At 37.8% G+C, this 288,358-nt stretch overlaps 4 protein-coding genes and 2 pseudogenes across 4 annotated transcripts in view; 4 read left to right on the top strand and 2 right to left on the bottom strand.

The window, feature by feature from the left end:
- Positions 1–38,137: 38,137 nt before the first annotated feature.
- PTEN (phosphatase and tensin homolog) lies at positions 38,138–127,401 on the bottom strand (the record flags this gene model as incomplete). The annotated part of the gene is made up of 9 exons (XM_066350224.1): positions 38,138–41,622; positions 44,747–44,971; positions 47,421–47,584; positions 52,551–52,692; positions 65,049–65,287; positions 66,876–66,919; positions 72,189–72,233; positions 99,281–99,365; positions 126,600–127,401. Coding segments are annotated over 9 exons (1,932 nt in total), but the record flags the coding sequence as incomplete, so codon positions are not given.
- A 762-nt stretch (positions 127,402–128,163) lies between these two features.
- KLLN (killin, p53 regulated DNA replication inhibitor) lies at positions 128,164–129,390 on the top strand. The gene is given in 3 exon segments (XM_066350225.1): positions 128,164–128,282; positions 128,674–128,770; positions 128,773–129,390. Coding segments are annotated over 3 exon segments (834 nt in total).
- Positions 129,391–152,713: 23,323 nt separating this feature from the next.
- On the top strand, positions 152,714–153,381 carry LOC136381501 (glutathione S-transferase Mu 1-like; annotated as a pseudogene).
- Positions 153,382–170,303: 16,922 nt separating this feature from the next.
- ATAD1 (ATPase family AAA domain containing 1) lies at positions 170,304–208,589 on the top strand. The gene is made up of 10 exons (XM_066349034.1): positions 170,304–170,452; positions 174,801–174,975; positions 181,921–182,019; positions 184,138–184,258; positions 188,762–188,962; positions 192,999–193,105; positions 197,666–197,755; positions 202,571–202,621; positions 204,490–204,623; positions 206,536–208,589. Exons 2-10 carry the CDS (start codon positions 174,814–174,816, stop codon positions 206,654–206,656), a joined length of 1,086 nt encoding a protein of 361 aa, XP_066205131.1. The 5' UTR covers positions 170,304–170,452; positions 174,801–174,813; the 3' UTR covers positions 206,657–208,589.
- Positions 208,590–217,702: 9,113 nt separating this feature from the next.
- Positions 217,703–288,358, bottom strand: part of PAPSS2 (3'-phosphoadenosine 5'-phosphosulfate synthase 2) — a 79,825-nt gene continuing 9,169 nt past the window's right edge. The window contains 11 exon segments of the mRNA XM_066349112.1: positions 217,703–218,270; positions 219,253–219,482; positions 220,970–221,238; positions 222,698–222,833; positions 230,306–230,511; positions 242,128–242,239; positions 245,216–245,329; positions 245,456–245,574; positions 246,117–246,255; positions 247,640–247,875; positions 250,887–251,004. Coding sequence (XP_066205209.1) covers positions 218,129–218,270; positions 219,253–219,482; positions 220,970–221,238; positions 222,698–222,833; positions 230,306–230,511; positions 242,128–242,239; positions 245,216–245,329; positions 245,456–245,574; positions 246,117–246,255; positions 247,640–247,875; positions 250,887–251,004 — 1,821 coding nt within the window. The 3' untranslated portion in view covers positions 217,703–218,128.
- LOC136381683 (U6atac minor spliceosomal RNA) lies at positions 224,971–225,084 on the top strand (annotated as a pseudogene).

The raw sequence follows: 288,358 nt of genomic DNA on the forward strand, positions 1-288,358 counted from the left end.
TGACAAAGGAGGTAAGAGCAATGGAATAAAGACAGCCTCTTTAACAAATGGTGTTGGGAAAATAGGACATCTACCCGAAAAAAAGTGAAACTAGACCACCAACTTACACCACTCACAAAAATAAACTCAAAATGGATAAAAGACTTAAATGTAATCTGTGAAACCATAAACATCTTAGAAAAAAACATAGGCAGTAAGCTCTCCAACATCTCTCGCAGCAAAATATTTGCCAATTTATCTCCATGGGCAAGTGAAATAAATGACAGGATAAACAAATGGGACTATATCAAACTAAAAAGCTTCTGCACAGCTAAAGTCAATAAGACAGAATAAAAAGACAAACTACACAATGGGAGAACATATTCGACAATACATCTGATAAGGGGTTAATAACTAAAATTTATAAAGAACTTGTAAAACTCAACACCACCAGGAAGACTAACAATCCAAACAAAAAATGGGCAAAAGAAATGAATAGACACTTCTCCAAAGAGGACATACAGATGGCCAATAGACATATGAAAAAATGCTCAACATCACTAATCATTAGAGAAATGCAAATTAAAACCACAATGAGGTTATCACCTCACACCAGTCAGAATGGCGCTCATCAACAAAACAACACAGAATAAGTGCTCGCAAGGATGTGGAGAAAAGGTAGCTCTCCTGTACTGCTGGTAGGAATGCAGAATGGTGCAGCCACTGTAGAAAACAGTATAGAGACAAAAAATTAAAAAATCGAACTGCCTTTTGACCCAGCTACCCTACTTTTAGGAATGTACCCCAAGAACACCATAGCACTGTTTCAAAAGGAGAAATGCACCCCCATATTTATGGCAGCATTGTTCACAATAGCGAAAAACTGGAAACAGCCCAAGTGTCTGTCAGAGGACGAGTGGATTAAGAAGCTTTGGTACGTATATACAATGGAATACTACTCAGCCATAAGAAATGATGACATCGGATCATTTACAATAACATGGATGGACCTTGATAACATTATACTGAGTGAAATAAGTAAAAAAAACAAACAAACAATGAACTATATGATTCCATACATAGGTGGGACATAAAAATGAGACTCGGAGACATGGTCATGAGGGTAGTGGTTATGGGGAGGGGGGGGCACAAAGTAAACCAGATAGAAGGTGACAAAAGACAATTTGACTACAGGTGATGCATATGCAACATAATCAAATGTCAAAATACCCTGGAGATGTTTTCTCTGAACATATGTACCCTGATTTATCAATGTCACCCCATTAAAATTGATAATAATTATAAAAAAAGAAAGCAATCAATGAGAAACTAAGGTGCTACAATGAAGAATTGATGCTTCCATCTCTCTCCTTTCCTGTCTTTCTGTCTCAATCTGTCTCTCTCTCTCTCTCTCTGTCACAGAAGAAGAAAAATGTCACCTTTGCCCCCTCCAAGTTTCCAAAGTATCAGGTTCTCCAAAATCTGGACACAACAACCAGTTATCTTTGTTGCAAACACAATAAAGAATCTAAAGAAGAAAGTTTTAGAGAACACTGAGTTGCCTCACAATATCTTGCTTCTCCACTGACCTCAACAAAGTCAATATCAGTTCAACATAAATGGGCAGGTGCTTGATCACAGAAGTCCAGGAAGAGACAGCACTAAGGGAAAATGCTTTCTATACTATGATGTCATAGTTTTCAAATTTGACGACGCAATTTTTAAATAACTAAACAGTAAGAATAATTACATTTAAAAATGAACATTCAAATACATTTTTATATGCCAGAATTTCATTCTGTGACAGTGTATTATTAGTTTTGGTCAAATACTAATTATAACAGTAGATTATTCCACAAAATTGTCTTTTTGTAAACCATCTTTCTTTGATGACTCATTAAATACTGATGTTTCTCTGAGAGAAACAGGCAAGAAAAAGAAATGTTAAGTAATAATGCAATCAAAAAGCAGTCTGTGGGACAAGACAATCTATTTTCTTTAGCAAATACATGTAATACTCTGAAAAAAAAGTGAACCCACAGATCTAGTAGTTAGATCAACTAATTGAAATATATAGACCTTAATAATAAACAATTTATAAAATAAATATATTTATATGTATATTTATGTGTGTATACACAAAATAGTCCAGGAAATTTGGATGCTGACTAGATATTTGATTCTATTATAGAAGTACTGTTATTAGCCTTGGCCAAATAACTCAGTTGGTTGTATTATCCCAATTTGCCAAAGTTGAAGGTTTGGTCCCCAGTCAGGGCCCATACAGGAATCAACCAATGAATGCATGGATAAAGTAGAACCACAAATTGATGTTTCTCTCTTTCTCTCTTCCTCTCTCTCTCTCTCTATAATCAATCAATAAAAAATTTTTAAAAGAAAATACTGTTAATTTTTAGGTGTGAAAATTGTATAAATTTTTATTTTTTAAGACATAGCCACTGAAACATTTATTAATAAAATGACACAATGTTAGGGACTTGTTTCAAAACCATCTAAGCAGGGAAGAGTGGGTGGGGCTACAGGCAAAACAAAGTTGGCTATGAGTGTTATGGTAGCCAGGCAATAGATGGTTCCAGGACCCTCATCTCTTGGTATTCATGCTTCTGAGTGATTTCTTACCACATGCAATAGAGCTAATCGTGTATAACTACAAGATATTGTGGAAATGAAGGTGTCTGACTTCTAAGAATAGATCTCAAAAAATAGCCTCTGCCTTGCTATCTCTAAAATCACTCACTTTGGGAGTAGCCAGCTAACTACTTGTCAGGGGGACACGGGAGCAACTCTATGGAGAGATCCACAGGAGAGAGATTAAGTCCTCCTGCCAACAACCAGCACTAATTTTCTAAGCATTTAAGTAAAACCACTTTGGAAGCAGATCTTCAGTCAAACCTTTGGATTACTATAGTTCCATTCTGAGCCAGATCCACACAACTAAGCCACTCCTGGGTTTATGACCCACCAAAACAATATGCAAAAATAAATGTTTGTTGTATTAAGTTGCTAAGTTTTAGGGTAATTTGTTATGTGTAATAAATAACTAGTGAAAGAGAAATTATTGAAGTGTGGTATTGGGTGCCCGAGGAGTTCATTATATCAGTCTCTCAATGTTATACATATTTGAAATTTAGTAATAAAAGTATATTAAGACCAATATTAAAAAAAAAAACAAAATATTAGCATTTCATTGAAGTCCTTTATATATCCTATTCTCTACACTCTACTTTTACATTTAAATAAATGATTTTATACTTAAATAAATGATTTTATACTAAAATAAACTTATTGTCTCCCAGTATTTATGTAAATCACAGATTTCTGTATTAAGTCAGATTAATATATTTAACACTTGTGACAGATCAAACATCTCTTTTTTTCTTCTTTTCCAAGTGAGAGGAGGGGAGATAAAGAGACAGACTCCCACAGCCCTGGCCGGTTGGCTCAGCGGTAGAGCGTCGGCCTGGCGTGCGGGGGACCCGGGTTCGATTCCCGGCCAGGGCACATAGGAGAAGCGCCCATTTGCTTCTCCACCCCCCACCCCCTTCTTCCTCTCTGTCTCTCTCTTCCCCTCCCGCAGCCGAGGCTCCATTGGAGCAAAGATGGCCCGGGCGCTGGGGATGGCTCCTTGGCCTCTGCCCCAGGCGCTAGAGTGGCTCTGGTCGCGGCCGGAGGGGCAGAGCATCGCCCCCTGGTGGGCAGAGCTTCGCCCCTGGTGGGCATGCCGGGTGGATCCTGGTCAGGCGCATGCGGGAGTCTGTCTGACTGTCTCTCCCTGTTTCCAGCTTCAGAAAAATACAAAAAAAAAAAAAAAAAGAGACAGACTCCTGTGTGCACCCCAACCGGGATCTACCCAGCAACACCTCCTCCCATCTGAGGGCCATTGCTCAGCAACTGAGCTTTTTTTTGGCACCTGAGGCAGAAGTTCCTCAGAGTCATTCTCAATGCCCAAGGTGATGTGCTTGAACCAATCAAGCCGTGGTTGTGGGAAAGGAAATGAGAGAGAGAGAGAGAGAGAGAGAGAGAGAGAGAGAGAGAGAAGGTGGGAGAGGGATAGAGCAGCATATGGTCACTTCTCCTGTGTGCCCTGACCAGGAATCAAACCCGAGACATTCATATGCCAGGCCCATGCTCTACCATTAAGCCATCCAGCCAGGGCCAGATCAAATATCTTAAAAAAAAAAAAAATCTCAGCCCTAACGGGCTGGTTCAGTGAATAAAGCATTGATTGGGTATGCCAGGGGTCGTGGGTTTGACCCCTGGTCAGGGCACATATGAGAAGCAATCAATAAGTGTACAACTAAATGGAACAACTAAATGAGACAAGTTGATACTTCTCTCTCTCTCTTCTTTTCTCTAACTCTTTCTCTCTCTTTCTCAAATCAATGGGGAAAAAAAATTTTTTTTGGTATTTTTCTGAAGTGAGAAGCAGGGAGGCAGAGAGACTCCCGCATACACCCGACCAGGATCCACCCAGCATGCCCACCAGGGGGCAATGCTCTGCCCAGCTGGCCCCTTGCTCCATTGCAACTGGAGCCATTTTAGTGCCTGAGGCAGAGGCCATGGAACCATCCTCATTGCCAGGGCCAACTTTGCTCCAGTGGAGCCTTGGCTGTGGGAGGGGAAGAGAGAGACAGAGAGAAACAAGAGGGGGAAAGGTGGAGACACAGATGGGCACTTCTCCTGTGTGCCCTAGCCGGAAATTGAACCCAGGACTTTCACATACCAGGCTGATGCTCTACCACTAAGCCAACTGGCCAGGGTGAAAAAAATTTTTTAAATAACTTTTTTTCCCAAATATGCTCCTCTTATAATATGTTCTATCTTCATGAATGTCAACATTGTTGGACTAGTTACTCAAGTCAGAAACCTGGGGGTCAAATTGCACTTGGCCTCCACTCTCACCCACTAAGCCAAACCCTTTCCACATCTTATTTGTTCTGTGTCCTCAGTAGTTATATATTATATCCCCCCTCTCTTTTCTATTTCCACTTCTATTGTCTCTAACCAAGTCTTTCTTTTTCTCATAGCAACCTCTTATCTCATGTTGTATTATTAGGGTAAACTATGCTAATAAATCCAAATATACAATAAGTCAACATTATAAATGTTTATTTCTTGTTTGCATAACAGTTCAAGGAGTGTTTCAAGATCATAGGGAGGTCTTCAGCCCATACACTTAGATAGGCCATGTCTGAATTTTGGCCAATGAAATGCAAGCAGAAATGACGCATGCCTCTTCATGCCTGACCCTTAAAAACTTCTAAGAGATTCTCCCTGCCCTTAAAAACTTCTAAGAGATTCTCCCTGTCCTCAGGGGAGGGGGGCTAAAAACCAGTAGTTATTGATATCACCAAAGAGCTTGATACAAATGCAGAATCTCAGGTCCCACGTCAGGCCTGTTTGAATCAGAATCTGCATTTTTAGTAAGATCTTTGGATGATATATAGACATTGAAATTGTCTTATTGGCTGAATGTAGAGGATTTAATGGAGATCTATGTGGTATCAAGAAAAGGAAGAGCCACTAAATGGGAAGATATCCAAGAGTCCTTTTTCTTTTTCTTTAGATTTTATTTACTGATTTTTAGAGATAGGAAAGAGAGAGAAAGTGGGGAAGAATGTGATGGATCGACTCGTAACAGTTGCCTCTCATGTGTGCCTTGAGCAGACAAGCCCAGTGTTCCAAACTAGCGACCTCAGCATTCCAGGCAGATGTTCTATCCACTATGCCACCACTAGTGAGGCTCAAGAGTTCTTTTTTTTTTTTTTTCTTTTGTGAAAGAGACAGAGAGACAGATGGAGGAAAGGAAGAAAGATGAGAAGCATTCGTTCTTTGTTGCAGCACCTTAATTGTTCATTGATTGTTTTCTCATATGTGCCTTGAGGTGGGGGGGGGGGGTTACAGCAGAGCTAGTGACCCCTCACTCAAGCCAGTGATCTTGGGCTCAAACCAATGACCTTGGGCTTCAAGCCAGTGACCTATGGGCTCAAACCAATGACCTTGGGCTTCAAGCCAGTGACCTATGGGCTCAAACTAGCAACCATGGGGTCATGTCTATAATCCCATGCTCAAGCCAGTGACCCTATGCTCAAGCTGGTGAGCCCATGCTCATACCAGATGAGCCCATGCTAAAGTCAGTGACCGGGGGGTTTCAAACCTGGGTCCCCTGCATCCCAATCCAATGCTCTATCCACTGCACCACTGCCTGGTAAAGCAGGCTCACAAGTTCTTGAATGACTGTATGGACCAGAGCCCTTTGCAATAACACCCCCTTACACCTTTGACTGGTATTAGTCTGTGAAGCAAATAAGAAATAAACTTTTTTTGTGTGTTAAACAAAAAAAAATAAGAAGAAGAAGAAAGGACAGTAGGAAGGCCTATACTCATGGCAGTGCTAGTTAGTACCTTCATGACTTGGTCTTGAAGGCCTCAACCCAGGCAACTAGTAGAAGGAAAAGCATAAAACCCAGCACATGTAAGGTTTTAATGGGCCTGGCCAAGATGTAGCACAGTCTACTTTTGTACATGTTCCTTCAGTTGGAATAAGAACACACAGCCATACCTAATGGCAACAGAGACTGAGAAATGTGGTCTACCTGTGTATCCAGGCAGAAGAAGGACATTTTGGGAAACAACTGGTATTCTTTGCCAAATATCTTTTGAGCACTAGGAGATTCTGGTCAGGTCCCAAATTCTTTCCGGCTTCAACTCCTGCAGTATTCTTATCCATTGATGCTCTAACCCCACAAAGCTGATGTAATTCTTTGACTCTTCTAAGATTTAACCGTTTAAGTCTTTTACCCTCTCTTTCAAAGTGTCCTTCCTCCCATCCCTGTATTTTCCTACCATAAAACTATTCATCATAAAGTGGTTTAAATAATATCTTTTCTGAAGCCAGCCCCAGCACACAGAGGTCCATACAACCTGTTCCCATAAGATTTACTATAAAGAGCTACTTCATCACTGATCACATTATAATCATTATTTATGCATCTCTCCCCCAGTCCCAGGCCTCACTTGTTCCCTGCTCTACTCTGGATTGCCCAGAATTACCATTCTCAGGTTCCTTTTGCTCTATTTCTGGATGGGTTTGGCCACTGAAAGACACTGGGGAAAGATGAGAAAACTGGGAGCTCATAGGAGTCAAGTTATCTCTGTTCCCCTTCAGCTTTTTGTGATGTTCCTGGCTATATCCCTTGGCCCCACTTCTCTGGAAGACCATCCCTACCATGGTCTGTTCCCTTCCACACAGCCCTGCTCCTGGGCTCTTTTCTACAGTGGTAGCAGTTTTCTGCCCTTATTAATCCTTGAGTGGCCTCACCATGCTCTTTGGCATCTCAGTTTTTCCCTCATCATGAAGCCAATTCCTATCTTAACTTCCATTTGGTTTAACAGGTAGAGTGATTCTATTGTACTGAGTGTATCTTGACTTATATATACTGCCTCTAAATCAAGAACCTCAAAGGCAAGAATTATATATTCAACCAGTGCTTAATAAATGTTCATTTCAATAATGAATTGAGCCCTATATAGCTCTGTCTTAAGTTAAGGAACATCTATACATATATAACTTTATATATTAGAGCAAAAAAAATTATATACCCAAAGATATGAGTGGTTCCCACAGGTAGGTGATCATGTGAAACATTCCAATAAGACTGGCCAAGAAAGAAGGGCCCTCGTGGGGCCTCTACAGGAAAAAGCAGAAAATTCTTCCAAACTGACCCTGACCTCTGGCCTCCTTCACTAAAATCAACCAGTATTCCATTAAAAAGTTTCAGCCACAAAATGGAGCATTCTTTCCTTGTGATTCACATTACCCAGAAGCCTCTGGTTTCCCAGAATCTGTGTTAAGTAGTAGCTTTCAAAGAGGATAATATTTGCCAACAATCCCTGGGGCACTACTTTACATTTTTATGAAACAAAAAGGGGATTATTTTGTCCATATTTCTCATTTCTACAGGCTTTTGCATATATTAGTTTTTCTTCCTCTGGCACTAAATAGCACTATGTTACCATTAAATTATGAGAATTACACTATTGTCTTTTAAATATCAGTTGCTAATTAAGGTTGACAAACCAGCTCCCTGACATTCTCATGAACATCTTACTCAGCATTTGGGTACTAATCTCTCATTCATTTTGAGAAATACTGGTCACAGGTAGACAAAAATAAATACTTAAGAATTTTATTTTTTCAACTTTCCATAATCAATCAGCTCAATTCTATATGCCTGCATTATTATCCCAAGCAATAATCTTTTAAATTATACAGAAAAATATGATTTTGTGATTATTGTTGCTCTAGTCAAATCAAAGTACTCTTTGTTGACAACTTGTTATTCTTCTTCTCTGGCCTTTTGTCATCTTTTCTTCATATCCAAGAGTGTGGGTTTTGTTTTTTGTTTGTTTGTTTTTTGTATTTTTCTGAAGCTGGAAATGGGGAGAGACAGTCAGACAGACTCCCGCATGCGCCCGACCGGGGTCCACCTGGCACTCCCACCAGGGGCGAAGCTCTGCCCACCAGGGGGCGATGCTCTGCCCCTCCGGGTGTCACTCTGCCACAACCAGAGCCACTCTAGCACCTGGGGCAGAGGCCAAGGAGCCATCCCCAGCGCCCGGGCCATCTTGGCTGCGGAGGGGAAGAGAGAGACAGAGAGGAAGGGGGGGGGGTGGAGAAGCAGATGGGCGCCTCTCCTATGTGCCCTGGCCGGGAATCGAACCTGGGTCCCCCGCACGCCAGGCCCACACTCTACCGCTGAGCCAACCAGCCAGGGCCCAAGAGTGTGTTTTATCACACTTTCTCCTGCCCATGAATTAGTACATCCAGATTCTTGCTCTCCTGTAAGGAATCGGTTCAAAATGCCAATCTCTCTATGAAACTTCTATGGTGCTATCCTGCCCAGTATAATCTATCTGTCCTCAATGTAATCCTTTCTCTACTATTTTATACTGCATTTGTAGACATTACAGTATATGTCTTAACTCTCTTACTGCATTACAAGGTCGTCAAGAAAAAAATACACATGTTCTTACTCTGTTATCCTTACAGAACTTACAAGAGTACTGTATTGGGTTTATAGATGAGTCTCATAAAGTATTTGTTGAATGAATACATTTTTCTTAGATATAAATTGCTATCATAGGTAAACTATTGCTTTAAAGATTTTAGTGTATAATTAAGAGAGATTTGGAATAAGGTTTTTGTAATTATTGGATCAGTATTTGATGTATATAATGTAATCCAAGTTTTATTATACTTTTGCTCAGAGGTACACCTTCTCTGCCCAGAAAACTCTTACTCATGACTAGAATGTAAGCTTCCTGAAGGCAGAAACAAGATATACTTTTTCCCTCTCTGTTCCTGTGCCTGGTATGTAATAAGTATTCAATATATATACCAAATGAACCATTCAAGATCCAGCTCAGTTTCTGTCAAAACCTTTTTCTAACCAACCGGATCCTACATGTACACGTGTGTATATATGGGGGGGGGCAAAAGCAGGTTTACAGTTGTGAGTACGTGAAACACAGAGTTCTTGTTATTGTATTATTTTCCAAATGAATGACTTTAAATTTACATTTGCCTCACCCTGTATGTATACATTTATGTATATATTCTTTCTTTGAATAATTCAATATAACAATCATCCAAAGAAAGCATTATCCCCTTTCAACAAATGAGAAAACTGAGGTCAGAGACCTTCAAGTAATCAGATTATAAACTGCTTGATTGTCAGACCTTGAATGCCTATTCAAATATTCTTAATTCCACCGAGTTACTTTTACTATACCATAGAGTCTCGTATCATTTTAAGAGGCTTGAAATTTTCTTCCCTTTCCAAAATCAACAGCATAGTAATATAAGCCTTTTAGGGTTTGCATTAATTTTAATGTCTATATTCCTTTGAGATCTATTTCTCTTTCTGTTCTTTATTGCATGGTAGGCTCTGCTTGAGAAAGCATTCTGCCTGTGGTGAGAGCTTTCATTCTGCTTTTGTACTGCTGTGGTTTGCTTCTCTATACATGAACTAATAATGTATTTTTCTTGGATACCTCTCAATTCTTGCAGTTTAATAAAACTTCCTAGAACACACTGAAGTTTGTTGTTGTTGTTTTTTTGTCTCTGTGCACATTTCCTCCTTCCTACTGATCACCTCTCTTTTATGATGATCCATCATTTTTCTAATAATATTTCATTTTAGCACAATTGGCTGGCTGTTCTAGTCACTTTTAATTATATAAGCAATACAACTTCATTGTAGAAATGTTAGAAAGTATATATATATAAAGAAATACAATATTAATCATTAGAAATCCCACCACCCAAGAAAAACACTATTACTTCTGTAGTCTCCATTAGTTTTATTTTTTATCTATAGGAATATATTTATAAATATATATATATAGATTTCTAAAAATAAAATTATACACATGAGCTATTTTTCATTAAAAATTTGTCATTTAGTGTTCCATGGACATTAAAAAAAAGAATTTTCTGAAAAGAATAATTATTATATATTTAAATAAATCTTTTACATTTGAGACACACGAAAAAATAGACAAGATTGACACACTAAGGAGAAGTCTGGTATGGGAAAGTAAACAGGTAGTCATCAGGATAGATAGAAGGTATTTAACATGATGCAAATGGATAGGAGCACCTTGGGTAAAAGTATAGAGAAGAGGTGAGTAGGGAACCAAGCACCTACAGCCTGAGGGATATCAAAAGTCAACTTGTTATAGAGAAGAGGTGAGAGAAGAAGCCAAGAAAGGAAGGTGTTTTCGAGAAGGTGTTTGACTTCCACTCAAAATAGCAAAGCGAAGATACTCCTACACACTTTTCCTCTCAAAAATGTCCTCCAAACAACTAGAAAAAGGCCAAACAGAAACACAAATTCCAACTTGAATGAATCTTAGAGACATTTGTTAACCATAATATGAAGAATAGAAAGGGTATAGAAGAATAATAACCACTTATCAGAACAGTAGAAAGTGAAATGTTAATGCTTGCAGTAAGAACTATTGGCGATAAAAAAGTCAACTTAGTCTACCCAACCCTGAGAAGCTGCTGGCAGCAGAGTTGCCAGGTTTTATAGAGGGGGTAGGGGTAAAACTGAAATCTGGGATCCACTGCTCCTCAATATAAATGGACAACCAAGCAATACCCGAAAAGATGTCTCCATTACTGTGAAAAAAAAAAAAAAAAAAGATATCCAGACAAACTGTAAAAAGGAACTTGAAGAAGAATGAAACAATGCAAAAAGCAGAAGATACTTAAACATTTTTTCAACTGTAATTATTCCCCTTAGAATGATGAAAATATATTGTGTTTATAAATAAATCCACAATAGCCTGACCAGGCAGTGGCACAGTGGGTAGAGTATAGGACTGGGATGCAAAGGACCTAGGTTCAATACCCTGAGGTCGCTGACTTGAGTGCAAGCTCATCTGGTTTGAGCAAGACTCACCAGCTTGAGCCCAAGGTCACTGGCTTGAGCAAGGGGTCACTTGGTCTGCTATAGCCCCCTGGTCAAGGCACATATGAGAAAGCAATCAATGAACAACTAAGGTGCCGCAATAAAGATTTGATGTTCCTCATCTCTCTCCCTTATTGTCTGTCTTTCCCTATCTGTCTGTCCCTCTGTCTCTGTCACAATAAATAAATAAATAAATAAATAAATAAATAAATAAATAAACCCACAATAGGAAGTCACACAAAAGAAAAATACTGAGAACAAGAAACAGATTCTAGATGGGGCGGCAAGATGGCGATAGAGTAGGTGGACGTACCAACTTCCACCTCCCAGAACCGAAGTGGATTACAAATTAATTTTAAGAACAGTTCTCTGGAAAAACCAACTTTGGACTAAACTAAGAGGACTCTTTAACCAAGTATCACTGAAGAAGCCACACTGAGACTGATAGAAAAAGCAGAAACGTGGAGAGGGCTGCCCAGATCCCAGGAGTGAGCGGCAGCCTGGAGGGACTCGAGAAGCAGGAGAGGAGTTTAGAGGAGAAGGGAGGGTCCTGGGCCCCAGGACTGAAGCCCCAGCCTACAGCCCCAGAGCTTAGAAGAGGCATACGGACAGTATTTAGCTGCAAAACAAGCCAGGATACTGTTTGCAAGAAAGAAACAGATTTCTCAGACCCAATATTTGTCTTAAAGGGACCGCGCAGAAAACCTCTTTCACAACCATTCACATGGGGCTTCAGGGGACAGGGAGAGCTGAGAGTACCGGAGTAGCAGGAAGAGAGTGTAATCTAGGAGGCACAGGGAGAAACACTTTGAGGGACAGCCACCCTAATCCCTGGGCTGTGTCACTCCCCAAATCTAAAGTGAATATTTTTCCTGGAACCAACAATACCAGCAAAGGGAAGCAGGTAACCAGCCAAACAGAAGCTCACCTGCTGCAGTCAGAGCAAAGAATCACTTAGAAGCAGGAAGCTATCAGGGATACAGTATTGAGTGCTAAGGTCTGAGTTGCATTGCCACCACCACACCACTGAGTGCTCACCGGAGGATGGGCTGCGGCAGGATGCAGAAACGCAGTCACATTGGTGGGGGTGGAAGCTGGGGCTGGCCACCATGTGGCCTGGGAGTGAGTGCAGTCCTGTCCCAGGAGGTGGAAGCCAGGGTGGTCGCGACTAAAGCCTGGAGTGAGCGCAGTCCCGCCCAGCAGGGGTGGAGACAGGGGTGGCTGTGGCAGTGGAAGGCACACATGAAAGCAGTCAAACCAGTGGCTGTGGGCTGGGCACACAAGAGCAGTCATGCCTGCAGTCCCACCTGCAAGGGCAAAGCAAAAGCTGGGGAAACAGCTGAGACTTGTGGCTAGTGCAGAAGCTCAGCCCTACCCTCAAGGCCAAGGCTTGTGGCCCAGGCACATGAGTGCAGTCCCACCCGTGGGGGCAGGGCTGAGGTAGGGGGCCAGCCAGGGCTTGCAACCCAGGCACACAAGCACAGTCCTGCCCTCAGGGGCAGTGAAAAGGCCAGGCCGGCCAAGGCTTGCAGCCCAGGCATGCTAACACAATTCCATCTGCAAGGTTGGCAGAAGCTGAGCAACCGCTGCAGGGGGCCAGTGTTAGCAATGCCCATGCCTGAATGACCAACATAGCAGCAGAGGGGTGGCTGTCCTGCAGACAGACCACACCTAGGGAACACAGAGGCCACACCCATTGGACTCCTGTGGCCACACCCTGCTTATACACAGACAAAATGGGAAGGCAAATAAATGCAACCCAAATGAATCAACAAGAGAAATCTCCAGAAAAATATTTGAATGAGATGGAAAAAAAACAAATTATCAGATGCATAGTTTAAAATATGATTGTTAGGGTACTCAAAGATCTTAGAGCAACAATGGATGGACATAATGAGCACCTAACTAAAGAGATAGCAAGTATAAAAAAGGACATTGAAATAATAAAAAAGAATCAGTCAGAAATGACAAATACAATATCAGACTGAAGACCACACTGGAAGGAATTAAAAGCAGGATGGATGAAGCTGAGGATTGAATCAGCGAGTTAGAGGATGAGATAAACAAAAGCACAAAAGCAGAGCAGAAAAAGAAAAGAGGCTCAAAAAGTCTGAGGAAACTCTAAGAGAGCTCTGTGACAACATAAAGAGAAATAACATCCATATCATGGGGGTTCCTGAAGGAGAAGAGAAAGAACAAGGGATAGAGAATCTGATTGAAGAAATCATAGCTGAAAACTTTTCTAAATTGATGAAGGAAAAAGTCACACAAGTTTAAGAAGCACAGAGAGTTCCATTAAGGATGAACCCCAAAAGGCCAACACCAGGACACACCATAATTAAATTACAAAAACTAAGAGATAAAGAAAGAGTACTAAAAGCTGTAAGAGAAAAGCAGTCTATTACCTACAGAGGAGCTCTTATAAGAATGACATCTGACTGCTCAACAGAAACATTAGAGGACAGAAGGAAATGGCAAGAAATATTCAAAGTAATGCAAAACAAGAGCCTACAACTGAGACTTCTCTATCCAGCAAGGCTATTATTTAAAATTGAAGGAGAAATAAAAAGTTTCCCAGACAAAAGAAAAAACTCAAAGAATTCATTACAACCAAACCAACACTACAACAAATGTTAAGGGGCCTGCTGTAAACAGAACAAATGGGGGGGGCATATCTAGTAAAAGAGGAATGTAGATTTAAAGAATAAAATGGCAATAAACAACTACATATCAATAATAACCTTAAATGTAAATGGATTAAATGCTCCAATCAAAAGACATAGGGTAGCTGCATGGATAAGAAAACAGGACCTGAACATATGCTGTCTACAAGAGACACACCTCAAAACAAAAGATATACACAGACTGAAAGTAAAGGAATGGAGAAAAATATTTCATGCAAATGGAAATGAAAAAAAAGCTGGTGTAGCAATACTTATATCAGACAAATTAGATTTTAAAACAAAGGTTATAGTAAGGGATTAACAAGGTCACTACATAATGATAAAGGGAGCAATCCAACAGGAAGATATAACCATTACAAATATCTATGCACCTAATATAAGAGCATCTAAATATATAAAGCAGATTTTGATGGCATAAAGGGCAAGATCAACAACAATACTATAATAGTAGGGGATTTTAATACTCCACTAACATCACTGGATAGATCCTCAAGAAAGAAAATAAACAAAGAAACAGCAGACTTAAAAGACACACTGAATAAACTGGATTTAATAGATATCTTCAGAACATTTCACCCCAAAGCAGTAAAATATAAGTCTTTTCAAGTGCTAATGGTACATTCTCTAGGATAGACCACATGCTTGGACACAAAATGAGTCTCAACAAATTTAAGAAGATTGAAATCATATCAAGCATTTTCTTGGATCACAATGGCATGAAACTAGAAATCAACTACAATAGAAAAACTGAAAAACACTTAACACTTGGAAACTAAATAGCATGCTATTAAATAATGAATAGGTTAACAATGAGATCAAGGAAGAAATCAAAAATTTTTTCGTAACAAATGAAAACAAACATACAACAACTCAAAATTTATGGGACACAGCAAAAGCAGTCCTGAGAGGGAAGTTCATAGCACTACAGGTATACCTTAAGAAGCTAGAAAAAGCTCAAATAAACAATTTAACCCTGCATCTAAAAGAACTAGAAAAAAACCAGCAAGTAAAACCAGAAGAAGTAGAAGGAAGGAAATAATAAACATCAGAGTGGAAATAAATGACATAGAGGCTAAAGAGACAATACAGAGGATCAATGAAACAAGGAGCTGGTTCTTTGAAAAGGTAAACAAGACTGATGAACCTTTAACCAGATGCACCAAGAAAAAAAGAGAGAGGACTCAAATAAATAAAATTAGAAATGAGAGTGCAGAAATAACAACTGACACATCACAAATACAAAGGATTATAAGAAAATACTATGAAGAACTGTATGCCATAAAATTAGAAAACCTAGGAGAAATGGAAAAGTTCCTCAAAACATATAATCTTTCAAAAATCAATATAGGAGAATCAGAAAACCTACACAGACCGATTTCATCAAATGAGATTGAAACACTTATCAAAAAACTCCCAACAAACAAAATTTCTGGGCCAGATGACTTCACAGGTGAATTTTACCAAATATTCAAAGAAGAACTAACTCCTATCCTTCTGAAGCTATTTCAAAAAATTCAAGAGGAGGGAAGACTTTCAAACTTCTTTTATGAGGTGAGCATAATACTGATTCCAAAACCAGGTAAAGACACTACAAAGAAAGAAAACTATAGACCAATATGTAGGTAGAGCGCAGAGTGCATTCCTAGCAGCTGCGGCTGATGCAATGCTGTGAAAACATTCTAGCACCTGAAACCCTCCTAGGCACACCTAGTTGGGAGCTCGCCCACTATAAGGAAGTGACTCAACACTAAACAGGTAGCTCCCTGACCGTTTTAGCCATTGGCTGTGAAGGACGCACTGTAACACCCTATAGGCTGAACCTGTGTATATAAGCTAGCTTACTTCCTGAATAAATCGGATCTGCATCACTGAACCTGGACCCTGGAGTCGGGTCTCTGTATCTCCGTTGTCCTCACCCCTGGTGAGCCTTGTCCACACCAATATCCCTGATGAACTTAGATGCTGAAATTCTCAACAAAATATTAGCAAACCAGATCCAGCAATACATGAAAAAAATCATATATCATGATCAGGTGGGATTTATTCTAGGGAGACAAGGCTGGTACAATATCCACAAATCAATCAATGTGATTCAACACATAAACAAAAGAAAGGATAAAAATCACATGATAATATCAATAGATGCAGAAAAAGCATTTGATAAAATCCAGTGCCCATTTATGATCAAAACTCTCAACAAAGTGGAGATATAGGAATCATACCTCAACATGATGAAAACCATCTATGATAAACACAAAGCCAACATCATAATCGATGGGAAAAAATTAAAATTCACAAATGAATTCAGCAAGGTGGCAGGATATAAAATCAATATTCAGAAATCAGTGGCATTTTTATACATCAACAATGAACTAGTATTTTCTTATAATCCTTTGTATTTCTGCTGTGTCAGTTGTTACTTCTCCTCTCTCATTTCTTGTTTCTTAAGATCAGGAACAAGGCAGGGGTGCCCCCTTTCACCACTCTTATTCAACATAGTCCTGGAAGTCCTAGCCAAAGCAAGAAGAGATAAAAGGCATCCAAACTGGAAAAGAAGTAAAACTATCATTATTTGCTGATGATATGATAATGTACATAGAAAACCCTAAAGTCTCAGTCAAAAAACTACTGGACCTAATAAATGAATTTAGCAATGTGGCAGGATATAAAGTCAATATTCAGAAATCAGTGGCATTTTTATACACCAACAATAAACTACAGCTAGTGCTTGACTTATGATCATGATTGGTTTCGACAGACCGGTCATAACACAATTTTGTCTGTAAATAGATGTAGGCTATATGTACAGTACTGTGAAATGATGTTATAAAAATCTTAAAGACAAAGACAATTTCCTCTTGGTAGACATCTTGGGAGGGGTTTGATGAAAAATATCCAAGACACAAAACACAAATTGCTGTACCGAGTCTGGGATAACAGTTGAAATGGTGCACACGGAGATGGTAGTGCTGTCAGAAGCTGGTCTACACTGTTGTATGCCCAGCTGGGCAACGCTTGTGCTGCCAGACGTGGAGCAGTCGTGGCTAGCAATTGTGGTTGTAAAGTCAAATGGTCATAAGTTGCATAGGTCGTAAGTCGATCAATATCTGTATCTGAAAGAGAAATTAAGAAAACAATCCCCTTCACTATTGCAACAACAAAAAAAAAAGTACTTAGGAGTAAATTTAACCAAAGCGGTTAAAGACTTGTACTTGGAAAATTATAAAACATTGATAAAGAAAATCAAGGAAGATAAAAACAAATGGAAGCATATACCATGTTCATGAATAAGAAGAATAAACATCATTAAAATGTCTATATTACCTAAAGCAATCTATAAATTCAATGCAGTTCCTATTAAAATACCAATGCCATACTTCAAAGATAGAGAACAAATATTCCAAAAATTTATATGGAACCAAAAAATAACACAAATAGCCTCAGCAATCCTGAAAAAGAAGAATAAAGTGGGGATATCACACTTTCTAATATCAAGTTATACTACAAGGCCATCGTACTCAAAACAGCTTGGTACTGGCATAAGAACAGGCATATAGATCAATGGAACAGAAAAGAGAACCCAGGAATAAACTCACACCTTTATGGACAATTGATATTTGACAAAGGAGGTAAGAGCATACAATGGAGTAAAGACAGTCTTTTTAATAAATGGTGTTGGGAAAATGGACAGGTACTTGCAAAAAAATGAAACTGGATCACCAACTCACACCATTCACAAAAGTAAACTCAAAATGGATAAAAGACTTAAATGTAAGTCATGAAACCATAAACATCTTGGAAGAAAACATAGGCAGTAAACTCTCTGATATCTCTCATAGCAATATTTTTGCTGATTTATCTCCACGGGCAAGTGAAATAAAGGACAGGATGAACAAATGGGACTATATGAAACAAAGAAGCTTTTACACAGTAAAAAGCACCATTAATAAAATAAAAAGACAACCCACACAATGGGAGAATATATTCGCCAATACGTCTGATAAGGGGTTAATAACCAAAATTTGTAAAGAACTTGTAAAACTCAACACCAGGAAGATAATTCAATCAAAAAATGGACAAAAGAAATGAATAAACACTTCTGTATGTCCATAGAGGACATACAGATGGCCAATAGGCATATAAAAAATGTTCAATGTCACTAATCATTAGAGAAATGCAAATTAAAACCTCAATGAGGCCCTGGCCGGTTGGCTCAGTGGTAGAGCATCGGCCTGGCATGCAAGGGGTCCCAGGTTCGTTTCCTGGCCAGGGCACACAGGAGAAGTGCCCATCTGCTTCTCCACCCCTCCCCCTGTCCTTCCTCTCTGTCTCTCTCTTCCCCTCCCGCAGCCAAGGCTCCATTGGAGCAAAGATGGCCCTGGCGCTGGGGATGGCTCCTTGGCCTCTGCCCCAGGCGCTAGAGTGGCTCTGGTCACGACAGAGCGACGCCCCAGAGGGGCAGAGCATTGCCCCTTGGTGGGCAGAGCGTCGCCCCCTGGTGGGCGTGCCGGGTGAATCCCGGTCGGGTGCATGCGGGAGTCTGACTGTCTCTCCCGTTTCCAGCTTCGGAAAAATACAAAAAAAAAAAAAAAAACCTCAATGAGATATCACCTCACACCAGTCAGAATGGCGCTCATTTACAAAACAACACATAATAAGTGCTGGCGAGGATGTGGAGAAAAGGGAACCCTCCTGCACTGCTGGTGGGAATGCAGACTTGTGCAGCCACTGTGGAAAACAGTATGAGATTCCTCAAAAAATTAAAAATGGAACTGCCCTTTGACCCAGCTATCCCACTTTTAGGAATATATCCTATGAATACCAAATCACTGATTCAAAAGATGAAATGCACCCCCATGTTTATTGCAGCATTGTTTACAATATCCAAGATCTGGAAACAGCCCGAGTGTCCATCAGTGGACGAGTGGATTAAAAAGCAGTGGTACATATATACAATGGAATACTACACAGTTGTGAGGAAGAAGGAAATCTTACCTTTCACAACATGGATGGACCTGGAAACTATCGTGCTGAGTGAAATAAGCCAGGCAGAGAAAGAAAAATATCATATGACCTCACTCACTTGAGGAATCCAATGAACAATGTGAACTGAGCAATGGAACAGAGGCAGAGGCGGGATCAAAGGGACCAGAGGGAAAGCGGTCAGAGGGAAAGTAAAAGAGAAGCCGGGATCAGAGAAGGGAAAGAGATTGATGAAATTATATATACATAACACAGCATTATAGAGAACAAAACAGCAAATCCTGGAGAGAAGAAGGGAAGGCCGTGGGGGAGGGAGCATGGGGAGGACCAGGGGAATAAGGGGGTGAGGGGAGATATATTCTGTGGGACACAAATCTATGTAAACACAAATTAAAATCATGAAAAAAAAGATCCTAGTAGTCAAAATACAACTAAAATTATTTTTAAAAATCAATAGAAAAATTGGAAGATAAAGTCAAGAAAATACTCTCAAAAAGCAAAACAAGGAGAGAAAAAATTTTAAAAAATTAAAATATCAATCCAGGAATTTACATATGACTATGAGGAGTTCCAGAAAGGGAGAACAAAGAAAATGGTGGCAGGAAAATGGACACACACACACACACTCACACACACACACACACACGTATACATACACATGCTTAATTCTCAGGCCCAAAAGATATAAAACTGTAAATTAAAAAGGTCTACTATCACACAAAATGAGTAAAATAAATTCCTACGACACATGGTCATGAAATTTTAGAACACCAAAATAAAAAGAAAATCCTAAAAGCTTCCAGAGAGAAAAATAATATTGTAGATCCCATAAAAGAAACAAAAGTCCAAATGCCTTTGGATTTATAACAATTACATCAGAGGTGGAGGCCGAGTGTAAAAGTTGGGAACCTGGGTATCTGGGGTTGAATCCTGACTCTATTCTCTATCAGCGATGTGACCTTGCACAGTTAATTAATCTCTCTGTGCCTCGGTTTCTTCATCTGAAAAATGGCATTAATAACAGTATGTATTGCATATGGTCGTGATGAGGACTAAATAAGTTACGTTTGGAAAAGCATTCAGAATAGTGTCTTGCACCTAGTATTTGCTATTTAAGGATTTCCTAAATAAATTTAAAGAAGACAAATTAAAATAAAAAGCCTTCAAAATTTTTTCTATTTATTTATTTTAATTTAGACAATTAAATTTAACAAGGTGATTGATGGGTATACAACATCATCAATTGTCCAAATGATGTGGAGATGTTTTCTCTAAATCTATGTTCTCTGGTTGACCAATATCACCCTGTTAAATTTAATTGCTTTCAAAATTTCAAGGGAAAATGAGGCCTGACCTGTGGTGATGCAGTGAATAAACTGTTGACCTAGAATGCTGGGGTCGCAGGTTCAAAACTCTGGGCTTGACCAGGGCACATTATGAGAGTTGATGCTTTCTGCTCCTCCCCTCCCTTCTTCTCTCTATCTCTCCTTTCTAAAATGAATAAATTAAGAAAAGTTTTAAAAATAAAGGAAACATTAGTTAAACCTAAAAATCAATATCTAACTACAACTCTTAACTATGAGAATAGGAAAAAAAATCTTTTCAGACACACAAAATCTCAAAAAAAATTACTTCCTCTATACCTTTTTCTTGGAAAGCTCCAAAATTACGAGCATCACTAAATCAGGATTTAAACTAAGAAAGAGGAAGGTACAGTAGCCAGGAAATAGTGAGTCTAATGTAAGAGAAAAGTCCCAGGACCAGAGCAGTATAGCAAGCAGAGAGGGCAGCAGTGAAGATCAAAGGAATTCCTCCAGGAAAATAAGCGGAATGGATAGTTTAACACCAGGTCTGACTATGCAGAACGTTATATTGAAAGGAAAGAGAAAAATTAGAAAAGCTTACAAGGTACAGGGAAATGGACAAGTGAAAATAAATCAAACAATTACTAACGACAAGGAAAACCAAAAGTTCTACAAGAAACAATTAGTACAGAGCTGGCAAAGCAGAGAGCAATGTCTATTTAATCCAGTGATGCAAATACTTAATAGTAATTTAACTACAGTCTGTGATACAATTGTACCAGGAGGACTTGAAAAGGATGAGAATTGGGGGGAGGGGTTGGGGGACATGTGTACTAAATGGCATTTACCAAAATAAGACATTGATATAACCTCAAAATTAAAAAATAGATTGAATATTGACATATCCAGAAACAAGGAGGTGATATCAGACCAGATATTTATCCCAAATAATGTTTCCGATTTCTCTTTGAGTCTTCTCACTGATCCTGGGCACTCCTTAAACTTCCTCTTAGGTCCAGCTAGGAGGCTGATGGCATGTGTTCTCATAACCATTTCATAAGAAGCATACAGAAGGCCGGAGAGAACTGAGTCCAGAGCCTGTCCTCTGGTCAGGTTGGTGTGAGGGAATTTGTCTTTGTTGTTTGACTCTCATATTTCTTTCCTTTTAGTTATTGATTTTAGAGAGAAGATAGAGAGAAAGGCAGTGGGAAAATAGGGGGAAAGAGTGAGAAGCATCAACTCATACCGTTTCCCCGAAAATAAGACCTAGTGCAATTGTTTTCAAGCTTAGAAATATAAGACCTCCCCTGAAAATAAGACATAGCGCATCTTTAGGAGCAAAAAATTAATATAAGACACTGTTTTATTTTCGGGGAAACATGGTAGTTGCTTCTCACATATGCCTTGACCAGGCAAACCCGAGTTTCAAACCGGCAACCTTAGCATTCCAGGTCAACACTCTACCCACCAACGATCAAGCTCGACCTGCATATTTCATTCTCTGTCATAGGAAGGCAATTTTCTTGTCTAGTTTACTGTTTAGCTTGATTGCCACTCTTGGTACATCATCTGGAATAGTCTCCCATGCTCTTGCTGAGAAAGTAGGCATTGATACCATTCCTGTTCAGGAAAGTATTTATCTGCCTTGATACGAAGACCTAAGTTACTGAGAAGATAGGTCAAAGAAAATTCTCAACTTGTTTTTCTGCTAGAAGCTGTGCATCGTGTTCTTATAGCTACATCTCCCACCTCTCCCTTAATTTTGATCACTTTAACTTAAGGAGTGCCAATAGGATTGCCAGGATTTCTTTTCTTTTTTGTGACTTCAGACTTCAGTCTGACCCATTACACCATACCTAATAGAAATTCTTTGAATTTTGTGGAATGTGGTTGGCACTATACCCTGGTTTCAAAACAAATGAGTTGGGGGATATTTTGTTTTTGTTTCTTTAATGTCTCTTGGCTATTTCCAATTCTGAGAAAAACTTCAGAAACTTATACATAAGCTGCCATCTTTCCCAGAAGTCTGTAGCAACTGGCAAGATTTCTTGATTCTCCTAAATGTGCTTTAATTCATATCTAAATATTCTTTTTGGGAACTGGAAAGCCAACAGGGTTTTTGCAGTTTGGATTTTGGGGGGACAGAGGTGCGGGGAACTGTCTGTAAGGTGACAGTCTGCCCAGCACCCCACCTCACTTGTTCTGTGAAGTTACTAAAGGCTGTTAAGCTGTGGTGCTGGATTGTTTGCACTCATCCTACCCCGCATGTCTTCTGGAAAAGACTGAAAACAAGTTTTTTCTATCCTTTGTTCTGTGAAAAGTTAAGATGTTATATATGGTGGGGGTTTTCTGCACTTGGTAAAATTCTTGGGTTGCCTTGGAAATGTGATCAGAGATCTCTGCTTTGCTAATGGCCTCACTTTGCTCTATAAATAAAGCAAGAAACAAGCATGGAGCGTGCTCTCTTCTTGCTAGCAGCAATTGCAGAGCTCTCCTGACCCCATCCTTTATTTCTTTAAGCTTATTTTCTTAATTCCGCGCTGTTCCCACTCATGACCTGGAATTACTAGTCACGCTGGTTCATGGCATATTCTTGTAAAATGTATTAAAAATAGACCTTTTCAAATTCACAACCTGAAGAGTTTACATTTTAATGCATACTAGGTCATACTACCTGGTCCTGTATTGATTCAGGAATACCATCAGAATTAAGAAGTGAGTAGGAAAGCAGTAAGCCAGACACTGAGGTTGTCAGTGAAGTACAGATGACCACAACACTGCAACAAGAGGAGTATTAGACTATCCTGTCTAATGGCATAAACCTCAGAGGAAATGGAGATGGGGTTATTTTTGCTTGTTTTTATGGATGTGTGTTTTTTTCATTGATTTTTAGAGAGAGAGGAAGGGTGAGAGAGAGAGAAACAATGATTTGTTGTTCCACTTATGCTGTCATTGGGTGATTCTTATATGTGCCCTGATGGGGATCGAACCCACAATCTGAGCATGTCAGGACCATGCTATAACCAGCGATGCTACTCAGCCAGGGCCTGTGTTTTGTTTTTGTTTGTTGAACAAAAAAGGTAACAATGAGCAACAAGATTTATACTTATTCCATTATCCCACCTCTACCAAATCTTGAGTTATCTGAAACATAAAAGTATAATCAGCTTCCACTAGAAAGAGCTAAAGGTGAAGCAGTGCCTTTGGGGGCAGCCAGATATCAGTACTAATAATATTTTATTATAAAATAGAAGAAATCACCCCAGCAAGTTGTTGGTACAAAAGAAGGGAAGAGAAAGAAGATTAGAATCCTGGAAAACATTGACATCAAAATCTTATGGTAGGCCTGACCTGTGGTGGCGCAGTGGATAAAGCGTCGACCTGGAAATGCTGAGGTCGCTGGTTCGAAACCCTGGGCTTGCCTGGTCAAGGCACATATGGGAGTTGGTGCTTCCAGCTCCTCCTCCCTTCTCTCTCTCTGTCTCTTCCTCTCCTCTCTAAAATGAATAAATAAATTTTAAAAAAATCTTATGGTAAATTTACAATTATCTTATATTAAAACAACACATGTACCTAATTTTCAACTTCATATAATACTAAAAGGTTCATAATGACAAAGAACAGTTTTCTACCTCTCCCCCCGTCCCTGCTCTGGCCCTACACTACAAAGGCAATGTCTCAAATTCATTTTCAACAATCCTTGTTCTCTTTGGTTTTGCCTTGAATATTTAACTTAACCTTATGCTTTTAGCTTTTTATTCAATTTTAGTTTTAGGTGTTAGCTACTGACTTCTTCTTATGGTGGATGAGGACTTAGTTCTTCCACATCATACTGCTCTTCACTCAACCGCCCACTCTAGCCAACGGCTCAATAATTTTTGGTAAATCCATTAATCACTGTCTACATTATAGGAATGCATGATAATGCTTCTGAGGAACCAAATAGTCCTTTGTAACCATACCTCCTGTCTTGTTCAATGCTTCATTTTCTCTAGACTTGATAATTACCCCATCCTTTCATTTGTTTGATTCTCAGTGTACCTCTAACATTCTAACATATTGTTTTTCCAAAATGCTCCAACATCTTTGGCACCTGTCGACTGATAACTTTTGAATACATTCAAACATATTGGTTCCAGTTTCAGCCCCTAGAGACCTTTCTTCCTGATGACTCCATGTTTCTGCTTCAATTTGGAATGGTGTTTCTTTAGCTTTGTTACACAGCTTTTATTTTTAGGACTTCCCTTTGCTGCTCTCCCTCCCCTTTCCCAGATCCCATGTCTTCCTCTTTCTTAGTTGACTTCTGCATTTTGGTAAAACATATTCTCCCATACCTTCCCAAAGAAAGGTTGCAAAGGAGATAAAGCTTCTGCATTCCTAAATATATTTTAAAGTTTGTATATTCTACCTTTATATTTGATTGATAATTTGCTGAAGTCTAGAATATTTCAAAGTTGATATATTATTTTACATATGTGATTTTTGAATGTGCATTTGTAACTAAATACAGTAAATAGTAATAGAAAAATGAGAGAATGAGATGTGAGGAAGTAGAGACAAGAGCAGATTTTCTTTTTGAATTTGATTTTGGAAATAAAAGGGGAGCACCTAACTGGTGGCGGCACAATGAGCAGAACATTGACCTCGGACTCTGAGATCCCAGGTGTGAAACCCTAAGGTTGCCAGCTTGAGTGTGAGCTCACCTGGCTTAAGCACAGGCTCACCAGTTTGAGCGTGAGGTCACCGGCTTGAGCATGGGATAATAAACATGAGCCCATGGTCACTGGCTTGAGCCCAAATGTCGTTGGCTTGAGCCCAAATGTCATTGGCTTGAGCCCAAGGTCGCTGGCTTGAGCAAGGGGTCACTGGCTCAGCTTGAGCCTTCCACTCAGGGCACGTATGAGAAGCAATCAATGAACAATTAATGTGCTGCAACTATGAGTTGATGCTTCTCATCTCTCTCCCTTTCTGTCTCTATCTCTCTCTCTCTCTTACACATATACACAAAGGAGAAAGAAAAAGAAAAGGAAAGAAGAGAGATAACTAAATAGAGAATGTAAGATTCAGAAGGCTTTCTTTATTTTCTTCCTTTACTAAAAAGAAAAATAAAAAGGAGGGATTCAGAATATTTATAGACTTCAAGAAATGATCCAAAAGAGATTAAATGTTGAAAATAAGAAGAAGAGATAATCTAATCAAACATAATCTTAGTCTCCCTCCCCCCCCAAAAGAGAATGAGAGTGTAGTCGAAGAGTTAGCCTTATATAAGAGGGGTAATATTTTTTTTTTCAAAATTAAAGCAAGGTAGATTGAAGGAGGTAGACGGTTGGTTGATAATAGAGATAAAAAGGACAGGAAGCTGAGAAAGGCAGTATGATAACCTGTATTTTTCTCTTTTCAGTAGAAGGCAAGGGTAGGTTCTGAGAGAGAGAGAAGAGAGGAGGTAGAAGGGATGAAGCCAGCAGGGCAGTCGAGTTGTGGGGAATGGGAGAGAGCTAGACAGAGGAATATAATAGGATTACCAAGAAGTTCTGGATTGCAAGAATAATCCAGCCCTAAATTTTAGAATCCTAAGAGTCAAATAGCAGACATATGAGATAAACACTGACTTCCTCTTTCCATGCTGCCAGGATGGTCAGGGTTGGGTTTGGAGACGAAATGCAGAAATAGAGAGTACCTTGGGTCACTTTGCACCTAACCGGTTCTTACTGAATATGAAGTTTCCACTTCCCTACAAATGGCCCTCCCACCAAAAGATCAAGTTCCTAAGGGTATCCAGGCCATGAACACACCTGATCTAATCACTAGCAGTGTGGAATTAGAAAACGTGCTGTACAGGTGCAGACAGAGGCAAGGAGGTGAGAACATGCTTACCAACTTGTTTACAAGCAAGGTATTTTTTAAAGGGTTTTTCTTATTGTGTAGTTTTGCAAGATGTGATTTATAAATAGCATTGCCAAATATGTTTAGTAACATGCCATGCTTTCAGGGAAATCTACTATTCTCTATTCAAACTACACATGCAAACCCTGTATTTTACATATGGAGAAACCGAGGCACAGAGTAGATACCTGAGGTCATAGCACTAGTGAACAGAAGCATTGAGATTCAAACTGGTGGCTTGACCTAGTGTAAAGCCTAAACCTTAAACCACCATTCATTTTACTTGAAGCACTCACATACATTTGGTACACTCATCATTCATTTAATATATATTGAACAATTCTCTGCTTGAATAAAGGAAGGGGAGAGAGAAAGCCTCCCATGTCCCATATCAGACATCCTTCTTGGTCCTTTCCGGAAGCCAACCCTGACAAATCCTTGGAGCAGAGCAGGTGGAGCCCTGGCATTCATCTGAACACAGACTGAGAACACAGTACAGACCAAATGCATAGCAAACGAGGCTTCTGTAAGCCTCTCTTGTCAGAACTGTGACTTATGTACCTCTGCTTATGTACACGAGAAGGTAAAATTAGATTTTTATTCAAGTTATCATTCTTTGTTGGAAACTGTTAGCTCTAACAGCACTGTCCAATAGAAATATAATTCAGGCCATGCATGTAATTCTAAATTGTCCAGTAGCCATATGTTTTAAAAAGTACAAAGACACAGGATTAAATTTAGTAAGTTAACCCAATATACCCCCAAATTATTATTTTAACATATAATTAATATAAAAAATTATTGATGAGGTATTTCACATTCTTTTTTTTTGTATTTTTCTGAAGCTGGAAACGGGAGAGACAGACAGACTCCCGCATGCGCCCGACGGGGATCCACCTGACACGCCCACCAGGGGCTAACGCTCTGCCCACCAGGGGGCAATGCTCTGCCCCCCTCAGGGGCGTCGCGCCTGGAGCAGAGGCCAAGGAGCCATCCCCAGCGCCCGGGCCATCTTTGCTCCAATGGAGCCTTGGCTGCGGGAGGGGAAGAGAGAGACAGAGAGGAAGGGGGGGGGTGGAGAAGCAAATGGGCGCTTCTCCTATGTGCCCTGGCCGGGAATCGAACCCGGGTCCCCCGCACGCCAGGCTGACGCTCTACCACTGAGCCAACCAGCCAGGGCCTTCACATTCTTTTTTATATGAAGTCTTCAAAATCTGGAGTGTAATTTGTACTTTCAGCAGATCTCAATTTGGCCTAGCCTCATTTCAAGTGCTCAGTAGCCATATAGGGCTAGTAGCTATAGTACTACTGGACAGCAAAGGGCTGGAAATTTACTCACTGTGAGGCAAACTTGGCTTCCCCAAAATTCCACTCATAAATCTGGTTATGTTCCATCGAGCGAGAAAGTACAACTCCATCCATTTCTGGGGCTTGGCCTCTTTTAATATCACATGTAATGAAATAGAGGTCTAGAATTGAAATAAACGCCCAAGGTCATCCACTGAGTCGGTGGTAAAGCCGGGATGAGCACTCAGGTGTTTCTCCCATAACATCATGTTTCTTTCTCTCACAAGGCTGATTTCTTACGTTGAAAAATATTCTTGGGCTTCTGTTTTCAAAGCCAATCCTTTTAATTTTCCTCATATGTGTTTCTCAGACCTGCCATTTGCCTAACACAGCGTTTTGCATATGGCAGGGACTCTATAAATGGTTTTTAGTCAAATTAGATTTGTGCAGTTTCTATAAATAGTACCTATACAAATTATTATTCACTTGTCTTTCTATAGTTATTCAAACATTTTAGTACCTACACCATGTAAAGCACTGTGTCCCACAATCATAAAGGAAAAAAGAACTTTGAGATAACCTATCTGGCTCTCATGACATCTGGTAAATGCTAAATTATTTTCTAATGTTCTTAAACTATCTTCTACAGAACATAAAATAGTATTTTTCTGGGAATCAGGATTAAACATACTGGCCTTTGTTACCCATAATCCATCCCTCTGGAGAATTAAGGCAATCTTTTCTCATTTCTATGTGTCTGAACTCTCTCCCATTTCCCCTAATTTATCATAGATTACTGCTAGTCATTCTGAGACCTCATTCTTAAGTTCCTTCAATACCCTAAAAATTAATTTGTTTGAGCCTATTTGGTAAAGTTCTCTTACTTGCTTCTTCCCCATCAAACCCCATCAAAGTTCTTTATGTTAGTGATCCTCAAAATGAGACCCTTTAAAGAAAACAACTAATAGTATTTGTTGTTAGTGAAAAAATTCTTGCTTTTAATTAAAATTGTTTTAAAACTTGTATCTGCCACCATGAACTTGATAGCTTCCTAATATATAGTTAAAGACTTTTCTACTGAGCTCAGGATATTAACAAATGTGACTTTTTTTTTTTTTTTTTTTTGCATAGTGTAATGAAGTATGTCAACATTTGGAAGACCTGCAGAAGAGAGTCAACCAATATTTTCCAAATAACCCATACATGATGTTACAAAATCATGATGGGTAAAAAATCCATTCAAAAACAAGATAAAACAATGGATTTTAATTAAACGGTACAAAATTCATTGAAGGTTTCCAATTCCATATTGCAACTAACCTTTAAGAAAGTATAACTTGATGAGTTAGGTAGTATCAAAATTATCTACAATTACCTGAAAGGGCTGTTAAAATACTTCTCCCTTAAGCCTGATTTATGGTGGCGCACTGGATAAAGCGTCAACCTGGAATGCTGAGGTTATCGATTTGAAGCCCTGGGCTTGCTTGGTCAAGGCACATATGGGAGTTGATGCTTCCTGCTCTTACCCCTTTCTCTTTCTCTCTCTCTCCTCTCTCTCTCAAAAAAATTTTAAAAATTATAAAAAAAATCTCTCTCTTTTCTAACTACATATGGTATCTGTGCAAGGCCATATTTTCTTCACCTACTGCAACCAAAACAACATGTCACAACAGATTAAAATGCAAAATCATATATGAGAATCCCTTATCACTAAAACTTTTGTTTTGAATACTTTTATTAAAATGGTACTTTTATTAAAATGGTCACATCTTCCTGGTTCTTCCTACTTAAGTGATTTTAGATATGAGGTTGTATTGATTTGGGGTGCTGTTAAAATATTTCTAGGAAATATTTTGGGTTTGTTTTTGTTTAAGCAGACAATCATCAACCCAGTTAGGCTCCGACTGTAAGCTCTGTCTCATCTTCTGTGGGTGGTGGTTCTTACCTGTTTAATTTTCTAGGGTTTGCTATGGTTCCTTGGGTCTGTTCTGAGTATGCCTGTTCCAGAGTGAGCCCAGGATATGTGGGAGTTCAGACACAGCATTACAGGACCCCCTTTCCAGCTCACTCCTCTTTAGAATTTTCCCCCTTCCCCTAACTCCTTGTTCTCTGGCCCACAGAAAACTTTCCTGGTTCTTCTAGCCAGAAAGCTGGATTTCTCTTAGTTTCAACCACTCGTGTTCTCCCCTGTTGTGTGACTTCACAAGTAGGGCCACCTTGGGGAAAAGCCGTAAGAGAAAAGAGGGAAAAAAAATGAAGAACACTTTTATACAGGTTGCTTTTCCAAGTCTTAACTCTCCTTTACAATGTCTGCTTTTGTTTACTTTTCAGAGTTCTTAGGTACTTGCATTTTGTATCTGGTCCAGAGATTTTTTTTTTTTTAATTTTTTTTTTATTTATTCATTTTAGAGAGGAGAGAGAGAGGGAGGGAGAGAGAGAGAGGAGAGACAGGGGGGAGGAGCTGGAAGCATCAACTCCCATATGTGCCTTGACCAGGCAAGCCCAGGGTTTCGAACCGGTGACCTCAGCATTTCCAGGTCGACGCTTTATCCACTGCGCCACCACAGGTCAGGCCAAGTCCAGAGATTTTTAATTGCATCAGCAAAAGAGATGGGCTTGAGTTAGTTTAATTCCACATTGGCTGGAATCAGAGTTCTCCTGCCTACCGCCAATTTTACCTTCCACCACTCTCCCCTGTCACTTATTCTGCTCTAGTCTTTCCTTCTTCTGGTTTCCTAAATGGCCACAACTGTTTCTACACCAAGCTGTTGCACTTGCTCACTCTTCTGTATAAAATCTGATTCCCTAACCTAAAATGTAAGCACTATGACCTTTTCTGACTTTTACACTACTGTGTAAAAGTATTGTGTCCAACTGGACACAATAGGCAAGAACGTAACTTGGGTGGCTGGTTGGCCTGCTTAACTGAGAACCAATGACTTAAAACTGGGTACTCTAGTTCAAGCAAAAATAAAGCCCAAGTTTATTCAATTGATTTAACACTCAACTAGCAAATAAAAAAAGCTAGTTTAAAAATATGTGCCAACATCTTACCATCTTACTTATCAAGAACTTTGTAAGATACAGTTGTTTCTTTTATGGCTCAATTAACTACTTCTCTTTGCTTTTTTATTTTGCAGGACTTTACACCTTGTAGTCAAGTTGGCTTTTCTTCTGTCAATAATAAAGAATACTGGCAGGACTTCATTATCCATTAATGGTTTTAGGTTTGTTTGCTTTGTAAATTTGATTAAGACTGCCTTGGGTTCAAATCCAGTTCCCTACTTACTAGCTGTGAGATCTGGGTAATTTAAGTAATCTTTGAGATAAAACCACCTACCTTGCAGGGCAGATAAAGCATGTGAAATGTCCACCAGTGTCTCACAAAAATTGCAGGATCAAAAGAATGGTATTTATTATTTTCCTATCCCTGTAAGGGATACTGCTACTGAGGTAGCAGACTTATCACAAAATTCCTATAAATTTTAAATTTCTTAAAATTTATTCATTTTAGAGTGGATAGAAAGAAGGTGGGGGAAGAGTAGGAAGCATCAATTCCCGTATGCACCTCAACCAGGTAAGTCTGGGGTTTCAAACTGGCGACTTCAGTGTTCCAGGTCGATGCTTTATCCACTGCGCCACCAGAGGTCAGGCGACCTATGAATTTTAAATAGCATCTTCAGATTTTCTGAGGTAGAACTGTGTTTTAAATTTCTTGAGAAAGATTCAAGTAGCTTGAGGTTTTCAAGCACCTCCTAGCCAAGATGTTACCTCAGTAAATCATGTTCATAGTGATATTTTTGCTTTAACCTTATTGGATTTTTAAAATAGATACAATGGCAAAGTCTTCTCCAAGGATGACAGCTAGTCTACTGAGTCTGGCAAAGGGACTTTTACTTTATGCCTACTCTTCTACTGAAGACTAAATATTATTATTCCTTTCAAAGATTTATTTAATATATAGTACTAGTAAGTGTAAGAACCTTATGCATTATTCATATAAATTGTGAAGGCTGTACACAGTAAACAAAGTATTAACCCAGGGGTAGTCAACCTTTTTATACCTACTGCCCACTTTTGTATCTCTGTTAGTAGTCAAGTTTTCTAACCGCCCACTCGTTCCACAGTAATGGTGATTTATAAAGTAGGGAAGTAACTTTATAAAATTTATAAAGCAGAGTTACAGCAAGTTAAAGCATATAATAATAATTACTTACCAAGTACTTTATGTCGGATTTTCACTAAGTTTGGCAGAATAAATCTTTATAAAACAACTTACTATAGTTAAATCTATCTTTTTATTTATACTTTGGTTGCTCCGCTACCACCCACCATGAAAGCTGGAATGCCCACTAGTGGGCAGTAGGGACGAGGTAGACTTCACTGGTTAATAATTAACCAATTAAACCTTGTTGAGAATTAACAATGTAAAATGTTGAGCTTTCTTGACAATGACATCTTCATGGAACTACTGAAAATTAAGAAGTTCACTAATTTTTCACATCTACTTATGAAATTTGAATACATACTCTTCCTTATAGATGATAAGAATTGGAAAATTTGGGGATCTTTAAAAATATGATTAATATAAAAAAGAGCAGCATAAATGTAACTAATTTGCTAGATTTCCTCCTGATTTGCACATCATGAAGTATTTTAATGTCAGTTAATTGAATTACTTTAGCTCTCTAAAAGTTTTACACATAAACATTGTCATACTTGAGTATTTTTACATTTTTGATAAGTTTCACAATACCTGCAGGTCACATTTAATTGTGAATATTATTAAAATACAAAAACATAATTAACTTCATTTTTTCAAGTCTCAGGAAAGAAGTTATAAATTTTAAGAAAACACTACTGTGAAAACAGGGCACATTTCCCTATAAATTAGGTTTGAGAGCTTACTTATTAATATTTAAAGAAGCAATTACACTATTGGAAAATACTCTCAAATTCAATGAGGTAGATCAGGGGTAGTCACCCTTTTTATACCTACCGCCCACTTTTGTATCTCTGTTAGTACTAAAATTTTCTAACTACCCACCGGTTCCACAGTAATGGTGATTTATAAAGTAGGGAAGTAACTTTACTTTATAAAATTTATAAAGCAGAGTTACAGCAAGTTAAAGCATATAATAATTATTACTTACCAAGTACTTTATGTCGGATTTTCTCTATGTTTGGCAGAATAAATCTGTATAAAACAACTTACCATAGTTAAATCTTTTTATTTATACTTTGGTTGCTCCACTACCGCCCACCATGAAAGCTGGAACGCCCACTAGTGGGCAGTAGGGTCCAGGTTGACTACCACTGAGGTAGGTTCAAGAGACATTCCCAGTAAGTGAAGTTTAACCTTTAGGCCAAGACCAAAGAATATATGCAGTATTTTATTCCAAATTTACATGACAAATTGTCACAGTAGGAAAATTGTGTTATACCTTAAATTCTTTCTAAAGCAAAATGAAAAAAAAAAAAAGGCTTTATTAGACTCAGAGTAAAAACAAGATGCAAAATTGCTAAGAAAAATGAAAATGTCTTTAAAACTATTTAGAATTCTATGTAAAAATTAAGAATTAAAAGCTAATAGTTAACATTTTCTTTTAATATATCATGCCCAATTATAAGTGCCTTCCCTGAGGAGAGGAAGAAACTGATTATAGTACTAACATCAGTTAATAATGTCCTGATAATTATAAATTTGTATTATATCACATTAATTCAATTATACTATTTTCCCTTGACCACAAAGTTAAACTCGTTGGATCTTAAAATAAAGGAGAAAAGAGGTGTTCTTTGTGAAAAATATTTCTTTTACTATTTAGATACTTATACCTTTCCAGAGGTTTCTGCTTATGAGCTAGAATTATATAGGCCTAAAGCCCAAGCTGGGGAGCTCAGTTGGCATTGTCCCGGATACATCAAGGTTGTGGGTTCAATTTCTGATCAAGCCATATACAAGAATCAACCAATGAATGCATAAATAAGTGAAACAGATCAGTTTCTCTATCCCTTTCTCTAAAATCAATACACTAAAAACTATATATATATATATATATATATATATGTATATATGCCATAAATTTTACTCCTCTTGTTTTTCAAGAAACTCAAAATTTATAACGTGTTCCCCATTAATAAATCATAAATGACATTTTCTTTCAGCTTTACAGAAATGTTTAAGGCCATAATAGAATTTTAACTTCTACTGAAAAGCAGTATCAAGTATTTTCAAAACCTAAGTGCTTATTTAGTAAGATTGTAAGAAAAATTTTTAAATGAACTCTGGGAATGAGGATAAATAGATGGCTTTTATAGGTTTTGACAAACCAATTTAGAAAAAGTGATTTAGAACATTGTGACTACTTTGGATACTTTAAAAAACTCTCCCTAGATATATCAATAATAATCTTGTAAATCAGGAATTTATGATTGTAAAAGGTAAAAATAAAATTTTACTGAGTGTTTCCTGTTGAAGGAATGAAAACTTTCTTACACCCGTTTGATGGGTCTGTTCAGTTTTCACTTTTCCAGTGAGGCCTATTCCCTGCCCTCTCCACCTCTACAAACCCTCTTCCACATTTCCCCCCATAGCAGTTATTACCTTGTTTGTGTATGGTATGTTAATTACCACCTATTATCTTGTAGAGAATGTAAACTCCATGAGGGCAGGGATCTGCTGTTCACCCACTGGTATCCCAGGGTCCTCAACCACCAGGTGAATGACTTGTAATTTAGCTTCTTTGTTGCATCATGCTGTTTACAGATGTCACTTTGGGTTTTGTTTCATTTTTACTCCCCTGTTGGTTGCTCAAGAAATCCATTCCAGATCCTTCAAAAGCATTAGTTCAAACACATAAAAAAAGCTATGGTAACAAATTATTCCAGATATCAGTGGAAATTAATATAATTATTTCTTGTTCATGCTAATGTTTAACATATTCAATGAATGGGAAAGATTTGAAGGAATTCTTCTCCAAATGGTCACTCAACACCCACGCCGACCAGAACATGTCTTCTCTGGTCACTAAATTAAGGAGAGAAAAGCTAGAGGGTTGTACAAGAGATTTTATTTTTCTGCCTCAGAAATGTCATGTAACTTTTGCTGCTGTTCATTGGAATAAAGTTATTATGGCCCCATTTAACCTTAGAGGGGTGAAAATTTTAAAAAGCGAATGGAATATTTGGTGATAATCACTGTAACATATGCATTTTATATTTCACATCATGTATCATAATTCATAATTATTTGAATAAAATCTATTTCCTCTATTAGAGTGTAAACTCAAGGGCAAGAGAGGGTGTCTGTTTGATCACTAATATAGTCCAAACATCTGTTACATATAACAGGGACTTAATAAATACTTGCTGAATAAAGTTTAAAACCAATTATTCAAAAATAATTATCCTTTTACTTTTTTAAAGAAATAATACTCTCCAAAGGAAAGCATTTCTATTTTTTATGTCCATCGGTAGCCAAATGGAACAACATAAACATTTCCAATACACCAACTTTGGTTAAATGCACAGCTTTAAAATAACTCATTAATGCACACATCAAGATCTTACTAACAAACACATAATATCCAAAATTCATTACTTACTGTATGTCAGTGGTCATCCAGGGTTAACATTTTCATTATATGAACAGTGAATTTCCAGTGATAACTGTTTGCTTGAATCAAACTATTTTAATTTTTAAAGTTAGTCTAGTACTCTACCAGACACATACACATGCACATGTGCATTCACCCACCCACACACACACTTACAAACTGCCCATTAGGGCATAGGACAATTGAAATAGCAAAGGAAAATAGGAACTGACAGGAGATTTGTAAATGTGGGAAGTAATGTGGATAACTGAATAGAAAATTCTAAAGATGCACAGATATAAAAGCCAATAAATGATAGACTACAGAAAGTCACACCTAAACATTTTAAGAATTTCACTATAGTAAACGAATTCCCCAAACTGAAACCCTAGAGCCATGAATTCAAGCCTTGCTCCATTTCACACAAACCAAATCTCGGACCATTTTAAAAATAAAAATCCACATGCAACAAGAGATATAAATTATTTTTAATTTAAAAATGAAAAATATAAATCCTTGTTAAACACTTCATTTAACAATATGCAGCTTTAAAATGTGATAATGCTCAAAGATGGCAGTTGGCTTCACTCATGTATGTAAAAATGTTCTTAAAATATCAAGACATTGGCTTCTAAGTTATGGTCTGTCCTCCAGCTAAATTGTTTTTCACCAAAATTCTCAAACAACTGTCAAAGAGTTTTATGTTCTGTTATAAACCCACCATTATACTGAACATGGTAAGTTCCAGAGCTAAAGGTGCAACATTCATGAACTATAGTTTTTGATGTGATGGAAGTCACATGAACATACAGATTTAAAGACAAAGAAGTGATAAACCAACAGTAGCTTTTTTTTTTTTTAGGTGTTAAAATAACTCACTCTAAATTAAGCAACTGTTTGGGAATTATAAAAACTGAAAATCTCATCCTTTTCCCACCTGTAAGGTAAATAGAAAGGTGATGGAATATAACTACTAATATTCTTGTTTATCTGTTTAACATAATTCCAAAATTCAAATATTTAAAATGCTGTTTAAAGAATCTACAGTGTTAAGTTTATGTATGCTAAGTAAATGTTTAATTTACTTAGACATGTATCATCCTGATGTCAACAATATTTTAAACTCATGATTAACCACTTAATTGGAAAGGGCTCTCAGTAACTGTATACAGTCTCCACCTGCAGCATTAGAAAAACATCAAGCCACTGTCCATTTCCTGATGTAACTGAGCATTCTACAAATCCATGACAGAAATACTAAGCTTAAGGGCTATGAGAGTATGCACAGTACAAATTTCATTTTTAAAGAAAATATACATGAATTACAGAGAAAAATGATTGTATAGTCACTAACGTATTAATAATGGCTATTCTCCAGGTGGTGTGATTATTTTGTTCTCATGGGAAAGTATTCTCAAAATAACTAATTTAAGGACCAAAGGTTTTACCACCGATGAAAGTATTTTGTCCTTTCCTGTTTTCACATTATACACTTTTAAAGCTACCAACCAATATGAATTTGTCAGAGTGGCTACCTACATTCTTATACTTGTAAGGTTTATTGAAAGATGGACAAAAAGGAACATCATGGCCATAAAGGAATAAATAAGCTCTAAAATCGAAAAACAATTGACAAACAACTCTATCATTAGGCTTCCTAGTTATAGAATTCCATAGGAAAACCAGTCGTTAACATTTCATCTTTAAATGTCTTAAAATATTTTTCTCTGTTAACTTTTGTTAATTTTTAGGTACTGTCCTTATACCAGGTTTAGACCAAATATTTATTATTGTTTCCATTCACAAACATTTCTCTCTGCCCTAGTAACAGCACTACTAATCAAAATTTACACTTAAGCTATTTAAGACTAAGTTTTAGATGTGTGGGTAGTTGGCAAGAATAAAAGAAATAAATGTTTCATGTTAGCAGCAAATCAACTAGAGTTAAGGGTCTTGATTTTTGGTAAGCCTTTGGAAGCCTGCGTGTTAAACACTGGTGATTTTTTAATTCTCAATGGAAATGGTGATGGCATTCATTCACTTAGCATTATTAAACTAGCTCAAATTATAGTGAAGTAAGAATATAAATAAAAGCAAAATTTTCAGTAAACTGTTTTCAGAAATCACCAAGGTCTTACAAATTAGAATTTTAGACTCTAGTATAGTTTTCAACCATACTTAAAAGTAAAATGTCTACACACTTTTCATACTTCTTTACCCATTTTCACACTTTTAAAAAGTCACAAGTGTAAACTTCAGATAACATTAAATTGCACTGTTACATAAATGGTCTGCTTTATTTTCAAAACCTTTGTACAGCCACACTTTTTGCTTACTATGGTTATATTATAACCTTACTATGCTTTGTTGAATGGATATGCCTTAGTCTTTAAGCTTTTAAGAATATTAGAAATAACAAGATTGAATTCGGGTACACTAAGTTCTTTAAACTCTCCTAGAATTCTAATTTTTAAATTTCACTAGTTACAATGAGTAGCGAAGCTTTCCCATATGTTGATGGTAGACTACAGAATCATATAGAATGAAAAAGTCACAAATTGAAATCTGAAGTATCAAATCCGTTCTGGGGAATTATCTGCAGACATCTGGCTTCCTTTAAAGAAATGCACAATTTTTCAAGAATCTTGAAGTTTTTCAAGATTAGAATGTTATGTAATGTGCTCGAACAATTTATTAAGTGTAGACTAAAACCCTAAAAAGTGTGTTTCTCAAACATAAGTAAACTGAACATTTATTCCCAAGCTGACAAAGCCCATGTTTTAATAATTGTAGACTGTGAGGACAGCAGGAAAAAACACTATACAAAACATCACATTTGGCTGCCCAGTATTTAAATTTTCAACAAATTTAAGCAATTTAAATGATAAATACTCTGATTTAATAAAACACCCACACAATGACAAGAATGAGACTTTAATCAGTTTTAAGTGGAGTTTATAACACTAAGAGATAAAGGGTTGTTAACAAACACAATAACAAATGGACATCTGATTGGTATGAGGCATTATCCTATACACATAGTTTTTGTGTATCCTCAGTGCATAGCATTTACACACAGAGCCACTGCTGCACAGCACAAGAGTATCTGAAGAGGCTGAATCAGAGTAAGGCTGTTTTAACAGACTGAAATTTTTTAGTATATATATTCTATATGAAAACAGATTGAACTTTTGAACTGGCAGGGTAGGAGGCAACTCTGCCAAACACTGCACTTAAAGCCCCCACTTTTAGTGCACAGTTCCACCCCTTCCATCTGCATGCATGACACGTTAACAGTATTTAAAGGTAAACGAGGCACTTTGTGGCAACCACAGCCATCGTTATGAGCATATTGCACAAATTTTCTAGAACTAAACATGTAACTTGTACCCTACTTTAATTTTTTTAAAGCTGAAACATTTGATGCTGCCAGTAAACTCCACTTAAGTTTATAACCTGTGCCACAGCAAAGAATGGTGATGCTATTTATTCAACTACCCTTTAATAATTATGGCAAAAAAATGTTCAAGAGGAGCTACAGAGGACTTAGGATGGTACAGGGTCCAATTGTAAGCTTTCTTAAAGTGATGCCTTCAAGTAACTTCAGACATGTAAGCGGCTGCACATCCAAAAAGTCTATGAAAACATTCCAGAAACTCAGAGATTACCTACAGAATGCATTTCAGGCTAATTATGAATACTGTCATAAATAAAGTTTTAATTAGGACTCAAAAACTTTCAGTCATAGCAATTCTTGTCAAATTCTATGGGATGGTAACTGAAATAAAGGAGAATAGTATGTATAATATATATTTATATATATAATATATATATAAAATGCCATTTTTCCATTTCCAATGACTACACCATAAAATGTAAGCAAGGCTTCTCAAAAACATTGAAACATTCAAAATCAAAACCCTCATTCAGACCTTCACATTCCAAAGGAAAAATAATAACAGTGCAAAAGCCCATTATAATGTCATTATAAATGACCTGGCCCTCCATGTTACATATCAGAACAATACAGTTATTTTTTAATATACTGTGCCCAAAACTGTAACTAATAACAGTCTTTAATAACTATCTTTAAAACATCAATGGTTGATTTTCATAGTCACCAATTTTCAGCTTTTATGAAAGACAAGGTGGCATATAAATTTCAATGGTGAGATCTTAGGAATAGTTGTCTCCAACCTTAGCAATTTAATTTATGAGCAGTCAATCAATTCTCTCTCTATATTGTTTAAATATAAATGTGTAAATCCTAATTAAGAGCTTTGTTAGAAATTTAAAAATTTTATTTGTTGAATGAAACTGATGAGGTATGGAAAACATGTCAATATTACTTTACTAAGAATATTTTAGATGAAGTTTTGCCTAATCTATTTACCATCAAACTCTATAAATGCTGCTTTAATAGGTCCTATGCGTTCTGTATTTGTAAATTAACTAGGTCAGACCACAGCTAGTGAACAATTTCAGCACCAATAAGTTATTGAAAATGAGATTTTACACCATTAAGAAATAAATTGGCTGGATATTCAAATGTTTCAAGGTCAAGGTATAATTTGAAAGACACCAAATTCCTGGGAAAAAATTCTTTTTAATAATATCTTCACATTAGCTTTACAATAGTAGTTGTACTCTGCTTAAAATCATATGCAGTCTGGGCATATCAAATATATGATATTTAAGAAGTGAAAACGAAGCCCTAGTCCTAACTTCTAGCACTATGAAGAAATAATTCAACACTGCACATTAAAAAAAAAATCTATTCTTTCAATAGCAAATCGTTAAAAGCATTATGTGGGATAATTTCTACTGAAAAAGTAAATGCCTTATTATTTGTACAGTGTTGAAAATTTACTGCAACTCTAATTTCCTTTTTAACACAAATAATGTCCTTTTAAATATAAACATTATATGTATTCAGTATTCAAGTAAAATTCCCTAACAGTTAATGACATTTAAAAAATGTGCAAAACTGCAAAACTCATTGTAATAGAATGTGTAAGGTCAAAAGGGTGGAACGGCTGACAGTTATTGGATTGAATAAGTGCATCATAAATCTTTAAAGAAAAAAAAACTGCTTACTGTAGAATCTCAAATTGAAATTTCCTGTGCAGCATTACAAAATATTTTATATTAATGAGAAAAAAGAAGCTTGCAGGCAGCACATGAAGCATCCACAGCAGGTATATGATTGAAAACTAATACAATATGTGTAAGTTGTTGACTGATGTAGGTAATAGCATCTGACTTTTAGCACTGGCCTTGATTACACAGGAGATGGATAAGTCATTACAATTGAGAAAACATATTTAATAAATCATTGTCAATTTTTATAATGTTTCAAGCCCATTCTTGGTTGATAGCCTCCACATTCATATGGTTAAGTCACTGTTGCTGTGTTTCTTATCTACAACCATATCGTTTTTATATCCCTTCATTTGTGGACTCTTAAGATGTTGTGGAAGGTTCATTCCTGTACCCCAATACAGAGTCACTCCGTCTAGCTGCCTTTTCTAGCACCAGTATGCTTAAAAAAATAAAATGCACAAACAACAAGCAGTGACAGCGGCCAATTCCTCAAATATCCAGATTAATAACTGTAGCATGCTAAAGAAAGGTGCATGTAAAGAGCTGGAGATGGTAAATGGTCTGGAGTCCAGCATAAAATATATTCCTTTCTGAGCATTCTCTCCACTCCCCTAACCCAAATACATGCATTAGAATGTAGCAAAACCCTTTAGAAACTCCTCCAGCCAACTGCAAACGTATCTGTTGCCACAAGTGCAAAGGGGTAGGACGTGAACCTGTATATATCACAAAGCTCTTTAGCCACTTCAGTTGGTGACAGAACACAAAATGAGAAATTCCTACGTATACATATCAGTCTGTCTCCACTTTTTATAAAACTGGAATAAAATGGGAAAGTGCCATCTTTATTTATCCTAATTGAATTTTAAATGTCCTTTTGACACAAAAAGGTATATACATGACACAGCTACACAACCTTTTTTCATCTGGACAACAAGTGTCAAAACCCTGTGGATGTATAGGGTAAAACAAGATTGGTCAAGGAAAAGAGAATTGTTCCTATAATTGGTAATCTGACACAATGTCTATTGCCATTAAAAAAAAAAAAAAAAGGTCCATTTTCAGTTTATTCAAGTTTGTTTTCATGGTATTTTATCCCTCTTGATAAAAAAATTCAAACTTTTGTAATCTGTGTATGCTGATCTTCATCAAAAGGTTCATTCTCTGGATCAGAGTCAGTGGTGTCAGAATACCTATAATGATCAGGTTCATTATCACTAACATCTGGTGTTACAGAAGTTGAACTGCTAGCCTCTGGATTTGAAGGCTCCTCTACTGTTTTTGTAAAGTAGAGCTTCACCTAGAGAAAAAAGAGACAGTTTAAATGGAAAATCCATAAATTTGACTAACTCTAAATTTCTTAGTATAGATATATATTTTTTTAGCAGATTCATTTTTAAGTACTAATAATCAATAAAGGCAGCTGCCTTTTAAATGACCACCTTCTTAAAATTCCCACCATTGTCTTTCTTGTTATATGTTGAACAGATAAACTGGGATGTAATAGCATAAGCTACCAGCACTAACTAAATATATAAAAGAAATACACTGAGACTGAAGTTCACATAATAGCCCCAAGCCAGATAGCTCAGTTTATTCACTAACAGTTGAGTTCCAAAAGAATGTTTCACCAACTACCTATCTGAAATTCAATGTATTTCCTGATACAAACAAATACAAATATTACATAATAAACTGATCCAAAAATGATGTCTAGAATCCAAATAGCCCTAAAAAAAAAAACTTCACCTGAAAGTAAGGAAAAGAAAGTAAACATCACACAGTTGTCTAAACAGAAAACCAAGGACCCTTATAGGTTTAGCTAAAGTAATTGTCAAAACAGCCTTACAAGGCATGTAGCTCTATTTTATTTAATTATTTATGTCTGCTTGTGTGTTTATGATTTAGGTTGGAAGAGAGAAAGAAAGGGGAAAAGAGAAAGAAACATCAATTTATTGTTCCACTTGCTTAAGATTAATTGGTTAATTCTTGTATGTGCCCTGACCGGGGACTGAACCCACAACCTTGGTGTATTGAGATGATGCTCTAATGAACTGAGCAACCTGGCCAGGGCCAGGCAATTCCATCTTAAAGGAAGGGAAGCTAAGAGCCAGAAAGGTTAGGTAACTTGCTGAAGACTGCATACCTAGTAGGAAGTAGATGTGGGGACTTAAATTAGATCTGACTTAGAATCCCTTGCTCCTTCTATTATACCTACAGCACTCCTATCCCAGTTATCCAAGAGTCATTATTAATTCTTCTTCTTATCTTATACCCAACATTCATTCCATCAGTAATATTTTTAGTTCTACCTTCAAAATACTGTACCATAAACAACTGATCCTGGAGCCATGTGGGAGTTGTAATTGAAAATCTATGTATAACTTTTAACTCCCTCAAAACTTTAACTACAACTGTCCACCATACTCATGGGGCACTGGTTCCAGAACCACCCTCCGCCACTCACAAATGGATACCAAAATCTGTGAATGCTTAAGTCCCTTATATAAAATGGCATAAAACAATGCATTCAGTTGGTCCTCTGTTGCTTGAAATCTGTGGATGTGAAACTGAGGGATTCAAAGAGCCAGGTGTATGTTTACTGAAAACTCAGGAGTCCACTGCACACCTGGCAGTTTCTCATTACCTTTTGCTGCCACTACTTTTGTTCAGGCAAGCACCATTTCACCATTTCTCATCTGAACTAAACCACTGTAACAGCCTTGTAACTAATCTCTTAGCTTCCATTCCCATCTCCTCTCCCTACTTTCATCTCCACTCTATATATTAAAAGAAGTGGACAGAGTGAACTTTTAAAGAAAACATTCAAATCACATCTTTCCTGTGCTGATAACACTCTAATGTCTTCACACTTGTACTAATGTGTTTTAGTCAAAATGACTTATCTGTCAATCCTCAAATACACCAAGCTCATTCCTGTCTCAGGGCTTTTGTACCAGCTCCTCCCTCTTTTCTCAGATATCGATATAGCTTACTCATTTCATTTAGGCCTCTAATTAAATGTCACCTGCTTGGGGAGGCCTTCTCTAACCTAACCGTCCAGCTAAAAAACACACTGAGTTTTTTCTCTATCCTATCTTTGCTTTATTTTTACATAGCACTTACCACTGTATGATATATGTTTACTGATAATTAAAAGTTTTATTTGTAATCACAAATATAAAATCTCTTGTAATATTAAAACAGAAAACAATAAAACTAGGGAAAATCATACTTTAGAAGCTAGTGATTGAGAAAAATGCAGACTTAGAGAAAAGAAAGGAAATGGAAAACTATGAATTCTAAGACACTTCAAAACACTTAAAAGAGATATAAAATGTAAATATACTTAAATATCACTAGCAATACTGTTATATTTATAAGCTATGGTTAGGTTTGTTATATTATAAAAATAGAATGAAGAAAAAAAGAATTTTTAAAAAGAGAAAGGAGGAAGGTATGGTGAAAGGGGAAAAAGTCAAGTACAGTATGAAATAGGAAAAGAAAGTTTTAAAAACATCAAACCTCCATTTGGAAACCAGGAGGACTGTTACCTATACATAGAAACATGCATATACACAGACACACATCCAAAATCACACAGAAATGAAATGAAAACAAACCAAATAATTCCATTAGAGGAAATAGTTTTAGAAAGGCATTAACAGGAGAGCATGATCAGAGAATGCCTTTCAGGCCACATGATATTAAAGCTAAGAATACTAGAAGGTTATCCATGTGAAGGGTAGGGGGGGAAGGCTGGTGGCAGAGAGACAGAAAGGAAATAAAAAAAAGAATTGGAAAGACCAGAGGCAGAAGAGATTAGCATTTTAGAGAAATGAAGATAGACCAATATGGGTGAATATCAGAGAACAAGGAAAGAATTTATGTAGAGCTGATATAGGAGGTAGGCCTGTGCTAAATTACTATGCAGATCCACATAGGGCACATCCAAGACCACGACATCTTTTTAAAATGTAAACAGAAGTTTACACTTTTTAAAATAGACAAGTCTATATTTAAAATCACTCTGAGGGACTGAGAATGAACTGGAGGGGTACAAGAGTAAAACCAATGAGAACATTCCATATGAATTATTCCCAAATGACTTAGCGTTCTCTTCTACCTCTTCCCCAATTTCTCCTTCATATCCCAATTAACTCCCTTCCCCAACATCTGCCCCAAATTTCAACAAACAACAAAGAATAAAATGAGGAAAGTGCAACTTTCACGTTGTTTTGTATATCCTGAATTTCATTAGAAACTACCAGATTACTGCTACAAATTACTACTTCTAAATAATATTTAATTTAATTTAAAAATTAGTCAAGCAAGTCCTTTACTAGCTATATACCTAAAATAAAGCGCGCGCACGCGCGCACACACACACACACACACCAACTTTAGAAATGTTTCTAACTGACCTTAAAATTTGGAGAAAAATATCGGTTAGCTTTGTCTTTATTTGCTTTGTCGAGATCATTTTTTGTTAAAGTGAGTACTAGATATTCCTTGTCATTATCTGCTCGCTCTATACTGCAAATACTATCAATTTCTTGATCACATAGACTTCCATTTTCTACTTTTTCTGAGGTTTCCTCTGGTCCTGGTATGAAGAATGTATTTACCCAAAAATGAAACATTTTGTCCTAAAAAATAAAAATGACATATTTTAAAATTTTTTTTAAAAAAGTATGTTACCTACATTCAACATTTGCCACAAGAAATCAACAATATAAGCAATGTGTCATTTGATATTTTGAATAAAGGTAAACACAAAGACTAATACTTAGCAATTTGTGGGTTATCCTGCTATATTTAATTCACATATGATTTTTCTTTCATTCAAATTTTAAACCAAAAATATAATTCTACAAGTTCTAAGATAACTTACTTTTGCTTTAAAACCTTAAATAAAATATTTTCTTTCTAAGATTAGGTTAAAAATGTTTTAGCTTCTATGTATTTAAAAATTCAGAAATGGATTTAATTTATTTTTTGTTTCAACAAGCTGTTCATAACAAAATTTACTTTTTCTTGAAAGGTTTTACAACTTCCCAATAAAGCAACAGTCTTGATACATTCTTACTGCTACAGCAATACAAACATTAAGTAGCTCAAGTTTCTTAAATGACAATGAATCTAACATTTTTTTCATAATAAAATATGGAGTGGGAAAGGAGAAGGTAAATAACCTGATATTTTTTATGTTATGAAATGCTTATTTTTAAGGAATCATTTCTTACTAATATGAGGTCTTATTAATCAAAAACAACATCAAAAGTCCATCACTTCAGACTTTTCTTTATCAACAAAGAAAACGTCTCTCTCTCTTAATTACCAGAATTTGGCTTGCATGGATCATTTGACAATTAATGATGCATCACCTTGTGATACCTTATTTGGTGCCTCTATTTCCATTTAAATATTTTATTTTAATTTATCTTCAAGTTATTCCTTCCTCCCCCCCCAGAAGATGGTAAGACCTTAAGTATCTCATATCTTAAATGTCTTTGTATCTTTTAACAGTACCTAAGCAAAGTAATCTTATATGCTTTTTTAAAAATATTTAATTTATTTTAGCAAAGTCACTGAATTAATAACTACATACATATTTTACTTAGGATTCAGAAGGAAATAAGCTAGTAATATTTAAATTTCCAAAAAATGTGGATTCCATGGTATACACTGATTATTTACACCTGTTTCTGTTTAAATCTGCAAGTACTTTTAACAAAGGAAAATCACATTAAATGAAAATGTATATAAAGTAATCCAAGATACACATATATCAGAAATATTTAATCTAATCTTCAATTTTACATGTGTTAATGTAATGTACAAGTAGTAATAACTCAAATGATAAGAATGAGCACATTCCTAAAGATATAGGAATATAGTAAGTCAGGTGCCAGCCTTTAAAAGCAAAATATAAAATTTTAAGTGTACTTTTCTTACAATGAATAGAAGAGAAAAAACTACATTAATTTTAGAACATTTGCTAACCATTCTGGGATTATTAAAAAATAAATGTTCAAAGTTATTGAAACTTATTTATATAGAACAGGTAATTTTTTTTCTGGTGAAAAAACTAGTTTAACATTTTGTGATTTTCTAACTACTTGGATTCTAAATAAAAATTATATTTCTTCGAATAGGTCAAAGTAGATTTTAAAATTTTTGCAGTAAACAAATCTTCCTCTTTATTTTCTTTTAAAAAAAGCTAAAAATCAGGAAAACTAAATCAACCCTATTACTGAGAATATGTAAAAATTGGCAATATGCTATTTAGTAGGTTCAATGAGGCAGTAACAAAGCTTGTGTTTTTATTCTTAACCATCTAATTATTTTGTACCTTAGGTTCATCTTAAATGTTCACTTATCATATTTTAAAACAAGATAGTTTATTTTAAAGTGAGCTCTTACATTTTCCAAATATAGCTCAATTAAGATGCAAACCTCACCTTCTAAACCTGTATCATTAAATACCACATTTTTTTCATGTTTTATTACTTCTCCTTCATAACTATTTCTCTCCTAGGTAAAAATCTAAATACTCAGTAAAAATAAGGAAGCTAAATATAAAGAATGGCCTAGTTGTAAGAAACATAAATTAAAATGGGGAAACAGTGCTTTGTGTCTTACACAAGAACATGAAACAGATCTTATGTATACATATAAACCAAAGTTTTTTTAAACTCATGATCCCATGCTAACGTCTTTTCAGGTAATTACCCTTTCTAAGAGGATTATAACAGATTTAAAGGAGTATGTATACAATCTTTAATATTTTTACAAAATTTCTTTACATAACCCAACTTAAAGAAAATTCATTTCAAATTACATGCCATAAGACCTTCTCCTTCTAACAGAATTATTTACCATTATAATGGCTCATCAATGCAATAATAAGTAATGCGTGTGCAAATCTAATAGAAAACCAATTATAATTTATTAAAAATCAATCATAAAGTACCTTTTAATTTCTTCTTATAGATTGATTTCAACCTAATCAAATACTTCAGGCAAAAGATCTGAGATTACTATTCAAGGTATGGTTATTTTGAATATATTTCCCAATAAAAGTAAAGTGCAAACCTTTTTTAGCTTATTCTGTTTGTGGAAGAACTCTACTTTGATGTCACCACACACAGGCAACGGCTGAGGGAACTCAAAGTACATGAACTTGTCTTCCCGTCGTGTCGGTCCTGAATTGGAGGAATATATCTTCACCTTTAGCTGGCAGACCACAAAATGAGGATCTGCATGGTTAAATACATGTAAGTATCATTCACAGGAAATGCCTTTAATTATAAAACTGTCAAAAACTATTTTAATAATTAATATTAGCAAAAAATACAAAATAGCAATTCTTTACTTTTGTAATCCTCATCTAAAACAAATCAATGAAAATAAATTAGGTAAAAAATGTAATCAATACAAGATTTTCCTGATCTAAACCTAAAACATTAGGTTCTATCATTGTTACGAAAGACAATTTCATAAATACTAAGTCCCAGGATTAGATTTCTAGCACTATAATATATAAACTTTAACATTAAAATTATTATAAATCTAGTACAAATTATTTTAAGAATAAAAACATTAAAATAACTTTCTGGCACATTTATCAACTACATAAAAGGTAACTTTTGAAAGATATTTTGTTGCAGTATTTTAAAGTCTTTACCATGTAACAAAATCCACAAAATACAAATCACTACATGTTCACAAGAGGAAAATATATACTGTAAAACAGGGGTCCCCAAACTACGGCCCGCGGGCCACATGCGGCCCCCCCTGAGGCCATTTATGCGGCCCCCCACTGCACTTCTGAAAGGGCACCTCTTTCATTGGTGGTCAGTGAGAGGAACATAGTTCCCATTGAAATATTGGTCAGTTTGTTGATTTAAATTTACTTGTTCTTTATTTTAAATATTGTATTTGTTCCCGTTTTGTTTTTTTACTTTAAAATAAGATATGTGCAGTGTGCATAGGAATTTGTTCATAGTTTTTTTTATAGTCCGGCCCTCCAACGGTCTGAGGGACAGTGAACTGACCCCCCCCTGTGTAAAAAGTTTGGGGACCCCTGCTGTAAAACAAAGTTATAGTAAACTTCACAAACAGGTCTCAATAATTATAAAAATATTAACTTCCATTCATTTTACCTAAAGCTCATATTATATTTTTAAAGGGTATAAAGCCACCATGATTAGAAACAGGAGAAAGCGATTAGAAGTGTTTGCAAAGAAATGCAACAGACATCAAGCACAAATTTTATATAATACACCCTCTAGGTCTAAAACACATTCCCTATTCATTAACAAGTATTTTGGCTTTGGCCCATGTCTGTTTTAAAATAACTGGTAAAAAACGACCTCTCAAAATGTATCACACTTATGGATTATCAATGCAACTAAAAAGTTTCGAAAGTGAAGAATTATGTTTTATTTTTTAAATCTACTCAGAAATACACTTATACTAATTCTATTAATGATAGAAATTCTCAAGTCATAAATATTAAGATCCTAGGACTTTAAAAACTTTAAATTATCTAAATAATCTGACAAAGTATAATTCATTTGTACTACACTGAGTTCAAAAACAAGTTCATTAAAAAGAAAACAATTGGCCCTGGCCAGGTTGCTCAGTGGATAGAGCATCATCTCCATGCACCAAGGTTGTGGGCCAATCCCTAGTCAAGGCAGATATGAGAAGCAACCAATGATTGTAAGTAAAACAATGAGTCGACAATTCTCTGTCTCTTCCACCCCCACCTCTCAAATCAAGAGAAAAGGGGGAAGGGAAAGGGAAAGGAAATGGAAAAGGAAGAAAAGAAAAACAAAACAAGTTATTGACCTTAGGAGGGTTAGAAGTGGATTTTTGAAGGAAACATGCCATGATGATCAAGAAATAAAAGCAAGCTTGCCTAAAGTGCACGAGAAATATATATGTGTGTATGTATGTATATACATACATATATACATAATATTCTCAGCACCAAAAGGCATTATCCTTAAAGATTAAAAAAAAAAAGCCTATCATATTCCTTATCAATATGACCAATAACTAAGAATCAGGCAAAAAGCTTATCTAAGCTAAATGAATTTTCCAGTTTAATAAACATTTATTGGCTCTTCTATACAGTATCTAGAGCAGTATCATCAATCACGTAATTCATAGTAGGAGATATTTATCTTGAGAAAAAGGCTCTCTAAAAAGGGGAAATGTTACACTAATAATCTGTCAATAACTTTCACTTCTGTGACTAAAGATTCAAAGTACAATGAGCCATTTTACAAGATAAATTTTACTGGAAATTTAGCTTGAAGAAACAAACAAACAAGGTATAATTTCAAAGCTGTGAATAAAATTAACCAGAATGAAAATGCCTTGTAACCTATTAATTCAAACTCTACTAATTCAGAAACTGATAATCCTGATTTTAGAACTTTGAAAAGCAATTTAACTAACATGTCAGATTTCATCTAAAATGTGTACTTTCAAAAATTTCAGAATTATAATCCATAAGCTAATTACAAATCAGTGTTCCTTAAAATTTCCCTCAAAAATCAAGCTAAAAAAGTGCAATAAAAGTAAGTGGAAAAGATTTCCTCAAATCACTTAAGAAAATAATTTTCTTTACTATGTGAATTTCACATTTTAAATAGATAAGACAGTCTAACACTGGTATGTTTCTGCTGGCTTCTAAGACACAATTCTGATTTATATCCTTAGATATGATTGTGTTCTAAAGATTAGATATCCAGTAAAAAAACATCTGAATTAAATTTCCTCAGGTACATACATACTGAAATAGTATTGAGAGAAAAAAATCAGTGTTCATCTTTTATTAACATATTTAACCTTTTAAAATATAAAAACTATAGTAACTTGTCCTTTATTTAGAAATATTAAGACAATAATCAAATAAACAAAAATTGTTAATCCCTGACAACTTTGCAGAAGACAATTTATTTTAACCACAAGTTTTGTTTTCTGAACTGATTTCTGTTATTCCTCCTGAAGGCATCTCTCCTTGTCTCGGGCCTCACGGTTCCCACTGAGCCTTTCCATCTACAAGCCCAAACCACATTTACTACTCTGTCTCTTTCCTGGTGCTTCCCAAAATTCTGACATAGCTTTCATCTAAAGATGCAAACTCACACTTTTCAAGTACTCACTGCATCTCTCTCTTCATGTGTGGCCAGCTTACCTTTACCTGAATTAAAACATGTTTAAAGCTAAAATACCAACATTCATGTCTCCAAGTCTCAGTTCTACTTTTCTTTCCTCCCTTTTCTGTGAATTATTCAAGTGACTAGGATCAAAACTCCGACAAGATCTTCAAATATAAATGACAAAAGAAAAACTAATCTAATTCTATTTGATTACCCCAACAAAGCACATCTAACTTAGAGCAAGTCACATAACTAGTTTCCTTACCACCATTTTTTTCCCCTCTTGCTATCATCACTTTCTACACAACTGTACAACACAGTTTAAGCCTCCAATATTATCACAGAGACGGTAGTATTTATCATATCAAGTCTGATATCCTCATTTGGGGTCTTCCAACAGTCAGCCACACATTCCATTCCTAGTCTATTCTGTCTCTACATTTCTTGTCCAGCTCATTTCCTTCTGCTGTGCTTCAATTCAAGCTATTTCCTATTGCCTGTAATACTTCCTTCAGATTTAATGCCAATCTAAACTGTAAGCTTTCCCCAGTGTTCAATAAAGAGCTGGACTTTCTTCATGAAACTATTTGACAACTCCCCAAAACTTTTTTTCTGAATATACCATTTACAATTTATACATACACCCTCCCACTTAATTATATATTACTTGCATACAATTTTATTACATAGTATTAAATCAGAGTGCATAGAAGATTAGTAAATATTAAAAACATTTCAGTAGTCAGTATAAATGTAATACTGAGAGCAAACAAAATGACACAATATTTAAATGCAGGCAGGCAGAATAGAACGGATAAGATTTTTAAGAGGCCAAAGTGAAAAAAAAATTACTGAACTGCATGTTCTCTCTCCCTCTTTATTTCTTTAATATTTCTTATACCTTTCTTTTGGATCTTATACTGATATCTATACTGTAGGGAAAGCATAAGGTTTTTTTCCCTTTTCCTTCTTCTCTATGAATCTGTTAAGTTCCTATGTCAATCACCTCTGATAGCTTAGTGCCTTGCACCCAGCAGTTTTTTAAATTCTACTTAGATGACAAAAGCATTAGAAGCCTTTAACATGCTATATTAATAAAACTGTGGTCTTTGATACAGTTGCCTTGCTCTAAGAATACAGAAAATATCTGATGAAGGTGATCACACCTATATGACAAAGATAAACACATCAAGAAATTAATTTTTTGGGTGGTGAACACACAACACAATATATAGATGATGCATTATAGAATTGTACACCTGAAACCTATACTTTTATTAACAGATGTCACACTCAAAGTTTTTTTAAACAGGAGGAAAAAAATTAATTTCCTAGGTATAAACTTATTTAGGGATAGATCTGTTTTAAATTACATAAATATTTTTAAAAAGCAAAACTTAAAGCTAAAAACTAAAATCACTAGTGAATTACAAAGTATCACTGAAATTATTAGTATTAGAAGAAATAATGTGGTGGTATCTTATCTAGAAATTACAGAATTGTCTTCTAAATACTCGATTCTAAATTCAGATTTTCTCTAATACTCTACACACTTTGACTCAACCCTATTCATTCATAATACGTGGTTAGCCTGCCACTATATCTTCTCATTTTTTTTCTTAGTCTTTATTGACCCTGTCACCATTATTATTAATATCTAGTCTTCCCTAAGCTATAAAGAAATTGGTTCTTGCTTCAACTCAGTAAAATGATGAATCCCACCTGCTACTCTGATGCTGGATGTGATGGGACAGATTTTTCAGTCATCTAATCAGAATTTAGGCTGCACTTGGTAAATGCAACACAGAATATTTCTTTTATAAATATAATTTGGCTTCAAAGATATTAAAACATATTGCTCTTGGCTTCCTTAGCCCAATGCACTAAATAACTGAGTTAATCAATCAGTATGGATGCTTCAGAAATGTATATACTCCTGCATAAATTTTAAGTGTAATAAATTTCTTTCTCGATTTTTATATAAACTTCTACATATGTTAAGAAAAGTGTTCCAAATCATGGAAGAATGAGAATTTAGAGCACTTACTGCAAGTTCCGCCACTGAACATTGGAATAGTTTCAAACATCATCTTGTGAAACAACAGTGCCACTGGTCTATAATCCAGATGATTCTTTAACAGGTAGCTATAATAATACACATAGCGCCTCTGACTGGGAATAGTTACTCCCTGGTGGACAGAAGAGAGAAGCCAAATTCAAAAGAAAAGTTCCATTATAGTTATTCCACTTAAATTGTTAAATTGGTAACTGGGTTATTGTTATATACATTAGAAATTTGACCTTAAATGATTAATATTTAAATGCAGCTCAGTAACAGAATGAATCAGAGCAATATTAATACAAAGGATAATCTTCAGAATAATTTTTCTCCCTTAAAATACACATATCTTAACACTATAATACCCCCATCTACTCAAAGGTCACAACAATGCTCTGGCCTGTAAAGCCAATATGCAAAGGCTACTACATATCCAAAATGTCAAAGGCTTCTGCACTGAAGCTATGTTTTTTACACACAGGGCTCCTCACAAGGATTAATGGACTCATTAAACACACAATTCCTCACAAACTTGGTTACTCATTTTCCATGCAAAAGCATATTGGAATTAGCAAACTAGATCAAGGCATACAGCCTTAAGAAGGCAAAAACAGCAGCAGCAAAGAGTGATGCTGGCCTTAGAGCCCAACAGAAACAGGAGTATGTAACTGACATAAATGTATGCAATAATCTGATAACACAGCTACTCAGAGATATCCCTGATCTACATACATCTCTTTGTTGAAGAAACCAGGAAACATGCAACGTTTTAAAAAATTAACAAATACTTAAATATATATATATTCAATTCATGTGTTATTTTTAAAACGACTGATTTATCTAAAGAAAAAAATCTTATGTGTGCAGTAATGCATTCACTGATGATGTTGAATAAATGAGGTATTAGGGGATTTATCTAAGGTTTCTTTTCCTATTACACAATGTGACTTCAGAAAAATTTATTACTGTGTCAGTGAGAATGCTGGAGGCTTAACTGTGTTTTAAGTACAGTTGTGTAGAAAGTGATGACAGCAAGAGGAAACTTCAGTGAAAATACCTCTCACCACTCCCTTGAATGTACTCTTACTTTTGGCCAAACTGAGGTATTTTAATTTCCCCCATATTGTACTTTCTGGCCTTTGTAATATGCTAACTCTATCGGATTAAGGTAGAGGGACTATGCAAGCAGTCACCTGGGAAGTTTTACATACTATATTTTCTAATACCTTGACCAAGTTAAGATAATATAATTATTTGATGCTTCCATATGTGATAGCAGCAAACAGAAATAAAATTCAGACCAGGTACTTGAGGGCCTCTATACACTTTCATTCTTGGATGATCTATTCAGACTTTGTATTTCATCTTGAAGTCTTTATGAAAACATTTTCATTGAAAACTGCCCATTTCCCATTGAGATTTTCAAATTCATTAGCATAGACTTGAATGTACTTTTTAATTTCACCCCTATACTATAGTTATATCTCCTTTCCTAAATTTAACATTTAATTTTTGTTTTCTTCCTCTACTTTTTCCTTTGATAGGCTTTGAAAGATATATATATTTTTGAAAGATATATTTTTTATTGGTAAAGATACAATGTGTTTAGATTTATTATTTGAAGTGATTCATTGTTTATTAACAAACGTTTATATATTCAGCTTTAGTTCCTCTCCTACTTGTTATTATAATAATCTTTAAAAGATTATGTATTTCCTCACTGACCCAAAATTATTTAAGTGGTTTTAAATTTCAAATGATTTAGTTGGATTGAACATTTCTCTAAAAATCTTTAATTCTATTGACATGCATTAAGGAATGGGATTTATATATTTCTACTTGGAGGTGAGATTTTTCTGTTGTTGGCATAATAAATTATTAATCTTGGTAATTTTTAAGGATAACAAAAAATGTATTTTATGGCTATTTTTTACTATAGCTATCAATATATTTATATATATCATTTTGTACCTTCTTGTATAAGATATTTCTTATTTTGTACCTTCTTCTTCAGTACCCTGAAGATTCCTACTGTAGTTGCTTTTCTATCAGTTTCTTCATTTAGGCTACTTTTTGCTTAATATATTTTGCTGTTATGTTTAAAACATAAGAGTTTTTAACTTCTAAGTCTTCATTGTATAATGTACCCTGTGTTAATAAAAAAAGACATTCCAGATCCAGGTTTATGCATTTTGGCTGTAAATGTACTGATATTGATATTCTATCATCAGCTTTTAAAATTTCCATTTGCTTGATGCATCTTTAATAAACTATTTATTGCTCTGGCTGCTTGGCTCAGTGGTAGAACATCGGTCCAGCATGTGGAAGTTTTGGGTTCCATTCTCAGCCAGGGCACACAGGAGAAGTGCACATCTGCTTCTCTACCCTTCCACCTCTCCTTCCTCTCTATCTCTCTCTTCCCCTCCCACAGCCAAGGCTCCACTGGAGCAAAGATGGCCCAGGTGCTGAGAATGGCTCCATGGCCTCCACCTCAGGTGCTAGAATGCATCCGGCCACAATAGAGCATTGCCCAGTGGGCTTGCTGGGTGGATCCTGGTTGGGCACATGCAGGAGTCTGTCTCTTTGCCTCCCTGCTTCTCACTTCAGAAAAATATTAATAAATAAATAATAATAATAATAATAAACTATTTTTTTAGCCTGAGTTATTTTATGTAAATCTCTGTATATGATTGATCTCTTAAAAAAGAGACTTAAAAGTATAGGTTATATACATGTTTCAAACCTAGAATACTACCAAACCAGAATATCACTTAGATACCACAACACAAGATATGTAATGTTTTATTCTCTACGATGAATTCACAATCTAGAGTCCTCATTTTAAAAAGTAATTTTCTACTTCAGTAAATTTTCCCCTGGCACTCCTAAACTCAGAAATAATGTAGATATTTTAACATATAGTGTTTGCTAGTAGCTTGAAAAGCTACATGTCAGAATGATCAGAATAAGATTATTATAGAAAAGTAATTCAACAAAGGAAGAAATGTAGTTCTTAGGAACAGCGATTATTACAATGACAATATATAACAAGTTATTGCGTATCAGACTACGTGCCAAACATTTTGCATATATTCTAACAATACTACAACTTCACAAGATAGATTCTACTACCTCTTATTTTAAGGATAAGAAAACAGTTCCGGTACACATTAAATATCTTGTTCAAAATCTGCATCTGAACCTTAATGTGAATCTTGATTCTAAAACTTTTTACTCCAAGTTCCTAGGTTTTACTAATAGCACACCTACTAACTATGTGATCAAAAATAAGATCTCTTTGAGCTGTTATTTATTCTATTCGTGAAGAATCTCCAAAGTTTAGAATATAATACATAGTGTTTCAATTCTATGCAACTAATTAAAGTATAATGTATTAAATAGTGGTGCATGAACCACAGAATCCTGGAGACTAATATGAAGCAGACGACTGGCATTCTTCTCTCTGCGCAGCATCCTTTCCCCTCTGGGAAGCTATCAAGCTCCCTGGGGTTTAAGGGCATGGGAGGTGGGCCCTATTCTTCAGGGTCAGATATATGCACCAAGCCTCTGGCTGAATGTTTGGTTAAGAATGAGTACATGCCCTAATCCAGTTAAATTAGAACCTAATCCAGGAATTTTTGCTCAAACTGTAATTCTTTTCCCGCTGCAGTTGCTAAAGCAGGCAGAATATAAAACTGGAGCTACTGGGAGTCATACCTTGCCATTATATTAGAGAGAGCCTGCCCAAAAATAAAGTACATATATACAGAGGAAAGGAGAGAGTTGAAAGAGATTCCTGACATCTGTTAAGTGCCTAGATACAGGCCAGAGCCTCTTTAGGGTTATACAAGCCAATAAGCACCTCCTTTTATTTTAAGCTATTTTGCATTGACTTGAAATTGAAAGAGTTCTACTACATAATAATACAACTGCTTCCCTCCCTTTTTCAGTTTCTATTTCTACTTTGGGGATCAAAATAAGAAGGAAAAATAATAAACAGGAGAACATAATACAATACAAAGGATACTGGATTTGAGTTTAGTTAGTCTGATTTAGAGTTATTATACAAACAGATTAAATGACTCAGGACAGACTGATTTTTGCAGACCTGTTTCTATTTACATTAGAATGGGACTGAATTAAATAATTACTAAGGTCTTTCAAGGTATAAAAATCTTATAATTTTATGAATACTAAACATAGGCTAGATAACAGATTTATATACCATGTATTAGAAGAACACAATTTAGTCTAAGAGAATACATTAGAAAAAATTAAAATACTATACTGAGTTTTTTAAAGCTGAAAAAGAGAATAATTATAGTTTATTTAGTTTTAAACAAAGAGAAAATTATAAAATTTCATTAAGTTACTATATGGGGAAATTTAGTAAATAAACTAGAAAAAAATAACCTGCCTGACAAGTGGTAGCACAGTAGATAGAGCATCAATCTTGGACAATGAGGTCCCAGGTTCGAAACCCTGAGATTGCCAGCCTGAGCAAATGATCATCCAGCTTGAGCATGAGATCATCAATTTGATCCCATGGTTGATGGCTTGAAGCCCCAAGATCGCTGGCTTGAGCAAGGGGTCATTGTCTCAGCTGGAGCCCCCAGTCAAGGCACATATGAGAGGCAATCAATGAACAACTAAAGTGCCACAATTATAAGTTGATTCTTCTTATCTCTCTCCCTTCCTCTCTTTCTCTCTCAATAATAATAATAACCTGGTTAAATATGATAGGACATAAAAATTCATAGCTCAGAATTCTATCTTCTTGGGATCACTTAGAATAAAGTTAGTGTTTATTATTACTAGAAAACTTAAGTCTTCATTAAAGATAAGCTAATAAGCTCACAGAGAGCATAACAGATAGGAACTTTATTTCTCATAACTGCTTTGGAAATAAATCAAAAGCTGAAATATTTTTCCTAAAAGTTTAATCAAACAAAATAAATGTTAATGCTTTCTTTACCTACTACCACCTGAAAAGGGGAAAGCAAGGGAAAGAGAGAGGAACAGCAGAAATTCCGGGTAAGTCTGTCATATAATAAAAGTTTATCTTTTTGGAATTTGGAAATCTTTCCAAAATACATACTTATCAGCACTTGTAGGATGTTTTAACTCTTTATTCATAGTTGACCATAAAAATTGTGAGTACTGATGACAATTCTGGAAACAGAGGTGCAAATGCAGACAGTGTGAGAGGCACAGAACTAGATAGAAACAACCCCAGTTGTTCTATGGAAGTGTCACGTTTCCTTCTTATGAATCACTGAATGAAAGATAGTGTCTCCCTTCCTCAAGAAGTTGCCTGACTCTCAGAAAACATTTTTCTTATAGGAGCTATCAGTTGAACTTTGACTTCTACCAAACATTCAAAACCTGAAATATTAATAGGGCATTACTAATACAATGGCACATTTATGGTAAGCTGGAACCCACCGCTCTGCCATCTAACTTACATCAGGTCTGCTGAGGAAATGTCAAGACTCTGCACCCAATTATTTTGAGGAGAGTCTCTGCAAAGTCTACGAATTCTTCACAAAAACATGACAACAGGCTCGTCTTTCTTCAAAACAAGGGGTGGGAAGAGGGGGTGAGGGAGAAGACAGAGAAAAAGGGAGAGGGAGAGGGGAAGGAGAATGAGAGAAGAGAAGGAGGAAGAGAAGAAACTTTCTGGTCCTATATAAATGTCACCAGAATATAAATTTTCTTCAGCTTCCTAATGTTTCTCTATAATTAAAATTAAGGATATAAGCAAAACAACTTTTAAAAAGTTCTAATAAAACTAATCAAATACAAACTAAAAGTAGGTAAAACGTATGTACTGCCTATAACACAGGGTTCACAATTACAAAAATGCAAACCTATAGACTCAACCTAAAAGGAAACATTGGCAAGAGGATACATCTATTAGCACATGTTTCAAGAATAAAACTACTTTGGATGATCAATTATATTCATTATAAAATACTTCTCTGGAATAATTCCATAGTTGTATATATGCTCAGCTAAATTTTCTTACAATGAAATTAGTTACAGTTTAAAAATATATTATTTCACTAGTATTCCAACATTAGGTAAACATATAATATACTATATTTGAACGTTTTTAACTACTTAAATCAAAGGTCATTAAATGTCCTAGCACCCGTCAACTGAAGAGTCTTTCAAAACAGGTCAATTTTATCAGCATTACATGACCTTTCAGGAGAGCATGACCCTGTACAGAGATTAATTCTAAATAGTCTCAAAATTCTCTTGCAGTTCCAGGATTTGTGGACTTAATAAAGATAAACAGTATGCCCAGGAACTCAAACTTCACTCTGAAGGCTGTCCTTAACTGGATAATCTAAAAGCACTTCATCTTTCTGGGTCTCAGTTTTATCATCAATAAAATAAGAAACATTCCTGCAAAAAATAAAAATCCTATGACTTTTATCCACTATATCTAGCTTTCTAATACTGTTTCAACCTAAAACGCAAATAGCACCATTTAGTAAAATACAGCTTTGTCAACATCTACTCATAAATTTCTCTTTCCTTTTTAAAATATACACAGGGATAAAGGTAGGAGCACATTAGGATACTCTTTCAGAATCCGAAATTCATAAAAAAAAAGTCTAGGTATATCAATTAATTATAAGCTAAGCACAGCAGATCTCAATGATTTGATCCTAAGGTGCTAAAAGTGATAAATTTTGACTAAATTACTCAACCCTGAATCTTACTATCATGTAACAAACAGCTAAACATAACAGTTTTACTGCATCCACCCTTAAGAGTATGTACAAATTCCAATTTTATAAGCCTCACCTTTCACTTGGACTCCTCTTAAGAGTCCAATCTCTAAGAGGATGAAGAATACCTGTGCCTAGGGCAGTTCTGCGGATGATGTAGGTACTGTACTACCCCATTATTCCACATGACACTAAAAATTTTACATTTTCGTTTCATAAATATTTCTCTGCCATCTTTCACTCTGGCCTGACTTCATAATGATGTCCCGTGGGCCTTCCTATGTCATCAAATCTCTCCTCACCTCTATGGAGAAACAGAACTGACAATTGTACCAGAGTATGATGACAAAAAGCATCTTCCAATTCACAAATTAAAATATGAGCTCCCTTTTTGACTATTGAGATTTTTATATCTAAGTTATACTGGAATCAGAGAAAATAAAGTATAATAAAGTTGAAGTAAATTTCAGTTTTACTTGTATCCCTGAACATGATGAGATGCAATATCCCAACTGCTTCTCACTATGGCTAGTTCTCACTATCAGAAGCATTCAGGTCAATTATTCAACAGAAGCACTTACATCAGAAAGGGTCTATATGCATATGTGTGGGGAGGGTGGGTGTGAGAGGGAAGGAAGAAGGGAGCAAGATTGAATATATGATCTGAGTTAGAAAAGGCTAGATAGACAATTACATAATTTTTATTTGCTCCCAACTCAAAATCTTTGCCCTACCAGGCGGTTGGTTATAATGCCAAACAAACAAAAAAGGAACACAGTTGAATGTGAAGGCTAATACTTCAGAAATGGTCATTCATATTTGTACCCTGTAATATATAAGATAGTTGCAGTATTGCTATCTAACAATTTTATCCATTTCAAAAAAAAAGTTTTTAAAAAGACATCCCCCACTCCTAAAACTATGAAACAAGCTGTGAAAGGAATGGAAATACCACCTTCCTTCAGTATATGACTTCTCAACTTAGCCCACTACTCGTTTTCATCATATACATGCAGGGTAATACAATCAAAGAATAATTCCTATTTGAGTCCTTTCTGGAAACTTCAGGAGACATCAATATTTTTAAAATGGTGAAGTTCCTTTGCTCATGCCTGCCCCCCAAAAAACAAACAAAAAACCCTTCTTCTGGGCCCTAATCAGTTTGCTCAGTGGGTAGACTTTTCCCTGTCAGCAAAGACAAGAGAAGCGACCATCTGCTTCTCCCTCCCTCCCTCTACCCCTTCTCTCTCTCTTCCCCCTGGCACTAAGAATGGTGCAGTTGGTCCCAGAGTGTCAGCCTCACGCACTAAAAAATCTTCTTCTGAAGAAACCTCAGTATACTGTAAGCCAGTGGTTCTCAAACTTTTTGAAGTTGGGGCACATTTAAAATCCTACAAATAATTATAGGCGCACTATATACAAATTTCTGAGAAATATGTTACAATAATTAAGTGAAATATTAAAGAAAAAATATAAAGTCCAAGTATGCTTTTATGTTAATTAAATGAAATAAATGACAAAATTAAATTTATTCTGACATTAAAAAATATTTTTATGTTACATTTTTTGAGTTATGCTTTTTAGAATTTGTAAAATATAGGGGTTAAAAAATAAATGACAAAAAAGTTATCTTTTTATATATATAGATACATTCTTAGTAAGATTTATTATATTCGGCAGGTCCTGGCACAAATGTGTTAAGTTTTTTCATTCTTGTGTTTATGAGAAACATGAGCCTGATGTGTCCTAGCGATTTCTTCAATGTTTGGGCAAATATTTGAAAGGCAAACTCTCATTTCCTCGTCAATACATTGAAGAATTCCTCTCTTTTTACTTTTAATTGTGTTGTGGGTAGAAAATCCTAATTCACATAAATAGGATGTTGAAAATTGTACTAAAATGTTCAAAGCTTTTTTAGATATTGCCACATATTCTTCTTTTAAAGAAATCCAAAAGGCTTCAAGAGACAATTCCTAATATTTAATCATCAAACCAAAACCCCCACCATACATATCGTCTTAACTTTACACCGAACAAAGTATAGAAGAAACTTGCCTCCAGTCTTTCCGGGGAACATGGGGAGTAGTGTAAACAATCCAGCACCACAGCTTAACAGCCTTTTGCAACCTAACCAAGCAAGTGAGGGAGGGGGTTGGGGCAGACTGTCAGTTTACAGCCAATTCCCCACAACTCTATCCCCCAAAAATCTAAACTCCAAAAACCCTGTTGGTTTTTTGGTACCCAACAGGCACATATTTCTCTGGAATACCATAGGGCATGCCTGGAAATGCTACTACTGCTGTAGGCAGATAGTATACCTTAATGCAGGGGTCCCCAAACTGTGGTCCCCTGAGGCCATTTATCCGGCCCCCACCGCACTTCCAGAAGGGGCACCTCTTTCATTGGTGGTCAGTGAGAGGAGCACAGGATGTATCCGCATCTTGTGCTCCTGGAGTACTGTATGTGGCGTCGCCTCACGGCTCCGGAAGCGTGTCATATCACTTGTTACGGCTAGCAGTGACAAATATGGAACCGGACATTGACCATCTCATTAGCCCAAAGCAAGACCATAGTTTCCATTGAAATACTGGTCAGTTTGTTTATTTAAATTTACTTGTTCTTTATTTTAAATATTGTATTTGTTCCCATTTTGTTTTTTTACTTTAAAATAAGATATGTGCAGTGTGCATAGGGATTTGTTCATAGTTTTTTTTTATAGTCCGGCCCTCCAAAGGTCTGAGGGACAGTGAACTGGCCCCCTGTGTAAAAAGTTTGGGGACCCCTGCCTTAATGCCTGACAAAATAACTGGTTTTGCTGCTTTGGTAAAGACAGGAGTTCTGCATGTCACTATGATTCACTGTGTTGTTCATCAGTATGCACTGGGGTGCAAGATTCTACCATCATTCTTGAGGGAAATAGGTAATATTGCTGTGAAGTGTACTACTGCTTCATGAGTGCCAGGCTTTGAATCACAGCCTATGCAAGAGGATTTGTCATGAAAAACCTGTTGTGAAAATAGCCAAAATCATAAAAGCCAAGATTTTTATTTTATTTTACTTTATTTTTTTTGTCTTGAGAGAGACAAATTTTGGTCAAATAAGTTTGTAAAATATGATTTTTATGTTTGCTCGCTTATAGTTTGCATTGGAGGCTGAGCAGAGCCAGGTATATGTGGTCTGTGAAATTTGCAAATTACCTTCCTGTTGGGAAGGGCCATTGTTTTGCTAATGTCTGCGGGAGGAGAGGTTCTCCAGCCAGAAAGTTTTGGAAAAGAGAGCAGAAGGAGAAAGAGAAAAGAAGCCATGTTAGCAGAGTGAGATCAAAGAGACTGCAGAGTGCTGCCAGTTTGTGCAGAAAAAGAGGAAGTGTGCAGATGGGAACCAAAGGTGAGGGGCTTTGCAAGCTCTGCTGAGACTAGCGGGGCCTTTAATTCTAGGAGAAACTGAAGATTCTCCTGGTGTGAAACTGGAGAATGTGTCAGGGCTCTGGGAGCTCTGAATGAGTGAAAGGGAAGTGTTTTTCCTGTGTGTTACTCGTCAGCCAGTGTGAGACTTTAATAAAGGAATGGCCCACCATTTTTTGGCTCCACTGTTTCTTTACCATCTGCCCGAATCCAATGACAACCTGAACCTGCATGTGCTTGGCCAGGACAGCTGCGACTACTGGCCCTACAGCAAGGAAAGAGAGACAGGAACATCAAGATGCTTCCTGTATGTGCCTAGACACAGGAAATCAAACTGGCAACCTCTATGCTCCAGGACAATGCTCCAACCAACCAAGCTATCTGGCCAGGGTGCAAAACCAAGACTTTCCATCAAGGGCTTCTCAAGTGGTTTTGTCAAGAAGTGGGAGTAACTATGAAATGTTTGCTATATAAGCTCACTGGCTTTAGAAGACAAATCTATAGTCAGAAATTTAACTGCCATTAACTGGGTAAAATATAAACTTGATTACAGTTTAAACCTTCATTCTTAAAACTAAAATGTGTAGTCATAATCCTTTCTTTCCTAATAGCATTATGTCAGGATCTGGCCAAAAATGATCTTATTAACTAGAAGGTAAAGTTAATTATTCAACACTAATTTATCTGAAGAGTCTTAGAGAATTCGCAGTTCTTGACACAATACCACTTTCTCATCTAGCAAAAAGAATCTATAGATTCTGTTTTTAGCACTTGTTCTGACCAAAAACAAAGTCAATATTGACTGCATATCAAAGATGACACAAAGGTTGCAAAGTCAAAGACAATGGAGTAGCTTGCACATTATTTAAAAGCTAAAGAATAGTAGCCCTTTCATTAAAATTTACTAAACTAAAGCTTAATTTTGGTTAACCTGTACCAATTAGATTTAGTCATCAGTCTCAACGAGTGGCCACTGATTTTTGCATTAAAAAGAGACATAATTTTAATGAAGATTTCTTTTATTTTTCTATGATAAAAAAATAGTTTTCAATGCAACTAAAAACTTAAGAACAATTTTATGTTCATGTACACCATGCACATTTTTGAGAGAATATTTATAGTGTTCTTTATATTTTTAAAAGGTGTACAACAACATTAACAGTTTAAGAGGCCCTAGCTTAAATCTAGTGTTCTGGCTCCACATTACATAACTTTTCTATTTTTTACTTTAAATTCTTTTTGGCTGATTTTTTTCCCACTACCAAAATGTCTGTTTTAAATTTCTCCCATTGCTTCTGCAACTGTTATTATAATTTGATCTGCTTCTTAGTTTTCCTCCATTCAGTCTTTTCCTGTGCTCTGCATTTATTCACTTCAGTGTAAAGCAAATTACCTTCCATAGTTTTAATCAGCAAAAGCAATTGTTTCCCTCTAGATGATGAAAGGATGAACCAAAGTAAACATCTCAGGTCCCCCACTCTAGAGTTCATTCCAGTGCTATCAACCCAGAGTACACACCATGTACAGAAATGTAAGTCAATCTATCATAATCAACTTTATAAGACTCAATTTCTTAAACTACCACCAATAAACAGTACTTTGGCATCCTTATATATAAAACTGAAATAAATCTTTCACATAAGTTATGATGTCTCCCTCAATAAAGCTCTTTAAATGAGTTTTCCCATCTACCTGGAATGTTTTAGGTTATTTCCTTCTCAGAGACAGAGAAATGTACAAAATCTCTTTGTAAAAAATGTAAACATATTTTTCCATACTTACTATCTGAAGAAATAAATCTCTTGAAAATCAATGTAAGAGTTCTTCCAAGAGTTCATTTTTGCTTTCAAATGAACTACACTAATTAATCACTGATTTTCAACACATTTATTAGTCTTCTCAATGAGAACTTCTGACTAATCTTTACTTATATAAATATTCATATCAAAGAATAATATATGTTATAAAGCAAAGATCATACTTTACTAGATAATGGCATCCAAGTTATTATTAATCAAGTACATTTTATTCTCAATCAAGCTTCAAAAATATCAAGCTTATTTTTGATCAACATGCTGCTTTTTAAAATACTTTGTGAGTATTTGAGACTAAATATGCAATACAGTTATAATGGGTAAGATTTGCTAGTAGCAAAACACAAAAATGAGAGCTTGAACAGAAAAATTCAATCAATATTTGCTCACATAGAAGTTAAGGTAGTAATTGATTTAAATGTTTAGAAGAAATACATAAGGTTACCAACTTTCTTTTTAAAAATCTGTTTTCTAATAAATTCTTAGATCTGGGAAAAGGAAAGAAAAACCTCAAATACAACTTACCTTTTTGTCTCTGGTCCTTACTTCCCCATAGAAATCTAGGGCCTCTTGTGCCTTTAAAAATTTGCCCCGATGTAACAAATATGCGCAAATCATTACACCAGTTCGTCCCTTTCCAGCTTTACAGTGAATTGCTGCAACATGATTGTCATCTTCACTTAGCCATTGGTCAAGATCTTCACAAAAGGGTTTGATAAGTTCTAGCTGTGGTGGATTATGGTCTTCAAAAGGATACTGTGCAACTGTGTTAAAAAGATAAACTCAGAATAAGTGAAAAATCTTTCCTGAATTGTTTATTAAAGGTAAGTTTAACTTTAGAAATGCTGCATAGAAGCTCAATAGATGTTTAAAAGAAAAGCTGAATGCCAGAAAAAAAATAATTTATTGTCTGATAATTTTTAAATTTTTGAATAAAAATAGTCTCTCATTAACTCTTAACTTACCTAATAAACAGGAAAGCCAAGTATTATTTACCCCACTTTATAAAGGAGGAAACTTTGCTATGGACAGGTAGCACAGGTCAAACATATCAGAGGTAGGGATGAACTCAAAATGAAATGTCATATAAACATCTTATTAGGACTTTGAATTAATTTTCCAATAAAAGGAGCAATAATACTTGTAACATTGCATCACCACAAAACATACTCAAAAGAATGATTATAATAAATCAACAATAGGAAGGATTGCATACAGGACTGCATTTTAAACTTCATATAATAGAAATGCTAAGTGTGTTGTACAATTGATTTTAAAGGCATTTACAAAAGAAACTAAAAAACTACTTATAGTCAGTATACAACTGTAGTGAAGTTTATCAAATAAAATTTCAAATAAAAGTCTTTTTACATGACTTATTAAGAACCTAAAACTTCTTTGTATCCCATAGTGAAAATAAGAGTTTTTTAAAATTTGCCCACCAACAGGACTTTAAATATATCCCCAGTAAATTTTATCTTACTGGTTTCTGCCTGGGGTCCACTATTAAGATCCTTAAAAATTCTGACTCTCTAAGGTACCTAATTATCCTGTGTCATCTAAATATGTAAAGAGCATGTCTTGTATCTTCAACCAAATCCTAATGTGGCACAGGATAAAGTTAATTAAGTCCTTTGTTGTGGCAGGAAAGCTCTTTTGGTAGACAATGACTATGATTACAGGGGTCATCAGGACAGCTTTCACTTAGTCATCTACCTCACTGCTATCATAATATCTTCATTTCCCCAGTGGCACACAAAAAACATCTGGGAAAACTTGGTAAATGTTTATATAAAGCTAGATAAATCTCAAGTTATGGCCCTCACTTTCTCTTAACAGCATCTACCAAACTTCTCAATTTTCAAGTTCTCTCATGGCTCAAGAAGTTCCACAAACACAAATGAAAGTTTCTGTGAGCTCCAAGATAGAACTGACTGTACCTGAAGAAGAACTCATTTAAAACAGTGCCCTGCTCTCACCGACCAGGTTCCCCTTATCCATATTTTACCCTTTTCCACCTTTTCGGTCATGTTCTTTGACAGAGTTAAGTTTGTTCTGCTTTCTCTAAACCATCTTATGATTACACCAAATGCCTCAGAAAGTTGTTATGACCCCCTCTTTATTTTATTGCTAGCTAGAAAATTTCTAATTTTTAGTCCATTCTGCAATTTAGTTTTTCTAATATTTCTGGCAGGTTTATATTACACTTGTTTCCTAAAACACAACAGCAAATTATATTTTTCAAATTTTCTAAGGCCATGTTTAAGACAAATATTTCTCACTTAATAATGAGTTTATTATTGCAATGACAGTAAGATTTATTGGTTTTAAGTTATTTAACATAATACCTACCTCTGCAGTTAAATTTGGCGGTATCATAATGTCTTTCAGCACATCTAAAAGAGAAGTTTAAATGTGATATAAAGTTATCTTTTATATATGAGAAAAAAGTAAATAGTAACAAACATTTTCTGAAGCTTTAGAATATACCAAGCATTATGTTAAGTGTTTTATATTAAGTATTTCTTTTAATTCTGTGATATAGGTTCTGTTACTAACCCCATTTTACAATTAAGGAAACTGATGCCTAAAACACTAAGTGTATGCAATTAGACTTGACACATTTGCTTACAAAACTTGCAATGTCACTAATAACAATACTGCAAATTCAGCTGCATCTATACCTTCAAATTTCCTTTATGGAAATTCTGCATGCTAATGGAGTTTAACACCTAGTTTTAGAATCATCTTTACTTCACAGTTGAGCATACACAGTTTTCTTAAACTTATTTTAAAAGATACATGTTAAAAACTGTGAAATTTTAAATGCAAAGGAAAAGTAAAGAAAGAAACTAAATGATGCTAATCTACTCAGACACAACACTTTAATCAACTTTTTAAAACTAGACCTTTCTCTTTTTATATAACCCAGAGATCTTTTTCAATATCTTCTCGTTACAAATTTTCATTGAAGTCTTAGAGTAATGAAAGAGTAACAAGTAAAATCAATACAGAATAGTAAAATGTTAACTTAGCACTACTTTAGGGCAGCTAAAATTCATCTTTTTATTAGTTGTGACACGTTTGTTATCATAAACTGGCTTATTCATAATTAATAGCTCATGTTTATAAACATTAATAGGCTCAGAAAGGAATTCCATATATTGTATTAGGTTGTTCAACAGTATCCTGGTAACACCAAATATTAAACAAACCAGACCATTAAAAAATTATTTAAAATAAAAACTTAGTATTTTAAAATATATCAAGGTCTACAGACCCTTAATCCAGAATTCTAAAATCCTCAAAGTGTGAAACATCTAACATTTTTAAAAAAATTTATGGCAAACTCAATTACAGCAAAACTTACGAGATTTTGAATTTATAAGATTGTATGTAGTCCTTAATTAAGACACTTACAGTGAATAATCAAACATTTTATTCTAGGTCTAACCCAAGCACCAGTGAGGTGCTATAATAAAATACATGCTTCCATGATACCTTTCTGAAAACTGAAAAACTTACGAATGCTGAAACAAACTGGCCCCAAGAGTTTCAACTAAGCAACTGTGCATCTATATTTTACTTTTAGAAATCCTGAAAATATCTGCATAGCTCCTCAATTTGAAACCCAAATCCACATGAAGGTTAAACTAATTATAAACAAACTACAATTCACTAGTTTCTAAGTTGTCAGAACTGAAATAAACTTTCATAATACAATGCAAAACAAAGCTCTTCCGTTTTACCATACTACAATTTAGTATATTGTGTTTTGCCAGAAATAAAATGTATTCAGTAATGACATGAGCACATATACGTAAATATGTAGAAATGAGCTACTAAATGTCTACTAGATGCAAACACCTTACAAAGGACTTTCCATGTTTTTCTGACTCATCCTCACAACCATAAAACAGTTAATATTATCTCCATTTCAAACATGAAAGGGCTAAGATTTAGCACACTAAAAATCTTGCCCTAAACCACAATATGTAAATAGAAGAGACAAGGCTCAATCAAGTTCAGCTCCTCTGATTACAAAAGTCAATCTTTTTCCAGTACTGCTCCATACTGCCACTTATAATTTAAAAATTGAATATAATTTTTAAAACAAAAGCAGTAACAAAATTTAGTCAAAGCCAACCTTCCTACAAGAGCAGTATTTGGCACAAAAGAACCAATAAATAGTGATATTGAAAACATAAACAAACTATGTACTCTCTAAAGGTACTGCTAAGAAGTATGTGAGAACACATACTGGGACTGGTAGTGATGAAACTGATCTGGGTAGGGGCTGGTAGGGTAAGAATAGTTTCTTCTTAATTAAAACCTTCTCTGATAACTGCATGCACAAACACACACAAAAACACACACAAAGTTTCCTGTAAATTTTTTGCAGTATACTAAGCTTCTCAAAACAAAACTAAAGATACATAAATAAAGCTAATGAGCTTTAACTAAAACAAGTGTTACAACTAATCATTTATACTTCTTTATAATTAAAACTCAACTTAAAAGATATTTTCTTATCATTACCTCATACTGGCTTATATGATACAAGAGAAATGAAGAGACACTGAAGGAGAAAGGTTTTATGAAGTCACTGTAGTAGACAGAAAGTGAAGAAAGGGACAAGGTTAACAGGCAAAGCTTTCAATGAAGTGAGACTTGCCAGAGAATCAGCTTAGCATGTAGGGCCTCTACTCTCTTCAACGAAGCTATCCCTATCTTACAAAAGAACACTTAATCGATAAAAATTAACAGCTAAATGTTTACCACAAAATAATAGAAAGTTGTATGTCATATAAAATATACTACAGAATATAGTATCCAGTGAACAGTTAAGTTCCTCAAAGGCAAGAACTCTGTCATGCCTTCATTCCCTTATCTCTCTCATTCCTCTCACTCTCACCAGAGTACAGATTAGAGGGAGGAACATAACAAAATAAAATACTCACACACAAAAAAACTAATTTATTAAGTATCAGTATACTTGAATTTGTTAATGACAGGTTAATTTTGTCTTTTATCTTAAAGTAACTTATTGAACACCTAACAGATATAAACAAATACAGTCTGCTTATACATTCAGAACTCTCAATTCTACATTAAGAACTCTTCTAATCCACATATGTCATAAATGCCATAAAAAGTTTAATATACTATTAAATACAGGTATGTCTAATATAAATATTTCATTTTTCAATTTATATGTTTGCAAAGATATACTGTATAACATGTCATTCATGTCCTAAAAATTAAAGAAATGAAATAGAAATATCTATGCTTGCCAGACTCAATTATCCAGAGCCAGAAATATAAACGGGTAGAAAGAAGGCGAAGAAGATTGAACAGTGACATCAGAAATCAAAACATGCTACAACTGGGTAGTAGTACAAACTTCTCAAGTAAGGAAAATCTGGGGAGGTTAAAAAAAAAGACAAATTAGCAAACAAACTCAATACTGGCATAAACAGTGAATGGTGTACTACCATATGTACCTGTATGACCTGTTCAACTCACTTAACTTCTCTAGCCCTCAGATTCCCCATCTGTAAAGTGAGACGGTTGGACTAAATGGTCTCTTTCAGGTATTTTCTAGTTCTGAAAGCCTATATGATTCCATTAAATGGAGTGGAGAAAGGGAGTTAAAATATGTGAACCAAAAACTATTCTCAACTAATAACAAGACAGTTCATTAACTTGGTAGTCTAATGTTTGGACACACAAAAACAAGTAGGCAGTCAAGTTCCCAGGCTACTTTATGCCAACTTTAACCATGATAATGAAAGTGACCCACAATACTGACATGCTAAGTCCTAAATCCTAGAAGCAGGATGCCGCTGCTTTCAGAAATGAAAAGAGTTCCTTCCCTGTATCTGAATATGTTACTTGAATAAAATTTTGAAAAAGGCAGAATTTGTCTTGCATGTCTTTCTACTTTCCTTCTGAGACACTCTAATTGCCTAATCCTGAGATTATAAACCTGAAGTCACTCATATTTAATGGACTCCAGTTTTTGACAGTTCTTGTCCTGTTTTGTCTTTTTTTTCTTAATTTAACTTTTAAATCCAGTTATTCAAAAGTACAAAGTATTGTGGTTTTTATTTTCCTCCATAGAAATACTCTGGCATCTGAAACAAGGCTTGTTGTAGAAGTTAATCAGGAAAAGAGTATGACACGCATATGGATCGATTGTAAGCTGGGGCACACCTACACTTGTTTCTACAGCAACTTTTGCTTCCTTTCATTTTGTCATCTATTTCCACCACAGCCTACATACATACATACACACACACACAATCCCCATAATCTGACCATAATCAATTATCTGCCACATTATTCCAACAAGTTTCTTACATCCTCTTATCTTTGCTTGCAATGCCATTTCCCCTCCTGGTAAGCCAGCAGGTCAATCTCTACTGATTCTCTTCATCACAGCTCAAATATCCTTCTCTAGTGACATCTTCATTTTGGAATACAATTACTATTTCCACTGCTCTCTTCTATACAAGAGTTATCTCTTCTATTATACTTTGTTCACTTCTCATATTACTCTATAAAATTACCTGAGGACTGGAACTATATCTTAATCACCTCTGGACCAGCAACATGTTCTATAAATGGCTAACGTTGCAAATACACAATAAGTGTCTGCTTCTTTGTGAATCTGAAGAGATTAATGAAAACTCACTAGGAGAAACAATATCGGTGTCCACTTCACTCTCATGTCTTATCAGAATAGAAAGATCATTAAATTAAAGCTAAAAAAGCAACATCTCAGAAGACAGAGAATCTTTCCATAGGAAAGATGTAAACGCCCAATGAAGGTAGGAAAGAATCTTGTTCTTACATTGGATAAACAAACTCCACAGAAACTGCAACAGTGAATTAGTGTAAACAAATTTAGATTTAAAAATTTCCTGTTGTATAATTTATATATATCACATAGGAAAACTAAAAGCCAGGAAAAAAAACCCACGTTTTATATAACACTGTTTAAAAAGTAGTACATGGTCAATATTTAGGGAAAGAAAAATAGTCTTCAAGGGCAAAAATGGTTAAATATTTTCTACCCATTTTTCTTTTGTTGCTTTTTTCCTTTTCAAATCCCTAGTCACAAAGTCAAAAGAAAAAACCATATAGATAAGGTCAGCTGGCTATATCAATTGGGCAATCCTTACATCCCTGCCCCAAAGAGAGGAAATGACCCAATTCAATAATTTTAGATGACTTATTTATGTTATTTACATCTAGAGAATATGCTAAGAGTTGTTTTAATCAATTGACCTAGAGACATAGAATAAACAAAATTATATTCACTGTGGAGTATACCTCCATGGAAGATATCAATGCTTTAACAAAAGCTCTGCTATCTCTTACACTTCAAGTTACCACATGGTTATGGGCTCAAAGATGGGATGGATGCCAAGTCACTTAATGCAGATCAAGTAACATAAATCTGTGCCAACATTTTTTTACCTCATCACTACACTTTCTAAATGACCTAACAGTGCTCTCGATCAGACTTCTTGAACTAAGTGTTTTAGGAATACAGTTCTGTTCAAATACATCTTTACCTCATTCTAACAAAGAAATAACTTTTACTTAATAGTTATTTTAGAAGTATTTGGAAGCATACAAATATGAAAACATACTTACAGATTGTATATCTTGTAATGGTTTTTATGCTTTGAATCCAAAAACCTTAAAACAAAACAAACAAACAAAAAGCCACCATTAACAAAAATGAGCTAACATTTGAAATTGCATTAATACTATTAAGAAAGACCAAAAGACAGATTTCTATTTTTCCTAATCTCAAATACCATTCAAGAAAAATAAATAAACTCCAATACATATTCTTTCCATGGGTTAAAACTAGTATTCAGGTCATTCTTACATTACATAGATTTATACAATCTGAAGTAAAGCCAGAGCTTTTCACAGGATGAATATTTTCATAATCTTCTCCCTTCAGCCTAACATAGTAAAGTTGAATATTAAAGAAATAACTTCTTTAAATAGTAGGATTAGCATTTAGCCAAAGTCATCTAGCTTATATAGATTTGTGAGAAATAGTCACATACAATAGAATAATCTTAAAAGTAACCCGAATGCCATCATTTTCTTACAAACTAAAAACTTTTGATATTTGAAAGATGTATATAGTAACTATTAACTCTGTATAGAATTTTTAAAGCATTTTCATATATATATTTTCATCTGATGCTCACAAACATCTGAGGTAGAGCTTAATCACATTTTATAAATGAGGGGAGTAGGTATCAGAGAAATTACAGGACTTGCCCAAGATCATATAGCTAATAAGTCAAAGAATCAAGACCAAAAACCTCTCCCTCAAAACAATTAGTTAACAACTACTACAACCAACACAAGAACTTACTATATATGGTAGGCACTATGCTACTGGAGTACTTTATATACATATATAAACTTGTTTAATCCTACGAGGAGTTAGAGAAGTACAGGGCTGGGGAAATATCAGAAGAAATAAACGAGTAAGTCAAATAAGAACCAGAAGGAAAGATTTCTAAAAATTTAAAATCCAGGAGGTTCAACATATGAATAGGCGTCCTAGAGAAAGAATAGAAAACACAGAAGAAAATTTCAAAAAATGGCCAAAACGTAAGACATGAGTTTCCAAAGTACAGAGTATCCAGCAAAAAATGATAAAAATAGACCCAAAAAATTGCAACCATCTTTTTGACATTTCTGAATATTGAAGAGATAAATAAGACCCTAAAGCTCCCTGAGAGGAAACAGATTTCATAAAAAGAATCTGAAATCATAATGACTTTACCTTTTTTTAATGGCAACACTAGCAACTAGAAAAAAATTGGGCAAAATTTTCTGACTCTGATGGAAAATTATTCCATACCAAGCAAGACTCTAAATCAAGAGTGACTATATAATGAAGGCATTTTTAAATAAGTAGTCTCAAATAATTTTGCTTCCAATATATTCTTTCTCAGGGAGTTACTAGATGTGCTCCACCAAAACAAGGGTGGGAAACCATGAGAGAAGATGACAAATTCCAGGAATTGAAGAGTCAAACTCATGAAAAAAGAAAAGAATGATGGTGAAGGAACATTTTAAGCAGAATGCACTACAGCAAGCCTAGAGAACAACTAATTCAGGTTAGAGCAGACCAGAAGACTCAGAAAATAAAATTGATATAAAACCAAATGTGCCCAAACATGTTGATTTATACAACTGAAGGCAAGTTTAAGATGAATTACAGTTAAAAATATAAAAACTAAAGTTAAAGGAAGGGAAGTAACGAGGAAAATTAATTGTTAACTCCAGGGAAAACAAAATGTACAGAAAAAAAATCAGTCAATAATATACTATTATCACTTAATTGTGACTGGCATTTATCTAGTCATGATGACATTAAAACTCCAATACTGATGTAATAAATTATAATATAACTATTGGAAGAAGGGAAATCGGGAAGTCAGAAAATATGTGTGTTGTTGGGGCAGGAGGAAAAAGAGTCCATAAACTTGGATGTGAACAATTACGCTACACAGTAGTAATAAAAGCTGTACTTATAACTTGATCACTAACTGAAATTATACATTTTGATATTATACTACAGTTGTTGCAAAGATCAAAATATTATTTATCATCAACACTTCAAAATTAAGTCATTAGACCTGGCAATAGACTTTATTTATTTATTTATTTATTTATTTATTTATTTATTTATTTATTTTTACGTTTTTCTGAAGCTGGAAACAGGGAGAGACAGTCAGACAGACTCCCGCATGCGCCCCACCGGGACCCACCCGGCACGCCCACCATGGGGCAACGCTCTCGCCCACCAGGGGGCGACGCTCCGCCCATCCTGGGCGTCGCCATGCCGCGACCAGAGCCACTCCAGCGCCCGGGGCAGAGGCCACAGAGCCATCCCCAGCGCCTGGGCCATCTCTGCTCCAATGGAGCCTTGGCTGCGGGAGGGGAAGAGAGAGACAGAGAGGAAAGCGCGGCGGAGGGGTGGAGAAGCAAATGGGCGCCTCCCCCATGTGCCCTGGCCGGGAATCGAACCCGGGTCCTCCGCCCACCAGGCCGACGCTCTACCGCTGAGCCAACCGGCCAGGGTCGGCAATAGACTTTTAAATTTAATTTGTTAATAACTATATTATTAAATCAGATTATTTGGTTTTTAAATATTTTCCTAACTACTATAATCCTATGAATTTTATTTTATGGATTTAAAGTCACTTTAAGAAGGGGTCCATAAACCTCAGCAGACTGCCAAAAAGGCACATGGCATTAAAAAAAATTTTAAGAACCCTTGCCAAAGGGTAGAAAGAAACAAAGAAAAGTATCAACCTTCTTTGTTGTGGTGGTGGTGGTGGTGAATAAACCCTGTGGAACTCTTTGGTTCTAACATATCATGTGTTCAACTCTTTTTTAAGGTCAATATTTAAAGTATGTGTTACTTTCCATATTCTTTATTTTATTTTTTAAATAATGTTTTTATTTTCAATTACAGTTGGCATACAATATTATATTTTATATTAGTTTCAGGTGTGCAACATAATGATTAGGCATTTGTAACTTACAAAGTGATTACCCCAATAAATGTAGTGCACATCCAACACCACACATGGTTACTACAATATTACTTACTGACTGTATTCCTTATGCTGTACTTTACATTTCCCTATTTTTATAAATGGCAATTTGTACCTTACTCACTTCCCTGTTTTCACCCTTCTTCCCGAGTCCTGCTCCCATCTGGCAACCATCAAAATGTTTTCTGTATCTATAAGTTTGTTTTGTTTATTCATTTATTTTTAAGATTCCACATATAAATGATACTGTATTTGTCTTTATCTTACTTGTTTCACTCATCACAATACCCTCTGTGTCCCTCCATGTTATTGCAAATGGCAAGATCCCATGCTTTTTTTATGACTGAGTAATATTCTTTTGTATGAATGTACCACTCCTTTATCTACTTTTCTATCAATGAACACTTAGGTTGCATCTATATCTTGCCTATTGTAAATAAAGCTGCAGTGACTATAAAAATAAGTTTTTAAATTAGTGTTTTGGAATTCTTCAGCTAAATACCCAGAAGTGAAAATGCTGGGTCCTTCTTTGTCTCTTATTATAGCCCTTGTTTTAAAGTCTATTTTCTCTAATATAACTGTTGCTACCTCAGCTTTTCTTTTGTTTCCATTTGCATAAAATATCTTTTTTCCACCTCTTTTACTTTCAGTCTGTGTCTTTTGATCTGAAGTAGGTCTCTTGTAGACAGCATATGTACAGGTCTGGTTTTCTGACCCATTAAGCCACCCTATGTCTTTTAATTGGAGCATTTAATTTATTTACATTTAACGTAATTATTGCTAGGTATGTAGTTACTGCTATTTTATTATTAATATTTTTTTATCTTCTTCTTCTTAAAGAAGTCCCTTTGCAGCAAGCTCCCAGGTAGGTACCAATGTTACCACAGATTAGTCTGGCCTTGAATTTCATATAGATGTAATCATATAATAATACATATTCTTTTGTAACTGGCTTCTTTCACTTAATCTGATGTTTTCACATTTTTCCATTTATTAATATATCAACAGTTCATTCTTTTTATTGTATTATTTCATTTGACAAATATAACACCATTTGTTTTTCCATTATCCTTTAATGGCTATTTGGGATGTTTACAGTTTGGGGTTACTATGAATAAAGTACATAAACATTCTTATGCAAGTCTTGTGGGGAACATTTGCTTTCATTTCTCTTAATTAATAGCTAGGAGTAGAAGTGCTGGGTGATAGAGTAGACAGGGTAGAAAGATAATGTTCAACTTTATTAAAAAACTACTGAACAGTTTTCCAAAGCAATTTACCATTTTATAGTACTGCCAACATTTTAAAAGCATTCCAGTTGCTCCCTTGTCATATCAACATTTGGTACTAATTTTCTGGGAGTTTTTGTTGTTGTGGTTAGCCCTTCTAATGGGTATCAAATGGTATTTTGTTATGGCTTTAATTTTTATTTCCAAAATCACTAATAATGTTAATTAAGCATATTTTCATTGGCTTGTTAGCCATTTTTATAGCTTTTGTAAAATGTCTGTTTAAATCAATGGTTTATTATTTTCCTTAAATGAATGTCTTTATTAATGACTTATATATTATATAAGTCTCTTATTTACTCTGTGTACAAGTCCTTGGTCAGATATATGTATTTTAAATATTTGCTCCTGTCTATAATTTGTCTTTTCATTTTCTAAATGATTTTTTGATAATCAACAATTTTAAATTTTATTAAATTCCAACATATCAATTTTTGTTTAGAATTTTATATCCTCTCTGAGAAGTCTTTATTTACCTCTAGAGTTTGTAAAAATATCTTCTACATTGTCTTCAAGAAACTTTATACTCTTAGTCTTTTCTCAATTTGTATTTTTAACATGGTTGGAAATTTAGAGAAATGCCAAGGGTAATTGAAATAACCAAAACAAGTACAAATGATTTGAAGGACAGTGATTATAAAATTTATAAAACAATTCATTGCTACCTGCCATATCTACCTCTACGGGTTTCTTGTGAGAGAAAATGAACAAGCAATGATCTGCAAAATACAACTTTCTCAAAGAAAGCCTACAATGTAAATGAGAGCAGGAAAAATAAAGTTATTTTGGAAGATCAGCAGTTCCTTTTAGTTCAATCTAAGTATGGTAATTTTAAGTTTTGAATCCATATATATAAACCAACACTATATTAACAAGGATATACACATACCACTGCCTAGTTCCAGGGAACACTATTCACATGTATACACATTCAAGTGGAGTCTAGCGGGTAAGATCCATATTAAAGTGGTCATACTGGTTATCATGAGTTTTCAGAGATAAAGATGCAGGTTTTCACTATTCACTTTCAATACTTCTACCACTGTGTTGTTAAAACAAGCATATGCTACATTCGAGAGAAAAACATTTCTGTCCTATTTCATTTTCCAAGAGTACAAATTGATTAAGTTATATATATATATATCAATTTTATGTCTAAAAAATAAGTTTGAACAGTTTAAAATAGTTGTCTAACTTCTTTTGAACATATTTTTAGAGTTTACATAAAATTAACATTTTCATATACTATTTTAAATTAGAAAAAATAAAGTTCTTTATGTAGCAACAGTCCTTATTAATTTTATAAAATTCATTAATGATATTCCTGTTTATAAATACTTATGAGGTATATCTTACATCTTCATTCATACCAAGCCTATCCAGAGGATTTTTTTTTTTTAATTATTGGCACACAGTATCACTAAATCACAAATCTAACCTTGGTGAGAAATGATAACCAAAAAAACAAACAATGCGTTAAAACACTGGAAATGTGCTATCGCTTTAAATCCCTCCTAGAGACTCTAGCCATAGAAATTCCATTCTTTAATTTCAAGACACTTATGTTTAGGTAGGTGTCTACAATTTATATTCAAACAAACTCCTTATTCTCTTTTAAATTTACGTATTATTATATGCATAACTGCTAAGAATTTCTGCTCCTCAATGTTTTACTTATGTTCCATTTAAGAAGTACTAAGGACTTACTAAATAGTCATTTAACTCCTTATAATGTGCATATTGTAAAAAATCACTTCAGTTCTAGAAAAATAATTATCTCTTGGGATAACCTTTCATCATGTTAAAATATTCTACAAAATAACAGTGATTGAACTAGTAAACGGAAATACACTACAGATGGCAAATAGGCATAAAATAGGTGGTGGCTTATTGGGATGCAATATTCAGGTTATTAAAACATCCAGGGTGGAGACTGGGAAAGAATATCATGATTGATTAGCAGTATCTGTCATTAATGAGCAAAAGAGAGACTAATATAGAAATTTTAACTCTAGGCCCTGGCCGGTTGGCTCAGCGGTAGAGCGTCGGCCTGGCGTGCAGGGGACCCAGGTTCGATTCCCGGCCAGGGCACATAGGAGAAGCGCCCATTTGCTTCTCCACCGCCCCCCCTTCCTTTCTCTCTCTCTCTTCCCCCCCCCCAGGCGCTGGGGATGGCTCCTTGGCCTCTGCCCCAGGCGCTAGAGTGGCTCTGGTCGCAGCAGAGCATCGCCCCCTGGTGGGCAGAGCGTCTGTCCCTGGTGGGCGTGTCAGGTGGATCCCGGTCGGGCGCATGCGGGAGTCTGTCTGACTGTCTCTCCCCGTTTCCAGCTTGGGGGGGGGGGGGGGGATTTTAACTCTATTTGCCATTTACAGAGAAAATCAATACAAATTTACAAATTCAATAAAAAGTAAAATTTGAACATTATAAATTATTTTATAGTAGCCAAGTTATTTAAAGTAAAATTCTATTTTAAATAAGCCTTAAATAATTTTATTCTAAGAATCTTTTTACATTTTGCTATTCAATCTAAAACTCATCTCTTAAAAAAATTTTCTGACAGTAGCATTTATACAATCTTATCAATTATATAGTATCTCTTGATACAAGAATTCTCTTATTATAAACAATTGCAAAACTGAGCAAATGGATGGGGCAACTATTTTTAGGCACTGAACAAAAGGCAGCACAGGCTTATGATCCTTAAGAAAAGAGAAACAAGAGGTAACACCCATGACTGCCTTGCTCTCAGCTTGGAGGCTCTTTTCTGATACAGCAGAAGGAAATGGAACAAAGGTTTCTCTGAGGTAAAGAGGCAGAGACTGGCGTTCTGAGGCGCTAAGACCGAGTTTGTAGAACAGGGTTGCAGAAAAAAAGGGAATTAACAAAGAGGCTATCAAAAGTCTGTATGGAAATTCATCTCAGGACCTTGGATAAGGGTTGAGCTATATATCTGCAGGATCTGAAAGAATAGTGGAGTTGACACTAGAGATAGCACAGACAGTGCTGGGAGGAGTTCTGGCCTAGCCAGACTGGAGAGATTTCACTGAAAACCCCAGGTATTCAGCTGGGACCCCAGAAAGACAATGCCTTAGGAGTAAGGACCACACCCTAAAACAAAAGACAAAACTGAAGTAGACCTGCCTTAACAAAAGAAAACCTGCCTTAACAAAAGAAAACCAAGCCCAGCAATACCAGAAGATTAATCATTAATTTAAATGCCTGCTGAAATAAAACTCAGGTATTAACAAAAGTAACAATCCAGACTTCCTACAACATATCATCCACAATAGTCAACATACAATTAAAATTTACTACACATGCAAAGCAGAAAAACATGACCAATGACCAAGGAAAAAAACCAAAGCAGTCAATAGAAACTAATTTCAAGGCAAACCAGATCTTAGAATTAGCAGACACGGACTTTAAAGCAGCTACTATAAATAAATACAAGAATAAAAAGGAAAATAGTTATAGTAAGTAAAAAACTGGAAAGTCTCAGCAAAGATGTAGAAACTATAAAAGACAGAAATTCTCTTTGTACTTAAAAGTACAATATCTAAAGAGAAAAATCTACTGACTGCATGGTCTTAAAAGAACACTGGAGACTGAAGAAGAAAGATGTGGCAGATATATTATCCAAGAATGACTGCATCTCCCATCTCACATGCTCTTCATACAACATAGTCTTAATACTTCTCCCACAGAGTGAGTCTACGGTTCCTCCCTCTTAAACTTGGGCACACCTTTGTGATTGCCTCAACCAACAGAGTATACCAGAAGCGACATTAAGTGATATCTAAGGCTAGGTCATATAAATGCCATGCACTTTCCACCTTGAACTCTGGATCTTTACTCTTGGCACCAGGTTGCCACGCTATGAGAAAGCCTAAGCTAGACTATGTGAAGAGATCACTCAGAAAGGCCAAGTACCAGGGTTCTGGCCAATAGCTCAAACGAAGACACAGACAACAGCCAGCATTTACCAGACATGTAAGTGAAAACACCTTTAGATGATTCAGTCCCCACCTTGCCAAGTCATCTCCAGTCACCGAGTGTTCCCAACTAAAGCCCTAGACACTGTAAAGCACAGACTAGCCATCTCCACCATGCCTTACCTGAATTCCTGACTCACTGACTAAATATATGTATATGTAGCTTCTAAAATACATACACACGCACGCACAAAACACAGAGGTACAGGTAAAAATTCAATATAAAATGGAATATGTAAAAATATTCTATAAACTCCTAGAAAGGTAGAATAAGATAGAATAAGAGTAAATGAGTTATCAGACAGCTAAACAAATAGAAAAACAGTAGACTTAAACAAAACATACCAATAATTATATTAAATATAAATGGACAAAATACTCCAAGTATAGAGGCAACTTCAAAATTGACCTTCTTAATATTTCTTTAAGTTTACATATACTTGTTATGCAAGTTGGAACATTCTACAAGCAAACTCTCATACTATGCAATGTTCACCTCTGAAGAAGCAAGATTACATAAATCAAATGCTGGCTCTCTCTATATCAATACCATGCTACTAAACTAACTCCAATAGAGGAAAAAGAGACTGGGTTGCAAGATAAGCTTTTTACTGACTCTGAAAAGGCCTCAGAAATTCAGTTATTATTTTAGTAAAGTTATTGTGGTGGTTCAGGGTCTAATCCTCTACCTCTTTAGATACAATACTGTCAGCATATTGAGTGGTGCTTTTTTTCAGAAACAAATTCAAACTTGTGTCATATGACTGATTTATAAATATCATAATGACCATAATGGAAATATATTAATTTACTTAAAAAACTCAACTGCCCCAAGAACTAAATTATTCATATCTTTATGACCAGTTCAATATCTTACCACAACAGACCTTTGAAAATGAAACAGAATGCTGCTAATTAAATGTGGAATCAAACATGAGTAGTTAAATGAAGCCATTTTTAACATAATAAAACATTCTGATGTTTTCACCTCCACAACAGGAATGGCTTGCCAAAAATATCTGAAGTCCATTGGCTAAGACTTCCTTTCCCTTGGACTTGCTTTTTCCATGTTTCAATAATAGCTAATCAAGCCTTCTTTCCACTGAAAGTCTTTATGTAGACAAACTAGATATATTTCACTGGATTAAATTCAAGTGTTACTGTAAGGCCCAAGAGTCATTCTGTTTCTTAAAGGTCAACTGGTATATCTTTGCCTGGCATCAGTACATATTGATACTAAAGTTCATATAATTAGAGCATTATAACATTTTCAAGTACTTAGGGAATTGATAAAATCTCATTAACAAATACTTATAGAGCACATGCGATATGATAAGCACTACTGCAGACAGAGTGGTAACAAAACTTCAAGTACTGTCAACCCCAACTCTAACAACAAATGCTCCTCGCAACTTGACAGAAACTCAGTAGAAACCCTCTATATCCAATTCAGAAAACAGCCTAAGAACATTGGACAGCTCCTAATAATACAAAAATAGGTTTAAAAAAAAAATTAGCATCTGAAAAGAAAAAAGCAAAATAATCACTTACCTGCTACATTTTTCAATAGCTAATTCACTATTTGGTAACCATATTTATTTTCTTTACCGTATTCATGTTAAATCAACATTCGCTCTTAGAACCCTACCATACCTATAGTTGCTACTGCTACTACTACTAAACATAAAATTGGATTGTGGTTTTTCAAAACTCAATCTGTCTTAATCCCATTAGCAAAGACAAGCTCTGTACACTTTAGTCCTTAACTACTTCCTCCTAGTCAACTTCAGATTTTCAGAATTAAAATTAAGTATATCTAAAAACAAGTAAAATATCTTATTGAAAAATGTACTTTTAACTCTTGTCTGCATAGTACTGTTTTCTTCTACATGACCTTGAGTTAAACAGAAAAGCTAAAATAAGAGGTGCATATTAAATTCTGCTTTTAGATAGTGATCCCCAGTGCTAAAAATAATAAAATCTATGCTCTTTAAAGAGGTATAAAACTTGAGGAAAAAGAAATAAACAGTAAAGGGAGTAACATATAACCACTGAAAAAAATGCAGAAGGCTATTAAAAATAATATGAATAAGAAACTGCCAAACATTTCTCCAAAGAAGTTGTATCATTTTCTGCTTTTGCAAACATAAGTGAAAGGTCCAACTGATCTACATTCTTGCCAACCCATTAAACCTTTAAGTGTTAGCCATCCCAGTAAATAAGTACAGCATCTCATTGTGCTCCAATTTTAATTTATTTGATGACTTATTTTAAATATTTTCATGTTTATTGATCACTTATTATATATACCTTTTTTTGTAATGTTTCTGTTCATATCTTTTGCCCATTTCTTTATGAGGAAATCCCTGTGAATTCTAAAAGCATCTTTATACTGTGTGAAATTCAAGTCCATTGTCAGATATAAATTGTGAATAATTTTCCCATGCTGTGTTTGCCTTTTTATTTACTAATGGTGTTGATAAAGTCCAATTTGTCCATTTTTTCTTATATGCTTAATTTTGTATGTACTAAAAAATCTCTGACTAAATCTATGACCTAAAGGTCATAAAGGTTTTCTTCTGTTTTTATCAAATTTTATAGTTTCACATTTTATTTTTATGTCTCTATAATCCATTTAAGGTTAATTTTCATCTATTATGAGAAGTATAAGTAAAGGGTCACTTTATTTTTCATAATGACATCCAGTTGTTTCAGTTTCAAGTGGTTTGTTTTGTTTTGTTTTGTGACAATGACACAAAGATAGCGAGACAGAAGACAGGAAGGGAGAGAGATGAGAAGCATCAATTCCTCGTTGCAGCACGTTAGTTGTTCATTGATTGCTTTCTCATATGTGCCTTGACCAGGGGGCTACAGCAGAGTGAGTGACCCCTTGCTCAAGCCAGCAACCTTGGGCTCAAGCCAGTCCCTTGGGCTCAAGCCAGTCCCTTGGGCTCAAGTCAGAGACCTCGCACTAAGCTGGTAACTCCATGCTCAAGCTGGATGAGTCCAGTCTCAAGCTGGTGACCTCGGGTTTTCGAACCTAGGTTCACTGCGAACCAGTCCATTGCTCTATCCACTGCACCACCACCTGGTCAGGCTGTATCAAGTGTTAATAAGAGTTTCCCTTTCACCAAAAAACGTATTATGTGAGTTTTTCTGCAATCTCTATTATTTTCTACTAACCTATATCATATGATAAAGCAATTCTACTCATAGGTATTTAACCTACAGAAATGAAAAATACATGTTCACCAAAGTTTTGTACATGCATGCTCATAACAGCTTTGTTTGTATAGATCCAAACTAAAAACAGCCCATATGTCCATCAGAGGTGAATGGATAAATTTTATCATAGCCATACAACTGAATACTACTTAGCAATAAAAAAAATTACTGATACAAGTAACAACAGGGATGAATTTCAAAAATATAATGCTAAGAGAAAGAAGCCAGACACAAAATAGTAAATACTATATGACTGCATTTATATAAAATTCTAGTACAGGGAAACTTATCCACAGTGAAAGGAAGCAGATTTAGATATTGCCTCAAACCAAGGTTCGGGCTTGATTACAAAGGGTCAAAAGGAAACTCTACCGTAATAGAAATGTTCTAAATCTTGATTGTGATGAAGTTTTACATGGGTATGGGTGTGTGTGTGTGTGTGTGTGTGTGTCAAAACACACTGAACTGTACATTTAAAATGAGTACATTTCATTGCATATAAATTATAACATAGTAAGCCTGGCCTGTGGTGGTGCAGTGGATAAAGAGTCAACCTAGAATGCTGAGGTTGCCGGTTCAAATCTCTGGGCTTGCCCGATCAAGGCACATATGAGAGTTGATGGTTCCTGCTCTTTCCCCACCCTTCTCTCTCTCTCTCTCTCTCTCTCTCTCTCTCTCCCCTCTCTAAAATGAATAAATAAAATCTAATCTAAAAAAAAATTATAACTCAGTCATTTTAAGAACAATTTGATTATAACTGTAAAATGAAATTCACCGCAAAAATCTCAAAATTTATTTTTGATTAATACTAGATATGGCAGGAGGAGCACATCATCTTTGGGAATTATAACTTTTTAGAATAAAAAGCAAAACAGCACTGTCTAGAATACCCCTTTCCAACAGAACTTTCCACAATTATGAAAATGTTGTGTATCAGGGCTGTCCAACACAGGAGCCACTAGCCAAACGTGGCTATTGAGTATCTGAAATGTGGCCTAGTACAAATAAAACTGAATAAATTTATTCTGTTTTAATTAATTAAACTTAAACACAAATAGCTCCATGTGGCCAGAGGCTGATAACTTGGAATGCATAAGTCTAAAAAATATGTATGTATAAAAAATCCATGGAAGGCAATACATGCCTCTTAGTAAGGTAGCAGAAATGGGTGTATTCCTAGAAAAGAGCATTAAACTGAATACAGAGAAAATACGGTAATAACTGAGCACAACTGTCAAAATATCTAGTTAAAAATATTTTTTAACTATATGCAGTTTTTAAAATTTTTAATATGCTTAATTTTATTTTATCAGTAGATTAATAAAGAAGGAAACTACAACTCGATATATTTCTAACTAAGAATGAAGAACAAGTTTGAGTGGAAATGCCAGGAAATGGAGAAAGTACTCATATAATTTTAGCGTTCACGTCAGAGAAGGGAGGAAATACTGGCATAGTTAGATATGATACAGATCAGTAAAACAGATTTCAAAAGCTTCATTTGAATTCATAACTCAAAAATCAAAACGGAAAAACTGTAACTAAAATTCCATATAAACAATTACAAATGATCCACAAAAGAAAAAAAAAACAAAAATTATCTTAGACCAATCAACCTAACTGCAGAGAATTTACCCACAAAGTTCACATTTTAAAAGGTATATATAACAATGCGAGGGAAAAAAGGAAATAATCACAGATGAAAGGAACATAAAAAAATGGGGGGGGGGGCTTGGAGTGGAGAAAATATTTACACCAAAAAAACAAAAACTTAGGTAGAACACAAGTTAGAAAGTTGTATGATGCTAGATGCAAAGAAAAAGCAGGAACTCCTATATTCCCTCTTCACTTCCATCTTTGCTGTCCAGAACACTGCTCTGATTTACTAAATCAAGAGTGGCAAGAGCACGAGAGTTCTCTAGATTAAAAGCATTTTCTAATTTACTACTTAAGCAAGGATATTTCTTAAGAATATTTCTTTTTTTTTTTTTTAAGTTGGAAATGGGGAGGCAGTCAGACAGACCCCCGCCTGTGCCCGACCGGGATCCACCCAGCATGCCCACCAGGGGGCGATGCTCTGCCCATCTGGGGCGTTGCTCTGTTGCAACCAGAGCCATTCTAGCGCCTGAGGCAGAGGCCAGGGAGCGATCCCCAGTGCCCAGGCAAACTTTGCTCCAATGGAGCCTTGGCTGCCGGAGGGGAAGAGAGAGACAGAGAGGAAAGAGAGGGGGAGGGGTGGAGAAGCAGATGGGCGCTTCCCCTGTGTACCCTGGACAGGAATCAAACCCGGTACTCCTGCACACCAGGCCGACGCTCTACCACTGAGCCAACCGGCCAGGGCCAAGAATATTTCTTAACAAACATCTATCAACAGAAAAATCTTTGATATTCTGTGATTAAACATATTTTTGAAGCAGATGGTAAATAATAATTCAAAACAGAGATAATCCACCACCAAGCTCTTCATCACCGCTTCATCTGAATCTTATCAAATTAAAATGGAAAGAGAGGCAGGGCATTATAAAATTGTCTGAAAAGAGTACCACTACTTTTCTTATTTTTCAAGTTCATAAAAACCATTAAATAAAAACTCAAAAATAATTATTAGTTAAAGACAGGGTCAGTACACACCTGTAAAGCAAAGGATAAAATATGGTAGGTAAGGCCTATAAACACAAAGTTGCTAACCCCTCAATTAAAGAAATGTAATCAAAAATAAAATTATAACAAACTGCAAAAAGTTTAACTGTGATTAATATCCAGTTTGCCAAGGTTGTAAGAGAGGAACAATACTCTACATGTTGGTGAAAATATAAAATAATAACCATTTTTGAGAGAAAAAGTTTAAACCATGGATCCACTGGTCCCAGGAACTCCAATGCTAAGCATTTACCTTAAAGATATACTTGCAAAAGGACTCCAACATACACATGTGAAAATGCTTATTAGAGTACTGTTTTCAATAGCCATAAACTGGAACCAACCTACTAAATACATTATCAGAGGGGATTTATTATTTTATGATCCTTAGATGAAATAGAAAAGAGAGACAACGAAAGAATCAATTATATCTCCTTGATAATATGGAAAATTTCTAAGTATGTTAAATTAAAAAGAAAAAACAAGATGCAGAAGAGTATACAGTATGTTTGTTCTCATTTGTTTTCCTTAAAAAGTAGATATAATAAGAAAACAATTTTTTAAGAATATACAAAACTTTATACAACAGATATCTTTGGGAACGGAGTCTGAGGCTAGGTGTCCAAAAGGAAAAATTTGTAAGGGATATTGTCCTCTTTAGGCTGCTAGCATTAAAATTCCAATTTGAAGAAAATTTCAAGAGCTGGGAAGCAAATATTCCCTTCCCAACCTTTTTCTCAAGTGTGCTGGCCTAGATCAATTACTTCTTCCTGCTCTGCACACTGAATCCTAAATAGTGAGAATAAGGTAGAGGAGTCAGATTATTCAGTTATCCAGAGGAGCTGAAAATTTATGAGCAATCACCAATATCTAGTCCTGGCAGCAATACCTGGGATAGTATGTATCCAAGCAGCAGTGTCCTAAGCAAACACTGCTCTTACTGTGTAACCTCTTGACCATGTCTTACGTCCCTCAGCTTCTTAAACCTTCAGTCTGATTTCCTAGTTATGTGCTACCTAATATTTTTTTAAAAATTTTTTGCTGATCAAGAATTACTTTCCATCATGTGCAACCAAGAACCTGACTTTCCTTTTACAGTATTTGTCTATAGGTTTTGTGTGTATGTGTGTTGCTTTGTTTTCGTTTTCTTAGTAAGTGATGGTGAAATCAGACTTTTTTATGGGCTCCCTTTAATATTGGAACCTTACGATTTCTTATCTAGCACTCTGGGCAACAGTGAGCCTAGCAGGAGAATAAACAATCTTTTTAAAAGAAAATATCACAGCATTTTTTAAAAGGAAGGAGTGTAAACTTGAATATTGCTTAGGGAAACATTAACTATACCTGCCCCTCCCACTTCCTCCTCTCTCCTCCCAAGGATTTCATACCCACAACTGGCTCACTGCCTTGTAAGTTTGACACAATAGAAAGGCGGAAAAAAGCAAGAAAACAGCATTTCCAAAGGGAAATGGGAAAAGTTAACTGTAAATATTTGGAAAGTAGAGACGAAAGTGAAGACAAGAGCAGAGAAGTAATACCCTCAAAACTGGGAAAATCAATACAAATCTTCCTAATACAATTATTCCTTACTTAAGTAATTTCAATGTATTAAAATCTTGATTTGTTAAAAAACAGAATAAACACTGCCTTCATTTTTATAATCTTTACTTTCATCAAAGAATTTCTATGAAATAGTTCTAAATAAGCTACATATTGTAAAAATAATATATAAACATATATATTTCAAATGATATATAAAAAAAGTCTGTAATATAAAATCAGCCAAAAGATGGCAGAGCAAGAAGTATCAGGAAATTCATCTTTCCACCCAGACAAAAACTGTACTGGTATCTCATTAACTATTTTAGAACTCTGGAGTCTGTTTCAAAGCTTGTAGCTTCCAGGGGAAGGGTTAGATTGTAAATCATAGCTAATTTCAGTCAACTTAAACCCCTAGGATGGTTTCAACTCCCCACCTGAACAGCCCTAATCCACCCCTCTTCCCCACGCAGCAGGTACCCATGCAGTTTTCCTAGAGCAGCCGGCAGCAGCTTGTGGGACTTTGTCCCTCAAATTCCAGGGATCTGTGTTTCTATCCTTGCCTCTGCTTCTGACTGCAGATGTGCAGTCACAGAAGCCAACTATCATTATACTAATCCCCACTGACTGGAACAGCTTCCAGGGGATTTTAAATCCGCAGCCTATTTTTTTCTTAATTTTTTTCCCCTCTTCCTCTTTTGGAAGACAGACACTTAAGAAGTATGACGTCCATGTAGAGGTGTTTATTTGAACATAAGTTTTCAACTCCTTTGAGTAAATACCCAAAAGGATACAATTTCTTGTGTATATGAAGTCCGTTTAGTTTTGTAAGAAACCACCAACTGTCTTTCAAAGTGGCTGTATCATTTTACAAGCTGTGGGCTTTTTATCTAATGCCATATTGTATAGGAGCAGACTTTTTGTATGCTACACACTGGGTGATTTCTATATGACATTCTTAGAAAAGTCAAAACTATAGAGAGAGTACAGTATCAGTAGTACTCTGTAAACTATAATGGTGGATACACATCATTATAAATTTGTCCAAATTTCACAGAACTTACACCACCAAAAGTGAACCCTAATATAAACTATGGACTTTGAATGATAATCCTATATAATGTAGGCTCATCTATTATAACAAAAATACTTCTCTGGTGGAGGACACATGAGTAAGGGAAGCTATGCATGTGTGAGGGCAGGGGGTACATGAGAAATCTCTATCTTCTACTCAATATAGTTGTGAACGCAAAATGGCTTTAAAAAGTCTATTAAAAAAAATTTTTTTTTCAAAAGCACTCCACAGCCTATATAATATACAAGAGTAAAAGACAAAAATTTTCCTCTAATGTCAATAGCATGACAGGAGACCTACTTTCATCATTTCTAATCAATCCAGTACTAAACATTCAAGCCAAAGCATTTAGGCAAGAAAAAGACATCCAAATTGCAAAGGAAGAAGTTAAATGATCTATTTGCAGATGACATGATTTCATATGCAGAAAACCCTGGGGATTCCACAAGCGCACACGCGCACGCGCGCGCGCACACACACACACACACACACACACACGTTAGAATAAACAAATTCAACAAAGTGGAGTATTCAATATTACCATGCAAAAATCAGTTGCTTTCTATACACTAACAAAGATCAAAATAAAAAAATTATTAAAACATTCATATTTAGCATCAAAAGAAAAATATCCAGGAATTACCTTAACCAAGGGCATAAAATACTTGTACACAGAAAACTACAAAATTGTTGAAAAAAATTAAAGACCGAAATAAATGGAAAAACATGTCAAGTTCATGGATTGGAAGAGTTACTATTGTTAAGATTTCAATACCGCCTGACCAGGCGGTGGTGCAGTGGATAGAGCGTCAGACTGGGATGCAGAGGACCCAGGTTCGAGACCCCGAGGTCGCCAGCTTGAGCATGGGCTCATCTGGTTTGAGCAAAAGCCCACCAGCTTGAACCCAAGGTTGCTGGCTCCAGCAAGGGGTTACTCGGTCTGCTGAAGGCCTGTTGTCAAGGCACGTATGAGAAAGTAATCAATGAACAACTAAGGTGTTGCAACGCGCAACAAAAAACTAATGATTGATGCTTCTCATCTCTCTCCGTTCCTGTCTGTCTGTCCCTGTCTATCCCTCTCTCTGACTCACTCTCTGTCTCTGTAAAAAATTAATTAATTAATTAATTAATTAAAAAGTGTTTCAATACCATGCAACAGAATCTACAGATCAATGAATTCCTTTATCAAAGTCCCAAAGACTTTTTTTCCCCCAGAAATAAAAACTCCATCTTAAAATTGATATGGATTATCAAAGGATCCTAAATGGCCAAAACCAATCTTAAAATAAACGAACAAAGTTGAAGGACTCAAAAGTCTTGATTTCAAAATTTGCTACAAAGCTACAAAGTGTGGTACTGGCATACAGACAGACATACATCAATGGAACAGAACACAGAGCCTAGAATTAAACCCTTTTATATATGGTCAATAATTTTTGACAAAGGTGCCAAAACCATTCAATGAGGAAAGGACAATCTTATTATACACCATATACAAAAATTTACTCAGAATGGATGAAAGACCTAAAATAAAACTCTAAAAAAAAAAAAAAAAAAACAGGGAAAAAGCTTCATGACACTGGATTTAGCAATGATTTCTTGGACATGACAGCAAAGGTACAGGCAATATAAAAATAGATAAAAAGAACTGCATCAAAATTTTAAACATTTGTGTATCAAACAACACTACCAATACAGTAAAAAAGCAAACATAGGATGGGAAAAAATACTTGTAAATCACAAATTTATATCCAGAATATATAAGCAATTCCTAAAACGCAACAACAAAATACCAAACCATCCAAATTACAAACAGGCACGGCACTTCAATAGACATTTCTTCAAAGATAGACAATAAATACATGAAAAGATGCTTGACATGATTTATCATTAGGGAAATAAAAACCAAAACCACAATGAGATACCACTTTACACTTATTAGCAAGGCTATCAAAATAAAAGCCCAGAAAATAACAAGTGTTGATTAGGATGTGGAGAAACTATAACACTGTGTACTTCTGGTGGAAATATAAAATAGTATAACCACTACAGAAAACAATAGGGTAGTTCCTGAAAAATTTAAACAGAACTATCATTTGGTCCAGCAATTCCACTGCTCCAGATATATGACACAAAATAAAAGCAGAGAGGGACTCGAACAGATACTGTTACACCTTTAATTGTCTAAAGGTGGAAGCAACCCAAGCGTCCATGGGCATATGAATGGATAAACAGAATATAGTTTATACATAAAATGGAAAGAAATCCTGACACATACCACAGCATGAATGAACCTTTAAGACAAGTAAAATAAGTCAATTACAAAAAGACATATATTGTATGATTCCACTTATTTAAGGATCATAAAATAGTCACATACATAGTGACAGAAAACAGAACAGTGGTTACCAGGGCTGGGATTAGGTGAAAGGGCAGTTACTGTTTAATGGGTAAAATGTTTCAGGTATGAGATGAGAAAAAAAAGTTTTATAGATGCATAGTGGTGATGGTTGCACAACAATATGAATGTGCTTACTGCAACTGGTGTCACTTAAAAATGGTTAAAATTATAAATTTTAATCACATACATTTTAACAAGTAAAAAGAAATTATTCATCTCCAGCTCTATTCACCTTCAAAATCATATTCCTGCTTCACTCCTAAAAGCAACTGCATTCAAGTACGGGTTACAACACAGTTCAGTTCCTAGGACAAGTGACATAACCCAAACTTTGGTGTAAGTCAAAACACACCTTAGCCTAACACAAACAGAACACTTGTGCGTTTAACAGTCCAAAATGGCAGAGGTGAGCGTACTGAGGGGACACCAACTCCCTCACTCATAGGCCACGTTACTGCGTATTCTTCCACGGCACACAATCTAACTAGTTCTCCCACATAGTCTGAAAGTATGAACAAACACATTTCACCATTTTTAGGTTTTTATGGGAGTGAGCATTGTAAACTTGAAACGCTGTATGTCAAGACTGTCAAAACCTGAGGACCCCCTGTACTAAGGATTCTTTTTCCTGGCATTTAATTCAGCATTTCCATATAATATACTATAATAGTGCTTCCTGTAGATTTGTTAATTATCTACATATTTTTTGCCATCGTAGAGAAGGCTTAGTAAACCAGTAGTACCCACACACATTTCACTTCTCTTAATCACCTTTAAATGGTAAATCACAATACGGGGTTAAATCATCAACAGGTATTAATAATTGCTTCTTGTTTCTTTTTTTATTGAATTTATTGGGCTGACACTGGATAACATAATTATACAGATTTCAGGTGCCCAATTCTTGTTTCTAATTCACTTATTTTCCTAAGACTCTTTGCATCTTTTCCCCAAATATTTCAATATCCACCTTTCAGTTCTTATTTTCCTGCCTAAATTCCTATTGCCTACTGCTACAATCAGAACTGGTTGCTTGCCTGGCCAGGAGGTGGCTTAGTGGATAGAGCCTCAACCTGGGACACTGAGGACACAAGTTCAAAACTCCGAGGTTGCCAGCTTGAGTGCAGGCTCACCAGCTTGAGTGTGAGATCATAGACATGACCGCATGGCTGTTGGCTTGAGCCCAAAGGTCACTGGCTTAAAGCCCAAGGTCACTGGCTTAAGCAAGGGGTCACTGACTAAGCTAGAGCCCGTCCCGGCCTGGGTCAAGGTACATATGAGAAAGCAATCAATGAACAACTAAAGTGTCACAACAAGTTGATGCTTCTCATCTCTCTCCCTTCCTATCTGTCCCTGTCACTTTCCCAGGCTTTAAAAAAAAAAAAAAAAAAAAAAAAAAGTGGTTCTTCAGCTTATAGCACAGTTGTTTGTTATTTTGGGATTTTTTTCCTTCATTGCATCTTCTCTTTACTGATGCCATTTTCTTTCATAGTTCATTCCCTTGTTTTTCTGGGGCACATCTTCTAGTAATTGCCTAAGAAATGTTACATGGATAGATTTTTTTTTTAGTCCTTGAGTATCTTGTTTTCCTACTTTTGCACTTGATTGATACTCTGGATAAATACAGAATACTAAACTGAATGTACAAATTTTGAGTGCCGTTCCATCTTTTTTTTTTTTAAATAATTTAATTCTCCCTGTACATTTCTGTTCATGTGAGCCAGCAGAAATCGAGAATGTGTACTTTACAATATTTACGTGTTGTGAGAGATTCAAGTCAATTCAGATGGCAAAAGTAGAATTCAATCACTAATGAAATGTTTAAAAATAGATAAACAAAAAAATGTCTTTACAAGATAAAAAGAAATCTTCCACAATGCAATAAATTGCAGATCACTGAAATTTTAACTCTTTAGGTGATTTCAGTTCAGTTTTTGGTTTCAAAATCTAGAGACAATCCATCTTCTATCTTTAGTTATACTGCTGAGAAGTTAGATGCTATTCATGTTTCTAATCCTTCCTAATTGATCCTGAACACTTTGAAACATTCTCCTTATTTCTGGTGTTCTTAAAGAAATTTCACAATAATTTGCCTGACATTGGCCTATTTTCATTTATTGGGTTTGTCACTATATAGGCCTTTTCAATCTGGAAACTCATATCCTAAAGAAATTTTCTGATATAATAATACCAGAAAAGACCTTCTTTGATGATTTCCCACAATGAGTGGACCAACACTGTCCTACCAAAAAAAAAACAACAACAGGCTATATTAGCCCAAGAGTTTCCAGTTTTTGTCCTCTCAAATACAGGATACTATGGTTATTAGGGAAATGAACTATGAAATCTGACAGACCTGGGCTCTACCCTCAACCTTACTACTTGGCCAGTTGTGGCATTTGGAAAGTTAACTTCTTTTTAACCATCTATAAGATGGGGATAGATTTACTGCAGAGATTTAATAAGATGATAGGAGTCAACTGCTTATGCAACAGTAACATATATATGTAAATAAGTGTACAATAAATGTTACCTATTACTAAAATATCAAAAGTTGAATGGTGTGGATAATATAAACATTGCCAAATCCATCAAACCTCTTCTATTTGTAAGGAAACAAGACTAACAGAAGTGGGAGGCAGCCAATGGGTATAGGATTTTCTTTTGGGATGATAAAAATGTATTGGAACCTAATAGAGGTGGTAGTGGCAAAACACTGTGAAGACTCTAAATGTCACTGAATTGGACAGTTTAAAATGGTTAATTTTGTTATGTGATTTTCACCTCAATTTTTAAAAAGCACAGGAAATAGGTAATGAGGGAAAAGGTCAAAAGCTGTTAGAGACAGAGAATAGAATTGATCCTTTCCTCTAAATAATTTTGAATAAATAATCTCCATATAAAACCTCTAAACATTAAATCCTCTAAACTCCTGGTCAGCAAACTGCGGCTCGCAGCCACATGCGTCTCTTTGGCCCCTTGAGTGTGGCTCTTCCACAAAATACCACGTGCAGGCGCTACCTCGATAAGGAATGTACCTACCTATATAGTTTAAGTTTAAAAAATTTGGCTTTCAAAATTAATATCAATCATTGAACTGTTGATATTTGGCTCTGTTGACTGAGTTTGCCGACCACTGCTCTAAACAATCTCAATTCTTTTTAACTGAATAACCAATAATGATAATTTTGGAATAACAAACACTTCCTTTTTTATTGAAAATCAACATACAATTAAAAGATCAACATACAATTAAGAAAAAGATGTTTGAAAAATTTCTTCAATAAGAAAAGGCATAAAATGGAAAAAAGGTGGACTCTTTTTTTTTTTTTTTGTACTTTTCTGAAGCTGGAAACGGGGAGGCAGTCAGACAGACTCCCGCATGCGCCCGACCGGGATCCACCCGGCATGCCCACCAGGGGGCGATGCTCTGCCCATCTGGGGCGTCGCTCTGTCGAGACCAGAGCCACTCTAGCGCCTGGGGCAGAGGCCAAGGAGCCATCCCAAGCGCCCGGGCCATCTTTTGCTCCAGTGGAGCTTTGGCTGCGGGAAAAGAAGAGAGAGACAGAGAAGAAGGAGAGGGGGAGGGGTGGAGAAGCAGATGGGCGCCTCTCCTGTATGCCCTGGCCGGGAATTGAACCCGGGACTTCCGCACGCCAGGCCGACACTCTACCACTGAGCCAACCGGCCAGGGCCAAAAGGTGGACTCTTGAATCTGTAATACAGCTGCTTATAATATGGGCCAAAACTGATAACATACAAAATAATGAATAATGTCTTTTTTTAAAATCACTGTGCATCAGAAGACTGAGCTCTAAGCATTTCATTACAATAAATATGGGAATCTTTCCACATCTAAAACTTTTCCAATATAAGAAGAGGAAGTAAATTATTTCCTACTAATTCAGACCAAGGGAAAATATTGTTATAGGCATCTTTTTTCATTTTCAACATTTCCCAATTGTGTGCCATGAAACACTGTTTAGAAAGATGTTATTTAATACACAAAAGAAAAAAAGACACAAGGGGGAAGGAAAGGAGAAAAAGATAAAGGTGGGGGGGAAAGCAGCGCATTAGAATTTCACTCTTGGGAGATTTAGTGTGTAGCAGCAGTAAGAAAGCCAGTTCACCTCTATTAAACATACATTTCCCTGATTTATTAGGTACAGAACAGTTCTCAGGCTATGTCTGTTACACACATGAAGCATCAATTTGTTAAACACTGCTGAGATATATACCAGATAACATATTTGTTATCAATTTGTTAAATACTGTTTAGATTTATACCAGATAACACATAAATTAGATAACTTCAATAATTAGCTTGAGGGATAAGACTAACATACAGATCAAAGAATAATCAATTTTCTGAATAAAATATTGTTTCATATTACTAGCTAGTCAGAAGACAGGAGTTCAGTGACAAGAAAGAAGGAGGAGACAAGGTGGCAATAGAGGAAAAGAAGAAAAACAATCTGGAAAGAGCGCTTCAGCTTCCCTTCTATGAGCTGTCCTTGTCCTGCCCTGTCAATTGCTTAAACAACACATTTGCAATGAGGATATTAAAAAAATTTCACCTTGGTGAAAATTCTCCCCTCCTCTCTCTTTTTGCTTATTTTTTACATTAATTCCTGATTCAAGGGGGTAACCTAACAAGAAATTAAATATTTATCACAAATGTACTTTGAGTACCTCAGGTATAAAATTCATATCATATCCCAAAACAGTTAAATAATACTGGACAATTTAAGCACAAACATATTTGCAATTGGAGTTTCTTTTACTCAAGACACTGATTTACAACAAAGTCTGAACTCTGTATAATATTTCCTGTTTCGGAAAAAGAATAGGAAAAATATTGAATTAGGGAAAAAAAGATAATATTCTTTAGACAATCCAATGCAGAGAGGGTAAAGCACAACACAACTGAAAATAGTTTCATTAACAGAAAATATGTAGAAAAATAGACATTTTCACTGAGACAATATCATCTTTAGACCAGGAAGAAACCACTACTGATTATAACTACTGTCTCCAATATAGTGTGAAATAATCAAGAAAATCATGGTTAATCCTAACAAATTATTTAGGAATTATTTATTTTCATTTTAGCTCACAGAAAAAGCTACATCTTCCTTCCCAGTCTCTGTTCAGCCTTTCTCTCATAAAAAAAAACAAAATAGGGAGGTGAATAAGCAACTGAAGACCATAAAGCCCCTCTGACCATTTATCCCAATTAAAAAAAATAAAAACAAGCATAGCACAGCTATAACATTCAGTTGACAATTCATTTTTTATATGCTATTACTATTGCCATTATAACAGGGTGACAAGATCAGTCAGCTAAAGCAACCATTGGCTACATAACAAACCATATATAAAAACTTTAGGAATTACAGATTTGAAAAAGTTAAAAGCTAGATCAAATAAACTAGGTACATTAAAGCAGACAGAATAAATTTCAACTTTGGTTACTGATTATAAACTAAATGTGTGAATCTTAATTCAGAAGCATAAAAAAAGTGGTTATGAAAATCAGCAGATGACAGATCAAAATACTTCCCAGCATAGTACAGTACTTCCTTGGTCAAGTTATTACAATTTAAGGAGTGATAATCAAATGTACAGCTCCAGAAACTGGACTTTATCAGTAACCTAAAAGATAATCATTCAGCCTCAAGACTAACTCACAGTCAAAAGAGACTAAGACTAATTCATATCCAAAAAAGAATAAAATTTAGCACACCAGATTAATTTACCAATAAAATATCCTTATAATAATCACAAACTTTACCCTTACTCTTTCCTACTATAAGTACTAATCTAACTTGGTTGAATGAGTATTTGGTTGAGCAGAAAATTATAGTAATGTGAAGTATATCATCCTATGTGATAGTTCATCTGACTCTAGTCTAGGCCATACAGAGGCCTGATAAAAACTCCTGCACCACAGAGACTACACATGTCTGGTGACTGGACTGCTCACTTCCAAAATTCTCCACCTCTACAGTCAAAATTTACTTCTCTCACTTTTGTTTACTATCACCCATTTCATTTTCTGTTGATGTGTATTATCACTTATTAAGTCGTATCAAACTGTTATTCTCATGGCTCTTCAAGGTTAAGTATCCTTCCACTCTGTCCTGTCCATGAGAAGGGCAAATTCATTTCCCTGTTTTCAGTTTCTTAAATAATACTTCCGACAGCCTCGTGTGCTCTACCTATAATTGCAATAGAAACCACAAAGAAGTAGTTTTGGGTTCTTTTGTAGTTTCTGTACAAACTGAAATTTAATTCTGAAACAATGTGAACACCACAATAATCCAACTGGACACAATCAATGCTGCAAAAATATAAATACACTTTGATTTAAAGCAAATTGCTAAAACTTTAACAACTTATGGCTAACATATAAGGTAGGCTTATATACAGGGTGAGGCAAAAGGAGGTTTATAGTCTCTCGTGGAAAATAATACAATTATACAAAAATAAACTTTTGTATACTCACAACTGTAAACCTACTTTTGCCCCACCGTGTACTTAGATAACTATTATAAAAAGAATTCTTCAATGCATAATGCTTAAAAAGTGCTTTACCACTCTTTATAACAGGGGTCCCCAAACTTTTTACACAGGGGGCCAGTTCACTGTCCCTCAGACCGTTGGAGGACCGGACTATAAAAAAAAACTATGAACAAATCCCTATTCACACTGCACATATCTTATTTTAAAGTAAAAAAACAAAACTGGAATAAATACAATATTTAAAATAAAGAACAAGTAAATTTAAATCAACAAACTGACCAATATTTCAATGGGAACTATGCTCCTCTCACTGACCACCAATGAAAGAGGTGCCCTTCCAGAAGTGCGGTGGGGGCCGGATAAATGGCCTCAGGGGGCCGCATGCAGCCCGTGGGCCGTAGTTCAGGGACCCCTGCTTTATAACATTTAATTCTCATAACTGGCCTGACCTGTGGTGATGTAGTGGATAAAGCATAGACCTGGAATGTCGAGGTTGCCGGTTCAAAACCCTGGGCTTGCCTGTTCAAGGTCACGTATGGGAGTTGATGCTTTCTGCTCCTCCCCCCCTTCTCTCTCTCTCTCTCTCTCTCTTTCTCTCTGTCTCTCTTCTCTAAAATGAATAAATAAAAAAATAATAATAATTCTCATAACTATCAAATATTTAAATTGAAAGTCATCAAGAAAGAATCCAAAATTTTAACTTTTAAAAACCATTAAAGTTCCTACTAATGTTTTACAGTTAATTTATTCACACATAATAGATTTTTGCTCTGAAATCTGAAAATATATTAAGACTATTTACAAAGCTGACACAAATTCCTCCTCTCATAAATACATCATGTACTGTTAGGATATAAATACATTAAAAATTATTTAAATGGACCTTTCAATGGGCCTTGTTCTGATTGAATGATAATTACACTAAGAAAATTATGCAAAATTATAAAATGAACCAAGTTAGACTTTGGTATGCCCAGCAATTTATTCCTAGATCCTTGTACCAAATACCTCCTTAGGAGTTTGCTACACTTATGACCTATTATAAACAGCTCTATGTAAAAATACATGGTATCAATTATCTATACCTTAAGATACATTTAAGGAAAAACTGCACTCAAGGATTTTAAACCTAATCTCCAATTGTGAAATAAAAAATAAAATCATTGTGTAACAAAATCCAAGCATTAATCTGCTGAGGAGCACTTTGTATAGAGTCCATGAAAGCATATCACATATACTGGATTATGTAAAAAATTCGTTCTTATCAAACGAGTTGTATCCTATTAAGGCCTGGTAGGTACATTAAAAAAAAGAACAATAAAAACAGTTGTAGAACACCAACATAATAAAAGACATGTTTACATGACAAATACATCTTTTTCAGTGGTTTAGAAGTTATTTCTAAATAAAAAATTATAAGAAAATATCAATACTCAAAATAGAAAATTAGGAGTTCTTACCTTACTACATCATCAATATTGTTCCTGTATACACCTTCAAGTCTTTCTGCTGGAAACCCCATAGCAATAATGTTTGGATAAATATCTGAGTACTTAAGTTAAGAAAATATCTGAAATATGCAACAATGCAAACTACACGTACATGTTTTAAAACATTAGCTCATTATTAAACAAAAAGCTTTCCACACTATAACTATGCTAATAAACACTGTCAAAGCTATAAACCATCATGTATAATTAAGAAATATAGGTAAATACATTACATAATTCTTTAAAAAAAATCCTCAAAATGGCTATTTGGGAAAATAATTTTCAAATCCCTCTACTTAGTACATTAAAAATGCACAGAAGGTAAAAGGTAGCTTCCATATTTACAGTATTTAGGTATATATTAAAACTTAAAACTTTATAAATCACAAATACTAAGTATCTTAAGACAAAACATCAAATTAAAAACATAAAAAAGCTGCACAACTTCTAATTTTCCTGGTTATAAAAGACACATTATAGAGAAAAGTAGATACAAGAGTTAGGACATCAGATTTAAGAGCTGACTATACCTCTAATCAGTTGCATAATTTGGACAAGTCACTTAACCTTTTCAGATTTTAATTTCTTATTCCACATGATTACACTGAGACAACATTAAGATCTCTTCTTACCCTTAGTAATTATGACTTGACAATACTGAACTGAGGCAGAAATTTATTCGCATTTCCTATCAAAGGAATCAATATTTAGCATGCCCATTCTATTTTCTTGTTACACACTATAGTTGGCATAAAAACAAAGTGTCTACAATTAAGAATTTATATCAAACTAACTATAAAAAACCACCAACAATCTACATTTCTATGCATTGTTTCCATCATACCAGCTCTCATTCCTTCTTGGGCTCCATCAATCCTATATAATCGCAAGATTTTCTGGTTGGAATCTTTCAAATGAGCCGAGCTCATCTGCCTAAATTCTCCCTTCAAGACAATCTCTAAAGTTCTCTGCCCCACCTTCCTCTGGACCCATTCATCTTCCAAATCCAATTAAAAATTCACCAAATCCAATGACCTTTTCTAGATCTTTTTCTTTTACTTTCTAATGTATTCACATTATTGAGCTGATTTCACTATTATTTTCAATCCAAAAATAATTATCAAATTACTGAAAGCTTTTATTTTAATAATTTAAGGTTGTATGTATAATCTAAGATTACTATGTACTGATTGAATAGAATTACCAAATTATTTTAAGAAAGAAAATGTGCGCAATGATACATGATGCTAACTTTTGAATAAAAGCAATATTTTACAAAAGAAACATTTCATTTTTGGATAAAAGAATATTTTCCTTTTGGATAAAAGAAATATTTACACATATATTTAAAAAGACTTAAAGGGTCTAATAGACAAGTTCACAGGTACAATGCTATTCTGGACACTGTTTTTTGTTCGTTGTTTTTTTTCTGACAGAGACAGAGAGTCAGAGAGAGGGATAGACAGGGACAGACAGGAAGGGAGAGAGATGACAAGCGTCAATTTTTGGTTGTGGCACCTTAGTTGTTCATTGACTGCTTTCTCATATGTGCCTTAACTGGGGGTCTACAGCAGATCGAGTGACTCCTTGCTCAAGCCAGCAACCCTTGGGCCCAAGCTGGTGAGCTTTGATCTAACCAGATGAGCCCACGCTCAAGCTGGCAACCTCGGAATCTTGAACCTGGGTCCTCCGCATCCCAGTCCAATGCTCTATCCACTGCGCCACCGCCTGGTGAGGCTGGATACTGTTTTAAATAAACCAGCCATAAAGGACATTTTTAAGCCAACTAGATAAATTTAATATGTTCTGAGTATTGGATGAGATGAAAATTAACTAAAACAGGTAAGTAGACATTAACGACTAAAAAAAAAACGTTGCTAAAGAGAATATACAGTGTGATACTATTCTGGTAACAGAATATATTCAAGTACTCATATATAGACAAAAAGATTACAATCCAAGGTACTAAAAGTAATCATCTCTAGGTAGTGGGAACACTTTTATTTTCTCATTTTTGCTTGTTTTCGATTTTGTTTTTGGCACAATACATTTGCACTGTTTCTATAACAGATTTTTAAAATTATGTTTGTTTTATATTTATCTCCAAGTCTATTTACTAAGCATCATGTGAAAATATTGTCTTGTCCTGTATGACTAGAAAACAGCTGTGTGTAGTTATTAAAAATGCTAAACTTCTACCCTTTACTAAGTATCATGTGAAAATATTGTCTTGTCCTGTATGACTAGAAAACAGCTGTGTGTAGCTTTTAAAAATGCTAAACTTCTACCCCTCTTAAAAAATTATAACAATATCAAGATTTAAATCACACTTACTATGGGCCAGAAACAATTCTTGTCACTTTAAGATATATAAACTTACCCCAAATCTCAATGGGTTTTTTCCTATAATAAGAATTCCAAAAGAAAACTAATAAAATGATCATTTTTTAACATCAGAAATATTAGCTATCATCTATTTTTCTCATATAAGAAAGTATACCCACCTAAAAATGTAGCTCTTGGTCATGTATTGAAATGTTTTAGGGTATTATTCCATTCATGAGGAAAAAAGCAGAATAGAACAGAGGCTCAAATCAAGCCAACAGCAGTACAATTCCTGAAAATTAATAACCTTTACTTTTTAACCCTGTCTTGGAGCACAAACATAAGACAATGTGGTCAGAAAAAAAAAATGAGGCAGCAGTAGGGAACTCAAAGGAGTAGCAGCTACCACCGATCTGGAACTCCTATTTAAAAATTATAAATACATTTTAGTCAAAAATGTCAATTCAAATCATCCAAGTTTCCCTGAGCGATTTAAGACAACTATTTTTTATTAAATAATTACTACTAACAAACTACCTAATATAACCATTAATTTCAGTGAAAATGCTAGTTAAAATTTTAGCTTTATAGAAAAGCACAGAAGTATAAAAACCCTTTAAAGGCAGTCATTTTAAACAGGACTAAACTCCAATTTACCCTTGCACTATATGAATACTAATAAAGTAAATAAGTTTGCAAAAAACTCAGTTAACTTAAAACTATTTGTCTGTAACACACATAAATGGGAATGTTAAGTATTCATTAAACTCAACTGCCAATCACTTCTGGCCTACAAAGTATCTCAAGAAATCAACTGACAGTCCTATGGGAGTTCCCACTGACAACAAACATTCAAAGTGATGAAAAGCAAGGACCTACAACCAAGATTACTCTACCCAGCAGAGCTATCATTGAAGGACAGATAAATAGCTTCCCAGACAAGAAAAAGCTAAAGTAGAGTTTATCATCACTAGACCAGTATTATATGTAATCTTAAAATTTCTTTTAGAAAAAAAATTAATATGAACAATAAAATGCAATAAATGTATCTATCACAATTGAATCTAAAAAACAAAGTAAACAAGCAGAACATAAACAGATACAGAGAACATTTTAAGGGTTGCCAGACAATACCGGAGTTGGGGATATGTGAAAAAGATGAAGGAATTAAGAAATACAAATTGGTTGTTACAGAATAGTCGTGGGGACATAAAGCACAGCATAGGGATAGTCTATAATATTCTAATAACTATGTATATACTGTGTGTCAGATGGTTGCTAGATTTATTGGGATGATCACTTAGTAAGTTATGTAATGTCTAATAACTGGGGTATACACCTGAAACTAATATAATAAAGTATGTCAACTGTATCTGAAAAATAAAAATGATTTTAAAAAAATAAAATAAACTCAATCATTATCCTCCTTCACTCACTTAACCACTCAAATATAGATGAAACATTCTGTGGACGGCATACTGAGAATCTAAGGCTAAGTTCAAGAGTACTGCACTCAAGAAGTTACTTATTATATCAGGGAAGATAGACACACAGACCTACAACTGTGCCAAAGGCTCTATTATGTATGTATCAAGATGCTTTAAGAGCTAGAGAAAAGAGGGATTAATTATATCTGGGCAGAGATAAAGCTTCATAAAGTAGGTAACATGTGAGAAAATCCTTAAAAAGTCAAGACATCAGTAAACAGAACAGGAGCAATTACATTTCAAGCTGAGCAAAGAGCAGAGATATGTAAATACATAAAATTTAAAAAGTGAGCAGTCCAGTGAAGCTCATACAAAAATCTTTATGATGAAGGAACAGGACTAGCAGAAAACTAGGTCTAGTTTTAAGGATGTCATGGCAGAAGTTGTTTTTTTTTTTAATTTTTATTTCTTGATTGGAGGGTGGAGGACAAACATTGATTTATTGTTCCTCTTATTATGCATTCCTTGGCTGACTCTTGTATGTGAACCAACTGGGAATCAAACTCACAACTTTGGTGTAGGGAGACGATGCTCTAACCAACTGAACTACCTCCACCAGGGCGCAGAGTTCAATTTAATCAAACAAGAAATCAAAGGCCAGAATCAACAGCATAGTAGTCTACTGCAGAACAACAACCCATTGCCCTGCAATCTCTTGCAGAGTAACTATTAACCTCACTTTAAATAGAATCTAGGAATTCAGTCATCTTAAGGTTTCATTTTTCCCAGATTCTCACCTTCCTTATTCATAGAGTTTAAGATTTTACCCGACTTCGGTATCCATCATAAATTATAATATAAAGAACGTGTGACAGACAGTATGTCAAATGCATTCACCTTTAGTCCTAATAATCCTATGAAGTAATACTACTATTTCATAGATGACAAGAATTGAGGGTCAAAAAGATAGGGTAATTTGCCCAAGGTCCCAAAGCTAATAACTAATAAGTTATGATTCAAACCCCTTACGTACATAACTCCCAAGCCCAAATGTTTTATACCACGGTTCCTCACAAAAAATAATTTTTTATATTTCCAAGCCATTTATGAAAATATAAATTTTCAAGAAAGCAGGTCCAAATGAAAGTGATTTACTAATCAAATGTTAAAGCTTAAAATCTTTAAAAGACAATACAAGTATCTACTGGCATTTCCAAAACTGATATCAGCAACTAGAGTACCAAATTTTGAAGCAAATATTTCTCACACCAAGTATTATACCAATAAACAAAATCTCAAATATAGCTGTTTTGCCTTTCCATGTTAAATTTTTGACTTTTTAGACATTTTACACCAAGTAAGACTAATAAAAATATCATACATACATACAAACATTAGATAGATACTATACATATTCTAATACCGAATAGCCTTAACCTGCACTTACTGGATTTATTTTTGAATGAGTAGTAGAGCGTTTGTTTTTTAATATATAACCTTTTCTTTTTATTTATTTATTCATTCATTTTGGGGGTGGGGAGAGAGAAGGAGGGAGGAGCAGGAAGCATCAACACTCATATGTGCCTTGATCAGGCAAGTCTAGGGTTTTGAACTGGTGACCTCAGCATTCCAGGTCAACGCTTGATCCACTGAGCTTCTGTACGTCAGTAGAGCATTGCATGAATTTTTCACCTAATGATTTTTAAGTACTAAAAGCCTTATATTTTTGCCATCCAGCGATCTACTTGCAGGCCATGGGACACCATGGTTAAGAATATTATTCCTGGACTTGAACCCCAGCTTCCCTTACTGTTATAACCTTGGACAAGTTACATACTGTCTCTGTGCCTCAGTTTCCTATGTAAAAGGCAGCTAATAAACATACCTATCATACAGAGTTGTTATACGGATTAAGTGAGTTAATATATAAACAATGCCTAAAACATAGTGATAGTTATCTCTTAATTGAATAAATGGTACAGCCTAAGAACCCACCATACCTATTTAGCTTTGTTACACTGACAGTGACTTGTTAAATAACCTAATCTTCCTAAAAAGCATCAAAACCTAACAGAAACCTTCTTTGAAATCTTTATTGTATCAAGTTGCCTTTTAAATATTTTTTAAAGTGATTTTAAAGAGGGAGGAAGGAACACAGGTGAGATAGGGTAAGAAGCATCAACTCATAGTTGCTTCATTTGAGTTGTTCATTGACTGCTTCTCATATGTGCCCTGGCTGGGGGGCTCAAGCCAAGCCAGTGATCCCTTGCTCAAGCCAACAACCTTGGGCTTCAAGCCAGAGACCTCTGGGCTCAAACCAGTGATCTTGGGATCATGTCAATGATCCTGTGCTCAAGCCTGCAACCTCAGGTTTCAAATAGAGTACATCAGCATTCCAGGTTAACGCTTTATCCACTGTGCCAGACATGCCTTTCAAATACTTAACTTATAAACATATATAAATTACTCCGACAGGGGGAAAAGCCTTCTTTCCCTATATCAATGGTTACTACACACACTAGAAGAGTTGAAAGAAATGCATACAGCCCTGGCCGGTTGGCTCAGCAGTAGAGCGTCAGCCTAGCGTGCGGAGGACCCGGGTTCGATTCCCGGCCAGGGCACACAGGAGAAGCGCCCATTTGCTTCTCCACCCCTCCGCCGCGCTTTCCTCTCTGTCTCTCTCTTCCCCTCCCGCAGCCAAGGTTCCATTGGAGCAAAAGATGGCCCTGGCGCTGGGGATGGCTCTGTGGCCTCTGCCCCAGGCGCTAGAGTGGCTCTGGTCGCAACATGGCGACGCCCAGGATGGGCAGAGCATCGCCCCCTGGTGGGCAGAGCGTCGCCCCCTGGTGGGCGTGCCGGGTGGATCCCGGTCGGGCGCATGCGGGAGTCTGTCTGACTGTCTCTCCCTGTTTCCAGCTTCAGAAAAATGAAAAAAAAAAAAAAAAAAAAAAAGAAATGCATACATGGTACCTTATACATATTTGTCTAGGTTGGATGACCACCACAGCTACAGAAGATCTGCAATAGACAGTCTTTATTCCCCTACCTCTGGGCAAATATGTTCAATGTGTTTGTTTTAACTGAGGTATAATTTACATACAATAAAATACAGATTTTTTAGTGTGTGTGTGTGAGACAAAGACAGAAAGAGACAGACAGGAAGGGAGAGAGATGAGAAACATCAACTTACAGTGGTGGCACCCTAGTTGTTCATTGATTGCTTTCTCATATGTGCCTTGACTGGGGGCCTACAGCAGACCGAGTGACCCCTTGCTCAAGACAGTGACCTTGGGCTCAAGCTGGTGAGCCTTTCTCAAACCAGATGAGCCCGCGTGCAAGCTGGCAACCTCAGGGTTTCGAACCTGGGTCTTACGTGTCCCGGTCCCATGCTCTATCCACTGTGCCACCGTTTGGTCAGCCAAAATACACAGATCTTAAGTGATTAGTTAATAAGTTTTGATAATTATATATCATTTGGACACTCCATTCGAGTGCTACACAATCCCTTCTCACAACACAGAACACTGTTCTCCTTACCCCTCCCAAAATAACAAAAGATAATTCTAAAGTCTGTCCACAGGAATCAATATAATCATAATGCAACTGACCTAATATAAAATAACATGGCTACCATATTAGCTAAATAAAATTTTACTGGATATTCTAAGCATCTAATCATAAAATAAACCACTAAAAAGTTCCAAATTACATCTAATTAACATAATCTTTTAGAAAACTATCTGAGTTGAGATCTAATGAGTTTACCTTATCTCAAAATTTTATTTAAACCGAAATTAAGGGGGTTTATACTATAAATTTAACTAGAATTTTCAAGTAGAAAATAATAAAAAAACAGCTCCCTAACCTTATTTTACACATAGACTGAATCTTATTTTAATAATTACTAAAAGTAGCCTGACCTGTGGTGGCACAGTGGATAAAGCATCAACCAGGAAACGCTGAGGTTGCCAGTGCAAAACCCTGGGCTTGCCTGATCAAGGCACATATGGAAGTTGATACTTCCAGCTCCTCCTCCCTTTTCTCTCTCTCTCTCACTCTCTCTGCATCCTTCCTCTCTAAAATAAATAAATAAAATCTTTTTTAAAAGTTAAAAAAATAATAATTACTGAAAGTAAAGTGCCTGACCAGGAGGTGGCGCAGTGAGTAGAGTGTCGGACTGGGATTCAGAGGACCCAGGTTTGAGACCCCAGGGTCGCCAGCTTAAGTGCGGGCTCATCTGGCTTGATCAAGGGGTTACTCGGTCTGCTGAAGGTCCCCGGTCAAGACACTTATGAAAAAGCAATCAATGAACAACTAAGGCGTAGCAACAAAAAACTGATGATTGATGCTTCTCATCTCTCTTCATACCTGTCTGTCCCTAACTATCTGACTCTTTGTCTCTGTAAAAAAAAAAAAAAAAAAAAAAAAAAGTAAAGCAGTTCTGAAAATTTTCTTTGTCATATTATATAATATAGATATGCTTAACCCTAAATAAGTTATAAACTAAAATGCAGTGCTGCTATACAAACCAGTAACTATTTTTCTTCCCTGCTATAATTATTTTAAGGAAAATTATTTCCATAGAGCACATAACAAGCTATTTTTAAATTCTAGTTAATTGAAAGTTATAGTAACAACATGCATACATGAAATATGACTGAACAAATATAAAGTGATAAACAGATTTACAGACGTTAATGGTCAAAAAGCATCAAAAGTACCTGACCAGTGTTGCGCAGTGAGCAGAGCATAAACCTGAGACACTGAGGTCCCAAGTTCGAAACCCTGAGGTCACCGACTTGAGCGTGGGTTCATCTGCCTCCAGCACAGGCTCCCCAGCATGAAGGGGGGGGCACCGGCTTGAGCGTGGGTTCATTGATATGATCCCATGGTCCCTGGCTTGAGCCCAAAGGTTGCTGGTTTGAGTAAGGGGTTACTGGCTCAGCTAGAGATCCCAGTCAAGGCACATATGAGAAGCTGAACTAAAGTGCAACAACTACGGACTGATGCTTCTAATCTCTCTCCCATCCTGTCTTGTCTTTCTTTCTCTCCAAAAAAAAGAAAAAAAAGCATCAAAAGCAAATCTAAAGTTGCCCGGTTCACAAGAATAATACTGAATTAAACCAGCAGCAACAGTGAAAGAATCAAGTCAGACTAATAAGATAAAGCAAGAATTGAATGAAGCAAGTTAGCAAACACCAATACTTCATTTAATTTTATTTTCCAGGAAATTCTAGACCTTTTCCCCTACTTTCTGTCAGTGCTTTCAACCAACAGACACTTAAGGCCAGGTGAAAAGAATGAAATTAAGTCACCGATTCATATGCTGCATTAGGTTTATTTTCTCTCAAAAAATGTTGTTTATGATGATTGATGCTTCTCATCTCTCTCCGTTCCTGTCTGTCGCTATCTATCCCTCTCTCTCTCTCTCTCTGTCCCTATAAAGAAAAAAATAAAATAAAATAAAAAAATAAATAAAATTTAAAAAAATGTTGTTTAAATTCAACAAATACTTTCCAAGTATGTCACAGTTATATCCATATTTTTTCTTCCAATCAAATTATGCTTTAAATACTAGCCACTCTCATAAACTTGTATGACTTTTTTCATTTAATGGAAAATTTTACTTCTTATCAGATTTTATTTTTTCCTATTAAGTGTGCTAAACGTTTGGATCTGGTTTCTAAACTGAAGGTGCACACTAGGAGAAGAGTAGAAGTTCCTTTAATTTTCCAGTTGATAAAGTGCTAATTATTCATTATTTAAAAACAGTTTATCCTTACAAGGCATATAATTATTTCTGTACAAACCAAATTAATGCAGCCTAAAATCTTACTTCTAAATTCAAAGAGTGAATAGGTACAAAAGCTTGAACTACAGAAATATTAGAAGAAGAATGCTCCCAAAACAAGAATTTAAGAATAAAGAAAGATGACCAGATGCAACACAGGAGTATTCAAATATTTACTAAGTGTCAGGCCCTGTATTAAGCACTTAATGCATACCATCATTAACACAGAAGACAAGTTTCATCCTCAGTCTGTAACTTAAAAGCATATGACTTCAGGTTAAATTACTCAGAATCTTGGGGCCTCAAAGATCTTTGTTTTGTTTTTCTGTAAAATAATGACAGTAACAATTGCTGTAACTTTTTCATTGGCTGCTTCATGAATCAAATGAAATATCTGGAAATACTTTTAAATTTATAAAACTTAAGGGCCCTATAACTCTAAATAAGGGGTTACTACTTGGCATTGCATGGGTTACAAATGTCCTGTGATATTAAATGTCCCATTACAAGGCAACTCAATACAATGTTTTTATAAACAAATTATAAAAGAAAAAAAGTATGAAAGAATTCCAATATATTAACGTAAATTCACTTTAGCATAAATTTAAGTTTCTTTAGAACACTTTTTAATTATCTGCTAGCACTGTCAAACCAGAAAGGAAAACTAACTGCCAAATTAACTCGAATGAAATTTTTACTTCCCCAAACATTTCAAAAGTCACAACTCTCACATTTTTATAATATGCCAATCATCCTGATTAAAAAGTTTACACGTTTTGCTTTGAAATAGAAGTTTAGATCTCACTTTTTAAATAAAAAATCACATTCTTCAATGGTAACATTAAGAATTTCTACTAATTCTACTTAGCAACACTATAAATTGGTTCATTTGACAAGAAATCTACAATCTTAACAAAGAGCTATGAAAATGTTGCACCTTTTATTCCAGGAATCCCACTCTAATAATGTACTCTAAGGAAAAAAAAAGTAAACTATACAAAGATATTCACAATAGTGCTGCTTATAAAAGAAAAAAATAGAAAGAATCCTAACACAGTGACTTAAACAAAGCACAGTAGTTAGCCTGATGAAATATTACCCGTATAGCTTTAAAAATGACAAGTACCTACTGGCAGATGAAAATTTATGAAAAAAAAAAGAGCTCACAGAACAGTAGGAAAACACTTATTACAAGTATGTAATTATATGCGTATGTACATTAATGATCAGGGAAAGACAATTTCCAATGAAAAACATCTGAAATATAATTAACGTTTTTCTACTGAACTGTTTAAGATCATTTTGAAAAACATTTCAGAAAGATATAGTAAAATTACACTGCATTTTAAAAAGTTATTTTTAAAGGAAAAATTAAGGCACTTTAAATTTTAATTATTTAAATTTAAGAAAATTACAATCGCAAAAAAAATACCCTATCAAGTCACTAATAATGCTAACAATACTCTATAATCCAAAGTACAGTTTTTTATGTATTGGTTCCCTCAACTAATCTAATCCATTTTTGAGAGTAGCTTTTAATTCTGAAATAATATATCCCCAACTCTCACAGCCTACATCTCAGAACCTCTAAAAATTTAGGTTACTCAACCGACTGGTTTTAACGAGTATACCAAACAATTACTTTCTTCCTAGGTCTCTGGATGAATATGATAAGACTGATTTCCTGTTTCAGAACTCTGCTGCTGTTAAAATACACACACACACACACACACACACACACACACACACACACACACACACACACACACTATGTCTACTGTCTTGCTACCATTAAAAAACATCTAAGATTGACTACCAATAAAAATAAAAAATACGGCCATAACTTACGTAACAAGTTAAATATTATCAGTTCAACATGCATTAGACATAGATGCTAACATTATATACTTGAATTAAGCCGAATATTCTAATTTTCTACAGCAAAATCAGAATAAAGCATATGAAAGATTATCAGTTAAAATTACAATATTGATCCAGCATTACCATAAAGTATATGAGGCATTTTTATACTCTAATCTTTATATTCAATGTTAGACTTACAAGTTACTTCTGTAATATTCTATTATAAAAGCTACGCTTTTATGATTTACTTTACAGAAGTGACTACCTAAAGCAATAGCTTTTAGCTAGTCTACAAAGCAAAATGAAAAAGCATTAACTTTTACAGAAAAAAGACATTCAAACAGCTACGGTACAGAAAATGCTAAGGGATATCTCAGTAATTTGAGAACAAAGGCCTAGTAATATTTAATGCCAAATTCACTCAATGTTAGCAAACAGCATCCTGGGGGGGGGGGGGGGGGAGATTCCAAGATTTCCAACTGTATTGCTCTTTTAACATGCAACCATGAACTACCTACCTAATCCTCAAAAACTACCACACACAAAGTACTAAGAAAACAAGGTTCTAATCCAAATGTGTCTCTGGCAAGTTGGTTTTCTTTTTCCTATTAAGTCAAAACTGCGTAATTTATTTTTTTTAAGTGCAGGGAGAAATGCCCATGTGTCTTATGGAGCGAATGTTCATTTTTTGTTTTTTGGGTTTTTATTTTTATTTATTCATTTTAGAGAGAAGAGGGAGAGACAGAGAGAGAGAAGGGGGGGAGAAACCGGAAGCATCAACTCCCATATGTGCCTTGACCAGGCAAGCCCAGGGTTTCGAACCGGCGACCTCAGCATTTCCAGGTCGACGCTTTATTCACTGCGCCACCACAGGTCAGGCCCAAACTGCATAATTTTTAAATTTACTTCTAACCATCAAATTTATATTTCAAGGAAAGCTATTAATTTGAACCATTTTAAAGGAGAAAAGCTCCAAATATGTGTTACACAGCTTCCTTTTGTATCTAGCTTTAATATAATAAAATCAAGTCTCTTCATTCTATACCTTAAGCCAGAAACTCAATTAGAAAGGACTTGCTTTCCCCATCCCCCTCTCGGGTAAAAATATACTGCTCACAAAAATTAGTGGATTTTTATGGCTTAACATTCATTTTGAAATATCCCCTAATTTTTGTGAGCAGTGTAGTTTTGCCTAAGTGCATGCAGTACTTTAATCTAAGAAAAATATGAACTAGAAATACATGTGGATTTAAAAATATGAAGGCACACATAATGGCATTCATTATTATTTTGGTAAAATCAAAGTAATGATTTTATAACCACCATGTTCTATAGGAATATGAATATTGCAAAATCTGATTCATATTCTCACTGAAGTTGATATCATTTTAATCATTATATCAACTTTATAATCGCTTGAATAAGTGGTTTATCAAAGAATTTGAAATAACATATACTAAAATGCTAGTTAAAATTCCTATTTTAGGCCCTGGCCGGTTGGCTCAATGGTAGAGCGTCGGCCTGGCGTGCAGGAGTCTCGGGTTCGATTCCCGGCCAGGGCACACAAGAGAAGCACCCATCTGCTCTCCACCCCTCCCCTTCTCCTTCCTCTCTCTCTCTTCCCCTCCTGCAGCCAGGGCTCCATTGGAGCAAAGATGGCCCGGGCGCTGAGGATGGCTCTGTGGCCTCTGCCTCAGGTGTCAGAATGGCTCTGGATGCGACAGAGCGATGCCCCAGATGGGCAGAGCATCGCCCCCTGGTGGGCGTGCCGGGTGGATCCCGGTCGGGCGCATGCAGGAGTATGTCTGATTGCCTCCCGGTTTCCAGCTTCGGAAAAATGCAAAAAAAAAAAAAAAATTCCTATTTTAAAATTTAATAATATACAATCTTAAAATATGCTGATAGGAGAATAAGTCTAAATTGCTTGGTTTGAAAAGATAACACTCTTAGTTTTAGCTACCTATAAATGCTTGTTCCTGAAAAGATACCATTTTAGTATGACTCTAATTATTACAATTTGGGGGAGGGGGAGAAGCACAATTACAGTACTAATCATGGTTAGCTGTGGAATCTTCGTAAAGAGAACATACTCAAAATCTTGGAAAATAATTAAGCTGAAATGTAAAAGGAAAAAAATTAAGGAGTCAACTTTTTCAACCAGTAAACAAACTTAAAAAACAAAGTTTAATATACAAAAAGACAAAATAACCAATAGTTAGATGAGAGGAACAGAAATTAAAACAAGGAAAGGGGGCTCTTTAACATCATACCCTTTAAATACTGTTAAGTAAACAAAACAGTTAAAGATTTTAAACTTTTAATATTTGGATAAAAAGCTCAGCTATATGTGTGCCTCATTTAATGTAAGAGATATAATTTATGCACACATTATCTATCTAAAAAGGTATCATTCTTTCTATGGCCTCAATTCAGGTCTGAACAAATTCTACAAACTGACTTAGTAAAACAATCCACTTTCATCAGACATTAATTTGAAATTGGCAAGATGTTTGTTATTAAAGGAATAGAGACCCTAGACACAAAGTTGCATTTGAGAACATAAATTCAAAATCGTATCTAAACTGAAATATTGTATCTCATTACATTAATCATTTAGCATGAAAACAAACTTCTCAATAAAAAGCAATGTTAACATAATAAATAAATACATAAAAATTAATCAAGTCCTATAAGCCCAATATGCAATTTTAAAGACTTCCATGCAACTTGGCAAGACCAAAAGCCTAGAGATAAAAAGAAATTAAGTTATAGAAACTTTTGTAGTGGCTCAAAATGCAACACTAGTATCTTAAACCGGGAAACTCATTTACTAGCTGAGTTGTAGGAGAAGAAAAAAGAAAACTTGGAATATATTTAAAGCAAATTTTTAAGGAATATTTGTCAGTTGTCCAATTAAGTTTTATAATAATGAATTGATATATATAAACTGTTAGGAAAACTACAGTTTAAAGCTTTCAATATCTTCTATAACATAATATCAAGTTAAAACATGTTTCTATTTAAATATCCAAACAATCTTACATAACTAAATGAATAAAAGCCAGACTTTCATTACAAGATCGTTAGTTCTCAAGCGGTATCTTTGCATTTTAGTAGAAAAATAAAAAACTGCAGCATAACCACTGTTTCATTTTCATAAAAGCTTAAAATTTTGACATGTCTTTAAAAGTCATAAATAACAGATAATCCCAAAAACAAAAGTGTCAAAATCACTTATATCACTAGATTTCCTTAACTTTTTCCTATGTTTAAGTAACAGCAAGCCTTAGTTCTTGGACAATACACAATAATCACAATCAGTGTGACCTTTTCAGTATTAAAAAAGATTCCAAAATAGCCTTAATAATTAGTACCTTAGCTATTTCACAGTATCATATATAATTTTGATCACCTGGGACAAAACCTAGATATGTAAAATTAGTTTCAATGAACTAAATTATTTTTTATATGGATTTCCTACAACTACTCTACAAAAATTATTCAGATGTTAGATTGATTCTCGAGTTTTCAAAACACATACATGCATACACTATCAAACAAAATATTTTTGCCTTCATTATGTTTTCATTAGCACCCAAGAATGTACAATATATACCACAAGTAGATCAAAATTTCCATAAGAACTGAAACAACTTTTCCTTACTTGGAAAAATGTTACTCTTAAAATTAATTTTGTTTAAAAGAGAAAATGTGTTTCTTCCTTAATGTTTTTAATACTAACTACATGAATTATCATTTAACGAATGTTTTAAATTATTACCTTTTTAAGTATCTGACACTTAAAAAAAGGTATGACATAAACTAACATGCAATTTTTTACCACAAAATTAATTTTGATCATAAATGCAAATATACAGCAAACCTTATCAATTAATCACCAATTACTGAGGCAACTATTCAAATATAAATTAAATCACTTAAAATATGCTCCAGGGAACAGTAAAATCATGACAAGCCATACTGTTTTCTCATTAAAGACAGGAAAGCAATAAGATTCCTATTACTTTAGGATAAAATGATGTTTTTTTCAAATTATTACTTCTCTATCCACTTAATTTCAACATAGTATTTCTACAATAGGAAACAGAAATTTGACAGATCAAAACTGTTCAAATATTATTTCTCTCATATAAGTAAAATATGCTCAAAATGTTAAATACGGAATAACTTCCCTATAAGTAAAAATAAGAAGTGTCAAGACTACAACACTTCAGCTATTTCTGGTGTAACAGATTATGATTTTGTGAATCAAAGTCATGAAAATATTTTCTAAACTTAGGCCATCTTAGATCCACTCTAAAGAAAAATTAGAAAATATCTATACATATATATGCATGTCAAATACTGGAAAAATGTTTAAAGTGTAACTATAGGGAAATAAATATTTTTAATGACTTCACCATTTAAAAATCATTACTTTAGGCAATTATGAGGTGCTTTGAAAATTGTTCAAGTACACACACCCCTTTAAGCTCCCTCTGATAAATTACATTTTAAAACAGATGCATATGAATAAACAAAGGGAAGAAGAAGAAAAAAGCCCTAGCCACATAGCTTGGTTAGAGAGCATCATCTCAAAGCACAGAGGTTACCAGTTTGATCACCCGGTCAGGGCACATACAGGAACAGATGTTCCTCTCTCTAACTCTCTCCCTTCCTCTCTCTAAAAATCAATACAATAAACAACAACAAAACAAAAACTGGATGCATATGAACAAACAAGAAGCTAATAGGGAAACATAAAATTTTAGAAAAGTAGGACAATGGGTAAATTCTAAATTCTCTTTAATTAATCATGTTTTTATAAAAGAAATTTTCTTAAGAACAGGAAGCAAATGGAGTTTTTATTCTTAAACTGAAACAAACACCATAAGCCTTATTCAATTAAATTATAGCAATAAATGCTGTTTTTCTTAACAAATTTGAAGGTTTCATGATTAGCAGTCCTGGTTTTTAAATATTTAAATTTTTTTAATATTTAAAATATTCAAGATGTGGTACATATGTACAATGGATAACAACTCAGTCCTAAGAAAAGATGAAATACTGTCATTTATGACAACATGGATGGACCCTGAGAACATTATGCTCAGTGAAATAAGTCAGAAAAGGCTCGTTTCACTCATGTGTGGAATAGAAAACTGAAACTCATAGACACAGACAACAGTATGGTGGTTACCAGAGGGAAGGTGGTGGGAGGGTAGTAAAGGGGGCCAAATATATAGTGATGGAAGATGATTTGACTTTGGGTGGTGGGCACATAATACAATATAACCAATCATGCATCAAAGAAATAATTTAAAAATATGTATCAGTATCTCTGAAGATCTCTTGTAATTTCAAAAAGAATAACATTCAGTCACAATTTAAATTTCTTAAAAATTTTTAAAATAGGCCTTGACATTTTACTCTGCTTGTGCAAAGTGAGATGCAAAATAAACTGTAAAATGAAGCAAACAGAAATAAATCATTGCAAACAGTCTATTACTAGAACACTTTTGTAATTATGTTTGCCCTAAAAGCAAAACAAAGCAAAATAAACTCAGAATCCACTACGCTATTCCCCTGGCATCTTCTCATATCTAAACTAATCTAAGACTCTGTCCCCAAACTCTTCTAAAAATTTCACATTAATGCAAATTTTTAATTTAGATAAAGCACTTTAATTCAATAGGCTAACATAGCAAATTTAGGGTTTAGAAAAGAATGTAATACATGCATCAGAGAGCCTTAGCGTCAGCTTTACTTTCACTATCTAGAAAGATATGAAGTTTTTTAAATTGTTGAAATTTGCCCTTTTACATCAGTGCATTTAACTTCACCATATCTGACTATAACAAAAGCAGCTTTCAACTAAAAAAAGTTGAAGATAAATGAACAACAAAATACAAGTATACTGGAAGCAAAATATTTCCCAACAACTACATAATTAAAGGAAACAAGCTAAGAATTACTTTAAAAACTATTTGCAATATAAAAAAAATTTTTAAAGGCTTTCTTTCATAAAGCATACCCATACCATTAAAGCAGTTCTGTATGTTTCTGTATGTAACATCCTTCGGAATACCTCACGCAATGCATTACATACACTTAACATGTTTATTGAAAATATCTTCAGCCGTTTCTAACAGAATTTGAAAGTAAAAATTTCACAATCAGCCTACTAACACATGAATCTTCTTCAAATAAACCTTTTTTGTTAGCAGAAATAGCTTTTGTGGACAAAGTTCTTATCTTATAAAGAATACTGGCCCAGCAACAGTCAGAAAACCTAAATGTTAAAAGCCTACTCCGTCATTTATTAGCAATTTGACCTTAAATACCACAACCTAAGGACAAATACTTTTACTGAATATTATACTTAAGATATACCAAACACTTTATGCCTCTAAATCAGGGTTTTTCAACCACAGCAGTATTACCAATTTGGGCCAGATAATCTTTGTTGAGGGATGGGCTGTCCTGTGCATTGTACAATGTTGAGCAGCATTCCTGGCCTCTACCCAATAAACACCCTTACACCTTGCCCTCCCTCCCAAGCTGTGACCAACAAAAATGTCTAAACTATACATCTAACGAATCTAAAAACCACCTCATATATTAAGGATTTTTAAAGCCATGTTTAGAGATGTGGGATCTAGGGTTCACTAAAGCTTAGTGTATCTTTTATTACACAACTGACAAAGTGGCTAGCAAGGAATTAAGTTAGATTTGACATCCAGCTGATTCCCAAATCTAGTCTTCCATTCCACTACACTGCCTTTCTTAAACTCAATGGCTCATCTACAAAAGTCAGGATATTATTTGCCATGCTGAACTATTTAGGCTTTAGAGATTTAATGAGATAATGTGTGTGTAAATCTTGTTAAACTAACTGAGATAACACGTTAAGGATTTGCTTGATGGGAGATCATGTAATACAGTAGATTCACAAAGTGTGATTCCCAGACCACCAGCATCAGTATCATTTGGGAACCTGTTAGAAACAAATTCTCAGGACCCAACCCAGACTTTATGAATCAAACTCTGGAGGTAAAGCAAGTAATCTATGGGTTAGCCCTCCAGGTTATTCTGATACCGCTAAGGCTTGAGAACCACTGATACAACAGAACTGCAAATATTACTGCAAGAGGTGCCCCCAAACCTTCCATCCTTGCTTGGACTCAGTCGTCTACCAGTTTTTAACAAGTTACTGATTCCACTGGAATTACAATTCCTATACTACCAAAGAAAAGAGAAAAGTAATGCTTGCCCTATCATTTAAGTTGCCTTTTTCTTTACCAAATCAAACAATAATTAAGAAAAGGCTTTAATTAAAAAGAAAATAATTAAACAAATACAAGACAGGGTACATGCTAGCTTTTTCTATTTCTTTATTACTTTAATTAAAATGAAAAAAATCTTCTGACTCAATTCCTCATTTTTTCATTTTCCATAATTAAATAAAAATGTTAAGCAAATTTCACAACATGGCTAAATTAAGCCTGGCAAAGCAATGTTTTTATATTACAGGAGGAAAAGGACAAACAAACTGAAAAGTCCAGACATCCCTTTTTGTTTCTGAAAGAGTCAAGAGTAATTTATAAATATGCATTTTAAAAATAAATACCTTAAAAAAATATCAAGCTTAGACGTATCCCCCAAATTTCATTTTAAAAGTAGAAAAAGGCTTTCAATTGTACTTATTTAATCTCCAGTTAGTTCAGAGTGGTTAGAATACTCCAAAAGAAGAGTAATTTTTCATGAGCAAAAGAATTTTAAATGGAAAAAAACTGCATAAATTTTAAAGCAGAGTTGTTTTCAATCTTGAACATGTATGTTATATTTATAAATAACTTTACGAATATATCTGATTTGAAGAATATCTAATTCAAATCACAATGCATTTCATACCTTAATTACATTCTCTTTAAAAGATCAAAACATATAAACATAAAAATAGCAGAATGAAAGAACTTTATTGTATTATAGCCTGAAAATCTATAAAAACTAAAAGAAATTTAAAACTATTCTGAAGGGTTTTAACACCAAATTAACTGTAAGTTTTGGCAGTGATATAAAGCAAAACACAGCTCGGTCCATATAGCATTAGAGAGAGAGACGTGAGAAAGTGTTCAAAGACAACTCAATTTTCCCAGAAGATGTCAAAATGCACACTTCAATTCTACAACCTAAATTTGGACTAAATATAGCCTTATTTTTACAATACACAGAATATGTTTAAAATCCCATAATCAGAAAGTCACGTATATAATTAGACAGGACTGTTCATTCGGCAATGCCAAACAAATAAGCAAAAAAGCCTGGGAATCAAACGCTTCATACTGAGGGTACTGTGATGCAGCTGGGAGACCAGAATAGGAGGAAAATGATCCCTATGCACACATAATAGTCTTTACTAGGCAGGTCTCAAACTTCTTTCATACTTCTCCATACCTGATGAGAATAAATTAAGAAAAAAACCCTTTAACTCTTTCTTATCATTTCTAAGGCCTAAAATTATACTGAGAAACTTGATTAAATGTGAAAATGTTACACAACAATACAATGGTTTCACACTAAATTTAAATTCCTATATTATATTAATACACTGCCAGATTAAGTATAAATTGTATTGTAATAAATGTAACTGGTATTCCAAACTGCATGAGTCACACAAAATCTGAACTTAAAGAAAAATGCTAAGAAATAAACTTTTTGATAGTTTACATAACTCTTGATTCATACATTAAAAGTTTTCTTTCATGTGAGGCAGAGATTACTCTTTGTGAATAAAAATATCATACTTAAGTTGACCTAACGTTAACACTAAAGAAAATATATTACAACAAATTTTTATCCTGAAACTTCTGCTTTAGCATGCCTTAATATTAGGAAGTTTTTTATCTTACCTTAGTATTTTAAAGCAAATACTTTTTGATTAGCATAATTAACTTGCTTGGTCAATAGTATGAGTAAGCGGAGCTTTATTATTATTTTTATGATGAAACAACAAAATCATAGATATGTTACATTTATATATACTCAGAGCTCCTAATGGAATACTCCCTATTTTAAAAAATACTCAGAGCTTGCCTGGCCTGCGGTGGCACAGTGGATAAAGTATTGACCTAAACTACTGAGGTCACTGGTTCAAAACCCCAGGTTTGCCGGGTCAAGGTACATATGATAAGCAACCAATGAACAACTAAAGTGAAACAACTACAAGTTGCAACTCTTGCTACACCCCTCTCCTCTCTGTAAAATCAATAAATAAAATCTTTAAAAAAAAAACAAAACCAAAACTCAGAGCTTAAACCAATTAATATTCTAATGTATCCAAAACTGAGGAAATTCAGTTATAATCGCTGCTACTCCCATAAATGAAAATACAAGTAATTTCTCATACATGGGTAATAGGAAATTATGATTTTTAAGAGAAGCAGCTATCACCTAAGTATTTGCAATGTGGCAGGTATATGCTCACTGAATTACTTGTATTATCTCATTTATTCTCCAAGGAAAACTTCATGTGGGTAGCACCATTATCCCCATTTTACAAATAAAACTGATTAAGAGAGTTAAGTTATCCAGCTACTAAAGGGCAGAGCCAGTATTCCAACACAAGGCAGGCTGGCTACAGAGTATACACTGCCACTCTAAAATCTAAAATGCAAAATAATGCCTGGCCTGTGGTGGCGCAGTGGATAAAGCGTCAACCTAGAACGCTGAGGTCACTGGTTCAAAACCCTGGGCTTGCCTGGTCAAGGCACATATGGGAGTTGATGCTTCCTGCTCCTCCCCCCTTCTCTCTCGCTCTCTCCTCTCTAGAAAATGAATAAAGACTTTAAAAAAATACTTTAAAAATAAAATAAAATGCAAAGTAAAACAATGCACACACAATGTGTAAATAAAACTAATACTCAATAGTTTATTGTAATCTAAAAAAGATATAACCTTATTTGAAAATTCTGAAATAATATCCACCTAGGTAATCTCTTCTTTAAAGAGAAAATAGTTCATTTTAAAGAAATATTAGGGTAGTTTGCTAACTATATTTATTTACCTGTATACACAGAATATTCACACTTACAGTCAGATTCTCTGTCTATATAAATTCATTGTTCATACTTATGGAGAGTGAATCTAACTTAAATGTGTTCGAACATTCTATGCAGTCTTCTTTTTCACACTATGTACAGATTAAGAATATTCTTTTGCTGGCAGGTTCAGCCACAGTAACCATCTCTCAATATTCTTACCACTACCAAAAAGTGTATACCTAATAATCTGATGATATCCACCCATCTATGAAATGCCAACTGAGGCAAATGAAGAGTATCTGCCTTAACATACTTGAACTAAATTAAAACTTCCCTTTCAAAATCAATTCACCCCTAAATTACATTTATTCCTCTTATATTAATTTTTGCAACAGCCTTTTTTATTCCAGTGCATATTATATTAAAAAAACAAACTGCTAGTATCTGTAACTAATGAAAACAATATATAGAGGATAGTGAACAGTCAAATCCAATATACTAATTTCACCTTTCCTGACAAATGAAAGTATTTTACATCAGCAAGTGTGTATATTTAATACTTCCAAAGAGACTCATTATTCACAGACCAAAATGCTTTTGACCGCCTAGCAAAGAATGCATGTGGAGCATGTACTGAGTATATAAAAGAATTAGGATATCAGTTTTCTCAATAAATCCTTACCAGCTTAAGGTTATTCAGTCAGTCTAACTTCAACATTACTGGTATCTCTCTCTGATAGCAAGTGCTACCAGATAGAGAGCAACTGTACAAAGAACAGGATATTTACTGAAATCACTCCTGACCCCAATCTCACAAGTAGATACAAATGTCTTAAATCACTATCCTTAGAACAAATCCTAACACCATTTTTTAAATTTTTTCCATTGATTTGAGAGGAAGGAAGACAGAGGGGAAAGGAGGGAGGGAGAAGGGAAAGGAGTGAGAAAGAGGGAGAGGGAAAGGGAAGACAGGAAGAGGAGAAGAGGGGAGGAAAAGGAGAAGAGGGGAAGGGGAGAAGGGAGAAAAGGAGAGGGGGAGACAGAGAGAAGCACTGACTAGTTCTACCTAATACCTTTTCTTAATGAATTCAGGTCACAAAAGAATTCTCCAACACTAACTATACTTAAAATCCAGTTTATCTAATGGGGAAGGGGGAGGTGTATAAAAATGAGGGCTCATCCTGGCCGGTTGGCTCAGTAGTAGAGTGTCCGCCCAGCTTGTGGATGTCCCAGGTTCGATTCCCTGTCATGGCACATAAGAGAAGAGACCATCTGCTTCTCATCCCTCTCCCTCTTCTCTCTCTCTCTCTTCCCTTCCTATAGCCATGGCTCATTTGAGCAAGTTGGCCCCAAGTGCTGAGAATGGTTCCATGGTCTTACCTCAGGCACTAAAATAGCTCAGCTGTGAAGCAATGGAGCAATGGCCCTAGATGAGCAGAGCTCATCCACAGGGTGGACAGCAGTCAGGGCACAAGTAGGACTCTGTGTCTCTGACTCTCTGCTTCTTACTTTAAAAAAATAAAAAAAAATTAAAAAGAGGGCTCTACATAATAAAAATTCAGAACTACTGGTCTCTACAGGAAAAATAGGATACCAAATAAGTTTCTTATACTACATTAATAACAAATATTCTGAAGTTAAATCCTTATAGTACAGTCAAGGTCTAACATTTAAAGTTAAGTGAATGTATGTACATTTCTAACTATCTCTTTACAAACTCGGATTTGATGATATTAATATAAAAACATTTCCTATACTTGTCTTACTAAAAAGGCTGAGGTAAAAAGTCAAAAACAGAATGTTTACTGAGTATCAGTTAGTGTTGAAACTTTGTGAATTGATTATCCCTAATAAATACTCCTCCATGAAAAGTAACTTGAAGCAATTACTTCTTATGTGCCTTAAAAATGATTAAAAAGTATTAAGCTATCACCCACTGAACAAACAGCAAACGGGGCAAATCTCAAAATAAAAACACTTGAAAATAATAATAGGAGACTTCACTTCCAAAAAGTAAGGAGTTTTGTAACATTAATATTTTTGTATATTGGGTATAGTTATTAGGAAAAAAACAGGTAAACTGTTAAACACAAAAATTAAAGTAGTATCGCCAGCTGCCATTCTTATGCTGTTAAAATTCTAAAAAATAATACATACAAATGCATCTTTCTGTACTATCTAAAACTAAATTTAAAATTAAGATTACGGTTGGGGTGGTGAACACACAATATAATATACAGATGATGTATTACGGAACTGCACACCTGAAACTTACATAATTTTATTAACCAATGTCACCCCAATAAATTCAATTTTAAAAAAAGATAGCCATCTTTTAAATTCAATTAATTTCATACTCCACAAATATCTACTAAGCACTTCATAAGTGCCAGAAACTTTTATGTGTTAGGGACCCAGAAATAAACAAAATGAATCCTTGTCTTCAAACTCATATTCATTTTGCAAAAACCAGTACTATTTCTCCAGAAATTAAAATCATTTAATGTTTCTTGCACTACAAAACTGCACAAGTAAAATCAATTTTAGAATTAAATTAATAATAAAACAAAGGTGATTATATCTCACATTTTATGATATTTATTCATTTAGTATTCTAGTATATTACAAGCAATGTAAATCTGCCTTGGTGACTGTACTACTGTGCAAACATTTACAATGGACAGCAATAAAATTCCTTTTCCTTATATTGAGTCACATACACTGTAAATTACTCTCCCTTCAGATGCACTTTATTCTTGAATAAGCTTTATAAAAATGGAAGTTTGTAAATGATCATATAGCAATTAGTTGGCCTGGTTATGTTGTTCAGGAAAGAAATGCAACTTAGCAGATATATAATCTCAATAAAAATTGTAAAATAAAAATTATGAATAGAATCTTTTTATTTAAAAAAACCTCACAATATGGTCATTTTAGTAATCACTAATCTTAAGAGATAATATTGCTAATTTCAATAGTTACTGAACTCTCTGCAAGTTAAAAATAGTCCCCATGAAAGTTAGTATTTGAAATGACACAAACTTATCAAGCAATAAAAATACGAGAAGCCTAAAGTTTCCATGAAATCTAAAGACACTAAATAGTTTAGACTCATGTTAACACTACTTTCCAGACTAATTTAAGGAAAAAATCCTATCAACAAATTACTTTTTAGAATAATTCAATTTTGCAAAAATCTTTTACAACTGAATTATGGTCTTCAATTTTCCTTTGAGAAATCACTTCATTATTAACCTTTATTCAGGTAAAAGACTCCAATCACTACTTTCATAAAGGAATTTAACTTTTAACAGGCTGTTAAAACAGATCCTACAAGCTGCCAGAAAAAGGCTTCAATGACCATTTTAATTTTTCCCCCTACAACAAACAAAAACACCAAAGTGAAACCAAGCAAACCAAAGTGCTTTGGTATATCAAAATCACTGGAAGTGTAAGTATCAAAAAAAAAAAGTCAGCCCTTCACTGACTTTTTCCTAAGTAATTTTTTTCATATCAATATTTGGCTCAATAAAACCACAACTCTAGAAATTAAGTGTTATTAGTCATTTGATGCAACACTTGATACTGCTTTCTATGCATACTATAACTAAAAATACAGTTTGAGAGAAAGTTTTAAGCCACATAAATTTCACATACTTTGAAATGAAAGAAGAAATAGCCAATCACCTCACTACTCACATAAAAAGCATCTGGTAGAATAGTTTTCATTTTATAGCCCTGATAATTTTAAATCAAATGGGTAAATTAAAAATAGCAAAAATAAACTTGATTACTAAAAGCAATGTGTATACCGAACGGCATTCTAGAAATTTTGTTAAATGAGGGCTTTCTAAAAAAAGTTAAATAAACATTAAATTAATTTGTTCTTATGTATCTGCATGACTGTCAATAATTAGTACAATACTTCTGAAATGTTACATATCAGAAGAGTTTTCCCATAATTAATTATCTTCTAGGTAAGCAAGTCAAGTTCAGCCTTAGTCAAGTTTTTCAGTTAATTCAATCTCCACAATTTCCAATTATTTCAATACTAGTTCTAACTTAGAAAACTGTCAACATTTTGTGTGTTGTAAAGCTATTTCTTCAAGAACTTTTATCATTTAAAACAAAACTTGGACAGACTAGCTGTGCACATTTATGTGAAGCTACACATCAAAAGAAATATAACTTATTCAGATATAAAATGTATTCCTAAAAAAAAAAACCCACAATATTTAGCAGGACATATACATGTTAGTGTCACTCTACCTTTTAGCAAAACGTTTGATATTTGCTAAAATAATTTTTACTAATACTACTCTATTAGCACTTATGCACTTACATAATTTTAACTAAACACTGTCCACTGCTACAATTCATACCACCAAATTTTTGGTCTTAATAGAGGCCTTAATAGAATTCTTCAGTCACCTCTGACCAGTAACTTCATTCTGTTTTTCATACCTTATACATTAGCTTACCAGTAACCTTCACTTCTTGTGATACTTTCCACTCTGCAAAAAGGAGGAGCTCTGTCCACATCCTTCATCAAAACCAGTTTAGTATTATCTCAAACGTCAAAAATTAATGCCTTTTGATAATCACTATCTTTTGAAAGACAAAGGCCTAACTTTTAGACAACCAAAACTATACACCTACACCATTAAAATTTCTGTCTTGTATTATACAAGCTGACTAGCTAAATACAACACTGTATGAAGAAAGCTAGCATACCTACTACTATCTGAAGCTGGGGTAATCCACTATTGCCAGCCTTTCTGGTTATTAGCTAGTAAACCATACGTGACATTCTACACGAGTCAGGGTAAATTTAAGGGACACCCAAGTGTCAGAAGACCTGAAACCTAAATAAGGTTGAGTAGCAATTCTGGCATCACAATACTTAAATTTCAAGTAAGAACTGAAGTTTAATCTTTGCAATCACCATTTGCTATACACAATCCCTTGAACCTACACAACATTATTATCGGGGATCAAAAACCACTCAATCTCCATTCTATTAGGTGTAACAAGAGCATTGAATATAAAATGCTACTTGAACTGCAAATTTCATGCCCTATCCTACATCACCCCATCAGGAGAGGAAAAAGGCAAATTTAACAAAGATCTAATAAGTACGCATAAGTCCACCCACGAGGCATATTCTGGCACTATTCATCTCAAACGACAAAACTTCTAAATGCAGGTCAAAGTTGTAATTAACTTAAACATACAAACCCTACTTTTGCCCTCAAACGAGCGCCATAGAAGCTAAAAATGACTCTACTTCTAAAATTATGCAAATCAGCTCACAACTCACATTTTAAAAGGATCTATCAATGCAACCCAGGAAACTAAGAACAATCACTGCAAGATTCTGATGCAATATGTGTACGTGCAACACTAATTTTTATTTTAATCTGATCTATACCCTTGATCTAGGGCCTAAAGCCAAGATTTAATCGAAATATGCTCCATCTCCAAGCGTCTGCTTTTCTGATCACTTAGTAGGCCGGATTACCAAACTCACTAATCCCCAACAGCGTCCTGTACTCGGCATTAACGGACAATAGCCTTTAGGAAGGGACCTCACTGACAGGCTAAGAAACCAATCGGTGCCTTGACACTTGCACCCAGGCAAGAGTTCCGTCTAACCGAACACACCCCAGGTTGAATGCATTCAAAAGGGACACAAAATATATATATATATAATCTAGAAATTCGACCAGGATTAAACGTTATAGTCACCCCAACTATAGAAATATTTCGCATCCGACTACTCTCCCGTTCTAAGAGAGAGTGACAGAAAGGCAAAGAGGAGCAGCCGCAGAAATGGATACAGGTCAAGTCTAAGTCGAATCCATCCTCTTGGTATCTCCTTTTGTTTCTGCTAACGATCTCTTTGATGATGGCTGTCATGTCTGGAAGCCTGTGGCTGAAGAAAAAGGAGGAGAGAGATGGCAGAAGCTGCTGGTGGCGAGGCTTCTTCTGCAGGATGGAAATGGCTTTGGACTTGGCGGTCGCCGATGCCCCTCGCTCTGCTGCCGCCGGGCTCTGGACCGCAGCCGGGTAATGGCTGCTGCGGCGGCTGCTGGATGGTTGCAGCGACTGGGCCTGCTTCTCCTCAGCAGCCAGAGGCCTGGCAGCGGCGGCAGCGGAATGGACAGAAGACGAATAATCCTCGAGACGGCTGCCTCCTCCGGCGGCCTCCGGAGCCCGGGCCAGGGGGGATGCGGCGGCGGCGGAGGGGAGGTTCAGAACCGGCCCGGGTCCCTGGATGTGCCGCCGCCGCCGCCGCCGCCGTGTTGGAGGCAGGAGAAGGGGAGAGACCAACTCTCCGGCGTTCCCAGCCCTGGAAATGGTGACAGGCGACTCCGACCCCCTCCCCGGAGCTGCAGTCGCTGCGGCCGCCGCCGCTGCCGCCGCTTCTCCCCCCCGCTCCAGGAGCGGGAGGTGCCGCCGCCGCGCCCGAGCCCGAGCCGGCTCTCGCCCGAGCCCGCGGCTTCCACCTTCCCTTTCAGAAGCCGAGGAACAGGCTGCTGCTGCACGGTTAGAAAAGAAGACGGAGAGGAGGCGAGGAACGCCGCCGCTGCCGCCGCCGGCGGCCGGCCGGCTCCCCGAGGGCGCTGCCCCCGCGGCTGCTCACAGGCGCTGAGAGGGGCTCTGGGCCGCGGCCGCCGCCGTCTCTCATCTCCCTCGCCTGAGCCCGGCCTCGCCTCACAGCGGTTCAACTCTCAAACTTCCATCATGGCTGCAGCTTCCGAGAGGAGAGAACTGAGCGCAGTCGCGTCCCAGCGACCGAACGTGTATCCTGCCGCAGTGCACAAAGAGTTCCGCCACATCACCGTCCGCCGGTGGGCCCGCCCCCTCCGCCGCCGCGCGGAGAGCCCGAGCGCCTCGGGAACCCGAGGGAGGGCGGGGGGTGGGCAGCCTCGCGCTCCGGGCGGGGAGGGGAGGGCAGGACGGGGTAGGGCCGGGGCGATAGGAGGGGGCAGGAGCGGCCGCTCCGGGTGTGAACGCCGAGCCCCAACCTGCAAGTGCCACTGAGCATGCCCAGTGTGACCGTCCGGGGCTCGCTCGGGCTTGTTCCGAGGCGCCCGCCTGTAGGTAGCTGCACTTGCCGCGGCTTCTTCTACAGCAACCCGGGGGGGGGGGGGGGGCGAGCTAAGCCCCGTCCTGGGCCCAGAAACGCAGTCGGCTGTTGCGGGATGCAAAGGTGACAGCTGAGAGGCGAGTGCGTTGAGTGGTGTCAGCCTCGGGCCTGAGGTTACCTGTGTACAGGTGCAAAGGCCCGAGTGACTTGCACCGGTCAGTGTACAGGGAGATGCAGGGACCAGGGAGATGCAGGGACGGTCCCTGCAGCGAGGACCCCCCACCCCGCCTGCGCCGCTCGGTTTCCCGGGCATGGCCTGCAGCCTCGCTTCTTACACCCTTGTCGGGTCACCATCCTCCGCAGAGATTGGACTGCAGCAGCCTTTGCCTAGAAATCCCCCCTCCCTCCCCCACCCCACCGGGTCCTCAAGGTGTCCGTCTGAGCACAAAGAATAACCCCCTATTGTGTCTCCAGAGTGCATCACCTCATCCGGCCCCCTCTCACCGCCCCACCTCCCGCTTCCCCGGCAACTCGGCCTCTTTTGCCCTGAAAATTAAAGCTCCCAGTCCAGGAAGCGAAGTGTGAGAACATCGTCCCTGAATTTCTAGGTCCGAAAGGACAACTGTCTAGCTAGGTGGACTGAAAGCGAATCCCCAGGGTGGGTGCACCCCGCCGCGCATTGCCCCCCGCAGGGCCGAGCATTTCCTCCCGGCGGGACTCTGCTTCGGTTCACCGCGCCGAGCTCCAGCCCGAGCCTGGGCGCCACATTGCCCCGCCCCTCTCGGGCCTCCGTGAAAACGCGGAGGGGTGGATCGCCCTAGGGCTGGGTTCCGCGCTCCCCTAGCCGGGCGGCGCGCGCTGGAGGCCGGGGCTGCTGGCCCGGAATGTGAAGTACGCGACGGTAGGAAACTGCAACCTCTGCGAGTGGGCGGGGCCGAGGAGGCCGAGGAGTGTTCAAAAGGAGGTGGAGGGATACAGGGGCCACAGTCGGAACTACTTTCAGGAGGAGGTCACGTGTGTTCCTAGTTGGGGAACTTTCCAAATTCCCACTGCCCTGTGATAGCTGGAGAGGCTAGTGGTTCGCTTCCTTTGCTGGGGACGTGCCCTCCTTGTGCAGGCAGCAGGACCCCGGAGCCTCTCGGTTCACGGCGGAAAAGCTAGTTCAGAAGAGTCACCCACCCGAGCGCTGTCGGGGCTGACGCCTGGGAAGCTGGTTACACAAGCACCCCCATCCAAGCACGTGCCTCCCCGCCTTCCCGCACCGCTGGCTGCGGCCGCTCCTTCTTACAGACCTCAGAATGAAAGTCCCCAAGCTCGTCCCACCCGTCGCCTGCTACTCACAGAGCAAGCTAAATGGCCAAGACCTGAGACGTCTATTTCTGTATCGGCTGACACTGCGCGTTCTCTACCGTAGAAGGGGCTGTGCCTGGGGGGCACTATGTCGCCCCCTCGCTAGTGCCCTGACCCTTAGGGCCAGCCTTTCTGGTGCTGTGCTTGCGGGGCAAGAGCGTTATCTTTTGCAGCAGCCTGCCGTTTGAATACTCTGATGTTGCAACAAACTTCCAGTCACTAACCCTAAGCTGGCCAGAGCTGGTGAGCGCGCCCCACCTACTGTAAACTCGGCCAAGTTACTTATCTGGTCCGAGAAACTAGTCAATGGCCGTCAGCCCAGAGCAAAGTTGTCAAGTGTGCTTACAGCCCCATTAGTTGACCTATCCCTGTGAGGAAGCTGGTTCAGAAATGGCGAGAACTGGAGCACTTTTACCTGTACATTGATCAGCTGCAAATCAAGTTGTCCACCTTCTGCTAGGAGAAAATAGGCATCAATCAACCCCAACGTAGGAATTTCTTCCTTTTCTTTCCCCTGGGAAGTAGAACTCATGAGACAATTGGAGTCCCGAAGTATCTGTGTTGAGACCTAGCCTGAGAGGCAGTTGTATTTTTAGGCACTGAGAGAATAGAGAGATCCATTTGTATGCCTATTGCAGTAATTGGGAGTGGATGCCTAAAAAGGTCTAAAGATAATTTATTCAGTATGTGAAAAAGAAGATTGTATATGAGCACATCATAGTTGCAGGCAGCCCCTGAAGACTAGAAACCCCAGGAGACCTGGCTTAGAAGCCACAGCCTAACTCCAAGACTACTAATTAAACCAAAGGTGCTTACACTGTTCTTTGCCATCTCTTAGGCGCCATAAATCTTGGCATTTATATACGATGTCCTTTTAAGATAGGTCTACAATAGTTAGCATGCTGCTGAACCTGCAATGCCAATATTTACAGGAAGCTGGTTCTGTGCGTGGGCCTGGTCAGCTTGAGGAAGACAGGGGCCATAAGTGGAAAAGGAAATAGAGGGCAGCCTGGAAAGAGTAGGAGAAAGGCCTACTCCTACTTTGGTTTCCAAAGACGAAGACCCTGTCCACATAGCCTAGTGTGAACTAGAAATTTCTTTATTTTACAAATAACCAAGGATAAGGAGTCCCTGAATTCTCGGTGTTTCATTAGGCTGCATGGTAAGAACCTGAACAGTGCTCAACTGAGTGTCAGCTACTGCTTGATGGGCAGAGAGAAAGTGCAGATGAAGTTAAATGAAGGGAAATAGATTGGGGAGGGGTAAGATGTTCCATGTTTGTGTCTCAGATTGCTGAGCTTGTCCCCAGAGTCCCTGAAGCCTACCCATTGAGAGGATGATTCTTCTAGAATCTGAGGAAGTCTGAAATCCACTCCTGGCAAGAAAATGGATTCATTTCTACCCTGTTGGAGTTCAGCATGAGGAGAGGGGATTCTTTTCATTTTCCATGGCACAGACTTATTCTGGAGCCAAGAGCGTGTGCATCACCAGCACTAAACTGCCCGGATGTAAGACTGGCCCACAGCACTTCCATCAGCTAAAGGGAGAAAATAGGACAGAGTTCTGCTGCTACTCTGAACATCAGGGCCCTCTACCTTTCGCTAGTGTGAATGAAAGGTTCACCAGTGTTGGCAGATATTTGCCAGCCTGACGGCGATATCAGGTGGTTATTAGAAGTTGCTGAATAAAAACCTCCTCCGCTTCCTACTGTTAAGCAAATTCCTGAAGGAAATACTGATGTATCCTTTTTCAATTTTTTGTTTTTCTTCACTTTTCCTTCTATCAAAGAAATCCCCTTACTCAAGTGGTAGAACTGAAACCTCTAAATAGCTTAACCTATCTAATATACAGAAAAAAAAAATTTTTTTAATAATTTTTAAAAATTCAGTGGTGCCCCGGCCAGATAGTTCAGTTGGTTAGAGCATCATCCCAAAATACAGAGGTTGCCAGTTGGATCCCTGGTCAGAGTACATACAGGAACAGATTGTTGTTCCTGTCTCTCTCTCTCTCTCTCTCCCTTCCTCTCTCTCTAAAATCAATAAAATAAACATAAAAAAATTCATTGGCAAATATCTGCTTTGCTGTATAGATATTACAATACTCACTAGGGTGCAAGCACTGATTCAGTCCTTTACCTGTCTGGATTCAGAACACCCTAGGCAGGAATAATAGCTTGTAACAAAAGGAGAATTATATAAATCATCAGGGAGACTAACTATATAAAATAATTAGTGACCATGACAAATGAGCTTTAATTATAGTTTCAAACAATTAATTCCAAACCTGTATTGTTAGTACACCCAAAGAATGTTCAAGGAAGATATCTTTTGATAAGTGAAATGACCACCAGCAACTTGATGTGGGTGATATAAATAGCTGATGTGATCTTTGTAGGTCCTACTGCTAACATGTCTTTTGTTGAACTCTGCAAGTTATATAGTGCCTTTCTCATCTCCCACACACTGACCTTTCGAATAGAGATCTAAATCAATGGCTTTAGTTTTTAAGCAATATTCTCTATTTTTATTCTCTTTAACCACTGTTTTTTAAGTAATTCAGAATAGAAAAATATAATAATTATAGGTTTGAATCTAAATCACCCCATTTTGCTGATGGTCCAGAGGCTTTCCCCTTATTCCATTTATCTTGATTACAAATACTGCTGTTCTTTTAAATACAGATATTTTGCCCACAACATTTCCCTAGAAAACATGTCTCTGGATCATACAAGTAACTATCTCCTAAAGGAGAAGTTTCCATTATTGTCTATGAGCTCTTCATGTACTAAATCTCTCCTGGAGCTATTTCAGATGACACTTATGTTTCCTTTCACATCTCCGTAGAGAGGTATGCTGTATGAAATTATCACTCTGAGAAATAAGGGTTGGATTGTATGCTCCTAAGAGAACCACAGAGCAGACCAAGCATTCACTATGTCCATGTGGCATTCAGAAAATGTGAGTTGGACTAGAGAGTGATAGAAAAGAAAAGACCTAACGTGACAAGACAGCTTTGACTGTTTTCATCTCCAATCTAACACAGACTATTTCATTTTCTACTTTGGTCCCCTTAGTATTAACTCTAACGCTAGCCCTATGGAACACATATTTTGCTTTTTAGCTCTTCCAATAATAGAAAGATTATAATTTTAATATTCCAGCAAGTTTTTTGTTGTTGTTGTTTTTGCTTTTTACAGAGAGAGAGAGAGAGAGAGAGTCAGAGAGAGGGATAGACAGACAGGAACGGAGAGATGAGAAGCATTAATCATTAGTTTTTCGTTGTGCATTGCGACACCTTAGTTGTTCGTTGATTGCTTTCTCATATGTGCCTTGACTGCAGGCCTTCAGCAGACTGAGTAACCCCTTGCTCAAGCCAGTGACCTTGGGTCCAAGCTGGTGAGCTTTTGCTCAAACCAGATGAGCCCGCGCTCAAGCTGGCGAGCTCGGGGTCTCAAACCTGGGTCCTCGGCATCCCGGTCTAATGCTCTATCCACTGCGCCACCACCTAGTCAGGCTATTCCAGCAAGTTTTGAGGCATTTAACAGTTGCCTTACAGAGTAGCTCTCATTTGTCTAATAGGAGGCACATTGAGGAGTCAATGTTGAACCTTGCCTCACCCTTATCTTTTTTTTCCAAAACATCCTTTTGGCTTCTGAGACATCACTTTTTCTGATAACAAAAAGACCTTTTTGAAAGATAAAGTGCATGGGACAAACTTAGTTTAATGTATCTTTTTGTTGTCTGTCTTCTTGATGGTATGGAGTCTTATCTCCATTAATTAATTTATTTATTCAATGATTCAATCAACAAATATTTGGGTATCTAGTATATACTGGTACTGTGCTAAGCCTCCAATAGCAATTTCTTCACAATTCTTATAGCCTCCATTAAGAGTCTCCTCCCCAAACTGAGGAGACATATCAACTAATGCACAGGCTGTGGAATCCCATTTGGATACTGGAACAGAAAAAGAACAGCACTAGAAAAGCTGGTAAATTTCATATAAGGTCTGTACCTTATGTTAATGTCCTAGTCTTGGTAATTACCTAGGGCTATGTAATTTATTAAAATTAGGCCAGGCCTGGCTGGGAGGCTTAGCTGATAAAGCATCATTTCGATAAAGCGAGGCTGTAGGTTCCATCCCTGGTCAGGACACCCATAAGAATCAACCAGTGGGCCTGACCTGTGGTGGTGCAGTGGATGGGGTGTCAGCCTGGAATGCTGAGGTCGCCAGTTCGAAACCCTGGACTTGCCTGGTCAAGGCACATATGGGAGGTAATGCTTCCTGCTCCTCCCCCCTTTGTCTCTCTCTCTCTCTCTCTCTCTCTCTCTCTCCTGTCTCTCTAAAAATGAATAAATTAAAAAATAAATACATAAAAATGTGGCTCTTGTTTAAAAAAAAATTAAAAAATTAACCAGTGAATGCATAAATAAATGGAACAACAAACTGATGTTCCTTTTTTATTTTCTCTCTCACTTCTTCCTCTCTCTCTAAAGTAAGTTTTAAAAAATAAAAGATTAGGCCAACTGGGTGAAGAATTAATGGAGATAAGACTCTGCATCACTTTTTTTTTTTACTTTTCTGTAACTCTGAAATTGTTTCAAAAAATTTTTTAACCTAATTTAATTTTTTTAGGAAAAACATTATAGGCCCTCGCCTGTTGACACATACGGGAGCTGATGCTTCCTGCTTCTCCTCCCCTTCTTTCTCTCTCTGTCTCCTTTCTAAAATAAATAGATTTTTGTTATGCCAGCGTCTAACTTTTAGACATAATTTCTGTTATCTATTATACATAACACACTACCCCAAAATTTAGCAGCTTAAAACAGCAATGACCATTTTCTTGCTCACCATTCTATAATATAGACAGGACACAGAAGTGACAGTTTGTCTCTGCTTCATGTAATGTTGGTTGAGGTGGCTTACCTTGGGCTGGAGGATCCAAGATGGTTTCAATCACATGTCTGTTGCCTCAGCTGGAGTCAAGGCAATCACTTGGGGCTGGCTAGGTCTATCTCCTTCCTTAGTCTCTTTTCCTCCAGGTGCACACTGCCCTGTTAGGCTTTTCTCTTCAATACCAACCAAGAACTGGAATCGAATCATTTTTGCCTAATTGGTTGGTTAGAATGTTGTCCTCATAGTGCAGAGGTTGATCCCCAGTCAGGGCACATACAGGAACACGTCAATGTTCCTGTCTCTCTTTCTTTCCCTTCCTCCTCCCTCACTGAAATTAATTTTTAAAAAAGTTTTAAAAAAAGATTCAAGGGAGGGAAAATCTTGATAGTAAGTATGTAGAAAGGCAGAGGAATTAGTGGTGGTTATCTACCACAATGACCCTAGCCCTCTCCCCTATCAATGACTGCTCAAAACATACCGTATTTCCCCATGTATAAGATGTTCCCATGTATAAGACGCACTTTAATTTGGGGGCCCAAAATTTGAAGAAAAAAAGTATTACATAAAGTTATTGAACTCAAGTTTTCTTCATCATAAAATTCATACAACTCCTCATCACTATCAAAACTCCCATTAGCTTGTCCTCATCTGTGTCTGATGACGAATCACAGTCTTCAACAATGAACACAAAAACAAGCGCGAAAAGCAGGAAATGCAAGTAAAAAAATCTACAACTACTGTATAAGATGCACCCAGTTAGACCCCAAAAAAGGTGTGTTGCATCTTACACATGGGAAAATACAGTAATTTTTCATGGTCAATTCTATCTGGACTCTCTACATTTAACAATCATCACTATTAGTTGACAATTTGTTTAGCAACAAAATGTTTTCAGTTTATTATTTACTTTGCTCCTTAATCCTATAATTTCTTCATTCGCTTACTCATCTATTTTACATGTATAATTCCATCCTAAGATTAGTAGTATATGTCACAAAAAGGTTCATCAAAATAGTGAAATAAAACAGATAATACATATATATGTGTGTCTTTGCATAAAAACATGGAAAATATCTGAAAAAATAAACAAGAGAGAAGATAGCTGGTTATCTCAGGATGGGGAGGGAGAGCTTCAGAAAGAGAAAATTCTCTTTTCATTTATTGCTTTCTGTATAGTTTTAAATTTCTCTACTATGATATGTTTTATTATTTTCTTAAAATAAAAACTGATTTCATCCAACAGAATTAATGCTAAAAATAAACAAGTGACATTATCAGAAGAATATCAAGTAAACCAGGGCAAGAGCTCAACATTACTACCATTTTTAAATAAATGAGCACACTAAGGAATTTCCATTTAAAGCTAAAGATCATCTGTTAAATGTCTGCTGCACCAAAGAAACACATAAGAATATTTGCCCTAAATGCCAGATGCTGAGTAATAGGCTGTATTTTACCCTGAGTACCCTCACTCCCTAAATCAACTGTCTCCACAAGATCCGCAAGAGTACTATTGGTACTATTTAGTGACTTCTGCTGCTTAAAGAAAATTTCCTCCAGAAACAATCATATAGGACCATACAGTATCACCACCACTCAAGCAGTGGCAGAATACTTTATCATCCAAGAAACCTTCAAGACCGCTTAGTTCATCAGTCCCTTTTCACAATAAAGAAACTGAAGCCCAAAGGGTTCCCAGATTACACAGCTACTCCGTAAGGGATCCTGGATTGAAGTCTGGAAAGTTTCCTGATATCCCTTCAGTAAATAAAGATGGAAAGAAAACATTACTTTTATAGAAACCTAAACAAGTTAATTAAAGAAAATAATGACTAGAGATGGCTTTTAATGATCTTTTCAAGACATGGACAGAAGTGATTAAAAAGACAAAAAGTCTACTTAAGTAGAGTCAATAAATAGGGTTTGGAGTAGGGTACGGCTGGGACAAATAAACAGTACATTTACTGGTGCTCAAACTCTGCCCTTAACTGTCCCGAAATTAGACAGTTTCATTTTGATCTTTGTGGCTCTAATCCTTTTTAGGGTCTCAAAGATCAAAAATGAAAACATGAATTGCTGCATGTTGCAAATTTTCTTCTCTTTTTCAGTCCCTACGATCATTTGGAGAGTATCTCCCAAACCAGGATGTATAGGAGCCAGCTGTTATATGTGGGCTGAAGAAAAAAAAGGACCATTCTCTTTTGAAAAGAAGGAAATGCCAAAGCCACTGGGAATAGAGGGGAACACTGCCACCTGCTGAAGAGTTGAAGTCAATAAAAATGGTGCCACGCATAGATAGAACATCTTTGGCAGTGCTCAAAATCAGTTAACCTATTTGCAGTCTGAGCAGGTCAGTGCAGAAAGTTTAATTCTGGAAACCTTCAGGACAATTTGTGCTGGGGAAAGGTTAGTCTGCCCTATGAGGGGGGAAGAGGCTTACATCTCTACTTCCATGATTAGTTGTGCCTATTGGCTCTGAGTTTTTCCCCAAAAACCTAAATCTCACAATAATAAAATATACTTGGTGAAAACTAGAGAATAGTGATATGAGAAGAAAAAGCAACACAAAGAAGTTTATTCATGTAATACTTACATGTGGTTTAAAATTCCCAGAGGCTCACCACCACCCTTTCCCAAATTAGTATCTTTTCTTCTTCTTCCCATTTCTCCCTCTTCTATTCATATACAAATATACGTACAAACAAAGGACAATTGCAAGAAAGGGCTGGAAGAAAGCTGCTGGTCCTTTTGTGTAAAAACCTCAGTCTCTCTCCTCCGCTCTGGTCTGAATGTCTATGTTCCCCGCCTCTCCCAATTCTTATGTTGAAACTTAACCCCCAAGGTGACGATGGAATTCGGAGATGGGGCCATTAGGAGGTGATTAAGTCATCAGGGCAGAGCACTCATGAATGGGATTAGCGTCCTTATAACAGAGACAAGTGGCATTCCCTTCCCCTCCCCCACGCCATAGGCGGCCCTCACAATACACAGAAACCTAAGATGCAGCCACTCTGATCTCAGGTTTTCAGCTTCCAGAACTGTGAGAAAGAAGTTCCAGTTGTTTAAGACATTTCTTTTCTATCTTTCTATTCACCTTTCTCCTGTTCTCTTTCTTGCCCTTCTCTTTCTTCCTATCCCCATTTTCCTCCTCCACACCTCTGTTTCAAATGCTCCTTAATATACAAGAAACTGATATGGCTAGGAGACCAGAAGGAAGGGTTACAGGACAGCCAAGTGACACAGCTTCAAGGGCCACAATTCACATCGTATGTGATGCTATTATTTCATGCTTTCAAACATTTTCAACCACATGAATATAGTATCTTTAATTTATATTGGATTTTTAAAACGTTAACCTTAGTGGCCCAATGGTGGGCCACTGCCTAATTTCATGATTTCACTTAATAATACAGAAAAACAGTTCTAGATCCTGCCTAGTTATAATTTTTTTTTAATTAACAATGTTTTAGGATTAATAAAATAAGTTCAAAAAACATATTGTGAATTAGGTTTTCTGTCTTGTAGGAACATCAGACAGAATACCATAGTAAGATTAACATGGTCAGACCTAGCTTAGAAGAGAAATTTTATCTTTTCTAAATACAATAAATGCAGAGTTCTCTTTTGTGGATTTTTGCTATTTAATTGTACTTAAATATTTTTCATTTCTTACAAGATGTACAGGTTTTATATGTCAGGAAACCCTGTAAAGGATGGCAGTAAACAAAGATCAGGGCACTTAAAGTTAATTTAGGATTATGTCAAATCTTTTTATTATTTTTTAATATGTCAAATATTTAACATGCATTTTGTTAAGTGAGGGAACTGGTAGAAAGCTAATAAATATAAACAGTGTACTTTCTGAGAGGGAAAAACCAACCTCATTCATTTACCCAGCTCTGATCTTAGCCATATGTAATCTCTCTCTCTCTCTCTCTTTTTTTTTTTAAGTGAGACTGAAAGGAAGAGAGACAGGAACATTGATCTGTTCCTGTACATGCCCTAACCAGGAACTGAACTGGGGCAGCCTCTGTGCTTCAGGATGATGCTAACCAATCGAGCTGTCTGGCCAGGGCAGAGCCATAATTTAGTAGTCTTATCTAAAATTTCTTTTCTGGGCATGGTACCTTTGTCATGGCTGCCTCCCACAGTGTAGTACCAGGTCTTTCTGTGAGGTCCGTGGGCAACAGGGGAAGGTCACGTGAGGAACCAGACCTGAGAACTTTGGCTGGAACCGCCCACACCCATGTGTGCCAAAAGAAACTTCCCAGGAGTCCTTTGGAAAAGAGCGACCGTCTGTCAGCCCGTGAAATTTCGCTACATCTTATCAACTCGCCTTCACCCTCCCAACCCTATAAATTACCCCCACGTGGATCTCCCATATGCGACTTCTCTGGCCCCCGTTTCGCAGACCAGAGAACATCGTCTGGGAAGAACTCTACTAAATAAAGCTTTTGCTATTCCACACTTTGAGACTATGCCCTTCCTTCTTCCTCGGTGGAGAAAATACCTTACACTTTCATTGGCTGTAACAGCTCATAGGACCAGCCCTTTCCTGTATCACCTGTTGAAGCAATTGGAGGAAGGCCTTAATTTAGGTGCATTTTATTATTAATGTGTTCTTACAGTCTTGATATCAGATATTATATTTTATTAAGTTTTTGTAATTATTTTAAAAATAACTTGCAACTATAAAATGAGATTGGCTATGTTTCAGATTTTGTTTATTTTACAATGTTGAGGCATTTGTCTATTTAAATTTCTTATTTAAATTTAGCACATTAGCCTGACCAGGCGGTGGCGCAGTGGATAGAGCATCAGACTGGGATGCAGAGGACCCAGGTTCCTGACCCCAAGGTCGCCAGCTGGAGCGCAGGCTCATCTGGTTTGAGCAAAAGCCTACCAGCTTGAACCCAAGGTCACTGGCTCTAGCAAGGGGTTACTCGGTCTGCTGAAGGCCCACAGTCAAGGCACGTATGAGAAAGCAATCAATGAACAACTAAGGTGTTGCAACGCGCAATGAAAAACTAATGATTGATGCTTCTCATCTCTCTCTGTTCCTGTCTGTCTGTCCCTGTCTATCCCTCTTTCTGACTCACTCTCTGTCTCTGTAAAATAAATAAATAAATAAAAAATGAAAAAACGAACTGCCTTTTGAAAAAGAAAATTAGCACATTAAATCTTCTCAGTCTTTAAAGTAGAATTCTTTCACCTGAGAATGGTCATTATTATAGTTTTGAAATGTGCTGTCCTTTTCAACTACATCCAGAAATTGGCAAACCAGAAAACGTTTGGCCTAAGAGTCAGTAAGCTACTTTAGTATTTTACTTACCTTGGTTGCTTACTTAGCTTGGGTTTGCTATAAAAATCTAGGACAAGCATTTCTGACTTCTAATTCTCGCAAACTGCACATACTATTTCTAATGACCTTCTCCACTAGACATCTGTTTATTTTACAATTAACAGAAGGTATAGGAATGAGGCCTTAAAAGCATTTTTGCTTTAGGTCACAGAATGCATACCATGTATAGTGTTGTCTTTGTACCACTTGGTTGATGTAGACAAAGGATGCCCTTTACAGAAAGGAAATCATGAATAAAAATACTTCCAGAGGTTTTCACAAAGCACATTATAGAAAGAAATCAAGTGTCTCGCAAAACTCTGGTGGGTTACTACTCACTGGTTGCCAGTTATTTAAATAAAGTGACTATGGTCTTTTCCAAAGTTAGAAAACTCCTATGCTTCGCATAGATGGACACACAGAGGGACTTCTCCTGAGTCTTTGAGAGATATAGCAATGCCTGTCCTCAGTGATCTGGGTTCAGTGAAACAGCCACACAGCTTAGGAGACTGTTGGGCAAATAAGTTGTAAAATCTGTATTTTCTGGTTTTGCTCACTTTTATTGTTAAAAATGGCCTCTGCTCAAGTGATGATGCTCTCATGTGATACAGCTGATTGCTTTCATGCTTGGGAAGGAGCTTGGTTATGCTAATGTGTGCTGGGGGAGGACTTTCATAGCAAAAAGTTTTTTTTTGTTTGTTTGTTTTTTATTGAGAGCTTTGAGCAAGTGTGTGTTGTGTCACATAGCAAAAAGTTTTAAAAGGAGAAGCTAGGAGGCCATTTTGGGAGAGAGACCACGTGGTTGGAGGGAAGGAGGCAGCCAAAATGGAGGCAAACAGAGGTGGAAGCCTTTGATTCTAGGAAAAAAACGGAAAGAATTGGTTTTGGTGCCTGTGTGTTTGTTTTTACTCATTGTCCGGTATGAGTCTAGAATAAAGGAAAATTGCCCACCAGTTATTGGCCCTGTTGTTTCATCACCATCTGTCCGAATCAAATGCGAATCTGCAAAAGCCAGGTGGCTGTGATGGTGGCCGTGGCTACTGGCTTTACAGAGATTCAACACTAGCAATTCTTCTACTTGAGTAGAAACCTCAGAGTAGTGGTCTTCAAACTAGAAAAGCACTCAGAGAGTGTTACGGAGATCGATTCCAGGTCTTTAACTTGTATACATACTTCCTCCTAAATTTGATTTACCTGAGATCCAGCATAGTTGGGTGGTTCTCATGGTTCCTAGTCCCCACCTCCCCTTTCTCCCATTTTAAAAGATAAGGGCATACCTCTCTACATTTAAAGGCTAAAATGACGTACTTATCAAAGTGTAAAAACCTGCAAGGACCTAATGAAACAAGCTCAAATAATGATGTTGGTGTTGAAAAGCTGAGTAACAAACCCTTTTGAAAGTTAGAGTGTTTAACATTACTAGTTTCCCAGTAAATTGAAGGAAAATCTATTCAAGTGGTCCACTGATAAATCACTAAAAATAAGTTTAACATTTCTAACTAGTCTTCTAGTAAATTGAAATATTGGTCCTGGCTGGGAAGCTCAGTTGGTTAGACCATCGTCCTGATACTCTAAGGTGTGGGTTTGATCCCTAGGTTGGGGCATATACAAGAATCAACCAACGAATGCATAAATAAGTGGAACAACCAATTAATGGTTTTTTTTCTCACTTTCTAAAATCAATCAATCAATAAATAATTTTTAAAAAGTCACCTTTAAAAAACATTTTTTCAAATAGTCTATGGATAAATCACTAAAAATAAGACCACAAGTAATCTTATACATACAATAAGTGATGTGTAGCATATAACTTGAAAAGCTTTCAAATATATGAGTGACGTCACTAAAACAATTCCTTCCAATTGTCATCAACTTACATATGTGAATAATATTCTTCAGTGTTTTCTTTTTTTCTTTAACATTTTAAAGTTTACTTATTTATTTATTTATTTTAGAGAGTAGGGAGAGAGAGAGAAGAGGAGAGAAGTAGGAAGCATCAACTCCCATATGTGCCTTGACCAGGCAAGCCAGGGTTTCAAACCGGCAACTTCAGCATTCCAGGTGGACACTTTAGCCACTGCACCCCCACAGGTCAGACTCAGTGTTTTCCATATAAAGCAAAAGCTAGAAAGAAACTGATGCTGAGCCCATCTTCTAGAAGTTCATTTATGACATACAAACCAATTTCTTAAAAATGCCATTGATTTCTTTCTTATATTAAATACTTGTCAATACTAAAAAGTATTTAACTGATCAATTATGAACAAGGAGTAATTAATGATATCTCAATTCAGAAAAATTACTTAAGTAGTATGGTTTAAGGAATTTTACATAATTTAATTTGATTTAAATGTCTATATAAAATTTGTTGCAGAGAAATATGACAGAGTGATTGATAAAAAACATTCATACATCCTGACTGGATTGCTTGGTTGCTTAGACCACTAACCCAATAGCAGCGGTTGTGGGTTCAATCCCTGGTTAGGGCACATACAGAAATGGATCAATGTTTCTCTCTGTCTCTCTCTCTTTCCCTTTATTTCTCTCTAAAAATCAATAAATTAAAATTTTTGGCCCTGCCTGGCTGATCAGCTCACTGGTAGAGCATCAGCCTACATGTGAATGATCTGGGTTCGATTCCCAGTCAGGAATTCTACTTTTAGAAGTGCCCATCTGCTTCTCCATCCCTCCCTCTTCCTCTTCTTTCTCTGTCTCTCTCTCTTTCCCTACTGCAGCCATGGCTCGATTGGTTCGAGCACATATCCCAGGCACTGAGGATGGCCTCCTGGAACCTCTACCTCAGGTGCTAAAAATAGCTCAGTTGTAAGCATGACCCCAGATGGGCAAAGCATTGGCCCCAGACAGGGGTTGTAAGGTGGATCCCAGTTCCGGCACATGAGGGAGTCTGTCTCTCTATCTCCCCTCTTCTCACTTGGACAAGAAGAAAAAAAAATTTTTTTTTAACTTGTCCAGGTTGTGGCACAGTGGATAGAGTGTTGACCTGGGACATTGAGGACCCAGGTTCAAAACCCCAAGGTCGCCAGCTTGAGCACGAGGTCACCAGCTTAAGTGTGGCATCAGAGATATCACCCTATGGTTGCTGGCTCACTGGCTTGAGCAAGGGGTCACTGGCTCAGCTGGAGAACCTCACCCTCCCACCCCCGTCAAGACACATGTGAGAAAGCAATCAATGAACGACTAAAGTGCTGCAACTATGAGTTGATGCTTCTCATCTCTCCCCCTTCATGTCTGTCCCTATCTGTCCCTCTTTCTCTCTTTCTCATGTGCAGGCTAAAAAAATTAAAAAAATAAAATAAATATATATATATATATTCACACTTCTGTACTGAGAAGAAAATTTAAATCCAAAAAAAAAAAAAAAAAAGAAGAGTGATGTAGAATTTCGCACTGAGAGTAGAACTTGTGTGTGTCTGTAAAGCCAGTAGTCGTGGCCATCACAGCCAGGCAAATGCAGGTTCCCATTAGATTCGGACAGGTGGGGGAAGCATTGATTGCTTCTCAGATGTGCCTTGACTGGGAGGCCAGTGACCCCTTGCTTAAGTCAGTGACCTTAAGTTCAAGCTAGTGATCGTGGGCTTCAACCCAGCAATCTTTAGGCTCAAGCCAGCGATCATGCGGTTATGTCTATGATCCTTCACTCAAATCGGCAACCTTGCTTCTCAAGCTGGTGAGCCTGTGCTCAAGCTGGATGGGCCTCGGGATTTCAAACCTAGGTCCTCAGTGTGCCAGATTAATGCTGCATCCACTGCACCACCACCTGGTCAGGCAAAAATTCTACTTTTAAATGTTAATATTTACATGAAAGGAAATTACTTCCTTGATAACTACTTAAATCTATGATGAAAAGGTTTAGTTCTTATTTTAAAATACGTAAGGAGGGAAAGTTTTTCCAAATTGTTCACTAACAAAAAAGTTTAAAGACCCTACTCTAGCAGAATTTTCATGCATGTGTATAAGAAAACATGTGTATAAATGTTTAAGGCAACATTATTTGCAATAGCAAATTGTTAGAAAGAATTTAAATGTCCCCCCCATATGAATAAAGAAATTGTAATATTTTCATATGGTGGAATAGTATATAGCGGGTTGAGGGGCATAAATTAAATCAATTTATCAACATGAAAACATATCAAGATTTACCAGACTCTAGTTAAAAATGATCCTCAGAATTACAGTGGGTTCATCTTTCTCTCATAGTCTACCATCTCTCAACAAAAAAACCAGTCCAGGAAGCAGGAAGTCCATAGGCTGTCTGACATCAACCAAACCTTGGCCCTGAAGCAGAGGACTTTGAATGGGTGTGTAACATGACCATATCACAGTCATGATCATGAACACTCCAAAGTTGCAGAGACATTTGAATGACTACCCCAGCTGGGAGTGAAAGGGAGATTAAAAAGGCCAAGGACCAACAAGAAGGAAAAAGATTTCCTCATTCTCTTTTTGAAATTTCTACTTGCCTAAAAAGAGGAAATAAAGTATTTAATTACTTTTATAAGAATAATGGATAGTGGAAATAGTAATCTAGCAAATAACCAATGCTGAGATAAGCAGAAAATGACTCTTAGCAAGAAATTAAACCTATGATAATAAAATCAGAGTTCAGGAGTTTATTTTTATAAGAAAGCAAAATCCACAATGCCTAGTAATGACTATTAAGTTTCTTTCCCATATATATAAACTTCATTCTTCTCTGTTTAGAGAAATCTACTTAAGTATTTGAATACTTTGAAAACTAAATCCAGGGCCTGGCTGGCTGGTCCAGTGGATAGAATGTTGTCCCAGAGTATGGACATCCTGGGTTTGATTCCCGGTCAGGGCACACAAGAGGACCATCTGCTTTTCTTCCCATCCCTCTTTTCCACCTCTTTCCTTCCCTCTCTCACAGCCAGTAGCTGGATTGGTTCAAGTGTCAGCCTCAGGCACTGAGGATAGCTCAGTTGTTCCAAGCATCAGCCTCAGGTGCTAAAAATACATTGGTTGATTCAAGTATCAGCCCCAAATGAGGTTTGCAGGGTGGATCATGATGTGTATGACATAGTCTGTCTCATTATCTCTCCTCCTCTCACTTAAAAAAAGAAGAAAGCTATCAAATCTTATTTTCTCACTGACTACAATATAAAATTAGTGATAACATAAAATGGGGAGATAATATGAGCAATAATGAAAACTACTGACTTTTATTATCACTAACATTTACTGATAACATTCAGAAATGAATATAATCATTAAAGGGCATATGTAAGGTCTTATGAAGGCCCTTGACATATTTATATTTTTCCTCCTAGGTCTGTGAAAATATGTTTCTATAAGGACAACCTGAGTGATCACTGTGGCCCAAATAATAATATTTATTGATTGATTACATACTACCACAAAATGACCTAAGAAATACATCTCATGTATTTCCTACAATTTAACCCTAGACTGCTTTCTTACCACAGGAACTAAAATCATCCCTTTCCTATAACAGCTGAAGCATTATTATTATTTCTGCAATTTTCCACCTTCAGAAGTTTTCTTCATAAGGTTCCCAGTATTTTGCAAGTACTTTCCCAGCAGACCCATCCCATCTGTTCACCGGACATGCCCATACAGGTCCAAACCTCCCTAGTGAGGCAGCCTTCACACAAGTACCTCTACCAAAGGGAAAAAGGAAATGGTATTGAACTGGTTGTACTCACTGACCCTCATAATGTTTATGTCAAAGGAGGATGCAGGGTGGTGGCCCTGGACATAAAATGAAACTGGATTGCTATCTGTTAAAAAATATTTCCAACTTTTTGCTTCATTGAATACTTTCCTGTTATTCCATCCTTCTCTTGGAGCATAGAGTACAGCCTTTTTGGAGTTAGTTTATAGGATACAATCTGAGTTACTTTTGGCTTCTCTATACACCGTTCCCCCACTGCCTTACCCTGAAAGAAAGGTATTTAGCTATGTATATTCAGATCATAAATTCCTGGAAAGCTATTTAGCATGGAGGCTAAAAGCGCCATTTCTGAAGCCAGATTGTTCGCTTCCAAAATTGGCTCTGTCACTTGCCACTTATGAGATCTTTAGCAAGTTATTTTATCTTTCTGTATCTGTGAAATGGAGACAATAATAGTGCCCTCCTATGGAGTTGTTATGAGGAGTAAGTGAGGATTGTATCACTTAGAACAAGCCTGGCATACAGTAAAACCTATATAAGTGCTTATTGTTAGTAGTTTTTGAGTGCAGGTAACTAAATCTTATTCAGTTGTACTTTCCTTGTTGCCATCTCTGACACCTTGCCTATTGTTTGGCATATGGTAAGCTTTTAGTAAATGCTGAAATAATGCTGAAGAACTGTCAACAACTGCAAGATAGGAGCTAATAGGAAAATAAAGATTCTCCCATCCTTCAAGGTCTCCCCAATAAACAGTATTTTCTAAATACCGGTAATTTTACGTCTTCTACAGATATAAACTTATGTCATACCAATGTTTCTGTTGAGTTTAAGTAAGCTGCATTAGCCTCTGAGTCCCTCTAGAGTCAAGACTTGGTAATGAAAAAGTCCAATCACGTTGTCATGCCACTGCTTTCTTAAGTCACATGTCCAACATTGTGACATGAGCAAGAATGCACACCATCTTCCTATTACACCTCTTCAAGGTTCTCTGTAGAGGCCAGGTTCAGGAAATATTACCTCCTTCATCAACTAGTTAGCTTCCTGGATATTGTCCACCACAAACTAGAAGGATGCTAGTCCCAGCTGAACTGTGCAAAGAGCAAACCACTGTGGCTTTCCCAAGAACCAGCCTTGTTCATAGCTGTCAGAAGGTACAGTAAGATTTAGAATAAAAATTTCATCTAGACTCTTTAGTTTAAGCCCTGAACAACTAACTACACCTCAGTCTTTGTTTCAGTATAGCTACTCTCACTTCCCTCTGAAGTTTCTTGGAGGTTAAAACAAACAAACAAACAATGCCAAGCACATTTTGACATCAGATAGACATTCAGTTAAGTATTTATAAAGTCAATGACTAAGAGACTACATACTTTTTAAAATACATTCTTAAATATACAAGGAGAACTTAACCAGTGGGATATAATATGATCCTTAGATAATATCATACATATATTATATTACATTAACATATCATGTTATATAATCCTTTTTTTCATATACTTTGTTATGGTATTTTCTGGAAAGACTTTAATAATCACAATTTCCATCTTTTGTTTCCCAAAGAAAACATCAACAGAGAAAATGTCAGGCTTAGTTAATATTTTGTGCCCCGAAGGAGACGGAGGAGGGAGGAAGGTTTACATGGTCTTTTTAATAACAAAGCAAGCACAGTAATGTATTTTATCTCTGTAGCAGCACCAACAACCAAAAGTGGACTTCTACATTTAGTTGAGGTGAACTTTTCTCTTTCAAACAGGTTTTAATGAAATTATCATTTTCTAACATTTCTCTTTTAATTCTAAGATGGAAGTAGCCAAGTCACAACTGAGTTTTAATTTCACAAATTATCCTTATTAACTTTGGGACAAGGTGATGCTTTAATAAAACTCCAGTGCAGGAGGGGGAAATTACTTATTCTAGAATAACTAATAACCTTTTTATTCTTAACTGAGCCAAGCGGCGTTAAGCCATGTCCTCTGGCCAACAGTTAAAGAATGGCTCTGAGGAGGACAACATGGGAAGATGGAGTAGAAAAGAGAATGGAGCAATCACACTAGGAAACAATGGGAGACTGAGGTGGAAAATGGGAAGGTATTTCCCTCAAGGATCAGCGGCCTCTTTAAATCATGCTCTACTGATTAACCCGAGTTTATAGATGTAAAAAAAAAAAAATGAAGACCAGAAAATGAAATGAATGAGATGGAAAAGATTATTGGGGTAAGAAGAGAAAAAGTCCATTTGATGGGGAGCAATAGAGTAAATATAACATGAAATTGCCTTAGGTACAAAAACTCAGTGGTCTATTCTAGATTCTTTGTCTCACTTGAGACAGTAGCCTAGTTCTAACCTAATTCTACTCTAATTATGAGAACTTGTTCTTCATTTTTTTTTTTTTTTTTTTTTTTTTGCATTTTTCTGAAGCTGGAAACAGGGAGAGACAGTCAGACAGACTCCCGCATGTGCCCGACCCCCGACCAGGATCCACCCGGCACGCCCACCATGGGGCGACGCTCTGCCCACCAGGGGGCGATGCTCTGCCCATCCTGGGCATCGCCATGTTGCTACCAGAGCCACTCTAGCGCCTGAGGCAGAAGCCACAGAGCCATCCCCAGCGCCAGGGCCATTTTTGCTCCAATGGAGCCTTGGCTGCGGGAGGGGAAGAGAGAGACAGAGAGGAAGGAGAGGGGGAGGGGTGGAGAAGCAAATGGGCGCTTCTCCTGTGTGCCCTGGCCAGGAATTGAACCCGGGTCCTCCGCACGCTAGGCCGACGCTCTACCGCTGAGCCAGCCGGCCAGGGCTTGTTCTTCATTTTTGATAGTCAAGAATTACTAATATTTACTTTCATATATGAATTTATTTAAAACTATCTGTACAGGATAAGCAAACTCTTTTCTTTTTCCTTCTAGGCAATAATATTTATTCAGCACTACTCTGATTTCTTATATATATCATGCTATTAGTGAAAGGAATAGTGAACTTTTCTTCATATGTTTCGCAAAGTAAGCCTTTCAAACACATAAAAAAAATAAAATAAAAAGAATTGGTCCACATAGAACTTAGGTCACTTAGCCTTGAGATTTTTTACAGTAAAATATTAAATTTAGTCAAAAGGACCAGGGACCAATCAATCACGTAGTAAATCAATTCAAAACATAGATATCAATATATAAATTGGAGGTGTTATAACTAAATAATAAAATATTATCTGGATCACTAAAGATACCAATCTAGTTTTAGGGGATTTTTTTTTTATCTGTTTAGATATTCAGCCATGGATAAATTGTTAATAAGTCCTGTGGAAAGTATGCTCAGGTAGAACTATGGAGAAAAGTGGTGATTGAATTGGGAAGAGTGACACAATATGTAGAGCTATGAACTTTTTTCATGAATGTTTTAGCAATTGTCTTAGTTTCTTCCATAACATACCATAGACTATGTGGCTTACACAACAGTAATTTACTTTCTCATAGTTCTGGAAGGTGTGAAGTCCAAGATCAAGGTGCTGGCCTGTTCAGTTCCTTGTAACAGCTCTCTTCTCTTACTGGCTTCAGAGGGCCACATTCTCGCTGTGTCCTCCTGTGGCAAGGAGGGAGGTCAGGAGAGAGAGAGAAAGAGGAAGATAAAGAGAGAGAGAGGTATTAATCTCACCCCAAGGGCCCATCTTCATTATCTCATTTAACCCTAGTTACCCCCCAAAGGCTCCATCTCCAAATACCATCCTATGAAAAGGGCTTCAACATATGATTTTTTTCCATAACAGCAAAAAGAATATGATATATTATTTCAGTTCCAATAAGTTGTTAAAAGTACACTCCATCTTGTCTTTCTCACTGAATGTAACTATAAAACTTGAATGAAACACATGGAATAAGCTATTCAAGGACTCTGGAGGGTTAATAGTAGCAGGTGAACTAGGGAAGAAGACCAGAATTCAAAACACTGCTGAATTAGCAGTGAGTTTTCTGGGCTTTTTTTTTTTCTTTACCAGAATCTCCTGGTCTAGACTCAGGATACCCAGAAACTCGGGTTTCCCTGAAACTCAGAATGAACACCAAGGCACAGACAGAGAAAGCTGCAAGAGAAAGAAGCCTTCCAGTTCTGGTTCAAAGAGCAGAGAGTATCAAGAAAATTTAACAGTTTTTGTTCTTTTCTCTGTTTTCTAGTGCCATAGGCCCTAAGAAATCTTGGCCCTCAAGCAGTGGCAATGATAGCAATGGCAGTGGGGACCCATTGGGCACCAAAATCTCTGCTGCAGGGGACCCTTCCCCGGTGAAGAAGCTGTAGTCCCAAGAGGGTGGGCAGAATGTCAGTTGCACTATTTCTCATTGTCCTTCCACTTGTTGGCCCTGGAATTGGCACAGTTCCAGAAATCACATAGCAGAGGAAGATGAATAAAGCACTAGTTTTCTGGCTAAGAAGTCTAAAAGAGGAAGCCCAGGGAAGCAGAAAGTATCAGAGATCATGGAGAGAGAGAGAGGAACTCAGGAAAGTAAGAGATAAAGTTGAGTATAAAACTTCTTACAAGAAAACAACAGTTTAAATGATTTCAAATTTCTCATCAGAAGTTGTAGAAGGTAGAACGAAGTAGGACAACTTAAAGTGCTGGAAAAGAAAAAGAAAAAGAAAGAGAAAAACAAAACAACTCTGTCAGCCCACAGTTTTAAATTCAGTAAAAATGTCCTTCATGATGAAGTTGAAATAAACATGCTCTCAGGGAAGGAAAACAAAGAAAACTCATTACCAACAGACCTACTCTAAAAAATTACTAAAGGAAGTTCTTTAGACAGAAAAGAACTTATCCCATAAGGAAACTTGGAACATCAGTAATAAAGAAAGAAAAACAGAGATTATAAATAACTAGGTAAATATAATAGACTGTTCTTTTGAGTTCCTTAAAATATATTTCATGTCTGAAAGCATAAATGATAACATTGTCTGGGGTTTTCAATATATGTATTGTTGTCATAAGACAACTACAACATAAAGAGGAGAGATAAAGGGATCTAAATAATGGGAATATTTCTATATTTGACTTGAAGTGGTAAAATATATTTATTTTCAGTAGATTATGAAAAGTTAAGTATATGTATTTTAATTCCAAGAACAAAAATTATAACACTTTTACATAAATGTATAGTAAAAAATACAATGGGTAAAATGAAATTCTAATAAAATGTTCAAATGAACCAAATAATGTCAGAAAGGGGAAAACAAAGAAATGAAAGAAAAGAATTTAAAAGGAAACCAACAGAAAACAAATAAAATGGTAGACCTATAACCAACTGCATTAATAATTACATGGAATGGAAATGGCTTTTTTTTTTCTTCTTCTGCATTTTTCTGAAGCCGGAAACGGGGAGAGACAGTCAGACAGACTCCCACATGCGCCTGACCGGGATCCACCCGGCACGACCACCAGGGGCGACGCTCTGCCCACCAGGGGGCGATGCTCTGCCCCTCCGGGGCTTCGCTGTGCTGCGACCAGAGCCACTCCAGCGCCTGGGGCAGAGGCCGAGGAGCCATCCCCAGCACCCGGGCCATCTTTGCTCCAATGGAGCCTCGGCTGTGGGAGGGGAAGAGAGAGACAGAGAGGAAGGAGAGGGGGAGGGGTGGAGAAGCAGATGGGCGCCTTTCTTGTGTGCCCTGGCCGGGAATCGAACCCGGGACTTCTGGACGCCAGGCCGACGCTCTACCACTGAGCCAACCGGCCAGGGCCTGGAAATGGCTTTAATATACCAATTAGAACACACATACTGGCAGAATGGATACAAAGAATGTGAACCAGCTAGTGCTGTCTACAAAAAACTCAGTTCAAACATATTGATAGAGGTATGCTAAAAATTGAAAAAAATGAAAGAATATATATCATGTGAACACTGATTAAAACAAAGCTGGGGTAGCTATATTAGACAAAATAGACTTCAGAGCAAAGAAAATCACCAGAAATAAGGAAGGACATTACAAAACACAGGAATAAAAAACTGCTTGACCAGTGGTGGTGCAGTAGATAGATCATAGTCCTGGGATGTTAAGGTCCCAGGTTACAAACCCAGAGGTCACTGGCCTTGAGCGTGGGGTCACCAGCTTAAGTGTGGGATCATCAACATGATTCCATACAATGGTGGGATTCAGCTGGTTCACACTGGTTCAGTAGAACCAATACCTAATTTTTGTTGAATTCAGCAAACTGGCTGTTAAAATGGCATTTATAATCAGCATTCTCTTTAAGGTGGGCGCCTCTTATTGTTTTTATTTAAGTACTAAATGTATTAAATAATAAACTACCTTTTCATATATCATTTTTTTATACTTAAAACAGTTATTAGGGTAGAGAACCAACTGGTAAATTACTTGAATCCCACCACTGATCCCATGGTTGCTGGCTTGAGCAAGGGGTCACTGGCTTGGCTGGAGCCCACCCCCCACCTGCCCATCAAAGCACATATGAGAAGTATCAATGAACAACTCAAGTGCCACAACTATGAGTTGATGCTTCTCCTCTCTCCCTTCCTGTCTCCTTGTCTCTCTCTCTCTCTCTCTCTCTCTCTCTCTCTCTCTCCCTCCCTCCACCTCCCATCTCACTAAAAACAACAACATGAATCAAAAACTGATAGAACTGAAAAGAGAAAGCAACAAATCTGTAATTGTACTTAAAAACATTAATCCTCCTGCCAGTAATGGATATAACTAGTAAACAGAAAATCAGCAAGATGTAAAAGAAATAAATAATAACATCAACAGAACTGGACCAAACAGATATATTTAAATTTCTCCATCCAGCAATAGCAGAATATATATTATCTTAAATATGTATGGGACATTCACAAATATAGATAATACCTGGATTATAAAACCAATCTTAAAAGTGTGAAAGAATTAAAACCATACAAAGTATATTATCAAATAATGAAATTAAATAACATAATAAATAAAATCTCCAAAGATTTGTAACCAACACACTTCTAAATAACCCATGGGTCAGAAAAGAAGTCAATATTACATACATTGAAAGAGACATGTTCAACATTACATACATTGAAAGGGACATGTAAAAATATTCTAAACTGGATGAAAATGAAAACACAACATTTCAAAATTTGTGAGATTCAGCTTAAGTAGTGCTTATAGGGAAATTCATAGTATTAAAAGTTTATATCAAAAAAAGAAAAAAGTCTCAAATCACTGATCTTTAAAACAACTTTTTAAAAAGAGCAAAATAAACCCAAATCAACCAGGAGGAATAAATTTTAAAAAGTTAAGAGCAGAGGCCTGACCTGTGGTGGCACAGTGGATAAAGCGTCGACCTGGAAATGCTGAGGTCGCCGGTTCCAAACCCTGGGCTTGCCTGGTCAAGGCACATATGGGAGTTGATGCTTCCAGCTCCTCCCCCCTTCTCTCTCTCTGTCTCTCCTCTCTCTGTCTCTCCCTCTCCTCTGTAAAAAAAAAAAAAAAAAAAAAAAAAAAAAAAAAAAAAGTTAAGAGTAGAAATGAATGAAAACATAAGATTAATAAAGAAAAACCAATGAAATAAAATATTCGGTCTTTGAGATCAGTTAAATTCATAAACCTAGACATCACTGAGAACGGGAAAACCAGCCCCATGACCATGACTTTATGTTACTGGGACATCTGTGGGCTGGCTCACGCCATCTGCCTGCTCTTGCAGCACACAGACTCCAACTATGAGGAGAAGAAGTACACAATGGGGGACGCTCCTGACTAAGACAGAAGCCAGTGGCTAAGTGAACAATTCAAGCTGGGCCTGGACTTCCCCAATCTGCCCTACTTAATTGATGAGGCTCACAGGCTGACCCAGAGCAACACCAACCTTCGCTACATTGCTCACAAGCACAACCTCTGTTGGGAGACAGGAGAGGAGAAGATTTGCATGAACATTTTGGAGAACAAGGTGGTTATGGACATCTGAATGCATAATACCCAGACTTGCTACAGCCCTGACTTTGGGAAACTGAAGCCTGAGTTTTTGAAGGTGCTCCCTAAAAAGATGAAGCTGTTTTCACCGTTTCCGGGGAAGAGGTCTTGGTTTGCAGGGGACAAGCTCACCTGTGTGGATGTCCTGGCTTTGTGACATCCTGGATGTGCCGCGTATGTTCGAGCACAAGTGCTGGATGCGTCTCCAACCTGAAAGACTTCTCGGTCTGCTTTGAGGGCCTGAACAAGATCTCTGCCTGTATGAAGTCCAGCCGCTTCCTCCAAACTTCTGTGTACTCAAAGATCGCTGTGTGGGGCAACAAGCAGGACTTGTAAAGTCAGGAGATGGAAGCAAGGAGTACATAGGGGCCTGGAGATCAGCTGGTCCTAAATGAACCCACAGAACTGTCTTGTTCTTTTCTTTTTAATTTTTTTTACATTTTATTTATTCATTTTAGAGAGGAGAGAGAGAGAGAGAGAGAGGAGAGAGAGAGGGGGGAGGAGCTGGAAGCATCAACTCCCATATGTGCCTTGACCAGGCAAGCCCAGGGTTTCGAACCGGTGACCTCAGCATTTCCAGGTCGACGCTTTATCCACTGCGCCACCACAGGTCAGGCCTGTCTTGTTCTTTTCTCCTTTTCTTTCCTTCACCTCTACTCAGGTTATATTTGGTGCCTTTCTCTTTCCCAGTCCCAGTTCGTTGTGGATTATAAAACTCTCCAGCACCCCCTTGCTCAGTGAAGTCTCCCCCTGACATTGTCCTTACCGAACTGAACTAAAGCCAGACAGACAGACCTTTCTTTCAGGGATTGCTCGAGGAGCTGACTGGACCCCTGGCCTGGAGAGCTCAGCCCTGCTCCTCCAGCATGGTCCTTGCCAAGTCCTGCCTGATCCCCAGTAAAGTCTAATCATGCCTGAAAAAAAATCTTCAACCTCAATGAACTTCACATACCTTAACAAATTGTTAATATCAGTAATGAAAGAGAGGATATCACTACAGACTCCTTAGATATTAAAAAGATAATAAGGGAACACTATAAACAACTCTATATGCTTAACTATGACAACCTATGTGAAATGAACTAATTCCTTGAGAACAAAATACCAAAACTCATCAAGGAGAAAGTAGATGACCTGAAGAATCCTGTAACAGTAAAAAAAATTGAATTCATAGTTAAAAACTTAAAATTTTTTTCCCAGGCATAGATGGTTACACTGTATGATTCTATTAAAACTTAAAGATGAAATTAAATATTCTACACAAACTTTTCCAGAAAATAGGGAACATTTACCAAAGAATTTTTTTTGAGATTTTATTTATTGATTTTTTAAGAGAGGAGAGAGAGAGAGAGAAAGTCAGGGGAATGGGACGGGAAGCAACTCTTAGTTACTTCTCCCATGTGCTTTGACCGGGCAAACCTGAGGCCTCAAACCGGCAACCACAGAACTCCAGGTTAACGCTTTATCCACTGTGCCACCACAGGTCAGGCTTACCAACTCATTTTTATAAAACCCCGATACCAAAGCCATTAAAAGACAGAATAAGAAAACTGTAGGTTAATATCTCTCATAAACATTGGTGTAAAAAATCAAACAAAATCTTAACAAATTGAACCCAGAAGTATTTTATTTTATTTTATATTGTACATTTTTTGCTTTTACTTTCTGTTTACAATATTTTTATTTATTAATTTTATTTTATTATTTTTTAATTAAAACATTGTTTTAAATTTATTGATTTCAGTGAGAGGAGGGGAGGGGGGAGAGAGAGAGAGAGAGAAGAGAACATTGATCTGTTCCTGTATGTTCCCTGACTGGGAATCAAACCAGCAACTTCTGTGCTTAGGAACAACGCTCTAACCAACTGAGCTACCTGGCCAGAGCTATTTATTGATTTCAGAGAGAGTGAAGAAGGGAGAGAGACAGAGAAAAACTGATATGTTGTTTCACTTATTTATGCATTCACTGGTTGATTATTGTATGTGCCCTCACTGGAGACTGAACCCACAACCTTGGCTTATTGGGACAATGCGCTAACCAACTGAGCTATCTGGCCAGGGAAACCTGAAAGTATTTTTAAAACATTATACAGTATAACCAAATGGGGCTTGTCTTGAAAAAGCAAGACTGTTTCAGTATTTGAAAAATCAATCAATATAATCTACTCTATTGATAGACAAAAGAAGAAAAACTACATAATTATATGAATTGATGAAGAAACAGCATTTGAAAAAATTCAACATCTATTCAAAATAAAAAATTATCAAATAATTAAGATAGAAGGAAACTAGATCTCATAAAGGTCATAGATGCCAACATCTAGATTCATACTTAGTAGTGAATGACTTAATGCTTTCCCCCTAAGATCAGGAACGGGCAAGGATATCCTCTTTAAATCTTATTTGACATTATACTAGAATTCCTAGCCAGTATAATAAAGCAAGAATAAGAATAGAAAGCAGCCATAGCTGGATAGCTCAGTTGGTTAGAACGTCATCCTGAAGCACAGAGGTTGCCTGTTAGATCTTCGGTCAGGGCACACTCAGGAGCAGGTTGATGTTTCCCCTCTCTCTTTCCTTCTTTCCCTTCCTCTATCTCTAAAATTAATACAATAGACATTTTAAAAAATGATTATTTCTTTTCTTCTTCTTTTTTTAAGTGAGAAGAATGGAGATACAGAGACAGACTCTTGTATGTGCCCAATCCAGAATCCACCTAGTAACCCCCATCTGGGGCCAATGCTTAAATCAACTGAGCTATTGTCAGTGCCCAGGGCCAATGCTTGGACCAATCAAGTCTCTGATTGCAAGAAGGGAAGAGCTAGAGAAGGGGGAGAAGGAGGAGAGAAGCAGATGGTCACTTCTCTTGTGTGTCCTGATAGGGAATTGAACTTGGGACATCCATATGCTGGCTGAAACTATGTTCACTGGGCCAACCAGCCAGGGCAAAAAGATTATTTTGGAGGAAAAACAATCTGTATTTGCAGATGACTTAATTGAAACCAAAAGAAATGAGAGAAAAATAAAAACTCCTCATAGAACTGAATTAAGTAAAGTCACAGGACATAAGGTAAAAACACAAAAATAATTTTATATCTGTACACCGGCAATGAACAACAGAAACTGATAAAAAAAAACATCATTTATAATAGCTCTAAAATATTAAAATACTTAAGAATGAATTTAACAAAACATAAGATATATTATATACATGCAGCAAACCACAAAATACTAATGAAAGAAATCAAAGAAGAACTAAATAAATGAAAAGACATATTGTGTTTAGGAATGGAAAGTGTCAACTCGCCAAGCTGATACACAGATTTAACTCAATTCCATTGACTATTTCAGCAGAATTTTTGTGGATATAGGCAAGCCGATTCTAAAATTAATATAGAAATTCAAAGGAACTAGGAAAGCCAAAATGTTTTAAAAAGAAGAATAAAATTGGAAGAATCATACTACCAGATTTTTAAATTGTACTATAAAAGCTAGATGAACCAAACCATGTAGTATTAGTAAAGGTATAGTCACTTTGATCAGTGGAATAGAACAGATAGCCCAGAAAGATTCATACAAATAGGGCCAATTGATTTTTTTAAAACTTTAAAAAAAATTTTATTATTGATTTTTAGAGAGAAAGGAAAGGTGTGAGAGAGAAACAGAAACATTGATCTGCTCCTGTATATGCCCTGACCAGTGATTGAACCCACAATCTTCGCATATCAGGACAATGGTCTAACCAACAGAGCTAGCTGGCCGGGGCCTGGCTAATTGATTTTCAAGAAAGACCCAAAGATTTTTTTTTTTTTTTTTTTTTCTGAAGCTAGAAACGGGGAGAGGCAGTCAGACAGACTCGCGCATGCGCCTGACCGGGATCCACCCAGCACACCCACCAGGGGGCGACTCTCTGCCCACCAGGGGGCAATGCTCTGCCCCTCTGGGTCGTCGCTCTGCCCCGACCAGAGCCACTCTAGCGCCTGGGGCAGAGGCCAAGGAGCCATCCCCAGCGCCCGGGCCATCTTTGCTCCAATGGAGCCTCGGCTGCCAGAGGGGAAGAGAGAGACAGAGAGGAAGGAGAGGGGGAGGGGTGGAGAAGCAGATGGGCGCTTCTCCTGTGTGCCCTGGCCGGGAATTGAACCCGGGACTTCTGCATGCCAGGCCGATGCTCTACCACTGTGCCAACCGGTCAGGGCCAGAAAGGCCCAAAGATTTAACAACACTTCTCCCAAGAACATGTACAAATGGCCAACAGATATATAAAAAATGGTCAACTTTACTAGCTATTAGGGAAATGTAAACCAAAACTACAATGGGATGCCACCTCACACCTGTTAAAATGACTAATATCAACAAAACAAGCAATAACGACTATAGGAAAGGTTGGGCAGAAAAAGGAATCCTCATTTACTGCTGATGGGAATACAAACTGGTACAGCCCCTGTGGAAAACAGTATAAAGTTTCCTCAAATAATTAAGAATAGAATTATTATATAATCCAGTAACTGCTCTTCTGGGTATCTACCTGAAATTTTTGAAAATAGTTATTTGTAAATATATATGTATCATATGTTCATTGCAGTATTATTCATTGTGGCCAAGATATGGAAAAATCCAAAGTGTCCTTTGCTAGATGATTGGATAAAAAGATGTGGTACATATATACAATGGAATCCTATTCAGCCATAAGAAAAGATGAAATACTGCCATTTTGTGACAACATGGATGGGTCTTGAAAATATCATGCTAAGCAAAATAAGTCAGATGGAAATATTAAGAACCACATGATTTCACTCATATGTGGAATATAAAACTGAAATCAACAAATAAAGAAACAAACAATAACTGATAGGTACAGACAACAGTATGATGGTTATCCGAGGGCACGGTGGGTTGGGGGGAGGTAGCATTGTGTAAAGGGGATCATACATATGAAGTAATGGAAGAAGATTTAACTTTGGGTGTTGAACACACACTGCAATCAATATTCAGATGATGTATTATAGAATTGCACACTTGAAGTCTACATAGCTTTATTAACTAAGGTCATCCTAATAAATTTTATGAAAATTTTTCTTTTTAAAAAATAAGGCCCAAAGAAGAGTCCTTTTGACAAATGATGTTGGATCCGTTAGGCATTTGTATTCTTTTTTTTTCTTTTTTTTAAAAATTATTTTACTTATTTATTTTTTTAGAGAGGAGAGAGAGAGGGAGAAAGAGAGACAGAGAGAGAAAGGGGGAGGAGCTGGAAGCATCAACTCCCATATGTGCCTTGACCAGGCAAGCCCATGGTTTTGAACTGGCGACCTCAGCATTTCCAGGTCGACGCTTTATCCACTGCGCCACCACAGGTCAGGCCAGGCATTTGTATTCTTATAAATTAACCTCAACCTAAATCTCTCATCTTCTAAAATTAGTTCAAAATATATCATATGTCTAAATCTAAAATATAAAACTATAAGTTGTGGATATAGGCAAGCTGATTCTAAAATTAATATAGAAATTCAAAGGAACTAGGAAAGCCAAAGTGTTTTAAAAATAAGAATAAAATTGGAAGAATCATACTACCAGATTTTTAAATTGTACTATAAAATCTAGATTAACCAAACCATGTAGTATTGGTAAAGGCATAGTCACTTTGATCAGTGGAACACAACAGATAGCCCAGAAAGATTCATACAAATATGGCCAATTGATTTTTATAAGTTGTGAACATAACTTTAGGGAAAATCTTTATGACCTGTGGTTAGGCAAAGAGTTCTTACACATGACACCAAAAACATGATCCATAAAAGAAAAAAATTGGTAATTTTAACTCAATCGTCATTTAAAACTATACAAAAGAAAATAGCAAGAGAATAAAATGATAAGGTATAGGCTATAAGAATATATTTACAAATCACATACTGACAAATGCCTCATATCTAAAATATGTGAAGAATTCTCAAAAGTCAACAATAAAAAAAAAAAATCCAGTTGGGGTTTTTTTGTTTGTTTTTTATGGTTGCACTCATGGCTATGATTTATTACAGCAAAGATACAGAGCAAAATCAACAAAAGGAAAAGGTGTATGGGGAAAAGTCCAAAGGAAATGAATTGCAAGCTTTCAAGAGTCCTCTCCTGGTGAAGTCACACAGGACAAGCTTAATTCCTCCAGCAACAAGTTGTAATATCATATGTGAAGTGCTGTCTTATCAGGAAAGCTAATTAGAAATTCAGTGGTTAGGGTTTTGTTTTTGTTTTTTACTTTGTATTAAATTTATTGGGTGACATTGGCTAATAAATTTATATGTTTCAGGTGTTCAACTCTATAATACATCATCTGTATATTGTATTGTGTGTATACCACCCCAAGTCAAGTCTGCTTCCATCACCATTTATTTCTCCTTTAACCTCTTCTACCTCCACTCACACCCATATCCCTTTAGAATACCTAAAATTAAAAATACTGATAATATCACGTTCTGGTGAGCACACAGAATGAACAGAATGCCCATATATTCTTTTGGAAATGCAAAGTGGTACAGCCATTGTGGAAAGCAGTTAGACAGTTTCTCATAAAGTTAGAAATACTCTTAACTTGTGACCTTGTGATCCCTCCCCTGCATATTTATTCTAAGGAAATAAAAGCTTCTGTTCATAAACCTATACACAAATCCTTATAGCAGCTTTATTCATAATTATCAAAAATTGGAAATAACCCAAATAGCTATGGATATACTAACTGTGGTACATGGTACATCACTACAGTAGAATGCTACTCAGCAACAAAAATGAATGAACTATTGACATATGTAACATCTTGGAAGAATCTCAAAGGCATGCTATGTAAAAGGAGCCAATCTCAGAAGTTTATATCCTGTACAATTTAATTTATATGACAATTCTACACTGCCTCTGGTTGAAGAGTCAATGACATTTAATATTCCTTTCAATCCTGAGAGAGTGTGATTCCATGAAATTATATCTTCTTAGACATATCTAGATCTTCCCTAATCATTTCTATAACAGGAGCAGTTATCTTTTTTTTTTTTTGTATTTTTCTGAAGCTGGAAACGGGGAGAGACAGACAGACTCCCGCATGCGACCGACCCGGATCCACCCGGCACGCCCACCAGGGGCGACGCTCTGCCCACCAGGGGGCGATGCTCTGCCCCTCTGGGGCGTCGCTCTGCCGCGACCAGAGCCACTCTAGCGCCTGGGGCAGAGGCCAAGGAGCCATCCCCAGCGCCCGGGCCATCTCTGCTCCAATGGAGCCTTGGCTTCGGGAGGGGAAGAGAGAGACAGAGAGGAAGGAGGGGGGGGCGGGGGTGGAGAAGCAAATGGGCGCTTCTCCTATGTGCCCTGGCCGGGAATCGAACCCGGGTCCCCCGCACGCCAGGCTGAAGCTCTACCGCTGAGCCAACCGGCCAGGGCAGGAGCAGTTATCTTTATCAAGGAAAAGATGCATGTGTCTTTCCTTCCTTAATGTTGGTTTGTTACTTCTGTGACAGAGATGAGTTCCAAACTAACACACCAACTAGGATGTCAATAGACAATGAAATTAACAATACATTGGACTATGCAGAACAGTCATGGAGTTTCTTACTCCTGAATCTACTTTCTAGAGAGTGAGATTTTCAAAAAAGAGGTAAAATGTTTTTTCTCTTAATAAAAGTAGCAAATGAGCACATAAATAGTACAGATAAATCTATGTTCTTCTCCTCCCCACTCATTCTTCTTTGGCTAACTCACAATTAAAACATGATTCATGAGAATCTATGTGACTGTTTTCAGAATTTGTTACAATAATCTCACCAACTGGGAGTGGTGGTGGTGGTTACATTACTGAAAAATGCTATGTTGGGTAAAACCTTCACTGTGAGTTCAAGGTTTCACAGAAGATAGGTAATTTACAAGACAGTAAGTAAATAAAATTGCCAATTAAGCAGCAAAGAATCATTCCCCCCAGTTGTTCATAAACTCAGGTTCTGAAAGCCATGATCTGCTGTGGAAGATGGGGTTTATTTTATACTACCCACACTTCTTTTTATCAAGTTCTTGAAGCAGCCTTTTCTGTATTGATATTTAATAGTTTATTGCATTTACTTTCTCATTGGTATCACTTTTTCAAGCCTTGGCAACACTTTTAGTAGCCATCCAGAAAAGAAGGTCTTGGTTTTTCTAGGCTTGATCTTCAACTTTTTAGTACTGTATTGTAAAATATATTGCCAAACCTAGAGTTTAAATTTAGCGTTCATTTGTTGGATTGCAAAAGGAGAAAAAAAATCAAACCAAAGTTCTTTCATGCTCAGGCCAGAAGAAACAAATGACAGAATCATGAATTATGAAGTTGATAGAACTATCTCAGTTCCAGAAGAGGAAACTCAGAAAGGCTACCTAACGTGTGACAGGTCACAGACCTGGCCCTCTCATTTAGTACTGTCATAATTTAGAACTTCTCAAATACTGTCCTCAATAATCTGAATCTTGCATGCTTTAAACTATTTTGACAGAGGTTGTGTTGGTTCTTCAGCTGCCTAACGCTCTCTACTTGGCAGCACTTTCCTGTCTTGGGTACAGAAATAGAATGTGGGAATGATCTTTAAAACGGAGTGACAAGGGCCCTGGCTGGTTGGCTCAGTGGTAGAGCGTCGGCCTGGCGTGCAGGAGTCCCAGGTTCAATTCCCGGCCAGGGCATACAGGAGAAGCGCCCATCTGCTTCTCCACCCCTCCCCCTCTCCTTCCTCTCTGTCTCTCTCTTCCCCTCCCGCAGCAAAGCTCCATTGGAGCAAAGATGGCCTGGGCGTTGAGGATGGCTCTGTGGCCTCTGCCTCAGGCGCTAGGATGGCTCTGGATGCAACAGAGCGACGCCCCAGATGGGCAGAGCATCGTCCCCTGGTGGGTGTGCTGGGTGGATCCCGGTCGGGCGCATGTGGAAGTCTATCTGACTGCCTCCCCATTTCCAGCTTTGGAAAAATGCAAAAAAATAAAAATAAAACAAACAAACAAACAAAAAAAAACAAAATGGAGTGACAAGGACTTACCTTTATATGGAATGAGGAGAAAATGTTGTCTTCTGCAAAGATGTTTAGTTGTCTTCTGTTCTTAGCCTATGAGTGTGAGTTTACATGCTGGAAATCCTTATGATTCACTCAACTGAAGAAATATGTTTATTCATTCTCTCCTCCCATCCCCCTCAAAAAGTCCCCAAAACAATCACTATATTTCATGACTTTAGACACCATTCGCTTAAACTATTTCCCGTTTGCTTTCAAAATTCCCAAGGAAAGGGTAAGTGAGGGCTCCTTGAATACTAATTTGTGAGGACATGATAATAAACTATAGAAAGCCAGTACATCTAGCATAAGTAGGACTGAATGATAGATTGGCATATGGAAAGTGGAACACTGTTCAGGCAGAGGTTCACTAGTACCTAGACAGAATTCTAACGCTGCTTCTAGCTGCCTAAGAACCATTAGCATCTCTTCAGCTTTTTGCAAAACACTGCAGGAAAGAAAAAACTGTTGGGGAGTCAACCTCTTTATCTTCTTTCCTTTACCATCCCTTTTTCTGATCCCTCCTTCCCCTGAGAACTCAGAAGACATAAAGAAATGGGTGTGGATGGGGCATACTTCTGGCACTGGGTCTTAATTGGCATTGAAAGCTCTCAGAATGGTTTATAGTTAATAAGCAGGAGACTAGAGAGTGGAAAGGTTTGAGTAACTCTATCACACATATTATTGTGAAGTTGAATGGGACTTTGAGCACCGCCAACTTAGTATATTTGATTTGTTTTCTGCACTGCTGTAACTCAAGTTACAAACTTTGCTTTATTTTCTCTCTTTTCTTTTCCTTTTACCTCTTTGTTTTGTTTTTCTGGTTCCAGAAACAGTAACAACAAAAAGGTAGGGAGAGTGATTTTAATGTTAGCAGACTAGTGCACTACTGCTGGGCCTCTGTTTAAGGTGAGAGAAGAGGTCCAGTAGAAATTTTTTTTTTTTGTATTTTTCTGAAGCTGGAAACTGGGAGAGACAGTCTGACAGACTCCCCCGCATGCGCCCAACCGGGATCCACCCGGCACGCCCACCAGGGGGCGACGCTCTGCCCACCAGGGGGCGATGCTCTGCCCCTCCGGGGGGTCTCTCTGTTGCGACCAGAGCCACTCCAGCGCCTGGGGCAGAGGCCAAGGAGCCATCCCTAGCGCCTGGGCCATCTTTGCTCCAATGGAGCCTCGCTGCAGGAGGGGAAGAGAGAGACAGAGAGGAAGGAGAGGGGGAGGGGTGGAGAAGCAGATGGGCGCTTCTCCTGTGTGCCCTGGCCGGGAATCGAACCCAGGACTTCACGCCAGGCCGATGCTCTACCACTGAGCCAACCGGCCAGGGCCTCCAGTAGAAATTTTATGCTTCAACATCTAAAAAGAGCCAAGTTTTTTTGTTTGTTTGTTTGTTTTCTATGGCAGAGACAGAGAGAGACAGAGACAAAGAGAGGAACAGATAGGGACAGACAGACAGGAAGGGAGAGAGAAGTATCAATTCTTCATTGCAGCTCCTTAGTTGTTCATTGATTGCTTTCTCATATGTGCCTTAACCAGGGGGCTACAGAAGAGCAAGTGACCCCTTGCTCAAGCCAGCAACCTTGGACTCAAGCCAGTGACCTCTGGCCTCAAGCCAGCAACCATGGGGTCATGTCTATGATCCCACATTCAATCCAGTGACCCCTCGCTCAAGCTGGTGAGCCCGCGCCCAAGCCAGATGAGCCCATGCTCAAGCAGGCAACCTCGGGGTAAAAACAGCAAGTTTTGTTCTTGCCTTTGCCTTTGGAAGCCATGTGCTCAATCTTTAAACGGGATATATCATTTATTTGCTCAGTAAAACCCCCTCAAATTTAGGAGTTAAAAAAATTTAACACAATGTGTTGTGCTCAAATGAATTAAATTTTATATGTGGAATTGCAGCTCTGGTGCTCTGATAGTCATGTATTTCCCTCCTTATTCACCCATCCCATTGAATGTATACGAATGGGTCCTGAAAGGCCCCATTAGATATGTCAGATTTTGGGGGGGAAATCAGTCAATTAAAACATTTGTTAAGCCCCTACTATGTCTTAGGCATCTTCTTTTTTCAAGAAGTTCACATTTGATAGAAGAATAGAAAAACTTAGACTCCAATTACAATTCTGTGAGATGAGTACTAGTTAGTGCTAAGTATAGTGAATTACGGGAGCCAACAGAATAGACACAGATTTTATTATACTTCAATGTGTTTAGAAAATAAAAGGTCTCAAATTGTTCTTGTCCATTTTAGTTTTACTTATGCTTCAAGATTACAAGTTACTCTAACTAATAGAGACATGGGAGGGGCGGTTAATGCAGTCTTAATTTTTAAAATGTTAAACACGAGCACACACTGTTTTCCAAATACTTTCAAGGGCATTTTTCTAGAATCAGGTAAATGAGAACGAACAAGTGACCTACTTACAGCAAAAAATGCTCCAGGTTATAGAGGATGGGAAGCCAAGTGTATCCTGGAAACCACAGCATCTGGTCTTGCTTTATGCTTCATCTATCAATCTGTTGTTACAGGAATTGAGAATTAATGTTTCAACTACAGTACTGTTTCTTCTATTTCTGCTGATGAATTTATGTCTTTGTTATTCTTACCCAATCTCTCTCATCTCCTCTCTCATTAAAAAAAAAAAAAAAAAAGACTGTGAAGGTCCCAAACAAATCCCAGGGAGATAACTCTTTCATCTACTCCTTAAAACTTTTACTAATAAGATTATATTTATATATACTGCAGTAAGGCTAGACATCTTCCCAAGTAGTTCCCTGTTTTGATCAAACCTGACTTTCTATAGATGTTACCATTTGAATAGTATATTTTCAGTACTGTATTAAAGCTAAACAACAAAATATTGAAGATTTAAAAGAAATATCTAAGTTTTAGGAAATGTTTATTGGTAACATAAACTGTGAAAAATATACAATTAGCAATAATGCTTGAGAAAAGAATTATGTAGTAATGTAAGATTGTGAATTAGTGCTATCCTGACAATATGAGAAAATTACATATATGCTCATTTTTACATACACTCAAATTATGTGTACAGTGTTAAAATATAGAAGCATAAAAAGATTTACAATATTATGTTCTCTGAATTTCGCTGTTGCATCTTTTTAGCTCTCTGTGCTTTTAAATAGAATGGAGCTAAAACTCATCTTTTCACTCTTTTCAGTCTGTTGAAAACATTTTTTAAAGACTTTATTCCTTTTAGAGAGGGAAAGAGAAAGAGAAGGAGAGAGAGAGAGAGAAGGGGGGAGCAGGAAGCATCAACTCCCATTTGTGCCTTGACCAGGCAAGCCCAGGGTCTTGAGCCAGCCACCTCAGCGTTCCAGGTTGACGCTTTATCCACTGTGCCACCACAGGTCAGGCAATCTATTGCAATTTTAATTTTCCATTATTTTTGCCTTGATTTCATCTTATTATTTCAATTGGAGCTTTAAGCACTTAATTTTTATCTCTCCCAGTGCTTTCATGGCTTCAAATACAACTACATATTCTTGCTTTTACGTTCTTTTTCCTTCCATTCTATTTAATTTAACTTGTCAAAATACTAATTATGATTATTCTTTTCTGATGCAATATTTTAAAAAGAACCAAGGTTACCAAGTGACTATTATACTGGCATAATTACTGCTATGCAATTTTACCTATTTGTTGAAGTTCTCCTCTTTCTAAATCACTGTGAAGTGAATCATTTCTAATGAATAATGAATAGGGTCCAAAAATTTCAAATTTGTTTTTCTTCCAAAGAGACTTTATTCTTTGTTTGTTTGTTTTACAAAGGGCATTTTTTAAAAAAAGATTGTATTTATTCATTTTTAGAGAGGAGAGATAGAGAAGTGGGGGAAGAGCAGGAAGCATCAACTCCCATATGTGCCTTGATCAGGGAAGCCTGGGGTTTTGAACTAGTGACCTCAGAATTCCAGGTCAACACTTTATCTTCTGTGCCACCACAAATCAGGTGAGATTTTATTCTGAATCTCATCATAAGGCTTCTTTGCTTTGATTTCTAGATGTATAATGTATTCCAGCTGGCTTGATGGTTCAGCTGACCAGATAGGCTTTGGGGCCCCGGGTAGTAAAGATATTTGTAGATATACTTCTGAAATTATCACTGACTAAGGTAGGACTTTTCACAGTGTAGTTTTAAACTATGGTTATTCAAATCACCTCATATGCTTATTCAAAATGTAAATCTCTGGGCCAAAACCTACAGCAGTTGAATGAGAACCTCTAAAGTGGGAACTGGGAATCTGCCTTTTTCCAGTTATCCAAGTCTGTATAGATCCACAGTGAAATTTGAGAACCCCCTAAACCTCAGGAACCCTTTTCCTTTCAGGGTCTTATGCACTGAATAACCTTGGCTGCAGAGCAAACTAACAACACCCTCACACAACTAACAAAAACAAGGAGAATTTAGTGCTATGGGGGCAGGGGACCTTCCATAAACTCTTTTAAGAGGCATTGCTTAAAATAAAACTTTCTACAATAAATATAATAATTATTTTAAATATCTTGATTCTAACAATCACAGAGGGAAGGCTACAAAAAAATCTGTTGTTATAATTTCCTGATTAGTATTACACGTAATGAATTATTTTTGAGCTCCTACTGTGGGCCAAATATGGTGTTTTGTGCTGCCAGGGATTATATAAAGCTATCCTGGGATGAAAAGCATATGTTCACTGTACTCTGTTCTAAAAGAACCTACTTGATTTAGTGATTGCTGGAAATGAACATGTATGGTATGTGGAAAAACAGTAATTTGATGTCTGAGGGCCCAGAAATAGGAGACTTCCTAAAGATTTGCAAACTGAAAATTAGGTCCAAAAGGTATAGATAGATCCTTGGTTTATAGCCAAGCCACTAGAAAAAGGAATAAGAAACAGCATTTATTTGGGGACATGTATACCCTTTATGGGAAGACTTGATTACTTTACCCAACAATTGCCTTTCCTATGCAATCATATCCCAGTAATAGGTGGATGAATTGAGATTAGCTGCAACCATATTGGGAGTCCCACCTCATTCTAGAACTTGTTTAGGATGTCCCTAATAGGGTAACCCACTCCTCATGGTCTGCCTGAGACTTTTTCTGTTTTAGCATTGAAAGTCCTATGTTCCATAAACCCCCTTAAATGTCAGACAGACTGCGTAGATTGGTCACCGTGATCCTTAAAGCAAGGCAGGTGAGGTTCTTAATTGACCCAGTTTCACTTAGTGAATGATGATCATCCATTACCATCTTGACTTTCTCAGCTCATTTTCTTTACCAGTGGGTATGATTATCCTAGCAGGTCACAAAACATACTGTTCTTTCCTTCAGTAACCTCTACCTTTTAGCTCTGTCAAGGCATGTTCCCACGAGCATCCCAAGCAATGACTCAGAGTGACAATATTCCCAGGGATCTGGGTGAGAGCATCTTCCATGATTTCTAAGTGGCTTGTGTTTTTTTGTAAATATGTGCAGGTCTCATAATCATCCATTTTTTTCAGAGTTCTATTTTCCTCTCTAAGTAATCAGTCTAGTAGTATCGTATTTAAAAATATTATACTAGGAATGTAGACACATATATAGACAAAATGGTCTGGATGTAAAACATGAACCACTTATAGTAATTTCCATTCTGATTCTTGTCAATCAGACTCCAATCAGTTTTTATTTATTTATTTATTTTACAGAGACAGAGAGAGAGTCAGAGTGAGGGATAGATAGGGTCAGACAGACAGGAAAGGAGAGATGAGAAGCATCAATCATTAGTTTTCCGTTGCACATTGCGACACCTTAGCTGTTCATTGATTGCCCTCTCATATGTGCCTTGACCATGGGCCTTCAGCAGACCGAGTAACCCCTTGTTTGATTTAGCGACCTTGGGTCCAAGCTGGTGAGCTATTGCTCAAACCAGATGAGCCCACGCTCAAGCTGGCGACCTCGGGGTCTCGAACCCGGGTCCTTAGCATCCCAGTCCAATGCTCTATCCACTGTGCCACCGCCTGATTAGGCGACTCCAATCAGTTTTTAAATAAAAAAAAATTATTTTATTTATTCATTTTAGAGGAGAGAGAGAGAGAGAGAGAGAGAGAGAGAGAGAAGAGGGGAGGAGCAGGAAGCATCAACTCCCACACGTGCCTTGGCCAGGCAAACCCAGGGTTTTGAACCAGCAACCTCAGTGTTCCAGGTTGATGCTTGAACCATTCATTGAGCCACCACAGGCCAGGCTCCCATCAGTTTTTAATTTTTTTTTTTTTTTTTTTTGTATTTTTCTGAAGCTGGAAACGGGGAGAGACAGACTCCCGCATGCGCCCGACCGGGATCCACCCGGCACGCCCACCAGGGGGCGATGCTCTGCCCCTCCGGGGCGTCGCTCTTTTGCGACCAGAGCCACTCTAGAGCCTGGGGCAGAGGCCAAGGAGCCATCCCCAGCGCCCGGGCCATCTTTGCTCCAATGGAGCCTCGCTGCGGAGGGGAAGAGAGAGACAGAGAGGAAGGAGAGGGGGAGGGGTGGAGAAGCAGATGGGCGCTTCTCCTGTGTGCCCTGGCCGGGAATCGAACCCGGGACTTCTGCACGCCAGGCCGACACTCTACCACTGAGCCAACCGGCCAGGGCCTCCAATCAGTTTTTAAACGTTCATGCATCCCTGTAATTCCATCCTTATGCTTTAAATAAAGCCTTATGATTTTGCCATTTCATGTTTTTACTTCTTTCACCTAGATTTTTAAAATTTAACTGGTATTAAATTTCTATCTCAAAGAGAATATATAAAGTGTAGGGCTTGGATTAAATAGCTCTAGTTTCCAATGAAATTTTGCTCCTTATTAGATGTATAAACTTAGGAAAGTTTATCTACATTTTAAAATTTGCTCATCTATATAAAAGAAGAAAATAGTAGCTATTTTAGAGGCTTGGGTTTTGTTTGGAGGAGTTTAGATTACGATGTGAAGCACACAGAAGCATATTGCCTGACACCTACCACTCACATTCAAAAGACTGTAGTTATTATCCTCACTACAGTATCAGAAGCTTTGAAACGACAACATTCTCTAATCAGGCTGCAGAATTCTAGCTATTGGAGATGATGCCCAAAGCAGAGAGGGTAGGAGAAGAAACTGTCTCATCACTTCAGTCTCACGGTCTTTACTTGAGGAAAAAGTAAAGTGTCTTTATCTGAAGACAGTTGTCTAACGTCATTTTGCCCCCTGGCAATATGTTCAGGAGGCGCTGTCTTTCAGGTTTGCTCCCTAGGGACTTCTTTTGTCACATCTCTTACTCTGGAAAGGGGAAGGGGTAAAGAAAAAGAGAAGTCACCTAAATTAAGGTGACCAATCATCCTCCTTTAAGGAGGACAGTCCTTCTTTTGTAAGTTCTGTCTTCCCTCGAAAAGTGTCCTCCTACATGTCCTCCTTTTTGATATTGGAAGACTAATCTGTAAATGTCCGTATTCGATCGATGCAGAGTCGATCTATTGCGTGTGATGTGACGTATTTGTATCTAAATGAGTACTTTTTTCTTACAATTATTATTAAAAATTAATAGGCATGTAAGCATAATTACAATATAAAATATTACAAATGTTTTTATTATGCATTTATCATATTAGTCTTATTGTTGCAATGAATAAAATGTTTCTTTTACTTACGATATTGTTTTCTTCAATTTAATTTTGTCCTTTTCATTGTAAAAAAGTTGGTCACTTTATCTAAATGCAAAACTTGTTACCAGATGCCCTATTCTGTCCCGACTACCGGGCTTGCCTGGGTGAGCGACACAAGCGTTCTGCTATAAGATTTTCAGGCGCCACTCCCAGATGTTTGTCAATGCAGATACGCGGGAGGAGGTTACACAAGCTAGAAACTGAAAGGCAGATGGAGGCATATGGTGAAGGTTGGCCGGGCGCGTCAGTGCTTAGGCTAATGGACAGAACAGGGGCGTGTGAGTTTGCACAAGGGGGTAGGGGATGAAGGGCGTGAAAAGGATCAAGAAGGCATCAGGGAAGAATTTCTTTGCCGGGGTCACAGAGCCTTTCTTTGCACTCTCAAGAGGGTTCCCCGATTTGTCAGTGTTGCGCCCAGAGCCTGCGAGTAGGGCAAGAATTCTAAGTGACATGTCACACGAGCTACTCGAAAAAAACCTCAGCCCAGAAGACAGCAAATTAAGAGGCCAGTGTGCGACCTCGTTCCGGCCAATCCTGAACCAGTCCTAAAACCCGGAAACGCGCCCCTTCTTAGGCGACAGCCGCGGACTGCGCACGCTCCGTGCGACGGGGTGGGCTGCGGCTCGGGCCGGAAGCGTTCTCCCCCCGGTGGCGTTTCCTTCCTGTGTGAGATTAGCTAAGGGCTCTTGCTGCGGCTGTGTTTGGTCGGGGGTGAGTAGCGGGTTCCCGCGGGGCCTGGTGTGGTACGGGCGCGGGATCCTGCTGAGCTCCTTGAGGCTCTGGCTCGGAATTGCGAAGCCCAGCAGGAAAGGTCGCCTCCCCTTCCTCCCATGTCTCACCTCGGTGCCGCCCCCCAGCTTCTCCCAACCCTTGGTATCTCGCCGATTAACCTCCAAGGGCGTCCCAGGCCTCCCCTTGGCTTTCTGCCCGGCCGAGGACCTCAGGCCTCTGTTAGCGCTGTTCCAGGAGTTATGCTGTTTCCTACAGGGGGTCTCTGTAGGCAGCCGGGTCACTGCTTGAGTTTGCGGTGGGCCCAGGCGACCTCAGAACCGGGGTCCTAGGCACAGGCGGCCGGAGTGAACTGGGGCTGATGGTTGTACTGGTACTGCTATCACCTCGTGCAAAAGCGGAGGTGGTTCTTAAGGCCTGTGCACACTTTCGCAGAGGATGATGTTAATTTTAACTTGTCCTTTTTGTGAAGGATGGCAGACTTTTATTGACATAAGGCTGTGTTCACAGGACCTTGATGTCTGCGAAACTGGGACTTTGGGATGGAGAAAAACTTTGTAAAACACTGCAGTGACTCTGGAGAGAAATATGGCACTCAGTTCTTAACCTGTCAGTGAATTGCTTATTGACGAGGTAGTACGATTTCAAAGGTTTCTACCTTGAAATGGAGAACTCAAATGAAACCATTATCGAGTGCACAGCATCATTTATGTTTACGTACATAAATGTGTTCATTTTGTTGATCCTAATGTTTATACAAGGTTGAAATACATTCCCTAACTGCCCTATGCACATGCAGCTTTTATTGTACGTTCTGCAGTAATGATTTTGTTACTGTAATGGCCTTACATTGCAGGCATATCAATGTCATATGAATGATAGATGAGTGTACAATAAAGTATATACAGTTACAACCTGCAAGTAGAAGTTTCAGTTTCATTTCAGGATTTTGAGGACATTTTAAAAGATGGAGTACTATTTTAGAAGTGGCCATAGGTAGACTACTGAATTACAGTTAATTTAATTATAGTAAATATATAGTTAACAGAGGTTTTGCATCTTGATATTTTTTTATAGGATTAAAACTGTTATTATCTTGATGACTGGGATGTACTGATAACCCTAGTTCAGTGAACATCCAGTAGATGGCAGTTTTATCCTACTAAATCAAACTTTAAATAAATTCAAACCTTTCATTCAAATATCTCTAGTTTTCACAGATTGTTAAGTTAATAAAACCCTTATTTGGCTACTAGTTTGTTTTTATCGATGAATAATTTCCCCACATGATACCGTGTATTTCAACTGCATTTTCAGATTTACTCTTTTGGAGGAAAGGTTAGAGAAGTTGATTTTATATCCTATAACTTTCAGTTTTATTTGAAAAAAAAAGTGGAATATTGTTAACCTATTTTTAGGTATCATGCTGTTGGAAGAAAGCACACATTGTCGTTTGTTACATGAAAAAAGATTTTAATTAGGTAGTTTCTTCCTAGATCCATTTTGAAAATTTCAATTAATGTAGTAACCAGACTGCATTCTTTATAGTAATCATATCTTAGCCATTATTGTATATCCAGTATATAGTAGGCATTATATATACAAGTTAAAAAGTATGAATTAAATACTTAACATTCCTAGGCCAAAGATTATTCCCCCCAAAGAAAGGCTTTCAATTATTAATTAAGTTTAAATTAAATAATGTCCTATTGTAAATAGAATGGCTTCTAGGAATAGAGAAGTAAAGTTAGTGGAACCTTTGACTTTTCTTTGGAAATTATTCAAAAGTCTGGCAGCAATTCTGTTGGAATGATTGAATGGGGAGGTTTTTTTGCAGTTGCAATTTATCTGTTGAACAAATAATTATTGAATAGTCTCTTTTGTATATGACAATTATAAAAATGGGTAAGATGTAAATCCTGTTTATAAGGGCTTAAACTCTAGTTGAGTAGAATCAATATCAATATGTTCAGTAATACAGCCAAATGAATAATACAGTGGTCCCTCACCATCGTGGGGGTTAGGTTCCAGAACCCTCTGCAATAGGCAAAAATCTGCAAAGTAGCGACCTTATATTTATTTTATTATTTATATATATTTTAAGGCTTTATAAACCCCACACTCTTATAAACCTTTCCCACACTGTCATTAACCTTTCCCACAATCTTATAAACACTTCCTATGCTCTTAAACACTTTACATTCTTAAACCTATATAATTTTAACAACATAAAATTCTGTGTGGGTACTCACCAGTGAATATACTACAACTCGAATGATGAAGATGATGATGTATTAGCTGGGCAGTACTAATGATGATGAAGGTGATGATGATGAGATTAATGTACTGTACATCCAAGAAGAGCGTTATAGCTCATCTGCTGTATGGTACATATTTTATTTCAATTTAATATTTTAATGTTTTAATTAATGTTTTATATATATATTTTGTTTTCAAATTTTTTAGGCTAGAAAATGCTTATTTTACCACAGAAATAATTAAAATAATAAATATATAAAAATACCTAAATACCACAAAATCCTGCAATCATAGCAAAAAATTCGTGATGCAAAATTAGATATAGACAATTTAAAAATCCGCAATACAGTGAGATCGCGAAAAGTGAACCACGATATGGCGAGGGACGACTGTATAGGGGATTAATGTGGTCTGAAGAGCTTCATGGAGCCTGTGAAGTTTTTGGAGTCTGGATAGAGCTTGACTAATCCTAGATGAATGGAGGGATATGCCCATGGAGGATACTAGGCAGATAGGTGGGAGGGAAAGGACCTGGGGCATCTTCAGATCCTGTTGACACCAGCTGTTAAGAATTCCTGTTGAGAAATGGTGAGAAGAAAAATGCTTAAAAGTTTGTCTTTGGGGCTAGATAAGAATAGTCTTGAATGGTTGGGATTCCTGTAAATAAAGGGAAAGATTTGGGGTCTTTTTATTAGAGAGGAGGATGTACTCTGAATGGGTGAGATGTATCTGAAAGGAATTTCAAAATTATTGGCACTGTTTTATGAGAGACATTAAGAGGATCTTTAATTGAGTGGTGGTAGGGAGGAGAAGATTAATTTTAGAGCTGGAATGACTATAGATAATAATCTCTGCAGTACCTCATTTTTACCTGTTACTGAGCCATCTGTACAAATTCTGATTTATTCCCTTTACACGAGTGTAAAGTATATATATTCCTTTTGTGTTTTTTCCCTTTTTGTCACATAGCACTCAACACAGTCCTGTGCTATGAGAGTATAAAGCATTGTTTGAAGCTGAGATCCCATCTTCTATCATTTGATAGTTACACTGTCCCCAACAACTTATTCTTTTGAGTAGTCATTGCTTTTGACAGGGGTGTTCATGCCTCCTATCAGACTAGCTGTGATCGATGTAGCTTCTCATGGATATATGTAAAAGTAGGCACATTGCCTTCTGTTTTCCTCTCTATCTTGGGTATATGCTGTAGTTTTTGGTTCAGAAATATTTGAATATTCTGTTGCTTCACATTTAGCTAAGTTGTTGGAAATAATGTGACTCAAAAAATTTAATGTCACTTATTAAGGAAATGGCATGTTTAAATTTAAGCAGGCCCTGAAAACCTTTAAAAGTAAGTATAGGTGGCGCAGTGGATAATGCTTCGACCTGGAAATGCTGAGGTCGCCGGTTCGAAACCCTGGGCTTGCCTGGTCAAGGCACATATGGGAGTTGATGCTTCCAGCTCCTCCCCACCTTCTCTCTCTCTCTCTCCCTCTCTGTCTTTCTCTGTCTCTTCTCTAAAAATGAATAAATAAAATTAAAAAAAAAAGTAAGTATAAGGAAATAAGTCAATTCACAATTTGAATTTCGCTAAAAAATTTCTTGGTTTACATTACAGTTAATAGAAATAATTCTTACCATCACATTAGGAAAGCATTTCATTGTTGGCTGCTTTTCCTCAGTTAGGATAGTGTTATAGTCATTATTTTTCTAGGCTTTGAAATAGTTCTTTTAGAAGTGTTGAAGAGTAAATACTTTAATAGGTTTATTGTATTTTTCAAATAGAATTAATCTCTACTTAAATTATATGAGCTTTTAGGAAAGTTCATTAAAAATTCTAATAAATAAGCCCCAATTTCTAGTATGTCCCTTCCGTTTTCAAGGGGAATTTCAAGTGTGTTTATTTACTTACCATTTAAAACCCTATTTCTCTTCAAAGTAAAACACTTTTTAAGGGTAGATAAAGTTGAATTTGACTAGTAGTTTTTTGTTGCTTAAATTAAGGTACTTCTCAGCCTCCCAATTTTAATGACTAGTTATTACCTAGTAACATTTCTGTTTATTTTTTAAGGTTGACTGCCAAGATGGTACATGCTGAAGCCTTTTCTCGTCCCTTGACTCGGAATGAGGTTGTTGGGTTAATTTTCCGTTTGACAATATTTGGTGCAGTAACATACTTTACAATCAAATGGATGGTAGATGCAATTGATCCAACCAGAAAACAGAAAGTAGAAGCCCAGAAACAGGTATGATTAAAATATTTCAGCATCGTTTTTCCTGTAGCTAGCAAATATTGTTCTATAAAACTCAGAATTATAAGTTAACAAATTCTGTAAGATTCACATTAAAATGTTTCTGTTATATTTAATTTCATTATTCCTAAAAGTTATTTGTTTCTCAATTCTTTTTTGATATATAGGTAACTTAGAAGAGAATATACTGAAGAATAAAAATATTACAATATTTGGTTGTGATCATTCTCATTAGATTATTTTTGTCAGCTATTTGTTACCTGAAGGAATCTAGGTAAAATTTTTGAACAGATGAAACAATTTATCTTTAAAAAGGTGTATATTTGCTTTATATGACATTTGAAATGTGAATAATACTGACAAGCTGTCAGTCTTAGACTTACAAATGACACTAATTTCTAATTAAGGAGTTGCTAAAAATGGTATTGTTAATATAAGTTTTTGTAGTTTTATTTTTCAGCTACTGCCTCTTGTGGTCATCTCATTACATGATCTATTTGTTTTGGTTCCTATTTTTAAAAAACAAAAGCCTTCAAGGATCTTTCAAATGTTTCTTGCTGTTTGAAGGCAAAATGTTTTATTCTTGGATTTTTAGATTTCTTTTGTGAGTTGTGACTGATGCGTTCAGTAAACTTCTTGAGCTCCTAGCAAATGTTTGGTGCTAAGGATAAAAGATGAATAAATCTTGTTCTTTCAAATGCTGTGGGCTGGTGTGAGAAATTGGGATGTAAAGAAATGAATGCTTTACAGTGCTATATATGGCTCTTAAAGCAGTGAAAACTGTAGTTTCTTAAATACTGCTTACTGTATATATCTGAAAAGCAATTTGGACAGTTGTGAGTCTGTTCTCTGAATTTGATTATAAAATAATTGAATCAGGCTCTATATCATCTTATCAGTCAGTTCATTACTGTAGGAAGTCTGACCAGTGTAGATTTTTATAAAAAGTTAATTTGAGTATACTCACACGTCAGCCTACATTGTAGCTTCCCCCCACCACCTGAATCATGAAACTCAATTTAAGTCTGAGGTCAAATTATTACAAGTCATATTATTTAAAAAAAATTTTAACAATAGTATGTGATTTTTAAACAGAATTTTGTCATTTATTTTCTTAGCTTCTAAAAGCCCTGGAATACACATGTGGAGGACACACAGAAAGCTAAATATAGATATTTAATACTTGAATATAGTAGGTCTTTATTATAAATTATGTGTATAGTACTGTTCAAAATATCAGGTATATAAAGTATTAAATACCATCTGTTCTCATAAGTGCCCATGGTAGGGGGAAAAGACCTGTTCATGACAATATAAATTATATTTAGAAGTAGATTATCCTAATGGCCTAATGAGTAGTAAAGACAAACTATGGCATTTAGAGAAAGCGTTCACTGATTTCAGTTGAGGATGACTTCATGAAAAATTTTGTCCTCTAGGATAGGCAAGGACAATTTTAAGCAGAAAGAAAATCATTAACGGAATTATGATGGATGTAGGAATAACAAGACCTATTAAAGGAACAGTAAATAGACCAGTCAGGTTGATGCAGTGGTAGTCAACCTGGTCCCTACTGCCCACTAATGGGCGTTCCAGCTTTCATGGTGGGCGGTAGCGGAGCAACCAAAATATAAATAAAAAGATAGATTTAACTATAGTAAGTTGTTTTATAAAGATTTATTCTGCCAAACTTAGCGAAAATTCGACATAAAGTACTTGGTAAGTAATTATTATGATATGCTTTGACTTGCTGTAACTCTGCTTTATATATTTTATAAAGTAAAATTACTTCCCTACTTTATAAATCACCATTACTGTGGAACCGGTGGGCGGTTAGAAAATTTTACTACTAACAGAGATACAAAAGTGGGCGGTAGGTATAAAAAGGTTGACTACCCCTGTGAGTGTTTATGCAACTAACTAGTAGAACTTGGAGGGAAAGATAAGGGACTAAATGATAAAGGACCTTCACTGTAAAGTCAGAGAACAGAGCTCTACTTTTTCCTTACTCAGTCTTTTTAATGTTTGGTGGTTGGACACAGGCTGGTAAATGCCACAGCATTTGAGAAGTTCATGAACTAAGAAGGAGGCATGCTTTCTTTTTGGTCAGGGGCTATATAGCCTTTCTGTTACCCTTTTTTCCTTCCTTACCTCCCTGGCTAACTATTGAAATATGCTATTGACCAGTTGAAGTCCTCTATATAGGCAGTGGTATACCATTAAGAATTTTTGAGTAAGTGCATGATACGGAAACAGTCCTGGCAAAGACCTAGGTATAGTAGGATGACAACATGAATGGAGTGGGTGAAAAGGATAATAATGGATGTTGGAAGGACTTTGTGATGATATGGGAAAAGAAAAAAGATATATTACAAATGAATCCAAGATTTGTCTGGAGTCCTCAAAGACTCATAATATCTTTATAGGTGTCTAGAAACTGGTAGATAGGGAAAGTTTAGGAGAAGATGATATTTGATTTGGGTGTCTTGCCAAATAACTTTGAGAATACATACATTAAAATTGGAAAGAAGAGATTTAAGTGCACTAACCCTAAGATGATTGTCTTCACATGTCTAGAAAGTATATTTTCTAGAATTTAAATGTAGTTTGTGATAAGAGCTTATACCTAATATATAAAGATAAATACTCAAATTCTTTACTATTTCTATTTAAATATGTTTTAAAAGCTTTATCAGTGATTTCCTCGGTCTACACTTAAATTGAAGTATTTTAGCTGTGACCTCAGTAAATGGTGAACCTACATTTAAATAGTTTATCACTCTTTTTATATTCTTCACTTGTTAATGCCATTTCTAACTTTCTAAAATTATTCTTCCAAAAGAACAATTTTCATAATCTTTTAGAACCTGAATGAAATGAGGGTTTCTTTTCTTCTGCTCCTATTCTCCATTTTCTTTCCCCCTATTTTAAGCAAAAATATTAGTTTACTATATCCTATTCCAATTCTTAATTTTTAAAATCATAGTTTACATGGAGGAAAAAGTGAAATAGCCTGAAAGAATAAAAAATACTATGAAACAGCCCTGGCCTGGTAGTTTACATAGTTGGTTAGAGCATCATCCCAATACACCAAGGTTGGGGATTCAGTCCTCTGGGTCAGGGCACATACAAGAATCAATCAATGAATGCATATGACAAGTCTATGTTTCGCTCTTTCTTTCCCTCCATCCTTTCTCTCTAAAATCAGTAAAAAATACTATGAAAGACTTAAAAAGATGGGTCTCCAGTAAAATATAAGAGGTCAGTGACCTCTTCCCTCTAACTCCCCTCAGAACCCAGTTCACCATTTTCCCTCCATAGAGACAACTACTTGGAGGGACCCATTCAAAACCAAGCAGATGTTGGTGACTAGAAAATGTAATTGTTATTAATCTGTAAATGATAAATCAACACATGAACATAGGCCATGTTTAGGGTAGTCCAATTATAATTTTGTTTTTCTAGTTAAAACATTTTAGAAATACAGGCTCAGTTAAATGTGTCAAAGCTAGACAGTTGGCTGACTTATTCCTGGGACAGAGTTTGGTAGTGGTATGGTGTTTTGGGGTGTTCTCTTTTCATTTATTCTTTTTAAACCATGTTCTGTACTCCTAAATGAGGAATATTGATGTTTCAGCTGAACATGAACTTTGAATTTAGATAAATTAGGGTTTGAGTTTTGGTAATACCAGTTTCTAGCTGTGTAGTCTTTGCAGTTCTTGTAATATCTTAACTGACCCTGAGTTCCTTATCTGAGAAATGAGAATAATAATAGCTGTTCTCAGCATGGTTTAAAGGATTGATTCTAACGTACCTAGCACAGTGCCAGGCATGTGGTATATGCTCAGTAAACATTAATTTATTTTCTCTTTTCTGTCAATGTTATTAATGCAGCCTGAACACATTGCTGAATGAAACTGCAATTGTGGGAAAAAGGTTCTAGTTAACTTGACTTTAACAATTTCTCTTTTTTTTTTAGATTTTATTTATTGATTTTACAGAGTGGAGAAAGAAGGGTGGGGGAGCAAGAAGTGTTAACTCATAGCTGCTTTACTTTAGTTGTTCACTGATTTGTTTGTCATATGTACCTTGACTGGGCAAGCCCAGGGTTTCAAGTCAGTGACCTCAGCATTCCAAGTCGATGCTTTATCTACTGTGCCACCACAGGCCAGGCTACTGTTTCTATTTCTATAGAGTAAAAAACATAGTTTTCCTAAATTCTTTTAGGAAACCCTAGATATAAATAAAGGTGGTTGTTATTTAAAGCAAGAGGAAATTTTGGCCTGGAGTAAAATTTTAAGGGTAACTACCCAATGGGGAAAACGCAGGGTTTCTCAAATGGGCACTAATGACATTTGGGGCCAGATAATTTGGTGGGGAGAGTAGAGGACAGGCTATTCTGTGCTTCCTAGAATGTTTAGCAGCATCCCTGTCTCTGCTGACTAGAGATACCAGTAGCATCCTTCCCCTCACCCAAGTGGCCACGAGAAGTATTTCCAGACTTTGCCAAATGTCCCCTCAGGTGCAAAAGTCACCCCCTGATTTAGAATCACTGATTTAAAGCATTGCCCAAAAAAGAACACATGTGGGATGGATTTACATTTATAAAATCATAATGAAAAAGAAGAATGAAATTAACGTTATTACAGATACTAAAATTGGATACCTTTTATAGCTGACACATAAAAGATTTAAAGTCAGTGAAAGAGAAGATATTTATAAGAGAGAAATAAAAGGACCTGGAAAAGGCAGCTTTATCCTTTAACTATAGGCGAATGGCTGAAATAGGAATAATATGTGGTTCATAGCACTTTTTAAAAATGTTATTACTGCCTGACCTGTGGTGGCGCAGTGGGATAAAGCGTCGACCTGGAACACTGAGGTCGCCGGTTCGAAACCTTGGGCTTGCCTGGTCAAGGCACATATGGGAGTTGATGCTTCCTGCTCCTCCCCCTTCTCTCTCTCTCTCACTCCTCTCTCTCTAAAAAATCAATAAAAAAAATGTTATTACTAAGATATGATTAGCACACATCCTAATCTTTTAACCAGTCTATAACTAGAGTACAGTGTGATTTGAATTTCTTTATATATATATATATATATATATATATTTTTTTTTTTTTTTTTTTGACAGAGACAGAGTCAGAGAGAGGGACAGATAGGGACAGACAGACAGGTAGGGAGAGAGATGAGAAGCGTCAACTTTCATTGCAGCTCCTTAGTTGTTCATTGATTGCTTTCTCATATGTGCCTTGATGGGGAGGGGGGCTACAGCACAGTGAGTGACCCCTTGCTCAAACCAGCGACCTTGGGCTCAAGCCAGTGATCTTGGGCTTCAAGCCAGCAACCTTTGGGCTCAAGCCAGTGATCATGGGGTCATGGTTATGATCCCACACTCAAGCCGGTGACCTTGGGATTTCAAACCTGGGTCTTCTGCATCCCAGTCTGATGCTCTATCCACTGCATCACCACCTGGTCAGGCTTAAATTTCCTTTTAGAGCAAGAGTACCCCTAACGAGATGACACAAAAATTTAGTTAAATACATGATTTAGCTGAGTACCTTCATTTCTAAAAATGCTCACTTATTTGAAGTTTGAACGTGTTATAGATTATTAAAAACTTGTTAGGGGACCAAAGTAATATGTGTGATGGTTAGAGTATGGCCTCTAGTGTTGGACTGCTTGGATTCGTATATTGCCTCTTTCATTGGCTCACTTTTAACCTAAGGTAATTACTTACAGTTACGGAGCTAAATTTGGATATTTTTTTTCCATGGTGGGAAAAAATTGTGCCTATCTTATATTATAGGCTCACTCTGAGGATTCAATGAGTTAATCTACTTGTAGTATTTTGACATAATATTTGGCACACTGGGTAAATGTTTATCATTATTATCATGATTTTTATTTTAATTGAAAGTTCTGTTGCATTGATAAAGCTCATAGGCTTAAGGTTAGTTTTGCACAGCTCTAAAAATATATGTAAGTATACTTCTAAGTCAGTATTATTTTTATTATACCTGGTTGCCTAGTCCCAGGAATCGACTTTAAAAGGCATAGCATCTCTGAACAACTTGAAATGAGATCAACTGTTGTAGATATCTGGGTAATTTGAAAGAAGTTAGGCCCCTATTTTTAGGTACTGTTAATTTTTTTTTTTTTTTTTAGTAAGTGGAGAGAGAGAGAGAGAGACAGACAGACAGGAAGGGAGAGAGATGAGAAGCATCAACTCATTGTTGCACCTTAGTTGTTCATTGATTGCTTTCTCATATGTGCTTTGACTAGGGGGCTCCAGCTGAGCCAGTGACCCCTTACTTGAGCCAGCGACCTTTGGATTCAAGCCAGCAACCATGGGGTCATGTCTGTGATCTCATGCTCCAGCTGGCAACCCCATGCTTGAGCTGGTGAGCCTGTGTTCAAGCTGGCAACCTTGGGTTTTCAAACCCGGGTCCTCTGCATTCCAGGCTGAGACTCTATCCACTGCTCCCCCGCCTGGTCAGGTATACTCTGTTAATTTAAGTAAAGAAATTGTACTTGTCCATTTCTTGATATCCTTAATTCCTCAGTCTTTTATCTTGAGGTTTCATCTGTATCTGTAATGATCATCCTACTGGGAGAAAGAAATAAAGTTGGACCTTAGAGTCTCGTTGGAGCAGTGTGAGGCTTTGTATATATCTCTTCAATCACAAGCTCTGTTATCTCACTTCCCCTCATTTTCCAGGAGCTGGTTTAAATTGTCCTCATTTTTGTGAAGTAAACCATCAAATTTTTCTTTACCAAAAGGACTTGCAGTGGGAGAGGATGAGATCAAGGAGCTTAGAACATTTCTGGAAAATTCTTGTATGTCTGTTCATTGCTTTTTAGATTTCACATATACCTGTTTTGAAGTGTCAGTATTAAATACCAAACTAAAGGACATTATTTTTTTTTCCTTTCTAGGCAGAGAAATTAATGAAGCAAATTGGTGTGAAAAATGTGAAACTTTCAGAATATGAAATGAGTATTGCTGCTCATCTTGTAGACCCTCTTAACATGCATGTATGTATCGTGAATCTTATTTAAGATTTTTTTTTTTTGTCCAGAATTTTGTCTCAGTGGTCCCAAAGGCCACAACCAGGTTTGATGATTCTCTAGGAGGAATCGCAGGAGTCAGCGTAGTGGTCCACATGGGTGTGATTTATTACAGCAAAAGGATACAAGGCCAAATCAGCAAGGAAAGAGGGTCATGGGATAAAGTGATCAAGTCCACAGGAAATCCGGCACAAGCTTCCAAGAATCTTCTCCTAGTGAAGTCATACAGGATGCACTTGATTCCTCTAGTAACAAGTTGTGACACTCATGGAAAATGCTATCTGTCAGGGATCTCATTAGAGACTTCATGCCCAGAGTTTTAATTGGTGCTAGTCGTGTGGAGTTTTCTAACATCTACCAAAATTCTGTAAGAAGACAGGTATTTGCCACAAACCATATTGTTTGCACAAACAGTTTAGTCACAGTGAGTTAGTTGTTCTTATCAGGGAATGATGGGAATGCTTCTAAAACCTAAGTTCCCATATCCAGCCTGGGGCCTGCCTTCTAAGCAGGCCTTTCTAAGGATAATAATCTTAGTCTTGTTATGTTAACTTCCTTTTGTGTATATTTGTTTAGTGAAACTTGTGCTTTTTTTATATTTATTTTTGTGGCATATAAAATGTATTGCTTTAAGTCATAAGTGGATATTTAATTTGGAGTTTAAATTTAGATTTTCATATGAAGTATTGTAGGCAAGGCAAGATTTTGAATCCCGGTTTTTCCACGTAGGGCCTCGGCAAATTATTTCATCTTGAGTCCCAGTTCCCTTGTGGGGATTATACTGGATCGCACGTTTCTAATACCTGCTCTGTCTACTTAAAAAGGGTTATTTTGAGAATCAGGCTAATGTTATTTATAAACTATAAAAGCCTATGTGAATATTTTATTTTATTTTTTATTTTTTTGTATTTTTCTGAAGTTGGAACCGGGGAGGCAGTCAGACAGACTCCCACATGCGCCTGACCGGGATCCACCCGGCATGCCCACCAGGGGGCGATGCTCTGCCCATATGTGAATATTTTATAATAAGAGGTATAAATAAATAGAATGAAATATGATAATTCTATTCCCAAATCTAGAAAATAAAAATCTGCAATGTCTGTTATTATCTGTGTGCACAAAGACATATATACCCCCCAAATTAATTTTCCATTTTCATACCATTTATCAATTTACAGTGGTACTTTTTTGAGGCCTGACATGTATTCACTTCTGAGAGGAGCTGTGCTGACAGACTGGGTTTTTGTTATAGCTCAGTGAGAGTAGATGATGATTATTTTGGATTTGGATGCAATTTTTCACTTTTTTTTTGTTATAAAGAAAGTCTGTTGTAAATATTGCTTCTTACTGGCCCCATGTTCAGATCCTTTACTCAGCCATATTAGTTAAGTTTATATATATATATATATTTTTAAGGTCTTTTCAGTTAGTTTATTTTCCAAAAAAGTTTTTTAAAGTTGAGTCAGAAGACTTTAAAATACGTAAGCTGGGTCTATTTTAAAAGTATCCCCTCTTTACTGTTTTTAAAGGCAAGTTTTAACACAGTTTTACTTTAGATTAATAGAATTCAGAAATGCAGTTGATGGGTATAGGCTTTATTTCTAAAATTCATTCCTGTTATGTTTGACAGCATCATGTATGAATTAGGCACACTTCTGGTGAACTCTTCCTGCTCAACAGTGCTCAATTAACTGAGCTGCTTCTCAGTCTTCTTGGCAGGGTATTTCCTCCTCTTAAATGGAGTGAATTTAACTTAAGTCCCTGAAGAGTTTTGAGTGCCAGACCTAGTACTTTTTAATTTCAAAATATTTTTTAAATTAAATTTTGTTATTTTATTAAGTTTTTAAATTTTAATGCTTTTTAAAAAAAAAGTAGTTAGTGGACTATTAAATTCCTTTTTTTCAGTGACATAATAATTAAATTTTCTTATTGCTATGAAAAGTCTTGACTCACAATATATAATTTTAATCTTTTATTATTTATATATAATTATCAGATTACATTTTGCCGTTCTGGAGGGATTTTTTACATCAGTGGGTATATATCCATCAGTTGTAGAATTGACGCTGACCATACCTTTACCAGGTTACTTGGAGTGATATAGCAGGTTTAGACGATGTCATTACGGATCTAAAAGACACAGTCATCTTACCTATCAAAAAGAAGCATTTGTTTGAAAATTCCAGGCTTCTGCAGCCTCCAAAAGGTAAAGTATAATATATATTTCCCCTATAGTTACATTGCAAAATAATCCCGTTATATGAAGCTCATTAGTTGCTAACAAGTAAATGAAAACTGGAGAAATCAAGTTTAAAAAAAAAATCCAAAGTCACAACATTGTTTTTTTTTTTTTTTTTTGGTTGTGTTAAAGATAAAACTTTTTAAATTAAATTTATTGGGGTTACATTGGTTAATAAAATTATATAGATTTCAAATGTGTGGTAAGACTTCCTTTTATTGTTTCACAATTCTAGTGATCTTTTTCCCTCTTAATTATTTCGACTTAATTATTTTTAGTGCAGGGATTTTAATTTTTTTTACAGGAAATATTAAACTACAGATGAACTAGACATTAAATACACTTTCTTTTTAAAGGAATCATTTCCTTGTTCCTAGTTAACAATCACTTTGAAAGCCTTGGAACTCAAGAATCGAAAGGGCTTATAACTGCATCCTTAAGTGTAATGCTTTGATTATTGTTTATTCAAATTTTAATCAGAGTACTTGACAGTGAGATAGAAGTTTGTTACCATGGCTTTCAGATACAAATGGTACAGTCTAGCTTATTTATTTTCATCCAGTGGAAGCTTCCCTTTATTGCTTTGCCAAAACTAGGTAAGTTTGATTTATGTTGATAGTCAAGACTGAACTCCGCCTGACTGGGGTGGCTCAGTGGATAGACCTTTGACCAGGATGACTGAGGTCTCAGGTTCAATACTCCAAGGTCTCTGGTTTGAGTTTGGGGTTGCCAGCTTGAGCGTAGGATCATGGGCATGACTCCATGGTTGCTGGCTTTAGCAAGGGGTCCCTGGCTTGACTGGAGTCCCCCCATCCCTCATCAAGGCACGTACGAGAAGTAATCAGTAAACAAGTAAAGTGATGCAACTACAAGTTCATATTTCTCATCTCTTCTCTCTCTCTCTCTCTCTCTCAAAAAAAAAAAAAAAAAAAGACTGAACTCATTATTAGGCAAGTATATTTTTCAAAAAATAAGATCTTGCCTGGATAAGCACTGACTTGGAACACTGAAGTCATCCGTTCGAAACCCTGCGCTTTCCAGGTCAAGGCACATATAGGAAACAACTACTACGAGTTGATGCCTTTCACTTCTCTCTCTCTCTTTCTCTCTCTCTTTCTCTTTCTGTCTCTCTCTCTAAAAAAAGGGATCTTTAGAGGTATCAAAATAGTACTTTGTATAAGTTGTAATTGCTTATAATCTTACTAATTTTGCAGCTGTATTTTAAAGGTAATGGAAGCCAATACATATACATTTTAATAAAGTAGATAATTTTTGATTTTGGTAAATAGAGAATGACAAATTATCACCAAAAATGTCATGTTCCTCTCATTAACTAAAACAACAAAGCTGTTTATTAGGTATTTCTTTTACTTTTCTGAAATAGCAAACTGTTTTTTCCCCCCTAACAAAAAGCATTTAGTTTATTTTGATTTTTTCCACCCAAAGTTAATGTCTAATGATTTATCTGAGCCCAGATCAAAAGGGTAAGGTAATTCCTTACTCAGTTTCACAATATTAGTAGATTTAGAACAGGCAAATGTCTTCTTATCTGTTGTTAGAGAAAGCTTCTTTTCTCATCAGCGATGTCCTAGTCCGGGTAATTGGGTGACTTTACCAGTTAGACTTGATGTAAAGCTCCGACTAGCACAGCAAATAGGAAATTAGGAAAGGCTATTTCAACAGTTATGTGTAAATCTACTGCTTATTCGAAAGTGTTACCTGAAACTTAAAGGTGATTCCTATACGTATTTTAAATTTTTAAAAGTTGTACGAATATCTCCTGATTATGTAATCTAAAGTTTTACTATTTGAGCTTTTTCAGCTTTGTAGTTTTGAAATTTTTTTTTACCACAAACAGAAGTTTTAAAAATCATTGATTAGCTTTGACCCACAATATAAATCAAATATTAGTGTACAGAAGGAGAGTATGAAATCAGTTATGTACCACACTTGGTCCGTTGTTCGACTGGAAAAAGGTTACCTGGATTAGAGTCACTGCTTTATTGCCAAGTTTATGTTATCCTTAGTTCACTGCTATCGAGGCTGAAAGTGATCACTGCCTCACAGACTATAAAACATAATATGAGAATTGACTTATTGTGTACTATTTATTATGCATGGGAGATCGTAATTAATAAGATCACATAAAGACAAAGTTGGAGCAGTCATGCCACTAATTTGTTATTCAAACATACCATAATATATTCATGGTTGCATAAAAAAAGGTAACTTTTAGGCCTGACCTGTGGTGGCGCAGTAGATAAAGCATCGACCTGGAACGCTGAGGTCGCCAGTTCAAAACCCTGGGTTTACAGCATCAAGGCACATATGGGAGTTGATGCTCCCTGCTCCTCCCTCCTTTCTCTCTCTCTCTCTCTCTCTCTGTCTCTCTTCTCTAAAATGAATAATAATAAAAAAAGTAACTTTTATCTCACCTAAACATTTAAAAATTAACACCAGTCAAAATTTCATTTGAATACTTCATGGCTCCCTCTATAAACTCTGAATTCAGTAGTTATTTTGGCACGTAAGTTTTATTTTTGTGAATTTCATGCTGTTTCACTTTTTGATGCATTCTTAAAAATGTAGAAAACCTAAAAAATCTTTTTGAAAAATTGAGGTTTTGAGACCATAGAGGCCTACATTCTCCCTTCTTGAGTACTTTATATTAAAATAGATTTAATTTTTATAGATTATTTTTCCACTCTTTGGACAAGTTTTTAATTTAAAGCTTAAAAGTCAATAACCTAATCCAGAAAAGAAAGAAAAGTTGGTCACTAATAAGGTAATTAATATACTTATCACTAATGAGGATTACCTCAAATTTGGATGTTTGTCCCAGTACTTCTTTTCTTCCTCATTCTAAATCTTTCATTGCATGCAGTGCTTATGAAATAAAGTCCTTACTAAAATCATTTATCTTAAAAGGGGGTTTGAATTTTCAAACCTCTGCAGAGTACAAAATGATAAACACATTTTAATTTTTCTGAGAATGGTTATAAAAATATCAGACTAAGCTCAGAAAGTTGGTTAAAAAGTTGCAAAATTACAGCTCAATGCCTCATTGTTTGCAGAACCACTCATTTATCAACCTCCGTAAATATTAACACTGTGGATTCCACTTCAACAAAGGATCTAGAAAAGGTGCCACTTTCAAATAATAATATTGCTAGACTCACTGAGAACATGTCAGATGAGACATCTTTGTGAAAGTTAACATATATAAAGAAGTGGGGATTAAACAGTTGATTAATTATAAAGCTAATACTCATGTAACTACCACCCGGTTCAAAAGGGAACATTTACTGCTCCTCGTGTGTACTTAATTATACAGCTAGATCATGAAATCCAAAAGCTTTTGTTGCATATAGAATTAGTAAATAACTGCTTGATTAATAACACTGGTTATAATCCCTGAAGAGAAATAATTGGAAACACTTAATCCTGCTAAGGAGTACCAAAACTAGACTGTTAGGAATAAAATATTCAAAGTGATAAATGAATACTTTGAAACAAATAAGACATTTTAAGAGTCCTGCATAAGTTTATGAAGTGATGGTGTAGCTGCAAAATCTACAAAATGTGAGGACTGTTGCATCACAGTTCTAAAAATCCGGAGATTCAAGTAATAATTAAGAGTTTGCTAGCAGATCTGCATCCCATATTAAATTGTGTGATCAAAATGATAAATGTAATAATTTCAAGCTTCTGCACTCATTCTGTATGTTTTCAGCTTTATTTAATCTACAGATAGGGCCATAATTTTAGTGCTCTGTTAGCTTAGAAAATGCTACCTGATTTTATTTGAAAAACAGTTGTTGATTCCCAAAATGCTCAAGGCCCCAACCTGTTTAGATCCTTATTTTATATAAAAGAAGTGCCTTAAATTGTATTTAGAGCAAACTGCTGTCAGTGAAGATACAGGTTAATGATACAGTTTTATTTCTTGGGAATTAAAGCAGGAGTGACTGGTCATCTCTGTTTCTTTTAGGAAGAGACCATTATCTGTTTGGAAAAAGGTACATGTCTTTTTGGCTAAAACTTAAGTCTCTGAGCACTAGCAAAACAGTGTTTACTACAATCTGTTTTGGAGAAGTCGATTTTCTCTGGGCTATTAGTATGCAGTAGTGCTCTGTTAGCTTGTGAAGGTGGAGGGTGTTAGATGATTTTGTCAACCATTGATCAAGTGTCGTGAGTTTGGATGTCAAGATGATTGCCTTTTATATCCTGAACTGGACCTTTTCATGAAGGGAGGAGGTACAAGGTGCTGTAATCTCAAATACTCGTTATCACTGACAAAGAATGTAGAATATGGCTCTTTCCTTTTCTCATTAAAAAAGATTAATAAAAAGTGAATATTGGGAACAATTTTAGTGTGGGCAGAATTAATGCTATGTCGATTATCACGTAAACTAAAGCAAATATCTTGTTCTTTTAAAGGAAATAATAAAATCACATCTTAATTTCCAGGTGTTCTTCTCTACGGGCCTCCAGGCTGTGGTAAAACATTGATTGCCAAGGCTACAGCCAAGGAAGCAGGCTGTCGATTTATTAACCTTCAGCCTTCAACACTGACAGATAAGTGGTATGGAGAATCTCAGAAATTAGCTGCTGCTGTTTTTTCCCTTGCCGTAAAGCTGCAGCCTTCCATCATTTTTATAGATGAAATAGGTATGCTATGTTTTTGATGGAGCATTTTAAAATGTCACTTTTAAGGGTTGTATTTAGATAATGGGATTAACTTTTTAACATTTTTTTAGGTCTTCATAAACAGAAGAGATAACCAGCATCCTGGTATGCTGTGTATAATTTCTGTGTTGCAGAATGAGTCTGTTCATTATCCTACTTAGTACGGTAGTTCATTCTGTGTTTTCGCTCTCAGGAACAATGCAGTAGACATCTGTGCTCATGCTTCCTCAAGCACGTCTGTTTGACCAGGGTAGAGACCTAGACGGTGAACCATTAGGCTGTGTGTTGTGTTCATCTTCACCCTCACGAGGACCAGCAGTTCTTCAAAGTGATTACATGTACCTGTTTTCACTTTCATGACTGTGATACTCCCTAAAATTTGTTTTTTCAGACATTATCATTACTTTTTGCCAATCTAAATAGCATGAATTATCTCATTGTTTTAATATGGGTTTTCCTGCTTAATATTAAATTTGAGCATCTTTTTTTTTTTGAGTGTTATTTGTAATTTTATTTTTAATGGGGCGACATCAATAAATCAGGATACATATATTCAAAGATAAATTTGAGCATCTTTTAACAAGTTGATTAGTCATTTGGGTTTCATTGCTTTTAAATTGTTGGGTTTTAGGGGTGAGTTTTCTTAGAATTCTTTGTTGCTGTTCATTATGAATGCAACTTTCCTAGACTGGTTTGACTTTTCACTTTATGATTACTTCTTTTGCAGAGATTTAAATCTGAATGTAGTTACATTTATCAGTCTTTTTTTATGATTTATACTTTTTGTGTCTAGTTTACATATCCTTTCACTATCCCCATAAATATTCTTCTTTTAAAAAATACATAGCTTGGCCTTGCCTGTGGTGGTGCAGTGCATAAAGTGTTGACCTGGAATACTGAGGTCACTGGTTCGAAGCCTTGGGCTTGACCGTGAGGGCACAAACAAAAGCAATAAAAAAACAACTGAAGTGAAGCAACTATGAGTTGATACCTCTTGCTCCCCTACCCCTGTCTATCTTCTCTCTATAAAATCAATAAAAAAATGTTTATAGTTTGAAGTAGGAAACTCATTTCATTCTTTTTCATATGGATTTACAATATAGATCATCTTTCTATTTGTGCCATGGCTTTTTATTATTAGTGGACTTTTTCTGTTATTTTATGGATCATTAATATTTTTGTTCTGTACCTGGTAAAATAAGTTATATATATAATAAAAGCTGTAGTAATTAAAACTATAACTTTGAATTAATTATACTGTTATAATCATATGTAATATGATAGGCTATATAGAAATGAGATTAGATAATATAGTTTTGATTACTTGTTTGCCTCGTGTATCTTTCTCATCAATCTACTCCACCTATTTTGGATATTTGATGTACATTTTGCACAAAAGAACATAGCTAGATTTTTTTAGAAATTTTAATCTAAGACACTTAACTTGGAAGTGTGATCAGTTTGCCTTTATTTTGATAGCTGACAGATTTATTTCTACCACATTATTGTGTGCTTTTTTGTTTTCCAATCTAGTGTACTGTTTTGTTTTCTTTATTCCCCTTTCTGTGCTACGTTTAGAATAGAATTATTTAGCATATCTACTTGTCTTCAAAGTCTAGGCTAATAATTACCTCCCAAATAATACAAGGACATTAGAACTCTTGAATACTAATCATTCCTCTCATTTCTTATATGTTGTTAGTTAACATTTTTTTCTTCTCTTTATTTATTTTATTTTTTTGAGAGACAGGAAGGGAGAGAGATGAGAAGTAGTAACTCGTAGTTGCGACACTTTTAGTTGTTCATTGATTGATTTCTCATGTGCCTTGACCAGGAGGCTCCAGTGGAATCAGGGACCCCTTGCTCAAGCCAGCAACCTTTGGGCTCAAGCCAGTGACTGTGGGGTCACGTCTGTTATCCCACATTCAAGCTGGTAGGCTTGCGCTTACACCAGTGACCTTGAGGTTTTGAACCTGGGTCCTCAGCGTCCCAGGTTGATGCTCTATCCACTGTGCCACCACCTGGTCAGGTAACATTTTATTTTATACCCTCTATACTGGTTATTTTTATACTGGCATTGCTTTTTTAGAGACACATCTTTGCCATGTTTTTTGCTCACTTTTGCTTCTTGTATCTGCTCTTTCTGTGGATTTAATTTCCTCCCTACTGAAGTCTGTTGTTCTTTTAGCAAAGATAGTGAATACTGTCTGTAAAAATCTGTTGTTTCTTCACTCTTAAACAATAGTTATTTTCCTTCAGAATTTTGAAGCTAGAAGTTCATGGTCTTTTAGTCTTTCTTGTTGTTTTTGAGAATTCTACAATATTTGTAACCTATTATTTCTTTGTAAGTAATTTATCCTTTCTCTCTGTTGCTATCAAAGAAAAAATGGTTAAGTTGGAGTTTATTAAAATTAAAAATCCATTCCTGTTTTCTTCATTCTAGAAGAAAAATGTTTCCCTATTTCTTAAAAACATTTCATGTTCATTGTAGATAATTTGGAAAACAGAATAATTGAAAACAGGAAATTCAGGTTGTTGTAAGTGTGCCACTAGGCAATACCAAAGTTATTGCCTTTTTTTTTTACCATGCATGCCAGCTTGTATGTTTCAGACCATTTTCTAGCACCATTTTCCCACTTAATAGTGTTTTGACATTTTCTAATGCCATTTATTTATTACCAGGGAAAGTGTGAGGAAAAGGATGTGACCATAATTAAGAGCACAAAGGGTACAGATTATCTGGAAAGTTAAGGCCCAAGTACACAGATTTTCCTCCAAGACATTAGCTGCTCCTTTTCTAGCCTCTCAGTACTGGATCCTTTGCTTTTTTTAAAATTGTTTTTTTTTTTTTTTTTTTGTGACAGAGACAGAGAGGCACAGATAGGGACAGACAGGAAGGGAGAGAGATGAGAAGCATCAATTCTTCGTTGTGGCACCTTAGTTGTTCATTGATTGCTTTCTCATATGTGCCTTGACCGAGGGAGGGGGGCTATAGCAGACTAAGTGACCCCTTGCTCAAGCCAGTGACCTTAGGTCCAAGCTGGTGAGCCTTGCTCAAACCAGATGAGTCCATGCTCAAACCGACGACCTCGGGGTTTCGAACCTGCGTCCTCTGTGTCCCAGTCTGATGCTCCATCCACTGTGCCACCACCTGGTCAGGCCCTTTGCTTCTTTTTTATATGTTGGCACAAATGTATTTTTGGGAAAGAAATGAAGATTGTGAATTGATGGTTTTGTTTTTTTTAATTTGCCTAGTAATTTGCCAAAATTGTTATATCAGAATAAGGTATAAAAAGGCATAATTGAACCCTTTCCTTCTAAATTTTTATAAAATTGTCATCTTTTGGTTAAATGATTTGAAATTATATAAAGAATAAATAATTTATTCATTGTTTTTAAATTATTATTATTATTATTTTTTTGTATTTTTCTGAAGCTGGAAACGGGGAGAGACAGTCAGACAGACTCCCGCATGCGCCCAACCGGGATCCACCCGGCACGCCCACCAGGTGCAACGCTCTGCCCACCAGGGGGCGACGCTCTGCCCCTCCGGGGTGTCGCTCTGCCGCGACCAGAGCCACTCTAGCGCCTGGGGCAGAGGCCAAGGAGCCATCCCCAGCGCCTGGGCCATCCTTGCTCCAATGGAGCCTGGAGGAGGGGAAGAGAGAGACAAAGAGGAAGGAGAGGGGGAGGGGTGGAGAAGCAGATGGGCGCTTCTCCTATGTGCCCTGGCTGGGAATCGAACCTGGGTCCCCCACACACCAGGCCGACACTCTACCGCTGAGCCAACCGGCCAGGGCCATTGTTTTTAAATTATTATTACTGATTTTAGTTAGAGAGAAATGGGGAAAGAGAGAAAGGGTGGGGGGAGAGAGACAGGAACATTGATCTGTCCCTGCTCATGCTGTAACCAAGGATCAAACCCACAACCTCTGTGCTTTGGGACAGTGTTCTAACCAACCGAGCCATCTGGCCAGGGCAATTCATTAATTCTAACATAAGGACTATTCCCTTCTAGATTCCTTTCTACGAAACCGTTCAAGTTCTGACCATGAAGCTACGGCCATGATGAAAGCTCAGTTTATGAGTCTCTGGGATGGGCTGGATACTGATCACAGCTGCCAGGTATTTGAAAGAAATGTGCCTTAAACTTGAGGTGTGGTGCTGGTGGCGTTAAGGAAAATTTGGGGCTTTTTTGAGATATCTTTTCCATAATTAACATCTGGAAGTATGATTTATAAACATTTTTATCCATTTTGAGGTCTTCATGTTTAAAAAAGTGTTAATAGATTGTCTGAGTGCCTGAAACAGATGTAACAAGAGAAAAAAACCCAGGGTGAAGCCTTTCCTTAGAATTTTTAGGACCATTATGCCAAGGAAGAGGAAGTGACTGGTGGCTCTGGGTGTGTTTCCTTTGACTCGCACTGTCGTCCTTACAGTCTTTACTCTCAGTTCTTACATTACTTAATTTTATTTTACCATTTTCATTAGTTATTGAAACATGCACCTTTCTTTAGAATATCGATTTTATATAAGGTAGTCTTCTGTTTTAGGTTTGTTTTTTTTTGCTCTAAAGCTGTGAAAACCAAAACGGAGGTCCGTTGGTATACCCCCAAGGAGAAAGCCAGCTGTTATTATTCAGTTTACCTCTTTGGGTTCCCATTTTCACTTAATTCTTTGCCTGTGAGTAAATAGTCGAGACTATCTTGCTAGATCAGCAATGCATTTTATTGTTTTAGATTTTAAAAAAATTTTTAGGTCCTGGCTGGTTGGCTCAGTGGTAGAGTGTCAGCCCAGCATGTGGAAGTCCTGGGTTTGATTTCTGGTCAGGGCACACAGGAGAGGCGCCCATCTGCTTCTCCACTCCTCCCCCTCTCTTTTCTCTCTCTCTGTTTTCCCCTCTGGCAGCTGAGGCTCCATTGGAGCATGGTTGGCCAGGGCGCTGGGGACGGCTCCACGGCCTGCACCTCAGGCGCTAGAATGGCTCCAGCTGTGGCAGAGCAGCGCCCCAGAGGGACGGAGCGTCACTCCTTGGTGGGCGTGCCGGATGGATCCCGGTCGGGCACATGCGGGAGTCTGTCTGACTGCCTCCCTGCTTCTAACTTCGGAATATATATATACATATATATTTAAGATTTTAGAGAGAGTATATATTGAGAGAAAGGCAGGGGAAGGAGCAGGAAGCATCCACTCACAAGCCTGGGGCCTCAAACTTGTGACCTCAGCTTTCCAGGTCAACACTATTCAGTGCCACAACATAGATCAGACAAATGATGCATTGTAAAAGAAAAAAATGTTCATTTGATCTGGCTTGTTTGTTTTTTTGCTATATTGTTGGAAATAGAAGTTCTAGAATCTTTTACTTTTCTTTTTGTGAAACATTTCTTGGAAAACTTTAGAACGTTTTAACTTTATCAGGTATTTTCTACTTTCTAATCTGTTTTCATCTCTTTTTAAAAAATAAACTATATTTAGAATCACACCTTTTGTTACTTCTAAAAAAATTATTTCTTCAAATGTTTCTTTTCCATTCCTCATGTGCTCTCCTTGTGGAGTGCCAGTTTGGGTGTACCTTATGTGTTTTAATCCATGTGTTTTAACTTTTTTATATTTTCTTTCTCTTTGTGCTATAATCTAGGTAATTTCTTGACCTCTGTAATTGGATCATTCTGAGTTAAGGTGGATTTTTTCTGCTATTTAACCCTTTCATAGTGTATATTATTTCATTCATTAAGTTTTTCAGGTCTAGAAATTCTTTGATTCTTTTTCAAGATCACCATTTTCTTTATCATGGGCTCCTCTGCCCATCAACTCATGTTTCCTGTTGGATTAGAAAACCAGAGCCCTCACATCAACCAGCTGTGTGACCTTGGTCAAATTATGTAATCATTCTATCTGAGTAGGGGAGTTAATATCTATAAAAAGGGAAGGATTGTATACACTTCAGTATTGTGCAGTTTTAAGGAATTCATAGGAGTAAGGTGCTTATAACAATGCCTTGTGTATATTTACTACATAAATATTTGATATGTGATTTTTTTATTCCTCCTTTATTCCTTCACATAGATTCATAGATTAGCATACTTACTTTATAATCTATATTCAATAATTATTCATGAATTTTTGTACATCTGGTTCTGTCATATGTTTGAGTTTATGATGGTTATTTCCTTGTGTGTTTTGTGACTTCGTGGGGAAAATAATCATATCTGGTAGAACTTTGTGTGTGAATTTTTGGAACCTATCAATGTTGAAGGTTTGTTGCGCTAAGAGGATTTTATATTTGTCTTTTGCTAAGGTTTTCCCCCAACACAAATAGGTAAATTCAGGTCGCAGATTCATGTAGCTGACCATGAACCATGAAATCTCAGTAATTTCATGTGGGTGTATGTCTTTATATGCTTGTCTAAGAACCAAGGTTGACTCTGCTGAGTGGGTTTTCTAATATTTCATCATTTCTCAGCCTGTAGTACTTCATGAGTTCCAGCTTTATGGAAGTGGTCTCTCATCATTACCATAAATCAGAAGTAGAAAATATATCATTCTCAGGAGGAAAGTTAAACCACATGCCCTCCTTCTACATCACCTTCATGAAAATACAATTTCATTATGAGGGAAAGTTGCCTTTAGTGTTTGTTGGATGATGAGAGAAGAAAGTACGAGATAAACTGAGGCAACATTGACCTAAAGTTTTGAGGCATAAATTTAGACCTGATTATTTTAAATGTTAAATGATAAAAATTTTATCTTAAAGATTTTTAAAACTCTTAACTTATACTTAAAAGGTGCATTATTTTGTTGCTTAATACTAAAAAATTACTGTTGCTTCCGATTTTGACTTTTAGCTTATTTATACTAGATAAAGATAATATGTTTAAATTAAGGTTACCTGTTTTTGCCCCTAAAACCACTTCTTAAAATTTGTGAGCACATAACACAGCAGTTCAAATGCGACAGATATTCACATGAAACCTATGTACTCTATTGATCAATGTCACTCCATTAAATTTAATTTCTAAATTAAAAAAAGTTGTTTAAGTGAAACTGCAAATTTTGTCATGAATAACTATTATTATTTTATGTGTATTAGACCATGTTGCACTAGATTTATTTGGATTTCTTGATCCTAACTTTTAGTATTTCATTTTTTATACTGGGGTTTTTTGTTTTGTATTTCAAAATACAGCCTGTTCCCAGTTTTTTTTCAGGTACTGCCTCACCCACAGTCCTTTTGTGATTCTCTGCTACCTAATATGGTCAGTTTTCAACATGCTTCTATAGCACTTTGAATCTCCCTCTAAACACTTAAATGTGCTTATATTCATCCTTTATCCTATGCAGTTAGTTTACTTGATCACTTCAGGACTTTTCTTTGGCTTACACTAATGGAAAATTTTATTAATTTTATAGAGTTGTAGTCAATAAAGAAAACAGGTAAAAGCATTAATATTTAGATTTTATAGGACCACTTAAACCATATGCGAAATTGATTATAGAACTAACATTCTCGTTTATATTTATATTTATATTTTTCCCCTCTAGGTGGCAACCTCTCACAGTTTTTAAAAGTAATTTGGCTCTTAAATACCATTAAATGTAGAATAGAAGTAGAATGGAAGATTTAATGGATCTTTCAGAATTGCTGTGGACTTAGACTTTTTAAAAAATGTTTTATTTATTGATATCAGCAAGAGAGGTGATATTGGGGGCAGGGGGAGAGACGGGGGGGGGGAGGAAGGGGAACATCAAGCTGTTCCTTTATATCCCTGACCAGGGATCGAACCAGCAACCTTTGCGGTTAGGGACAATACTCCAGCCAACTGAGCTATCTGGTTGGGGCTAGACTTCTGAGTATTTCAGAAATCTAAGACCTTAAGCTGAAATAAAATAATATTAAAGAATTAAAACTTTCCATTAGAATACCAGTAAATTTCATTTTGTATAGCTAATGTGTGCTGTTATTGGTGATACAGAAATATCAAGAGTAATGGTAATTTTAAAGCCCTTCAGAGATTAACTTGTTTTGTATGTCTTTGTCTTTATTAGTATTAATTTTTCATCTCTATCCTTTATTAATAAGTGACAGTTGGCCCAGAGGTTGGCAGGGTCACCAACTTTTTAAAAAAAATTCTACCCATAATTTTACTGTTTACTCTTATTCTGTTACCCTTGTTTAAAGTTGAATTGCTTGAGGTTTTACTTGTATTGAGAAGATGTCACCTGTAGTGCTAATATATGATATGAGATAATGATGTGAAATGTACAGGAAAAAGTACATATCTGTTACTATTACTAGCATTGTCAGACTTACGGGAAATGATTCTCTCCTTAGTATTATAATTCAGGGACCTGAAATATCCCTTTGTATATACTCCTAACCTATAACATAAATGGCTTTCAGCTGTTTAATGTTGTAGCCATTGAGTAACCATATTTTACAAAATACAGTAGATTTTTATTAAAAATCTTGCCAACCTTGCTATCACCTGATCTATTTAGGATTAATAATTTTGATATGTAGCAATAAGTATTTGAGTAATACGTACTGTATTAATATTGGATTTCTTACAGAAGATTTGGTTTAAATACCATGTAAATTTCTATACTTTTAAGCCCTTTTTAAATAACAACCTAAAAGGAATATTATTGGTGAATTTATTACTTTTGTTTTCTTTATATATTTAGGTCATAGTGATGGGAGCTACTAACCGTCCTCAGGATCTTGACTCAGCTATAATGAGAAGAATGCCTACAAGATTTCATATCAACCAGCCTGTAGGTGGCTTTAATTGCTGTTATGAACAGTTAAATATTCACTTATTTAAGATTTTTATCTGTGGTTTCAAGAAGGGAATGATTTTTTTTTTTTTGAGAGACAGACAGACAAACGGGAAGGGGGAGAGATAAGGAGTGTCAGCTCATAGTTTCGTCGTATTAGTTGTTTATTGATTGCTCTCATACATGCCTTGACTGGGGAGCTCCAGCCGAGCCAGTGACCTGATGCTCTATCCAGCGACCTCGGACTCAAGCCAGTGACCATGGGGTCATGTCTATGATCCCATGATCAAGCTGGTGACTCCATACTCAAGCTGGTGAGTCTGTGCTCAAGCCAGCCACTTCAGGGTTTCAAACCTGGGTCTGTAGTGTCCCAGGTCGATGCTCTATCCACTCTGCCATTGCCTGGTTAGGCAAGAAGGAAATTATTAATTTATTTTATTTTTTTAGAGAGAGGAGGGGAGGCAGAGAGACAGACTCCCACATACGCCCTGACCAGGATTCACCTAGCAAGCCCACTAGGGGGCAATGCTCTGCCCATCTGGAGCTGTTGCTCTGTTGCTTAGCATCTGAGCCCTTTTTTTAGCCCCTGAGGTGAAGGCTGCAGAGCCATTCTCAGTGCCTGAGGCCAGCTGGCTCAAACCAATCAAGCCATGACTGTGGGAGGGAAGAGAGAGAGAGAGGGAAGGGAAGCGGGAGGGGTGGAGAAGCAGATGGTAGCTTGTCCTGTGTGCCTTGACTGGGAATTGAACCCAGGACATCTACACACCATCCCGATGCTCTACCACTGAGCCAGCCAGCCAGGGCAGAAATTATTTTTTAAACAACAGCACTTATTGCCTGACCTATTTCAAAGCATTGGCCTGAAATGCTGAGATCACTAGTTCAAATCCCTGGGCTTGCCAGGTTAAGGCACATAGAAGAAGTAAATACTATGAGTTGATGCTTCTGGCTCCTACCCTTCTCTCTCTCTCTCTCTCTCTCTCTCTCTCTAAATATCTTAAAAAAATAGTGCTTATTTGTGACAGGCAGGGAAGGAATAGAGAAAGAATCTACATAATTCCTTCTTTGTTCTTTAGACTCTCTTTTTTTCTTCTTTCTTCCCTAAGACCAATATTATTCGCTTCTCCTCAAAGTATATACTTACCTAAAGTTTGCCTAGACACTTGAGTGGCTTTCTTTACCTCTTTTTTTTCCTTCGGTAAGAGGAGGGGATGCAGAGATTCCCACATGTGCCCACCTTGGGTCTACCCGGCAAGCCCACTAGGGGGCGATGCTCTGCCCATCTGGGGCCATTGCTTAGTTGCAAGCAGAGCCAATTTTTAGTGCCTGAGGCAGAGGCCATGGAACCATCCTCAGTGCCCAGCACCAACTTGCTTCAGTCAAGCCATGGCTATAAGAGGAGTGGAGGAGAGAGAGAGAAAGAGAGAAAGAGAAGCTAGAGGGGGAGGGGTAGAGAAGCAGATGGGTGCTTCTCCTGTGTGCCCTGGCCAGGAATTGAACCCAGGACATCCACATGCCAGGCCGATGCTCTGTCACTGAGCCAACTGGCCAGGGTAGTGGTTTTCTTTAGACTGTAGCAAGTTACCTATGGGAGATACATAGGAAAAACTAAATTATAATTTTGATTTAGCAAATAGGATGAAATTAAGAGAGTTGAAGTTAAAGAACTGTTCTGTTCAGAAGGCCTGACACAGTAAACAACTAGGATTTATTTGATTAATTATTGACAGTAGTAATCCTTTAACAGGATTAATGATTAATTACCCAGTAGCTAAGATATTATACTTTAACTTAATGAGAATGTGAGGGTGGTGTTGAAATAGTACTATTCTTTCTATCATTCTTTTGTTAAGTACCCTCAAGTAGATTATTATTATTTATTGATACTCTAAATTTTGCACAGAATACTCAGAACTTGAATTTTCTTTGCCTTTACATCAAAAAAGAAAAAAAAAACAAGTAAAAGATGTGTGCTATACAATGAGTGTGTTAACTGTATAGATATGTAGAGGAACTTTTAGGGGGTTCCTTTATATATTGAAGTAAATATAATTGATTACAATCTGGCTAAAAGTTCATCCCACTTTATATTTTGTAATTTATCAGATCAGTTTGTAGCAGTAAACCTGTTTCCTACAGATTGATGGTTGTAGCCTCTAGAACAGTGGTTCTCAACCTGTGGGTCGCGACCCCAGGGGGGTTGAACGACCAAAACACAGGGATTGCCTAAAGCCATCGAATAAAATATGTATTTCCGATGGCTTTAGGCGACCCCTGTGTTTTGGTCGTTTGACCCGACCCCCTCCGGGGTCGCGACCCACAGGTTGAGAACCGCTGCTCTAGAAAGTTACTCTGATCTACTATTTGCTATGGCTACAACCTTTGAAGGTATGCATATACTTAACCACTCTATTCAAAAATTTACCTGATAAGTCAATGAAGAGGATTTTTTTAACCTGATGTAGAAGACTATATAAATTTATTTCGTATGGCTAGTATTTATTGAGCATTAATATGTATCAGATAACAGCAAGGCTCTGGTGAATGGAACATGCCTCAATTATCAAAGAACTGTTGCAGTGTAGCCAGACATATAAATCACGTAAAAAGTATTTTACAAAGGTATGTTTAAAGAACTGTGAGAACTAATAATTCTGCCTATGGACTGGACGAAATTTAGAGTCCAGCTGGGCTTTGAAGGATGGTAGGAATGAACGGGCAAGGGAGACAAGGAAAGACTTTCTTGCCAAAATGAACAAAGGCAAGAAGGTTGTGGGAGCTCATGTTTAGCTGTGACTTTTGAGGTAGTTAAATTAGGGCACCAAGAACAGTAGATCATGAGACTGGATGGGTAGACTACTGCTAGGGAGAACTTTGTGTGCTTCACACAGGAAACTTGATTTTATTTTGTTAGACATCAGGACATTTTTACAGAAAAATAGTTTACCTCAGTGGTTTGAAGACAGAGATTACACAGATAGAATCTCTGCTTGTAGTCCAATAAAAAACAAAGTAGAATACGGTAGAATAGAGCATAGGATATACAGCATGGAATGTACATTTTACTGAAGTTCCAAATTTAATAGTTTTGTAGGTAATCAAAATGAGTTGTAACAGATTTAACAAATTTATTATAAATTTGAATATTGTTAATGTAGAAACTGGGATTTTGTAACTCTTTTCATTCTGTTTTTAGAGATTAATTTTTTCATTGTATAACTATATGAAATCAAAGTATATGATTAACCTTTCCTTAAAACTTCTCTCTTAGTTAAATGTTTATTTTTAAAAAGTAGTTTTTGGTGATCACCTATAGTGGCTTTCAACCTTTTTACCCGTGGCGGCCAATGAAAATAGGGGAATTATTTTGGGGACACCTAAGGTAGAAATCACCCTGAGCATAAACAAATTTGACTAAGATCATTGGGTCTATAATCTTCATACATGAGAGTGATTAACCCTTTCACAGACTGGCACAAAATCTCTGGCAGACTGGTATGAGGACTGGCAGTTGAAAAGCACTGAATACCAAGTTAGCCTTCATACTTTTAACACACTTGAGTTATAGAAACAGCAGGATTTGGTTTGGTTTTTCAGGTCATTTGATTTGATCATTGTAATCAGCTCTTTTTTCCCCCATGATTGTGGGAATAGGGATGATTTCAGCCATAACGATTCTTAAAAGCGTCTATACTTACTATAAGTAAGATATTCTATAACAGCTCCTATTCTCTGGTATAATAACATGTAGCATCATTGAGAGGACGTATATGAACAAATTCTACCAACACTAAATAAAAATTCACTTATATATGGGGAATTTTCCATTTAATATTTTCAGACCACAGTTGACCACGGGTAACTGAAACCACATACACAAAAAATGAAACTGGATAAGAGGGCACAGAGAAGTCCTCAGGGAGCCCTTTAAGCTCCTAGGAATTGTAGATGTCGAGAACATTCCCTGTTCCTGGGACTCGCTCTTTTATGGTTCATTAGGACGTAGCTGGCCTTGGACATTTTTCTTAACTAGTAGAATTAGACTATCATATAATGTTGGAGTAGGAGGATTTATCGGGGTAACTTTAGGATACTGGTTCCACTGTAGGTATAATTACACGAAACTAAGATTCCAGGAAATAATGGCCAAGAAGGAATTAAAAAGTAAGATTTTATCTGAAAGTACCCACCTTCATCCTGACAGAAAACAAACCAGCAGCCACTGAGCAGTCTCAAGCATCAGTGTGAACAAAGCTGAGATCAACTATGTAAAGCACTGTGTGTAACATGAGAAGGCTCTCAACCAAGTAAATAAAGTATGTGTAACTTGTAAAAAAAAAAAATTCACTCATATAAATTATTGAACCATGAAAGTTATATGTTGAAATGGAGGAACTGACGGGATATTGTTGCCATCTTTTCAATTACTGGTAAGAATTTTATGTAGTGGTGTTTTCAGAACTTTCCTAAATGAAGAAAAGGAGATTTGCAGAGCGACGAGGAAAGACATTGGTAGTAATAGGTGTCCGTCTACTCACTCAGGAAACATGTGAAAGCGTGTTCTCTCTCAGACATTGTGTGAGGCATTGGGGATTCAGAATAAGAAGACATAGTGCAGTAGAACAACCACACATGATTACTGTAGAAGTTAGAATCTAGACCTTACTTTAGTTCGTATTTCCATAACCTCTGTCAGAATTTCTGTCATTCATTAGGTATTGTCAGATAGTTTATAAGGAAGGAAGAAATGTTAGGATAATAGTCGATCTTACTTTTTTTTAAAAAGCTAACTATAAGTTATTCTGGCTTTAGGCTCTAAAACAAAGAGAAGCAATCCTGAAACTCATCTTGAAAAATGAAAATGTAAGTAAAAAATTATAATTTTTTCCTATCCTATAAATATTATGTTTATGTTCATTGAATTGTTTTGGAGAGAAGTGAAAAAGCTGAGAATAATGTTGCTTTAAACTTGATATATATATATTCACACACACACAAAACTCTTGACTGATCATGTAATTCAGTAGCTATGGTATACTTGAACTAATGAAAGATAATCTGTTTTTTAAAAAAAACATGTGTTTTTATACCTACAAATTAAAACCCTGTTTGATATTTTTCAGACTGTTTTCCAATTATATAAGATATGTTTATTTTTATACAGAAGTATGGGGGTTTTGTTTTTTATTTAATTGCAACATTTTTGAAGTTGGAATTGAGATTTTAAAAGGTGGTAGTCAACGTCTTCAATGGTTTTTGTGTTTAAGGTTTTTAAAAAAATAGGTAATATTGTCATGTGTTACAAAAATTAAATGAATGTATTAAATGGCATTCAGGAAAATGTCTTAGTCCCTCCCTACATTTCTTCTGTATCCATTCAGATGATGTATGCCTATACAAGCAAACTAAAATACAGTTATTCCTCTTCTCTTTTCTACATAAACCATATTAATAAGCCCTGTGTATACTGTTCTATGCATTGCTTTTTTACTTATCTTTGAAATCTTTCCATATTAAATAGTTTTCTTACTGTTCCCCACGCTCATACACACCTGCTCTCCCCGTCTCTCTCTCATGCTCTTTCTCTGCATAGGATTTTATTGTATGGAATAATCAGTGCCATATTGAAGGACAGCTTGGTTGATTCCAACCTCTCACTATTATAAAATGCTGCATTGAATAACCTTGTACATACGTCATTTAGCACTTGTGCAGGAATATTAGTAGGGTGAATTTTTGAGAAGAGGCATTACTAGACACTTGTAATTTTGGTAGCTGTTGCCAAGTGGTTCATGCCCAGTTAATCTTACACCAGCAATATTAGAATCCCTCTCTCCCTGTAGCGCTGCCAACCAAACGTGGAACCTCTTGCCAACATGATAGGTAGAAAATGGTATCTCATTATAGTTTTAATTTTAATTTGTATTCTGTAGAGATGACGTGAGCATTATATGTTTAAGAGCCACTTGATTATATTTCTGTGAAATACCTATTCACTATTCATATCCTTTGCTCATTTTTCTATTGCAATGATCTTTTTTTTTGTAGATTTGTAAGAACTCGACTATATTAGGGAAATTTTGACTATATGGTTTGAAAATATTTTTCCCAGTTTCTCTTTTGATTTTATTGGGGTGTTTCCTTTTTCCCCTTTATGACTTCTGGATTTTGAATCTAAATTAAAGAGGTCTTTCCACTCCCACATTTATAAAGGAATTTTCAACTCTTACCACTTTTCCCCCCCAAACTCAATAACCAAGTATATTTTAATAACATAACGTATTCCTCACTATCCCAAACTTCATACTTGAATTCACCATTTGAACTTGCTGTCCAAACTAAGAAATCAGGTAAGATTCCTTCCCATAGTGAGAGATGCTTGTATTCCAGTGGTTTTCCTCCTTTGAACCACCATCAACCCTATGGCTAATTCTCCTCCACACATTACATTTACTTCCCCATCTCCCATGTTTTCCCATCATAGCTCATCTGTAAATATCTTAGTTTTATCTCTAAAAGACATAATTTTTCCTTTTAACGTAACAGTGCCATTATTATACCTAAGTTTTAAGCTGTTGTGGTTAAAAAAACTTTTAGAAACTGAAAATACTTTTTAATGATTCTCCTGTGCTATTCCAATATGCTTACTGTTCTTTAATTCTAAGAAGAGTGTAGATATATTTATATTTGTTGCATCATATTTTTAAGTGTGTTTTATATATTTGTTTAAGGTGGATCGGCATGTGGACCTTCTAGAAGTTGCTCAGGAGACGGATGGGTTTTCAGGAAGTGACCTAAAAGAGATGTGTCGAGATGCTGCCCTCCTCTGTGTCAGGGAATATGTTAATTCTGCATCAGAAGAAAGGTATGTGTGTATAGAGTTGATCACTAGTATTTATCAAATCCTTTTCGAGCTTTTAGGCTAGTTTTTGTTTTTGCTTTACAATGCCAACTCTGCTTATGGAATAAAAGATAAACTGAGATTAACAGTCTCCCCAACTTTATTGTCTTTTTTTAATGGTGAGTTCTGAAAATGAGTTTGGTGAGGTGGGGTCTTGAGGAGGGTCCAGAATGAAGAGATAGGGGAAAAAAGCTAAGTTTCTCCTGAAAAGTCCATGGACTCAGCCACGGAGAGCTGATGGATCCTTGGGTTTGCCCACCTCCACTAGGAAAACAGGATCCTCTGGTCGTCCTGGGGTGCTTTTCATCTTAAATTCCTGATTCTTTTCATATTGTCCTCCAAAATTTTACATGTAAATGGTGGGCCTTGCTGTGAACTAGACTTGAACTTGTTACTAATAATGTATTTACTAAACAAATAAACCATTTGTTACTGCAGCAAATTTCACTTGAAAGCAGTTTCAAAGCATTGCGAGTTTGAGAAACCAATTCTGTACCAGCCTTATTCCAGCAAAGATGATATTCTACTGGAATAACTCAGCCCTGATGAACCCTGTCCTTTAAGGAAGTTTTCCCAAAGGCTGCTTGTCCTGAGTCAGTATGACACTGCATTTTAAACCCCTGTTCAAAGTATCAGCCTTCTTAACAAAGACTGTGACTGGCCAGCTCGTGTCCTTTGGGGGCTTGTGTTGAATGAGTTAGTTCTCCAGCTCTTGCCCCTTTGTTTCTGTTTCCCGTCCTCATCCCCCTGAGGCTTTCCCTCCAGGTGTCCTGGATTTACCTGTTGTATTCTTGTGTTTAATTAGAATTCAATTGCCAAAGAAATACTGCTTCCCTTGGTCTAGAAAGGTTTGCGTGAAAGCTACCCTGTTAACCCTAGCTGTGTCTACAGTCTTTCTGGACCTTTCTTTAGTGCTCCTTTGATCTCTGTCATGCAGAGGGCGACTTCATTTATATATTTATTGCCAGATTGATCCAGCTACTCAAGAGCTAATGTTGGGAATACTTTGACCTCTGTAGCAAATCTAACTGCCAGAGTTTTTTATTCTTATAAATAAGATTAAGAGGAGAAAATCAAAACAACTTCTGAATAAATTTTGCTTAAATAAAATCACATTAATAACGAAAGTCCTGTTTTTCTGCTGTCCTCAAAGCCCTGACAATTTTCTATTTCAGTGTGACGAATCTGGCTCATAGACTTGGGTTTGCATAATTTTTTTTACCAAATGTGTTTATCCAAGTGCCTATAAATTACAAAGGAGACATTATATACTGTATTTTGTTTTTCTTATTATTGAAGTGAGGAGGACTTAGATTAGTTGTTTTTTATTAATAGCAAAGACTTTTATTTTTAGTTCATCAAAAGCTAAACATATATATGAATGTATGTGTATGTATATATATATACATATATATATGAAAGCTACACATATATATGTTCATATATATTTCATATGTATATGAAAGCTACTTTTTAATTCCAGTTTTCGTGGGAATTATGTTTGACTCCTTGACTGGAATTAATATTTCTATGTCAGTAAACTGACACACCTTTATATAATATTCTGTACTTAGAGTCTTAGTGTGAATTATGTGATTTTTAGGTACCACACCTATAGTGTTAATAGATAGCCATTTTAACTTTCTACCTCTTATAAGTCAGTACTTTTTAAAACCCTCGTTAAGACTGGTGCATGCTATCTATGCATAGGTCATTTCTATGTATGCACCGAAAGAGTTTACGTGGAGCTTTTAATTATGGTTGTCTTTGGGGTCTTGGATGGGAAAGAGATTTTATTCTTTAATCATGGTAAAATATTTTAGGGAGGTGTATTCTAAAGTTATTTGAATTTTTGGTGGTTTTGTTTGCATTTTAGCCATGATGAAGATGAAATTCGTCCTGTGCAACAACAAGACCTGCATCGGGCAATTGAAAAAATGAAGAAATCAAAGGATGCAGCATTTCAGAATGTTTTAACACATGTTTGTTTAGATTAAGAGTAAAGGTCGTTTGTACAAGTCAGTGCAGCCTGGTTCGGTGTGCCCTGTTATCATCAGTGGAACTAAAGTGGAAGGAGGGGAGTGTTCTTTAAGCAGCAAGGGAGTTGAATGACACTGGTTTTATACTCTGAATTCTAAGTTATTGAAATAGTTGTTAATATAAATGGTATTACCACTTGTCAGTAATCATGAGGAGGAACAATTTAATCCAGCCTGAGTGTGGGTGCTTGTTTTTGACCTTTCTAGCCATATGTTGCAGCCTTATAACATCTAAGCTAGTCTTAAAGTAAGAGATGATTCTTTGAGTCATTGGTGAGAAATGGGGATGTGGTTAAGTGCTGCTTTTTAGATATGTGTGTGTATGTGTGTGTGTGTGAGTGTGTATTAAATGTATATATTCACACATTTTATATTGATATTCTGTAGATATGTTTGAATACAGAAACTTTTTTTTTACCCCAACTACTGAATCAGAGAGTACCAAATACCATATAGCAAAAATAAGATTGATGGTTTTGTTTAAAAGGTACAGTGATTCAGCCATTTTCAGTTGACACTTGCTTCAGATTTTTTTTTTTTTTTTTTTAGGTTAAATGTTTCTCTACAGTTGCGTAGTTGTAGTCAGCTACATCTGAATATTTAGATGTGGTACAGTTATGGTTGTCAGGATCATCAAATAATAATACTAGTTCAGTGATCAGCATTGGATGGTTTCAGGCAGTTGTGTGATCAACACTGACTGCACCTTTCTGTAAGCACACTGAAAGGAGACATTTTTAAATCAATATAAAAGGTGAATGAAAGCCATTCAAAAGAATAACTTTGAAAACTTCAGTGCCATACAATACATGTATGTGACTTTTCCTTTCTTCATTGAATGTTGCATAGTTGTGTTATAACCATGGTTTTTTAATGTTATTTTAAAGTTATGTTTATGGTCAAATATAATTTGGTCATCAAAAATCAAATGATAATTTAAAACAAGTAGCTATGACTAAATGTGCTAAAAAATACTCATTTGTAACTGAAAATTTAAAAGTTTTCTTTATTTTTCCTTTTTTTTTTTTTTTTTCATTTTTCTGAAGTGAGAAGCAGGGAGGCAGAGAGACAGACTCCCGCATGCGCCCGACTGGGATCCACCCGTCATGCCCACTAGAGGGCGATGCTCTGCCCATCTGGGGTGTTGCTCCATTGCAACCAGAGCCATTCTAGCGCCTGAGGCGGAGGCCATGGAGCCATCCTTAGCACTTGGGCCAACTTTGCTCCATTGGATTCTTGGCTGCGGGAGGGGAAGAGAGAGAGAGAGAGAGAGAGGAAGGAGAGGGTAGAGGCGCTTCTCCTGTGTGCCCTGGCAGGGAATCAAACCCGGGACTTCCACATGCCGGGCTGATGCACTGAGCCAACCTGCTAGGGCCTAAAAGTTTTCTTAACATATATATTGTGCCCTGTAAAGTACAAATATACACATCAAAATTCCCAAATTATATGTGGGATTACTTGATACTGTGTGTGCTACATGGATTTGAAACATTTTTTTGTCTAAAATTTCACTGACTAGAATTCTGTTACAGGCACGTAAACACACAGCATGAGGAACATGGCGAACTAGGATATTGAGGCGCCTTCTGAATCATCTGGAAGATTAAATTATGCTTTATATATTTTGCTTTCATTGTATTTCTTTGAAAACTCTCCATCATTATTTGTGTTGTTGGATTAATTTCTTTGATATTAAGTCTTTCACTAGAACCTAGTGAATAGCTTGTTCTTCAATTGTGCTTTTGAATGGTGGTGAGTGGGGAAGAAGTGGGAGAACACTTTGGATAACCAAAATCAGGTTTTGAAAAATTGAATGCAGAACACAAGATACCAAAAAATACAGTCTCCATTTTTAATAATTACAAGTGTGTAATAAAGAGGTTCCTCTTAATTGGTTTTTCTCTACTTATGTTTTGATCTTTTTCAGTTATTGTAAGATCTCTGGGGTGGTTTTTTCTGTCGTATAAAATTTACCCTTGGATTGTTTTTATCTTGCTGTGTAGCTTAGACACTTGTAGCCTACACACTATTATCTAATCATTATTCTTGTTTTGGTATGAATTTCAGTAATTATTCATTTAATCTGATGACATTGATCAAAAAAGTAAGGGATAAAAAAATCCCTTCTTATGTCTTTTCTTTTCTCTTAAGTTCAGAATATACAATAGTAGTAGTAATTAAATTTATTGTGGTTTTAATCATTAAATGAGCTTAGAAATACACTAATCCCAGCAATTGTGACTCATCCAGGCATCTTAATACCTTAAAATAATTGAGGAAGTTTTATTATTAATTATTATTATTATTTTCTTAGTTTCTCTCTGAGAATATGAATCTTATCTAGGTGATAAATGTTGGAAAAGGCCTTCTTATTTATTTAAAAAAATATATAGTTGAGATACAATGTTATATGAGTTTCAGGTATATAACATAGTTATTCTACATTTATATACCTTACAAATTGATCACCACGATAAACCTAGGAACCATCTGTCACTGTACAAGCTGCTACAATAGACTGTATCCCCTTGTGCTATACTTTACATCCCTGTAACTGACATATTTTATAACTGGAAGTTTGTATCTCTTATTTCCCTGCACCTTTACCCTCTCTCCTCTGGCAACCATCATTCCTTCTCTGTGAATCTGTTTCTGTTTTGGTTGTTCATTTGTTTTCTTTTTTAGATTCTGTATATAAGTGAAATAGTATGGTTTTTTTTTTTACCTTTTTCTGACTTACTTAAATTTAGCATAATACCTTCTAGGTCTATCCATGCTGTCACAAATGGCAAGGTTTCATTCTTTTTTTATGGCTGAGTAAAATCCCATTGTGCGTGTGTTTGTGTACCACATCTTTATCCATTCATCCGTCAGTGTCTTGGCTGTTGCGATGCTGCAGTGAACCTAGGGGGACATGTCTTTTCAAGTTAGTCTTTTTGTTTTCTTCGGGTAGAAACCCAGAAGTAGAGTTGAGGAAACTGTATCGTATACTGTTAAAGAACATCTAGTGTTATATAATTTATCCTGATGTAGGCATGCATTTGACATATGTACCTGGAGTCTATGTTCTAAGGCAGCGGTTCTCAACCTGTGCTGGGGTCGCGACCCACAGGTTGAGAACCGCTGTTCTAAGGTATTTCACTTTGGGTATCGGTAAGAGCTCTGGATGTAGAGTTAGACTGCTTAAGTTTAAAGATTCCCCATTAGTTAACTGTTACTGATTATGTAACTTCTTTGAGCCTCAATTTCTCATTTATAAACTGGAGTGACAGTGTCAACCACCCACCTTGTAGGGCTGTGTAGTGAAATGGTGCGTATAAGGCTCTCAGCACAGTACCTGGCACAGTTAAACTGCTCAAAGGTTATCTATCACAGTGTTTTTCAAGACAATCTTCATACAACATCAGAGTGGTTAACTCTTTCATGGACGGGCATGAAATTTCTGGGGGATGGGCACCAGTTCGCGGACTGGTGGTTGAAAAACACTGACCTATCATATTAATTCTACACACTAATGCACATATCTAGTGACCAGGCTCAAATTTTGAGCATTCTCCATGCCTAAGTTGTTTCCACGGTCCCTGAACCTATACTCTGATAGAGGGCTGAGATCGAAATGGAACACCTGATGACATTTCTCTAAAAACCTCATTGTTGGAAGAGTTCTGTTGAGTCTGGTGTGTCTCAAATTTTTCCCAGGCCTTTTTAAAAAACAGAGTTTAGTGCCTCAAAATTTGAATCAATTTTGTATCTTTATGATTTCTCTCCTTTCTGTCTCATTCAACACCCCCACACCCCTCCCATACACACACACGTGCAGGATAACCCAGAATTTATGTATTCAAGAGCTGAGTTGGGATAACCTAAATGTTCTATATGTACCATAGTAGCCTAACATTAGCAGCTGTAACCACTGCTATATTTGGTGTTAGAGGAGGATGTCTCAAGCTTTGAGTGTTGCCTGTATAAAAATGGCAGCATCCCTCATTGGTAAGAATTTTTTTAAATACTGGATTTGTGTTCATGGATAAATATAACTTTTTTTTTGGATAAAGAAAATGGATGATGTCTATTTTAGAATTCTCTTTTTAGCTTCTCTTAGGTTACTAAGGTCAGTTTCAGAATATTGAATAGAATTTCTGAAATGCTGAGTTTATATCCTGCATGACTAAAACCTCCGTACTACCTACAAGCTTCAACTAAAGGCATATAATCATTCCATTTAGAGTTGACAGAAATCTTTAGAGGGCCTTCATTATTAAATTTGTTGTCAATTTAGTCATTAAAGATAGAGTTCCCATATTGTCTCTAAAGTTAAAGCTGTCGGCCTGACCTGTGGAGGCGCAGTGGATAAACCTGGAATGCTGAGGTTGCCGGTTCAAAACCCTGGGTTTACCTGGTCAAGGCACATATGGGAGTTGATGCTTCCTGCTCCTCACCTCTTTCTCTCTCTCTCTCTCTCTCTCTCTCTCTTCTTCCTCTCGCAAATGAATAAATAAAATCTTTAAAATATTTTTTTTTAAAAAAAGGATGCAGGACATCCATTTATTAAAAAAAGTTAAAGCTCTCCTTACATGTACAGTGGTACCTTGAGGTACAAATTTAATTCGTTCCGTAACAGAGCTCATAAGTCAGTCAACTCGTATATCAAACTGCTAATACTGGACCTGTGCACCAACGCGCCAACTAGTGGCAGCTTCCGGAATCACGACTCGTACCTTGGAATTTCACTGGATCTCAAACAAAAATATGGACCGAGTCGCAGCTCGTATCTTAAAAAAATTGTATGTTGGTCTGTTCATATCTCAAGGTACCACTGTATAGGTAAAAATTCTAAGGCACATTCATGAAATTGCATTGAGAAGACATAGCACACACGCCAGATGCAAATGAGATCAAACCTAAAAGACACCTTTTAGCAGTGAGGATTAAAACAAAATATCCTCAGTAAGACCAGTGTAAAATTGAGCCTATTGTAACTTAACAGCTCATAAAGGTCTCAGTACCAAAACACAGAACTGGGGGGTGTATTTCTGTGATTGTCGAATATTTATAGTTAGAAATCTGAGAACACTTTCAGGTATAAGCTTTTGTGCTTCGGAATGCAGTTGCAGTGAATGTTAATGCTTGTGTGGACACCAAGAACACAGGTTTATGAATCATGACAGGTCAATTTTAAAACTCAATCCAAACATACTGAAACAATTACTGCATGCAAAACTTAGATCTGAGACTAGAACACAACAGTGTATGCCTCACTAGCTTCCAGAAATTCTAAGAATAACCAATATACTCGAATAGGGGATGATAATATATCCACCAGTATAACGGGGTCTTTTACAGACATGCCTGAGGGAAGTGAGCATCGTCAGCTGAGCCACTGTTCTAAAGAGGAACATACAGGGTTCTATTGCAAGCAGGCACCTCTAGCTGACCTAAGCAATAAAGCATTTATTTGGAGGATATTGGGAGCTCATAAAATCAGAGAAAAGTGAAAAACTGGGCTTAGGGTAGAAATACAAAATTCCAGAAGGTTTTTTTGAAAATCAGGAATTGCATAGGAATCTTGCTTTTATACCTTCACTGGAATAAATGAACTACCAGCTGTTTATCTTTAAACTATCCTAGTCTAAGATTCAAAATCCTAAACGTAAGTGTGCAAACCTAAGTCAGAAGTCACCCCTGGCAGTCCTGGCGCTTTGAGAGAATGACCGCCTAGAACTCCTTGGGCCTAAATGGTTTGAGAGTTAGTATCTGGATTTACCTACTCATCAAACTTAGATGTAAAAGACGAGCCATATTCCAAAGGGAACTGAGTGTTGTGGGGAAGGTGGCATTACATAAAAGTGACCGGCTGGTCACATAAAACCATAAACATAAGCACTATGGAGGGCACTGTTAACTCAAGTGGGCGTGCTGAAGAATGAGCAATGTGCAGTGCAGTGTGGACAGGCCTGGGCTGCTTGGTCAATCCCATGAGCTCCTGATGGAGTACTACATGGCGTGCCCAACTCTTGAGCTGGGTGCTCACTTTTTAACTTGTAATATATATTGTTCCAGGTAGTAGGTATAAAAGAACAACAGTGGAGACAAGCATAACCTTGGTTTTTGTTTTATTTTCAGAGTATAAGCCCTTTCTTCTAATTGGCAGTTAGGGTGAGGGGCTGATCATTCCCCTCCGTTGAGCCCATCCAGGTAGGCTGGCTCTGGGCTGTAGCTTTAATGAGATTGACTGGGCTTACTCTAACCTCTGCCCTCCCATTTAGCTGCCTTTTGATCTTAGTGTTTGAGCTGGCAGGGATTTGCGTTACACGTTGATATGTTTGTGGTTCTTTGTGTTCAGTTGTGACAGGTTTCTGGCATCCAGTCACCATGAGAATGCATAGGACTTCCAGCCCCTCTTCTGTCATTTCCTCTGTAAACTCGAGGCCAGGAGGGTTGTCTAGCATGGCAGTTTGTTTTTGGATGTTATCAGGTTTCAATCACTATTGTCTGAGTGTTGGCTGAATTTTCAACCCTGCAAAGTCTTTCCAGCTCGTCAGGACTGCTCTTCCAAGTACTACATCCAGATTCAGGACTCTACCTGATGTAAAAAGTACCGATACTTACTTCTGAACGGCTTATTTCTCCTTAGAAGGAAGTTGGTGGAAAATCCCTCACATCCACTGTTCTTTGCTAGCCTCTTAGAAAAGTATTATTATTTTTCTTGTTACTGTGGGAGTGAAGTCTTCTGCGCCCTTCTATATATTCTAGCAGAAGAAACTGAGGTATTCATTATGTCATGTAAGCTCATTTTTAATGTTACAGGTATCGATCCCAGGTGGTGAACTTTTGTTATCTATAGCAGTGTAGCCTTAGACATAATTTTTTCTTCTGTAAGCACCTGTTTTCTTATCTGTAAATAGAAATCATAATGTGTACCTTCTGGGATTGTTTTAAGAATCAGTTTGGAAGCTAGGAGATGAATACAGCTGTAGGTTATCAGTCCTTACATAAGTCATCTCTGATGCTGGGCTCCATTTCCTTATCTATACGTTAATGGAAATGCTGAAATAGATGTGCTTTTCACTAAACAGCACATTAGTCATATTGATAGACAGATGGAAGGCCCTTTGTAGTACTGACCTGATCATCAGGTCTTCTAAACTGTTGGCTTTCTTAGCTACTGATGGGTGTCAGCATTGGTGAATGGGGCTGTTTTAATAGGCACAAATGATGAAACATGCCATTAGGTAGACAAGTCACAGACATTCCATGTACCTGGTGTTTCTGCTCATTCAACTCCTTTATCTCCTGGGCTCTGTTGGAGCTGTAAGGTATTTCTTTGGTTGCTAACCCTGAATATCCGAAGATCTGGTACTTTATATAATTATTTTTATGATTCGAGGATAGGATGGGAGATATAACCTCTCTAGTGGTTGATGGAATTAGTTTCTTCCACACATGTTGGTTCTTTGTGGAGGCACTTATAGAGGCCAATCTTTTAACTAGTTTAAAATACCGGATCAATACCGGAGTTGTTCACAGGAAAATAGCCCATTATTATTTCAACCTTAGCTGTGCTGAACTTTGCCTTTCAGCTGTTTGTGAAAAGCAGGATTATGCAATAAGTATAAATCAAGATCTCTCTTCACCCATAAGTTCTTATAATTTATTGCAGTTTATAAGAACGTAGACATGTTATTTTAGTAACGTAGGTGCAAAGGAAGTTGGAAACATGATGGCAGCCTGACTAGTTCCGGGGCAGTGGGAACCTTGACCCAGAGCACTGAGGTCGCCAGTTCGGGAACCTTGACCCAGAGCACTGAGGTCGCCAGTTCGGGAACCTTGACCCAGAGCACTGAGGCTGCCAGTTCGGAACCCGAAGATCGCTGGCTCTCAGGGCAGGCTCGTCAGCGTGGGGTCGCTGGCTTGAGTGGGGGGATCATCCACACCATCCCAAAGCTTACTAGCTCGAGCCCAAAGGTTGCTGGCCTGAAAAGCCCAACCAAGGTCACTGGCTTGAGTAAGGGGACACTAGCTCAGCACGTACGAGAAGCAGTCAGTGTACAACTAAACAGAGCAACTCCAAGCTGATGCCTGTCATCCTCTCTCCCCTCTTTCTCTCTCTCTCTCCCAAATAAAGAAGTAAATAAATAAAACATTACGACTTGTTTTATGTAAAGAAATGACATTAGAAGAGCTGTGCTTATCAGTTTGTTGCTTATGTATTTGAAGGTAATAAAACTATACTGCTCACAAAAATTAGGGGATATTTTCAAATGAATATGAAGTGATAAAATATCCCCTAATTTTTAAAAAATTAAATTTTTTTAAATAAAATTTATGTATTTGACTAATTGAGATTGGCTTTCCTTGCAATTTATCAAAATTAGGAAGTCTGGAAAGGGTGAGAGGCTTGGGGGCGGTGTGGGAAGATCCCTCAGGTACAAAGAGAAGCCATGGACTGCCACCAAGGTCCTCCTGTGAGAGGCTGCTTTCTAGTTCAAGACTTCCTTCCATCCATTATTTGCTGGCCCCACAAAAAAGCACTTTTATTTTGTCTTGGTTTTCTGTATCAAACTAAAATGTCCAAACTCTAGCCAGTGATCCATTTATTTTTATTTTTTTTAATTAAAAAAATGTTTTTTAAAGATTTTTAAAATTTATTCATTATAGAGAGAGTGAGAGAGAGAGAGAGAGAGAGAGAGAGAGAAGGGGGAGGAGCAGGAAGCTTCAACTCCCATATGTGCCTTGACCAGGCAAGCCCAGGGTTTTTTGAACCGGCAACCTCAGCGTTTCCAGGTTGACGCTTTATCCACTGCACCACCACAGGTCAGGCCCATTTATTTTTAGTAATAATTTCAATACAATTACAATATTAGCAAAAAAAAAAAATAGGTAGTTCTCTGGAGTATGAGTGGATTGCTTGTATATCACTATCACTTTCACTTTCTCAAGTGGCCGAATTTGTTTCTTCTGGCAGGGAATTTGGGCTGGAAAGAATTCCTGTGGCCGACACCAGTGTTGATATATTTAGAAGTCCACCATTATCTGACTGACTGATTTACGTACGTCTTTCCAGATCACACTGCCTGCACAGTTCAGCACACTCCCTCAGCACCACTCATATCTTCATGGACTTACACATGTCCTGCCCTATTTTGTCCTAGTAATTATTACTGGGAGTGACGATTACGATCTGGAAAGAAAGGGAGGGCGACAGTGGTAGCTTTGAATCGGCTATTACAGCTGTTTTATTTGGAGTGAGGATCAGCAGCAGTCATTTTCATTAACCCTCAGGACATTAAGGAGGCAGCTATCCTTTCTGCATACAAAAGTAGCAACTAGTGACAGCGGGGGTGTGGGAGTTACTGCAGAACAAAACAACTGCTTTCACCCCCTCCACCCCACCCCCACCCCGCTGGTAAAACTCCTTGGGGCACTTTGAGAAAAAGGGAACAAGTTAGAAAAAAGAAAAAATTCATTTTAGATCTTCATGCGCTGATCCTGGGAGAGGTCCCTGAGGAACCAGTCACCTCTGAAGGTATCACTAGAGTGCTTGTGTCCTTTACATCTAGAACAGTTTTTTAAAATTACATGGATAAGGGCAGACAGCCTCGTTATTACGGCCTGAAAGAGCTGCTGCTGTTTCCGATTTAATGAAGTCACAGAGCCCTCAACAGTCAGACTCAACCCCACACTCCGATACAGGCAGAAAGGACTCAGCTTTTATTTTGAGAAATTTATTAAAATAAGAGCAAGCATCAGTTGTACATTCAAATAGTCATTTGCACGGTGTGGTACTAGAGCAGAACCATTTTAAATATATTTAAAAATCACAAAATGTATGGGCTAAGGCACTACATCTTGTCTCATGTTTTCAATAAATACGCCGTTTTTAAAAAAGGCAGTTGTGAGTACCTTTGATTAAATGAATACAGGCACTGGATTAAAGACAGTTACCCTTTGCTGTGGCCATTGTATATTATTCTCAAAAGAACTTTCATTAGCTAAGATTAGCATTAAAAAAAAACTATTTTAAAAATCACAGTTTTCTCTTTCCAGTTTAAGTCTCTTCCAGAGAGACCTGTGTACAGAAGGTACTGCTTCTTCATATACCCTTTAGCACAAGGAATTATGCATAAAGTACAAAAGATTGCCTCCCAGGAGGTTAAAGCCATCAGAGGTGGGATGTCTCAGAACAGCAAAAAGTTTTTGGAAAAAAAGTTTGTTTTTTCAACTGCAGTATTATCAGCTGCGTTTTAAAAACTGGACCTTTCAGCATCCAAGAAGCTTGCTCTGTAAGTGCCCTCTAGTCAAGGGGCTTCATGAAGCAGTTGAAGGGAATCAACCCGGCTTGTGCGCTGTGTGGCGTTAGAGTAGCAGACCGGGAGCCCCAGGACCTGGTGCTCATTCGGGGCCACCAGTACTCCCCAGGAGTGCCGGTTCTGTGTGTCTGCTGCACAGTTCAGCAGCTCACAAGGCACGTGCTTGTGCACCCTCTTAGTTCGATCACCTGTCAGATGAAAGGGGTGGCTCTGAAGTTGTCTGCCATCTTTTCCAGTACTAGCAGCTCCCTAGTCTGATGATGCGGCTGGTGTTCAGTTTTGGCTGCTGCTGCTGCTGCAGTCCACAGGCACAGCCTCTCCGTGCGACACAAATGACCACAGCAAAGAGGAGAAAAATAAACTTTGCACAACATTGCCAGTCTGAGCCCTGGGTGGCAATCTTTCATCAAAGCACTTTATGCTGGTCAATGAAAAGACACCATTTAACTGGAGTTATATTATTCATAGAAGTGCATTAAGGCTATTATTAGATAATATAACTAATAATAGTGGCAGAAGTAGGTTGCATAGATCTCTGAGGTTAAATTCACATTTTCACACATTGGGTATCTCCAGTCAGGTCATACTTCAGCATCTAAGAGATTGGGCAGTAAGGCTGTGAGGTGAAATCATTAGGAAGAATCTTGTGAGCCACACCTCATTCAGGGTGTGAGGGGTTTTTTTTGGGGGGGGGGGGGAGAGGAGTCAGTTGTATAGAAGAGGCTGCTCTTCTGATTTATTTTATTACTGGTATGTGACATTGGGAAAGCACAGGTTGGTGAGACTTAAGCCAGAAAACAGGCTTTACTTTTTAGCATGTAAACTGGACGTATAGTCAAAGCCTTAAGAAATCTAGGACCTATGTGCTCAGATGCAGTAGATAATACAATTTCATTTTAAAATGATAAACAATAGTGTTTTTTACCTGCTAAGATTTGGTCTTCAGTTTGACTTTTTTCTGTATATATTAAAGTTGGCTTTAAATTTAAGACAATTTTTACTTCATTATAAAAGACTAAAATCAGTCATTGAGGAACCATTGGATTCAAAGCAGCTAATCACAGAAATAGAAAATGGAATCAAAGAGCACTTCAGAAAGAAGCTCAGGATCCACGGGCATTTAGTTGTTCTTCTCCAGGGACCTGTAATAATCTGTCAGGACTTTCCACGCTTTGGGGGCCATAAAGCCATCTGGGGGGCTTTCTCCTTCCCGGGCCAGCTTCCTCATACGAGTTCCTGAGATGAAGTCATACTCATTGTGCCTGTCACAGGGTAGAAACAAAGAACTCTGTATGGGTAAATAACATCTTCCTTTAAGACTCCTGGAGTAGGTTATGGGTTCTGAGACCACATTTTTCCCTTCTGTAAAATGCTGCATCTTCTAAAATTGCAATTTGACAAATCTTCAGTTTAGTAAAGGAACTTGCCAAAGAAGGGGAAATAATGGCAGCTATCCATTCCATACTGATTACTGTGTTCTAATATCTCCTCTGTTCAGCAGGTGTCTGCTGCTGCCCTACCCAGTTCTGTGAGCTCTGACTGTGCTGAGTGCACCATAATACTCATTAAAATCTTTTTCTGCATTGACTTCCTTTCACTTAATGTGCCAAGCACTCAGTGCATGCACAAGAAATGGACATTAAAAAAGAAATCTTTTTTTTTTTTTTTTTTTTTTTCTGAAGCTGGAAACGGGGAGAGACAGTCAGACAGACTCCCGCATGCGCCCGACCGGGATCCACCCGGCATGCCCACCAGGGGCGACGCTCTGCCCCTCCGGGGCGTCGCTCTGTCGCGACCAGAGCCACTCTAGCGCCTGGGGCAGAGGCCAAGGAGCCATCCCCAACGCCCGGGCCATCTTTGCTCCAATGGAGCCCCGGCTGTGGGAGGGGAAGAGAGAGACAGAGAGGAAGGAGGGAGTGGGAGTGGAGAAGCAAATGGGCGCTTCTCCTATGTGCCCTGGCCGGGAATCGAACCCGGGTCCCCCGCACACCAGGCCGACGCTCTACCACTGAGCCAACCGGCCAGGGCCAAAAAAGAAATCTTTATAGACCATCTACTATATTCAAAGGACTGTACTACAACTTTAGGGAACACAATGTGTAAGACCAGGTGTTGGCCTTTGAGACACCCCCATTCCAACTAGGAGTGTGTAGAGATGCACCAGAGAGTTTTGCAAAGGACCAAAAATTTGCTTCAACATTCCAGTTATGCAGATGGTGGAAGAATTTTCCTCTGAAAACCTACCTTTCTGGATCATAGAAGTCCATGGCTTTCTTGGCTTTGTTGTAGGCAGCCACTCGGAATGGAATGATTTCCACTGAGGTGAGGCCAGGGGCCATGCTCAGGACCTTGCCCCCGTGAGTGGCTTCATACAGGTCTTTCTTGGTCTCAGGGTGTGGCATGCCTGCAGGGTCCCGGCCCACAATGTAGAAATTGGCCCCCGCAATCATTCGGGACCTACAGTGCCATTGGACCTAGAAAACATCACATAAGGGACAAGCTGGTCATCATTGGCCATGTCTGTGGGTCCCTGATTACATACTTTTATTCTGCTTTAAAAGTAACTCAGCAATGTGGGTCAACTAATAATTGGCACAAAGTCAGTGAGGTATCTAAGACTCCCAGCTCTCTTCATCTGCTTGCTTATGTTGGGTGGGACAGGAGCTTTACAGGTAAAAGCCCTTGCTCTTAGAACCTGTGCTTGTATTTCCTAATCTCTCCAAACAGGCTAGCAGACCGGGAACACTCAGATCTTACTATTGTACAGAACTGTGAATTTTGCTTCCCATCTCTATTCAGAATGAATCATCACAGTTTAAAGGAAATTACAAACTCCAGTATGTCCAGTCAGGCTGCCAAGAATGAGATAATTAGCTTTCATATGCAGACATGGACTCCAGCGCCACACAGCAGTGGCATTTCAAATGCACTGTTCTCTTTAAAGCCCAGACAGAGATATAGAGGATGGAGAGGAGAGCTAGGAGGCCTGGAACGATGGTGTGGTTGAAGAGAATTAATTTGTTAAACTTAGTTTGGGGTATCCCAAAGGGTTGAGATCCTTTCAACTTATCATACTTCTCACAAACTTGTTCAAATCTACCACACTGGTGGTTCGCGAGACTCTGTTTGATAGGCTCGCTGTGTGATGAAAGGGAGACATTAAGCTTTCAAAGATACTCTCAGTGGGTCTCAAATGTAGCATGGAGAATCACTTAGAGTAACTTTATTTTATTTTTAAATTTTATTTTTTTTAATGGGGTGACATCAATAAATCAGAGTACATATATTCAAAGAAAACATGTTCAGGTTATCTTGTCTTTCAATTATGTTGCATACCCATCACCCAAAGTCAGATTGTCCTCTGTCACCTTTTATCTAGTTTTCTTTGTGCCCCTCCCCCTCCCCCCTTTCCCTCTTCCTCTCCCCCCACCCCCCTTAACCACCACACTCTTATCAATGTCCAGCAGGGGTCCCCAAACTTTTTACACAGGGGGCCAGTTCACTGTCCCTCAGACCGTTGGAGGGCCGCCACATACAGTGCTCCTCTCACTGACCACCAATGAAAGAGGTGCCCCTTCCAGAAGTGTGGCAGGGGGCCGGATAAATGGCCTGAGGGGGCCACATGTGGCCCACGGGCCGTAGTTTGGGGATGCCTGACTTAGAGTAACTTTAACTTCAGAAAATGAGTATCAAGTTAGACGCAACTTGCCCTGTAACCTAGTTAACTTGCATTATCCACCTGGTACTTGCCAACTCCCATATTCTCAAAGGCAGTGTATATCAGGTTTGATGTGATGTTTCTAGCTCTTTTACAAGCACTAAATGGAAACATAATTAAAGAGAGACGAGAAGATTTCACAATCTGCTCATGATGAAGGATTCCAGAGACTCGTTTACTCTTCTAAGTAAAGTTTGAGCCTGTGCTTCTGAGTCCTACAGCCCAGCTCAGAGAACTGCTTACCTCTGTGGGGCCAGCATATAACATAGGAGATGGGAAGATGGCCACGATGGTGGACTTGGGATCCAGGACCCCTTCCTCAAGCACAGCTGCATGCTGCTTCATCCGCCAGTCCAGGGGCACATCATCGTCCTTGGTCCAGCCACCCAGAGGGTGGAGCAGGAGGACCGGGTGCTTGTAGCCCCTCTCCAGGAGTCGGCGGTGGGTGTCCTGCATCAACAGAGCATGGCCATTATGCACAGGATTGCGCAACTGGAAGGCAAACACCGCATCTGGGCAAGGAAAACATAAAAGCCAACGTTAGAGATATACACAGTGTTGCTTGCTGCAGGAACAGAAAGGTAAACTCAGTTATGTTTCTTGTTCTGTGCATTCATTATATCCACTTGTTCTCAAGAATTGCCTGGAGAATCTGCCTAGGTCTTTAGGGGTGTTACTCCAAAGGTACCAGCCAATGTCAGACTGTGTGGACAGGGACAGGATGCAGAGGCAGGAAACCCTAGGGGGAGAGCCTGACTCAGAAAGAAAACGTTTGTTGCCAGGACGTTTGCGGCAAACTGTGACTCAGGCAGGCATCCACCGAGGGGTATCAGTCCTCTTTATCCTGCTCCAGTGTCTCTTCCCCAGTGGGGTGATGAGGTACATTTCTGGGACCCGTGCAAGGTCTCAACAATCTAAAGATATAAAATACATTTCATCTTCTCATTAAATAAATATTCAAGTCCTGCCCAGTTGGCTCAGTGGTAGAGTGTTAGTGGCATGTGGATGTCCCAGGTTCAATTCCAGGCAGGGCACATAGGAGAAGCGACCATTTGCTTCTCCACCCCTCCTCCTCTGTCTTCTCTCTTTCTCTCTCTCTCTTGCCCTCCAACAGCCATGGCTCAATTGCTTCAAGCAAGTTGGCCCTGGGCACTGAGGATGGCTTGGTGGAGCCTCTGCCTAGGTGCTAAAAATAGCTTGGTTGCCAAGCATCAGCCCAGGACATGCAGAGCCTCTCCCATAGGAGACTTGCCAGGTGGATCTCAGTGTGGGTGCATGCAGGAGTCTGTCTCTGTCTCCCCTCCTCTCACTTAAAAAAAAAAAAGAAATCTTCAAAATCACTGCACAGAGTGATGGATACTTGAGAGCCTTTATTTTTCTTTCTGGTTATGAAATAATATATAGCCATTATGGAAAACTTGTGAAATACAGAAAAGTGCAAATGGAATAGAAAAAATTACCCATAGTATTATCATTACTTTTTTTCTCTCTCTTTTTCAAAATATGTGAAGTGAAACTCTTCCCCTCCCTTGGTCCAGCTCCACCCACCGCAAGAAGCAGCTGCCGTCATCACGGGCAGTTTAGTGGCAGCTGCCGTCATCACCAGGGAGTTTGGTGGCAGCTGCCGTCATCACCGGGCAGTTTGGTGGCAGCTGCCAAAGGGAAATAGCTTAGAGTTTTAAAATAATTATCATACTTTATTTTGTTTTCCAAAGTTATATCACACATATGGTTTTGCAAATTGCTTTTATTGACTTTGGGTATCTTTCTGTGTTGGGGTATATTTTTAACTGCTGGATAGTCTTCCAGTATAGTAGTTAGACTTTATAAACTGTTTCCATATCAATAGATATATCAAGAGATGTTTCCAAGCTTTTTAAAACTAGAAACATGCTGTTCCTGATATCCTTATTTCAGCTAGCAGTGAGTGGTGAGGAGTAGTAACAAATTCGTCGGAGCCAGCCTACATACCAGCATTCATTTCTTTACACTTCTGTCTGAGCTCCAAAGGTGTCAGGCGGTACTGGTCCAGCCCATCGTTCCATCTTATTCTCTCAAGCACCTGAAGGTCTCCACCAACCAACCAATCTCCACTTTCCATTATCATCTAGAAAGACAATATTTAAGTTAGCAATTAATATTGATTTCTGTTTATCTAAAAAAAATGTTCTCCTTCTGGACCAATCTTGGGCTACTGTTGAAGAATTGCCTTGAATTCTTTAGCATTTCTAGCACTTTATCAAACTTTTTGGTCTCTCAATCCCTTTATACTCTTAAAAATTATTGAGAATGCCCAAAGAGCTTTTGTTTGACAGAGTTGTATCTGTTATTATAATAATTATTATTATTTTACTCAGTAAGAGGAGGGGAGGCAGAGAGACAGACTCCCACATGCACTGGGATGGGGATCCACCTGGCAAGCCCACTAGGGGGCGATGCTCTGCCCACCTGGGACATTGCTCTGTTGCTCAGCAACTGAGCTAGCTCTTCTTAGTGCCTAAGGCGGAGTACATGGAACAATACTCAGCACCTGGGGTCTACTCACTTCAATCGAGCCATGGCTGCAGAAGGGGAAGAGAGAGAGAGAGAGAAGCGAGAGGGGTAGGGGTGGAGAAGCAGATGGGATCCTCTGTGTGCCCTGATCTGGAATCAAACCCAGGAAATCCACATGCTGGGCCGAGCTCTACCACTGAGCCAACCAGCCAGGGCCATTATTTTCGATATTAGAAATTAAAGCTGCAAAACAAAATATACCCAGAGGGCTTTCATCACATGGGACAAGGCCAAGCACAGAAAGAGATAGGTAAGCTGGCTGCAGGCCAAAAGCCGACTCTCCACAGTACCATACTCTGGTATGGAACCAAGACGCCTAAATTTGAAACTGGCCCTCCAGATTGTTTTTTTTTTTTTTTTTTCTTTCTGCTTTTACTTTTTTTTTAAATTGTTTTTTTTAGATAGAGGAAGGGAGAGAGACACACACTGAATCCTTTGGTTCACCTAATTACATGAATAGAACCGCAAACTTATCCCATCTGGCCACACTGCAAGTTATCCTTGGCTTTTAGTTTTATTACTATTTATGTTAAATTTACTCCCGGGCCATAAGTTTTTGTTTCTTCAGTTTCTTCTGGGATATCTTTTTCTTCTGTGCAACTTCCTCTTCTGGTTTAGGAACAATCTGCTCCTTTTCAGTAAGGATCATCTCAATGTGGCAGGGAGAGCTCATGTAAGGGTTAATCCGCCCATGAGCTCTGTAAGTTCTCCTTCGCATTTTGGGGGCCTCGTTCACCTGGATGTGCTCAATGACCAGAGAATCTACGTCTAACCCCTTAAGTTCAGCATTACTCTCTGCATTTTTAAGCATGTGGAGCAAAAATTCAGCACTCTTTTTAGGCCAGCGACCCTGTGTCCAGCCCCACTGTTTGGCCTGGGCACACCTACCAACTCCACCATTGTAACGACGGAATGGCACACACTGCTTCTGTAAAGTGACATCCTTCAGGTACTTGGTGGCTTTTCGAATATGCATACCCTTGATGGCCTGGGCAGTTTCACGCGTGTTCTTAAAGTGAACTCGAAGGTTTGAGCCTCTTGACTTGCATGATTTTGTGGGATTTTCTGGGTCAAGTGAGTAGCGAACCATTTTGAGAGGTCACCTAGGCCCGTTTTCGGGAAGAGCCCTTCCAGATTATTAATAAAGCATAGTGTCAAAGTACACAGTAAATAGTTTATTTATTAGTTAGATATATAACTTTTAAAGATGGTATATGTGCTTCTGTTTGTATTTCTACAGTAGGACCCAGAAATGTGAGACTGGTGTGAGGAATGGTCAAACTAATAAAAAAAGAGGTCCTGGCTGGTTGGCTCAGTAGTAGAGTGTCGGTCTGGCTTGGGGATGTCCCAGGTTCGTTTCTGTTCAGGGCACACAGGAGAAGCACCTATCTGCTTTTCCAACCCTCCCCCTTTTACATCTCTCTTTTTTTCTCTCTCTTCCACTCCTACAGCCATGGCTCGATTGAAGTGAGTAGGCCCTGGGCACTGAGGAAGGTTCCATGGCCTCTGCCTCAGGCACTAAGAAGAGCTCAGTTGCTGAGCAACAGAGCCATGCCCCAGATGGGCAGAGCATTGTCCTCTAGTGGGCTTGCCCAGTGGATCCTGGTTGGGGCGCATGCTGAAGTCTGTCTCTGAAGTCATCTCACTGAATAAAAATGAATAAATAAAGTAAGGAAAAAGAAACCATGATAGTGCTGGATGAAATGAGAGAAGGTCAACACTCCCCTCAACAAGGACGAAAGGCCCTTGGGCCTGACGACAAAGTTGAGGCACTGCCACCTAATTTGTGGCATCTAACCATGGTTGGTGCATTGTGCACGTTCAACTTATACAATGTTATATGTCAATTATATCTCAAACTCACAAAGAAAGAGAAATATGACCTTTGTTTTTTCTATAAACTTATTTTGCAGAACAATCAATTACAACTTAGAGCAAATGTCAACAGTATTGGGAAACCCAGGGTAGAGAGAGGGTGATTGTATAAGGGATTTGGTTATGTTTTCATGGCCCCTAAACTCTGTGCTTAGGAAAATCTTAACAATACTATTTTGATACCTATACTTCCACATTTACTTTCTCCTCATTGTTTAAGTTAGACTATAGATAAACTTTTGAAAGGTTTAAGAACCCAAACCCCTATGAGTATTCAATAGTAACTCATACTAGACACTGGGGGTCCATCCTATTCTGGTTCTATCCCTAAGGCAACACAGAACCAATTTCATTCACTACCTAACCCCTAAAAATGTGCCTGTTTGAAGATCAATGCTGAAACTGTTTTTGGTTTCACTGGGATAGAGAGGGACAGATTATATCTCTCCAAGGTGATCCAATGGTCTCCAAAACTGTAGTCCTCAAAACTCTGACTCTGCCTAATTTCCTAGAAGTTCCCACTTCCTGCCAAAGACAGATGGGGAACCATACACAGCTGCAGATTTTGCAGAACTGCAAACACAGAGAAATGAGGAACAAGCTTTTAGGGAGGCTAGTGTCTGACTAGGTGGTGGTGCAGTGGATATAGCGGTCAAGTCACGCCTGAGAAGCAATCAATGAACAACTAAAGTGCCACAACTACGAGTTGAGGAGTCTCTCTGCCTTCCTGTCTGTCACTCTCTTAAAAAAAATGAAGATAAAAAAGGGAGGCTAGTGCTGTAGTGAAAGGGAAATTGGACTTGGAATCAGACAACAGGAATGCATAAAGGAGGATGAAGACCATTAAATGGTGAAATGGCTCAAAGAGGGCAAGGAAAGGAAGACTTGAAAGAAACAACAGTGGATAGAGCATTGATCTGGGATTCTGAGGACTCAGGTTTGAAACCCCAAGGTCACCAGTTTGAGTGCAGGCTCACTGGCTCACCGGCTAGAGTTTAGTATTGTAGACATGACCCCATGATCACTGGCTTGAGCTCAAAGGTCACTGGCTTGGAGCCCAAGGTTGCTGGTTTGAGCTCAAGGTCACTGGCTTGGCTGGAGCCTCCCCATCAAGGCACATATGAGAAGTAATCAGTGAACAACTAAGGTGCTGCAATTACAAGTTGATGCTTCTCATCTCTCTTTCCTCCTGTCTGTCTCTGCCTCTCTCTATCTCTTTCTCTTGTATAGAAGGAAGGAAGGAAGGAAGGAAGGAAGGAAGGAAGGAAGGAAGGAAGGAAGGAAGGGAGGGAGGGAGGGAGGGAGGGAGGGAGGGAGGGAGGGAGGAAGGAAAGAGAAAGAAAGAAAGAAAGAACAAAAAGAAAAGAAAGAGAAAGAAAGAAAGAAAGAAAGAAAGAAAGAAAGAGAAAGAAAGAAAGAAAGAAAAACTTAGAAATGAAGAGGGAATCCACAAACTGGAAGGAAAGGAACATCTGAGGGCAGGAAGGGGCAGAGGGCAGAATGAAAAGGAGAAGGAAAAGAAGAGAAAGAAAGCAGAAGGAAGGCAATTATGGGTTTAGGAAAATAAAGTGATGAAATAGTTCAGAGAACAGAATTGAGAGGAAACACTAACATGTGATACAAGTGGAGAATATGTATTCATTCCTGTGATTGATATCTGTCATAATCATACAATTCCGGAGCTGTAAGGAAACTGTAAGTCATGTGGACTTAAGGCCCTAATTTTCAGATAAGAAGGCAGTTGTACACAGGGGAAGTGGCAGAGTTCAAGTGCACATAGCTGTCAGCTAGGACCCAAATCTAGGACTCCTCCACACCAGGCCCTCTTCCCTCTGCACCTACTGTCCCTCATCAGTGGTCTCCATGCTGATATTTCAGCATGGCTTTCAAAGGCACCTTCCATTCATCCTCCATCCAGTCAGCACTTACTATGTGCCAGGCCCTGGGCTTGCTGCTGGGGATTTGGATGTGGTCCTTGATCTCATGGTTTGGTAGTCGGAGTGGCGTGACAGAAGAGTAAATGGGTAACAATACTGTGGGACAGGTATGGACCGGAAAAGGGCAAAGTACTCTGGAAGGACAAAGAAATGGCACCCAGTCAGGCTTATAGATCGTGGGAGTAAGGCCAACTTAAATGGGAAAGAACAAACAAAGAGTGTGAGGCAGGGGTGAAGGAACAGTGTCCTAGGTTGAGGAACTAGCATGTGCAAAAGTTAGAGAGAGGATGATGAGTGGTGAGAATGACTGGCGGTGGTGATAAGAGATAATATGAAGTCAGATCTTTACAAAGAGTTCCCAAATAAAGCTTGAATAGTCCACTGTAACCAAAAATGGAGAAAGGATCAGAGAGAAGTAAGGCAAGAGAAAGGAAAGAAATGCGATATCCTGGCACAGGCTGGAACAGAAGGGAGGTGGACAAGTTGAAGCAACACAAGAGGTAAATATCTGGATTGGTGACTGAGTGAACAAGGGAGAAGGCAGAAGTATGAATGACATTCAGGTTTGGGACATGGTCAACGTTTGGATGGTGGAGCTGCTCACTTGACCTGGGAAATACAGGAGAGGAAACAGGTTAGGGGAGAAGGTGCATATGCTGAGTGTGAGATGCTTGCAGGATCTAACCAGGTGGAGCCATACGGACAGTGCTCTGGGTAATAATCTAATGCAGTGGTTCTCCACTGCACAGTACCTGAGAATCACAGAGCAGTTTACCCTCCAATACCCAGAATTGACCCCAAGGCATTAAAATCTGTGAGGGTGGGATGGATCCAGCCATGAATCATTTTTAAAGGTCGGGTGATTTTGTTTATCGAATTGACCACATTGTCTTCACTGCAGAGCTAAAGGGAAGTCATGCTCTGTTATCTTGGTTTCTATATTTGCAAAGTGGGAGTAATGATTCTTAGCTAATTCACAAGAGCCTTGTGAGAAACCACTACTGTTTGGAAAAGCTTTGAGAGCCATGGATAAAAGGCAACAGGGCTCCTCCAACTGTTATTTTTATAGGTTTCACCTGTTCCTCACGCTTTCATCTGTGATCATGTCACATGGTTCCACGTTAGTGACTCAAGAGAGAGGGTTGGGATGACTTGAATGAAAGGTCAAAGTGACGTCAGTGAAGAGCAATGCAACAGTGGCAGGCCATTTCTTTGGTGACTCTGACCATTTCCCATGCAAATATCACTCCTACTGCCACATGGAAATACAAGAAGGTCTATGATTGCTTTTGGAAGAAATTACTTATGGGAGGTTTGGGTTTTGCTTTGTTTGTTTTTAACATGTTTAAGTACTTCCTGTATTACAAGATGCTAAAAAAATACAATGCAAAGACTTTCCCAATAAAACTCATGTGTTGTGTGTCTGGTAGACACCCCTCTAGCACTCGAAGTGTAGTTAGTGTATACAGGCCGAGTGGCTTTCTCTCTCTGGTTATCCATGCCATATTTCTCACCACAGTAGCTAGCTCACTGGGAATGTTTACAGAATCCCTCTAATAACTTAATGAGACAGAGTCACAGGCTATATTGTCAAGGCCACAACTACATCACCACTCTCCCTGGCCTCTAAGAATTTCTGACCTTCAACTGGCAACACATGATGTAAGACAAGATGAAAGTAAATAATTACATAAGAGCTTCCTTAGGTTTTGCTTGATTGGTTGATGTTTTCTTTCTTTTTTCTTTTCTCCTTTTAGTGCTAATCATGTGGATGTGGATGTCAGGCCCAAAGAGTGGACATATCTGATCTAGCATGATGACTGGCAACTAACTATTCCTTAGGTCACTGAGTGAAAATGAGATCATAAACCTGTTTGATTACTATCAGAAATGAAGCAGGCATAAACAAGACCCAGAACACAATTCTTCAAACAGCTCAACATCCAGCAATTTCCAGGACAGTCTGCCAGCCTTTGGGACATAAACTGTTCATATGGCTTTGAGCTAGATGTGCATTACGATTAAAGATGATTATCTACAGGGTGGAGAGTTGGGTCCAATAATTAAAAAGCTGCTTTGCAGCCAACTGACCTCTTGTATCACAGGCTGCCACCAGTGGTCTTGAAGGACCCTTCCTATCTTGTGACATTTCATAACTGGGGAAAAAAACTAAGACAATTTTGCCCAACAGAGTCAGATCAGTTAATTAAGCATCCATTTTTCAGGGTCTCATAGCTGAAAGAGGTTTTAGGATTATTTTGAGTCTGGACCCCTCCTTTTATAAATGAAGAAACTGAGGCCCGGAGAGATGATGTGCTCTGTAGAGTTTTCTGGGCCTCAAATTGCTATCTATTCCAGTGAACTTTCTAAAAATTAGTAACCCCAACTAGAGAATTTGACATGTTAAATTTGCAGTCTATGTCTTTTTAAATTTTAATCCTAATTAATGCTTTAATCTTGGATGAGGAATGATTTCTGCATTCAATTTCACATATTTTTTTTATAGGAAATGAACCACCTCCAACAATTCCATACCATCCTCCACTCCCACCCACCCCATTACCAAAAACAATTAGAAACTGTGAAGGAATTTGAGGAATATTCATCTATTTTGCCTTTAGGCAGGATAGACTTAAAATGATCCTAATAAAATACATTTTTTAAGCTAAAAAATATCCGGTGATGAAAATGTGGTATCTTCCCTCTGGAATCTTGTCCAACATCTGTACTGATTTTTGTTTACTGAAAGAATGTCATTGATCCCTGCCCTGGCCACAGAACAGGAACTCTTGAGTCTCTTTCCAGTAGTTGGTTGGATCCATTCTGTATGAGGAAAGTGAGTTCCCTTGTGAATTTTGAAGATGGACAGGGCTGCGAGATCTGGCTTTGGTTTTGTGCATAGTTACAATTACTCATGATGCTAGACTAAATTATCTACCCAGTCCAGTTGTTTCCCATTCAGCTGAGGGAGCCGAACACGAACACATCACAAGATCCAAGTACACAGATCTTTTAGACCAACCTTCAAAATAAAAACATTCCTTTGCCCCTTTCTAAAAAGATCTCCAAGGCAAAGCCAGCAAAACCTCTCTTGGAAATGAATTCTTTCATCTAACTCATTTTTCTATGTCCTTCAGTGAAGGAATTAAAAAGAACTATTTTTACCCTAAGTTGAAGGAAATCAAGAAAACTTTTCAAATGTCTGGCAACTTACTTTGATATGGGGATGTTTTGCACACGTTGTGCCCCACACTCGGGAGCAACGCTCCTCTTTTCTATGTTCATAGAATTCAGGGTTTTGTAAGATAGCCACCCTCTGTCCACCATATGTCAGGACGAACTTGCTGCACTCTTCCAGCCGTGTCTTATCATCCGTGGAGATAGGCAGCACAATGGGAATGCTCAGGTTGATCACTCCATCTGTAGAAAGAGCCATGTGGGGTGTGAATATGGGATACAAAGTGTACTGTCCTATAAGGATGATGCAGATGTGCACAATGTCCCTTCCAAATATTTCCTGCAATGGATTTTCAGACCTAAATCCAATATGGTTGTGTTAACTGCACCGGTTTCTCTAGAGTCTATCTATGAGAGAAGTCCTTGAGGGACTTCTCAAAGCAGGAGATAGGGCATTTGTGAAAAAAATGGGCTGAGTTTCAAATCATGAAGGTTGCTTTAGTAATTTGGGGGTCCAGGATGGGGTGTCTCCCTTCTGGGTTCTCTTTTTAAAGCTTGATCCCAACCTCAATGCACTAGAAAGTTTCAAATCTTTAAAACCCCAATTAGCCTGACCAGGCGGTGGTACAGTGGATAGAGTGTTGGCCTGGGATGCTGAAGACCCAGGTTCAAAACTCCAAGGTCACCAGCTTGAGCATGGGTTCATCTGGCTTGAACACAGGCTCACCATCTTGAGCACAGGGTTGCCGGCTTGAGTGTGGGATCATAGACATGACACCATGATTGCTGGTTTGAGCCCAAAGGTTGCTGGCTTGAGCCCAATGTTACTGGCTTAAGCAAGGGGTCACTGGCTCAGCTGGAGTCCCCGGTCAAGGCACACATGAGAAAGCAATCAATGAACTAAGGTGCTGCAACTATGAGTTGGTGCTTCCCATCTCTCTCCCTTACTGTCTGTCTCTCGCTAAAAAAAGAAAAAAAAAAAAAAAAAAAAAAAAGAACCAAGACAAAACATCTAGTCTTTCTTGGAAGTGAACCTTGTAACAACATTGGTAAGTCTCTTAATACCTGTTTAGGCTTTAATTACACTGTTCCGCACTGAATTGAATAAGGAAAAAAAAATGAGACAATTAATAGTAGCAACAGACCCACAAACAAGGCGTCCTCTTGATGCAGTTCCCTGTGCTCCAGGCACAGCATCACCTTTAAATATTTCTGAAAAGCCTTACCTGGGAATCACAATTCTTGCTAGCTTAACCACAATGGATAATTATCAGCCAGAAAACAGAGAGGAGTCAAAAACAACATGACAGTGTTTTTACTAAAGTTGATGCACTTTGGAGAGTGAGACCCTTTCACCTTTAGGCTGAGTCTCTTACTGTAAAAGGTATTTGAGTAAACTGCATATTCTGGTTTCTTAGTATACAACACGACAAACTGGATGGTGTGGTAAATGGTGTTTTGAAAACTTACATTTGCACCACAAGAAATATCAAATGATAGCTTGACCATAAAGGAAGAGTCAGGAAAACTATTTAAAAATAGAGATAGAAACTGTGATGATTAATCTTACGTGTCAACTTGGCTAGGCTACAGTCCCCAGGTATTTTAGTCAAACATTATTCTAGATTTCAAACATTTCTCTGAATGTATTTTTAGATGAGATTAACAATTAAACCAGCCGACTCAGAGAAAAGCAGAATACCCCCCATGTTGTGGTAGGTCTCATCTAATCAGTTGAAGTATTTAATAGAAAGAGTCTGACCTCCTAGGAAGAAATGGGAATTCTTCCAGCAGACTAACGTTTTTTAAATTGAATTTATTGGGGTGACATTGGTTAATAAAATTATATAGGCTTCCGGTATACAATTCTATAATACAGGCAGTCCCCGGATTATGAACAAGATAGATTTTGGAGGTTTGTTTTTAAATTGATTTTGTATGTAAGTGGGAACAGGTACATTTGCTTATTAAATGCAACTTAGACAGATGTTTGTCTTAACATAGTATTTATTTTTACCTTTCTGTACATATAAATACTTAACCATTTTTAAACTTACAGAACCTATCTCGTTCATAACACAGGGACTGGCTGAACAAGCAGACTGCCTTTGGGCTAGAACTGTTACGGGTCTTCCCTGGGTCTAAAGCCTACCAGACTGCCCTGCAGACAGATTTTGGACTTGTCAAGCCTCCACAACTGCCTGGATCAATTCCTTAAAATAAGTCTCTCTCTCTGCCTGACCTGTGGTGGCGCAGTGGATAAAGCGTCGACCTGGAAATGCTGAGGTCGCCGGTTCGAAACCCTGGGCTTGCCTGGTCAAGGCACATATGGGAGTTGATGCTTCCAGCTCCTCCCCCCCGTCTCTCTCTCCTCTCTCTCTCTGTCTTTCTCTCCCTCTCTCTCTTCTCTCTAAAATGAATAAATAAATAAAAAATAATAATAAAAATAAATTAAAAAAAAAAATAAGTCTCTCTCTTTCTCTCTTTCTCTTGCCTGTTTCTCTTTCTCTGGAATAAACTGCATGAATACAGAAACTAAACATACCGAGTCATGTGGGGTACAGCAGTGTAGAACTAATGACCCCTCTGGTCTCCCAGTCTTCAGAGCACCATTACATTAGAGCTCAGCCTAATAACTATCATAAATAATGATAATGGAGTCATTTTTAAAAGTTTCCTTATGTTTAACACATTCTTTTTTTCTTTAAGTAAATAAAAGGTTGTTTGGTCTTTTCAGAAAAACATTTTTTTTAACGTTTCTAGATAAAATGGTTAAAAGGTGTAGTTGTGTTTTTAGAGGCTTAAACGGATACAGTTTGGCTCCCTGGAAATAGCTAATGTTTTAATGAAGCCAGATAATTAATGTAAAAGAAGTCACACAACTGTTTTTCCCTCTTTTGTAATGCAGCCCTGCCATTCTAAGGAATATGTCAATGTCACAGTTGTACTGACAGGTAAGAAAACAGAGGCACTAAAGAAGGTTAGGGAGATTGCTGGGGAGTTCCAAGTTCAAGACTCACAAGAAAATTAGAAGAAGGTGAAGAAAGTAAGCATAAGCTCCAGAGAAAACAAATGCAGTTACTTGTGGATTTAAGGAAATATACAATAGATTAATGGCGTCTTTTAAACCTAACTTTTAAAATCAAACATTGAGAATGCCTCTGATGGAATTAAAGATGTGAGATCTGAGTTCCGTTTGGGGAGGGGCAGAACACTCTTTCTAGCAGCTATGAAGCCCAAGTCTGCAGGCATCTCACTCCACACCTTCCACATCCTCTCTAAGTTACTAGGATGTAAAGAATGTCACAGGGTATAGACAGCAACTGCCAGCAATAAAGAAACCCTATCATAAAATCCTGCAAGCTGCTCTGGGAGCCCTTATAAACCAAAAGGGAGATTCTGTGCCCAGAAAGGAATGGGTTTTGACATTCAAATAATTCCTTTGTTTCAAAGTTCATAGGCAATAAGAGCAGGCCAAGCCCTGCGCAGAGAACATTAGCTCAGTCAGGCTGTCTCCCCTTTACTACCTGAGTCATTCACCTTCTCTGGGCTCAATGTCCCCACTAGAAAACTGGGATAATAAACATCATGTGTTTCCCTGCGTGGCTGCGAGGAGACGTACTGCAAAGCACTGTGTCAGTGGAGTTCATGGTGAAAGATAATTATAATCTGATTGCATAGTCCAACTGAGAAAAGGAGAGGTTAACAATAAACCTTCAAAGATACTAATGACCTAGTTAGAAATCATGCTTTCTGTGGATTGTGGATTATTGACCACACTGTTTATGAAGACTGACTTGACCAAAAGAAAGTAAAATAAAATGCAAAGCAAAGGATGGGCAGGGTGCTGGAGCAAGCCTAGCTCTGACTGCAGCACTCTTGTAGCAGTGTCTTCCCTCAATTATTCTGGGTTGAAATCCAAGGAATACTGTACTCTACTTTCCTGTTGCAATCGCCTCCTTTGGTCCACTAGGTTCTTTCCCAGTGTAGCCTCGGATCCACCTTTACCTTGGCCTTGAGTGAAAATCCAAACCGAGGAATCAGCACTCCCCGACCAGAATGTGAAGATAAGAGAGCTAATCTGTGGGATGTTATGGAAAGAAGTTCTACCGAGTCATAATGCCAACTGATCTCATACTCTTGTGGCTACAGCTCCACACAAGTATAAGCATATTTACTGTGGTTTACCTATTGTTATCTTTACATACTTTTTCTAACACAAAAACTTATCCAACAATTTAACTCTGCTGAAACAGCCTCTATAGTTTTAAATATTGACTAGGGTTTTTAGCTTTTTTCCATCTTGTGTTTAAAGTTCTCGTGGGAGAAGCCTTGGTTATTTTACCTCACTATACTTCACTTTAGAAAAGGGTATTGTGACTTTTTAGCCATGGTATTCCCAACATATAACTTCATGTTCAATTGAATAATTTTGCTTTTGCTTTACATATTTTTTAAGCCTTTTGGTTTAACCTTGTAGAGCTACTTATTGGTCATTTTGGGCTGTTCCTCAGAAAAAACAAAATTACTTTTTTAAAATTTATTAATTCTTTTTTAGGCAGAGAAAGAAGGAGAGAGAGAGAAATATCAATTTATTGTTCTACTTATTCATGTTTTTTTTTTTTATTATTTATTCATTATAGAGAGGAGAGAGAGAGAGAGAGAGAAGGGGGGAGGAGCAGGAAGCATCAACTCCCATATGCGCCTTGACCAGGCAAGCCCAGGGTTTCGAACCGGCAATTATTCATGTTTTCATTGGTTGATTCTAGTATGTGCCCTGACCAGTGACTGAACCCATAACCTTGGCATATCAGAACGATGCTCTAACCAACTGAGCTAAATTACCTTTTATTGCTTATCTAGGCTTTTTAAAGAAAAAACAACAATGATGAAAACAATGCCACAGATAAATGATGGCATTTCATCTTTTATGCCACAGATAAATGATCAGAATTTCATCTTCTCATTCTGGTACAGCGCAGAAGTTTACATTCACACAGCAAGTACGTGTTTATTCTCAGTTCTGTAATTGTCAACCATCACAGCTTGATATTGAACTCACACATAATCACATATCACAACAAATGAAGTATGATCATTCACAACCCAACCAGGTGCATCCACTTTAAACTGCATCTAAAATTCATTGATCCTTCAGCAATTAAAAATGTTTTATAAATGCAATAGAAAAAAATTTCCAGATTTGTGAAACTATAATGAGGACCAACACTCAGTAACTAGAAGTAACTAGCAGAGAAAATTGTAAACTTTTAAAATCTCAGGAACAAAATGTGCCACAATTTAGAAACGAGTTTACTTTTGTCAGCCAAACACAACATAAACAACAGCTGCATCTGATCCAGAAATTTCCTGTTATTTGGGTTCCAGTCAACAGAAGAATGTAGCATTATTCTATTATAACTGGTTGGATCATGAACTGTTGGCAATTCTAAATGGTTCACTTGGATTTTTTTTAGTTAGGTTCTCAACCATTTCTAATTAATATAACTACTTATAAGAATTTAATTACTTGGAAAGTTAAAGTATATACCAGAACCGACCATGATTAGAAAAATACAAACACAATTAAGAAACATATTTTCAGCTTTCCACCAAAATAATCTTAAAACAACAATGTTAAAATAGACTGCACACGCATGCAGCACAGAAATATACTAAGCTCTTTGCTATTCCTATTTTAGGAAATAGAGACTATATGATGGAAAACACCTGGTGAAACCAGTTTTGTACTGGATATTATTCAATATAATCCAAAAGCATTATTTCCAATGAATATCTGTTTTAAAAATAATTTTAACCATATGCCAATGGCTCCTCCAACTGCAAAGAGAAGTCTCTTGTGAATATGCGATGGTATAACTATTGGAAGTTTCAGACCAGGCTTTGGGAGAAGGTATAGAATCCTAGATGTTTAGAGGACATGAAAATATGCTCTGTAGAATAAACACAAATGGTAGGGCCAGGATAACCTGGGTTTGAATTGAGACTTCAAGTGAGTTATTTAATCTTTGCAATACTTATTTCCTCATATGCACATCTTCTAGTGGCATTATCCAGATTAAGTATGATGTCTTATGAATATATGCTGACCATACAGAAGGAAAGCCCTCGAGTCCCGTCTTACAAACTCAGAGCCACGAACGACTTACATTTAAAAGATCAAGTTTCACAAGGCTGCCATAATTTGACCCTACTTGGGGCTACCAGTTAAGAGCACAAACTTTGAGGGTGCTATATTGAGTGGGACACTTGAATCCATGTTAATACTATAAATTTAAAATTTTAATAAAAAATATAAAAGGAAAATAAAAATTAAAAGAGAGAGAGAGAGAGAGAGAGGGAGAGATGAGGCTGTATCTTGCTAACAACAGTGAGTCCAGTGACATTTCAACTTGCCCAAGTCCCAGCTTCATAATAGTCTTAAAAAACAACAACCCACATCCATAGTAAAAACTAGCAGCCTATAAGCAACCAGAAAAAACCTTGAGCTCTCTCAAAGCCTTAACCACCCCTCAAAATTGTCACTATATTTGCTGATGTTAACTAGACTTATTATGGTGATGATTTCTCAATATATACAAACATCAAATCCTTATGTTGTATACCTAAAAGTAATATAATGTTACATATAAATTATATTTCAATAAAAAGGCAGTATAAAGGGGAAAAAAAGAACATAAACTTGAAGTGCCGGTTTAAAATTTAGATGTGACATTTATGATTAGAGAGTCTGTGACAACCCCAAAACTATATTTCCAGTGACAAATAAAATGATACAATATATCAACATGACAGTAGATCTTTGAGTATTATAGGGAGTAACTCATATAATACAATCATCAAAAACACTAAAAAATTATATATTTTTTTGCTTTTGGACTGAGTAATCTATTACTATTATTATTGTTACTGATTTTAGAGAGAGAGGAAGAGAGAGAGAGAGAGAGAGAGAGAAACAAATGATTTGTTGTTCCACTTATTTATGCATTCATTGGTTGTTTCCTATATGTGCCCTGACCAGGGATCAAACCACAACCTTGGCATAATGGATGATGCTCTAACCAATTTAGGGGACAATGTGAACCTTTAAGAAAATTAAAACCAGAGGCCCTGGCTGGTTGGCTCAGTGGTAGAGCGTCGGCCTGGCGTGCAGAGGTCCCGGGTTCGATTCCCGGCCAGGGCACACAGGAGAAGCGCCCATCTGCTTCTCCACCCCTCCCCCCCTCCTTCCTCTCTGTCTCTCTCTTCCCCTCCAGCAGCCGAGGCTCCATTGGAGCAAAAATGGCCCGGGCGCTGGGGATGGCTCCTTGGCCTCTGCCCCAGGCGCTAGAGTGGCTCTGGTCGCAACAGAGCGACCCCTGGAGGGGCAGAGCATCGCCCCCTGGTGGGCGTGCCGGGTGGATCCCAGTCAGGCGCATGCGGGAGTCTGTCTGTCTCTCCCTGTTTCTAGCTTCAAAAAAATACAAAAAAAAAAAAAAAAAAAAATTAAAACCAACAAAATATTTTTAGGAGATATGGTTATAAAAAAAAAATAGTGCCTACAGATTGTAGGTGATTAAGAAATTTGCAATTCTTTGTCGACAGAAATTATTTCAAATTTTTGATGGTGGTAACTCAAACTCTCATGAATTAGTTAAAATTAAGTAATATCCATATAAATGATATCTTGTCCAACCTTCTAACATATAAATAATCACTTTTTGTAATTTAATTCTGTCTACTCAGTCCAGAAGCCATCAAGCTAGGCTCTGCCATGAGACATCATAATGTGGTCAGAGGCAGATTAAGGTCAGCAGAGGCCCAGGTGCAGAAGAAAATATTGGGCCCTTAAAAAAAAGAGAGAGACGGAAATAAAAATACATGTTAACTATATTTTTTAATAAATAAAAAATATTATGTACTATTAATGTTAAAAATGCACATATGAAAACAAACTTGGTGTCATTAAAAAAAGGTATAAAGTTGGGGTTTTGCGGGGCCCTTCAGAAGTTGGGGCCCAGGGCGCGCGCCCGGTGTGTCTGCTGTTAAATCCGCCTCTGAATGTGGTACAGGGCAGGGTTTCAACTGGCTTCCTCCAGATGCCTCCAGGGCTGCTGACCAGGTGGAGGGTGGCTGAGTCTACCTCTTGCAGAGGCGCAGTTCTATTTTCACCTGTTGTATAGATTGCCTCAGGTTTCACTGAAATACAGTTATCTGGCTTTCAAAATATTTATTTGATACCCACTCATGTGGTGGAAATAACCTACTGCACTAGGTTCAGAGGATGACCTGTTGTTCTGTCCCGGCTAGTCACACCTGTCTTTCAGCAGCTAGAAAAAACCCTGGCATATGAGAACACTCAATAATAGTCGTTGGATAGCTAATGACCAGTTATTTGTGCTCCTTCCAAACTGATGTGCTTATAGATAAGCCTTGGTCTCTTCCAGAGTTCAAGTTCTTTTAATTGCATATGATGGGGCTTTGTTAATGTATAAAAACATTCATTACTAGACCAGGCATTCTTTTAAACTTTGAACATTCCAGTGAGGTAGGTACTGTTATGAATATCTATTTTACAAATGAAGAAACTGAGGCCTAGAGAGTTTTAAGTAATTTGCCCAAGTTCATAGCTAATCACTGGCCTTGAACCTAGACATTTGGGCTCCACAGCTCACACTCTTATCCACTATGATATTCTGTCTCTCTACTTTGGTAGAAGTGGGCAGCATATTATATTCCTGGTATCTACTTTTATTCACTGATTTCCACAGGAGTTGAGGAGGCTTCTGAAGGGTATGCAGAATTTTGAACCCTGACTACCATCTGGGTTATGCAGGCATGGCCAGTGGACTCCAGTTATAGGGGTAGATGGTGAAACCAGCAGATAGGGGACTCCTTCTGCAAAAAGGAGTCTTGTAGAAACAAGCCCTACTGGCTAGAAGAGGGTAAGGGTTATGGAAACAGCATGACACCTAATCTTACCCCCTACTCCAACATAGCCACCCTGGCAGCCACAGCCACAGGAGAATAGGGGGCTGTGCACAACTCACAGAGTTGTTTCACTCAATTCTCTAACACTGTGGGTGGGACTCAAGCAACCTTGTAGGGAGTCCTCGACTGAGATGAACACAGAGGAAGGGAACATTCTCCTTCTCACTGGAGAAAGAGTACGTGAACTGCCACAGCCCCTTGGGTACAAGGACAACAGGCTGAAGTGAATGTGCAGGGTCTGCACCTTTGAGGGTACAGAACGATACAGAGATTCACATGGCAAGTAGCATATGACTGTGGGCCTACCTCTGGAGCACAGAAAACACCCATTGAGAATTCCAGCAAAAACTTGGGGGTCGGCTTTGGAATGAACAGGGATTTCTGTATGAGCAGGTAGAGATTGGGAAGTCGTGGAATAAAAGTGTTAATGGGGAAGTGACTTCTTTGGTAGTCCCAGACTGGTGGGCCTGTGGGAGGGGAGGGATAGACATCTGGATTACATGGGAAGAGAGAGCAATACTGAGAGCGTCACCTACCTCATGGTAATAAGAACCAAATAAGAAAATAAAAGCAGTGCATTTACAAATTGAAGAATATCATAAAGTGAAATTGAAATGGTATGAGAGGGAGAGAGAGAAATTTTGCTTAAATTATCCAGGTGGATTATCTGCATTAGCTATGCTTCATCTTTTCAGATCATAGACTCCCTTAAGAGACCATCAAAATCTAGGAAGCCCCAAAAAATGCCCCCTTCTCCTCTTGTTAAAATATAAACTATTTTGCCTACTCTGAGATTTTTTTTGTACCCATGTCCTGAAGTCCTAGACCCCAAATTAAGAATCTCTGGTTTCCATTAACATGGACCTCTGCAACCACATCCAACCACCCTGGTATTTTTCTTACAAATACTGGCCAAAGGTTACAGTGCTGTATTTGTAACAAAGTCCTCACTTTCAAAGTGCCTCGCTTTTCTTTTGGCCACAGCTCTGGTTTGTATGCTCATTCATGGCCGGCCTCTTGTTGGTGGCCGGCTGCTAAATCTAGTGACAGTGCAAGTAGACCGTGTCCTGCATGTGTTGAAATTGACATCCAGGTCAATGTCAGCCTGTAAATGTCTGTTGTACTAACATCCTGACTAACAAACTTCTGCTGGAAAGGACATTAGGAAGCCTTGGGGTATGGAAAGAGCACTGGGCCGGCAGTCAGGAGACTCTGGTCTCTGGTCTTAGGTCCTTCACTTACCAATGGTATGAACATCAGCAAAGTACCCAACCTGAGGCTAGTTCTGTCATCCAAAAAGTGATATAAAAATAGTTGCCTGTCTTTCAGGACTTTCATGAGGATCAAATGAAATAATGCCTGAGAAAATGTTTTGCGAACAGTCAAGTATTTGCCAGATATGCATTTTTATTATTAAGGCAAGCTATAAGTCAATCAAATGTTTTTTTTTTAATGTTATTGAATCTGAGCAATCAGGGTCACAACTGATAAGAGGAATGGAGGGAGAAGGCCCACTCTGACCAGTCTCTTTTGAACTCTGATTCTGGCTTTATGCCCCATTTCTCAGGCAGAGCCCAGAACATGAACAGTTTTTCCGAGAAAGAATACTGATTTGATTTTTCTTTCTAAAAGGTCTGAGCCCTGCTTGGTATTATGAATTCAGGCTGACTCTACCACTGACCTTCCCACTACTCAGCCATTCTCCAGAGTCTTGAAACAGACAAGTTCCATTCAATAATCTCAGCCAGTCCAAGGAAGGAAATGATCATAGAAGCATCCGGAAGTTTTCTTAATATACATGCTTCCGACCTTGACCAGATCAGTACTCTAAAAGCCATTCAGCTTGTTCCCAGAAAGTTGTCCCCAGAAAAGGACATTCACCTCTTCCCATTCCCCACTTGGGAATCTATTGCTCCCTTGTTAGACTTTAGTGGATGAAGTCATCCTATGAATTTCATGTACAGGCATGAATATTGAGACGTTAGCACCCACCAAGGAAAGTAGCTGCTGCAGTGATTGATGCTTGACTGAACATCCTGGAGGATGAATGGTGCCCTGCAGGTCAGCAACAAGTGTTGGGTTCATCCCGGTTACCCAGATGGTCCTAGCATCTAGCAACAATGCTTCTGACTGCTGCCTTCTGAATATCCCAGCCAACAAGGGGCAGATGGAGGTGAAATAGACTTATCCATCTCTTGGCTTTGTGTGCAGGGAAAACCTTCAGGTCCTTGGTTTTAATTAATCGATAATCCTTTGAGGCTAACCAGAAAGATCCTTAAAAGGGAAGCTTATCCATAACAGCATTGGACACACCATAAGTGATCTAAATATTTTCACAATAAGATTGACAAACCAAGGAATAGCTTTTCTTGCTCTTATGAAGACTATGAGGAAGATTTTTCTCTTTAATAACAGAGAGTGGCAAGAAAGGGGAGTTCAGAGGCTTGGTAATGTGTTTGGAGAAAGCTCTGGGAACCACCTGGAGATGGAAGGCTGACAGAAAAGGGAGGAAATAAACAAAACCAATGGTCAGAATGGTCCAGTGTCTAGAAATCTATTTAGTGAATCAACATTTAATTATATAAATGAAAGGTAACGCTGATAATAAAAACTAAAGCTCCAACAAATTAAGTGACTTTTCCAAAGCCACAAAAATGTGTGGCAGAAGTAGGTCACGAACTCTAGGATTTCTGAGTCCAGAGCAAGTCCTCTTCCCCTAATACTCTGATAGCTGTCCTACAGCTGTTGTGTTGAATACACCATTCAGAAAAAAAATAACAGAAACTGTTATGATTTGGGAAATTTCATTGAATTGGCCAAATAACAACAATTAATAATAATAATAGAGTAAGAAACAAAAAAGCATACCATCTAGCAGGGTGCCAAAGTGTATAGCCTGCAAATATTCCTTCTCTCGCATAAAACCTTTAAGGGGAGTGGCCCAGCCTTCACTCAAAACTTGGACCCACTGAAGATCCAGCTGCAAAATAGGAAGGAAAAGCAGGTGAACATTTCCATCAGCTCTGTTGCTCAGCCATCTGGCCCCGGGCAATCTTTTCTTATTCATTTGACAGGAAGAAGAAGGAAGAACCTTTTATGTCTTTAGTGTTCCCATATGTTATGCTGACCCATGATCTTGGGGCCAGATAAGTTGGAGTCTAGAACTTTCCTACGGGGGAGTGGTGAAAACATTTCAAATTGAGATGATTTATTTGAATACTTCAGGCTGTCGCTTTCCTAATGGTATGCAACTGTGTTGAACATTCACTGTTCATTCTTTTCTTTTCCCCACAAAAATTCTGGTTTGGCTATAATTCTTCACCAAATGTACTATTTAGTTGACTGAATTGGGCAAACCACTGACTCTGAAATAAAATTCCCAATTTCTTAGCAAGGGAATCTATTCACCAATGCCAGTCAATGTACAGTCTAAACCAGGTGTAGTCAACCTTTTTATTCCTACCGCCCACTTTTGTATCTCTGTTAGCAGTAAAATTTTCTAACCGCCCACCGGTTCCACAGTAATGGTGATTTATAAAGTAGGGAAGTAACTTTATAAAATTTAGAAGGCAGAGTTATAGCAAGTTAAAGCATATAATAATAATTACTTACCAAGTACTTTATGTCAGATTTTCACTAAGTTTGGCAGAATAAATCTTTATAAAACAACTTACTATAGTTAAATCTATCTTTTTATTTATACTTTGGTTGCTCCACTACCACCCACCATGAAAGCTGGAACGCCCACCAGTGGGCGGTAGGGACCAGGTTGACTACCACTGATCTAAACACACATGTGTTTTCAGGCTTATCTTCTTTCCCACCTAAAAACCCTTATTCAGGCCCTGGCCGGTTGGCTCAGCGGTGGAGCGTTGGCCTGGCGTGCAGGAGTCCCGGGTTCAATTCCTGGCCAGGGCACACAGGAGAGGCGCCCATTTGCTTCTCCACCCCTCCCCCTCTCCTTCCTCTCTGTCTCTCTCTTCCCCTCCCGCAGCGAGGCTCCATTGGAGCAAAGATGGCCCGGGCGCTGGGGATGGCTCTGTGGCCTCTGCCCCAGGCGCTAGAGTGGCTCTGGTCGCGGCAGAGCAATGCCCCAGAGGGGCAGAGCATCACCCCCTGGTGGGCAGAGCGTCGCCCCCTGGTAGGCGTGACGGGTGGATCCCGGTCGGGCGCATGTGGGAGTCTGTCTGACTGCCTCCCCGTTTCCAGCTTTGGAAAAACGAAAAAAAAACAAAAAACAAAAAACCCCTTATTCATCTTTCAAAACCCAGCTTCTGCTCTGAAACCTTTCCTGACATTCCTAGGACTAAAAACAAGTTAATCGTTAGATTATTTGAAGTTTTAATTTATTTTTTTACCTTGAAGCTCATTTTGTTACTGGAACTATAATTTTACACTGTAATTATAATTATGTTTCTAATTTGCTTGGAGCATTGGATCACTCAGAATTTATTTTGCAGAATAAGGGGTTCTGTGCATAAATTTGTCATGACTTATTAATAGTATAGGGTCTTGCCTGACCAGGTGTTCGTGCAGTGGATAGAGCATTGAACTGGGATGCAGCGGACCCAAGTTTGAAACCCCAAGGTCACCAGCATGAGTGCAGGCTAACCAGCTTGAATGCTGAGTCGCTGGCTTGAGCATGGGATCATAGACATGACCCTATAGTCTCTGGCATGAGCCCAAAGGTTGCTGGTTTAAATCCCAAGGTTGCTGGCTTGCAGCCCAAGGTCACTGGCTTGAGTAAGGGGTCACTTGCCCTGCTGTAGCTCCTCAGTCAAGGCACATATGAGAAAGCAATCAATGAACAACTAAGGAGATGCAATGAAGAATTGATGCTTCTCATCTCTCTCCCTTCCTGCCTGTCTGTCCCTATCTGTCCCTCTCTCTGTCTCTCGCTCTGTCTCTGTAACAACAACAACAACAACAAAAAGAGTATAGAGTCTTCATGAGTAGGTTCTCAATTTATTCTCTTCTAAAAATGGCTAAGGTTTGAATAGAAAACAAAAAGATACCAATGAAAACATGGTCACCAACTAACACTGACCCGTCAAACAGCTAAGGTGTATGCAGATCTGGGGTTGCGTCTCTTATCTCGCAGGCAGTAAAACAAATGCCATCTCTCTCTCCCTTCAGACTGGACACTCCCTGATGAGGGATGAATATGATTTGCAGAATAGAAAAAGATCCAGGCACTTGTATCACTTTAATTCAAGATTGCTTATTGTTTTTTCCAATTTTTTCCTGATTGCCTAAGAAGTACTTGTGTCCTGGACAAACAATCTTCTAGAAGTTGCGAACAATGATTTCCCATTGCCTGCACATTGGTATAACCAATGATATAAAGATAATCATGTAAAATTATTCTATATAAATACAGAAGTTACCTTCCTGGAATGCCTCTGCATATGACAGTGATCAGCTGCCTTGTGGCAACTCTTAGTGTCAAATTTGATTGGAGAAAAGGTTAAAAAATTTTGCCAAAATAAAGTGGGTTTTTTTTATGAGTATTGCATTTCCCTTATTCATATAATCCATATTACTGTATTCACCCATTTTTAAGACGCACCCTTTTTGAAAAATTGGGGTCTAAAAACGGGTGCGTCTTATACAGTGGTTGTAGTTTTTTTACTTGTGTTTCCTGCTTTTTTGCGCTTGTTTTTGAGCTCCTTGTTGAAGACAGTGATTCCTCATCAGACACAGAGGAGGACAAGCTAATGGATGGGAGTTTTGACGGTGATGAGGAGTTGTATAAATTTTATGATGAATAAAACTTGAGTTCAATAACTTTATGTAATACATTTTTATTTTCAAATTTTGGGCCCTCAAATTATGGTGCATCTTATACATGGGAGCATCTTATACATAGGGAAGTATGGTATTAAGAATAACTGTAGATGGGTTATAATGACTGATATGAAGCCTAACATCCTTTGGCCCATCTGCACCCTCTTACCTCGGTTATTGACAACGAAGGGAGAGCTTTAGCTTCAGCTCGGACTTGGTCCAGTTTGTTTTCCGGCACAAAGAGCTCATGGATGCCCTTCATTATAGTATGCGGTAGAATGTTCTGAAATGAAGCAGAATTGGTAACAATTTGAAATGAAAACTATAAAAAGAATGTTTTAATAAGTAGATGATCTTTCATCATCTTATTAAATTTGAAAAAGAACAAAGAGACAACCAGTCTACCCACCTGCTCTTGCAGAAGTTCCACAATCTGCTGGACACAGTCACTCACTGTGGACAAGGTGGTTTTAAGCACGAGCTCGGGCATTTCAGGTTTCTCATAATCAGAATCGATGCCTGTAAATCCTGTGAGGCAGAAGGGCGAAAATCACATCTACCTCGACAGGACCATCTTTTCAATCAATAAGGCATAACACATGTCGGGACAATGTGTTAAACTGAGAATTGAGATGATACACAGAAAAGTTCGACCAGTCATCCTCAATCTCTAGCCATACGTAAGAAACTTTACAGCTGTATTTTCAATAAAGTCCCTACTGATCCATGAAGTCTGTCCAAGCCCCCTGCAGCTGCTTAGAATAAAAAAAGAAGAAGACAAGAAGATGGAGAAATTCAGACACACTTTTACACACACCCATGTATACTTATCCATTAGTTCCCTGAACTTTATTGCTTGTTGCTGAGGTGACAGTTCTTGAAATATATGAGCCCACATTTTAATTAGCCAATAGGCATGCTGTAGATATTATGGTGCAATAAAAAGTTATGTACGCTACATGCAATTTTGGAGAACAGCTTTTGAAACTTCCAATAGGTTTCTAGGGACGGGCCAGGAAGCACTGGTGATAGACAGAAGTGGCAAAGGTGCTGCTGTGTGGCTCTCATACCTTTGATCTCCCCAGCGCGGGCTCGCTTATAGAGGCCTTTTACGTCCCTGCTTTCACAGATGTTGAGAGGCGCATCAACAAATACTTCAAAGAACGGCAGTCTGGCTGATTCATGGATTTTACGGGCATTCTCTCGATCCTGGGGGGAAAATTTCACATAAGAACATCAGAAAAGCCTGACCAGGCAGTGGTACAGTGGGTAGAGCATCAGACTGGGATGTGGAGGACCCAGGTTCAAAACCCCAAGGTCGCCACCTTGAGCACGGGCTCATCTGGTTTGAGTAAGGCTCACGAGCTTGAGCCCAAGGTCGCTGGCTTGAGCAGGGGGGTCACTTGCTCTGTTGTGCCGGCCCCCGCCCCGGTCAAGGCACATATGGAAAAACAACCAATGAACAACTAAGGAGACTAAGGAGCTGGGATGAAGAATTGATGCTTCTCATTTCTCTCCCTTCCTGTCTGTCTGTCCCTCTCTCTGTCTGTCTCTGTCTCTGTCACACATACAAAAAAAAGAATATCGGAAAAGGTTTCATAACAACATCCTTCATCACAAAACATTGTGTGCTCAGGTGTCCCATGGCCTAAAGAGAAGAATAGGGTCTGTGCTCTCCGCACAGGTGGCAGGGAAGTTTTCCTTCAGAGAAAGTCTGGAAACTTTGATTTAGTAAACACAGCTCTCAGAATCTCTGCTAAGTTCAGGACTGGCAACATGGGTGCATTTCATTCAAAGTACAGAGTGTCTCATGTCAAACTCACAGAAATCTCATTTTAAAACAAGAGTGACACTCTGGCTGGGTGATTTTAACGGTGAACACACAAAACATGATGCTCTGGAAGGGAACTGCTGTTTTCTTTCAGCAAGTGCAGCTTTCTGAGTGTTTGGAGAGATGAAAGCATAGAGCAGGGGTCCCCAAACGTTTTACACAGGGGGCCAGTTCACTGTCCCTCAGACCATTGGAGGGCCGGACTAAAAAAAAAACTATGAACAAATCACTATGCACACTGCACATATCTTATTTTAAAGTAAAAAAACAAAATGGGAACGAATACAATATTTAAAATAAAGAACAAGTAAATTTAAATCAACCAACTGACCAGTATTTCAATGGGAACTATGCTCCTCTCACTGACCACCAATGAAAGAGGTGCCCTTTCCGGAAGTGTGGCGGGGGCCGGATAAATGGCCTCAGGGGGCTGCATGTGGTCCGTGGGCCGTAGTTTGGGGACCCCTGGTATAGAAGAGCTTTAGAATTGTCCTTAACATTTTCCTTCTTTCAGCTTGGGCTAAGTGGACCTTACAATTGTGAATATGGGAGGTTTCATGTCGTCTCGTGCCAGGGCATCTGGAAATGAAGGAACTCTCTTTATCTGACCAATATTAAATAGAGGAAATGAGGGAGCAAGTGAGGGGAGGAAGAAACGGTGGGGGAAACTGGGAGTTTACGTTCCTCTGTGCTCTGCCCACTTCCCCCGGCGGTCTGAGAGCACCTGCGGTGTATGGGAACCGTGATGCCAAATCCGTTCACCTTTGTGAAAGGAGAGATGAAGCTGGTAATGCAGATCAGACCGGCCTCGGCAAACAACCGGGCCACCTCGGCAATCCGGCGGATATTTTCTTCTCTGTCTCCGGGAGAGAACCCAAGGTTTTTGTTAAGGCCATGACGGACATTGTCCCCATCTAAGGAGTAGCAAGGGATGGCTTGGGAGACGAGGTACTCTTCCAGGGCAAAGCTGATTGTTGTTTTCCCGGCACCGGAGAGACCTGTGCAGAACACGCAAGACAAGACAGGCATTGTCCCTTGTAAGATGACAAATTGAAACCTGATCTTAATTGTGACCTGATCCTAATTTTTACCTAATTTAAGTATAATTACACCCTATTCTCATCACTTGATTGACCTCAGATCAAAACCCTTAAAATCTAGAGAAAGGATAGTTTACTACAAGTCAAGTACTTGCATTTCTTTCAAATCTTGAAATAACTATTTGCCCCTTATTAGGACGACAGCCTTTCAAAGCAAGGGAGGTTCATAAACGGGTGAATCTTATGGGGGCTGCATTTGGTTCTTGCTATGTTCTGTTTTGCCTGCAGAGTATTTTAAATATTAGAAAGTTGCACACAAAAATCCAGATTTTGGCTTCTCTGGGGGGAAAAAAAAAGATCCAGTGGGATTGTTCTAATATCTTCCTATGACAACGACCAACTCAAGGGGAGGGAACAGCCATCCCTTGCGGATGCTGCTAAACAACCCTCTGAGAACAGAGCCCACATACTGTCCTTTGTTATCGAAATTTTTCTTCAATGACTTTCGAAACATGAAGGCAGCCAAGCGTCCTGAGCTAGGCAGTATTTAGAGCGGCCATGCACTCTTGGGTGTTTGGAGTCCTTATATGAGAACAGAGTTAACCGTGTACTTTTACCGTGGTTTCACAGCACAATGGCTGGGAACACACTTGGTAATCTCTATATGAAGGGGAACATAAAGAGAAAGGGAAAGAAATGCAATCTTCCAAAATTACTTAAAAGCCCAAATTCTAAATTGCCCTGGAAAAGTAGCACTCTAAAAATTCAGTTATCCCAAAGATCTCAGAACCTGAAGAATATTCCGTCATGCCAAGCTACTGTCAGATAGCACCTGGGCATGGAAGAGAAAAAGTTAGGGGTAAAGAGAAGCAGGTCAAGAGATTACTAAAGAGAAGACAGCAGATGGAAAGGAGAAAAAAGTATGAGAAAAGCAGGGACAAAGGACAGAAAGAAAAGGAGATTGGAAAGATAAGTAATACATGAAAGGTAAACAAATATTTCCCATATTTTAGTTATGTTTTAAAGTCATGCCCCCAGTTTTAAAATAAGATCATTAGAAGAAGTGGCTACATGAAGAATGTGTTGGCAATCTCTATACATCATCATTGATGACATTGTCTATTAAATAACTTTGTCTATTATGTAACCCATTTATTCGAATTTCAGTCTGGTTGTGGGATAGGAGAAATGGGACTCGTGAATCTCTGGTATGTTCTCTCTCTTCAGAAAGTAAGAGAAATAATAGAAATTTCCTTTGATTTTGTTTCAGCTCTCAGGAAACTAAGAGCTAAATCAAAGTTATTCTATTAAGCTTGATCGTTGTCCTATTTATTTTAATACATTGGAGTGACGCTAATTACATTTATCGAGAGCTTTACCATGGACTAGGCACTGTGCTAAGTGCATGTCTACTCTATTTCATTTAGTTCTACCTACACCTCTCATGAGGCAGGTTCTGTGTTTATTCCTTAGAGAGGTTAACTGGCTTGTTCAAAATCACAGTCCATGCGGTGGAGCTGGGGTTCAAATCCAAGACTCTGGATTAGAAGTATTTGGTTTCTTCTGGTAAGCTGGGCCAATATCCTACCTCTGCAATATGAGAATAAAAAAATAAAGTAGGAATAGATTATGTTTCTAAGAGTAAGAAAAGACAGAGGATTGTATAGTCTTTGTATTTTTCCCTTCTTCCACCTGTTCCTTTTCATTTTTCAAAGGTGTTCTACGTTAGGAAAAATGGACTCTGAGTGGATATCCCGATTCAAAAGTTGGGCAAATACACGAAGGCAAACACCTCACGAAGATAAGCACGTAGCAAGAGAGAAACATCTGGAACACAGCTGTGTTTTATCTTCTGCTGCCCTTTACGTCTCTCAGAGGGAGCTGCGAGAAACATGTCAGGAATCGTGACAGGGGAACGCTGCCTTCTGGAATATAGCAGGTTCCCTGCCCACTGTCTACAACCCGGAAGCTGGGGAACGCTGTTGGGCCTGGGAGGAATGAGAAGGGAAACCAAGAGCAAGTGCCGCAGTCAACTAGAAAGAAAAAACACTTGAAAAAGAAGAATGAGGACGATTTAGAAGGAAATGGGAATTACTTAGAATATCAAGAAAAGAGGCCAGGCAGGTCCCTGCCTGCCATAATCATTAGAATTATTTTCAGGAAAAAACAGATAGTAACACATAAGTTAATTTCATAACCTTTATAAACATATATTCATATCTAGGGTCATCTCTGTTTGAAATATTATGTGTGTAAAATGAACTTGGTTTTTCCTTTTGAGTCCAAGTTACATCAGACATATTCCCAGGAATCAATGTCCTTAACATTGTATTCAAAGTATAAGGTAACAGCCCAGGACTAGTTCCAATTCTTTCACTAACCCTTCGCTTTGACATTCTGTGGCTATAAAATGCAAGAAAAGAGAGATTCATTGGTTACCTCAGTGGGAGTGAGTTATTTCTATTTATAAGGGGCAATCGTCAGCTAAATAGAAATCACCAGTTTTCCTTCCTGAACAAAGTTTAATGTTTGTTTTTGGGTTTTTTTTTACATTAAGACATTAAGTAAAATAGTATCCTAGAATGCTAATGTATCATAAAACAATAAAAAATATCTCTAAACATCCAAAACTTGATGCTTGAGGTCAAGTTAGAAAAGCCCCTTTTATAACTGCTGGTAAATGTATTTAGGCACAAAATTGAGAATTATGGAGTTCTTTAAGCCAAAAGAGAATGTCACCGTCAATCTGTCCCTTCTTTTCCTGACAAAGAGGAGAAAACCGAGAGCCAGAGACATTCTATGACTTCATCAGAGTCCTATTTCTCAGTGAGAGTAGAGTTAGGATTCACACCCAGGGTTCTCAGCCTCCTTCTAATGTTAAACACATAATTATATTACACTGATTTTCTTAAAATTGTGTGTCAAACACCAATTTTTGACTTAAAAATATCTATCTCAACCCGGCATACCTGTCAGCCACACGGTACATCCTCGGAATCCTCCCTTTTGTCCAACTACCTGCCCTCTCTTGTTCCTGCTCACGTGGTGGGCCTGATAGATGACATTGGTGGATTTCTGCTGGCTCTCCTACAAAAAAAAGTCAAGATCAAATACAATAGTTAATAAGATAAGAAACACAATATGTATAAATATAATAAAATAATAAAATAACAGAGGCATTCATAGTCTTCCCTAACTGAAACTCCTCATTGATAACTGGCCTAGAGAGTAACATTATTTAATTCTACCTCAGGCACAGCCTTTAGAATACCTGCCATAGCCCTGGCCAGTTGGCTCAGTGGTAGAGCGTCGGCCTGGCGTGCAGAAGTCCTGGGTTCGATTCCCGGCCAGGGCACATAGGAGAAGCGCCCATCTGCTTCTCCACCCCTCCCCCTCTCCTTCCTCTCTGTCTCTCTCTTCCCCTCCCGCAGCCGAGGCTCCATTGGAGCAAAGATGGTTCAGGTGCTGGGGATGGCTCCTTAGCCTCTGCCCCAGGCACTAGAGTGGCTCTGTTTGCAACAGAGAATCGCCCCCTGGTGGGCAGAGCGTCGCCCCTGGTGGGCGTGCTGGGTGGATCCCTGTTGGGCGCATGCAGGAGTCTGTCTGACTGTCTCTCCCCGTTTCCAGCTTCAGAAAAATACAAAAAAAAAAAAAAAAAAGAATACCTGCCATAATCCTGAATGTATCATTTGAACAAGATGATTATTGCCCCAGTGTGAAAGTTCTGGTTCCATGACATTTAAAAATGTGCAGTTATCGGTAAAAAGAATCTTTAATGACATGCGATCCAAAGATGGTAAGATAGAGGGCACCGAGACTGGTAGTTAAATAAAAAGCCCACATATGTTTTTGGTGTGGCAATTAAATTTCTTATGGCAGATGTAATCCAAGTTGCTGAACTATAAAAATCTGTGGAGCCTTTTAAACACTACACATGTATACTCATCAGAGTTAAGAAAACACCAGTGTTCTCGGAGTAAGACCCAAAGAGTCTTAGCAAACCCTAGGCCACATAAAGGCAACTTTTACATTCTGGAGCAAATTGAATCATCTCCTTCTGCTGCCTCCTTTGGGAAGAACAAACAAAAGGGGATACAAGCAGGACTATTCGGAGGCTATGTGAGATAATGGATGTGAACAAGTTCTGTAAATGGCAAGTTCTCTAGCAATGTAAATGCTGCCGATGACTTTTCAATGTATACTCCCAACAGGAGAGGCTGGAGCCAGCTGGTTAGGACCAGGAAACTCACTCGAGACCAAGGGGGAAGGAGCTCCCTGCTTGCCCTGGGGTGGGGCAGGCCTGCTAGGGAGGTGCAGAGCCCCCAGCAAAGGGGCCAGTCAGGCAGGGAATGGGCAGTGTTTGAGGGAGCCAAGAGGAAGATGTTGAAAGCTGGAATCAGCTGGGTTGCCTAAAACCCTCCAAAGCTAGATGTTTTGATCATCTATTAAGTAAGCCCGGTGAGAAGCCAAGACTTGGAAGAGCAGCATATAGTCGCAGAATGCCGCAAGTTAGATAGTAGTGGTGACTTTCAGTCGAGGGTTCATAAATGGGGACAAATTTGGCTAGTCCATGAGATACTCCAGCAGTATTTTCCCTGGTGAACAAATGCCCTCATGGTATCTGAGTCTTTTGTGCCATGTGTACATTATAGCTCAAGGGTAACATGAGCTTATCACATGAGCTTTTCTCTATTTCCTTGTTAGTCAATACCATGAAATTTGAGAACACTGAGCCTGGATATCAGGCCAGAAAGTCAGTTCATCTGTTCATTCATTGATTACTTCAGTAGAGGTATGTAAATGAGCTCAAATACGAAAAAATACTGAGGCCCTGGCCGGTTGGCTCAGTGGTAGAGCGTCGGCCTGGCGTGCAGGGGTCCCGGGTTCGATTCCCGGCCAGGGCACACAGGGGAAGCGCCCATCTGCTTCTCCACCCCTCCCCCTCTCTTTCCTCTCTGTCTCTCTCTTCCCCTCCCGCAGCCGAGGCTCCATTGGAGCAAAGATGGCCCGGGCGCTGGGGATGGCTCCTTGGCCTCTGCCCCAGGCGCTGGAGTGGCTCTGGTCGCGACAGAGCGATGCCCCCGAGGGGCGGAGCATCGTCCCCTGGTGGGCAGAGCCTCGCCCCTGGTGGGCGTGCCGGGTGGATCCCGGTCGGGCGCATGCGGGAGTCTGTCTGACTGTCTCTCCCCGTTTCTAGCTTCAGAAAAATACCAAAAAACAAAACAAAACAAAAAAACCCTGAGATGTCCTAAATTAAATTACAGGGGTAGGCAGGAGGAAGACATAGAGGTTAATCAAGTAAGAGCCACAGGCCAAAACCAACAAAAGACTGTTTGCATTCCTGAATGTATACTGAAATTTTGAATCAACTTCCAGGATGCTATCTACCAAAAAAAAAAAGCCAACCAGCAGATGCCACCACATCCTGCTTATGTGAGAACTTTCCAGACTGTTTTCCATAACCAATCCAGAAGTAGGAAGTATTTCTTCCTTAGAGCCTATGCACCTATCCCAGAACTTCCCCCTTATAGCTAGTGTAAATTCTTTCAAAACAACTTATATCTTTCTCCCCCAAACCCATTGTATAAAAGAGCCCTTCAGCTCCTGGACAGAGGACAAGTTCATCTTCTCCAGCCAGTCCTGCTGCTAGTGCTTTAGACAGTATGTCCCAGGCCCTGTTTCTTTTTCTGGTGAGCATATGGCTCAATAAATCCTTTCTTTCTGAAAAGCTTTTGGCCTTGCAGTATTTTGTTTTTTTTAATAGCTACTACTATGTGCCAGGGCCATCAGAGGCACTGGGGATATAGAATTGTACTAAACAAAGCACAATTCCTGGCATCATTTTAGCCAAAGAGATCAAGTAGCTGTGACCCCACTCCTGGGGGAGGGGGTGGTCTCATACATATATCTGTATACTATATGAAGATATATAAAGAACATGACAACTCAATAATAAAAAGACAAAAAGATCTTTAAAAATGGGCAAAAGATTTAAACTATCACTTCATAAAGGAAGATACACAAATGGTCAGTAAACACATGAAGAAGTGCTCAGGGTTATTAGTCATGAGAGAAATGCAAATTAAAATTTAAATTGATGCCCTGCCAGGTTTGTTCAGTGGACAGAGCGTCAGACTCATGTATGTCTGACTGTGAATGTCCCGACTTTGATTCCCGGTCAGGGCACACAAGAGAAGCAACCACCTGCTTCTCTTCCCGTCCCTCTCTCCCTTTCTTCCTTCTTCTCCTTCCCTCTCTTTTCCCCTTCCCCAGCCAGCTTTAGTTGGTTCTAGTGTTGGTTCTGGGCACTGAGGATAGCTCAGTTGATTTGAGCTTTAGCCCCAGATGGGGGTTGCAGGTGTATCCTGGTTGGGGCACATGCGGGAGTCTATCTCCTCCCCCCTCACTAAAAATAAACAAACAACAACAACAACAAAACACACGTAAATGAGATGCAACTGATAACATCTAATGGCTGCAAGTGTTCTCATATGTTGACAGTGGAGGGGTAAAATAGTCCAACTGCCTTGGAGGGGAAAAATACCTGGTAGCTTCTTAGAAAACTAAACACCATCCCTATGGCTCAGCAACTGCATTCATAGATATTTACTCAGGAGAAATGGAAACATGTACCTACAAAAAGACTGTACAAGAATATCCTTAGCAACTTTATTTGGACAAAAGCTGGAAATAACCAAGTGTCCATCAATAGGAAAATAGATAACAAAAACAAACAAACAAATAAAATCCACACCAAAAACACCTTACAAAAGCCCCAAACTGGGGAATACTTATATAATGGAATACCACTTGACAACAAAAGGAATGGACTACTGATATATGCAACATGGATAATAAAAGAAAACATTGTGCAGAGTCGAAGAAATCTTACACACACAAAACAAACTATATGAAGTCCCCGAATAGGAAAAGTAACTTACTAAGTCAGAACAGCAATTGCCTCCAGGTGACAATGTTGTATGTCTTGATAGGGGTTAGAGCAGGGGTCCCCAAACTATGGCCCGTGGGCCACATGCGGCCCCCTGAGGCCATTTATCCGGCCCCCGCCGCACTTCCAGAAGGGGCACCTCTTTCATTGGTGGTCAGTGAGAGGAGCATAGTTCCCATTGAAATACTGGTCAGTTTGTTGATTTAAATTTACTTGTTCTTTATTTTAAATATTGTATTTGTTCCTGTTTTGTTTTGTTTTTTACTTTAAAATAAGATATGTGCAGTGTGCATAGGAATTTGTTCATAGTTTTTTTTTATAGTCCGGCCCTCCAATGGTCTGAGGGACAGTGAACTGGCCCCCTGTGTAAAAAGTTTGGGGACCCCTGGGTTAGAGGGACACAGGTATTTGCATCCCTGCTGAAAGTCACTGAATGTACACTTAAGATGGATATTCCAGCCTGACCTGTGGTGGCGCAATGGATAAAGCATTGACCTGAAAGGTTGAGGTTTCCAAGAGGAGAAGCAAGTTGATGTTTCCTGTTCCTCTCTCCGCCTCCTCTTTCTCTTTCTCTCTCACTCCTCTCTCTAAAGTTAATAAATCAAATCTTTTTTAAAAAGTGGATATTTCATTATATGTAGATTTTACCACATGCAAAAAAAAAAAAAAAAAAAAAAAAAAAAAAAAAAAAAAAAAGAAAAAGAAAAGAAAGCCATTTAAAAAACTAAGCAAACCAGAAAATATATAATAAGATTCAGGTGGTGGAATTATATTGCTCAACACTATTGCCTTTATGGAAAAGGGCTCTGATCCCAGTCACAGCATTTTTGAACCAAGGAGCTGCTGCCACCTGTGCACGAGTGCCCACCAGAGCTTAATTTGTCCACAGATGTGGAGTTCTTTTTCTCTCTTTTGGCTGTTTCTTTTCCCTGTAGGGAGAGATCCAGAATAAACTCCAGGCTTTGTTAGTCTTCTGTGGAAACTTTGTTATGATCTTGTTAACTGCTTCCCCAATAAGTGCTTGGTATTTTTCCCCCCTGTTTTTGAAACTAACATATAGGGTTTCTTTCTTTCTTTTTCTTTCTTTCTTTCCTTCTTTCTTTTTCCTTCCTTCCTTCCTTCCTTCCTTCCTTCCTTCCTTCCTTCCTTCCTTCCTTCCTCCCTCCCTCCCTCCCTCCCTCCTTCCCTCCCTTCCATTCTCCCTTTCTTCCTTCCTTCCTCCCTCCTTTCCTTTCCTTTCCTTTCCTTTCCTTTCCTTTCCTTTCCTTTCCTTTCCTTTCCTTTCCTTTCCTTTCCTTTCCTTTCCTTTCCTTTCCTTTCCTTTCCCTTCCCTTCCCTTCCCTTCCCTTCCCTTCCCTTCCCTTCCCTTCCCTTCCCTTCCCTTCCTTCCTCCCTCCACCCTTCCTTCCCTCCTTCCTTCCTTTTAAAATTTTATTTATTGATTTTAGAGGTGGGGGGGGTGGAGCGTGCTTGGTTTTCAAAAACAGTTCAGAAACTACCAGAAGGAACTACTCTAAAAGCATTTAATAGCTAATCTCTGAACTTTGGGGTTTTAATTAACTGAATCTCTTTTTACCTTTTTATCTTTTCTTTTTAAATTGATTTTAGAGAAAAAGAGGAAGGGGGGAGAGAGAAAGAGAGGGAAACATCAGTTTGTTGCTCCATTCAACCATGCCCTCATTGACTTGTATGTTTTCTGATCAGGGTTCAAACCCACAATGTTGGTGTACTGGGATGACGCGCTAACCAACTGAGCTACCTGACCAGAGCTAACTACATCTTAATCATGGGTCTTTGTGTGGATTTTATGTCACTCCTGATATGTTTAAACAAACAAACAAAAGTTTTTTAGATGGCCAAGTAGTGGGTTTTTCTGGTTTAGGAAGATATTTTGTTTTTATTTTTCTCAAATTTACGGTTGATTTTCTTCAAAAGGGAAACAAATAAAATAGAAGCAAACAAAAAATATATATCATTTTGAATGACATTTGAACTGCAAAGGGACCAGTCAGTTGAAAACTTCCTTGCTGGAACTTTTACTCCCTTCTAAAGAGCAAATAGTGCTCTAAGCTTTGGAAGGAAAGTGGCTGTCAGAAAAAGGAGTCTCTCTGTGGAAAATAAAACCTGTTAAAGAAAAAAATCCCTGCTTCCCTGTGTGTAGAAGCAGAATGCACTGACATTCAGGGACCTCGTCTATAACTGTCACTTAGCAGGAAGTGGCTCAGAAACCACTAAGTTGGTGGTGTACTTCTATTCCAGGTCCCTAAAAAAATCTCGCAAAAATCCCTACCTTATCCTAGCTCTCTGGCCCAGAAAAACTCCCTTCAGTTTGCACAGGAGTAGGATGAGCATGGGTTTTGTAGTCAAGCAAACGTGAGTTTAAAACCTGCTTTGCAGCTTACTCGTTCTGTGAGCCTGGGCAAATTATTAACATGTGTTCTATTCTGTAAAATGGGGCTGTGGATGAAAAGGGGGCAAATATTAAACTGGCCAAGCTGAGGAGAGGCCTGCATTGTTGACCCAACAAACTCAGAGACCAAAAGTAACCACATAAAAATTCTGAACTAAAAGCAAGTCATGGCGGTAGTCACACCCTAGGTCTGTAGCTTCCTTGACAAATATCAATCTTTACCTTAAGTAAGCTTGTCTAATGTCTTTTTGCATCTACGATAACCTACCTTTGGAATGTCAGAGTAATCCCCGTTTTCCAGACCCCTCGGGGGGCACAATCTCCCGTCAGAATTTGAGGCCCCAGGACCCCTCGTTAGCTTGTTGCTGGCATACTATCTGTGTGCTATAAATGTTAATTATTAACTATCCTCACTCACCAGGGTAGAGAAGCACCTGTCTCTTCGTTTTACTCTTTATCCAGTCTCTGAGATTTCCCCACTGTGCTTTCACCTGCCTCTCTAATCTACTGCCCATGAATTTCACGTAACTCCCTCTGTCTCTTCTTTTGATTGTAATGTATAAAATAAGCAGTAAAACTGCCCTTCTCGGGAGCATTTTCTCCAAACTGATGAGATTTCGCTTCCTGGCAATTATCGTCAGTTTGGCTTAAATAAACCCATAAAAACTTTTTACAGGTTTAGACATTGCTTAAGTCAATAGAGTTAAGAATAGTTTCCTCACAGGATTGCTGAAAGGATTATATAAAATAGTTTTCTATAAAAGGTATCAAAGAAAATATAAGACACAACATACAGTAAGATGTTGAATCTGATGAAGCCCGGGTGGCATTTGATCTTCTCTAGAGATATCACGATAGTTTGAGGTCTAAGTCACCCAGATTTAGAAATGTTCTGAATTTGGGTCCAATCGAAGGCAAGTCTGGGGAGGTGGGGCTCATGATCAAATCAGACAATGGATAGGACGCACTTGGAAGGGGACGAAGAACCACACACACACACACACACACACACACACACACACACACACACGCTGTTGTTGCTCTTCCGATTATCATTAACTTTGACACAGAGCCCAGCCAGAGCATATGGCAGTCTGAGATGCACCAGTTTGAAGCCCCCTTATTCTACCCCAAACCTTCTACTCTCCTGCTCTCTCAATCATAACCCTTAGTTACCAATCTGAGGATGGGTTTTGCCCAGGTCAACCTCAATAGGTATTAGAGTTGGGACCTCTAGTAGCTACAGCCCAGGGTTGCAGTGTGTTTCTTTGCCAGGTGCACCCTCCCCCATTAATGATGCAGAAAGGGAGTGCCCCAGGAGCTGTGGAGCACAGGGTGAGGTAGGCTAGGTCACAGATACCCTCAGCCTTGATTTCGCATGACTAGAAGAAAAGAGGGGACATGGAGGAAGAACTTCAGATGATTCCATGGCAGGGCGGGGCATTCCCGGAGCCAAATCTGAGCATATGTCACAGCGAGTACTGTGAAAGGGAGGACACTGGAAGAATGGGGAAGCCGGAAACCACAACCACGTGGCAGGTTGAGTCTCTCAAGGCTCAAAAGTTTTTTTGACATGTGCATAATCTCTTCAGTGAAACAAAGAGCAAGCAGATCTGAATTTACACTTTCCTGGCTCCTATGCAGTGCAAACAAATGCACTTTAGTTCCTTAATTAAACTCCACTCTGTCCCCTTTGAATTGGGCCCTTACTGCTATTTATTGGACTATGGTTTCATTGCTCTCTTGCTAATTAAAAATGTTTCAAACCTCCATGGCCTCAGTCTGCAATTTGAAGATTCATTTAAAGATTCATTTTCAGAAAGCTGAAACTTAAATAACTGCTCTCTCAGGTTCCTAGAAGAAGCTCCACTTCCACATGTATTATCCTGCTTACTGCTCAAAACCTGGGAGCTAAGGAGGCTGGCTGGGCATTGTGACCCAGTTACAGATCTGAACACTACTGGCTGAAGTCCCACAACTGGAAGATGCAGGAGATGGAGCCAGGCTTCCTGACTCTTGAGCGCAGGTCTTCCTCCTGCCTAAGCACAACTCCCAGTTTCCAGTCCCAGCTGTGTGACTTCGGTGTCACAGCTTCCTCACTGTGGACCAAATGAGGTCACGTGCAGTAAGGTTTTTAATACTACATAAAAATATAAGCAAACAATCATTCTCCATTTTCATTAACATGAGTATCTTCAAATGTTTTACAATTATCAATCTTTATTTATATTTTTTTCCTTTCAGACTGTTTCTTTGGGGTAACCAAAGAAAAAATAACCCAAAGTGAAAAGATTGAGTATTACAAGTTGTAGACTATTTAAAAGATCTTATTATGTAGCACTAGATAGTTTTCCAAAAGACAAAGCCAAGCCTGACTTGTGGTGGCGCAGTGGATAGACCGTCAGCCTGGAGGGCTGGGGTCTCCTGATTCAAGCCCTGGGCTTGCTCAGTCAGGGCACATATGACAAGCAATCAATCAATGAACAACTAAAGTGAAGCAACTAACAGTTGATACTTTTCCCTCCCCATCTCTCTCTCTCTCCTTTCTCTGTAAAATCAATAAAGTCTTTAAAGAAAAGGACAAAGTCAAGTTACTAGGCTACCATGATATACTTGTTTCTAAAATTCCAACTAATTGCCTGACCTGTGGTGGTGCAGTGGGATAAAGCGTCAACCTGGAACGCTGAGGTTGCCGGCCTGAAACCTTGGGCTTGCCTGGTCAAGGCACATATGGGAGTTGATGCTTCCTGCTCCTCCCCCTTCTCTCTCTCTCTCTCTCACTCCTCTCTCTCTAAAAATCAATAAAAAAATTAAAAAAAAAATTCCAACTAATTTGTTTTATTTTCAGTTTTACTGTTTTTTCGCCATAGATTACTTTGTACTTATTTAATTACTAGTAAAAATTTGCCTTTTTCCATGTCATAAGTTACTTATGAATTTGTGTTTGTCTCTTTTGATCTGCAAGGTAGACAATGACCTCAATTTTTTTTATTATAGTTTATTTAAAAACTCATTGTCCCATGGATATAACTTATTCTAGTTTGGTTGAGAACATGCAATGCCTTCCTATGATTCTTCTTACTAGTCTTGCTATTCTCAAAAAACCTCAACATTATAATATAGGAAAAGAAATCATTAACCAAAAATGTTCATAGTAATATTATTTAAAACAGTAAAATCAGAAACAATCAAAATGCCCATCTATTAAATAGATTGTGACATATCAATATGATGAGTATATATATTTATTGACCTAAAAATATATCATGATATATACCCCAATGAGAAAACAAATTACGGAGTAAATTAACATTCATTCCATTTTAATCATCTTGAGAATTATATAATTTTAGGTGACCATTTTTCTTCTTGTCTTTGTATTCTAATTTTTCTATATTAAACTTGGAAGTAAATGTATTTTTTAAATATGAAGAATTTCTCAACCAGAAAAAAGTGAAGCCAAATGGTTTGAGCTCTAAAGGTAACAGATATGTGAACATTAGCAACTCATGAGGTACATTATAACCAACAGAATAACAAGACAACACCAACAAATTAAAACACTATTAACCCTGGTATCTTGGGAATAAATCTTTGAGACAATCAGTTCCACTCTAATACATAATAAAGTAAACTCTAGTAGACAATGGTTGAAGTACAGTCCATGTCACTTGATCCCAGTGGTTGTTGTTTTTAGCATTTAGTTATTTCATGCAGAGAAAAAATGCCTGGGGAGAAGCTACTGTGGCTTTTGGAAGTAGATATCACAAATGGGAACCTCTGTTCACTCTCCCATGCATTCTGTTTAAGAAGCTAGAGTCTGAGTCAGCTGGAGCCACCTCATTGGAATGTCTTAGAGAAGGTGTCCTAACAATCTTAGTTAAATCTGTAAACAGATGAACAGCAGGAAAGGCATCTAACTCAACTTTAATGAAATCACTACCTACTGGACATTTAAGGTTCAACTCTAATCCTGTGGCTATTGGTAGACAGGGATGTTTTAACTGAAGAAGTATCACTGAAAATAATACTTATGAAAAGGAGTTTCCATTGAGGAAAATATGGTTCTAAGGCAGTGGTAGTCAACCTGGTCCCTACCGCCCACTAGTGGGCGTTCCAGCTTTCATGGTGGGCGGTAGCGGAGCAACCAAAGTATAAATAAAAAGATAGATTTAACTATAGTAAGTTATTATATAAAGATTTATTCTGCCTGACTAGGCGGTGGCGCAGTGGATAGAATGTCGGACTGGGGTGTGGAAGACCCAGGTTCAAGACCTCGAGGTCGCCAGCTTGAGCGTGGGCTCATCTAGTTTGAGCAAAAGCTCACCAGCTTGGACCCAAGGTTGCTGGCTCAAGCAAGGGGTTACTCGGTCTGCTGAAGGCCCATGGTCAAGGCACATATGAGAAAGCAATCAATGAACAACTAAAGTGCCCCAATGAAAAACTGATGATTGATGCTTCTCATCTCTCCATTCCTGTCTGTCTGTACCTATCTATCTCTCTCTCTGACTCTCGCTCTGTCTCTGTAAAAAGTAAAATAATACATAAAAAAATAAAAATACAAAGATTTATTCTGCCAAACTTAGTGAAAATCCGACATAAAGTACTTGGCAAGTAATTATTATATGCTTTAACTTGCTGTAATTCTGCTTTATAAATTTTATAAAGTAAAATTGCTTCCCTACTTTATAAATCACCATTACTGTGGAACCAGTGGGTGGTTAGAAAATTTTACTACTAACAAAGATACAAAAGTGGGTGGTAGGTGTAAAAAAGGTTGACTACCCCTGTTCTAAGGTATTCTGTATAAAGAGAGATTATGGATGATCTGAGAGAGCTAAATCCAATTTCAAAAATATAGTTTTCACTATAAGATGTATGCACTACTTACCCCCACATCCTTTTTGAAAGAAGGTGAAGGGATTAGCCAGAAAACATGTACATACTATACACAGACACAGACAACAGGGTGGCAATAGCCAGAGGGACAGGGGGCTGGGGGCAAGGTGGAGGTGGGCAAAGGGGGTAGGGGGGATTGGGGACACAAAGAGGCTTTGATTGGGACAGAGGGCACATGGTGCCACGTGCAGAGGGTGTTTGTTATATTGAGTTGTATACTCAAAACCTGTATGGTTTGGCGAACCGATATCATCCCAGTAAATTCAATTTAAAAAAAAATGTATTTACTTCTTACCATGACAACCATACCTCCCTAAAAATCACTAGCTTCCCTAGGGGTATATTTTGTGTCAAACTACTCGTGAGTTATAAGAGAAATAACTCTACCAAGTAGCCAGTGACAAAATCTCAGCTGTGAGAATTGAGACAAATGAGTTGACAAATTCCTAAAAATAGGAAATTAAATCATTTGTTAAAACAGTTATTGAACCAGAAATGAACCAAATCTGGAATTTAGAAATTAAAAATGTGATTTCATAAAAAAAATGCTTTAGGATAGAAGTAAAATTTCTTTAGACCAAAAATGATCATTTTTCATCAATTCCTACCACAAAAGGCTTTATTGGATAGGCTAAAGCTGTAAATAAGGGAATAATTTAAGAGGACAATACACCCACAAGTAAGTTGATTTGACTTTTGGAAGGCACCACTACCATATAAACCACAAACTGATGTCACATGGACAAGAATTTGAATGCTGTCAAAAAATGACATCCAAAAAAATACAAGCTGAGCGCATAAAGCATCTTAAAAAATTCCACATGGCTTTGCTTATTAAAATATTTTACAGTATTTAATTATTGTTTCAAAGCATCTGAAAAACATGCAACTTGGTGGAAAAGCCTGGGTGGCAAATTCAGATGTTTTGCATGCATCAGGCCAGTGTTTGCCAAGGAAAATAATGAAGCCCGTTTCCTCCTGGTATTGTACATGGTGTTAGATGCCCTCGAGATTCCGTGGAGCAGGACGGTGGAGAATTTCAACACGCTACTCAGAACCACGTGCAATTTAAACATGTATGAATTGTTTTTATTTCTGGGATTTTTCATTTAGTATGTTCAGACTGCGGTAACTGAAACCACGGAGAGCGACCTCGCGGATAAAGGAAGAAACAACTGAAATATATAGTTCTGTGCTTTCGGTCTTGCTTTTTCCCTGGGGCCAAAAAGACTTTCCAAATTAACCTTTAGAACATTACTTGCTCTTAAAATATCTGTGAGGGCATAAAGAACCCACTGTTCTCATTTCTCTCCAATTATGTATCATCGATCTACAAATCCTGTTTTCCTTCATAATTTCTCTCACATAAGGATTCTTTCCCCAGTTCCTGTTGTTAACACCCTCACTTAGACCCTAACTGTTTTGATCCCTATGACTTCCCCTAAGTATTCAGGCCCATCTCCACATTATATGGTCAGCAGGCCTCCAGTAGTCTTCAGTCTTGGCCCAGACCAACTGCTCATCTGTCATGCTCTCCAATAAAACTTGTTCTGGGTCCTCCTGGTCCGTTTTTCACCTACAGCCACATTTCACTCCTCAGACCCTGTTGATGCTAATGAATTGCTTCTCCAGCTCTAGATTTGGAGTCTCCTTCTGGCTGTATAGTCTTCTGCTACTGCGGGTAAATATCCCCTTTGGCCTGGCCTGGTTTTTTGGACCTTATTCCTGAGCACAGTCAGTCCTCTGTGAACCTCGAAGTCTCCTCAAAGGTTGTAAACATTATCAGATGTTATCTCCCCCTTGGCTCAGAACTCCGTTAATGATCTCCAGTTCTATCACCTCCTCTTCCGACTGACAACCAGATGAATTTTCTAAAACTCTGTAATCAGGTTACTTTCATATTCCAAACTTTCGATGGCTTCCTATTAACTACAGAATACAGTCCCAATTCTCAGGATATCCTTAAACAACTTCTGGTCGTTATCACCACCTTTGATTTAGCATCAGTACGCAATAACATATGTAGCATTTCCCCAGCTTCAGATACTTGCACCTTTGTGTTCTGTGTTAAAGTCTTCTGAAAGGAGCCCTGCTGGGTCCTACGTGTTCTCTCAGATGCCACTACAGGGCACAGCCGAAGCAGTCCAAACATGGCAATAAACAGAGCTCCCATTCGCTTTTGTAAAATATTCTTTGAAATCTGTATCAAGGAACTAGGTATAACAATTTGTGGTTATAGTTTCTTATGAGGTTCCCATCTTTTTTGAGAATCAATGAAGCTGATGTGACTCAACCGCTTGAGTAAGTTAAATGAGCCACACAGTCTCTGAGCACATCATCACATGGATTATTCCACCTCTTTTTCTTCCACAAACGTGACATAAACAACTCAATGACAGTCAACTAAAATGTATACCATTGTGAACTAAAAGAGTCCTTCAACTTGAAGTAGTCTGAAATCACCTCAGTGAAAAGTTTACATCTAAAAGCTGGTACATGCCAACATGGCTTCCTCTCTGCTCAAGCACAACTAAATTAAAAGTTTGCTGCTGCACTGCCTGTACTCCATGCAGATTCCTAAAGAAGAAAGGTCACTAAACCCATCATGCTCTGGAATAAACAGAATCATAGAACTTTAGCCTGGACACTCCTGCCCAGTTCAAAGATCTCCTTTTATGTGTAATATTTTAATGATTCACTTAGGAGAACTCAGGAAATGAAAATGAGATTAGGAGGCACAGTCTCCCATTCAACCAGCAACAGGGGATCCAGAGAGGCTTCTACCTCTGCAAGGAAGGGCAAAGTAAAGGGCATCTGTGACAGGGCCAGCTTAATGCTTTCCTCAAGACTCACTGTCATTATTATTGGGAGTAGAGAACTCTAACCCATTGAAATGCGACTTCTAAGCCCACCAGTAGGTTCAAACAGATTAAAGAAATTATTGTCAAGTATTCAAACAGTGCTTTTAGATTTCAGGTTTCTCATAGTTCATCCTCTAGCACCTTTCTGCTTTCCCCCCTGTACACACCCTAGTGAGTCTCATCTGTTCCTAAGGCTTTGTCTAGCATCAATATGTGTGGGTTACTAAATCTTCAGCTATCCAAATGCCTAGCGTGTATGATCCCCCACAGTCACTAAAACTCAGCATGATCAAGACAGAATTCACCTTCTTGTCAAAAGTCCTTGCTCCTCTTCCAATACTCCTCACCACTTGCAATGGCTCCATTATCTAAACTAGGAGTCATCCTACTGGCCCCTCCGTCATTTAAAAAAGAAAATCAATCTATCACCGCCCCCTGTCAATTTTAGCTAAGAAATACCTCTTCAACTGTCCCACTATCGCTTGTTAGCTAATTGCTCACGAGAACTGTGATGGCCTTCAGACGGGACTCCCCCTGCTTCTCCCCCCAGTAGGCCAATCTCCCCTTTGCCACCACAGTCAGATTGTCTTGCTTAAGATCCCTGTGGCTTCTGGGAAGTCTACAGACCTGGTGTTTGGGGCCACGACCTCTTTCTTCAGCTTTACCTTCTGCCCTTTTTGGCCCTTTATTCCATGAACCCATCACAAGTGCCATGTACCAACATAGAACAAACTGTTCTTTTTTATGGTTGCCTCTCATTCACTTAGTTGGACTCTCCTCTCTAGTTATTTCTTTACCCATAAAGGTATGATTTACGAATTGTTGTGCCACTTTGGCTAACTTTCACACTGATAGATAGACTTAGCTTCTTTTCTCTGACTGCACAGAATCTTGTTTTTACTGATACTGTCATTTCCCAAATTTATTTATTTATTATTATTTTTTTTTTTGTACTTTTCTGAAGCTGGAAATGGGGAGAGACAGTCAGACAGACTCCTGCATGCGCCCGACAGGGATCCACCCGGCACACCCACCAGGGGCGATGCTCTGCCCACCAGGGGGCGACGCTCTGCCCCTCCGGGGCATCGCCCTGTTGCGACCAGAGCCACTCCAGCGCCTGGGGCAGAGGTCAAGGAGCCATCCCCAGCGCCCGGGCCATCCTTGCTCCAATGGAGCCCTGGCTGCGGGAGGGGAAGAGAGAGACAGAGAGGAAGGAGGGGGTGGGGGTGGAGAAGCAAATGGGCACTTCCCCTATGTGCCCTGGCCGGGAATCGAACCCGGGTCCCCCGCATGCCAGGCCGACGCCCTACCGCTGAGCTAACCGGCCAGGGCCCCAAATTTATTTAATTGGAGACTTTCGAGGAGTATTTGTTAAAAATATAGATTTCCAGCACCCTCCCCAAGAGATTCTGATTCAGTCAGTTTAGGATAGGGTCCAAGAAACTGTGGTTTGATTTTAGAGCTTCAGGTGATTTGAATGCTAACCCACATTAGAGAATTTATTTTATAGTTATTTGCTGACATGCCTGTCTTCTTCACCAGATTAGGGGCTCTGTAGAGTGCTCTATCCACATTTGTCTTGAAGCCCATGTACCTGGCATTAATGAGGTTTAAATTTTACTGAATGAATGTTAAGTACTTTCACTCAAACTAATTTGTCATGTCCATGTTAGTTCATAGAATTTGATTAGTTATTCAAATGTCTATTATGGGCAAAGATGTTGAAATAGTGTTGGAAGAATATGGCAATCAAGGTGAGAGAACTGGATAATAAGAATGGTAAAATTTTTTCAAAATCTTGGCTGAGTTACAGATTTGGGGGTAGCCATACCTGTTCCTACTGTTAGATGAATTCAACAATATTAAAAATCACTGCGCAGAAAGACAGACACTCTTGCCCCTGCCTCACTTTCTTGATTGGATGTACGTTCCCTTGAAGAAGCAGAATGGACAAGGGTCAAGAGTACGAGCACCATGGTCAGAGTAACTGTGTGCACCCTGGTTAGTCCAGCAGCTGGCTGCATGCCCTTGAGCAAATAATTTAACCTCTCAGCTCCTTCATATGTACAACGGTTTTTGTAACAGCTGTTGCCTTACTAAACTCTTGTAAAGATTAAATAAGAAAATTCACATAAAACAGCACAGAGCCTGGCCAATAGTTAAGCCCTCACTAAATGTTAGCTAGAGTAAGAAATAGTTGTTACTAATGATAATTTAAATACTTATTATTACTAGTAAAATAATTATAATACCAATTAAGTGAATGATCATCGTTAAAATTATTGATAGTTGTAGTGTTTCCCTCTGCTCCGTCTTCCCCTCCATGTAACATGTAATATACAAAGAAATCTAATGCTTTCCCTCCAAACTCAGGAGCATTCTTTTTTTCCCTTTTTTCTTTTTCTAGGGGCATTCTTTTTTTTATCATCTAGCTGTGAGACCTCCTGTGCTTGGCGGTTTCTAGCCCCCCACAGAGCAAATAGCCCATGGCTCTCTCACCTGTGTGCAGAACATGCAGTTGTGTCTAGTGACTACAGCATAAGCAAGAGTAGCTGACTCCTTACCTGTCGCAGAAACTAAAGCCATGCTGGGGCCTCACAAAGCACAGCACGGCATGGTATGTCTCATCACATCCATTTCACAGTTGGCAAAACTGAGGGTGGAGGATGTTAAGTATTTTGTCCAAGATCACATAGTTGGTCACTCAGAGCAATTTTGGCCCAGATAATTAAAAAGTAACATCAAATTCAGTAAAACTAACATTCAATTTCTTGTTCAATCATCACTCTTTGGTAAAGTGGGAGGAAACTTTCACATATTTGAATTTGGATCCTTTACCTAAGTGGGTTAGTTTAGTAAGTAAATCAATCAATTAAAATCCAAAACAAGACGCCTGACCAGGTGGAGGCGCAGTAGATAGAGCGTCGGACTGGGATGCGGAAGGATCCAGGTTCGAGAGACCCCAAGGTCGCCAGCTTGAGCGCGGGGCTCATCTGGTTTGAGCAAAAAGCTCACCAGCTTGGACCTAAGGTCGCTGACTCCAGCAAGGGGTCACTCGGTCTGCTGAAGGCCCACGGTCAAGGCACATATGAGAAAGCAATCAATGAACAACTAAGAAGTCGCAACGCGCAACGAGAAACTAATGATTGATGCTTCTCATCTATCTCCGTTCCTGTCTGTCTGTCCCTGTCTATCTCTGCCTCTGTAGAATTAAAAAAAAAAAAAATCCAAAACAAGAGTATTGGTCACATTATCTTTTTCTATATGTGAGTTTATATTCCCATCTAGGTTATAAGTGTCCTAAATTCATCATATTCTATACTTCTTTCATTCCTTTGATTCTTTAAAAAAATATTCATTAAACACCAACTATAGTATATGCCGAATGCCGTGCTAGGAGCTATGGGTCTAGCAGTGGAGGAGGCACACGCAGGCCGTGCTCTGGAGCTCCCAAGGCCGTGTCCTGACCACCCTGTAGAAAGCACTCAGAAAATATTAATTGATTCAAATTGTCTGAAACTACACTGAAAACCTTATTAAAGCTACCAGATTTCACAAATAAAAATATACTATGTCCATGCAACAGTTAGGATATACTTGTACTAGAAAATTATTTGATTTTTACCTGAAATTCAAACTTAACTGGATATCTTATCTTATCTGTCACCCTACTAGGGGTTTAGTTCTCAGAAAATAGGGCCGAGCCTTGTACTTATTACACACATAAAACAGTTGAACACTGAACACGTTTATCTCTGCAACTCATTCTTTTTTATACCCCACTATAAAATTCCCTCTTTACAAATTCTTTTCAAAGAAATGCCTTTCTTCTTTGATGCCAATCAGAGGGGGAAAGATGGTTTGAAAGTCATGGTTTCCAAACTGTTAGCTGCTGAAAGCAACTACTTCACAGAACGGTAGGTGTCATCCCGAACGGTAGGTGTCATCCCGAGAGACTCAAGTGTCACAACCAGTTCTGAAATTTCAGACATAACTTTTCAAAGCTTAGGTCATTTTTCCAGCAAGACCTAATACCCTCTCTTAAGAACATGCAACTTCACATGTTACCTTGAAATTAGCAATGAGCAGGTTCATTGGCTAAGGGGTGGCCGAGATGGATTGTAGAATGGGGTCTGGGGGTGGGCAAGGGTGTGCGGAGGGGCATGGGCAGCATATGAGCACACTGTGTGTGAGGGGGAGAAGGCACTTTCAGAATCAAATAAAACTGAACTCAGACATTCCTAAATACCTACACCCTCCCCCTCAATCAACCAATGAGTAAAATAGCCTTTTCGCTGGAAAACTGCCACTCTCCTGGCTGGCAAGTCTCACAGATTCCACAGTGGAAAGGCGCGTCTGGAAATAAAGGATGGAGTTCTGCAGAGGACAGCCTGCACATTTAACGTTTCTAAAATGCTTTCAGAAAAAACATCTTAACCTCTCTGCCCATATGTACACAACCAACTTTGTCATTTAAAAAAAACAAATCTTCCATTCGGATTTGAAAACTGTCAAAAAAAGGATCCTTCTTTTCCAGAGCAGAAAACAAAGCGTATGATTTGCCTTCCCGTGGTGGGGGAGGGGACCCCTGGCCTCTGAGAGCAGATATAGACCCCCTCACTACTCTTTCTAGTCCTCACAACAAGGAGCCCGTAAACTTTTGCATTGTTCTAAGATGGTCGGGGTAAGACGAAGGGCAGAAGACCTCATTTCCTTAGAGAATGGATCCTGGGGGAGTGTGGCCCGACTTACACCCCTCCAATTCCACCCGAGAGAGGCTCAGAGCTGAGCTTCCATCAACTTCCTGGTATTGGGCTGCTGACACAAGGCTAGGAAACGGATTTTTCTTTTTCTGTAGCCTCTACTTGAATGGTCAGAAGCAACAGGCAGAAAAATGCATTTGTGAACATTTTCTAAAAAATAAAGTATGAGTCGATATTTTTTTCTTACAGACAGCCAGTTTATGCTCAAATATAGAAAAAAGAATTCCTCAGTATGGGAAATACAAAAATTAAAAAAACCAAAATAGTCCTTAAGTTTCTTATCTCACGTGACAAAAGTAGAGCCTAACCTGCTAAAGCCGAAGATATACTAACAAAATAATGTGTTAAAACTTTCCTCTCAAGAGTCAATTTAGCTTTTAAACAAGGTTTTGAAATGGAGGGCTCGGTTTAAGCCGACACAGGATTTACCAGGGATACAGACGTGTATGTCAGTTTACTCTAAGCACAGTAAACTTGACCTAGTAACAAGCTGAGGGGAGGGATGAGGCCGTATATAACCAGGTGAAAGCAATGCTTGTCTTCTGGGCCAGCTCAAAACTGGCCCACGATTTAGTTCTGAGCCCACAGCCTCAAAACTAAATCCTTCAAAGGGAGAGAAGAAAGGCAAAAACAGATCAAAGACTCGCTTCTCTACAGAATCCAGTCAGGCACTGAGGCATAAGTGAGTGCGTGTAGAGAGCGTGGGTTACCTGGGCTCCGGGCCTGGCTGGACCACAATGACCAGTGCGCCTTGAGGTAAATGAATTCTAAAACTGTTCAAAGCCTCAGTTTACTCATCCACAAAATGGACAAAATAATACCACTTATCTCATGGGGTTGTTATAAATATCGAAAGACACCCAGCTGCCACTCAACTGTAGTCCAGTAATAAATTATGGTGTCTTTACACAAAGAAACACTACACAGCAATGAGAATGAACAAATTACAACACACACAGAGAGTAGGCTTTAGAAACACAATGTAAAAAGAGGCCGGACTTGAAAGGAGTACCTGCTGTGTGAATTCTTTTATCTAAAGCTCAGAAACAGGCAAGCAAATAATCGATAGTGTCCAAAGACAGAGCGAACATCCTGAGTTAGCTGACTATGCATTCGAGAAGTCACAGCGTGAACGGGACCTGTCAGAAGCGCGCGTGGGCCTCTGCCTGAGGACTTACACAGAGCATCAGAAGGCTGGGGGAGAGCCTGAGAAACGTGGCTTACTTTTGAACTACAGCTGGAATGACAACACAGTCTACATTTAATCACATACTCATGGCTACTTTCGCACAAGCAGAAGGAGACTCCTGCAACAATTATTCATCTAGTCAAACAAAAACCCTAGGTTCTGCTGGGAAAGACTAGGATTTAGAAAACAAACAAGCAAAACAAAACAAAACCAGAATTAACCTGACAGTCTAGTTTCAGTCTTTATTGATTATGCACTAAAATCACCATGCAACTATTTATTTTGCTGCATTTTGTAGTTAACATGTATTAACAACAAAAAAAAAAATGACTGTACATAGATTCCAAGTGGCTGTGCAGGTGGCATATCAATCCTCTACCTTTTTAAATACTATGTAGTATATATGCAAGATATGTCCTCTGAGTAAGTTGAAGAAGCTTAAAATAGCTGTTAGTGAGCCTGATTCTCAGACCAAGTGTTTAAACTTTCATGAATCCACATGAAGACAAAATATTTCTGACCACAACTGTGCAGGATGATCATGGAGCCACCTGGCACAATAATGCCAGTTTATACCATAAAGCTCCGCTAGGTTCCTGTCCGGTGATAGAAACGGTGAGTGGAGCCATCTTCCTTCCGCCTCCTCCTACAGAGCCCACACTGTTGAACTAACACGGTTCTGCGCTGAGTTTGCACATGAAAAGACACACAATTTGAACACACTGTTCTCAGAATCTATAGGGAAAGCCTCAGGGCTTAAAACCCTCCTTGCAGTCTATCCTCTTTCCCTGGCTGGAGAAGAGAGGCTTCCACATGCCTCACCTTCGCTCTTGGTGCAGTCAACTGGCTCAGCTCTACCCCGAACATGTCAACCTGATCATGTTGTCCTCTGCGTTCTGCTTTCTGATGGCACCCAGTTCCCTTTACCCAGCTCTGTAGAGAGGCTAAAGGGGAAGCATGGCAGCCACCCCACCTTAGTCTTCTGCATATCTTCTGATACCTACACTGGCAGTGACAGCTTCATTTGATGCACATGGCTTCTTGATCATTTCATTCCTGTTTTTAGTGAATGTTCTTTGTTCCCCCCAAACATCTTTGAAATGCCCATGCTTTGTAACTTTTCGCAAACACAGATATTCTGTGTGATTATTGTACATGTGCTGTTCATCTTAAGGACTTAATCTTAAAGCTCCAACTCAAGAATGGAGAACAACTCCCATTACGTTAAGGTGGTTTTATGGCCCTGGGAAATCCTCTCAGAGTGTTCATTATAAAAATGTCTTGTTTGAATGTTAGTTATTGAATCTGCAACACACACACACACACACACACACCACAAGGGTCTTCTTGGTTCAACTGGAAAAATAAGCCTCAAGGCTATGCCAAATGGATACTGTGTACCTACCTAACAAGCTGTCTCTTTTTTGACTTGTGCAAGCAAGACTAGGGGAGGGAGGTGGAGAGCTAGGCTTTGCTCTCCTTTAGACCGGCAGGAAGAGCCAACCTAGCAGACCTTAAGCAAACAGAGATCATTTATGGACTTATCAAAATGGAAACCTGGATGGGTTTTGCTTCCCCTTTCCCTCTTCTCTCTTTCACTCACCTCCTTTACATCTCTCCCTCCCACCCTCCCTCCCTCCCTCCCTTCCTCCCTCCCTCCCTTCCTCCCTCCCTCCCTCCCTTCTATACAACATTTGTTGAACTTGAATAGAAATTTAAACTTGAATTTTTATTTTACTTATTTTTTAGAGAGAGAGAAAAAGGAAGGGAGAGAAAGGGAGGAGAGACATGAGAAACATCAACCTGTAGTTACTTCACTTTAGTTATTTATTAATTGCTTCTCATACATGCCTTGACCAGGGGACTCAAGCTGAGCCAGTGGCATCTTGCTGAAGCCAGTGACCTTGGGCTCACTCCAGTGACCTTGGGATCATGTCGATGATCCTATGTTCAACCCAGTGACCCTGCACTCAAACCAACAAGCTCGTGTTCTAGCCAGTGACCTCAGGGTTCGAACTGGGGCTCTTAGCAAACAGGGTCAAAGCTTGATCCACTGTGCCACCACTGGTGCAGTTAATTAATTATTTAATTAATTATTTTAGAGAGAGAGAGAGAGAGAAAAACATTGATTTGCCATTCCACTTATTTATGCTTTCATTAGTTGATACTTGTATGAACCCTGACGGGGGATCGAACTTACAACCTTGGCGTATGGGGACAATACTCTAGTGGACTGACAACCAACTAAGCTTTCCCAGCATGGCAACTTGAATTTCTTTGAATTGACTTGATAAAAATATGATTTAAAAAACATGGATGCACTTATATTTTCTAATATTACAGTTTAATTTTTTTCTGTTATTTACATGGAGTTCATGTTTATGGCAGCCAGAGTGCCAGATAAAGTCTGAATACACACACATTAAAGACAAAAAATATTTGTTCAAATAAGATCGGGTAATTCAAATGTTGAAGATACGACTTTATGACAAATAGTTCATTGGACGTAGCAATGTTGGCTGCTGAGTTGTGTCAGATGTCATATTAGTTATGATCAGTAATAGTAGAACCAGCCCACCTCACTGGAGGCATTATAAAAATCTGATAGTTTATTGAATGGGAATGAAGTGCCACTCAATTTCTCATCTAAAATAAACAACTTTATTCCTATGAAAGGTCAGTCTATAATGGGAATAAAGAGCCAAGCATAAATGATGAAATCTGGCTGTATCAACATTTTACAAACTGTGTTCTTCAGACTGTCCCTAAAATAATATGGTTTTCTGTGAAAAATAAAACAAAACAAAACAGTGGACATCAGCTAAACAAGCTTAGAAACACTAAAAACGTTGCTAAGAATGTGGGTTTGACCTTCTAGTATAGTTCAGCTTCCTTCCCAGTAAAATGAAAAAACAAATGATTATGATAGATTTGCTTTGTCTTAATTTTTAAAACAATTCAGCATCATTTTGCCCTACTGAGAATGTTACATATATAATACTGTATAAACAAATCCTTGAAACGTATAGCTTTATGTAATGTGAAATGTCCTTATCTGTTTATTCTATGGCAAAAAAAAAAGAGATTTAGTTACTATGTTAAGATTTTTGTTTAGTTATATAAAAAGTTATCCTTTGGAAGGAAAGAGTGAAGAGAAGGGGAGGAAAGGAGAAAGCAGTTGGTATAAAAGTGCTTTGACTCTTTCCATTCTCCCCAACCCCACATATCCACATCTACAACATAGTTATTCTGGTCCAACAAAATGAAAAGCTTTTATTCCATAAAGCCCTGTGATCTCACACGGCTCAAGAATAGGTGCCCACTGTTTGAACAGCCTCCCTAAAAAATGAAAAAGGTTAGATCTGAGCTTTACTACGTTTGGGAGAGCCTATTCCACTTGTGTTTGGCACAAATTCACTTCTGATGGAGGAAATTCTGCGGTTAGGTAACTCCTTTGGCTCTCAGTGTCCAATCTCAATCTGCGAGGCCTGGGGACCTTCCTTTGTTTTGTAACCGTAAGCCCTTCCATCCATATAGAATGCCTTATGATGTAAAGGGGGTGGTGAACACACAAGAGAATATACAGATGATGTATTATAAAACTGTACACCTGAAACATATATAATTCTATTAACCAGTGTCACCCCAACAAGTAAAAAGAAAAACAAATTAAAAAAATAAAAAATATATACTTTCATGCTACTCTTGTATTTGATCTTCACAATCCTATGAGGTATAAGCTCTCCTCCTTACTGCTTCTTTCTCTACACCATTTTTTAATAATGGATATATTGGTCCCATATGTGTCTGTTCTTGCAGCGGTCTATCATTTTTGTGAGTTATTTATTCTATCATAAAATTACTAACATGTGGCATGTTTAACGATTCCTTCCCTTTAAGGAAGAGCTTTGCTGCCCTTTAACTTAGCCTTCTTGGGTTATAAAATGCCTCCAAAATTGCAAGGGTCTGGACAGGTAAATATCAGATATCTCCTTTCCCTATAAGTTTAATATTCTTGTGTCATTCTCTAGACTTTTTCCTTACCTATTCTCTTTTTCTTAATTGTTCAAATTATCCTTGAAAATGATATAGATCATCGGGTCCAGAAGGACATCTCTTCTTCAAAAGCGGACTTGTGTTGGCCATTTACCCAGCTGTGCTTCAACACCCTCCAGGCCCATTTTTCATAACAGCCCCAAACTGGAAAGAACTGAAATGACCATCAGCTTGTGAATGGATAAACCAAATGGGAAATAGCCATACAATGGAATAGTATTCATCGAGAAGAATGAAGTAATGATACCTGCTACAGCCTGAATAAACTGTGAAAATATTACGCTAACTGAAAGAAGCCAGACATAAAAGATCACATTTTGTGATTCCGTTTGCAGGAAACATCCAGAAAAAGAAAACATCTAGAGACAGACAGTAAGCTGCTGATTTCTTGGAACCCTGGTAGGAACAAGGGTGACTGACCGCACAGGAATATTTTTGGTGATACGGAAGTGTTTTAAAATTAGATCTTGGTGATCGCTGCACAACTCTAAATTTACCAGGAATCTTTGACTGACTTGCACACTTAAATTGGGTAAATTTTATAATATGTAAATTATACTTTAATAAAACTGTTTTTAAGAATAGTCCCATATTTAGTCTTTGATGAAAACCTTAAGTTAGCCCGTTTCATTCTCTCATTCAGAATCTCTTCAAATTCTTATAGAGATTCTAAAACACACAAATTTTTTTTTGTCTATGACCAAAACTATACATAATAATTTATTTTAACTCTAACACTTACCTTAAATGTAAAAACACCCCCTGTTTGGTAGTTTCTTTATTTTAATGAGACTGTGGTAAGTATGGCTTCAAGAAATTTTTTTTTTTTTTGACAGAGACAGAGAGTCAGAGAGTCAGAGAGAGGGATAGATAGGGACAGACAGACAGAAAAGGAGAGAGATGAGAAGCATCAATTTCTCCTTGCAGCACTTTAGTTGTTCATTGGTTGCTTTCTCATATGTGCCTTGACCGTGGGGCTACAGCAGACCGAGTAACCCCTTGCACAAGCCAGCGACCTTGAGCCCAAGCTGGTGAGCCTTGCTCAAACCAGATGAATCTGAGCTCAAACTAGCGACCTTGGGGTCTTGAACCTGGTTCTTCCAAGTTCCAATCCAATGCTTTATCCACTGCACCACCGCCTGGTCAGGCTGGGTTCAAGAATTTTAAAGCTAAGGTTGAGCTGTGTAATATTAATGAATACTACTAAAGTTGAGGCTCTAAGAAATATGTGAGTAAATAAATTGTGGTATATTCGCACAATGAAATTCTTCTATACAGCCAAGTTTCTCAACCTCAGCACTACTGACGTACTGGGCCTGGTTCTGGGAGCTGTCCTGTGCACTGTAGGATGGTGAACAGAAAATTTCTCCCCGATTTCTCTCCTTGTAATAACCAGAAAATGTCTTTAAACATTACTAAATGTCCCCTGAGAGGTAAAATGACCCCTGGTTGACAATCATTGCTATGCAGCAATAAGGATAAACAAATTCTAACCAAACAGACACTACGGACAATGTGGATGACTCTCGCAAATATAACTTGGGGCAAAAGAAGCCAGACACTGTATAATATACAATGCCATTTATATAAAGTTCAAAACCAGGCAAATCTAATCAGTTGGTTACCTTGGGAGAGAGTGATCGTGACTGAAGGAGCTTCTAGGATTTAGTTAGTATTCTGTTTCTTAATCGGGGTGCTGGTTACACAAGTGTGTTCACTTTATGAAAATTCACTGGGCAGTACATTTAAGACTTACATTTTTTATATGTATATATTATACTTTAATAAAAAGTTTAAAAACACGGACCATTGCTGCAGCAAAAAAGAGGGCATTCAAGGTGATTCAGGAGCGCTCAGCACCTTTCTAACAGGATGCTCATTCATCCCTCCGCAGACCCACCGTGGCTCTTTCTGGCCCACCCTGAACGTAAGACAGAAATCCAGTGTGTCTCAATGATGAATGAAAGCTTGTTACTGACTATTTTGTTATCCAGGTGCCAAAGCCAAGAAACCCCCCACCATTTTCAATTCACACTTGCCAAGCGCAGGCTTAAAATTGATTTCAGTGTGAAACTGAGCTAAATGAAGCCAAATAAAGTAAGGCTGGCTCACTCCAGTGCTAAAGAAAATATGGGTCTAGTTCTCAAATCTGAGAGCTCTACAAGTGGCCAAGGTGGCAACTACTGCTGTTAGTTACAGTGGTGGAGAATAAATTGTGTTGATTCATTCATGTTCTCACTCTCATGGGGTCCCTCCTGACCAATAACTTGCCTTTGCAGATAGTGCACTGCACGCAAGAGTGGAGTTTGTGGTCTAATCACCTGATGAATGACCAATGGGTTCATGCTCCAAACAATTTAGCCAAAACCCTCAAAGTAACAGGATATACTATTAGCCTTCAAACTGTGTGTGTGTGTGTGTGTATTTACAGATGAATAAATATGAGACAATTTACCATAAGTCTCTTTTGTTTCTTCACATCTTGTGAGTTGAGTGCTAACTGCCATTTATTCCAGACTATCTTTCAAGAATTTTTGTATAGTTAACAGCATTGGACAAAAGAGATAATGTCTTTCTCCAGAGTAAAGTGTCAGCCTTCCTACTGTTAATATAAAAGAGTTGGGTTTCCAGGTTCAAAACCCCGAGGTCACAGGCTTGAAGCGTGGGCTCATCCGGCTTAAGCGTGGGCTCACCAGCTTGAGCGTCGGATCACAGACATGTCCCCATGGTCACTGGTTTGGGCCCAAGGTTGCTGGCTTGAGCAAGGGGTCACTGGCTCTGCTGAAGCCTCCTCCACCCACATGAGAAAGCAATCAATGAACAAGTAAGGTGCCACAACTATGAGTTGATACTTCTCATCTCTCTCCCTTCCTGTCTTTCCCTGTTGGTCTCTCTCTATCTCTCTCTCTCTCTAAAAAAAAAAAAAAAAAGACTTGGGTTCCCTAAGGTTAGAGTTCTGTAATGTAACTCACTGCTTGTATGGGTATCCATCTAGATGCATTCATGTCACCCCCATGGGAGATCAGGGGCAAGAGAAAAAACACAAATGCTCTTATTCTTACTGCTTGTTGTGCTATGACTAATAAAGTCCTTTGTCTCTGACCTAGGAATCTCATGTTTTCTGTCAGCATCGATGAAACTATGGCAAGCTAATTTATTAGATTGCAAGTGGAATAAAAATCACAGACTCTTATCAGTTTTTGACTGATAGATATAATTGATAGATAGATAGATAAGATAGGTAGTAGATAGATAGATAGATGATAGAGTTTTCTATTTCTGAAAAGTAAATCTCCTACCTGGCTACATAATTCTCTTAGTTCACTATGTATACTTCCAGAGGTAGTCTATGTATTAATAAATTTGTCTTTTTTCTCCCAAATGTTACCAGGCTATAGACACTGTTTTACGCTTTGTCATTTTTTACTTAATAAAATGCGTGGAGTTTTTTCCATATTGGTGTATTTTGAAGATACCTCATTCTTTTTTAACAGTCGCAAATTAGTCCTTACTATGGATATAGTGTAATAACAAAATAGTACAGGGTATGTACTTAAACAATTGCCCTATTAATAAATATTTAGGTTCTTTCTAATACTTTGTTATAAAATGCTGCCAAGAATATCCTTGTACATACATCATCTTACCATTTGCAAAATTTGCATAGAAAAAAGTTCTAGAATTTGAATTGCTAGCTCAAAGAATATGTTCATTTTAATTTTGATATTTCCAACCATCCCTACGGAGAGTATACTAATATACATCTCCACAAGCATTGTATGAGTGCTTGTTCCCACATGCTGATTAAGCACAACACGTTGGCTTGAGTTTTTGCCTATGCCAAGCTCATAGGTGAAAAATTAAAACCCATACTTTTAATTTGCATTTCTTATAATGAACGATACTGAGCATTTTTCATTTGTTTAAGAGCCATTTGTATTTCCTTTTCTGTGAAATTCATATTCCTTCTCCACATTTTTTTGCTATTAGATTGATTTTTTAAAATATTGATTTGTAGGAGTTCTATATATTTTGGAAAGTAGCCCCATGTCTTCTATAAGTTACAACATTTCCCACAGGGTGTTGTCTTTGGACTTCGTTTTAATTTAAAAGATATTTGGAATGTAATTTAAAAAGTTTATTTATATTCAACTGTATTTTTTTTTGTGGTATCTGAGTTTGTGTGACACTTAGAAAGGTCCTCCCAATTCTGAGATTATAAAAGATCTGAGTTTTCTTCTTGTAGTTTTGCGGTTTATTTTTTACAGCTTGACTCTAGGCTCCATCAAACCTTTTCTTTTTAAAATCAATGATTAAATCTACAATAAAATGCTTATCTTTATTCATAAGACTAAGCATAGCTTTTTTACAAAGATGGTTTTATCAATTCTGTAATCACATTATTTTTTTAATCTCCATCCTTTGCCAGGTACCAACCTAGATATAGTTTTAGATAAAGAGTCGTTCAAAGTACAATCCATATGCCTGCACAAAATATGAACCTTATATAATTAATGTTGTTACCCTCTAAAGAGATAGTGGATAGCTCTTCAGTAGTAACCTGATTAAGGGATTTTACTCTACATAATTTTGAAATGATATTGCCTAAAATGAAAATGGTCCAGAAGAGGCACACAGAGTTTCCTTGGGAAGGCAATTCACTTGACAGTTCTCTGTGCTGGTTTTGTACAGGGCTGGTGAGAGGGGTTTAGCAAAAATTCCCTTTTCTTATCCACCCTGGTTACTAGACACCAAGCCGTTTTCTCTCTGACATTTTTAGTCCCAAGGTAACCTGACCTGCTGTAGGTGAAATTTTTCATTCTAATAGTTGTATGAGAATTTTAAGAAAAAAAATATTTTATTTATTTTAGATTTAATATATAGAGTCATATAGTTTTCAAAATAGCTGTAACCACATTCTCTTCAAAATAAGACATAAGCAAAAAGAGTAAAGGAAAGTTGCTGTCTTAAAGAAACCAACGGTAAATCTGAAAACCTGCTGTGAAGAACTCTCATTAGCTTGAGTCATCTAATCTTTTTAAGCCTAAATATCTGCATTGAATATCTGCCTTTTATTTTATTTACTACATTAGTAATGAATAATCTCTGTGAATATAAAAGAACATATTATTTTAAAAACCTAATGATATAAAGTTAGTCAAAACCCATAATCAGGTAAATCAAGGCAAGAAATTAGCTTGGGTAAGAAAGGCACAATTATTTAATTTGATACATTCTAAGTAATTTTAGATGATAGGTATGAAATATATAAATGGACAGCATTTCTACCTATGAGATAGTTATACGTATATTTTCCTCAGAAATGTTAGAATTACATTGAAACCTTACAAAAGAAAAGAAAGGCCTGTTTTGGAGAGCTCTTCCAATGTGAGTTCTTAATACTCCAGTTTATCAAAGCGACAAGGGAATACTTTTAGCTTTATTCCCACGGGAACATAACAGGTTCAGTAGTGAGCTCTAGAGCCTTACATTATCAAGAAGCACAAGCTACTTTAAAAAATTGGGCCACTCTCTTGATTGTGATTGGGAATGGGGCAAATTTCCAGGAATAAATAGTCACCACAGCCAAGAACAGCTGACTAAGAAAGAATGATGTCCAGATTTTTCCAGAAAGCTGTCTGCTCATTAGGTAATGGTAAAAGAGGACAAGAATGGCAAGCTTTAAAACATTTCCGCTGGAATATTTAAATTTAAATATTCCATGAGGAATGCAGCAATCATGAAAGTCTGCATTAGCTACTAAATGGCCTAACATTTTTGGAAGAAAAAAAAAAACTTGAAAAGGACAAATAGCATCCCATCTGTTACTAGCTGGCTGGCAGGCCTAGGGCATGTCACAGTGCTGCAGTTTGTACAGTGAAGGAACTGACTAGGCCGTGGTTCTCAAGCCACACTGAACAGAGGCACCTTCTAGCCAGCTTTCAAAGAAGCCAACACAGACCAATTCAGTCAGATTCTCTGGAAATGGGACCTACGCATCGATATTTTGTGATACTTAACAAGGTTGAGGAAAATGAGGCTCGATAATCTCTAGGTCCTACTGAGAGCTCAGTAGATTAAGGGAAGCATTCAGAATCTGTGTGATGTATGGAATACAAAAACCCATAGTACCCACATAGGTATAAGGAGAATCCCAACTAGTGACTCACAACACATACATATTAGGAGAGAATGACATTCTCAAATGAGCCTTGGCTTCCCTACACATGGACAATAAATACGTTTGATTAATAAAAACAACAACAACAAAACCATGCATGGCACAGAACAACATGTAAGGTATCATATCATTAAATCTTTGGTGGCATTTGCATTCTTTACCCAATTCCAAATTTATAAGATATGTACATACCAAGCTCTGAAAATTCAAAGATGGAAATCTCTAAAACAAACTATAAAAATCAAAGGTGTAAAAGCAAAAGTTTTTAAATTTCTCACTTAAAAATATCAAGAGTGGCTATGGCAAAAGCCAAGAGAACTATTTTATAAAAACATACACACTTCCTGTTTTATGGGAGAAAGAGATAAATACTTATTCATGACAGCCCAAACCAATAATAAAACTAAGAAGGCATTGTAGGTCGACTCCTAAAGGTAATTAATTTGAAGGGGGCCTTAATAAAATAAAACAACGCAAAACCCCTCCCTCATGAGTCCTGCTATCCTGAATTTTAGCCAAGAAGGCACGAGTGCTTGAACTGTAGATATTCGACATGGGCCTTGTAGAGGGGTCTGCGAACCCTCTGAAACCACATATAAACACTGTGTGTGTGCGTGTGTGGGTGCACCCACGCATAAAGGTTTCCTGCTCTTTTTTTTCTTAATTGAATTTACTAGGTTAACATCAGTGTCAATTGAATTGACACTGGTTAACATCATTATACAGGTTTCAGGTGTGCAATTCCAAAACACATCTCTGTACTACATCTTACTGTGTTCACCCCTCGAGTCGAGTCTTTATCCATCACCATTTATCCCCCCTAAAGGTATCCATCATCTATCTCCCCAAACCCCCACCCTGGCAATCACCACACTGTTCCCGTGTCCATAAGTGTTTTCTTTTTTTCTCTCTTTCTTTTTTGTCCTTTCTTGCTCAATCCCTCACTTCCCCCAGCCCCTCTCCCAACAGCTGTCAGCCTGCTCTCTCTCTTACCCTTTTTGAATTAAGATCCCCTTGGAGCCCTTCCTGTCTGTCTGCCCCTGCCTGTCCCTCTCTCTCTCTCTCTAAAACAAACAAACAAACAAAAAAAACAAAACAAAACAAAAACCCGGCCCTGGCTGGTTGGCTCAGCAGTAGAGCGTCGGCCTGGCGTGCGGGGGGGGACCCGGGTTTGATTCCCGGCCAGGGCACATAGGAGAAGCGCCCATTTGCTTCTCCACCCCCACTCCTTCCTCTCTGTCTCTCTCTTCCCCTCCCGCAGCCAAGGCTCCATTGGAGCAAAGATGGCCCGGGCGCTGGGGATGGCTCCTTGGCCTCTGCCCCAGGTGCTAGAGTGGCTCTGGTCGCGGCAGAGCGATGCCCCGGAGGGGCAGAGCATCGCCCCCTGGTGGGCAGAGCGTCGCCCCTGGTGGGCGTGCGAGGTGGATCCTAGTCGGGTGCATGCGGGAGTCTGTCTGACTGTCTCTCCCCGTTTCCAGCTTCAGAAAAATACAAAAAAAAACAAAAAAACCCTAACCCCCCCCCCCAAAAAAAACCCCCAAACTCAGAAAAATATAACCCTCTGGCTCAAAGACCAGATAGGAATTTTTTCCATGGAGGGAAAATCATGTGTTGTAGTTAATGAACAATACCCTCAATAATATCATTACAGGAGATATAACAGTGAGTTCCATAACACTTTTTTTTATGTGTTTTAATTAACAATGGCAATACACCAAACACAATTCAATGGGGGCTCATGAGGTAAAATTAGCTCTTCTGAATTCAAATGTGGGTGACATGCTGACAGGACATTGGTCTAAGTAACTCAGAACTGAACACTGACCTGCCACTGTCAACAGAAGGAGGTGGCCACCTTTTCTTAAGAGTCAGATAGTAAATATTCCCAGCTTTCTAGGCCAGAAGGTCTACTGCAAACGCTCTGCTGTGAAAGCAGTCATAGATAGGTGTAAATGCATGAGCGTGGCTCTATCCCCATAAGCTTTATTTCTAGATACTGAAATTTGAATTTTCTATATTTTTCACAAGTCATCAAATATAATTATTCCTTTGATTTTTTTTAAACCTAACTATTTAAAATATATATATATAAACCATTTGTAGCTTACAGGCCATACCAAAACAAGCAGGGGGCTGGATTGGGCCCATGGCACATAATCTAACCGCTGGTCTAGGGATCGAGTTGCCCTCAGATCTCCTTGACTCGGGTATTCTTGTCTTCCCTCAAGCTCTGTCTATATTACCAACTCTGTATGGTAATACTATTTCTTCATTTTGTTTTATTTAATTTAATTTATTCATTTTAGAGAGGCTGGGGAAGGGGGAGAGAGAGAGAGGGAGAGAGAGAGAAGGGGGTGAGGAGCAGGAAGCATCAACTCTCATATGTGCCTTGACCGGGCAAGCCCAGGGTTTCGAATCAGCGACCTCAGAGTTCCAGGTCAATGCTTTATCCACTGCGCCACCACAGGTCAGGCGGTAATTACTATTTCTACATTTATATGCAACTATACACAAAACCAACCAGGATGAGATCATGAAGACAAATATGGCTTCAGAATTTTTATGTTCCATGGAAATTAGAAGGTAATCAGGATGAATTAGCAGCAAGGAAATGGTTTAGTTCTGTCTCCTCATTAAAATAAATGTACACTCACAAAAAAAGAGAAAAATTTGAAAGTACAGCTTTTTCCATTTCAGAGCTCATACTCTTTTTTTAGAAGGATACAAATATATGTATAATTAGCTGAATCACTTGATCCATGTGTTATAGCATTTACAATACTAGATCTTCCAATGGAAATGAAGCCATATTGTGTTTTGCAGCACACAATTAATTTGATATAATCCCAATAATAAACCCTTCATTCCAAACATCATTCAAATCTCCCTGCTTTTCTGTCTGTTCTAAGACAAAACCAAGTACCAGGCCACTGAAACGGGCAAACTGGGGTTGCCTCTACTATTACATTAGCTCACAAGAAAATTTATTTCTCCTAATTTTAGTGCACTTATCTATGATTTATAGCACTTACAACTATCCATACTGGGGAGCTGCAAGGATAATTAAGAAGAATTTATGAATAAGCTTTGATGAGCATGATGAAAAAATAGTATTGTATTTGTACATACCCAGAGGAACCCTGCTATAATTCAGTGAGGTGGCGATTACCCTCAAGGAAACACAACACATATCAAATCAAGTCTCCTAGAAATGGATAACTACATTCAGAAGATGCTCTACCATACAATTCTATTGTTCAATGCAGGTCTTAGCCACACTTCCGACACCAGCCCTGGAAGAATCGGAATACCCACTAGGTGCTGTATTTTGTTACCTTTGTGTATTTTCTTACACTTTTACAATTGGTTCCACTAATCAGGCTGTAGGTGACACAAGCTTCTTGAACCATGAAAGATTAAAATTCTGTACTGAGCTGTGTAAACGCCAGAGAAACCTCTAGTACATACAGAGAACAGGCCTGTAGCTTGTGGGTCTTTGGGAACTTGTGACTCATGAATGCTCGACTGTGCAGCGCTCGCATAATGAACAAGACAAGGTCTAGAGTTACATGTAAGTCACTGCAATTATTTTTAAGAACACTTATTCTTGAGTGCATGCATTCATCCACAAGAACACTGAAGCTTTGTATTATTAAGGTGAAATGTTGGGTTCGATTCCAAACACTACTGTTTCTAAAACTGGCCACAGAGCCTCATCCAAACTAACATTTATTGCCTTTTAACAGCATTTGCTCAAGTCCACGTCTTCTAAAGATTACACAACATTCCAAAAGGGCCCTGAGGAAAATCACTTTCAAAGCAACCAGATCATCTTTTTAGACTCTCGACTGCATTAATCTGCTTCCACAAAGATAAAATTTAAATATATATTTAAATGATCAGAATAATCTTCATTGTGACAGTCTTCATATCAATTCTATCTGTTACATTAACGGAAGAAAAAGAATGATGGAAAACATACATTCACTCTTAGGAAGTAGTCAATTCCAACTCTGCCACTTACTCAGGTTATCTAACCTCAATAAGCCTCATAGTTCTCAACTACAAGATGAGAATATCAACAACTTCATAGGTTATTGTGAGGATGAGATTAGACATTGTATGGAAAGTTGGAATAAATGCTTGTTCCTTTCCCTTGTTTAGGGAGCCCAGTTGGATCAGCAAGGTACCTTCCTGAACATCAAGGCAGATTTATAATGTCATCAAGAATTAATATCGTAGTGTGATGTTTAAAAGGCTTATTAAATAACAGCCTCAACACCGAGAAGAAAATGGAGGAAAGCAGGTATTTACGATAACCCAGATTTTTCTATTTAGTCATTGTGGCTAACTGTGCCAAGACAACATATCCTTTGACATTATTTTGTTTCCAAGGTATCTTGCACTGCGAAGACATGAATTCTGTGATTAAATGATATACTTTCAACACTCCTCCCTGCATTTAAATAACGTAACCCGTCAAGTAAAGGACTTCAGTCTCATGCTCTACAATTACATCCAACCAATGACATGCTCCTTCACACAAGCATGGGCTCCAGCCTCTTACACAATGTTCACTCCAGAGTTGGAATCCAGGTTCCTAACACTGAGGCTACAACCCAGGATTGCTGAAAATGTAGACTTCCTGATCTATGGTGATAGAATGAGACAACTCCCCAAAACATTTCTTCCAAACATCATGGAAAGTGCCTTTTACAATCTTACAGTTTCTAGGCATGCCTCATTGGACCCCAATGAAAGGGAAGAATGGTCCATTTGCCAGCATCCTGAAGCTTTGACTTCCAGTCGGGTCAAATTTTTATTGTGTGAAAAATACATTGGTGGCCAGGTTTCCTTTTATCATCTACAAATCATAGTTAAAACTTTGCTCCAGTATGTGCTCTGGTTGACCAATGTCACCCTGTCAAATTTAATTGTCTAAAAGTATAAATAAAAAAACTCCTTTGCTCAAGTATTAGCAGCTTTAGTGGAAACAAATCATTTCAATCACATTGCTGAGTACTGACATGGTAGCAAGGCTAAATAATTACCCATACTTGTGGAGTCTGAGAACAAAGAAAATTTATTTTCCAATTACATACTTTATGTCACCTTAAGAATGAAATGTGTGTGATGAGGGTGACATGTATTTGCTAGTGTATGCCATTTACTCTTTTTTTTTTAAAGTGCAGGGTAATGTCCCTAAATGGAATTCATTATTATTATCTTGAGATATATTAGCAGTAGGCAGCTGCCAAAATATTTTACAAATGAAGTGGTAATACTTTACTAGTTACCTAATCCAGCTGTGTTTGCTACTTGGCATTGAGTCCCATTCCCTCTATGAAATAAACAACTTATTAACCACAGAGAAGCTGATACAATTTTAACTTCCGTGGGTAACTCTCTACAGACATTTTATTTAAATGAGTTCCCTTCTGAGTTCACAAACTGGCTTCATAAGATGGTGACTAGTAAATGAGTAAATGCACAGGAAACCCTGGAACAGCGCCTGCCACATAATAAGTGCTCAGTGCTGGTAATAAGTCACAACAGAGTAGGAATTTTCTGACAAAACATACTCTAAAACTCAAAAATCCTGATAAATATGCAAATTCATAGTTGAAATATTAATGTATAGTTCTTATTAGATCTCTTCTTTTTCATATGGCTAACTTAAACATAAGAATGCAGATTTAAAAAGTAATTTTAGCAACTACTCAAAAAGTTGTACCCAATGGGCCAAGAACGGTAATTACGCATATAGTTCAGAAAAAAACTCTGTTTTAGGGACTCAGCAATTTAGGTAGATTTACCTGGCAGGACCACATAGGTATTGTAATTGGCTTTATGGTACTTAGAAAACAATAGAAATGGTTGAATTTAGAGATAAACTGTAAATTCTGAGACTTACAACAAGAACTGAGAGGCTTTAGTGTGCAACTGGACTTGGTCTAACTTTCACCTAATATAGTTTTATCTGTATTGCATATTCTGTAATCACAGGCATCTTGTTTTTTGATAAAATGATTAAATTGTTTGAGAAAGCTTAAGGAAGAATGAGTGAGGCTGGGGATGGGGGCTGAATTTTTGAAGAAGCAGGCTAGGCAATCACAAAATATTTCAGAATGTTAATGGTACGTTTCTCACACACTGTTCTTTGGTCTGTATATTCTATCTCCAGAATGTCAAAACAAAATGCTAAAGCTAAATCGGGTGTCATCATGACTCATTGATAACTAACTTGGAAGTGTTTTTGTTTTTTTATTTGAAGTTTTTAGTTTATGGGAAATATTTCCTAATAAAAGAAAAGAGGAAGCAAACTAGAAAGCATAGTAGAAAATGGGTAGAACTACTTTCAGAGGGTGTGTGGTAGAGAGGGAAATGCTGGGAGTGCAGCTAGGCGATCAGAGCCCTGGTTTAGCGGTAGTGTCACCAACCTAGCCGGCATGGCCCTGAGCTTTAGCAAAGCTCTTAAATGCTGTGTATCAGCTGTAATATAAAGGGCCTGAAGATGAGCTTCATGTTCCTTCCAGAAATTATATGCTAAAAAAATATTTTTAAAGTGGGAACAGCCTGAATAAAAAATAAATAATTTAAAATTTTAACTTAGTAGATAAGAAATGCATAACAAATCAATTTTATTACTTGGGGTCAAGGCCACTGTAAAACTGACTGGGCAGAACTGAAAGACTATCGAGGTTTTGGGTGAGATGCTGCAATTAGAAAAAGTAGTGGCGCAGTGCAGTGAGCCCTGGCCTGGGACGCTGAGGATCTAGGCCAGGGGTTGGGAACCTTTTTGCCTGAGAGAGCCATGAACGCCACATATTTTAACATGTAATTCTGTGAGAGCCATACAACGACCCATGTATGTTATGCATTATCCAATAAAAATTTGGTGTTGTCCCAGAGGACAGGTGTGATTGGCTCCAGCCACCAGCAACCATGAACATGAGTGGTAGGAAATAAATGGATTGTAATACATTAGAATGTTTTATATTTTTAACGTTATTATTTTTTTTATTAAAGATTTGTCTGCAAGCCAGATGCAGCCATCAGAAGAGTCATATCTGGCTCGCAAACCATAGGTTCCCGACCCCTGATCTAGGCTCAAAACCCCAAGGTTGCTGGCG

Source organism: Saccopteryx leptura, chromosome 9 (assembly GCF_036850995.1).
Source record: "Saccopteryx leptura isolate mSacLep1 chromosome 9, mSacLep1_pri_phased_curated, whole genome shotgun sequence".
NCBI lineage: Eukaryota > Metazoa > Chordata > Mammalia > Chiroptera > Emballonuridae > Saccopteryx > Saccopteryx leptura.

Bases quoted from the DNA above. Each gene is read 5' to 3' on its own strand.
- ATAD1 (XM_066349034.1), top strand. From the start codon at position 174,814: ATGGTACATGCTGAAGCCTTTTCTCGTCCCTTGACTCGGAATGAGGTT. The intron at 174,976-181,920 runs GTATGATTAAAA...TTTCCTTTCTAG, and splicing joins AAGTAGAAGCCCAGAAACAG to GCAGAGAAATTAATGAAGCA. The intron at 204,624-206,535 runs GTATGTGTGTAT...TTTGCATTTTAG, and splicing joins AATTCTGCATCAGAAGAAAG to CCATGATGAAGATGAAATTC.